Source organism: Carcharodon carcharias, chromosome 4 (assembly GCF_017639515.1).
Source record: "Carcharodon carcharias isolate sCarCar2 chromosome 4, sCarCar2.pri, whole genome shotgun sequence".
Classification (NCBI taxonomy): Eukaryota; Metazoa; Chordata; class Chondrichthyes; order Lamniformes; family Lamnidae; genus Carcharodon; species Carcharodon carcharias.
Window position 1 is genome coordinate 193,099,385 of NC_054470.1, and position 288,358 is coordinate 193,387,742.

General features: G+C 48.1%; 3 protein-coding genes across 11 annotated transcripts; 2 read left to right on the plus strand and 1 right to left on the minus strand.

The window, feature by feature from the left end:
- Window positions 1-67,433: 67,433 nt before the first annotated feature.
- On the plus strand, window positions 67,434-91,300 carry LOC121276820 (serine/threonine-protein kinase NIM1-like). Its single transcript, XM_041185364.1, has 4 exons — window positions 67,434-67,725; window positions 73,872-74,140; window positions 90,440-90,856; window positions 90,893-91,300. Exons 1-4 carry the CDS (start codon window positions 67,434-67,436, stop codon window positions 91,298-91,300), a joined length of 1,386 nt encoding a protein of 461 aa, XP_041041298.1.
- Window positions 91,301-99,640: 8,340 nt separating this feature from the next.
- Window positions 99,641-187,582, minus strand: hmgcs1 (3-hydroxy-3-methylglutaryl-CoA synthase 1 (soluble)). 6 transcript variants are annotated; one of them, XM_041185452.1, is made up of 9 exons: window positions 187,536-187,582; window positions 115,407-115,864; window positions 114,662-114,787; window positions 108,951-109,115; window positions 107,037-107,205; window positions 106,748-106,918; window positions 106,391-106,623; window positions 103,202-103,368; window positions 99,641-100,466 (listed from the first exon to the last, which is right to left on the minus strand). In XM_041185452.1, the coding sequence occupies exons 2-9, from the start codon at window positions 115,852-115,854 to the stop codon at window positions 100,377-100,379; spliced, it is 1,569 nt and encodes a 522-aa protein (XP_041041386.1). In that variant the 5' UTR covers window positions 115,855-115,864; window positions 187,536-187,582; the 3' UTR covers window positions 99,641-100,376. The 6 variants fall into 6 exon arrangements, with proteins under 6 accessions (XP_041041386.1, XP_041041385.1, XP_041041389.1 ...); XM_041185451.1 differs by lacking the exon at window positions 187,536-187,582 and adding an exon at window positions 151,598-151,804; XM_041185455.1 differs by lacking the exon at window positions 187,536-187,582 and adding an exon at window positions 144,159-144,181.
- Window positions 187,583-199,017: 11,435 nt separating this feature from the next.
- On the plus strand, window positions 199,018-229,728 carry znf131 (zinc finger protein 131). Of its 4 annotated transcripts, none has more exons than XM_041186924.1 (7): window positions 199,018-199,145; window positions 208,089-208,224; window positions 210,406-210,507; window positions 219,675-219,819; window positions 220,723-221,471; window positions 227,681-227,811; window positions 228,648-229,728. In XM_041186924.1, the coding sequence occupies exons 2-7, from the start codon at window positions 208,098-208,100 to the stop codon at window positions 228,900-228,902; spliced, it is 1,509 nt and encodes a 502-aa protein (XP_041042858.1). In that variant the 5' UTR covers window positions 199,018-199,145; window positions 208,089-208,097; the 3' UTR covers window positions 228,903-229,728. The 4 variants fall into 4 exon arrangements, with proteins under 4 accessions (XP_041042858.1, XP_041042860.1, XP_041042861.1 ...); XM_041186925.1 differs by lacking the exon at window positions 199,018-199,145 and adding an exon at window positions 199,538-199,557; XM_041186926.1 differs by lacking the exon at window positions 210,406-210,507.
- The last annotated feature ends 58,630 nt before the right edge of the window (window positions 229,729-288,358 follow it).

Below are 288,358 nucleotides of genomic sequence, written 5' to 3' on the forward strand. Positions count from 1 at the left end.
TCAGAGTGTCACAGTGAGGGGTGTGGGGTATATCAGAGTGTCACAGTGAGGGGTGTGGGGTATATCAGAGTGTTACAGTGAGGGGTGTGGGGTATATCAGAGTGTCACAGTGAGGGGTGTGGGGTATATCAGAGTGTTACAGTGAGGGGTGTGGGGTATATCAGAGTGTTACAGTGAGGGGTGTGGGGTATATCAGAGTGTTACAGTGAGGGGTGTGGGGTATATCAGAGTGTTACAGTGAGGGGTGTGGGGTATATCAGAGTGTTACAGTGAGGGGTGTGGGGTATATCAGAGTGTTACAGTGAGGGGTGTGGGGTATATCAGAGTGTTACAGTGAGTGGTGTGGGGTATATCAGAGTGTTACAGTGAGGGGTGTGGGGTATATCAGAGTGTTACAGTGAGGGGTGTGGGTATATCAGAGTGTTACAGTGAGGGGTGTGGGGTATATCAGAGTGTTACAGTGAGGGGTGTGGGGTATATCAGAGTGTTACAGTGAGGGGTGTGGGGTATATCAGAGTGTTACAGTGAGGGTGTGGGGTATATCAGAGTGTTACAGTGAGGGGTGTGGGGTATATCAGAGTGTTACAGTGAGGGGTGTGGGGTATATCAGAGTGTTACAGTGAGGGGTGTGGGGTATATCAGAGTGTTACAGTGAGGGGTGTGGGGTATATCAGAGTGTTACAGTGAGGGGTGTGGGGTATATCAGAGTGTTACAGTGAGGGGTGTGGGGTATATCAGAGTGTTACAGTGAGGGGTGTGGGGTATATCAGAGTGTTACAGTGAGGGGTGTGGGGTATATCAGAGTGTTACAGTGAGGGGTGTGGGGTATATCAGAGTGTTACAGTGAGGGGTGTGGGGTATATCAGAGTGTTACAGTGAGGGGTGTGGGGTATATCAGAGTGTTACAGTGAGGGGTGTGGGGTATATCAGAGTGTTACAGTGAGGGGTGTGGGGTATATCAGAGTGTTACAGTGAGGGGTGTGGGGTATATCAGAGTGTTACAGTGAGGGGTGTGGGGTATATCAGAGTGTTACAGTGAGGGGTGTGGGGTATATCAGAGTGTTACAGTGAGGGGTGTGGGATATATCAGGGTGTTACAGTGAGGGAGTGGGGTATATCAGAGTGTTACAGTGAGGGGTGTGGGGTATATCAGAGTGTACAGTGATGGGTGTGGGGTGTATCAGATTGTTACCGTGAGCAGTGTGTGGTATATCAGAGTGTCACAGTGAGGGGTGTGGGGTATATCAGAGTGTCACAGTGAGGGGTGTGGGGTATATCAGAGTGTCACAGTGAGGGGTGTGGGGTATATCAGAGTGTCACAGTGAGGGGTGTGGGGTATATCAGAGTGTCACAGTGAGGGGTGTGGGGTATATCAGAGTGTCACAGTGAGGGGTGTGGGGTATATCAGAGTGTCACAGTGAGGGGTGTGGGGTATATCAGAGTGTCACAGTGAGGGGTGTGGGGTATATCAGAGTGTCACAGTGAGGGGTGTGGGGTATATCAGAGTGTCACAGTGAGGGGTGTGGGGTATATCAGAGTGTTACAGTGAGGGGTGTGGGGTATATCAGAGTGTTACAGTGAGGGGTGTGGGGTATATCAGAGTGTTACAGTGAGGGGTGTGGGGTATATCAGAGTGTTACAGTGAGGGGTGTGGGGTATATCAGAGTGTTACAGTGAGGGGTGTGGGGTATATCAAAGTGTTAAAGTGAGGGGTGTGGGATATAACAGAGTGTCACAGTTAGGGTGTGGGGTATATCAGTGTTACAGTGAGGGGTGTGGGGTATATCAGAGTGTTACAGTGAGGGGTGTGGGGTATATCAGAGTGTTACAGTGAGGGGGGTGGGGTGTATCAGAATGTTACAGTGAGGGGTGTGGGGTATATCAGAGTGTTACAGTGAGGGGTGTGTGTATATCAGAGGATTACAGTGAGGGATGTGGTGCATATCAGAGTGTTACAGTGAGGGGTGTGGGGTATATCAGAGTGTTACAGTGAGGGGTGTGGGGTATATCAGAGTGTTACAGTGAGGGGTGTGGGGTATATCAGAGTGTTACAGTGAGGGGTGTGGGGTATATCAGAGTGTTACAGTGAGGGGTGTGGGGTATATCAGAGTGTTACAGTGAGGGGTGTGGGGTATATCAGAGTGTAACAGTGAGGGGTGTGGGGTATATCAGAGTGTCACAGTGAGGGGTGTGGGGTATATCAGAGTGTCACAGTGAGGGGTGTGGGGTATATCAGAGTGTCACAGTGAGGGGTGTGGGGTATATCAGAGTGTCACAGTGAGGGGTGTGGGGTATATCAGAGTGTCACAGTGAGGGGTGTGGGGTATATCAGAGTGTCACAGTGAGGGGTGTGGGGTATATCAGAGTGTCACAGTGAGGGGTGTGGGGTATATCAGAGTGTCACAGTGAGGGGTGTGGGGTATATCAGAGTGTCACAGTGAGGGGTGTGGGGTATATCAGAGTGTTACAGTGAGGGGTGTGGGGTATATCAGAGTGTTACAGTGAGGGTCGTGGGGTATATCAGAGTGTTACAGTGAGGGGTGTGGGGTATATCAGAGTGTTATAGTGAGGGGTGTGGGGTATATCAGAGTGTTACAGTGAGGGGTGTGGGGTATATCAGAGTGTTACAGTGAGGGGTGTGGGGTATATCAGAGTGTTACAGTGAGGGGTGTGGGGTATATCAGAGTGTACAGTGAGGGGTGTGGGGTATATCAGAGTGTTACAGTGAGGGGTGTGGGGTATATCAGAGTGTTACAGTGAGGGGTGTGGGGTATATCAGAGTGTTACAGTGAGGGGTGTGGGTATATCAGAGTGTTACAGTGAGGGGTGTGGGGTATATCAGAGTGTTACAGTGAGGGGTGTGGGGTATATCAGAGTGTTACAGTGAGGGGTGTGGGGTATATCAGAGTGTTACAGTGAGGGGTGTGGGGTATATCAGTGTTACAGTGAGGGGTGTGGGGTATATCAGAGTGTTACAGTGAGGGGTGTGGGGTATATCAGAGTGTTACAGTGAGGGGTGTGGGGTATATCAGAGTGTTACAGTGAGGGGTGTGGGGTATATCAGAGTGTTACAGTGAGGGGTGTGGGGTATATCAGAGTGTTACAGTGAGGGGTGTGGGGTATATCAGAGTGTTACAGTGAGGGGTGTGGGGTATATCAGAGTGTTACAGTGAGGGGTGTGGGGTATATCAGAGTGTTACAGTGAGGGGTGTGGGGTATATCAGAGTGTTACAGTGAGGGGTGTGGGGTATATCAGAGTGTTACAGTGAGGGGTGTGGGGTATATCAGAGTGTTACAGTGAGGGGTGTGGGGTATATCAGAGTGTTACAGTGAGGGGTGTGGGGTATATCAGAGTGTTACAGTGAGGGGTGTGGGGTATATCAGAGTGTTACAGTGAGGGGTGTGGGGTATATCAGAGTGTTACAGTGAGGGGTGTGGGGTATATCAGAGTGTTACAGTGAGGGGTGTGGGGTATATCAGAGTGTTACATTGAGGGTTGTGGGCTATATCAGAGTGTTACAGTGAGGGGTGTGGGATATATCAGAGTGTTACAGTGAGGGGTGTGGGGTATATCAGAGTGTTACAGTGAGGGGTGTGGGGTATATCAGAGTGTCACAGTGAGGGGTGTGGGGTATATCAGAGTGTCACAGTGAGGGGTGTGGGGTATATCAGAGTGTCACAGTGAGGGGTGTGGGGTATATCAGAGTGTCACAGTGAGGGGTGTGGGGTATATCAGAGTGTCACAGTGAGGGGTGTGGGGTATATCAGAGTGTCACAGTGAGGGGTGTGGGGTATATCAGAGTGTCACAGTGAGGGGTGTGGGGTATATCAGAGTGTCACAGTGAGGGGTGTGGGGTATATCAGAGTGTCACAGTGAGGGGTGTGGGGTATATCAGAGTGTCACAGTGAGGGGTGTGGGGTATATCAGAGTGTCACAGTGAGGGGTGTGGGGTATATCAGAGTGTCACAGTGAGGGGTGTGGGGTATATCAGAGTGTCACAGTGAGGGGTGTGGGGTATATCAGAGTGTCACAGTGAGGGGTGTGGGGTATATCAGAGTGTTACAGTGAGGGGTGTGGGGTATATCAGAGTGTTACAGTGAGGGGTGTGGGGTATATCAGAGTGTCACAGTGAGGGGTGTGGGGTATATCAGAGTGTCACAGTGAGGGGTGTGGGGTATATCAGAGTGTCACAGTGAGGGGTGTGGGGTATATCAGAGTGTCACAGTGAGGGGTGTGGGGTATATCAGAGTGTTACAGTGAGGGGTGTGGGGTATATCAGAGTGTACAGTGAGGGGTGTGGGGTATATCAGAGTGTTACAGTGAGGGGTGTGGGGTATATCAGAGTGTTACAGTGAGGGGTGTGGGGTATATCAGAGTGTTACAGTGAGGGGTGTGGGGTATATCAGAGTGTTACAGTGAGGGGTGTGGGGTATATCAGAGTGTTACAGTGAGGGGTGTGGGGTATATCAGAGTGTTACAGTGAGGGGTGTGGGGTATATCAGAGTGTTACAGTGAGGGGTGTGGGGTATATCAGAGTGTTACAGTGAGGGGTGTGGGGTATATCAGAGTGTTATAGTGAGGGGTGTGGGGTATATCAGAGTGTTACAGTGAGGGTTGTGGGGTATATCAGAGTGTTACAGTGTGGGTTGTGGGGTATATCAGAGTGTCACAGTGAGGTGTGTGGGGTATATCAGAGTGTTACAGTGAGGGGTGTGGGGTATATCAGAGTGTTACAGTGATGGGTGTGGGATATATCAGAGTGTCACAGTGAGGGGTATGGGGTATATCAGAGTGTCACAGTGAGGGGTGTGGGGTATATCAGAGTGTTACAGTGAGGGGTGTGGGGTATATCAGAGTGTTACAGTGAGGGGTGTGGGGTATATCAGAGTGTTACAGTGAGGGGTGTGGGGTATATCAGAGTGTTACAGTGAGGGGTGTGGGGTATATCAGAGTGTTACAGTGAGGGGTGTGGGGTATATCAGAGTGTTACAGTGAGGGGTGTGGGGTATATCAGAGTGTTACAGTGAGGGGTGTGGGGTATATCAGAGTGTTACAGTGAGGGGTGTGGGGTATATCAGAGTGTTACAGTGAGGGGTGTGGGGTATATCAGAGTGTTACAGTGAGGGGTGTGGGGTATATCAGAGTGTTACAGTGTGGGTTGTGGGGTATATCAGAGTGTTACAGTGAGGGGTGTGGGGTATATCAGAGTGTCACAGTGAGTGGTGTGGGGTATATCAGAGTGTTACAGTGAGGGATGTTCGGTATATCAGAGTGTTACAGTGAGGGGTGTGGAGTATATCATTGTCACAGTGAAGGGTGTGGGGTATATCAGAGTGTCACGGTGAGGGGTGTGGGGTATATCAGAGTGTTACAGTGAGGGGTGTGGGATGTATCAGAGTGTTACAGTGAGGGGTGTGGGGTATATCAGTGTGTTACAGTGAGGGGTGTGGGGTATATCAGAGTGTTACAGTGAGGGGTGTGGGGTATATCAGAGTGTTACAGTGAGGGGTGTGGGGATATATCAGTGTGTTACAGTGAGGGGTGTGGGGTATTCAGAGTGTCACAGTGAGGGGTGTGGGTATATCAGAGTGTCACAGTGAGGGGTGTGGGTTATATCAGAGTGTTACAGTGAGGGGTGTGGGGTATATCAGAGTGTTACAGTGAGGGGGGTGGGGTATATCAGAGTGTTACAGTGAGGGGTGTGGGATATATCAGAGTGTTACAGTGAGGGGTGTGGGGTATATCAGAGTGTTACAGTGAGGGGTGTGGGGTATATCAGAGTGTCACATTGAGGGGTGTGATGTATATCAGAGAGTGTTACAGTGAGGGGTGTGGGGTATATCAGAGTGTCACAGTGAGGGGTGTGGGGTATATCAGAGTGTTACAGTGAGGGGTGTGGGTATATCAGAGTGTCACAGTGAGGGGTGTGGGGTATATCAGAGTGTTACAGTGAGGGGTGTGGGGTATATCAGAGTGTTACAGTGAGGGGTGTGGGGTATATCAGAGTGTTACAGTGAGGGGTGTGGGGTATATCAGAGTGTTACAGTGAGGGGTGTGGGGTATATCAGAGTGTTACAGTGAGGGGTGTGGGGTATATCAGAGTGTTACAGGGAGGGTGTGGGGTATATCAGAGTGTTACAGTGAGGGGTGTGGGGTATATCAGAGTGTTACAGTGAAGGGTGTGGGGTATATCAGAGTGTCACAGTGAGGGGTGTGGGGTATATCAGAGTGTCACAGTGAGGGGTGTGGGGTATATCAGAGTGTCACAGTGAGGGGTGTGGGGTATATCAGAGTGTCACAGTGAGGGGTGTGGGGTATATCAGAGTGTTACAGTGAGGGGTGTGGGGTATATCAGAGTGTCACAGTGAGGGGTGTGGGGTATATCAGAGTGTCACAGTGAGGGGTGTGGGGTATATCAGAGTGTTACAGTGAGGGGTGTGGGGTATATCAGAGTGTCACAGTGAGGGGTGTGGGGTATATCAGAGTGTCACAGTGAGGGGTGTGGGGTATATCAGAGTGTCACAGTGAGGGGTGTGGGGTATATCAGAGTGTTACAGTGAGGGGTGTGGGGTATATCAGAGTGTTACAGTGAGGGGTGTGGGGTATATCAGAGTGTTACAGTGAGGGGTGTGGGGTATATCAGAGTGTTACAGTGAGGGGTGTGGGTATATCAGAGTGTTACAGTGAGGGGTGTGGGGTATATCAGAGTGTTACAGTGAGTGGTGTGGGTATATCAGAGTGTTACAGTGAGGGGTGTGGGGTATATCAGACTGTTACAGTGAGGGGTGTGGGGTATATCAGAGTGTTACAGTGAGGGGTGTGGGGTATATCAGAGTGTTACAGTGAGGGGTGTGGGGTATATCAGAGTGTTACAGTGAGGGGTGTGGGGTATATCAGAGTGTCACAGTGAGGGGTGTGGGGTATATCAGAATGTCACAGTGAGGGGTGTGGGGTATATCAGATTGTCACAGTGAGTGGTTTGGGGTATATCAGAGTGTCACAGTGAGGGGTGTGGGGTATATCAGAGTGTCACAGTGAGGGTTGTGGGTTATGTCGGAGTGTCACAGTGAGGTGTGTGGGGTATATCAGAGTGTTACAGTGAGGGTTCTGGGGTATATCAGCGTGTTACAGTGAGGGTTGTGGGGTATATCAGAGTGTTACAATGAGGAGTGTGGGGTTTATCAGAACATTACATTGAGGGGTGTGGGATATATCAGAGTGTTACAGTGTGGGGTGTCGGGTATATCAGAGTGTCACAGTGAGGGGTGTGATGTATATCACTGTTACAGTGAGGGGAATGCGGTATATCACTGTTACAGTGAGGGTTGTGGGGTATTTCAGAGTGTTACAGTGAGGGTTGTGGGGTATATCAGAGTGTTACAGTGAGGGGTGTGGGGTATATCAGAGTGTTACAGTGAGGAGTGTGGGGTATATCAGAGTGTTACGGTGAGGGGTGTGGGGTATATCAGAGTGTTACGGTGAGGCGTGTGGGATATATCAGAGTGTTACACTGAGGGGTGTGGGGTATTTCAGAGTGTTACGGTGTGGGGTGTGGGGTATATCAGAGTGTTGCAGTGAGGGGTGTGGGGTATATCAGAGTGTCACCGTGAGGGGTGTGGCGTATATCAGAGTGTCACCGTGAGGGGTGTGGCGTATATCAGAGTGTTACAGTGAGGGGCTTGGGGTATATCAGAGTGTTACAGTGAGGGGCGTGGGGTATATCAGTGTGTTACAGTGAGGGGTGTGGGATAATCCGTGTGTCACAGTGAGGGGTGTGGGGTATATCAGTGTGTTACAGTGAGGGGTGTGGGGTATATCAGTGTGTTACAGTGAGGGGTGTGGGGTATATCAGTGTGTTACAGTGAGGGGTGTGGGGTATATCAGTGCATTACAGTGAGGGGTGTGGGGTATATCAGAGTGTCACAGTGAGGGGTGTGGGATGTATCAGAGTGTCACAGTGAGGGGTGTGGGGTATATCAGAGTGTCACAGTGAGGGGTGTGGGGTATATCAGAGTGTCACAGTGAGGGGTGTGGGGTATATCAGAGTGTTACAGTGAGGGGTGTGGGGTATATCAGAGTGTTACAGTGAGGAGTGTGGGGTATATCAGAGTGTTACAGTGAGGGGTGTGGAGTATATCAGTGTTACAGTGAGGGGTGTGGTGTATATCAGAGTGTTATAGTGAGGGGTGTGGGTTATATCAGAGTGTTACAGTGTGGCGTGTGGGGTATATCAGAGTGTTACAGTGAGGGGTGTGGGGTATATCAGAGTGTTACAGTGATGGGTGTGGGATATATCAGAGTGTTACAGTGAGGGGTGTGGGATAATCAGTGTGTCACAGTGAGGGGTGTGGGGTATATCAGTGTGTTACAGTGAGGGGTGTGGGGTATATCAGTGTGTTACAGTGAGGGGTGTGGGGTATATCAGTGTGTTACAGTAAGGGGTGTGGGGTATATCAGTGTGTTACAGTGAGGGGTGTGGGGTATATCAGTGCATTACAGTGAGGGGTGTGGGGTATATCAGAGTGTCACAGTGAGGGGTGTGGGGTATATCAGAGTGTCACAGTGAGGGGTGTGGGGTATATCAGAGTGTCACAGTGAGGGGTGTGGGGTATATCAGAGTTTCACAGTGAGGGGTGTGGGGTATATCAGAGTGTCACAGTGAGGGGTGTGGGGTATATCAGAGTGTCACAGTGAGTGGTGTGGGGTATATCAGAGTGTCACAGTGAGGGGTGTGGGGTATATCAGAGTGTCACAGTGAGGGGTGTGGGGTATATCAGAGTGTCACAGTGAGGGGTGTGGGGTATATCAGAGTGTCACAGTGAGGGGTGTGGGGTATATCAGAGTGTTACAGTGAGGGGTGTGGAGTATATCAGTGTTACAGTGAGGGATGTGGGGTATATCAGAGTATTACAGTGAGGGGTGTGGGGTATATCAGAGTGTTATAGTGAGGGGTGTGGGGTATATCAGAGTGTTATAGTGAGGGGTGTGGGGTATATCAGAGTGTTATAGTGAGGGGTGTGGGGTATATCAGAGTGTTATAGTGAGGGGTGTGGGGTATATCAGCGTGTTACTGGGAGGGTGTGCGGTATATCAGAGTTTTACAGGGAGGGGTGTGGGGTATATCAGTGTTACAGTGAGGGGTGTGGGGTATATCAGAGTGTTACAGTGTGGGGTGTGGGGTATATCAGTGTTACAATGAGGGGTGTGGGGTATATCAGAGTGTTACAGTGAGGGGTGTGTGGTATATCAGAGTGTTACAGTGAGGGGTGTGGGGTATATCAGTGTTACAGTGAGGGGTGTGGGGTATATCAGAGTGTTACAGTGTGGGGTGTGGGGTATATCAGTGTTACAATGAGGGGTGTGGGGTATATCAGAGTGTTACAGTGAGGGGTGTGGGATATTTCAGAGTGTTACAGCGAGGAGAGTGGTGTATATCAGAGTGTTACAGTGAGGGGTGTGGGGTATATCAGAGTGTTACAGGGAGGGGTATGAGGTATATCAGAGTGTTACAGTGAGGGGTGTGGTGTATATCAGAGTGTTTCAGTGAGGGGGGTGGGGTATATCAGAGTGTTACAGGGAGGGGTGTGCGGTATATCAGAGTGTTACAGTGAGGGGTGTGGGGTATTTCAGAGTGTTACAGTGAGGGGTGTGGGGTAAATCAGAGTGTCACAGTGAGGGGTGTGGGGTATATCAGAGTGTCACAGTGAGGAGTGTGGGGTATATCAGAGTGTTATATTGAGGGGTGTGTGGTATATCAGAGTGTTACAGTGAGGGGTGTGGGGTATATCAGTGTTACAGTGAGGGATGTGGGGTATATCAGAGTGTAAAAGTGAGGGGTGTGGGGTATATCAGAGTGTCACAGTGAGGGGTGTGGGGTATATCAGAGTGTCACAGTGAGGGGTGTGGGGTATATCAGAGTGTCACAGTGAGGGGTGTGGGGTATATCAGAGTGTCACAGTGAGGGGTGTGGGGTATATCAGAGTGTCACAGTGAGGGGTGTGGGGTATATCAGAGTGTCACAGTGAGGGGTGTGGGGTATATCAGAGTGTCACAGTGAGGGGTGTGGGGTATATCAGAGTGTCACAGTGAGGGGTGTGGGGTATATCAGAGTGTCACAGTGAGGGGTGTGGGGTATATCAGAGTGTCACAGTGAGGGGTGTGGGGTATATCAGAGTGTCACAGTGAGGGGTGTGGGGTATATCAGAGTGTCACAGTGAGGGGTGTGGGGTATATCAGAGTGTCACAGTGAGGGGTGTGGGGTATATCAGAGTGTCACAGTGAGGGGTGTGGGGTATATCAGAGTGTCACAGTGAGGGGTGTGGGGTATATCAGAGTGTCACAGTGAGGGGTGTGGGGTATATCAGAGTGTCACAGTGAGGGGTGTGGGGTATATCAGAGTGTCACAGTGAGGGGTGTGGGGTATATCAGAGTGTTACAATGAGGGGTGTGGGGTATATCAGAGTGTTACATTGAGGGGTGTGGGGTATATCAGAGTGTTACAGTGAGGGGTGTGGGGTATATCAGTGTTAGAGTGAGGGATGTGGGGTATATCACTGTTACAGTGAGGGGTGTGGGGTATATCAGAGTGTTATACTGAGGGGAGTGGGGTATATCAGAGTGTTACAGTGAGGGGTGTGGGGTATATCAGAGTGTTATAGTGAGGGGTGTGGGGTATTTCAGAGTGTTACAGTGTGGGTTGTGGGGTATTTCAGAGTGTTACAGTGTGGGTTGTGGGGTATTTCAGAGTGTCACAGTGAGGTGTGTGGGGTATTTCAGAGTGTCGCAGTGAGGGGTGTGGGGTATATCAGAGTGTTACAGTGAGGGGTGTGGGGTATATCAGAGTGTCACAGTGAGGGGTATGGGGTATATCAGAGTGTCACAGTGAGGGGTATGGGGTATATCAGAGTGTTACAGTGAGGGGTGTGGGGTATATCAGAGTGTTACAGTGAGGGGTGTGGGTATATCAGAGTGTTACATTGAGGGGTGTGGGGTATATCAGAGTGTTACAGTGAGGGGTGTGGGGTATATCAGTGTTACAGTGAGGGATGTGGGGTATATCAGAGTGTTACAGTGAGGGGTGTGGGGTATATCAGAGTGTTACAGTGAGGGGTGTGGGGTATATCAGAGTGTTACAGTGAGGGGTGTGGGGTATATCAGAGTGTTACAGTGAGGGGTGTGGGGTATATCAGAGTGTTACAGTGAGGGTTGTGGGGTATATCAGAGTGTTACAGTGTGGGCTGTGGGGTATATCAGAGTGTCACAGTGAGGGGTCTGGGGTATATCAGAGTGTTACAGTGAGGGGTGTGGGATATATCAGAGTGTTACAGTGAGGAGTGTGGGGTATATCAGAGTGTTACAGTGAGGGGTGTGGAGTATATCATTGTCACAGTGAAGGGTGTGGGGTATTTCAAAGTGTCACTTTTAGGGGTGTGGGGTATATCAGAGTGTTACAGTGTGGGGTGTGGGATGTATCAGAGTGTTACAGTGAGGGGTGTGGGGTATATCAGTGTGTTACAGTGAGTGGTGTGGGGTATATCAGAGTGTTACAGTGAGGGGTGTGGGGTATATCAGAGTGTTACAGTGAGGGGTGTGGGATATATCAGTGTGTCACAGTGAGGGGTGTGGGGTATATCAGTGTGTCACAGTGAGGTGTGTGGGGTATATCAGAGTGTCACAGTGAGGGGTGTGGGGTATATCAGAGTGTCACAGTGAGGGGTGTGGGGTATATCAGAGTGTCACAGTGACGGGTGTGGAGTATATCAGAGTGTCACAGTGAGGGATGTGGGGTATATCAGAGTGTCACAGTGAGGGGTGTGGGGTATATCAGAGTGTCACAGTGAGGGATGTGGGGTATATCAGAGTGTCACAGTGAGGGGTGTGGGGTATATCAGAGTGTCACAGTGAGGGGTGTGGGGTATATCAGAGTGTCACAGTGAGGGGTGTGGGGTATATCAGAGTGTCACAGTGAGGGATGTGGGGTATATCAGAGTGTCACAGTGAGGGGTGTGGGGTATATCAGAGTGTCACAGTGAGGTGTGTGGGGTATATCAGAGTGTCACAGTGAGGTGTGTGGGGTATATCAGAGTGTCACAGTGAGGGGTGTGGGGTATATCAGAGTGTCACAGTGAGGGGTATGGGGCATATCAGAGTGTCACAGTGAGGGGTATGGGGCATATCAGAGTGTCAGTTAGGGGTGTGGGATATATCAGAGTGTTACAGTGAGGGGTATGGGGTATATCAGAGTGTTAACAGTGAGGGTTGTGGGGTATATCAGAGTGTTACAGTGAGGGGTGTGGGGTATATCAGAGTGTTAAAGTGAGGAGTGTGGGGTATATCAGAGTGTTACAGTGAGGGGTGTGGGGTATATCAGTGTTACAGTGAGGGATGTGGGGTATATCACTGTTATAGTGAGCGGTGTGGGGTATATCGGTGTGTTATAGTGAGGGGTGTGGGGTATATCAGAGTGTAACAGTGAGGGGTGTGGGGTATATCAGAGTGTTACAGTGAGGGGTGTGGATATATGAGAGTGTCACAGTGAGGGTTGTGGGGTATATCAGAGTGTCACAGTGAGGGGTGTGGGGTATATCAGAGTGTCACAGTGAGGGGTGTGGGGTATATCAGAGTGTCACAGTGAGGGGTGTGGGGTATATCAGAGTGTCACAGTGAGGGGTGTGGGGTATATCAGAGTGTCACAGTGAGGGGTGTGGGGTATATCAGAGTGTCACAGTGAGTGGTGTGGGGTATATCAGAGTGTCACAGTGAGGTGTGTGGGGTATATCAGAGTGTCACAGTGAGGTGTGTGGGGTATATCAGAGTGTCACAGTGAGGGGTGTGGGGTATATCAGAGTGTCACAGTGAGGGGTGTGGGGTATATCAGAGTGTTAAAGTGAGGCGGTGTGGGGTATATCAGAGTGTTACAGTGAGGGGCGTGGGGTATATCAGAGTGTTACAGTGAGGGGCGTGGGGTATATCAGTGTGTTACAGTGAGGGGTGTGGGATAATCAGTGTGTCACAGTGAGGGGTGTGGGGTATATCAGAGTGTTACAGTGAGGGGTGTGGGGTATATCAGAGTGTTAACAGTGAGGGGTGTGGGGTATATCAGAGTGTTACAGTGAGGTGTGTGGGTATATCAGAGTGTTACAGTGAGGGGTGTGGGGTATATCAGAGTGTTACAGTGAGGGGTGTGGGGTATATCAGAGTGTTACAGTGAGGGGTGTGGGGTATATCAGAGTGTTATAGTAAGGGTGTGGGGTATATCAGAGTGTTACAGTGAGGGGTGTGGGGTATATCAGAGTGTTACAGTGAGGGGTGTGGGGTATATCAGAGTGTTACAGTGAGGGCTGTGGGGTATATCAGAGTGTTACGGTGAGGGGTATATCAGAGTGTCACAGTGAGGGGTGTGGGGTATATCAGAGTGTTACAGTGAGGGGTGTGGGGTATATCAGAGTGTTATATTGAGGGTGTGGGGTATATCAGAGTGTTACAGTGAGGGGTGTGGGGTATATCAGAGTGTTACAGTGAGTGTTGTGGGGTATATCAGAGTGTTACAGTGTGGGGTGTGGGTATATCAGAGTGTTGCAGTGAGGGGTGTGGGGTATATCAGAGTGTTACAGTGAGGGGTGTGGGTATATCAGAGTGTTACAGTGAGGGGTGTGGGGTATATCAGAGTGTTACAGTGAGGGGTGTGGGGTATATCAGAGTGTTACAGTGAGGGGTGTGGGGTATATCAGAGTGTTACAGTGAGGGGTGTGGGGTATATCAGAGTGTTACAGTGAGGGGTGTGGGGTATATCAGAGTGTTACAGTGAGGGGCTGTGGGGTATATCAGAGTGTTACAATGAGGGGTGTGGGGTATATCAGAGTGTTACAGTGAGGGGTGTGGGGTATATCAGAGTGTTACAGTGATGGGTGTGGGATATATCAGAGTGTCACAGTGAGGGGTGTGGGGTATATCAGAGTGTCACCGTGAGGGGTGTGGGGTATATCAGAGTGTTACAGTGAGGGGTGTGGGGTATATCAGAGTGTTACAGTGAGGGGCGTGGGGTATATCAGAGTGTTACAGTGAGGGGCGTGGGGTATATCAGAGTGTCACAGTGAGGGGTGTGGGGTATATCAGTGTGTCACAGTGAGGGGTGTGGGGTATATCAGTGTGTCACAGTGAGGGGTGTGGGGTATATCAGTGTGTTACAGTGAGGGGTGTGGGGTATATCAGAGTGTACAGTGAGGGGTGTGGGGTATATCAGTGTGTCACTGTGTGGGGTGTGGGGTATATCAGTGTGTACAGTGAGGGGTGTGGGGTATATCAGTGTGTTACAGTGAGGGGTGTGGGGTATATCAGAGTGTCACAGTGAGGGGTGTGGGGTATATCAGAGTGTCACAGTGAGGGGTGTGGGGTATATCAGAGTGTCACAGTGAGGGGTGTGGGGTATATCAGAGTGTCACAGTGAGGGGTGTGGGGTATATCAGAGTGTCACAGTGAGGGGTGTGGGGTATATCAGAGTGTCACAGTGAGGGGTGTGGGGTATATCAGAGTGTCACAGTGAGGGGTGTGGGGTATATCAGAGTGTCACAGTGAGGGGTGTGGGGTATATCAGAGTGTCACAGTGAGGGGTGTGGGGTATATCAGAGTGTCACAGTGAGGGGTGTGGGGTATATCAGAGTGTCACAGTGAGGGGTGTGGGGTATATCAGAGTGTCACAGTGAGGGGTGTGGGGTATATCAGAGTGTCACAGTGAGGGGTGTGGGGTATATCAGAGTGTCACAGTGACGGGTGTGGGGTATATCAGAGTGTCACAGTGAGGGGTGTGGGGTATATCAGAGTGTTACAGTGAGGGGTGTGGGGTATATCAGAGTGTTACAGTGAGGGGTGTGGGGTATATCAGAGTGTCACAGTGAGGGGTGTGGGGTATATCAGAGTGTCACAGTGAGGGGTGTGGGGTATATCAGAGTGTCACAGTGAGGGGTGTGGGGTATATCAGATTTACAGTGAGGGGTGTGGGGTATATCAAGTGTTACAGTGAGGGGTGTGGGGTATATCAGAGTGTTACAGTGAGGGGTGTGGGGTATATCAGAGTGTTACAGTGAGGGCGTGTGGGTTTATCAGAGTGTTACAGTGAGGGCGTGTGCGGTATATCAGAGTGTTACAGTGAGGGGTGTGGGTATATCAGAGTGTTACAGTGAGGGGTGTGGGGTATATCAGAGTGTTACAGTGAGGGGTGTGGGGTATATCAGAGTGTTACAGTGAGGGGTGTGCGGTATATCAGAGTGTCACAGTGAGGGGTGTGGGGTATATCAGAGTGTCACAGTGAGGGGTGTGGGGTATATCAGTGTTACAGTGAGGGGTGTGGGGTATATCACTGTTACAGTGAGGGGTGTGGGGTATATCAGAGTGTTACAGTGAGGGGTGTGGGGTATATCAGAGTGTTACAGTGAGGCGTGTGGGGTATATCAGAGTGTCACAGTGAGGGGTGTGCGGTATATCAGAGTGTTACAGTGAGGGGTGTGGGTATATCAGAGTGTTACAGTGAGGGGTGTGGGTATATCAGAGTGTTACAGTGAGGGGTGTGGGTATATCAGAGCGTTACCGTGAGGGGTGTGGGGTATATCAGAGCGTTACCGTGAGGGGTGTGGGGTATATCAGAGCGTTACCGTGAGGGGTGTGGGGTATATCAGAGTGTTACCGTGCGGGGTGTGGGGTATATCAGAGTGTTACCGTGAGGGGTGTGGGGTATATCAGAGTGTTACCGTGCGGGGTGTGGGGTATATCAGAGTGTTACCGTGAGGGCTGTGGGGTATATCAGAGTGTTACAGTGAGGGCTGTGGGGTATATCAGAGTGTTGCAGCGAGGGGTGTGTGGTATATCAGAGTGTTACAGTGAGGGGTGTGGAGTATACCTGTGTTACAGTGAGGGGTCTGGGGTATATCAGAGTGTTGCAGTGTGGGGTCTGGGGTATATCAGAGTGTTACAGTGAGGGGTGTGCGATATATCAGTATGTTACAGTGATGGGTGTGGGGTATATCAGAGTGTTACCGTGAGGGGTGTGGGGTATATCAGAGTGTTACCGTGCGGGGTGTGGGGTATATCAGAGTGTTACCGTGAGGGGTGTGGGGTATATCAGAGTGTTACAGTGAGGGCTGTGGGGTATATCAGAGTGTTGCAGCGAGGGGTGTGTGGTATATCAGAGTGTTACAGTGAGGGGTGTGGAGTATACCTGTGTTACAGTGAGGGGTCTGGGCTATATCAGAGTGTTGCAGTGTGGGGTCTGGGGTATATCAGAGTGTTACAGTGAGGGGTGTGCGATATATCAGTATGTTACAGTGATGGGTGTGGGATATATCAGAGTGTTACAGTGAGGCGTGTGCGGTATATGAGAGTGTCACAGTGAAGGCTGTGGGGTATATCAGAGTGTTACAGTGAGGGGTGTGGAGTATATCAGTGTCACAGTTAGGGGTGTGGGGTATATCAGTGTTACAGTGAGGGACGTGGGGTATATCAGTGTGTTACAGTGAGGGGTGTGGGGTATATCAGTGTTACAGTGAGGGGTGTGGGATGTATCAGAGTGTTACAGTGAGGGGTGTGGCGTATATCAGTGTGTTACAGTGAGGTGTGTGGGGTATATCAGTGTGTCACAGTGAGGGGTGTGGGGTATATCAGAGTGTCACAGTGAGGGGTGTGGGGTATATCAGAGTGTCACAGTGAGCGGTGTGGGGTACATCAGAGTGTCACAGTGAGGGGTGTGGGGTATATCAGAGTGTCACAGTGAGGGGTGTGGGGTATATCAGAGTGTCACAGTGAGGGGTGTGGGGTATATCAGAGTGTCACAGTGAGGGGTGTGGGGTATATCAGAGTGTCACAGTGAGGGGTGTGGGGTATATCAGAGTGTCACTTTGATGGGTGTGGGGTATATCAGAGTGTCACAGTGAGGGGTGTGGGGTATATATATCAGAGTGTCACAGTGAGGGCTGTGGGGCATATCAGTGTTACAGTGAGGGGCGTGGGGTTTATCAGTGTGTTACAGTGAGGAGTGTGGGGTATATCAGAGTGTTACAGTGAGGGGTGCGGGGTATATCAGAGTGTTACAGTGAGGGGTGTGGGGTATATCAGAGTGTCACAGTGAGGCGTGTGGGGTATATCAGAGTGTCACAGTGAGGGGTGTGTGGTATATCAGAGTGTCACAGTGAGGGGTGTGGGGTATATCAGAGTGTCACAGTGAGGGGTGTGGGGCATATCAGAGTGTCACTTTGATGGGTGTGGGGTATATCAGAGTGTCACTTTGATGGGTGTGGGGTATATCAGAGTGTCACTTTGAGGGGTGTGGGGTATATCAGAGTGTCACAGTGAGGGGTGTGGGGTTTATCAGAGTGTCACAGTGAGGGGTATGGGGTATATCAGAGTGTCACAGTGAGGGGTGTGGGGTATATCAGAGTGTCACAGTGAGGGGTGTGGGGTATATCAGAGTGTCACAGTGAGGGGTGTGGGGTATATCAGTGTGTCACAGTGAGGGGCGTGGGGTATATCAGGGTGTTACAGTGAGGGGTGTGGGGTATATCAGAGTGTTACAGTGAGGGGTGTGGGTATATCAGAGTGTTACAGTGAGGGGTGTGGGGTATATCAGAGTGTTACAGTGAGGGGTGTGGGGTATATCAGAGTGTCACAGTGAGGGGTGTGGGGTATTTCAGAGTGTTACAGTGAGGGGTGTGGGGTATATCAGAGTGTTACAGTGAGGGGTGTGTGGTATATCAGAGTGTTACAGTGAGGGGTGTGGATTATACCTGTGTTACAGTGAGGGGTGTGGATTATACCTGTGTTACAGTGAGGGGTGTGGAGTATACCTGTGTTACAATGAGGGGTGTGGGGTATATCAGAGTGTTACAGTGAGGGGTGTGGGGTATATCGGCGTGTTACAGTGAGGGGTGTGGGATATATCAGAGTGTTACAGTGAGGGGTGTGGGATATATCAGAGTGTTACAGTGAGGGGTGTGGGATATATCAGAGTGTTACAGTGAGGGGTGTGGGGTATTTCAGAGTGTTACTGTGTGGGGTGTGGGGTATATCAGAATGTTACAGTGAGGGGTGTGGGATATATCAGAGTGTTACAGTGAGGAATGTGGGGTATATCAGAGTGTTACAGTAAGGGGTGTGGAGTATATCTTTGTCACAGTGAGGGTTGTGGGGTATATCAGAGTGTCACAGTGAGGGTTGTGGGGTATATCAGAGTGTCACAGTGAGGGTTGTGGGGTATATCAGGGTGTCACATTGAGGGGTGTGGGTTATATCAGGGTGTTACAGTGAAGGGTGTAAATATTTCCGTTTGTGTTTTATTCCTGTTAAAGAATGATCCTGAATACTGATTGTGTTGTTCAATGTTGGTTTCGATGTTTTTGGATTGTCACTAATTCGGCCAGAATGTACAATGTGAGATTTTCTAAACTAGCTGCAAAAAACTATTGCCTGAAATTTATTGCACGTGGCCTTTGTCTATATTGTGATTGTGTTGCATTAATGTGTTAAAAGATGTCTGGCCAGCTAGGTTACTGAGGATCCCTCTGCAGTCTCCAACTGAACAAGCCCAGGACAGGTACAGCACGGTGTTAGATACAGAGTAAAGCTCCCTCTACACTGGGTCCATCAAACACTCCCAGGACAGGTACAGCACGCGGTTAGATACAGAGTAAAGCTCCCTCTACACTGTCCCCATCAAACACTACCAAGACAGGTACAGCAAGGGGTTAGATACAGAGTAAAGCTCCCTCTACACTGTCCCCATCAAACACTCCCAGGACAGGTACAGCACGGGGTTAGATACAGAGCAAAGCTCCCTCTACACTGTCCCCATCAAACAATCCCAGGACAGGGACAGCATGGGGTTAGATACAGCGTAAAGCTCCCTCTACACTGTCTCCATCAAACACTCCCTGAACAGGTACAGCACGGGGTTAGATACAGAGTAAACCTCCCTCTACACTGTCCCCATCAAACACTCCCAGGACAGGTATAGCACGGGGTTAGATACAGAGTAAAGCTCCCTTTACCTTCCGTTTAGCGATGTACTAACCTTTCTAAGAACAGTATGCCCTACTGTGTTAGTGTGGTCCTTGCAGTTCATCAGGAGAGCTAATTTGTGGATGGTATTGTGTTTGGGTCTATGTACAATCGGAAATGGTCAAGTGAGTAATCAAAAAGTTGGCAGACGGAGTAAACTGTCAGGAAATGTTAAGTTATTCACTTCGGTTGTAAGAATAAAAAAGCAGGATATTTTTAATAAGGTGAGAAAATTTGAAGTGTTGATTTTCAAAGACACTTGGGTGTACAAGAAACACAAAGTTAGCAGGCAGGTGCAGCATGTAATTGGGAAGGCAAATGGCATGTTGGCCTTTATTGAAAGCAGATTGGAGTACAGGAATAAAGAAGTCTTGCTACAGTTGTACAGGGTTTTGATGAGACCACATCTGGAACACTGTGCAGTTTTGGTCTCCACATTTAAGAAAGGATATACTTGCATTGGCGACGTTACAGTGAAGGTTCACCATATTAGTCCTTGGGATGAGGGGCTGGTCCAATGGTAGGAGGCTGAGTAAATTGGGCTTTTATTCTCTGGAGTTTAGAAGAATGAGAGGCGATCTCATTGAAACCTCCAAAATTCTGAAGGGGTTTGAAAGGGTGGATGCTGAGAGATTTTCAGCACCATTCACGACTCCACAGATACTGAAGCAGTCCATGTCCAAATGCAGCAAGACCTGGACATTATCTAGGCTTGGCAAGTAACATTCGTGCCACACAAGTGTCAGACAATGACCATCTCCAACAAGAGGGAATCTAACCATCACTCCTTAGTGTTCAATGGCATCACCATCACTGAATTCCTCACTATCAACATCCTTGGGGTTACCATTGACCAGAAACTGAACTGGAACAGCCATATACTGTGGCTACAAGAGTAGGTCAGAGGCTAGGAATCATACGACAAGTAACTCACCTCCTGACTCCCCAAAGCCTGTCCACCATCTACAAGGCACAAGTCAGGAGTGTGATGGAATACTCCCCACTTGCCTGGATGAGTGCAGCTCCCACAACACAGAATAAGCTTGACACTGTCCAGGACAAAGTAGCCCACTTGACTGGCCCCAAATCCACAAACGTTCACTCCCCCCACCACCGACAAACAGTAGCAGCAGTGTGTACCATCTACAAGATGCAGTGCAGGAATTCACCAAGGCTCCTTCGACAGCACCTTCCAAACCCGCGACCACTACCACCTAGAAGGACAAGAGCAGCAGATAGATGGGAACATCACCACCTGGATTTTCCCCTCCAAGTCACTCACCATCCTGACATGGAAATATATCGGCCGTTCCGTCACTGTCGCTGGGTCAAAATCCTGGAACTCCCTCCTTAACAGCACTGTGGGTGTACCTACACCACAGGGACTGCAGCGGTTCAAGGAAGCAGCTCACCACCACCTTCTCAAGGGGCAATTAGGGATGGGCAATAAATGCTGGCCCAGCCAGCGACGCCCACATCCCATGAATGAATAAATAAAAGATTGTTTCCTCTGGTCGGGGAATCTAAAACACAGGGTAGAGTCTCAGGATAAGTGGCCGATCATTTAGGACTGAGATGAGGAGAAATTTCAAAGGGTTGTAACTCTTTGGAATTCTCTTTCCCAGAGGGTGGTGGACGGTCCATCATTGAATATATTTAAAGCTGGAATAGACAGATTTTTGGTCTTTCAGGGAATTAAGGGATATGGGGAGTGGGTGGGAAGATGAGGTTGAAGCCCAAGATCAGCCATGATTGTATTGAATAGCGGAGCAGGCTCAATGGGCCGTGTGGTCTACTCCTGCTCCGATTTCTTGTGCTCTTGTGTGAACAGCTGCTGACCTTACAGCCAGCAGAGAGGAGAGGCTACACTCCATCACTTCGGACTCGATTCACACCCCTTCATTGCCTCCTCGATTCCCTCATCATATTCGCCCTCCTATTGTGGCTGATCTTCCTGCAACCATCCTTCAGGCAGCACTTCACCTTCTCCCTTTCTCACCACTTCCCTCCCTCCCTCTCTCACCACTGTAAGACTTTAGGGATTTACTATTCGCAAGTTAATTGAAGAGGAGATTTTTTGACCAGTTTATGAAGATCAGTTGATGAATCAATGCCATGAGTGGCAAATTGAGCTTTATTTTCTGAAGCTAATGAATGGTAAGTGTGAAAGAATGATCGCAATGTTGTAAATGTGTTTACTGTTGAATATATGGAATAAAATCAACAAAAATGAAAGCAGGAGCTCTCTCTCCTCTGTGTCAGAAAGTTGGGGTTCAAATTGCACTTCAGAGAATTGAGTAAATACTGGAGGCTGACATTCCCAGTGGGTGAGTGAGGGAGGTGCTACCCTCGTAGCCTTGGAATTGTTCGGGTGAGACATTAAATTGAGGCCCCTTCTGCCCTCTCAGGTTAAAGGTCCAGGGCTACTCTTTGGAAGAGGTTGTGAAAGGTGCTCTGTAAATGCCCCTGTGCACACTTTGGTTTTCTGATCTGTTTTGCATCAGGTCACAATCTACCCATCAGTAAGAGGGTCCTTGTCACCTTGTGTCCTCCACCCAGACTCCTCTTCCTCACTTCCTTTTTCCCTCCTTCAAAACACATCTCGCACTATCACCACAATTCCATTCAGCTTCTACCCACCTACCCCTCCCCAACTACCACACCGCATCACATCCCACCATACCACACCACACCCCACTGCACCACACCACATCCCACTGCACCATACCACACCACAACCCACTGCACCATACCACACCACAACCCACTGCACCACACCACACCACACCACACCCCACTGCACCATACCACACCACAACCCACTGCACCATACCACACCACACCACACCCCACTGCACCACACCACACCCCACTGCACCATACCACACCACAACCCACTTCACCATACCACACCACAACCCACTGCACCACACCACACCACAACCCACTGCACCACACCACACCACAACCCACTGCACCACACCACAACCCACTGCACCACACCACACCACAACCCACTGCACCACACCACACCACAACCCACTGCACCACACCACACCACAACCCACTGCACCACACCACACCACAACCCACTGCACCACACCACACCACAACCCACTGCACCACACCGCACCACAACCCACTGCACCACACCGCACCACAACCCACTGCACCACACCGCACCACAACCCACTGCACCACACCGCACCACAACCCACTGCACCACACCGCACCACAACCCACTGCACCACACCGCACCACAACCCACTGCACCACACCGCACCACAACCCACTGCACCACACCGCACCACAACCCACTGCACCACACCGCACCACAACCCACTGCACCACACCGCACCACAACCCACTGCACCACACCGCACCACAACCCACTGCACCACACCGCACCACAACCCACTGCACCACACCGCACCACAACCCACTGCACCACACCGCACCACAACCCACTGCACCACACCGCACCACAACCCACTGCACCACACCGCACCACAACCCACTGCACCACACCACACCGCACCACAACCCACTGCACCACACCACACCACAACCCACTGCACCACACCACACCACAACCCACTGCACCACACCACACCACAACCCACTGCACCATACCACACCACAACCCACTGCACCATACCACACCACAACCCACTGCACCACACCACACCACAACCCACTGCACCACACCACACCACACCACAACCCACTGCACCACACCACACCACAACCCACTGCACACCACACCACAACCCACTGCACCACACCACAACCCACTGCACCATACCACACCACAACCCACTGCACCATACCACACCACAACCCACTGCACCATACCACACCACAACCCACTGCACCGCACCACACCACAACCCACTGCACCGCACCACACCACAACCCACTGCACCGCACCACACCACAACCCACTGCACCGCACCACACCACAACCCACTGCACCGCACCACACCACAACCCACTGCACCGCACCACACCACAACCCACTGCACCACACCACACCACAACCCACTGCACCACACCACAACCCACTGCACCGCACCACACCGCACCCCCCGCACCGCACCCCCCCGCACCGCACCCCCCCCCACACCGCACCCCCCCCCACACCACACCCCTCCCCACACCGCACCCCCCCGCACCGCACCCCCCCCCCGCACCGCACCCCCCCCGCACCGCACCCCTTATGCTTTTTCTGCATTTGAGTACAATTTTGGAGATTTACACTTTTGGAGAAACCTCATCATTAATCGTTGATTACCATCTCTGATTGTAGTGTTTTGTGGCATTTATGCTGGTTTATGTTCGTCTAATCACCAGCTGTCATCAATAGCTTTTATTTTTACCTCCTGCTTCAAAGAAACCCAGACATGACATCTTGAATTAATGTAATGAGGTTGCTGTGTAGAGTCCGGCACTTTGCTACATCTGGCTGTTTTCTTTTAATAGGCTGATCTCATTATGAATGTGTCTCCGGTGTAGTTTCATGTCCGTGAAGGCTTGACTTTCTGATGTGGAAGGAGCCACATGATGGTTCAAGTGTGAAAACAGAAAGAGGGTGTTATCCTTCTCATTAACGTTGGATGAAGTTATTAGGAGGATTCATGCGATCTTCTGCTTTCATCTTGTTCAACAGCACGTCCTTCAATGGAATAAACGAGAAAGAGAAACCTGTCTTTATTTATATCGCACTTTTCTGACCTCAGAGTGATTTACAAGCAATTGTAATGCAGGAAACTTGGCAGCCAATTTGTGCACAGTCAGCTCCCACAATCAGCACTGTGGTAAAGACCAGATAATCTGTTTCTCAGTGACACTTGTTGAAGGATAAACATTGGCCAAGACACCAGGAAAACTTCTGCTCTTCGTCAGATATACCATGATCTTCAGTGCCTGCTGAGAGAGTAGGCAGGGCTTCGAGTTAACATCTCGTCCTAAAGTGACACCTTTGACCATGCAGCACTTTCTCGGTACTGCACTGAAGTGTCAGGTCAGATTTTATTTTCAAATCTTTAGAGTGGGACTCTCTCAGAAGTGCGAGCTCTACAAATTGAGCCACAGTCAAGAGCAACAGCTGCTTGCATTTATATAGTGTGTTTAAAATAGTAATGCAAGGTGCTTTACAGGAGCATTGTCAGCCAAAGATCTGACACCAATCTCAGGAAGAGGACATTAAGACAGGCGACTAAATGTTCTTCAAAGAGAGAGGTTTAAAGGAGGAGAGTAGTGGAGTTTGAGGGAGGGAATTCCAGAGCTTGGGCCTTGGCCGCCAATGGTGGAGCAATAAAATGTGAGAGTGGAGGAATACGGAGATCTCGGAGGATTATTGGGCCGAAGGAGGTGATAGAGATAGAGAGGGAAAGACCCAGGGTGAGAATTTTAAATTCAAGGTGTTGGTGGATGAGAAGCGAATGGATGGTCAGCAAGCTAGAGACAATGGCTAAGATCCCAAAAACCATTTCTGACCCAGTTACTCTGACACAGTGGCCACTAATTGTTTGGATATTTGAGCTCCCCACCTCCCCCCCCCACCCCCACCGCCCCCCACCCCCGTTGTGATTTGGGTTTCAGTCTGTTGCCGCTATGTGAAGGGTCCACAATCTGCCCAGGAACAGGAGAAGGCTCGTCCCTTTCATCCCAAGAAAGTGTTCCTGTTAAAGGGAGACCAGTTCAGAATCAGAGCTAGGGTGTTCAGAGACAAAATAGATTTTTGATCTCTCAGGGAACCAAGGGATATGGGGAGCGGGCAGAAAAGCGGGGTTCAGGCAGAGGAACAGTCATAATCGTATTGAATGGTGGAGCAGGCTCGAGGGGCTGAATGGCCTACTCCTGCTCCTAACTCTTAAGTTCTTACAAAATCCCGTGCACTGTGGGAATATCTTCATTACACTGCAGTACTTCAAGAAGGTGGCTTACAACCACCACCACCTCACGGGCAATTCTTCTCTCTCCTTGAGACGCATGAGGCAGATAAAGCACACACTTAGGTCTGTACCCATAGCTCTTTTCTTTCCCTGGAACAGGTCGGTAGCCTGGAACTATCGCTTGAGGGTCACCACTCCACATCCAGTATGGCTGACCAGGAATCTCTCCCGCTCTTCCTGCCAGTGGCATGTGTCGGAAGGATTTGCAGTTTGATAGTCAAACCTGTTGAATGTACTTTCCGTGGCCACCAAGCCCTGGAGTGGGACTCGAACCCGGAGCGTCTGGCTCAGAGGCAGGGATTGAACTACAAGACCACCCGAATGGGCAAAGAGGCAGGGGGGGCAATAAAAAGCCTTGCCAGTGTTCACATCCCATGAACTTCCAGCAATTGGAATTGGACGGAGAGGCACATTATATTGGAGAAAAGCTGCTAAACACATTTGCTTCCTCACTGGGGAAGAGGGCATGTCAACTCCGATTTACTTCCTACTCTCTCTCATTGAGTGTCATGTTCTTTACCTTACGACAGTGACAACACATCAAAAATACTTGATTTGAAGCAAAGTGCTTTGGGACATCCAGAGATTGAGAAAGGTGCTGTATGTATACATCACATATACATCCCAAATCCAGCACCTTCACTCCACTTTCTCCCACCTCCTTCTACCTTAATTCCCTTCCCTCCTCTCTTCACTCCTTTTCCCAACTCTGCTTTTTGTTTTGTCGTTCATGGGATGTGGGCTTTGCTGGCTGGGCCAGCATTTATTGCCCATCCCTAATTGCCCTTGAGAAGGTGGTGGTGAGCTGCCTTCTTGAGCTGCTGCAGTCCATGTGGTGTAGGTACACCCACAGTGCTGTTAGGGAGGGAGTTCCAGGATTTTGACCCAGCGACAGTGAAGGAACGGTGATATATTTCCAAGTCAGGATGGTGAGTGACTTGGAGGGGAACTTCCAGGTGATGATGTTTCCATCTATCTGCTGCCCTTGTCCTTCTGGGTGGTAGTGGTCGTGGGTTTGGAAGGTGCTGTCGAAGGAGATTTGGTGAATTCCTGTGGTGCATCTTGTAGATGGTACACACTGCTGCTACTGTGTGTCGGTGGTGGAGGGAGTGAATGTTTATGGATGTGGCATAAATCAAGCGGGCTGCTTTGTCTTGGATGGTTTCAAGCTTCTTGAGTGTTGTGGGAGCTGCACCCATCCAGGCAAGTGGGGAGTATTCCATCACATTCCTGACCTGTGCCTTTTAAGGGGTGTGGGTGAGAGCAAGGGGAGAATTGGGAGAGCTGGGGGTGATATTTTGTTTCCCCACACTCATTTTGCAAGCTCTGCTGGAGCGATGCTGGACCTGGGGGCTCATTCCCTTAGTTCACACTGTCTGAACCATGGCAAGAAATAATAACCCAACACACCCATGTCATGGGGACTCGGAGCTGATCGCAGGGCTGTCCCGCCAGAGTCTCCGCTTCACATTAGGCGCTGCTCCCTCAGAGGAGGAGGAACCTGCGACCCCCCACAATTGCTCATGGGGTCAAGACCCACAGTTTGGGATCCCCTGGTTTAGGCAGGCGGTTCATCATCACGATACAATACAAAAGACAGCCCATCAGAGCTGGGGCCGGAATCTTCCGTGCCCGCTGGTGTTGGGCATGTTCGGTGGCAAGTGGATAATATGGCCAGGCCAGAAATTCCTTTCACGGCGGCGTGAAACCGGTGTGTGATCATCCACTCGGCATGTCCGTGGGAGGCCACGTTCCCCACCATCGGGAACCTCATTGCAATACATCTGCTAATCATCACAAGGCCAGCTCACTGGAATCAACCCCCCCCATCCCACGCTGGATCATCCTGCTCACCTCGGCGTGATTGTACGCTGGTGTGTTGCACAGCAGCGTATATCAGGCGTGCACTTGGCGGGCTGCACCTTGAGGGAACTCGAAGGTGGGAGGCAAGGAAGCCTTAAAGAAACCGGCAGTAAAGGGCAGCAAGAAGCGGCGATGGTTCGAGGAAGGAGAGTTACTCCATCCGCAGCGACAAAGTGATGAAGCAGGTTCACCCCTGACACTGGCATCTCCTCCAAGGCCATGAGCATCATGAACTCATCCGTGAGCGATATTTTCGAGTGCATCACGGGCGAGGCTTCCCGCCTGGCCCATTACAATAAGCGCAGCACCATCAGCTCCAGGGAGATCCAGACAGCTGTGCGCTTGCTGCTGCCGGGGAACTGGCCAAGCACGCCTTGTCGGAAGGGACAAAGGTGGTGACCAAGCACACCAGCTCCAAGTAAAACCTCACAATGGACTGAAAAAACATACATCTTCTTAACTTTCCTAACCCTGCCGCTATGTCTTGGTGCTCCCCGGACATGCACAGCAGAGGTGGAGGCAGCCCGCTGACTGCAACACTCCGCCTGTGGCGATCTTGGTGGGCGTTCTCTGCACCTGGTGGGCTCCGGCCTGCTTTTGGGGTCCTGCTGTCTGGCAGTGGCACCCTCCTCGGCCTGTGGAGCTGGAGCTGCTGAGGTCACGGGAAGAGGGAAGTTGAATGGGCCGGACACTCCTGGAGTCACCTGAATGGATGGCCCCGGTGGGTGCACCTACTGATCCCCCTCACTATGGGTGCCTGGGGGCCCTTGGTTGACTCCTTGAGGAGAAGGGGTAGCTGGAGTGAGATCGAGCTGCCCCACACCCCTCTTGTGTGCACACTGTTGGAGGTCAACAATGGCGTTGGTGATGGAGTTGAGCCTGCACAGCAGTGCAGGAGTGACGTCCTGGACCAAGGTCTCCATGGCGGCCGCCATCCTGCCTGCCAGTGTTGATCTCGGTGCGTTGGCATGTGGGCACTATCGCCTCAGCCTGAAGGCGGTCGCACACCTCCATCGTGCCTTACAATCTGAGGAGTGCAGAGGACATCCTTTCCTGATGTTCCCGAGCTTGCCTTTGCAGCTCCAGCAACTGTGACATGGCTGAGTCCAGAGGCTCATCATCTGACTCGGACTCAGCAACTTTCTGGCCTCCAGCAGCCCTCCGTGTGCCGGGGACCTGGGTAGTCCCTGCCTCCGCCTGCTGTGGATCAGAAAGTGCAATGCGCTCACCAGATTGTGATCCCGAGGCTACCCTAAAGCTAGATCCCACCAAGGTCTGTGTCTCTGCGCTGGTGGAGGGTGTGGGTCAGTGCTGTGACAGGACGAGAGGGAGGGTTTCAGAGAATTCCTCTTCACAGCTTCCCTTGGGGCTTGATTGGAGGCTCCGGGTCATGGACTTGGCAGTTTCTAGGTGTGCCTGCAAAAGCAAGGAGAGATGATTAGTGCATGGCAGTGGCCTGTGAAAGAGGACACATCACTCACAGCATGGCTGTCAGATGGATGCAGCACTGCTGGATCCTCACTTGGTAGAGCAGTGTTGAAAGAACAGCAAAGAATGACAAAAAAATTAATAAGGAGGGAAAAATTAGAGTATGAGAGAAAGCGAGCTAGAAATACAGCTAGAAATAGAAATAGAATTTCTATAGATGTTTAAATAAGAAAAGAGTCAACAAAGTGAGAGTTGGTCCTATGGAGAGTGCTTCTGGGAAATTGATAATGGAAAGTAGGGAGATGGTGGATGAATTAAACAGGTATTTTGCTTTGGTCTTCACTATAAAGGACACAAGTAACATCCCGGAAATAGCTGTAAATCAGGAAATGGAAGGGAGGGAGCAACTCTGGAAAATTACAGTCACCAGGGAAGTGGTATTGAACAAATTATTGGAGCTGCGGGCTGACAAATCCCCAGGTCCAGATAAACTTCACCCTAAGGTCTTGAAAGAAGGGGCTAGTGAGATAGTTGATGCGCTGGTTTTAATTTTCCAAAGTTCCCTAGATTCGGGAAGGTTCCATTAGATTGGACAGTAGCAAATATAGCTCTTTTATTCAAAAAGGGAATGAGACAGAAAGCAGGCAACTATAGGCCAGTTAACCTGTCACAGAGAAAATGTTAGGAGCTATTATTAAAGATGTTATAACAGGGAACTTAGAAAAATTCAAGGCAATCAGGCAGAGTCAACATGGTTTTGTGAAACGGAAATCATGTTTGACCAATTTATTGGAGTTCTTTGGAGGACTCACATGTGCTGTGGATAAAGGGGAACCAGTGAGTGTACTGTACTTAGATTTCCAGAAGGCATTTGATAAAGTGCCACATCAAAGATTATTGCAGAAAATGAAAGCTCATGGTGTAGGGGGTAACATATTAACATGGATAGAAGATTGGCTGGTTAACAGGAAACAGAGTTGGTATAAATGGGTCTTTTTCTGGTTGGCAGGATGTGATGAGTGGTCTGTCACAGGGATCAGCGCTGGGGCTTCAACTTTTTACAATTTATATAAACGACTTGGATGAAGGGACAGAAGGAACGGTGGCTAAATTTGCTGATGATACAGAGATAGCTAGGAAAGTAAATTGTGAAGAGGATGTGAGGAGGCTGCAAAGTAACATAGGTTAGGTGAATGGGCAAAAATCTGGCAGAGTATAATGTGGGCAAATGTGAAATTGTCCTTTTTGTCAGGAAGAATAAAAAAGAAGCTTATTATCTAAATGGTGAGTTTGCAGAGCTCTGAGATTCAGAGGGATCTGGGTGTCCCAGTGCATGAATCACAGAAGGTTAGTATGCAGGTACAGCAGGTAATTAGGAAAGCTAATAGAATGTTATCACTTATTGTGAGGGGAATTGATTATAAAAGTAGGGAGGTTATGCTTCAGTTGTACAGGGTATTAGTGAGACCACATCTGGAGTATTGTGTACAGAACTGGTCTCCTTATTTAAGGAAGAATGTAAATGTGTTAGAAGCAGTTCAGAGAAGGTTTATTAGACTAATACCAGGAATGGGTGGGTTGTCTTATGAGGAAAGGTTGGACAGGTTAGGCTTGTATCCAGTGGAGTTTAGAAGAGTGAGAGGCGACTTAATTGAAACATATAAGATCCTGAGGGGTCTTGACAGGGTGGATGTGGCGAGGATGTTTCCTCTTGTGAAGAATCTAGAACTAGGGGTCACTGTTTAAAAATAAGGGGTCGCTCATTTAAGACAGAGATGAGGAGAATTTTTTTCTCTGAGGGCTGAGAGTGTTTGGAACTCTCTTCCTGAAAATGCAGTGGAATTAGAGTCTGAATATTTCTAAGGCAGAGCGAGATAGATTCTTGATAAACAAGGGGGTGAAAGGTTGTCGGGAGTAGGCAGGAATGTGGGGCTGAGGTTACATTCAGATCAGCCATGATCTTATAGAATGGCGGAGCAGGCTCGAGGGGCCGAGTGGCCTACACCTGCTCCTAATTCGTAGGTTCGTATGTTCATATGACCTCACCGTCAGCACTGGACCGGTCTAGATCCTTGCCGGCCAGCTGGATGGCTCTGTTTTCAAAGCCTTTGAGGACCTTGATTTCAGGCAATCCTCCACTGGTCTGTGACCTCTCCCTCTTGTGTGCCAGCTTGTCCTGCATGAATAGAGATGGAGAGAGTGTAAGCAGGATGCCTGTCAGGCCAGATGGTAAATATGCCTGGCACGTGTGAGTGGTGAGTGGTGCCATGGATGGGATGAGGACAATGAAGCTGTGTGTGTGTGTGTGAGAGAGAAAGTGAATGGTGATGTCCCTTGAACTGGCAGTGAGTGAGGGCCCTGTGGGTGTGTGATGGGTTGTGAGTGTGTGAGTTGAATGTGATGAGAAGAGTGACTTACCCTGGCGGAACAGAGGAGATCATTCACCCTCTTGTGGCACTGGGTGGTTGTCCTCCTTTGCAGGGCGTTGGCACTGACCACCACTGGCACCGCCTCCCAAGCCGGATTAGTGATGTTGCTGCCCATCCTGGGGCCAGAGCAGGAGGTAGAGATCATCACGGCGAGCCTCCACTGCTGGAGGGACACATCATTGAACCTGGGGTGGTGGGGGGGGGGGGGCGGCTGCTGTCCTTTAGCCTTTCGGGGCCATCCTGTCGTCCATGCCGCAGGTTTGGGGTGGACGCACTGAGGTGCCTGCGCCCGGCTGCACTTTAAATATGGCGGCTTGGCGCGATGAACCGACGAGGTGATGGCATGAGGGGGCGAAGGAGAGCCCGCCCACCACGGAAAGGGCGTGTTTCCCGGGAAGGCATAATTAATGCGGCGGGATTGGGACGAAGAGACGGGAAGAGCCGCCATCGCGGCCGGCAGGTAAAAGGTCGTTTTGCCCCTGCCCGCTGCCGGGCTTGGAGTAAACCTGGGATGATTCAGCCCAGGGTAAGGAGGGCCGAAGGAAAGATATATGCGCAGGCCGTAGGGTGGGTAGTGAGTACCAGTGTTCTCGTGTGTGTAATGTAGTAAACACCTCCAAAGTGCTTCACAATTTGACATTGGACAACGTATGGAGATATTAGGACGGGCAACCGGAAGGTTGGTGTAAAGGAGAGTCTTAAAGGAGTGGGAGAGAAGCAGAGAGGTTTAGGGAAAGAATTCCGAGCTTTCAGGCCTAGACAGCTGAAGGCACGGCTGCCAGTGGTGGATCAATAAAGTCCGGGGCCAGAATTAGCAGACATCTCGGAATGTTGTGGAGCTGGAGCAGATTACAGAGAGGGGCAAGGCTAGGGAGGGAAGGGATGAGAATTTTGAAACTGAAGCCTCAGTTGACTGGGAACCAGTAGAGGATTGTGTGATGGCGGTGTAGTTGTAATGTCACTAGGCTAGTAATGCAGAGGCTAATGTTCTGGGGACATGGGTTGAAATTCCACCACAGCAGCTGGTAGAATTTAAATTCAATTAATAAATCTGGACTGTAAAGTTAGCCTCAGTAATGTTGATTATAAAACTATCATTGATTGTTGTTAAAAACCCACCTAGTTCAGTAATGTGCTTTAGGGAAGGAAATCTACCATCCTTACCTGGTCTGGCCAGACCCACAGGATTGTGGTTGGCTCTTAACTGCCCTGAGAGGCCACTCGGTTAAAGGGCAATTAGGGATGGGCTACAAATGCTGGCCTTGCCTGCGAAGCCCACATCCAGTGACAGAATAAAGAACGAAAAGAGCACAGGAGTGATGGGGAAAAGGACTTGCTGCGGGTTAGCGTGTGAGCACCAGTTTTTCTTGATGAGCTCAAGCCTCATAGGCTGACCCAACAGCTGTGAAGACTACCAGAGTTCAGGTTATTTGCCACAGGACCTGCCATATCTCTCTGTGTCGCCCTCCCTCTCTCTCGCTCGCTCGCTCTCTCTCTCTCTCTCTTTGGTTTCATCATGACCCATGCTTCTGTGTGAGCAGAATGTGGTTGGAGGGGATTAATAGGCTGCACTTCCTGATGGTTGTCTTGACAACGATGATTCTTCTGCCCCGCCTACTGTGTGTGCATTAATCCACTGCGGCTTAATCTGTGCTGAGAGCAGATTAGTAAGAGGAGATGGCCAACAAAGGTAAATATTAAGCTTAATTTCTTAAACGAAGGCCCTACTAGAGCTCCTTAATCCTTCCAATCACATAGCACTGATTGCGATATCGGAGGGCGCTTAGAGTTTGCCGCTTGTCATGTAAGACTGTTGGAGCACAGCAGGTTAACACGTTGGATGTTAACACGTTACTGTTCATGACATCCATTGTCCCTCATCAAACAGTCCCAGGACAGGTACAGCACGGGGTTAGATACAGAGTAAATCTCCCTCTACACTGTCCCCATCAAACACTCCCAGGGCAGGTACAGCATGGGGTTAGATACAGAGTAAAGCTCCCTCTACACTGTCCCCATCAAACACTCCCAGGGCAGGTACAGCACGGGGTTAGATACACAGTAAAGCTCCCTCTACACTCTCTCCATCAAACACTCCCAGGACAGGTACAACATGGGGTTAGATACAGAGTAAAGCTCCCTCTACACTGTCCCCATCAAACACTCCCAGGACAGGTACGGCACAGGGTTAGATACAGAGTAAAGCTCCCCCTACACCGTCCCCATCAAACACTCCCAGGACAGGGAAGGCACAGGGTTAGATACAGAGTAAAAACAGAATTACCTGGAAAAACTCAGCAGGTCCGGTGTCCTTCTCTCTCCTCACACCCATTCTGCTATTTTCCCTTTTTACCATCCTGTGCCCTCTCTGACTCTGTGATGCACCAAATTAGGGCTAGCTTTGTTCTTTGGGTACATGGCCACTCAGACTCTTCACCTGGGAGGGGTCACACCTGATTTATGTAATTTCCTCACTGCCACAATTCACTGTCAGTAGTTTTTCTCATCAGTCAGACTGCAGTTAACACAGTATTTAAAGTATAGGAACAGATCATTTCGCCCAATAGGTCTATATTAGTGTTCATACTCCACGAGCTCCCTCCCACCCTACCTTTATCTCATCTATTCAGCATATCTTCCTATTCCTTTCTCTCTTGTGTGTTTATCTGGCATCCTCTTAAATATATCAATACTATTCACCTCAACCACTCCCTATGGTCGCAAATTCCACATTCTCACCAACTCTCTGGGTAAAGAAGTTTCTCTGAATTCCCCATTTAATTTATCAGTGATTATCTTGTATTTATGGCTTCAGGTCCTGGTCTCCTGTACAAGTGGAAACATTTTCCCTTCGTGTGCCCTATCGAACCATTTCACAATCTTAAAGATCTCTATCAGGTCAACAACCTTCAGCCTTCTCTTTTCTAGAGAAAAGAGTCCCAGCCTGTTCAATGTTTCTTGAGAGATTTGAAGCAAATATTTGTAGCCTGCAGTCCTTTCTGATGTGTAAAGATGGGGAGACACTTTGGGAGAATCCATTATTGCGCTCGTTAAAAGGCCGAGCTGGAGCACAGCAAGCAAAGACTGAACAGGAGGAAACAGAGCTCCAACATCATAACATTAGGAATAGCAATATCAGCCAGAAGCTTTGACTGTGCCTAGTTGCAGACTGAATGGGTCTTACTGAGAGGTATGCTGTACCTGAAACTGCATTACACTAATAATTAATAACTTCTCACTCCTACTGCATTATTTAACAGCTCTGCTCTCTCATTTTTTTATCATGCTGCACAGAAGGTGACCATTTGACCCACCATGCCTGCGCTGGTTCTTTTTTTATTAATTCACGAGATTCAGGCATCACTGGCTGGGCTAGCATTCGTTGCCTAGTTGCCCTTGAGAAGGTGGTGGTGGTGAGCTGCCTTCTTGAACCGCTGCAGTCCACGTGGTGTAGGTACACCCACAGTGCTGTTAGAGAGGGAGTTCCAGGATTTTGACCCAGCGACAGTGAAGGAACGGCGACGTATTTCCAAGTCAGGATGGTGAGTGACTTGATGAGGAACTTCCAGGTGGTGGTGTTCCCATCTATCTACTGCCCTTGTCCTTCCCCCGTGGTCGTGTGTTTGGAAGGTGCTGCCTAAGAGGCCTTGGTGAATTCCTGCAGTGCACCTTGTAGATGGTACACACTGTTGCCAATGTGCATCGGTGGTGGAAGGAGTAGATGTTTAAGGTGGTAAATGGGGTGCCAATCAAGCGGGCTGTTTTGTCCTGGATGGTGTCAAGCTTCTTGAGTGTTGTGGGAGCACTCATCCAGGCAAGTGAGAAGTATTCCATCACACTCCTGACCTGTGCCTTGTAGACAGGCTTTGGGGAGTCAGGAGATGAGATGAAGCTGGACAGGTGGCTGAGGTGATGGTGGGGGAGCATTTTAGTGATAGTAACTACAACATGGTACAGTTTAAGCCTATAATGGACAAAGAAATATACAAGTTGCAAAAACATGTTTTGGATTGGGGGAGAGCAGATTTTAGTAAAATAAGGCAGGATCTGGCCAAGGTAGACTAGGAACAGCTACTTGTGGGGAAATCTACAGAGGAACAGTGGGGGGTGTTCAAAAAGGAAATGGGAAGGGTGCAGGCTCAACATGTTCCCTCAAGGGTGATAGGAAGGAGTAACAAGCCAGAGAACCATGGATGACCAGAGATATTCAGGATATAATGAGAAGGAAAAGAGAGACTTTCAGTAGGTACAAGGGAAGCAAATCAGCGGAGGCATTAGTGGAGAACAGAAAGTGCAGGGTAGGGCTTAAGAAAGCAATTAGGAGAGCAAAGAGGGGATATGAGAAAGCTCTGGCTGGTAAAAGTAGGGAAAATCCCAAGATATTCTATAAGTATATCAATGGGAAGAGGATAACCAGGGAAAGAGTAGGGCCCATTAGGGACCAAGGGGGCAATCTATGGGTGGAGCCAGAGGACATCAGTAGAGTGTTGAACGAATACTTCACATTCGTCTTCACCCAAGAGAATGCGGATGAAGGCATCGAATTCGGAGAGAGAGACTGCGAGGTTCTTGAGCAAATTGATATAGGGAGTGACAAGGTATTGGAGGTGTTTTGTAGGTTTAAGTGGGCAAATCTCCAGGTCCAGATGATTTGTGTCCCAGACTGCTGAGGGAGGCAAGGGAGGAGATCGCAGAGGCTCTGACCCAAATTTTTAATTCATCTCTGACCACGGGGGAGGTGCCAGAGGACTGGAGAACAGCTAATGTGGTTCTACTATTTAAGAAGGCTTGTAGAGATAAGCCAGGGAACTACAGGTCAGTGAGTCTCACGTCAGTGGTAGGGAAACTACTGGAGAAAATTCTGAAGGAGAGAATCTATCTTCACTTGGAGAGGCAAGGTTTGATCAGGGAGGTCAGAGGGAGGTCATACCTAACAAATTTGATTGAATTTTTTGAGGACTTGACCAGGTGTGTAGATGAGGCTGATGTAGTTTATATGGATTTCAGCAAAGCCTTTGACAAGGTCCCACATGGGAGACTTATAAAGAAGGCAAATGCATGTGGGATACAGGGTAATTTGATAAGGTGGATTCAAAATTGGCTTAGTTGTAGGAGACAGAGGGTGATGACAGAAGGATGCTTTAGTGACTGGAAGCCAGTGTCCAGTGGCGTACCACAGGGATCTGTGCTGGGTCCTCTATTATTTGTCATTTATATAAACGACATAGATGACTATGTGGGGGGTAGGATTGGTAAGTTTGCAGATAACACAAAGATTGGCCGGGTGGTTAACAGTGAGGTTGAATGTCTTAGGCTACAGGAAGATATAGACGGGATGGTCAAATGGGCAGATAAGTGGCAGATGGAATATAACCCTGAAAAGTGTGAGGTGATACACTTTGGAAGGAGTAATTTGACAAGGAAGTATTCAATGAATGGCATGACACTAGGAAGTTCTGAGGTACAAAGGGACCTTGGTGTGTGTGCCCATAGATCTCTGAAGGCAGACGGGCATGTTAGTGGGGTGGTGAAAAAGGCATATGGGATACTTGCTTTTATCAATCGAGGCATAGATTACAAAAGTAGGGAGGTCATGTTGGAGTTGTATAGAACCTTGGTGAGGCCACAGCTGGAGTACTGTGTGCAGTTCGCCACATTATAGGAAGGATGTGATTGCACTGGAGGGAGTGCAGAAGAGATTCACCAGGATGTTGCCTGGGATGAAACATTTAAGTTATGAAGAGAGGTTGGATAGACTTGGGTTGTTTTCATAGGAGCAGAGAAGACTGAGGGGCGACCTGATGGAGGTGTACAAGATTATGAGGGGCATGGACAGGGTGGATAGGGAGCAGCTGTTCCCCTTAGTTGAAGGGTCAGTCACATGGGGGCAAAAGTTCAAGGTGAGGGGCAGGAGGTTTAGGGGGGATGTGAGGAAAAATCTTTTTACCCAGAGGGTGGTGACGGTCTGGAATGCGCTGCCTGGGAGGGTGGTGGAGGCGGGTTGCCTCACATCCTTTAAAAAGTACCTGGATGAGCACTTGGCACGTCATAACATTCAAGGCAATGGGCCAAGTGCTGGTAAATGGGATCAGGTAGGTAGGTCAGGTGTTTCTCATATGTCGGTGCAGACTCGATGGGTCAAAGGGCCTCTTCTGCACTGTGATTCTGAGATTCTGAGTTACTCATTGCACGATTCCTAGCCAGGTGGTCGAAGTTTCAGTAGGGGAGCATTTCGGGAAAAGTGACCATAATTCAGTAAGTTTCAAGGTACTGGTGGAGTAGGATAACAGGAGTCCTCGGGTTAAGGTGCTTAATTGGGGGAAGGCTAATTATAACAATATTAGGCAGGAACTGAGGAATCTAGACTGGAGGCGGATGTTTGAGGGCAAATCAACAATTGACGTGGGGGGCTTTCAAACGTCAGTTGATAAGAATTCAGGACTGACATGTTCCTGCTAGGATGAAGGATAAGCATGACAAGTTTCAGGAACCTTGGATAACGAAGGATATTATGAGATTAATCAAAAAGAAAAGGGAAGCATTCATAAGGGTTAGAAGGCTGGGAACAGATGAAGCCCATGGAGAATATAGAGAAAGTTGGAAGAAACTTAAGCAAGGAGTCAGGAGGGCTAAAAGGGGTCATGAAAAGTCACTGGCAACCAGGATTAAGAAAAATCCCAAGGCCTTTTATACATATGTAAAAAGCAAGAGGGTAGCCAGGGAAAGGGTAGGCCCACTCAGGGACAGAGGTGGGAATCTGTGTGTGGAGCCAGAAGAAATGAGAGAGATACTAAATGAGTACTGCTCATCAGTATTCACCAAACAGCACGACTTAGTGGTCGATTTGTCTAGGGAAGAATGTGTAGATAGCCTGGATCATGTTGAGATCAAAAAAGAGGAGGTGTTAGACGTCTTGAAGAATATTAAGGTGGATACGTCCCCAGGGCCAGGTGGGATCTACCCCAGAGTACTGAGGGAGGCAAGGGAGGAGATTGCTGGAGCCTTGACAAAAATCTTTGTATCCTCACTGGCTACGGGTGAGGTCCCAGAGGACTGGAGAATGGCCAATGTTGTTCCATTGTTTAAGAAGGGTAGCAGGGATAATCCAAGAAATTACAGGCTGATGAGCCTTACGTCAGTGGTAAGGAAATTATTGGAGAAGATTCTTCGTGATAGGATTTACTACCATTTGGAAGCCAATGGGCGTTTTAGTAAGAGGCAGCATGGTTTTGTGAAGGGGAGGTCGTGTCTCATTAACTTGATCGAGTTTTTCGAGGAAGTGACAAAGATGATTGACGATGGAAGGGCAGTGGATGTTATCTACATGGATTTCAGTAAGGCCTTTGACAAGGTCCCTCATGGCAGACTGGTACAGAAGGTAAAGTCGCACGGGATCAGAGGTGAGCTGGCAAGATGGATACAGAATTGGCTTGGTCATAGAAGACAGAGTGTAGCAGTGGAAGGGTGCTTTTCTGAATGGAGAGCTGTGACTAGTGGAGTTCCACAGGGATCAGTGCTGGGACCTTTGCTGTTTGTAGTATATATAAATGATTTGGAGGAAAATGTAACTGGGCTAATTAGTAAGTTTGCAGATGACACGAAGGTTGGAGGAGTTGCAGGTAGTGAAGAGGATTGTCGAAGGATATAATGGGATATAGATCGGTTGGAGACTTGGGCGGAGAAATGGCAGATGGAGTTTAATCTGGACAAATGCGAGGTAATGCATTTTGGAAGGTCTAATACAGGCAGGAATTATACAGTAAATGGCAGAACCCTTAAGTGCATTGACGGGCAGAGGGATCTGGGTGTACAGGTCCTCAGGTCACTGAAAGTGGCAACGCAGGTGGATAAGGTAGTCAGGAAAGCATATAGCATGATTGTCTTCATCGGCAGGGGTATTGAGTATAAAAGCTGGGAAGTCATGCTGCAGCTGTATAGAACCTTGGTTAGGCCACACTTGGAATATTGCGTGCAATTCTGGTCACCACATTACCAGAAGGATATGGAGGCGTTGGAGAGGGTGCAGAGGAGGCTTACCAGGATGCTGCCTGGTCTGGAGGTTATTATCTATGAGGAGAGGTTGGAGAAACTCGGATTGTTCTCACTAGAGCGAGGGAGATTGAGGGGTGACTTGATAGAAGTTTACAAAATTGAGTGGCCTGGATAGAGTAGATAGTCAAAAGCTTTTTCCCAGGGTGGAAGAGTCAATTACTAGGGGACATAGATTTAAGATGAGAGGAGAAAACTATAGAGGAGATGTGGGGGACAAGTTTTTTACGCAGAGGGTAGTGAGTGTCTGGAATTCGCTGCCAGAGGAGGTGATGGAAGCAGGTACAATAGTGGTGTTTAAGAGGCAGCTTGACAAATACATGAATAGGATGGGAATAGAGGGGTATGGACCCCGGAAGTGCAAAATGTTTTAGTTGACGGGCAATATGATTGGCGCAGGCTTGGAGGGCCGAAGGGCCTGTTCCTGTGCTGTACTTTTCTTTGTTCTTTGTTCTCTGACCTGCTCTTGTAGCCACAGTATTTATGTGGCTAGTCCAGTTCAGTTTCTGGTCAATGGTAACTCCCAGGATGTTGATAGTGGGGGATTCAGCGATGGTAATGCCATTGAACATCAAGGGGTGATGGTTAGATTCTCACGATTCTCTTTGAAAGCTATCCAGTTAATACTCCTCACTCTTTCCTCACAGCCCTAAAAAAAAAATGTATTTTATAGACGATGGGGAAGGGGTAGTGAATGGGACTAATTCTGGGTCAACAGAAGCACGATGGGCCAAGTGGCCTCCCTCTGTGCAGTGTCATCCTGAAATTATAAGCATTTGCCCTACTCCCTTTTGAAAGTTAATAATCAATTTGCTTCCTTCCCAGTTCAAGGTACAAATTAAAAAGACATAATTAACTAGCCAATTAACCTTGAGGAAGACGAGTGACCTGATTGAGGTGCTCAGGATGATCAGAGGAGTTGTTGAGTGATTACTTTGTGTCAGTCTTCATGGTAGAGGCAGTGGATGGTATTCCTGACATTCCATGGAATAAATCCTTTCGGAAATAATAATGGCTTGAAAGACTGACAGCTCCCCGGGATGGGATGGTTCCCATCTCAAAGTTTTAAGTAAAGTGGATGAGAAAATTGTGGATGCTTTAGCCATAACAAACTCTCTTGTTTCAGGATATTCCCCTTGGATTTGGAAGATTGCAATTATAATTCTGGTACTTACGAAAGGTGAGAGCGAAAAAAAAGAATGAAATTATAGACCTGTTAGCCTGACTTCTGCTGTGAGGAAGTTGTTGGACTCTATAATTAAGGACAGACTGACTGAGCACTTAAGAGAAATTTGAGCTGATTAGAGGGAACCAACATGGATTTGGAGGGGGTAGAGTCATGTTTAACTAATCTGACTGGATATCTGAGGAAGTAATCAAAACACTAGACAGGGGAGTGTCTATGATCTAATTGATATGGACTTCCAGAAAACATTCAGTGAAATTCCACATAAGAAACCGTTGAATAAAATGATAACTTGTGGCCTGGACTGGAGACTAGTTAAGTGATAGAAGACAGATGGGAACACCACCACCTGGAAGTTTCCCTCCAAGCCACTCACCATCCTGACTTGGAAATATATCGCCGTTCCTTCACTGTCACTGAGTCAAAATCCTGGAACTCCCTCCCTCACAGCACTGTGGGTGTACCTTGGACCATAAGACGTAGGAGCAAAGTAGGCCATTTGGCCCAATGAATCTACTCCGCCATTCAATGAGTTCATGGCTGATCTGATAATCTTCAACTCCACTTTCCTACCTTTTCCCCATAACCGTTGATTCCCTTACTGATTAAAAATCTGTCTATCTCAGCCTTGAATATACTTAATGACCCAGCCTCTACAGCCCTCTGTGGTAAAGAATTCCACAGATTGACTACCCTCTGAGAGAAGAAATTCCTCCTCATCTCTGCCTTACTCTGAGATTCTGCCCTCTGGTCCTAGACTCTCCCACAAGGGGAAACAGCCTCTCAGCATCTACCCTGTCAAGCCCCCTAAGAATCTTATATGTTTCAATAAGGTCACCTCTCATTCTTCTACACTACAGGGTCTGCAGCAGTTCAAGAAGGCAGCTCACCACCACCTTCTCAAGGGCAATTTGGAATGAAGTGGCTAGTTAGATGTGCTCGGGTCTCAACTATTCACTATATTTACTAATGACTTGGATAAGACAATGGAGATTCATATCTCTAAAACTGCCCATGACATAAAGAATGCGTAGATGGGAAAATGAAATTTCAAAGTGACATTGATAGATTAAAGTTAGAAGGAAAATTTGTGGCAACTGGATTCTGAAGCAGATTAAGTGTGAGGCTATGTATTTTTGACTAAGAAAGGCTAGACATAGATATTTTTTCAATGATGTAAAGTCAGAAACAGCAGAGGTCCAAAGAGATTTGGCAGTCCTTGTACACAGATCACTAATATGTAAGAGGCACAAAAATATAATCAAATATAATGTTAAAAATTAATATCTAGAGGGCTCGAATATAAAGGAAGGGGAAAGTTTGCTCCTGCTATACAAGGCCCTGGTTAGACCACACCTGGGGGATGGTGTGCAGTCTGAGTACCGCACCGCAGAAAGGATATGTTGGCTTTGGAAAGAGTGCAGCGTGCGTAAAATCGCTAGAATGCTACCAGGACTTACTTCAAAAATTAGACTGGTGAGGACAGATTCCATTAAATAACCCAGTTCTGATGAAATATCATTGATCTAGAATGGTTACAGCTCAGATGGGGACCATTCGGCCCCTTGTGGCTGTGCTGGCCCTCTGAAGGAGCAATTCACCTGGTGCCATTCCCTGCTTTCTCCCTGTAACCCTGCACATCCTTCCTTTTCAGATATTAATCCAATTCCCTCTTGAAAGCCTCGATTGAACCTGCCTCTATCTCTCAGGCAGTGCATCCCAGACCCTAACCACTCACTGTAGGGGGGGAAAAAAGTTTCTCCACGGGTCACTATTGCTTCTTTAGTATCGCAGAAAAAAGAGGCAATTGCCAATTAACGCTCTGAAACCGAGTAACAGATGCTGCTCCAAACAGATGCTGTGAATCTTTCATCAGCTGCCCCCCTGACACTTGTCAACCTGTGAGCCAACCAATCTCACTGAGCTCCCTCTTTCACACCAGGGTTTCCAATCTCCATTCTCCAAGAACACGCTTTGGAATCTTCTCTCAGACCGATGCTTTCTCGCAGACGCCTTCCTCGGGGGTCCACCTCCAGGGTTTCAAACTCTTCTTCCGATGTTCCTCTCCCTGGGTCACCGTATGCATTCAAGCTGTCTTCCATGCTCTCTCACCAACTCGGCCATCAACAGTGCACCACATGCCCACAGCAAAGAGTTACAGATCTTCAGTTGTCCCTTTGGACCTTCTGACTTCTCATGAGCCGTTCTCACTTTAAATCTGCTTCCTGTAGCTTCTTCCCTTTAAGCTTGAAGCTTGGAGCTTTCCTCTCTGCCCCTCACTCTTAACTTCACTTAACAGGGCCTTTTCCAGGTTCCTGGTCCTTTCTTTGACTAGAAGGTTTACTTGGGACTTTCCCCTGTTCCTGTCTCACTCCTTGGCCTTGGGACCTTTCTTCTTTAGCTTAGGACTTGCTATCTGTCCCTTTTCATGTCCTGCCTGTCCTGGCACCTTCTTCCAACTGCACTCAAACTGCTGTTTTTTTCTGTGGGTCTCCCTCTCTGGACTCCTGTTGCTAGGCAACAGCACAGTTTTTTCCACTCTTATGTTTGCTTTAACTTCTCTTCAGTCGTAAAAAACTCATTAGAAATGCAGGCACCTTTTAAAGTGAAACTAAAACTCGACCTTTTCTTAACCCACAAATACAGAAATGCAAATCAAACTTAAACTTTAAAGCTAAAACTCATTCCCACAAATACAAATATAACTTATTTAAACTGTCTCTAGTTCCTTACACTGGTGTCTTATACAAGTTCAACATAACCTCCTCTCAACCTTCTCCAAACAATCCCAACTTCTATCTACATAACTGAAGCTCCTCATCCCTGGAATCTTTTCTGCACTCTCACTAATGCTCTCACATCCTTTCGAAAGTACTTTTAGAATATAGCCACTGCTGTAATGTAGGAAACACTGCAGCCAATTTGCACACAGCAAGATCCCACAAACAGCAATGTGATAATTGTCAAATAATCTATTTAAGTGAATTTTTTTGAGGGATAAATATTGGCCACGACACCTGGGATAATCTGTGTTCAACTGAATAGGTTTAATGTCTCACCTGAGAGCTGAATAGATTTTGTTGGACTATGAAATAGAGTTCAGGTAGCGATCAGTCATGATCTGATTAAACTGGTTGAAGCCCCTACTCATGTTCCAACGAAGGATAGCACCTTGTATAGTGCAGCACTCTATGTCAGTACTGCACTCCACCAGGATCAGCCTGAATTATATATCCAGCTGTCTGCAGTAGGATTTGAACCCATCACCTATTGCCGATGAGGTATGAGTCCTATCCACTGAGCCAACCCTAGCACAGGAGACTGGAGAATGGGAGCTCTGCATAGCAACAATCGGCAATTGAAAGGAACTGAAGCTGAGTATAAAAGCCATGAATGAACAAAGCAGCTGTGATTTGTTATGTTTTCTCATCAAGTTTGTGAATAGCCTGTGAACCCAAACTGCAGAGACTGTGAAATGTAAATCCCACAGAGGGTGTTCAGCCTAAGGGACATTGCATATCCAGAGTCACCCAACCAAGTACTGGGAGCAGGGAAATGCTGTGCTGTACTGTTTGTGGGAGCTTGCTATGTACATACTGGCTGCTCCTTCCCTACATTAACAACAGTAATCATACTTCATTGGGTGTGAAGCACTTTGGAAATGCAACATATTTCTTGCTGAAACCTGTCCCCTTCTTTACTCTTACCTCCCTTTCCTCCTTCCTTACTCTCCTCCTCTCATCTCCCCCTCCCCTTCCTCCTTCCTCTCATCTCCCCCTCTCCCCTTCCTCCTTCCTCTCATCTCCCCCTCTCCCCTTCCTCCTTCCTCTCATCCCCCCTCTCCCCTTCCTCCTTCCTCTCATCTCCCCCTCTCCCCTTCCTCCTTCCTCTCATCTCCCCTTTTCCCCTTCCTTCTTCCTCTCATCCCCCACTCTCCCCTTCCTCCTTCCTCTCATCCCCCCCTCCCCTTCCTCCTTCCTCTCATTCCCCCCCCCCTCCCCTTCCTCTCGCCTTTTCATTCTCCTGCTTTTTTTCTCTCCTTCCTTCCCAACCTCCCTCTTTCCTTCTCTGCCTTCTTTTCCTGTTCTCGCTCTTCCTTCTTTCAGTTCTTTGTTGTCCCCTTCCTTCTATTTTCACCAGGGAAGTTATTCTGAACCTTTAGACGGCTGTGGTCTCAGATGACAACTAGAGGATTGTGTCCAGTTCTGGTCTCCGGGCTTTAGGAAGGATGTGAGGCTCCCTGAGAGGGTGCGCAGGGGATTTACCAGCACAATCCCAGGGAGGGGGGATTTAAGCTACAAAATTAGGTTGGAGAAGCTGGGGTTGTTCTTGGAGCAAAGGAGATTTGGGGGGGGGAGATTTGATGGAAGTGTTCACGATCATGACGGGTTTAGATAAGGTAGACAAAGAAAAGCTGTTCCCATTTGCTGAGAGGGACATAGATTTAAGATTTTGGGAGAGACATACAAGGGGAATGTGAAGAAGGACTTTTTTACCCAGTGAGTGGTAAAGACCTGGAACTCGCTACCCATGAGACTGATGCAGGTAGAGACAGAGGAACATAGGAAATAGCAGGAGTAGACAATTCAGCCCTTCAAGCCCGCTCCACCATTCAGCATGGCTGATCTTCAGCCTCATCCCACGCTATCCTCATATCCCTTCATTTTTTAATATCGATCTCTGTGTTGAACATGCTCAATGACTGGCTTCCACAGCCCAGTGGGGTAGAGAATTCCAAAGATTTGCCACCCTCTGATTGAAGAAATTCTTCCTCATCTCAGTCCTAAATGGCCTACCCTTTATTCTGAGACTGTGGCCCCTGGTTCTAGACTCCAGCGCCTGCGCCCTGCCCTGTCCCACAAAAGCTGGGGAAAACATCCATCCTGTTGAGCTCTGTAAGATGAGATCAGCTCTCATTCTTCTAAACTCGAGAGAATACAGGCCCAGTCTCCTCAATCTCTCTTCATGAAACAATCCCACCATCCCAGGGATTAGTCTGGTGAGCCTTTGTTGCATTCCCTGTTGCAGCAAGTATATACTTCCTTAGGAGACCAAAACTGTACACAATACTCAAAAGAATGAGATGAGGAATGATTTTGAAAGGAATTTTGATGGGCACTTGAGGGAAATAAACCTGCAGGTACATGGGGAGAGAGCAGGAGGATTGGGGCTTACTGGGTTGATCCACAGAGAGTTGGCATGGACTCCAATGGGCCAAATTGCCTCGTTCTGTACCATAATGACTGTGTGACTGTATAATTTGCTGGTTTCCTCTCTCCCTCCCTCTGACACAGATTCACAGTGTCTCCCTGGTGTGAACTCCCAATTAGGCAGCATTATTGCCCCTGATGATCTCAAGCTGCGATAGAGCAGATTGTAAAGGAAATGTTCATCCAGCTCTCTCTGCAAGAGACTCCCTGGTGAGAGCGAGGCCTGTTCAGTCAATAACTCCCTCCTTCATTCCCAGCCAGCTTAGCACCAGCAATCTGCTGTTCATTAGACAAGGGACTGAATGGGCTGCCTCAGCTCATATTTCATTCACTGCCTCTCATTCATAAACTCCAAACCTTTGGCATCCTGTCTTCCCAATCTCTAATATCCTCTGACCCCACAACCCTCCAAAATCTCAGCGCTCCTCCTATTCCGGTCTCTTGGGCATTCCTGAATGTAATCGCTCCACCATTGGCAGCTGTGCATTCAGTTGCCCGCGCCCTAAGTTCTGAAATACCCTCCTTACACCTCGCTGCCTCGCTCTCCCCTTAAGATGCTCCTGAAAACCTACCTCTCTGACCAACTCATTTGGCCTGATACCCCCTCACACATTCACTGGCACCTCATTCACTACCAGCTCAAGGGACATCACCCCTCACTCTTTCACATACACCCTCACATCTCCATCTCGGCTCATCTATTCTGGAGATCATGTCTTCACCCCATCCATCGCTCCCCTCACCACCCATACATGCCTGGCATCCTTAACATTTGCCCTGGTATGCATCCTGCTCGGGCTCTCTCCATCTGTCTTAATGCAGGACGAGCTGGTGGACAATAAAAGGGAGAGGCCCAAGTCCGGGGGAGTTGATTGCCCAACATCAAGGTCCTCACTCCCTACGAGAATCAAGCCATCGAACTGGCTGGAGAGGACATGGACCATGCCTGCACTGAGGGTGAGGTGGGTGACGCGTATCCAAGTGAGGATCCTGCACCAGCTCATTCTTCAGAGAGCCATACTGTCAGTGCATTGTCCTGTTTTAGAGTCACCTGCCGTGCATTAATTATTTCCCCTTTCTTTCATAGGCACCTCTGGAAAGTGTCCGATGGCCTCCACGAGCCTCAACTCCAACCCTGAGGACACCATGGATGAGGAACCCGAGGAGAACGCCATTGAAGACCTGTCACAGTGCTCACCTGTACCCTCCACCAGCGGGGAGACACACACCTGGTGGGACCTAGTTCTAGAGCAGGCTCGGGGTCACAATCTAGTGAGCACAGTGCACAATCTGGTCCACAGAGGGCGGAGGCGGGGATATCCGAGTTTGCCAGCACTCGGAGGGCCGCTGGAGGCCAGGATCCTGCTGAGTCCGAGGCAGAGGATGGGCCTAAATCAGATGGTGGAGCTGCAGATTCAGTCATGGGAACATGAGGAGGGGATGTCCGCTGCACTCCTTAGATTGCAACTGGCAACCTGGACGACTCTGTCCGCCTTCAGTCTGAGGTGACAGCACCGGCATGCCAATGCACCGAGGTCAACACTGGCATGGAGATCTTGGTTCAGGACATTGGTCCTACACTGGTGCAGGAGCTGCACTCTATCGCTGCAGACCTTGGTGGCATCCATCAATGTCAATGCAAGAGGGGGCATCTCGACCTCACTCCGGTTTCTTCTGCCCAAGGAGTCAGCTAGGGGCCTTCAAGCACCCATAGGGAGGAGGTCTATCAGCTCGACACCCCAGGGCCATCCACCCAGGCGACTCCGGGACTGTCCTGCCAATCCCAATCCCCTCTTCCTGTGACCCATCACCTCCAGCTCCACAGGCCGAGGAGGGTCCAGCTGCCCCACAGCAGGATATCCAAAGCAGGCCGAGGCCCTCCAGGTCTCAGCCCTCCAAGGGCGCCCGCCAAGGTCATCACAGACAACGGGATGTAGCAGTCCGCAGGCTGCCTCCCATCTCCACTGTGGAGGTTGGGTTAGGAAAGTTAAAAAGATTTAGGAGCACAATGGTGGCACATGTGTTCACAGCATGTATATAAAATCACAAATGTAAATAGAATTGCACCCATTCCACATCTCCCCTTGCACCTGCCTCTTGTTTCTGATGAGCTGCGTTGCTGTCAATCAGGTTGATACCATGGTCCCTCCCCCCACTTATCTATCGCACATCGCTATCGTGGGCCTCTCGTTCATGTAGTGTGTTTCCATGTCACCACAGTGTGTGGCCCTTTTCCAAATCACTCTCGACATCAGTGATGCCTCAACCCTAATGTTAAGTGTACTTTGGAACAAACCTCATTCTCATGCTTGGCAGGGTCATGTTATGTAAGGATATAATGTTGGAATTGTATAAAACACTGGTGGGGCCATAACTGGAGTATTGTGTGCAGCTCTGGTCACCACATTACAGGAAGGACGTAATAGCTCTGGAGAGAGTGCAGAGGAGGTTTACAAGAATGTTGCCAGGGTTAGAAAAGAGTAGCTAAGAGGAGAGATTGGATAGGTTGGGATTATTTTCTTAGAACAAAGAAGGCTGAGAGGTGACTTGATTAAGGTATACAAAATTATGAGGGGAATAGATAGAGTGGACAGGATAAAATTGTTTCCCTTGATGAAGAATTCTAGAACCAAGGAACATAGATTCAGGATAAGTGGCAGAAGGTGTAGGGGGGACATGAGGAAGAACTTTTTTACACAGAGGGTAGAGGGTGTCTGGAATTCACTGCCCAAGTTGGTGGTAGAGGCAGAAACTATAAACTCTTTTAAAAAGTACCTGGATCTGCACCTTAAGTGCTGTAAGCTGCAGGGCTATGGGCTGGGTGTAGGAAGGTGGGATTAGAAAGGACACCTGGGTGTCCTAGGGCTGGGATGGACAAGGTGGGCCAAATGGCCTCCTTCTGTGCTGTAACTTTTCTATTGTTCTCTGGTTTATTCCTGCCTGTGAAAGATTGAGGCAGAGGCGTTCTCCTAATTCGTCTGCATTCTTGAAAGGTGAAGGTGTAGTGTCTAAGGAAATATGTGTTCCCGCGTGGTCATATATCATGCACCTCCGTGTGCTCTCTGTCTTTCAGCAGGGTTTTCATGCCAGGAACCCATACTCAGGGCCCGTGTGTGCTGCTGTCTGCCCACCGCGTGTCCGAGTTCCCTGCTAAACTCACCAATAAGTGGTGGGGAGCAGTATCTTACAACCTCAAAGTGAGGAACCTCAGCCATCTCACGGCCACATTATTGTCCTGGCGCTCGAACGTCCAGCCTTGAGCATCTCTCACCCTGCCGTTCTGTGTCTTGTGGGGACAAGGCTCTCGTCACTAACTCTGGGTGCAGCAGTGTGCACTCCCCCCTCACATCAGCACTCGCCAAGGTCACTGAAGCTAATTCCAAATGGTGATTTCTGACAGTCAATAGACGCTTTGAGCGTTCTCTGGAAGTGCACGAGTTGCTATAGACAATGTGGAGGCGAGGAATGGGATAGGAGCGAGGGTGTACTGAAGCTGAAGTGTGCTCTCTATTAACAATGATGCCTGCCCTTGAGGGCTTCATGGTGTGTGTGTGTGTGCATTTTGGACTTGGCAAAGGGCGCAGGCTGGCCATGAGGGCACAATGTCTGTGCTAAAGTTGTCTGGCAGGCAACTGTTTGACGTCATCATGCTCAGGTGGTCCACATCCATATCAAGCTGAGGATAAATGCAGCCCAGCATCCCTAAGTGAGAGTGCCAGATGTCAGCGTGATTTGGAAGAATGCAGCAGAGATGGCTGAGTCATCTCTGAATGGATTCACAGCAACGGAACATCATCGGCTGCCTAGGCCCAAGTGTGAATTATCTGACTCACCATTGATGTTACATAGATTGTGCACTCCGTTGCTGGGGATGGATCTCCTTGAGGAGCTTTATCACACTGAAGGCTTTACAGCTACGAGCACACTGAGGATGGCGGAACATCTCCTGGCTCTTGTCGGCTGCTGTTGCGACTGGGATGCTGGTGATATGCTTGAAGAGGCAGCGCCTCCTGACATCTGTTCCCAGGACTCCCTTGTCCAGTTAGCACCTCATCTTAGCAAGGACACATGCACCCAAGTCTTCATCATCCTGAAGTGCATGGTTGAAGTGAGAGGAATAGCAACGCCGTTGTTCATGCTGGCCCATGATGGAGGGCAATTGTCCAAGAGGGTACTCACTGCAACTCCTCATCATCTCATGGAATCTGGTGGCAATGAGGGTCTCACGTGCATGCCTGTCTTGTCTGGCTTGTGCTATGTTCTCTTCCCTTGCAGCTTCTGCTTCCTCGAACTCAACGCCTCATCCCCATCGACACCCTCCTCAGCGGAGCAGATGTGTAGCTCCTCCATCTCAGCATCTGGCAAGTCCTCCCGCCTTTGCAGTGCCAGTTTGTGCAGCACGCAGCAAACCACATTGATCCGTGAGACCCTCTGAGGAGTGTACTGGAGTGCTCCACCTGATCTCCCCAGGCATCGGAATCATATCTTTAAGATCCCTATGGTGTGCTCCACCAATGCTCAGGTAACAACGTGAGCTTCGTTGTACCGTCTCTCTGCAGGAGTCTGAGCTGCTGTACAGGCGTCATCAGCCATGTCCTTTGCGGGTACCCTTTGTCACCGAGGAGCCAGCCCTGGATGCTGTGGGTTCCTCGAAGATGTCCGGCATCTGCGCTCTACTCAAGATGATTGAGTCATGGATATTCCTGGGTATCTTGCGTAAACCTGCATGTTAAGTTCTTTGTGGCCACAGAGCAGCCTTTCCTCTTTATGTATCGCAGTGTCTTTTGCCTCACTCCCTTCTTAAACAGGGGGGTTACATTAGCGATTTTCCAATCCTCTGGGACCCTCCCTGACTCCAGTGATTCCTGAAAGTTCACCACTAATGCCTCCACTATCTCTTCAGCTATCTCCTTCAGAACTCTGGAGTGTAATCCATCTGGTCCAGATGATTTATCCACCTTCAGACCTTTCAGTTTCCTAGCACCTTCTCCTTGGTAATGGCCACCATACTCACCTCTGCCCCCCGACTCTCTTGAACTTTGGGGATGTCACTCGTGTCTTCCACCGTGAAGACTGACGCAAAGTATCTATTCAGTTCCTCCGCCATTTCTTTGTTCCCCACTACTACTTCTCCAGTGTCATTTTCCAGCGGCCCAATGTCCACTTTTGCCTCTCTTACCTTTTGTATATCTAAAAAAACTCTTGCAATCTTCTTTTATATTACTGGCTAGTTTACCCTCATATTTAATCTTCTCCCTCCTTATTTTTTAGATGTCCTCTGTTTGTCTTTGTAGGCTTCCTAATCCCCTGGTTTCCCACTGCTCTTCGCCGCATTGTATGCTTTCTCTTTAGCTTTTATGTTGTCCCTGACTTCCCTTGTCAGCCATGGTTGCCTCGTCCTCCCTTTTGTATGCTTCTTCCTAGAGATGAATTTTTGCTGTGTCTCCCAAATTACTCCCAGAAACTCCTGCCATTGCTGTTCCATTGTCTTTCCTGCTAGGCTCATCTTCCAGTCAATTCTGGCCAGCTCCTCCCTCATGCCTCTGTAGTTGCCTTTATTCAACTGTAATACCGTTACATCTGATTCCAGCTTTTTCCTCTCAAATTGCAGGGCAAATTCTATCATATTATGGTCACTTCCTCCTAAGGGTTCCTTTACCTTAAGCTCCCTTATCAAATCTGCTTCATTACACATCACTAAATCTAGAATTGCCTGTTCCCTAGTGGGCTCCACCACAAGCTGCTCCAAAAAGCCATCTCGTAGACATTCCACAAATTCCTTTTCTTGGGATCCACTACCAACCTGATTTTCCCAGTCTACCTGCATATTGAAATCCCCCATGATCTCTGTAACCTTGCCTTTCTTACACGCCTTTTCTATCTCCTGGTGTATCTTGTGCCCCACATCCTGACTACTGTTTGGTGGCCTGTACATAACTCCCATTATGGTTTTTCTACCTTTGCAGTTCCTCGACTCTACCCACATAGATTCTACATCATCTGACCCTACATCATTTCTTGCTATTGATTTAATTTCATTTCTTACGAACAAAGCAACCCCACCCCCTCTGCCAACCTGCCTATCTTTCCGATAGGTTGTATATCCTTGGATATTTAGCTCCCAGTCCTGATCCCCTTGCAGCCATGTCTCTGTGATGCCCACCACATCACACCTGCCAATTTCAATCTGCGCCACAAGCTTATTTACCTTATTTCGTATACTGCGTGCATTCAGATACAACACCTTCAGTCCTGTATTTCCCGTCCCCTTTCTCACTGTCATCCCTTTATCTGATGTGCTTGAAGTTAGATTCCTAGCCCTTTTCAAACACTCTGTCCTATTTTGTGGTCTGGAGACTTTGATAGCCTCTCCTGGGCTCTCCTTTCTTTTCAGTTTTTTCATAATTTTCCATGAAGTTGAATCCACCCCCCACACGCTAACCTGCTGCTTTGTATCTCATTAGTCATACTTCTTGGAGTTTTACCCTTCCCTCCCCCCCCCCACTTTCTAGTTTAAAGTCCTGTTGACCACCCTATTTAACCTTTTCGCTAGAACATTGGTCCCAGATCGGTTCAGGTGGAGACCGTCCCAATGGTACAGATCCCTCCTGCTCCAATACTGATGCCAGTGCCCCACGAAATGGAACCCCTCTTTCCCGCACCACTCCTTTAGCCACGTGTTTACTTCCCTTATTCTCACGTCCATATGCCAATTTGCACGTGGCTCGGGAAATAATCTGGAGATTATAACCCTTGAGGACCTGTTCTTTAATTTAGTTCCTAGTTCCTGATAATCCCCAAACAGGTCCTCTTTCCTAGTTTTACATATGTTATTTGTCCCGATATGGACCACAACAACTGGATCCTCCCCCTCCCTCTCCAATATCCTTTCAAGCCGGTCAGAGATGTCCCTCACCCTGGCACCGGGCAGGCAACATACCATGCGGGACTCTCGATCCTGCTTACAAAGGAAGCTATCAATTCCCCTAATTATAAAATCTCCTACAACTACCACTTGTCTTTTTGCTCCCCCCTCTTGAATGGCCTCCTGTGCCACGGTGCCGTGGTCAGCTGGCTCATCCTCCCTACAGCCCTGTTCCTCATCCACACAGGGAGCAAGTACCTCGTACCTGTTGGACAAGGTCAAGAGCTGATCCTCTGTTCCTGAACACAGGATCCCTCCACCTGCCTCACTTCCAGTCACATCCCACTGACTGAACTTGAGGTACTTAATCTACCGGGTGTGACCGCCTCCTGAAACAAAGCGTCCAGGTAACTCTCCCCCTCCCAGATGTGCCTCAGTGTCTGGAGCTCAGACTCCAGCTCATCAATTCTGAGCCGGAGTTCCTCCAGCAACCAACACTTGCTGCAGATGTGGTCACTGCGGCTCGCAATGGGATCTGCCAGCTCCCACATCATACAGCTACAGCACATCACCTGCCCAGCCATCTCGACTTAGATAATTAATTTATTAATTAGCTTTGCAGTGTTTTTTTTTCAAATTTGGTACAGATTTCCTACCAATCAAACAGGTCACAGCTTTCCTGTGATGTCACTTTTTCAATTTTGGCTTCAGTTACTCTGTGCCCCGAGGTCACCGCTCCAGTGCTCCTCCCTCCAAATCTGCTCCCTGGAGACAAGGCCGCGAATCCCCGAGGTAAACTAGATTTATACTCACTGCTCCGGTACTCCTCCCTCCGAGTCTGCTCCCAGGATTTACTCACCAATCAGCAGCCATTCTTCGACAGTGGGTCCTCCTCAATTCCCTCCCGAGTCGCGGTGTCTGCGGTGACTTCTCCCAGAATGCTTCAGTCACTTCTCACCAGCGCCCTCTGTTGGATGCTCCACATTAGAGAGCACTCACCCCTGAAATGATGGCCAGTGCACAGTATGTATCAAGGTCCCCCACAACTCCCCTCAACATGACCGACTGCTGTGACATTGCTTTGCTTTGGCCAGGCGCTTGGATGTGCTGCTTTCAGCCCAGGCGCTGGGATCCTCTTTCACTGCACTCTATTAATACATTCTTGGGAATAAGCATGAGGGTAAATGTTCATTCAGGAATTAAGATTGTTTGAGGGGGGCTTGAGGCTTCTCTTCAGTGAACCATCCAGCGCCAACTTTCTAACAGGCTTCTGAAGTTGGTCCAATAGCCCAATCACTGTGGGGTGAGTTATAGTCCTGGGTGAGTTATGGTCCTGGGTAATTTCCACACTGCGAACAAGGGGTTGAAACAAGTAGATTGATTTAGTGCCACTTTGCGGGATTAGTCCTGCATTGATGAGCATCACTTTCCTGATTCCCTGCACTTGTCATTGAAAGGTTCCTAACATCTCTCAGCTCTACCTCTCTCCCCATTTGGGAATGCGCAGTCCAGTTGTGTGCCAGTGTGATCAATGCCCCCCCCCCCCACCCCACCCCCCCTCCAGTGCATGCACCTGCCCCTCCAATCCACCCACAGAGCCCTCACCAGCAGGGCTTCTCCTCATCGGAATTTTGTAACCGGCGCCATCGCTGCAGGTTGGAAGATGCCGGTGCTGAACTCTGACTGCCAGACCAGCTCGGACCCTCCCTGTGCGAGTATGGAAATCCCTCCCGCTGTCCTGGAGGGGCTTCATGTTCAGGCTTCCCTCCCTCACAGACCTCCCCATCCACCCCCTGTATTTTGTGCTTCCGCTGCATGTCCGTCTGTAGCCCCTGGACCTTTTGAAGTGGATGTGCCTATGGCCCGCATGGACCTTACCCATCCCCATCTTGAGGCCACTTACACTGGTCAACTTCCACCCCCTCTCAACCCTGCACCCTCCCCCCCACAAAGTCATGTGTCTGAGTGTAACCTTGCCCACTCGTTATCCCCAGTACCGCCCTGGCTCTGCAGCCCCTTCTCTTGCCCGAAGGCCACTTGCACCCCCTTTCCCAGTACTGGCCGAGCCCATTACAAGCCACCCCGTTGGTCTGGAAGGTAGAGACTTGCCTGTGACACACACACACACACACCCTCCCCACTCCCCCAGGCCGATAACAACGTAGTGCCGCCTGTGAAGCCTGACGCTGATTCCCATCAGTGCTAAGCGATGCGAGATCGGCAAACTAACCCAGAAGTGAAGAATGAAATGTAGGTCGCCGGGTACATGTGGTACTAATTGCACACGGGTGTGGTCGGATGAACCAGCGTGGGGTGGGGGGGTAGGGGGAGAATGATTCCGGCAAGGAGACCACCTAAAGATATGACAAAATATTGAAGTGACGTTCCCGACGTGCTTCATGGGGGAAACAACCCCCCCCCGCCCCCCCCATCAATGGCTGGCTGGGGCGCAGAATCACAACCTGCTTTTACAACACCTTAAAACCAATTTTTGGGCTCCTTGCGATATTTCCTGCTCCCAGCCGCTGTGATATCTCACCAGAAATGGGAGCGGAAAATCGCAGCCCAGGTCTCACTTGTATATTCCGTTCCCCTGGCAATGAACACCAAGATTCCATTCGCCACATTAAACACTTGCTGTACCTGCACACTAACTTTATAGGATTGATGTACCGGGATACCTAGGTCCCTCTGTACCACTGAGTTCTTTAGTCTCTCTCCGTTTAAATAATATACTGCTTTTCTATTTCTCCTGCCAAAGTGGACCAGTTCACGTTTTCCCACATTTCATTGCATGTGAAACACTGAAATAGACAAAAAAACACATTCATTTTATCGAAGGGTCATGAGGACTCGAAACGTCACTCAAGTTCTGTCGAAGGGTCATGAGGACTCAAAATGTCAACTCTTTTCTTCTCCGCCGATGCTGCCAGTCCTGCTGAGTTTTTCCAGGTAATTCTGTTTTTGTTTTTTTCATTTTATTGTATCAGTTGCCATCTCCTCCCCCCCCCCCACCGCCCCCCCCCCAATCCCCACTCATCGTTCTCCTCCTCCTCTCTCATCCCCTCCCCCCTCATCCAACTTCGTCACCTCGAGCTCACCTCAGTCCCAGGACATCCCTGTAAGAGTTCCTCCTCAGGGTAGTGTCCTAGGCCCTACCGTCTTCAGCTGCTTCATCAAAGGGGGTGGCTGCAGGGAGGGGGCTGTACTGAGGAGGTGGCTGCATACTGGCATTGTCACGGGACTAGTAGTCCAGAGACCCAGGGTAATATAAAAGCAAGACGCTGCAGATGCTGGACATCTGGAATAAAAACAGGAAATGCTGGAAAAACTCAGCAGGTCTGACAGCCTCTGTGGAGAGAGAAACAGAGCTAACGTTTCGAGTCCAGATGACCCTTCTTCAGAGCTCTATTAGGCCATTTCAGAGGGCAGCTAAGAGTCAAGCACATTGCTGCGGGTCTGCAGTCACCTGTAGGCCAGACCAGGTAAGGACGGCTGATTTCCTTCCCCTAAAGGCCATTAGTGAACCATAAGACATAGGAGCAGAAATTAGGCCATTCGGCCCATCGAGTCTGCTCTGCCATTCAATCATGGCTGATAAGTTTCTCAACCCCATTCTCCCGCCTTCTCCCCATAACCTTTGATCCCCTTACCAGTCAAGAACCTATCTATCTCGGTCTTAAATACACTCAATGACCTGACCTCCACAGCCTTCTGTGGCAATGAATTCCATAGATTCACCACTCTCTGGCTAAAGAAGTTTCTCCTCATCTCTGTTCTAAAAGGTCTTCCCTTTACTCTGAGGCTGTGCCCAGAAGGGTTTTTAACAACAATCGATGATAGTTGTCATGGTCACCATCACTGAAACGAGCTTTATATTCTGGATTTATTAATTAATTGAATTTAAATTCCACCAGCTGCTGTGGTCTTCCCCATGTGCAGCACCTACACGATGGGCTGAATGGTTCCTTCTGTGTTATAACTTCTCTGGTTCCATGATCCTTGTGTGTACTTCTCTTTCCCCGTCCTCCTCTCTCTGTCTCTTCCCCCTGTCATTGAGCAAGGGGAAGGTTCACTGTTTGTTCTCTCAGCTCAGGCTGTTAATATTGCAATCCCTCCGCAATGTGTGGATGCTCTGGTTGTAAGTGGGAGCGGCTGTGACTATTTGGGAAAGGTGCGGAGAGAAAGGAAAAGCGAGTCTGTGCCTTTGTCCTCTGGGTTTTACGAATAAACTGGGATTGGCTCCAGATTCCACCTTCACTCAGTGAATGAGCAACGAGTTCTAACACTGGGTGGGGGAGGAGGGGAGGGGAGGGAAGGGGAGGCGTGGCCTGAGGAGTGGAAAGCAACAAGGTAATCAGTTGTAGAGATGAATGTCCAGCAGCAGAGTGGCCTGGATCGAGGGTCCATGCGTCTCTCTTAACATCCTGGGGGTGGTTACCACTGACCAGAGAGTAAATTGCATCAGCCATATAAATACTGGGCTATAAGAGTAGGTCAGAGGCTAGGAATCCTGCTGCGAGTAACTCACCTCCTGACTCCCCCAAAGCCTGTCCACCATCTACAAGGCACAAGTCAGGAGTGTGATGGAATACTCCCCACTTGCCTGGATGAGTGCAGCTCCCACAACACTCAAGAAGCTTGACACCGTTCAGGACAAAGCAGTTTGCTTGATTGGATTGGATTCACAATTCACAAATACTCACTCCCTATGCCACTGACGCACTGTGGCAGCAGTGTGTGTACCATCTACAAGATGCACTGCAGGAACTAACCAAGGCTCCTTAGGCAGCACCTTCCAAACTCTATCGCCTGGAAGGACAAGGGCAGCAGATAGATGGGAACACCACCACCTGGAAGTTCCCCTCCAAGCCACTCACCATCCTGACTTGGAAATATATCGCCGTTCCTTCGCTGTCGCTGGGTCAAAATCCTGGAACTCCCTCCCTAACAGCACTGTGGGTGTACCTACACCACATGGACTGCAGCGACTCAAGAAGGCAGCTCACCATCACCTTCTCAAGGGCAATTGCGGGTAGGCAATAAATGCTGGTTTAGCCAGCGATGTCCACGTCCAGTGAAATAAGAATGCCAGTGCTTAGAGGAATGGATTTGTGAATGAGGGAGTTTAACACGGAAGCTCACTCGTATGGGTGAGAACGAGTTAGATTGTGTAGAAATTCCTTGTTACAATCTGAGGGTAGCAACGGCCAGATAAACATAGGATTCGTTGATGGCAATAGGACTTCTTTCCATGCATTAACTGTGACCTGACGTTGCTAATAACTAGTGTGAAGGAAATTCTTCCACTCCTATTCCTCCAGTATTGTCTAATGTTGTTTGAAGCACTTCCTGCTGCATTATTCATGATTTTCTGTAAGACACAGTTTAATTATTGCTGCCTGAATCAGAAAGAACCTCATGAATATAAAATTCCTCACAGAATGTAATGAACACCTTGTGTTGTTCACGTTTTCTGTCGCTGACATCCTGTCTATTAATCTGGTCGTTTAATTCGTGAACTGTGAATGACATTAACCCCTTGTGTCCTGTATTGCTGTTGTGGCCTGTCTTGATCACTAGGCCTTCTGGTACTTGGGACAGGAGACAGATATTGGGTTAGAGATGCACAGAGCCGGGTTAGTGATACAGGGACCTGGGCCAGAGACGCAGGGACCTGGGCCAGAGACGCAGGGACCTGGGCCAGAGACGCAGGGACCTGGGCCAGAGACATAGGGGTAGGTAGGTAGGTCAGGTGTTTCTCATATGTCGTGCAGCCTCAATGGGCCAAAGGGCCTCTTCTGCACTGTCATTCTGTGATCTCCGTATCCCTTGATATCATTGTATCCAGAAATTTATCGATTTCTGTCTCAAACATGCTCGATGATTGAGCTTCCACAGCCTTCTGGGGTAGAGAATTCCCACTCTCTGAGTGAAGAGATTCCTTCTCATCCCGGTCTTAAATGGCCTACCCCTTATCCTGAGATTATGTCCTCTGGTTTTAGACTCACCAGCCAGGAGAAACATCCTACATCTACATCCACCCTGTCATGCCCTGTAAGAATTTTGTAAATTGCAATGAGATCACCTTTCATTCTTTGAAACTCAAGAGAATACAGACCCAGTTTCCTCAATCTCTCTTCAGAAGACAATCCTGCCATCCCAGGGATTAACCTGGTGAACCTCCGTTGAACTCCCTCTGTGGCAAATATATCCTTTCTTAGATAAGTAGACCAAAACTGTGCGCAATACTCCAGGTGCGGTCTCACCAATGTTTTATATGATTTCACGTTTACATCTTTACTCCTCTCCTCAAATCCTCTTGCGATGATTCCATTTGCCTTCCCAATTGCTTGCTGTACCTGCATGCTAGCTTTTAGTGACTCATAGGCAAAGACACCCAGATCCCTTTGGACATCAATACTTCCCAACCTCTCACCATTTAAGAAATATTCTGACTTTCCATTTTGTTTCCACCAAGGTGGATAACTTCACACTTGGTCACATTATTTGTCACGTGCCATATTCTTGCCCATTCACTTAGGTGTCTAAATCCCCGGGAAGCCTCCTTGCATCTTCCTCAAAACTCATATTCCCACCTAGTTTGGTGTCATCAGTAAATTTGGAAATACTACGTTTGGTCCCCACATCCAAATCATTTATGCACATTTATGGTCTATCTGCCTTGGTAAGTCTAGCTGTTTGCAACCTCTCTGATGTGTTGCCTTCCAATTGTATTTAGATGGTGCCTTTCGCAACCTCAAAACATGCCAAGTGATTTACAGAAAATGAGGTACTTTTGTAGTGTTTTTTTTTTAAATTCATTCACGGGATATGGGCTTCGCTGGCTGGGCCAGCATTTATTGCCCATCCCTAGTTGCCCTTGAGAAGGTGGTGGTGAGCTGCCTTCTTGAATCACTGCAGTCCATGTGGTGTAGGTACACCCACAATGCTGTTAGGAAGGAAGTTCCAGGATTTTGACCCAGCGACAGTGAAGGAACGGCGATATATTTCCAAGTCAGGATGGTGAGTGACTTGGAGGTTGCCTCCAGGTGGCAGTGTCCCCATCTATCTGCTGCCCTTGTCCTTCTAGATGGTAGTGGTTGTGGGTTTTGAAGGTGCTGTCTAAGGAGTCTAATGAGTATCTTGTAGGTGGTACACACTGCTGCTACTGTGCGTCAGTGATGGAGGGAGTGAATGTTTGTGGATGTGGTGCCAATCAAACAGGCTGCTTTGTCCTGGACGGTATCCAGTTTCTTGAGTGTTGTGGAGCTGCATTCATCCAGGCAAGTAGGGAGTATTCCATCACACTCCTGACTTGTGCCTTGTAGATGGTGGACAGGCTTTGGAGAGTCAGGAGGTGAGTTACTCATTGTACTATTCCTAGCCTCTGACCTGAACTTGTAGCTACAGTATTTATATGGCTAGTCCAGTTCCGTTTCTGGTCAATGGTAACTCCCAGGAGGTTGATAGTGGGGGATTCAGTGATGGTAATGCCATTGAACATCAAAGGATGATGGTTAGATTCTCTCTTGTTGGAGATGGTCATTGCCTGGCACTTGTGTGGTGTGAATGTTACTTGCCACTTGACAGCTCAAGCCTGGATATTGTCCAGATCTTGCTGCATTTGGATATGGCCATTGAATGTCAAGGGGCGATGGTTAGCTTCTCTCTTGTTGGAGGTGGTCATTGCCTGACACTTCTTCAGTATCTGAGGAGTCGTGAATGGTGCTGAACTTAGTGCAACCATCAGTGAACATCCCCACTTCTGACCTCATGATGGAAGGAAGGTCGTTGATGAAGCAGCTGAAGATGGTTGGGCTGAGGACACTACCCTGAGGAACTCCTGCAGTGATGTCCTGGAGCTGAGATGACTGACCTCCAAGAACCACAACCATCTTCCTTTGTGCTAGGTATGACTCCAACCAGCAGAGAGTTTTCCCCCGATTCCCATTGACTCCAGTTTTGCTGGGACTCCTTGATCCTACACTCAGTCAAATGCTGCCTTGATGTCAAGGGCAGTCACTCTCACCTCACCTCTGGAGTTCAGCTATTTTGTCCATGTTTGAACCAAGGCTGTAATGAGGTCAGGAGCTGAGTGGCCCTGGCGGAATCCAAACTGGGCATCAGTGAGCAGGTTATTGCTAAGCAAGTGCCGCTTGATAGCACCGTTGATGACCATTTCCATTACTTTACTGATGATGGAGAGTAGACTGATGGGGCAGGAATTGGCTGGGTTGGATTTGTCCTGCTTTTTGTGTACAGGACATACCTGGGCAATTTTCCACATAGCTGGGTAGGTGCCAATGTTGTAGTTGTACTGGAACAGCTTGGCTAGGGGTGCAGCAAATTCTGGAGCACAAGTCTTCAGTACAATTGCCAGAATATTGTCAGGGCCCATTGCGTTTGCAGTATCCAATGTCTACAGCCGTTTCTTGATATCACATGGAGTGAATCGAATTGGCTGAAGACTGGCATCTGTGATGCTGGGGACCTCCAGAGGAGGCCAAGATCGATCGTCCACTCGGCACTTCTGGCTGAAGATTGTTACAAATGCTTCAGCCTTATCTTTTGCACTGATGTGCTGGGCTGCTCCATCATTGAGGATGGGGACATTGATGGAGTTGCCTCCTCCAGTGAGTTGTTTAATTTTCCACCACCATTCACACTTGGATGTGGCAGGACTGCAGAGCTTGGATCTGATCTGTTGGTTGTGGGATCGCTTAGCTCTGTCTGTCACTTTCTGCTTATGCTGTTTGGCACGCAAGTAGTCCTGTGTTATAGCTTCACCAGGCTGACACCTCATTTTTAGATATGCCTGGTGCTGCTCCTGGCATGCCCTCCTGCACTCTTCATTGAACCAAGGTTGATCCTTTGGCTTGATGGTAATGGTAGAGTGGGGGATATGTTGGGCTATGAGGTTACAGATTGTGTTCGAGTACAATTCTGCTGCTGCTAATGGCCCACAGCACCTCATGGATCCCAGTTTTGAGTTGCTAGATCTGTTTGGAATCTATCCCATTTAGCACGATGATAGTGCCACACAACACAATGGAGGGTGTCCTCAATGTGAAGGTGGGACTTCATCTCCACAAGGACTGTGCAGTGGTCACTCCCACCGATACTGTCATGGACAGATGCATCTGCGGCAGGCAGGTTGGTGAGGATGAGGTCAAGTATGTTTTTCCCTCTTGTTGGTTCCCTCACCACCTGACACAGACCCAGTCTAGCAGCTATGTCCTTTAGGACTCGGCCAGCTCGGTCAGAAATGGTGCTACACTCATGCGATGGACATTGAAATCCCCCACGCAGAGTACATTCTGTGCCACCCTCAGTGCTTCCTCCAAATGATGTTCAACATGGAGGTTCATCAGCTGAGGAAGGGCAGTACGTGGTAATCAGCAGGGGGTTTCCTTGCCCATGTTTGACCTGATGCCATGAGACTTCATGGGATCCAGAATCAATGTTGAGGACTCCCAGGGCAAATCCCTCCTGACGGTATACCACTGTGCCACCACCTCTGCTGGGCCTGTTCTGCCGGTGGGACAGGACATACCCAGGGATGGTGATGGTAGTGTCTGGGACATTATCTGTAAGGTATGATTCCATGAGAATGACTATGTCAGGCTGTTGCTTGACTAGTCTGTGAGACAGCTCTCCCAATTTTGGCACTAGCCTCCAGATGTTAGTAAGGAGGACTTTGCAGGGTTGACAGAGCTGAGATTGCCGTTGTCGTTTCTGGTGCCTAGGTTGATGCCGGGTGGTCCGTCCGGTTTTGTTCTTTTTTTGTGACTTAGTAGTGGTTTGTTACAACTGAGTGACTTGCTAGGCCATTTCAGAGGGTATTTAGAAGTCAATCACATTGCTGTGGGTTTGTAGGCCAGATATAAGGATGCCAGACATTAAGGACATTAGTGAACCAGAAGTTTTTACAATGGTCATCATTAGACTTTTAATTCCAGATTTTTATTGAATTCAAATTCCCCCCCGTGGCCAAGATTTGAATCCTGGGTCTCTGGATTACTAGTCCAGTGACAATACCACTACGCCATCACCTCCCCACCCCTGTGGGGTACGCAAACAGCCAACTGTGCATAGCAAGATTGTATGGCAATGAATATTCATCTGAACACACAAATTAGGAGTATGTACATTAATCATGGGTGACTTTAATCTTCATGTAGATTGGGGAAAATCAAATGGGCAGAGGTAGCCACGAGGAAGAATTCATAGAGTGTATTCGGGACAGTTTCCTCAAACAGTATGTTGTGGATCCAACCAAGGATCAGGCTATTTTGGATCTGGTGATGTGTAATGAAGGCAGGTTTAATACATCATCTCAAAGTAAAAGGTCCCATAGGAAACAGTGACCATAACATGGTAGAATTTAGCATTCTGTTGGAGAGTGAGAAACGTGCGTCAGAAAGAACTGTGCTAAACTTAAATAAGGGTAATTACAATGGAATGAGGGCAGAGTTGGCTGGAGTGGACTGGGAAAGGAGTTTAGCAGAAAAGATGGTTGATGAACAATGGCAGATGTTTAAGAAAATAGTTCATGACTCACAACAAAGATATATCCCAGTGAGGAAGAAGGATTCTAGGAAGGGGACAAACCAACCATGGCTAACCAAGGAAGCTAAAGATAGTATCAAATTGAAAGAAAAAAACATACAATGTGTCAAAGATTAGTGGTAAGCCAGAGGATTGGAAAGTTTTAAAAACCAACAAAAGATGACCAAAAAATAATAAAAAGGGAGAAAATAAACTTTGAGAGTAAACTAGCAAGTAATATAAAAGTGGACAGTAACAGTTTTTTAAATATATAAAAAGGAAGCAAAAGGCCAAAGTGAACAAGGGCCCTTAGAGAATGAGGCTGGGGAAATAATAATGGGGAACCAGGAAATGACAGAGGAGTTGAATAAATACTTTGCATCAGTCTTCACAGTAGAAGACACTAATAGCATTCCAAAAATACTAAATAATTAAGGGGCAAAAGGAGAGTAGGAAACAAACACAATAACTATCACTAGAAAAAAAGTACTAGGGAAACTAATGGGGCAAAAGGCCAATAAATCCCCTGGATCTGAGGGTTGCATCCTAGGATATTAAAGGAAGTAGCTACAGAGATAGTGGATGCGCTGGTAGTAATTTTCCAAGAATCCTTAGATCCTGGAAAAGTCCCAGAAGATTGGAAAACTGCCAAAAAGGGAGGGAGACAAAATACAGGTAACTATAGGCCAGTTAGCTTAACATCTGTCATTGGGAAAATGTTGGAGTCTATTATAAATGATGTAATAGCAGAGCATTTAGAAATACATAATCTAATCAAGCAGGGTCAGCATGGTTTCATAAAGAGGAAATCATGCCTGACAAATTTATTAGAATTCTTTGAGGAGGTAACAAGCAGGATAGATAAAGGGGAACCAGTAGATGTAATACATTTGGATTTCCAAAAGGCGTTTGATAAGGTACCAAAAGTAAGGCTACTTAGTAAGATAAGAGCCTATGGACTTGGGTAAGTATATTAGTATGGATAGAGGATTGGCTAACTAATATAAGACAGAGAGTTGGGATAAGCGGGGCAATTTCAGAATGCCAACCTGTAACTAGTGGAGTGCCACAGGGATCAGTGCTGGGGTCACAATTACTTACAATATATATTCATGACTTAGATGAGGAAAGTGAATGTACTATCGCCAAGTTTGCAGATGACTCAAAAATAGGTGGGAAGGCAAGTGGTGAGGATGACACAAAGAGTCTACAGAGGGATATAGACAGGTTAAGGGAGTGGGAAAAAACATGGCAGATGGAATATAATGTGGGAAAATGTGAGGTTATGCACTTTGGCAGGAAGAATAGAGGAGCTGAATATTATTTAACTGGAGAAAGACTGCAGAAACCTGCAGCACAGAGGGATTTGGGAGTCCTCATGCATGAATCACAAAAAGCTAATATACAAATTCAGCAGGTAATAGGGAAGGCAAATGGAATGTTGGCCTTTATTTCAAAGGGAATGGAGTATAAAAATAGGGAAGTCTTGCTAAAACTATACGTGGCACTAGTTAGACCACACCTAGAATACTGTGAACAGTTTTGGTCCCCTTATCTAAGGAAATATATACTGGCATTGGAGGCAGTCCAGAGAAGGTTCACTAGGTTACGGAGGGATTTTCTTATGAGGAGAGGTTGAGTAGGTTGGGCCTGTACTCATTGGAGTTTAGAAAAATGAGAGGCGACCTTATTGAAACATATAAGATTCTTAGGGGGCTTGACAGGGTGGATGCTGAGAGGTTGTTCCCCCTTGTGGAAGAGTCTAGGACCAGAGGGCATAATCTCAGAGTAAGGGCTCACCCATTTAAGACAGAGATGAGGAGGAATTTCTTCTCTCAGAGGGTAATGAATCTGTGGAATTCTTTACTGCAGAGGGTTGTAGAGGCTGAGATAGATAGATTTTTAATCAGTGAGGAAATCAAGGATTATGGGGATAAAGGCAGGAAAGTGGAGTTGAGGATTATCAGATCAGCCATGATGTCATTGAATGACAGAGCAGCCTCGATGGGCCGAATGGCCTACTTCTGCCCTTATGTCTTATGGTCTTATGTATAGGCCATTCAGCCCCTCGAGCCTGCCCTGCCACTTGATAAGATCATGGCTGATCTGATTGTGGCCTCAACTCCACTTTCCGGTCTACTCCACATAACCCTTGACTCCCTTGTCAATCAAGATTCTGTCTAACTCAGCCTTAAAAATATTCAATAACTCAGCCTCCACTGCTTTCTGGGGACAAGAATTCCACAGACCAACAACAAAAATGTATCCTCATTTCCATCTTAAATGGGAGACCCCTGATTTTTAAACAGATTTTTAAAGTGTGCCCCCCCCACCCCAGTTCTAGTCTCTCCCACAAGGGGAAATGCCTTCTCATCATCCACCTTGTCAAGACCTCTTAGGATCTTATATGATTCAATAAGATCACCTATCATTCTTCTAAACTCCAGTGGATACAGGCCCAGCTTGTCCAGCCTTGCAGTGGGAGGGGGAGAATCCTCATAAGATAACCTTCTCATCCCAGTTATCAGTCGAGTGAACCTTCCCTGAACTGCTTCCAACGCATTTATATCCTTCTTAAATAAGGAGACCAAATCTGTCACAGTACTTCAGATGTGGTCTCGTCAACGCCCTGTGGAACTGTAGCAAACCCTCCCTAATTTTACATAACAGTAAAATACTGCGGATGCTGGAAATCTGAAATAAAAACAGAAAATGCTGGTAAAACGCAGCAGATCTGACAGCATCTGTGGAGAGAGAAGCATAGTTAACCTTTCCACTCTTCTGAAGAAGAGTCATATGGACTCAAAACGTTAACTCTGTTTCTCGCTCCGCAGATGCTGTCAGGTCTGCTGAGTTTTACCAGCATTTTTCTCTTTTTATTCCCTATTTTATATTCCATTCCCCTTGCAATAAATGCCAACATTCCATCTGCCTTCCTAATCACTTGCTGCATCTGCATACTAACTTTTTGTGATTCATGTACCAGGACACCCAGATCCCTCTATACCACAGAGTTCTGCAATCTCACTCCATCTAGATAATAATACACTCCGTCTTCTGTGGGAGGGAGCTCTTGTTTCCCACTCGTCTTTATGTGAAGGAATGCTTCCTGATTTCACCCCTGAATGGCTGGACTCTAATTTTAAAATTGTACCCGATTGTTCTGGACTTTCCCCCCACCACCTGTGAAAATGCCCATGTTATTCTAAACACCCCAATCACATCACCCCTGTTATAAAGTCAAGGGAATAAAAGCTATGTTTATACAGCCAGTGCTCATAATTTAACTGTTTTAGCCCCGATGTCACTCTATTGAATCTTTTGCTCTGATAATAATTATCTCATCAAAGGCTTGTGCGGTTTAAGAGTTTTCTAATTTATTCCTGCAGAGTGAATGGTCATCATCCCACCTTCTTGGACTGTCACAGTGGAATACCAACGGAAAGGAGATGGAGAGAGAGCTGACAGAGAAATAAGTGGCTTGATTCTCCTGGGACACTTTACATTTGACTCTCATGATCCTCCAGCTACCAGCGGCACTGAAGGCGCCAGTCAGGAGATCCTGATTTGAGAAAAGGTATCAATCGGGCGTGGAAAGACACACTTCTCTTTTTCTCACCCCTCCAATTTCTCCACCAGCTCTGATGCTGCCATTCGGAGAGGCAACAAATTACCCACCGTCTTTAAGGGTGCCACTAGCAAGCAGAAGGTGGCTTCCGCTACATCCAGAGCAATCAACCCGAGCTGCCAGCACCCAAAGAGGCGCGACCGGGACTCGGACTGACTGAATAACTGAATCGAGTTGACACTCCAGGTGTGGGAGAGGCCTCCCTCTCTCTATTGGACCAACATGGCAGACGGGTAACCCCAACAGTGAAGGGGCTTTAAACCAACACAAACCTCCTGCACCTACTCCACTCCGGTAAGGCTCTGTGCCTGGGCCTCACCCCCTGCAGAGACATCTTGTTGTACACAAGCTACCTGTTCACTCGCTTCCTGGGAGAAGCTGGGAAACGACGCGCGTTTCGATTAACCTTTACTGAAGGAAAGCCTGAGGAAAGTGTTTTGGAGCGAGAAGGTGGCACCTTGCTGTCAAATCTCCGATGAAGACTCTACCATCAGGCGAAGAGAAATCTTGCCCTGTCCGCCTGTAGAGAAACAGAACTCTGCTGTCAAATTACACAAGGAGGGGGGAACCATGGCTTCTCCCTTCCAGTCTGTGGCTCTCGTGCGACCGATTTCATCACTTTGTGAGGAGCTATTGGAAGGCAGCGAATAATCTCGCTCGGAGCCCATGAGACTGGAAAGAGTGGAGCCTTCACTGCGCAGGACCGACCTTTAACGCCAGCTGAGAAAGGCTTGCATTTATATAGCGCCTCCATAACCTCAGGACGTCCCGAAGTGCTTTATGGCCAATGAAGTACTCTTGAAGTGTCGTCGCTGTTGTGACGTATGGAAATTCGGCAGCTAATTTGCACACGGCAAGATCTCACAGACAGTAATGTGACACTGACCAGATAATCTGTTTTTCGAAGTGATTGTTGAGGGATGAATATTAACTGGACACCGGGGTTTACTCCCCCTACTCTTCAAAATAGTGGCCATGGAATCTTTTACACCCATTCTATGGGATCTGATTTGATGGTGTCTCATTTGAAAGACAGCATCGGTGACAGTGCAGCACTCCCTTAGGCTTGACTTTCTGTCCAGGAGTGGGACTTGAACCCGGACCCTTCTGACTCAGCAGCGAGCGTGTTACCCACTGAGCCACGTCCCAGATCCAGGAGCGATGTAGGGGTGGCAAGGAAAGCCCAGTCCGATCGCAAAGGAGCCGGGGTTACCCTTTCCAGATTATGACCACGGTCTATGCCAATGGTGGCACCATGGTCAACCATCACTACGCCCGCTGGAGCCGGGAAAACAGCGTGGAGGACTGCACGCGGGCAGAGGTCTACGAGGAGGACGATGACGGGCAGCAGCGCAGGCTGACTCCGCTGGAGAAACTGTCCCACGAGATGGCGCATGACGAACGGGCTGTCAAGGAGGTGACGCTGGGCAAGAGGATCGGATTCTACCGCATACGCGGCGAGATTGGCAGCGGCAACTTCTCGCAGGTCAAGCTCGGCGTCCACTTACTAACGAAAGGTAGCGAGAGCCACTGAGATTGGGCTTGTTGGCGCCATCAACCTGCAAGTTGCTCACCGCTGATTTATTTTCAGCAGATGAACAGCAACCACTTGCATTTACGTTGCGCTTTTAATATGGTTAAAAAAGTCCCACGGCATTTCACAGGAATGCTACCCAGCACCAATCTGACACTGAGAGCCACATAAGGCGCTGTTAAGACAGCTGACCAAAAGCTTGCTCAAGGAGGTAGATCTTAAAGAGCATCTTAAGGGACGGGAGAAAGGTCGGGAGCTGGGCAGATGGGGAAGGGAATTTCAGAGCTTTGGCCCCCCATGGTGGAGCAACTGAAATCGGGGGGTGTGCAAGCGGGCAGAAATAGAGGAGGGCAGATATCTCGGAGGGTTGTGGTGCTGGAGGAGATTACAGAGATAGGGAGGGGCGAGGCCATAGGGGGATTTGGAAACAAAGGTGAGAAGTGGGTGAACAGAAGTTGGCACGCAATAGGACACGCAGCAGAGATTTGAATGAGCTGACGTGTTTGAAGGGTAATGTGTGGGTGGCCGGCCGAGAGAGTGTTGGGATAGTGAAATCTGGACGTTCCGAAAGCATGGTTACGGGTTTCAACAACCTTCAAAGGAGCTGCAGACAGCTGGAGAAGCCATGGTCTGATGTAGCATTAATCCGTTCGGGTCAGAGGTCGTCCGGTTCAACCCCTGCTTTAGCTGATCACAGTCAGGCCTTGGAAATGGGCACTAGACTGTCCCGCAGTTTCCTCTGGGCTGGCCAGAGGTAAAATAAGCCAACAGTTTCCACTCCTAATTTTTATAAATCCATTCATGGACTATGAGCAGCACTGGCTAGGCCAACATTCATTGCCCAACCCTCAACACCCTTCAGCAGGCGATGGTGAGCCACCTATGACTGAGTGGCTTGTTCAGCCATCTCAGAGGGCAGTTAGGAGTCAACCACATTGCAGTGGGTCTGGAGTCACATGTAGGCCAGCCCAGGTAAGGACAGCAGATTCCCTTCCCTAAGGGACGTTAATGAACCAGATGGGTTTTTATGTCAGAGTTTCATGATTGTTATCAATGATTTTATTCCTGATTATTGTTAATTGAATTTAACTTTTACAGTTACTATGGGGGGATTTGAACTCATGTTACTACAGCATTAACCTAAACCTCTCCTTACTAGCCTAGTAACTTTACTACTGTGCTACCATCCTACTTGAACCACTGTAGTTCACATGGTGTAGGTACACCCACAGTACTATTAAGGAGGGAGTTCCAGGATTTAACCCAGTGACAGTGAAGGAACGGCGATATATTTCCAAGTCAGGGTCGCGTAGACTCCTGATCACCATATTGACATCGCTCAGGAAGTCTCAGATAGCTCCTGAAGTGTAGTCTTTGTTAGAATGAGGAAATACAGCAGCCAATTCACACAAGAGAAAAAACAGATTTAAAGTCTAAATAAACTGTTTGACTGAAGTTGATTTGAGGGCTAAGTATTGGCCAGGACACTGATGGTAACCCCTGATCTATGAAATAATGCTATGGGATCTTTTACATCCAGTAGAGAGAGTAGATAGACTTTTGATTTAAGTCCTTATCTGGCAGTGCAGTACTCCCTCATCAATTATCCATCTGGATTTTGTGCTCAGATCCTCAAACCACAGTCTTCATGCAGTGAGAGTGTTACCCTGAGAAAGAGCTGACCCCACGATCATTTCGGACTGAGATGAGGAGAAATTACTTCACTCAAGGGGTTGTGAATCTTTGGAATTCTCTACCCCAGAGGGTGGTGGGTGCTCCATCGTTGAATATATTTAAGGCTGGGATAGACAGATTTTTGGCCTCTTGGGGAATTAAGGAATATGGGTAGCAGGCTAGAAAATGAAGTATTGAAGACTTGTGCTCCAGAACTTGCCGCGCCCCTAGCCAAGCTGTTCCAGTACAGTTACAACACTGGCATCTACCCGGCTATGTGGAAAATTGCCCAGGTATGTCCTGTACACAAAAAGCAGGACAAATCCAACCCGGCCAATTACCGCCCCATCAATCTACTCTCCATCATCAGTAAAGTAATAGAAGGGGTCATCAACAGTGCTATCAAGTGGCACTTGCTTAGCAATAACCTGCTCACTGACTCTCAGTTTGGGTTCCACCAGGGCCACTCAGCTCCTGACCTCATTACAGCCTTGGTCCAAACATGGACAAAAGAGCTGAACTCCCAAGGTGAGGTGAGGTGAGAGTGACTGCCCTTGACATCAATGCTACATTTGACCGAGTGTGGCATCAAGGAGCCCTAGCAAAACTGGAGTCAATGGGAACCAGGGGGAAAACTCTCCACTGGTTGGAATCATACCTAGCACAAAGGAAGATAGTTGTGGTTGTTGGAGGTCAGTCATCTCAGCTCCAGGACATCACTGCAGGAGCTCCTCAGGGTAGTGTCCTCAGCTCAACCATCTTCAGCTGCTTCATCAATGACTTTCCTTCCATCATAAGTTCAGAAGTGGGGATGTTCGCTGATGATTGCACAATGTTCAGCACCATTCACGACTCCTCAGATACTGAAGAAGTGTCAGGCAATGACCACCTCCAACACGAGAGAATCTAACAATTGCCCCTTGACATTCAATGGCCATCGCTGAATCCCCCACTATCAGCCTCCTGGGGTTTCCATTGACCAGAAACTGAACTGGACTTGCTATATAAATACTGTGGCTACATGAGCAGGTCAGAGGCTGGGAATCCTGTGATGAGTAACTCCCCTCCTGACTCCCCAAAGCCTGTCCACCATCTATAAGGCACAGGTCAGGAGTGTGATGGAATACTCCCCACTTGCCTGGATAAGTGCAGCTCGCACAAAATTCAGGAAGCTTGACACCGTCCAGGACAAAGCAACCGCTTGATTAGTAACCCATCCACAAACATTCACTCCCTCCACCAACGCACAGTAGCAGCAGTGTGAACCATCTACAAGATGCACTGCAGCAACTCACCAAAATTCCTTAGACAGCACCTTGTAAACCCACAACCACTACCATCTAGAAAGACAAGGGTAGCAGACGCATGGGAACACCACCGCCTGGAAGTTCCCCTCCAAGTCACTCACCATCCTGACTTGGAAATATATCACCGTTCCTTCACTGTCGCTGGGTCAAAATCCTGGAACTCCCTCCCTAACAGCACGGTGGGTGCACCTACACCACATGGACTGCAGCTGTTCAAGAAGGCAGCTCAGCACTACCTTCTCAAGGGCAATTAGGGGTGGGCAATAAATGCTGGCCAGCCAGTGAAGCCCACATCCCATGAAAGAATAAAGGAAAAATGGAATTGAAGCCCATGGTCAGCCGTGATTGTATGGCATGGCAGGACAGGCTCGATGTGCCGTGTGGTCTACTCCTGATCCTATGTCTTGTGTTCTTGTGGTGTCACTAACCAGTTGACACTCACGGTGGAATCTTATCAGCCACATGCAGGCGTCTTTGAATGGGGGAGGATGGAGAATTTCTGAAAGATTGGCATCGGGTAGATGATCCAAAGCATTCACACCCCTGAACCATCCTGCTGGTGGTGGGGTCAGACTGGCACCAGTACCCACCAGCCACTGGCGGGTTGCTAGTTAAGATCAATGAAGTGCCCATTTGGAGGAAGAATGGTGATGCTGCCGGGATCTGTCCAAGGTGAACCCCGCGGGGGCTGAAGGCCGGCAGACGGCCGGAGGGGGTCAGCAAGGCCTCCTTTAATTCCACCCCCCACCGTCCCGGAGCTGCGGAGGGGCTTCCTCGCCACCCCACCCCCCCCCCCCCCAACCCCCTCCTCCGCACTGACGGCTCGCCAGCTGCTGCCACACTTTTACCATTTCCTGAATTCCTCAGAGGACCGAGTTCTCCATTTCGAGGCGCCCCCTCAGTTACCCACAGCCTCGGTACTCGCCTTGGCTCCTCCCGTGTGCAAAGCCCACCCACCCACCCACCGTCCCAATTGGGTTAGTGCCCCCCCACCCCCCACCTGGGAGAAGCCTGTTAATTGGCTGATTTTGAAAGAAGATGGAGACGGGCGGGACTCGGACCCCATCGGAGGCGGGGGTGGGGGGGGGGTTGTCGGCAGCTGCATATTGGGTCCCTTGCGGCACCGAACCTTTTGAAATTGGTAAAGATTCCACTGTTGGCATCTGTGCTCACCATGGATGAGTGGCCTCTGTAGGAGTCACCAGGGGCTGGTTTGTGCCTCCGTACAGTTACTCCAGCAGCGGGCAGCCCATTCACAAAGAGAATAACCCATACAACTAAAAAAAAGAATTGTAAAATGGGAGCCGATCAAAGAGCAGATGGTGCCAGCCCCTGGTGAGAGACATTGCCATGCAGGACCTGAGAAGCCAGAAGGCAGGGGAAGTGGAGGAAGCTGTTTTAAAAGAAGCCAACAGGATCTTTTATAAATAGAGGCACACACTGGGCTGGGTGTTATGCGCCACCCCCAGGCGGGTAAGCAGGTGGGTGGACTCGAACAATAGTGCACCGTGCCATTGGCGATGTGCCCACTGCTGGTCCCCATGCCACCCGCCAGGATTTTAGGAGCGGTGAGGAGGCATGGGGTGGACTTCCCACCCATGGCGCAACTGAGGCCCTTTAAGTGGGGCAATTGAGGCCCAATTATGGGTCTCATCCTACCATATGCTCTGATATACCGGGTGTACGCTGGGGGAGAGCCCTGCGCCCAACATGCAGGCCAGCAGGTTTGACCCCTGAGGGCTGCTGGTCAGTGGAAGGGGTTGGGGGGCAGTGGGGAGCGGCGTGGGCATCTCCTTTCCACGTCCCCAGTGCCAATTGGAGGCACCACCACCTCCACAATTTTCTCTCCCTGCGTCCACCCTCCCCCCGCCGCCCCCATCCTTGTCCAACATGTGTCGCCCCCACCCCCAGCCAACTCCACCTCATCCAGGCCTGCCAACCCAGCCCTCAGTGAGATACTGGACTAACTCGGAGGGCCAGGTCCATTGCTCAATTCCTCTGCCATATCCTTGGTGCTGAACCAGCTGTGGCCACTGCTCCTGGTGGACGGGATTTCCTCCTGGAATGGGATGGACGTCTTGCCTCAGAATAGTTAAAGGGCAAGCCAGCCAAGTGGAAGCTCATTTACACTGGGGGGAACGGAGTCTGTCCTCAGTGTAGAATCCAGCTCATAGAGTGCGAAAGGAAGGAAGTCATGGTAACCATTTTATCCATGCATAGGCCTCAGCTGGAGGATTGTGTTCAATTCCAGGCACCACGCTTTAGGAAGAATATTAAGGATTAGGAGAGGGTGCAGTGGGGACTTTTTTTTCCTTTTATTGGTTGAGGACATCACTGGCAAGGCCAGCATTTGTTGCCCATCCCTAATTGCCCTTGAACTGAGTGGCTTGCTCATCCATTTCAGAGGGCAGTTAGAGTCAACCATTGTCAGTCACATGTAAACCAGACCAGGCAGGGACAGCAGACTTCCTTCCCTAAGGATGGGTTTTTGCAACAATCATTTCATGGTCATCATTACACTTCCAGTTCCTGATTTTTATTGAACTCAAATTCCACCATCTGCTGTGCTGGGTTTTGAACCAAGGTCCCCCAGAGAATTACCCTGAGCTTTTGGATTATGAGTCCAATGATAACACCACTGTCTCCCTGCTGGCTTCAAGGAAGGTGCGTTCCTAACACAGCCAAACAGGTTGAGTATCAACCTGCAAATCCTTCCAACACACCCCAGTGGCAGGCAGTCAGAGTGGGAGAGATTCCTGGTCCACCATGGGATGGAAAGGATGTTGGAGCCTCTACCATCATTATCCACAGCTCCTGACTACAATATGCGTGTAACAGTGTTTGTTGCCACAGCAACTTGGACTCCTTTGGGCCAGTTGGCTGGATAGCTGGTGTGGCCCAGATTGGGTCCAACAGCACGAGGTTCAATGCCTGTTTCAGCTGGGGTGGACCTACCTCCTTGCCCTGCCCATGGTGAGGATTGTGGGTCGGACCTGCCTTCAGGGCAGAGAACTGAAGAAGAAAGCTTTTCATTTTGACTGAATCCTCAGAGACCAAGTGTCAATCTTTGATTGAATCTGCTTTCTGCCTCCGGTTATTTCTGGTTACTGTTTGGCATCGTCTTGTTTATTGGTTTATTTTTCACTAGAAAAAGTTGCCATCAAGATATTGGACAAGACGAAACTGGACCAGAAGACCCAGCGGCTTCTGTCTCGAGAGATCTCCAGCATGGAGCGTCTGCACCATCCCAACATCATCAGGCTTTATGAAGTGATCGAGACCCCGTCCAAGCTCCACCTGGTGATGGAGTATGCTGGCGGGGGTGAACTGTTTACCAAAATCAGTACAGAGGGCAGGTTGTCAGAGGTAGACAGTAAGATCATCTTTGCACAGATCGTCGCAGCAGTTAAACACATGGTAAGCGCTCATTATTTAATGCGCATCTTCTACTGGGATAGAATCATTGAATGATCCAGCTTAGGACAAGGCCATTCAGCCCAGTCTTCCTGTGCTGGCCCTTTGAAAGGGATACCCCATTGCTCCCAATCCCCTATTCTTGTCCTGTTGTCTTATGTATATTTTTTTGTCAAATATATATCCAGTTCCCTTTTGAAAGTTACTATTGAATCTGCTGCTACCGCCCTTTCAGGCAGAGTGTTCCAGATCATCAGAACCCATTGTGCAAATTAGATTCTCAATATCTTCCTCTGGTTCTTTTTCCAATTAACGTAAACCTGTGTCCTCAGGTTGCCAACCCTTCCACCAGGGGAACAACTTTTCCTTACCCACTCTATCAAAACCCTTCATGATTTTGAACACCTCTGTCAAATCTTCTCTTAAGCTTTTTCAACTAATTATTTTTTGCGTTTTATATACCAAGATATCTTTTTGAAGAAATAAATCTTAATGAATCTGGAGGTATTTTTTAAAATTCTACCTGTGGCCCCCATTAAGATTTTCCAATGTCCCAATTGGCTCTCACTCTTTTTCTAATGAATACCACTGGGGTATGGGGTTGGAAGCTCACTGCTGGGTCCCGTGAGGCTCCAAGGCTTTGAACAGTCTGGTGCAGCCTCGTACCAGGGAGAGGGATGGAGTCAGTGGCATCCGGGATTCATTATGTCACTTCATCCATTGGGATGGTGGAACGCAATGTTTGTCACAATTCAGAACTCGGGACTATTTCTCGAACGTCAGAATTGCCAAATGAGAAAAGACCACGATTCACCTCGTTCAGCTTCTAACACCCAGGTGGTCACATTGTACAATAATGATGGAATTGTTGATTCATTATAGTAATTAATCTCTATCCATTAGTTTACAACAGAGCCAGACGTGAAATGATACTTGGATAAAAGCAAAAAATTGCGGATGCTGGAAATCTGAAACAAAAGCAGAAAATGCTGGAAAAACTCAGCAGGTCTGACAGCATCTGCGGAGAGAGAAACAGGGTTAACGTTTCGAGTCTGTATGACCCTTCTTCAGAGCTCTGAAGAAGGGTCATACGGACTCCAAATGTTAACTGTTTCTCCGCAGACGCTGTCAGACCTGCTGAGTTTTTCCAGCATTTTCTGTTTTTGTATGAAATGATACTTGTTACTCCATTGAAACTATACTTTTAAATCCAGGTCATTGCTGTGGACCTAGATCCCTCACCAAAATATAAGCAAAATGCTGCAGTTGCTGGTGACCTGAAATAAAAAAAAAGTGCTGGAAAAACTCAGCAGGCCTGGTAGCAGAATGTGGTCCCCTCTACACTGGGGAGACCAAACGCAGACTGGGTGACTGCTTTGTGGAACACCTTCGCTCAGTCCGCAAGCATTACCCAGACCTTGCTACTTCAATTAACCATCTTGCTCTCATGCTTGCATTTCTGTCCTTGGCCTGCTACATTGTTCCAGTGAAGCCCAACGCAAACTGGAGGAACAGAACTTCATCTTCCGATTAGGCACTTTACAATCTTCCGGACTCAACATTGAGTTCAACAACTTCAGAGCATGAATTCTCTCCTCCGTTTTGTATTTTCTCCCCCAGTGCCAATCTGTATCTTGTTTTCAAGTTTTGCGTTCAGACAGCACTGACCTTTATTCTGCTATTAACACCTACTCTGGACCAATGCTTTGTTCCTTTATTACTACCCTTCCCACTCTCTTTGCCTTTTGTTCCATGACATCTTTGTAATTTAGTCTCCTCCCCCCTCTAACCTACCCTGACCTTCCCTTTTCTCCACCTGACCCTTCCCCTTTTTTCAACAGCTTAAAACCGATCATATTTCTACCTCTCTTCAGTTCCAAAGAGCACTCACATTGGACTCGAAACATTAACTCTGTTTCCCTCTCCACCTACTCTGCCGGACCTGTTGAGTTTTTCCAGTAGTATCAGTTTTTATTTTAAACCCCTCACCATTTGGCAGTGATTGCTCTCACATCAGTTATAACACAGAGATGTCCCAGGGCCTTTACACCAACCTAGTCTAGGGGATTCACCTAGTTCTGCCAAAGGGTCATGAGGACTCGAAATGTCAACTCTTTTCTTCTTCGCCAATGCTGCCAGACCTGCTGAGTTTTTCCAGGTAATTCTGTTTCTGTTTTTTATTATTTTAGTCTAAGGGCTGCTAACCCTCCAGGATTGATCTAAAAGATTAACCATAAGACATAGGAGCAGAAATTCAGCCCATCGAGTCTGCTCCACCATTCAATCACGGCTGATAAGTTTCTCAACCCCATTCTCCCGCCTTCTCCCCATAACCTTTGATCCCCTTACCAATCAAGTACCTATCTATCTGGGTCTTAAATACACTCAATGACCTGGCCTCCACAGCCTTCTGTGGCAATGAGTTCCATAGATTCACTGCTCTCTGGCTAAAGAAACTGGAGGACATTGCTACAAGGAGCACTTGGAAGAAAAGTCATGGGGCATTAAGGAAAAAAAAAATTCTTTTGACGCTTTTATTAGTTTCAAAAGTATTAAGAGACGGGGAAAAGGCTTTAACCCAGGTAGTGTGGTTTGAGATGAGAGGTCATGTCCTACAAACCTCCAGGAATGGAGTCACCACAGCCAATACAGGCCCTGCCAACAGTACCTGCACACAATTGGATCTGGTTAAACTCCCGCTGCATCCGTCACTCGCAACGTGAGAGAGATGACAGCCGGTATTTTTTTAAATTCATTCACGGCACGGGAGCTTCGCTGGCTGGGCCAGCATCTATTGCCCACCCCTAGTTGCCCTCGAGACTCAAGGTGGCGGTGAATCACCGCCTTGAACTGCTGCCGTCCCTGTGGTGTTGGTACCCCCCCCACTCACCCGCAGTGTTAGCTCCTTAATTGACTTTCCCGTGGTGGTTGGCTGCAACTGAGCAGCTTTGCTAGCAAATTTCAGGAGGGGTCAACAACGTTGTGGTGGGCCTGGAGTCATATGTGTAGGTTAGACTGGGTAAGGTTGGCAGATTTCCTTAACCACATCAACACGAGTGAACCAGGTGGGTTTTTACAATAATCTAGTAGTCTCACGGTTAGCATTACTGAGACTTGCTTTTTATTTCGAGGTTCGGTTTGAGGCTGTTTATTTGTGCCACGACACAAGGGGGGAGCACTTCCTGCCCAGGCTCAGGAGCAGTTGCAGAAAGCGAGAGCTGCCCTCCGGGTCCGGGACAGGCTGTATCCGCCCTCAGGTCCGGGACAGGCTGTATCCACCTCCGGGTCCGGGACAGGCTGTATCCGCCTCCGGGTCCGGGACAGGCTGTATCCGTCTCCGGGACAGGCTGTATCCGCCCTCAGGTCCGGGACAGGCTGTATCCACCTCCGGGTCCGGGACAGGCTGTATCCGCCTCCGGGTCCGGGACAGGCTATATCCGCCCTCAGATCCGGGACAGGCTGTATCCGCCCTCAGATCCGGGACAGGCTGTATCCGCCTCCGGGTCCGGGACAGGCTGTATCCGCCTCCGGGTCCGGGACAGGCTGTATCCGCCTCCGGGGCCGGGACAGGCTATATCCGCCTCCGGGTCCGGGACAGGCTATATCCGCCCTCGGATCCGGGACAGGCTATATCCGCCTCCGGGTCCGGGACAGGCTGTATCCGCCCTCAGATCCGGGACAGGCTGTATCCGCCTCCAGGTCCGGGACAGGCTGTATCCGCCTCCGGGTCCGGGACAGGCTGTATCCGCCCTCAGATCCAGGACAGGCTGTATCCGCCCTCAGATCCAGGACAGGCTGTATCCGCCCTCAGATCCGGGACAGGCTGTATCCGCCCTCAGATCCGGGACAGGCTGTATCCGCCTCCGGGTCTGGGACAGGCTGTATCCGCCCTCAGATCCGGGACAGGCTGTATCCGCCCTCAGGTCCGGGACAGGCTGTATCCGCCCTCAGGTCCGGGACAGGCTGTATCCGCCCTCAGGTCCGGGACAGGCTGTATCCGCCCTCAGATCCGGGACAGGCTGTATCCGCCCTCAGATCCGGGACAGGCTGTATCCGCCCTCCGGGTCCGGGGCAGGCTGTATCCGCCCTCCGGGTCCGGGACAGGCTGTATCCGCCCTCCGGGTCCGGGACAGGCTGTATCCACCTCCGGGTCCGGGACAGGCTGTATCCACCTCCGGGTCCGGGACAGGCTGTATCCGCCCTCAGATCCGGGACAGGCTGTATCCGCCCTCAGCTCCGGGACAGGCTGTATCCGCCTCCGGGTCCGGGACAGGCTGTATCCGCCTCCGGTTCCGGGACAGGCTGTATCCGCCTCCGGTTCCGGGACAGGCTGTATCCGCCTCCGGGACAGGCTGTATCTGCCTCCGGGTCCGGGACAGGCTATATCCGCCTCCGGGACAGGCTGTATCCGTCTCCGGGTCCGGGACAGGCTATATCCGCCCTCAGATCCGGGACAGGCTGTATCCGCCCTCCGGGTCCGGGACAGGCTGTATCCGCCCTCCGGGTCCGGGACAGGCTGTATCCGCCCTCCGGGTCCGGGACAGGCTGTATCCGCCCTCCGGGTCCGGGACAGGCTGTATCCGCCCTCCGGGTCCGGGACAGGCTGTATCCGCCCTCCGGGTCCGGGACAGGCTGTATCCGCCCTCCGGGTCCGGGACAGGCTGTATCCGCCCTCCGGGTCCGGGACAGGCTGTATCCGGCCTCCGGGTCCGGGACAGGCTGTATCCGCCTCCAGGTCAGGGACAGGCTGTATCCGCCCTCAGATCCGGGACAGGCTGTATCCGCCTCCGGGTCCAGGACAGGGTGTATCCGTCTCCGGGTCCGGGACAGGCTGTATCCGCCCTCAGATCCGGGACAGGCTGTATCCGCTTCCAGGTCCGGGACAGGCTGTATCCGCCTCCAGGTCCGGGACAGGCTGTATCCGCCCTCAGATCCGGGACAGGCTGTATCCGCCTCCAGGTCCGGGACAGGCTATATCCGCCCTCAGATCCGGGACAGGCTGTATCCACCTCCAGGTCCGGGACAGGCTGTATCCGCCCTCAGATCCAGGGCAGGCTGTATCCGCCCTCAGATCCGGGACAGGCTGTATCCGCCCTCAGATCCGGGACAGGCTGTATCCGCCTCCGGGTCTGGGACAGGCTGTATCCGCCCTCAGATCCGGGACAGGCTGTATCCGCCCTCAGGTCCGGGACAGGCTGTATCCGCCCTCAGGTCCGGGACAGGCTGTATCCGCCCTCAGGTCCGGGACAGGCTGTATCCGCCCTCAGATCCGGGACAGGCTGTATCCGCCCTCAGATCCGGGACAGGCTGTATCCGCCCTCCGGGTCCGGGACAGGCTGTATCCACCTCCGGGTCCGGGACAGGCTGTATCCACCTCCGGGTCCGGGACAGGCTGTATCCACCTCCGGGTCTGGGACAGGCTGTATCCACCTCCGGGTCCGGGACAGGCTGTATCCGCCCTCAGATCCGGGACAGGCTGTATCTGCCTCCGGGTCCGGGACAGGCTGTATCTGCCTCCGGGTCCGGGACAGGCTGTATCCGCCTCCGGGTCCGGGACAGGCTGTATCCGCCTCCGGGACAGGCTGTATCCGCCTCCGGGACAGGCTGTATCCGCCTCCGGGTCCGGGACAGGCTATATCCGCCTCCGGGACAGGCTGTATCCGTCTCCGGGTCCGGGACAGGCTATATCCGCCCTCAGATCCGGGACAGGCTGTATCCGCCCTCAGATCCGGGACAGGCTGTATCCGCCCTCCGGGTCCGGGACAGGCTATATCCGCCCTCCAGGTCCGGGACAGGCTGTATCCGCCCTCCGGGTCCGGGACAGGCTGTATCCGCCCTCAGATCCGGGACAGGCTGTATCCGCCTCCGGGTCCAGGACAGGCTGTATCCGCCTCCGGGTCCGGGACAGGCTGTATCCGCCCTCAGATCCGGGACAGGCTGTATCCGCCTCCAGGTCCGGGACAGGCTGTATCCGCCTCCAGGTCCGGGACAGGCTGTATCCGCCTCCAGGTCCGGGACAGGCTGTATCCGCCCTCAGATCCGGGACAGGCTGTATCCGCCTCCAGGTCCGGGACAGGCTGTATCCACCTCCAGGTCCGGGACAGGCTGTATCTGCCTCCGGGTCCGGGACAGGCTATATCCGCCTCCGGGACAGGCTGTATCCGTCTCCGGGTCCGGGACAGGCTATATCCGCCCTCAGATCCGGGACAGGCTGTATCCGCCCTCCGGGTCCGGGACAGGCTGTATCCGCCCTCCGGGTCCGGGACAGGCTGTATCCGCCCTCCGGGTCCGGGACAGGCTGTATCCGCCCTCCGGGTCCGGGACAGGCTGTATCCGCCCTCCGGGTCCGGGACAGGCTGTATCCGCCCTCCGGGTCCGGGACAGGCTGTATCCGCCCTCCGGGTCCGGGACAGGCTGTATCCGCCCTCCGGGTCCGGGACAGGCTGTATCCGGCCTCCGGGTCCGGGACAGGCTGTATCCGCCTCCAGGTCAGGGACAGGCTGTATCCGCCCTCAGATCCGGGACAGGCTGTATCCGCCTCCGGGTCCAGGACAGGGTGTATCCGTCTCCGGGTCCGGGACAGGCTGTATCCGCCCTCAGATCCGGGACAGGCTGTATCCGCTTCCAGGTCCGGGACAGGCTGTATCCGCCTCCAGGTCCGGGACAGGCTGTATCCGCCCTCAGATCCGGGACAGGCTGTATCCGCCTCCAGGTCCGGGACAGGCTATATCCGCCCTCAGATCCGGGACAGGCTGTATCCACCTCCAGGTCCGGGACAGGCTGTATCCGCCCTCAGATCCAGGGCAGGCTGTATCCGCCCTCAGATCCGGGACAGGCTGTATCCGCCCTCAGATCCGGGACAGGCTGTATCCGCCTCCGGGTCTGGGACAGGCTGTATCCGCCCTCAGATCCGGGACAGGCTGTATCCGCCCTCAGGTCCGGGACAGGCTGTATCCGCCCTCAGGTCCGGGACAGGCTGTATCCGCCCTCAGGTCCGGGACAGGCTGTATCCGCCCTCAGATCCGGGACAGGCTGTATCCGCCCTCAGATCCGGGACAGGCTGTATCCGCCCTCCGGGTCCGGGACAGGCTGTATCCACCTCCGGGTCCGGGACAGGCTGTATCCACCTCCGGGTCCGGGACAGGCTGTATCCACCTCCGGGTCTGGGACAGGCTGTATCCACCTCCGGGTCCGGGACAGGCTGTATCCGCCCTCAGATCCGGGACAGGCTGTATCTGCCTCCGGGTCCGGGACAGGCTGTATCTGCCTCCGGGTCCGGGACAGGCTGTATCCGCCTCCGGGTCCGGGACAGGCTGTATCCGCCTCCGGGACAGGCTGTATCCGCCTCCGGGACAGGCTGTATCCGCCTCCGGGTCCGGGACAGGCTATATCCGCCTCCGGGACAGGCTGTATCCGTCTCCGGGTCCGGGACAGGCTATATCCGCCCTCAGATCCGGGACAGGCTGTATCCGCCCTCAGATCCGGGACAGGCTGTATCCGCCCTCCGGGTCCGGGACAGGCTATATCCGCCCTCCAGGTCCGGGACAGGCTGTATCCGCCCTCCGGGTCCGGGACAGGCTGTATCCGCCCTCAGATCCGGGACAGGCTGTATCCGCCTCCGGGTCCAGGACAGGCTGTATCCGCCTCCGGGTCCGGGACAGGCTGTATCCGCCCTCAGATCCGGGACAGGCTGTATCCGCCTCCAGGTCCGGGACAGGCTGTATCCGCCTCCAGGTCCGGGACAGGCTGTATCCGCCTCCAGGTCCGGGACAGGCTGTATCCGCCCTCAGATCCGGGACAGGCTGTATCCGCCTCCAGGTCCGGGACAGGCTGTATCCACCTCCAGGTCCGGGACAGGCTGTATCCGCCCTCAGATCCGGGACAGGCTGTATCCGCCTCCGGGTCCGGGACAGGCTGTATCCGCCCTCAGGTCCGGGACAGGCTGTATCCGCCCTCAGGTCCGGGACAGGCTGTATCCGCCCTCAGGTCCGGGACAGGCTGTATCCGCCTCCGGGTCCGGGACAGGCTGTATCCGCCCTCAGGTCCGGGACAGGCTGTATCCGCCCTCAGGTCCGGGACAGGCTGTATCCGCCCTCCGGGTCCGGGACAGGCTGTATCCGCCCTCCGGGTCCGGGACAGGCTGTATCCGCCCTCCGGGTCCGGGACAGGCTGTATCCGCCCTCCGGGTCCGGGACAGGCTGTATCCGCCCTCCGGGTCCGGGACAGGCTGTATCCGCCCTCCGGGTCCGGGACAGGCTGTATCCGCCCTCCGGGTCCGGGACAGGCTGTATCCGCCCTCCGGGTCCGGGACAGGCTGTATCCGCCCTCCGGGTCCGGGACAGGCTGTATCCGCCCTCCGGGTCCGGGACAGGCTGTATCCGCCCTCCGGGTCCGGGACAGGCTGTATCCGCCCTCCGGGTCCGGGACAGGCTGTATCCGCCCTCCGGGTCCGGGACAGGCTGTATCCGCCCTCCGGGTCCGGGACAGGCTGTATCCGCCCTCCGGGTCCGGGACAGGCTGTATCCGCCCTCCGGGTCCGGGACAGGCTGTATCCGCCCTCCGGGTCCGGGACAGGCTGTATCCGCCCTCCGGGTCCGGGACAGGCTGTATCCGCCCTCCGGGTCCGGGACAGGCTGTATCCGCCCTCCGGGTCCGGGACAGGCTGTATCCGCCCTCCGGGTCCGGGACAGGCTGTATCCGCCCTCCGGGTCCGGGACAGGCTGTATCCGCCCTCCGGGTCCGGGACAGGCTGTATCCGCCCTCCGGGTCCGGGACAGGCTGTATCCGCCCTCCGGGTCCGGGACAGGCTGTATCCGCCCTCCGGGTCCGGGACAGGCTGTATCCGCCCTCCGGGTCCGGGACAGGCTGTATCCGCCCTCCGGGTCCGGGACAGGCTGTATCCGCCCTCCGGGTCCGGGACAGGCTGTATCCGCCCTCCGGGTCCGGGACAGGCTGTATCCGCCCTCCGGGTCCGGGACAGGCTGTATCCGCCCTCCGGGTCCGGGACAGGCTGTATCCGCCCTCCGGGTCCGGGACAGGCTGTATCCGCCCTCCGGGTCCGGGACAGGCTGTATCCGCCCTCCGGGTCCGGGACAGGCTGTATCCGCCCTCCGGGTCCGGGACAGGCTGTATCCGCCCTCCGGGTCCGGGACAGGCTGTATCCGCCCTCCGGGTCCGGGACAGGCTGTATCCGCCCTCCGGGTCCGGGACAGGCTGTATCCGCCCTCCGGGTCCGGGACAGGCTGTATCCGCCCTCCGGGTCCGGGACAGGCTGTATCCGCCCTCCGGGTCCGGGACAGGCTGTATCCGCCCTCCGGGTCCGGGACAGGCTGTATCCGCCCTCCGGGTCCGGGACAGGCTGTATCCGCCCTCCGGGTCCGGGACAGGCTGTATCCGCCCTCCGGGTCCGGGACAGGCTGTATCCGCCCTCCGGGTCCGGGACAGGCTGTATCCGCCCTCCGGGTCCGGGACAGGCTGTATCCGCCCTCCGGGTCCGGGACAGGCTGTATCCGCCCTCCGGGTCCGGGACAGGCTGTATCCGCCCTCCGGGTCCGGGACAGGCTGTATCCGCCCTCCGGGTCCGGGACAGGCTGTATCCGCCCTCCGGGTCCGGGACAGGCTGTATCCGCCCTCCGGGTCCGGGACAGGCTGTATCCGCCCTCCGGGTCCGGGACAGGCTGTATCTGCCTCCAGGTGCAGCTGATGTCAATATTTCAAATTTCAGACAAATTTCTATTAAAGCGTGCGCTCCACTTGCGGCCCTGAATATTGGCTGCAGTAATATCCACTTTATGTTCACGCATGGAAGAAATCGCCTCCTTTGTCTACCAGCTTGGAGGGCAAGGGGAGGGAGGGTAAAATCCCACTCCAGTCGGCAAGCATAATTCATTGGTCATTCATGGAATGTCCGTTTGTATCACCAGAGTCAGATCACAGGAAGAGCTGTGAAACTGTCCCCCATTACGGTCCTCTGTCTTCCAGGGGACCATGTGAGGGGTTGGTATTAGCAGTTTCTGGGTAATTTCCTTCATTTGGGGTGGACGTGGATATAGTTTTGCAGTGTGCCTGCTCTAGAGATACAGCCTGTCCGGTTCAAAGCACTAGATTAAGGATTGGCGCTGGCTAAATGCTTGGAGTGATCCTGTCTGTTGTGCAGCCAATATAGGTCGGTGCTCAATACAAAAGGTCTCAGGGTTTGTGTCTCGAGTATTGTAACAATTTAGGATTTGATACAGTTAGAGGTCTCCAGTGAGAAACCACCATAAGCTGCCATACTTTTATAACAATAAGCTTCCCATCAAAGCTGATGTGATGAAAGCTCTCAGTATTTACAGGTGAATGCAGCGAACGAGCAGGTATCATTAATATGAAATGTCCTTTAACACAAATGAAGATAGATTTGAAGCTTTGGTGTTGTGTGGGATCGCTGGCAGATTGATGTCCTTTACGGCAGAGACTGCACGGGCAGGCGCTGCAGAGAGTCCAGCCTCGGACTTTTCCAGTTTAGTCTGTGCCTCAACCGGCGATACAATCTCAGTCAGAGAATCACACAGTGCAGAAGAGGCCCTTCGAGTCTGCACTGACACGAGAAACACCTGACCTACCTACCCAATCCCATTTACCAGCACTTGGCCCATAGCCTTGAATGTAATGACGATGCCAAGTGCTCATCCTGGTACTTTTTAAAGGATGTGAGGCAACCCACCTCCACCACCCTCCCAGGCAGCGCATTCCAGACCGTCACCACTCTCTGGGTAAAAAAGTTTTTCCTCACATCCCCCCTAAACCTCCTGCCCCTCACCTTGACCTTATGCCCCCTTGTGACTGACCCTTCACCTAAGGGGAACAGCTGCTCCCTATCCACCCTGTCCATGTCCCTCATAACCTTGTACACCTCCATCAGGTCGCTCCTCAGTCTTCTCTGCTCCAACGAAAACAACCCAAGTCTATCCAACCTCTCTTCATAACTCAAATGTTTCATCCCAGGCAACATCCTGGTGAATCTCCTCTGCACCCTCTCCAGTGCAATCACATCTTTCCTATAATGTGGCAACCAGAACTGCACACAGTACTCCAGCTGTGGCCTCACCAAGGTTCTATACCAGTCATGTTAGTCTCCAGCACCACTCCTCCCATTACCACCTCCTGCAGAATGCAATGAACCTTATCCATGTGGAACATAAGGTCCAGCTCACAGACATTCTCTAAACACTTGTCCAGTGTTTCCACAAATACCTGTATCTGATCCAGAATTCCTAATTCACTCTGGGATGAGTCAACACAGAACAGGAAGTAGAGAGTAGCGTAATGTGGATATACCAGCTCGTAGTCTGACCCAGCAATCAAACTGCCACTTTACAAAAGGTTGGAGACGTTTTCATCTCGCCTGGACACCAGATGGAAAATGTCTCGGATGATCTGCTGTTGCATGTCCTCTGAGAAGTGCTGGTAGAAGCGCTAAACTGTGTCTTCCCATGATTGTTAAAGACCAGGATCTCCTTAATCATCCTGCTGCCTGCCTGGTGCAGTGCCACTTCCTTCTACTCCAATCACTGAAAGCAAGCATGTAGGTGCAGCAAGCAGTTAGGAAGGCAAATGGTACATTGGCCTTCATTGTGAGAGGAGTTGAATACAGGAGCAAGGATGTCTTACTGCAGCTGTACAGGGCCTTGGTGAGACCACACCTGGAGTATTGTGCAGTTTTGTTCTCCCTACCTAAGAAAGGATATACTTGCCAGAGAGGGAGTGCAGTGAAGGTTCACCAGATTGATTCCTGGGGATGGCAGGATTGTCATATGAGGCGAGATTAGGCCGACTAGACCTGTATTCACTGGAGTTGAAAAGAATGAGAGGGGATCTCATTGAAATGTATAAAATTCTGGCAGACTGGATGCAGTGATGTTTCCTCTGGTTGGGGGGGGTGGGGTCTAGAACAAGGGGTCACAGTCACAGGATACGGGTAGGCCATTTAGGACTGAGATGAGGAGAATCCATCTTCACTCAGAGGGTGGTGAACCTGTGGAATTCTCTACCACAGAGGCTGTGAAGGCCAAGTCACTGAATGTAAGAAGGAAATAGATCTCTAGACTCTAAAGCCGTCAAGGAGTATAGGGAGAGAGAGCAGGAGTATGGAGTTGAGATAGAGGATCAGCCATGATCATACTGAATCGAAGGGCCGAATGGCCTACTCCTGTTCCTAGTCTCTGTGTTTCTACCATTTGCAACTGGCCAGACATCGTAAGTTCAGTTTTGAGATGCAAACCGAAACATGGTATTAGGGAGTAAATTAAAACAGAATCATGTTAGCACTGGAAGTTTCCTATAGGTTCCGTTTGTTTGTCAGTCATTGTTATTAAAATTCGCATCAGAAGTACACCAGGGAATGGCTTTTTTAATAGGACATTTTGCAGATGTTACCAAAAAGACTTTAAGAAGCATCAAAACATATGGGTTAACCCCATCATGCGTTGTTTCTTAATGTTTACTATTTTCTAAAAATGAATGTAATCTTCAGTGGCTGGACTCTCCCCAGAAGCCCCTGTTCACTCTATAATCCTTATAGGACAAAGGCCTTTATTCACCACGATAGTTTAGTGTTTTGAATAATAAAAAATGATGATAAATAAAAAAAATATTAAATTTTTAAAAAAGCAGCACCCACTGTGGGGGCGTGAGACTCTGACTCTGGGACTACGAGTCCCGTTAGCTATCAAGTGAGCTAGCCGGTCTGTGCAGGAATTGGGATTTGAGGAACACTGATGCTCCGACTGCTGAATGAAAAGGAATCGGGATCAGGTACGTGAGTGCTGGTGGCCGCAGGGCAGGCCAAGTGTGCACACTCAGCCATTCCTGACACCTTTCCGGTCAACCGCAGGAGATTAGGTATTCATTTAATCAACTGCACTTAAATTCCCCTAGCTGCCTTGGTGGAATTTGAACTCATGTCTGCAGAGTCTGGTACTCTGGATTACTAGTCCAGTAACATTTCCACTGTGCTGCTATTCCCCAACTTGTGTGCAGTAGGACCCCACAAACAGCAATGAGACACATGACCAGAAACCTTGGCAGGGTCAGACTGGACTCGAAAAGTTAACTCTTGTTTCTCTCTCCACAGACCTGCTGAGTTTTTACAGCACTTTGTTTTTATCTCAGATCTCCAGCATCTGCAGGATTTTGCTTTTAATCTTTTTAAGTGTTGGTTGAGGGATAAATAGTGTCCAGGATAGCAAGGAGAACCTCCCCTGCACCTCTTCCAGTGATGGCCATGGGATCTCTTATGTACACCACCAGGCGGACATGGCCTCAGTTTAACCTCTCATCTGAAAGAACCTCTCTCCAATACTGCAGACCCCACAGTACAGGTCGAGTATCCTTTACTGTAAATCCGAAAACCAAACCCATCCAAAAGCCGCACTTATTTATTTTAAACCTCATCCACCATTGGCGGGGGAAGTCTAGTTGTTTGACTGCATTGCGATTTTTGTCAGAAAGAACCTTTTTCAATTATTTATTATTCAGTGATACATCTTACATTCCTAGCCACTTTACTGACTTTTAGACTGTTGGCCGCTCTGGGCTTAGGCTACTGTAATGCAAGTTTTAATGCTGCATCCGAGAACCGAAATGATCCAGAATCCAAAATGCAATTGGCCCGAGGGATTCGGATAAGGGATACTCACTCGACCCCATACTGCGCCAGGAGGGGGTCAGCCTGGGTTTTACGTTGAAGGAAAACAAAAACAGAATTACCTGGAAAAACTCAGCAGGTCTGGCAGCATCGGCGGAGAAGAAAAGAGTTGACGTTTCGATGACCAGCTGAAATCAGCTGAAGAATTGATGACAGTTACTGGTGATCCCGAAACGAGAGCCCTGGCCATCGGCCTCGTAGAGAGCATAACGGACGCCACGATTAACGAAGGAAAGACTGATCAAACGCGTAAGCAGTCCAGGAACCCAGTAGCTCGCCCAAAAGATGGTAGTAAGAACACGAAGGCGATGAAAAAATGGGCAGCAAAAAAGGCTCAATTCAAAACCATGCAACTGGCATACAAAACAGACAGGAGGAAAGTTGTGCGACAAATCATGGGTGCACCATCCACCCAGTTATGCCCACTCAGCAAAGCTGAACTTCAGGAGAGTTTTACACGGAAACTCTCCATACCCAATAATAAAGCAAACCTGCAGAAGTTTGCACCATACACGGGAACAGGATGGTCAACTTATATTCATCTCCGCCGATGCTGCCAGACCTGCTGAGTTTTTCCCAGGTAATTCTGTTTTTGTTTTGGATTTCCAGCCTCCACAGTTTTTTTTTGGTTTTTACGTTGAAGGTTCTGGAGTGGACAGTGGAGCACACCCCACAGCCTCTTCTGCTTCGGGGACGAGCTCAGTCATCCGGTTAAATCACAGCTACCAAAGCACCTTGGGGGCAACCCGGAGTCATGAAAGATGCTATAGAAATGCAATTCCTTTGTTACAGCAACCCCCCCCCAACCCCCTCCACCGAGACTGTTACGAACTGATTTATATCTCACCCCCCCGACTCCGCAGCACGAGAACAAGAGTCATGAAAGATGCTATAGAAATGCAATTCCTTTGTTACAGCACCCCCCCCCCCAACCCCTCCACCGAGACTGTTATGAACTGATTTACATCTCACCCTCCCGACTCCGCAGCACGAGAACAAGAGTCATGAAAGGTGCTATAGAAATGCAATTCCTTTGTTACAGCCCCCACCAACCCCCCCGCCACCGAGACTGTTGTGAGCTGATTTGTGTCTCCCCTCCCTGTCTCCGCAGCACGGGAACAAGAGTCATGAAAGGTGCTATAGAAATGCAATTCCTTTGTTACACCGCCCCCCCCCCCCCCCGAGACTGAGCTGATTTGTGTCTCCCCCTCCCTGTCTCCGCAGCACGAGAACAAGAGTCATGAAAGGTGCTATAGAAATGCAAATCCTTCGTTACACCTCCCCTCCAACCCCCCTCCCCACCCACCCACCGACCGAGACTGTTATGAGCTGATTTGTGTCTCCCCCTCCCTGTCTCCGCAGCACGGGAACAAGAGTCATGAAAGGTGCTATAGAAATGCAATTCCTTTGTTACACCCCCCCCACCCCCCAACCGAGACTGTTATGAGCTGATTTGTGTCTCCCCATCCCTGTCTCCGCAGCACGAGAACAAGAGTCATGAAAGGTGCTATAGAAATGCAATTCCTTCGTTACAGCGCCCCCCTCCCCCACCGAGACTGTTATGAGCTGATTTGTATCTCCCCCTCCGTCTCCGCAGCACGAGAACAAGAGTCATAAAAGGTGCTATAGAAATGCAATTCCTTTGTTACAGCCGCCCCCCCCCCCCCCCCCCCCACCCACCCACCGAGACTGTTATGAACTGATTTGTGTCTCCCCCTCCCTGTCTCCGCAGCACGGGAACAAGATTCATGAAAGGTGCTATAGAAATGCAATTCCTTTGTTACACCCCCCCCACCCCCCAACCGAGACTGTTATGAGCTGATTTGTGTCTCCCCATCCCTGTCTCCGCAGCACGAGAACAAGAGTCATGAAAGGTGCTATAGAAATGCAATTCCTTCGTTACAGCCCGCCCCCCCCCCCCACCGAGACTGTTATGAGCTGATTTGTATCTCCCCCTCCGTCTCCGCAGCACGAGAACAAGAGTCATAAAAGGTGCTATAGAAATGCAATTCCTTTGTTACAGCCGCCGCCCCCCCCCCCCCCCACCCACCCACCGAGACTGTTATGAACTGATTTGTGTCTCCCCCTCCCTGTCTCCACAGCACGGGAACAAGAGTCATGAAAGGTGCTATAGAAATGCAATTCCTTTGTTACAGCCCCCCCCCCCCCCCACACCCCCACCGAGACTGTTATGAGCTGATTTGTGTCTCCCCCTCCCCGTCTCCGCAGCACGAGAACAAGAGTCATGAAAGGTGCTATAGAAATGCAATTCCTTTGTTACAGACCCCCCCCCCCACCGAGACTGTTATGAGCTGATTTGTGTCTCCCCCTCCCCGTCTCCGCAGCACGAGAACAAGAGTCATGAAAGGTGCTATAGAAATGCAATTCCTTTGTTACACCCCCCCCCCCCCCCCCAACCCCCCTCTCCCCCCCCCCCACCGAGACTGTTATGAACTGATTTGTGTCTCCCCCTCCTTGTCTCCGCAGCACGGGAACAAGAGTCATGAAAGGTGCTATAGAAATGCAATTCCTTTGTTACACCCCCCCCCCCCCCCCCACCCCCCAACCGAGACTGTTATGAGCTGATTTGCGTCTCCCCCTCCCTGTCTCCGCAGCACGAGAACGACACCGTCCACCGCGACCTGAAGGCCGAGAACGTCTTCTACGTGACCGCCGGCCGCGTCAAGGTGGGTGACTTCGGCTTCAGCACCGCCTGCCGCCGGGACCAGATGCTCAGCACCTGCTGCGGGTCGCCGCCCTACGCCGCGCCGGAGCTGTTCGGCGACCAGAGCTACGCGGGGGCCTTGGTGGACGTCTGGGCGCTGGGGGTGCTGCTGTACTTCATGGTGGCGGGGGGCCTGCCCTTCCGCGCGGACACCGTGGCCGGCCTGAGGCGGCGCGTCCTGCAGGGGGGCTACCCGCTGCCTCGGCACCTGACCGAGCCCTGCCGGCAGCTGATCCGCCGCATCCTGCGCCCGGCGCCCGCCGAGCGCCCCACGGTGGCCCAGATCGCCGGCAGCGGGTGGCTCGTCGTCGGCGGCGGCGTCGGCGGCGTCGGGCCCCGCGAGCTGGACGCCCCTCCCCCACCCTCACCCCCACTAGACCCCGCCCACCTGGCCGGGCCCTCGCAGCCGCCGAGGGGTCACGAGGACGAGCACGAGCACGAGGCCGAGGCCGAGGTGAGGGGGGCCCTGGCCCGCCTCGGGGTGACGGAGGCCCACATCCGGGACAACGCGGGCAAGGACTCGCGCAGCCCCATCACCGGCACCTACCGGATCGTGCAGCACCGGGTCCAGCGGGGGCGGGGTCAGGGGCGGGGTCAGGGGTCACCGGACACAGGCCCGGCGGCGGCGGCGGCCCCGGCCATGGCCATGGCCATGCACCGCGCCCGGGGCCAAGACTCAAGGACAAGGCCAGACCGAGCCAAACTCGACGGGCCGCTGGGCCTCACCTCCAAGTTGTGCTCAATTTTATAGTTGGACCCGCCACTCGGAACGATCCACCGCCCAGTTTCCTAAACAAACAAACAAACAACTTTCGGTTTGGCTGCCCGCGGTGACGATCGGCCACATCTCCTGCCGATGGATTTAGACCTCCGTGCGCCTTTGTCTGAAGTATATTTCGGTCGGGGAGAGAGGGGGGTGCGGATGTGTCCCCGAGTCATAGCCAGGACGGGACTCCGGTCCAAGTAGCTCCGTCATGTCCGAAACCACCTGGGACTGGGCAAAGTCGTCGTCGTTGTCGTCATGTCCCCCCCCCCCCCCCCCCGGGACGCGCTGGAGTCCTGGTTGTTTGACCCAAGTCCCCATTTTAAAGTCTTGGTCCGTGCGTTCAAATTCCTCCCAGCGTTTCGTCCCTTCCTAGCTCCAGCCCTACCTACTACCCTGCAAAACCTCCCCCCCCCCCCCCCCACCTCCTCCCCGTACGTATCGTCCGCTCCCCCTCTCCCTGGAGCAGGTCGATGAAGAGCCGCGATAATCACAATGCTCGAACAGGCTCGAGGGGCCAAATGGCCTCCTCCTGTTCCTGTTGGCGGTTGTGACTTCAGCCATTAATGTCTTAAGCCCCAAGCCCAGCGATTCCTTCTCTAAACCTCTCCCCATCTCTCTCTCTCTCTCCCTTTAAGGCTCTGCTTAAAGCCCACCTCTTTTGACCAAGCTTAAGGTCACTCAGATAAAAACAAAAAAACTGCGGATGCTGGAAATCCAAAACAAAAACAGAATTACCTGGGAAAACTCAGCAGGTCTGGCAGCATCGGCGGAGAAGAAAAGAGTTGACGTTTCGAGTCCTCGTGACCCTTCGAGGGTCGAATGGTCACGAGGACTCGAAACGTCAACTCTTTTCTTCTCCGCCGATGCTGCCAGACCTGCTGAATTTTTCCAGGTAATTCTGTTTTTGTTAAGGTCACTCATCCTGCTCTGTACCCGCTGTCGGCGTTGAGTCTGGCAATGGCCTGGTGAAATGCCATGGGCGCCTTTCCTTTGTGAAAGGCGATATGTAAATGCAGGTTACAGTTGCTGTGGTGGTTCTTGCTGGTCCTGTGCCTCTGGGACCTGGTCTGAAAGTTGCAAACAGGTTGATGAAATGAAAATTCCACCTCCCCCCCCCACTTCCCCTTGACTTGTGATGGTTCAGCATGAATCGAGTTCAGGCAGGCTTATATCAAATTCCCAGCAGTTCCCAATGGTTTTGGACCTGTAAAATCGTCCTATTTCAACACTAAATTGGGAACGACAAAGGGAAAAGGTAGACTGAGTGCCTGAGATTGGTCCTGAGGCACATGATCAGAACAAAGAGAGCCAGACGTTCTGTCTGCTCTGGTTGCTTTATGTAGACACTGGATGTTAGGGTTGCCAACCCTCCGGGAATTGAAGATCAATCTCCGAGACAGTGCTGGGTGCAGCTCTGGAGAAAAATCATCATGACATTAAAAAGATCATTAAAAAAAAATTTCTTTACTAGATACAAAACATATTGAAAAGGGGTGGGGGGAGTCTGTTTGGCTGACAATCAAGCATCATCCAATTGGGTAATGAGTGTTTTTGCTTTCCAATTGGTGTAGGAAGGCCGTACCTCACGAGGATGGATATGTTGGCCGACTGACTAATGGCTGGAGCGTGGGGGCAAGTCATGTGGTGAAACCTCCAGGATTACATTTAGTCACAGTTGGCAACCCTACTGGGTGTCTGAATGAGAAAGTTGTTCTGCTCCCCCGAGCAGTAATATTCCTCACTTTGCTGTGCACACAATTCACAGGTTGGAATGAGTTAACATCCCATAAACAGTCAGACTGCCCTCAGTAACCCACTTTCTTCCCCCCTCCCCACCTCACCATTGGCGTCCCACATAGTTTACCAAGCTTATCAACAGATAAATGTTACAAAGTTCACAACAACAGAACCAGCCACATAAAACTATTTACTTTTCACTGTAACCCACTTACCGTGACCTCAAAGCACACAGCATGGAAAGTAGGTGAAAGGGCTAACCAGACAAGGAGTTTTAATACAAAAACAGAATTACCTGGAAAAACTCAGCAGGTCTGGCAGCATCGGCGGAGAAGAAAAGAGTTGACGTTTCGAGTCCTCATGACCCTTCGACAGAACTTGAGTTCGAGTCCAAGAAAGAGTTGAAATATAAGCTGGTTTAAGGTGTGTGGGGGGGGGGGGGGGGCAGAGAGAGAGAGAGAAGTGGAGGGGGGGTTGTGGTTGTAGGGACAACCAAGCAGTGATAGAAGCAGTGTTCTTTTGTTCTACTGTTGTTGACATCTTTTGATGATCTGCTTCTATCACTGCTTGGTTGTCCCTACAACCACAACCCCCCCCCCCCACTTCTCTCTCTCTCTCCACCCTCCCCCCCCACACACCTTAAACCAGCTTATATTTCAACTCTTTCTTGGACTCGAACTCAAGTTCTGTCGAAGGGTCATGAGGACTCGAAACGTCAACTCTTCTCCGCCGTTGCTGCCAGACCTGCTGAGTTTTTCCAGGTAATTCTGTTTTTGTTTTGGATTTCCAGCATCCGCAGTGTTTTTGTTTTTATCAAGGAGTTTTAATATTCATTCTCAGGGAGTCGATGTCATTAGCAGGGCCAGCGTTTGTTGCCCATCCCTATTTGTTTTGAGAATGGATAATACGACTGAGTGGTTCCACTAGACCACTTTAGTGGGCATTTAAGAGCCTATCGAGTTGGGTGTGGGTCTGGAGTCACATATGAGCCCGACTGGGTAGGTTCGACAGGTTTCGTTCCCTAAGGGAGTAGGAGTAAACCTGTTTCTTTCAATCTAACATCTTAACCATCTGACAGCTTCAGTCATTTTCCTGAGACTACATTTCCAGATGGTTGGCCATGCCCCATTATGGTGGTCCTCCTACCTTAATGGGACACCAAATAACCAGAAGGAAAAATTAAGACTCTCACAATCTTGTCAACTTTTTTGTAAGTATTGCTGAAAAAGGTGTTATGTCACTGACAGCAATGGCAATCGCCATGTTCCTTCGGTTGTTTGCAATAGGCAGAGTACATACCGTACTCAACCAGCCCACGCTTGCAAAACCCAAAACAAAATGTCTGCTGTTAGATATGAGTCCGCAATTGGGCAGCACTTGCTGAACAATCCTGAGTGCATTAATAACTACACTAACAACCAGTTTAAGATAATCAGTCAAACTTGTAACGTGGCTCGTTTACACTTGTTAAAAGTGACATACATTCATTCGCAAACATTCTCTGCAAAAGGAATGTTTCAAGCCTTGCATCTTTTTTGAGTTACCCGGGAGCTTGGGGGGGGGGGGGGCCTACAATTCCCTGTTACATCATTCATGGCAATGCCTCAGCCAATCAGAGTCGATTTGTCAACCAATCAGTACCCTTTTCACCTGTAGTAAAAATTGTTGTGATTGTTTAAAATTTGGTATTCTTGTGTTTGTCCTGATAAATGCAAGATGAAAATCTCCGGCAACATGTCTCTCTTTTTAGCAATACTGTACTGACAAGTAACTATGTTTTTAAGTGTATTTTAATTGAAAGGCATTGTTCAAAATTCAGTCTCAGGATGCAAGCGCCACTGGCAAGGCTGACTTTTATTTCCCATCTCCTCAGTGCCTCTGGGAAGGCAGTGAGCTGCTTTAGAGTCTTACATTCTCACAGCACAGAAAGAGGCCATTCAGCCTTCCGTGTCTGTGCTGGCTCTTTGAAAGAGCAGTCCAATTTAAACCAAAACATCAGCTTTTTCCCCATAACTCTACGGATTAATCCTCTTTTGAGTATACGTTCAATTGCCTTTTGAAAGTTGCTATGGAATCTGGTTCCACCACTCTTTAAGGCAATGTGGCATAGATCTTAACACGGTGTGTGAAAAGACTTCTCATTTCTCCTCTAATACTTTTGTCGATTATTTTAAATCTATGATCCCTGGTTATCGACCCACATGAAATAGTTTCTCTCTACTTTCTGTATCAAAAGTCTTGTATTTTCAAACACCTGTTAGCCCTCCCTTAATCTCGGATGGGCCGAATGGCCTCCTTTCTGTGCTGTACAAGATGGGCCGAATGGCCTCCTTCTGTGCTGTGCAAGATGGGCCAAATAGCCTCCTACTGTGCTGTAACTTTTCTTTCTTTTCTAACCTGCTCTGCTCCAAGGAAAACAACCCCAGCTTCTCTAATCTGTCCACATTAACTGAGTCCCCTGTCCCTGGTAACGTTCTAGTAAATCTCCTCTGCACCTGCTCCAAGGCCTTGACCTCCCTTCTATAAAGTGCAGTGCCCAGAATTGAACACAATACTCCAGCTGAGGCTTATAATCAGTGGTCTGAAAAGATGCAGCATAACTTCCATGTTTTTTTTGTGTTCAATGCCCCTATTTGACAAAGCCACGTATCCCATATCGTTTCTTAAGCATTATGTCAACAGGTCCTGCCATCCTCAGAAAGATTTCTGAATTGTCTCGGGTCCCTCTGCTCTTGCACTACTTTCAAATATTATCATTAGATTATCCTGATTTGTCCTGTACCCCTCCCAAAGTGCAGCATTTCAAACTTATCTGTATTATACTCCACCTTCCATGTGTCTGCCGATTTCACCAGTCCATGTCCTACTGAAGTTGGTCATGATCATAGTTGCTGTTTGTTTTATTGCCACATTTGTATCATCCACAAACTTCAGAATTGTGCTCCCTGTACCCAAGTCCAGGTCATTTAGGGTTAACAAGCAGTGGGTCCTCATACTAACCTTGAGAAGACCCCACAGAATTTGTCATTCCAGTCAGAAAAACATCATTCACCATCTACAAGGACAAGGGCAGCAGACGCACGGGAACACCACCACCTGGAAGTCCCCCTCCAAGTCACTCACCATCCTGACACGGAACTATATCGTCATTCCTTCAGTGTCGCTGGGTCAAAATCCTGGAGCTCCCTCCCTAACAGCACTGTGGGTGTACAAATCACGGACTGCAGAGGCTCATGGTGGCTCACCACCATCTTCTCAAGGGCAGTGAGGGATAGGCAAGAAATGCTGGCCCAGCCAGCGACCCCCACATTCCATTAACGAATAAATTTGAAAAAACTCGTCTCCTATTCCTTAACCAATTATTACTGTTTCTTTGATCCTAAGTGCTTCTATTTTCTGAATCAGTATGGTGTGGTACCCCATTGTCGTTTTGAAGTGTCTTATATATATAATAGCCATTGTGCTATCTTCATCACCCCGCTCTGTTACTTAATCCAAGAACTCAATGAGGGCAGTCAGTCAAGAGTTGCCTTTAACAAGTCCCTGCTGGCTTTCCTTCATTAACCCATGCTTCCTCAAGAGGGAATTCATTTTTGAGATTCTTCTTGGAGAATGGTGAAGGTGCTCCCACAATTGGATGTTCCAGAATTTTGGCCCAGCAACCATGTAGGGATACGTTCTTACTGGTACATAGTTCAATGGGTACTGGCCAGCCTCGTGTGCACCTCCCCACTGCCCTCTTGAGTCAAAGCCTGGCTATTCAGGTCGATATTACCTCCACCCAATACCTACAACGTAGCATGTTCCCTCAGGAACCAGCAGTCAGTGCTGGCTGGGTTTTGTTCTGCTTCATAATCTACAAGACACAAGCTAGTAGTAGCAGCAACAACCCTTCCCACCACCTCTCGGAGAGCAAATGGCTGTGGGAGCGGCTGCTCAATAGGGATCAGCTACTAAATGCACCAAGTGAAAACGTCAACAAGTCTTTCTACTCTGGGAGGCATCACTCAGCTTGACCCTGACCTTATCTGACACACCCTCTTTCCAGCAGAGAAAGAACAAGAACATTGGCACGGCCACGAGCTACAGGAACCTTGGGACAATTCTTTGCTGTGGAATAAATTTTTGAACCCTCTCGCTCTCTCTCTCCACCCCGTTATTTATAGGTTCTGACGCTAACCTTTGTTTATTCCTCCAAATAATATTCCATTTTAAGATGTGGGATGAGTTTTGTGTGAACATTTCACCTGGCCGCTTGTTAGTCTACACAACATACCCTAAGCACACAGACTGGAATCCCATGGAGGAAGGACACTCCCAGCTCTCTCCCAATTTCTCCTAATGATGTGTGCTTGGGTTGTGACGATCTGTGCTCAAGCAGGGGAGGAACAAGAGTGGAATATTAAGACAACTGCATTCAGTTGCCTGCTTTCCTTTGTAGCGTGTCTGACTGCCTATCTGACACTGCAAAGCCTCACGGTAAGAACCACTTCTTTAGTGTTGTCTCCCACTCTCCGTTGATTTTTTTTTTACAGAAACCTACGTGAAGACTCGGTTGGGGTGGGGGGGGGGCGTGGGGGGGGGGGGGGGGGTGGAATGGCTCGCCCGTGTTCAAAGAAAATGAACAACAGAGTAATGAAAGGATACGGGCAAATTCAGAGAGAAATCGCTGTTTGACCCACCAATCCGATTCCTTATTTCTCCATGGTCCTGCAAAACTATTGCCTCCCAAGCCAGTATCTGTTTCCCTGTGAAACACTAAGCCAACACCCCAGAACACTGCTGAGGGAGCAGTGTATTTTTGGGAAGTGGCTGTCCCTGGCTAGGCTGGCACTTATTGCTCATCGCCAGTTGTCCTTGAGCAGTTGCTGTCAGCATCCTGCAACCAAGTGGCTTGTTCAGTCATCCCAGAGGGAAATTAAGGGAAAACCACATTGCTGTGGGTCTGGAGTCACATGTAGGCCAGACCAGGTAAGGGTGGCAGATTTCCTTCCCTAAAGGGCATTTGTGAACCAGATGGATTTTGATGACAATCCAATAGTTATGAACAAAATGAGAATTTTATTCCAGATTTAATTAATTGAATTTAAAGTCCACCAGCAGCTAAAGTGGGATTTGAACTCATATCTTCAGGGTATTAGCTCAGGCTATTGGATTACTAGTTCCAGTGACAATACCAGTATGCTACCTTCGCTCTACAGGTTCCACGCCTGTTGCAATGTATCTGATCACCGCCTGGAAAGCAGAGTTTCCCCACTATCTCCTCAGTCACCAGCCGAGTCATCTCATTTCGGAGCCTTTTGAAGTGAACATCAAATGAGAGCTGATCCCCATGTAACAGTGTCCACAGGCAGTCAGTCCGGAGCATGGATTTGACATAGCTGTTTATCCTTTAACATACAGGTACGGTGTCAGGGAGTGGTTGAAATGGCTGGAGCTGCATGTAAATTCCAGGGTGATTTGTAAATTACAAGAGTTTATAAACTTTAGGCTCCAGCTGCGAGAATCCCGGCTCTCTCCCACTCCCCCAGATTCCCACTCCCGGGGGCGCACTCTCCCTCTCCCACAGATTCCTGCTGCCACTCTCACAAATGCTCTCTCCCATTCCACTGATTCCCACTCCTGCGGATGCTCTCTCCCTCTCCCTCAAGCTCTCTCCTGCTCCTTCACTCAGATGTTTTTTTTTACTCATTCATGGATTGTGGGGGTCACTGGCTCTGACAGCATTTATTGCCCATCCCTAATTGCCTTTGAGGTGGTGGTAGTAAGATGCCTTATTGAACCGCTGTAGTCTATGTGATGTAGGTACACCCACCGTGCTGTTAGGGAGGGAGCTCCAGGTTTTTGACCCAGCGACAGTGAAGGAACGGCAATACATTTCCAAGTGAGGATGGTGAGGGGAACTTCCACGTGGCGGTGTTCCCATTTTTCTGCTGCCCTTGTCCTTCTAGATGGTAGTGGTTGTGGGTTTTGAAGGTGCTGTCTAAGGAGTCTCAGTGAATTTCCACAGTGTATCTTGTAGATGGTACACACTGCTGCTACTGTACATCAGTGGTGGAGGGAGTGAATGTTTGTGGATATGGTGCCAATCAAGTGGGCTGCTTTGTCCTGGATGGTGTCAAGCTTCTTGAGTGCTGTTGGAGCTGCACATCCAGACAAGTGGAGAGTATTCCATCACAATCCTGACTTGTGCCTTGTAGATGGTGGACAGGCTTTGGGGAGTCAGGAGGTGAGTTACTTGCTGCAGGATTCCTAGTTTCTGACCTGTCTCTTATAGCCACAGTATTTATATGGCTAGTCCAGTTCAGTTTCTGGTCGATGGTAACCCCCAGGGTGTCAATAGTAGGGGATTCAATGATGAATATCGAGGGGTGATGGTTGGATTCTCTCTTGTTGGAGATGGTAATTGCCTGGCACTTGTGTAGTGCAGATGGTACTGGTCAGCCCAAGCCTTGGTATTGTCCAGGTCTTGCTGCATTTGGATATGGGCTGCCCTCTTTCAGATTCCCACTCGCTTCTACAGAAAAGCAGTTCTGGGATTGTGAAAACTTACTTTTCAGAAAATGGAACTCACAGGCACTTGGCGTGTGCAGGTTTGTATAATTTTTTTGTTTTTTTAATTTAAAAAGAACTTTACAACAGAATCCAAATTTGATAACTCACTTCAGAACAGGTGTAGGTTCAGGATTTTGTTTTCTTATGCACCGGATTAAATTAAAATTTAATACGATCAGAAACAGCAGCTGGGGGTGGTGGGGTGGGGGGGTTACATGGGGGGTGGTCACGTGTGGGGTGGTGGGTGGGGTCACGGGGGGTGGGTGGAGTCACGGGAGGGTGGGGGTGGAGATGATGCATGAATGAACAGCTGCGATTGTCTGCACGTCATCGGCATGGGAACCAACTCACTGCACAGACATTAAATACCACACTACACAGAAAGGGGCTTGGGGAGTGCGGGACAGCTAAATTACAGAGCGGTAATCGGGCTGTGGGGGCCCAAAGATCAAATGCAAGACACGAGCATTCAAAGCTCAGCCCATATGCACAATAAACAGCAGAATTAAAAAATAATTACAGTGTTCGATTGCAAATGAAGTTAAAAAACATAGTGCTTGCTGCAGAGTGACTGTACATTAGGCGGCAGGTCTGAAACACCTTGCCTGCAAAGGATCCAAGGATTTATTTTCAGATGCGTGACCAGCAATGCTTCTCCTGGACTGAGAGGAATCAGACACGCATTCACCATCAGACTTGCTGGGATGGGGTGAGGGTGGGGAGAATGGTTCTCTCTCTCTCTCCTCTCCCCCGCACCCTGGAAGTCAGCTCAGTGCTCTCCGTTGCTGACGTTGGCAGTACCAGGTTGTGTGGCTGTTGCCGGGATCCTAGGCATTTTCTTGGCAGGGCTCGGCGCGCACTGTGAACAACATGGACATCTTTAAAACATCAACACCATAACAGTTAACCCATCTTCACGCTGCAGCCCAACGCCCTATACCCAACCCCAGTCACCTCCCACACCCACCACCTTGCCTGACCCACCCAGCACATTATCCCTCAACTCCCACTATCTCATTAAATCCCTCACCGCCAGCAACCCCCACAACCCCAACATTGCGCCAGGTCCCTCGGCACCACCATCCCCACAAGGTCCCTCAGCCGCAGCAGAAGCCTCAACCCCACCAGATCTCTCAGCTCCACCTTCTGCAAATTCCTCAATCCGATCTCTCTCCCAAAACACATCCATCCCTTTTCCAACTTTTTCCCTTCTTCATCTTATTCTTTCATGGGATGTGGGTGTCGCTGGCTGGGCCAGCATTTATTGCCCATCCCTAGTTGCCCTTGAGAAGGTGGTGGTGAGCTGCCTTCTTGAACCGCTGCAGACCCTGTGGTGCAGGTACACCCACAGTGCTGTTAGGGAGGGAGTTCCAGGATTTTGACCCAGTGACAGTGAAGGAACAGCGATACATTTCCAAGTCAGGATGGTGAGTGACTTGGAGGGGAACTTCCAGGCGGTGGTGTTCCCATCTATCTGCTGTCCTTGTCCTTCTAGATGGTAGCGGTCGTGGGTTTGGAAGGTGCTGTCGAAGGAGCCTTGGTGAATTCCTGCAGTGCATCTTGTAGATGGTAACACTGCTGCTACTGTGCGTCGGTGGTGGAGGGAGTGAATGTTTGTGGATGGGATGTCAATCAAGTGGGCTGCTTTGTCCTGGATGGTACCAAGCTTCTTCAGTGATGTGGGAGCTGCACTCATCCAGGCAAGTGGGGAGTATTCCATCACACTCCTGACTTGTGCCTTGTAGATGGTGGACAGGTTTTGGGAGGTCAGGTGAGTTACTGGCTGCAGAATTCCCAGCCTCTGACCTGCTCTTGTAGACATAATATTTAAATGGCTAGTGCAGTTCAGTTTCTGACCAATGGTAACCCCCAGGATGTTGATATTGGGGGATTCAGCAATGGTAATGCCATTGAATGTCAAAGAGAGATGGTTAGATTCTGTCTTGTTGGGGATGGTCATTGCCTGGCACTTTTGTGGCATGAATGTTACTTGCCACTTATCAGCATAAGCCTAGATAGTGTCCAGGTCTTGCTGCATTTGGACATGAACTGCTTCATTGTCTGAGGAGTCGTGAATGGTGCTGAACATTGTGCAATCTTCAGCGAACATCTTCACTTCTGACCTTATGATGGGAGGAAGGTCATTGATGAAGCAGCTGAAGATGGTTGGGCTGAGGACACTACCCTGAGGAACTCCTGCAATGATGTCCTGGAACTGAGGTGATTGACCTCCAAAGACACCTTCCTTCATGCTAGGTATAACTCCAACTAACGAAGAGCTTTCCCCCTTACTCCAGTTTTGCTAGGGCTCCTTGATGCTACACTTGGGCCAAATGCTGCCTTGATGTCAAGGGCAGTCACTCTCACCTCACCTCGGGACTTCAGCTCTTTTCTCCATGTTTGAACCAAGGCTGTAATGAGGTCAGGAGCTGAGTGGCCTTGGCAGAACCCAAACTGAGCATCAGAGAACTGGTTTTTACTGATCTGCTGCTTGATAGCACTGTTGACGACACTTTCCATCACTTTACTGATGATCAAGAGTAGACTGATGGGGCGGTAATTGGCAGGATTGGATTTGCCCTGCTGTGTGTACACAGAACATACCTGGGCAATTTTCCACATAGCCAGATAGATGCCAGTGTTGTAGCTGTACTGGAACAGCTTGGTTAGGGGTGCATCTAGTTTTGCAGCACAAGTCTTCAGTACCATTGCCAAGTACATAGCCCTTGCAGTATCCAGTGCCTTCAACGTTTCTTGATATCATGTGGAGTGAACTGAATTGGCTGAAGACTGACATCTGTGATGCTGGGGACCTCCGGAGGAGGCCGAGAGGGATCATCCACTCGGCACTTCTGGCTGAAGATGGCTGTAAACGGCCTTATCTTCTGCACTGATGGGCTGGGCTCCCCTCATCATTGAGGATGGGGTTATTTGTGGAGCCTCCTCCTCCAGTGAGTTGTTTAATTGTCCACCACCAATTACGACTGGATGTGGCAGGACTGCAGAGCTTAGATCTGATCCGTTGGTTGTGGAATTGCTTAGCTCTGTATCTCACTTGTTGCTTATGTTGTTTTGCACGCAAGTAGTCCTGTGTTCCAGCTTCACCAGATTGACAGCTCATTTTTAGGTATGCCTGGTGCTGCTCCTGGCATGCCCTCCTGCACTCTTCATTGAGCCAGGGTTTATGGTCATGGTAGAGTGGGGGGGGGGGGGTATGCCGGGCCATGAGGTTACAGTTACTGGTAAATACAATTCTACTGCTGCTACTGGCCCACTACGCCACATGGATGCCTAGTTTTGAGTTGCTGTTTCTGTTCGAATGTATCCCCATGTAGCACAGTGATAGTGCCACACACCCTATCTGGTAACTTCTTTCACCCTTAACTTACCCTGTTTTGTGTGAAGGTGATCCTCCCAATTTCCCTTCTCACTTCAGTCCACTTCACCTTTACCCTCCCTCTTGCTGTGACTGGCACTTCCGGGAAAAATTGCCTGGGTCCAAACACTGTCAGCACCCTTTAACAACCTTAAATAGGTCAGTGGGAAGGTTGGGAATTGGGTGAAATGAGCTTTGGAGGGGGGGGTCCCACGTACCTCGGTGGTGGCAGCGTTGCCATGGGGAGCACCTAGCCCGGCCTCAAAGCTCCCATTCTCCAGGATGGGTCTCCTGGTGTAGTCACGGCGATGTTTCTCATCAACCTGGGTAAGGTACCACGTGCCGGGGAACAGGTCTTCCACTGAACCCTGGGGCTGATGATTCGCTGCAGGAGGCAAACCGAAAAAAAATTAGACAAGGGGACTGTGACCCCCCTTGTTCTAGACCCCCCATCCCCTCCCCATAGCCAGGGGAAACATCATCCTTTTTTTTGTTCCAAAGTTTAATACAAAAAAATTTCTGTACACTGGTACATGCTACATCTATACCGCAACTAAACACACACAAAATGACTCATATGAATCAGACAACATGGCATAAGTGTTTAAATTAATGTTACCCTCCCTACTATACCGTGAGCTTTTATTGTCTACAATAACCTTTGATGTGGCACCTTATCAAATGCCTTCTGGGAATCCAAATGCAGCACATCTTCAGGCTCCCCTTTATCCACAGTGTATGTTACTCCTTCAAAAGAACTCCAATAAGTTGGTTAAATGTGATTTCTCTTTCACAAAACCATGCCAACTCTTCCCTTCTCTTGAGCTTCTCCAAGCACCCAGCTTCTTAATGATCGAGTCTAACACCTTACATGGGCTCCCAAAGGCATTTGATACAGTGCCACACACAGACTTGTGAGCCAAGTTAGAGCTCATGGAATAAAAGGGACAGTAACAACGTGGATATGAAATTGGCTCCGAGTGGCAGGAAACAGAGTAGTGGCTAATGGGTGTTTTTTGGGCTGGAGGAAGGTTTGTAGTGGAGTTCCCCAGGGGTCAGAGTTGGAACCCTTGCTTTTCCTGATATATATATTAATGACCTAGACCTTGGTGGTTCAGGGCACAATCTCAAAATTTGCAGATGATAGAAAACTTGGAAGCACTGTGAACTGTGAGGAGGATAATGCAGAACTTCAAAAGGACACAGACAAGTTGGTGGAAAGGGTGGACAGGTGGCAAATGAAGTTCAATGCAGAGAAATGTGAGGTGTTTCATTTTGGTAGGAAGAACATGGAGAAGACAGTATTAAAATAAGGGGTACAACTCTAATGGGGTGCAGGAACAGAGGGACTCGGGTATAGTATTCAGGTACTGCAAGCAATTAGGAAGAAAAATGGAATGATGGTGATTTTTGCGAGGGGAATGGAATAGAAAAATAGGCAATTTTTACTGCAGCAGCTTAGGGCCTTGATGAGACCACATCTAGGATAGTGGACAGTTTTGGTCTCTTTATTTGAGAAAGGATATAATTGCGTTAGAAACGGTTCAGGGAAGATTTACTTGACTCATTCCTGGGATGAGGGACTTATCTTATGAAGAAAGGTTGGACGGGTTGCAGTTTAGAAGAAAGAGAGGTGATCTTACTGAAACATACAAGATCCTGAGGGGGCTGGACAGGGTGGATACTGGCAGGATGTTTCGTCTTGTGGGGTAGACTAGAATGCGGGGACATAATTTAAGGATAAGAGCTCTTCCTTTTAAGTTGCAGATGAGAAGAATTTATTTCTCTGAGGGTTGTTAGTTTGTGGAATTCTCTTCCCCAGTCATTGAATTTATTCAAGACTGAATTTTGATTTTTGATCGACAAGGGAATCCAGGGTTATGGGGGGGGCTGACAGGAAAGTGGATTTGAGACCACAACCACATCAGTCATGATCTCATCGAATGGTGGAGCAGGCTCATAGGGCCGAATGGCCTAGTCCTGCTCCTAGTTTTTTTGTTCCTATACTCTTCCATTCTTTCTGCTTCGTGTGTTTATCTAGATCCCCTTAAACGCATCCATAAAATCGCCTCAACCACTCCCTGTGGTAGTGAGTTCCACATTCTAACCACTGTCTGGATAATGAGGTTTCTCCTGAATTCCCTATTGGATCTTTTTAGTGACTAACTTATATTTATGGCCCCTAATTAGTGGGAAACATCTTCACTAAGGATATAAAAGGCTTTAGATAGGGTAGACGTTAGTACATCTAGAGCATAGAGCCCCAGTGTCCTGCTGATTGTTATAACCTCAGTTCTGGCATCATCCTTGCCAATATTTCTTGCGCCCTCTCCAGCGCCTCAATAGAGACCAAAACCATACATGGTACTCCAAACGTGCAGCACCTTTCACAACAGCAGAATGTTGCAAAGTGTTTTACAGCAGGTAGGTGTTATTGAGGTCTAGTCACTGTCGTAATGCAGGAAGCTGTGACAGCAAACGTGTGTACAGCAAGATCCCACATGTGATAGTGACCAGGTTATCAGTTTTTATTCACTGATTAAGGGATGAATATTGGTCGGAATGCCAGGGATAACTCCTCTGCTCTTCTTCGAGATAGTGCCGTGGGACCTTTTACAACTGCCTGAGAGGGCAGACAAAGCCTTGGTTTAACATAGTCATCTGAAAGACAGCACCTCCAACAGTGCAGCATCCCCTCACTATTGAACTGGGAGTGCTCAGTCTCTGAGGTGAAAGGGGCTTGAAGCCATGGGTTGCTGACTCAGAGGTGGGAGTACTCCCCACCGAGGTACAGCTGGCCCTGTACCCCCCAGTAGCTTCAGAGGGTGGTGACCGGGTCGGCGAAAAGGAGGCTAAAGGTTAGAGGGCAAACAGTGCAAGCATTAAATGCCCACGCACACAGTTTTTCCCTGCCCTCCCTGGGTTGCGAGGGGAACCGAGATAAATGCCCGCAATCCCTATTCAGCCGGAAGGTTCCCGAGTAGAGAAATGCTGGAGAAAGGTCAGTTTTCCTTGGGGCTGGGCCTGAGAGAAGCAGTGGGCACAAGCCCAGCGTGGGTACCGGCGGCTCATCGATGAGAATCCAGCAGCTTTTGCGCGATGATCCTACACCATCCAGAAGGGACCAGGTTGACTGGATTCACTAGGCTGCAGTGGGATTTGAACTGATAACCTCTGGTTCACCGGCGCAGTATGAAAACCAGCGACTATAACCACGCTCCCCCCCCCCCATATTAAATACCAGCACACACCATGACTGGAGGAGGAGCTAGAATCTGCTGAGCTATCACAGCCACCGCTCTAAGAGTTTGACTGAAAACAGACATAACAAAACTCACTGCACATTTTACTTTTAAGACCCCCCACCCCCAACCGATATTCGCTGTGTGAAGCGTCGACGACCTTACCCAAGTGGTGGGTCTCCTCCCTCAGCTTCATGCTGGTGGCAAACGTTTCCGGTGACACCTTCTTCCGGGAATCCAGCCGGGCCTGGAGGTCTGACAGGCTGGACACCAGCTTGTCCAGCGCAGAGCCCGGTGTCGCATCCTGGCTGACGCGGAGTGAGTACAGGGTAGCAGCAAATCCCGAGCCGTAGGAGAACAGGCCAATCCTCTGGCCAGCCAACTGCTGGGCAGTACGTCTGCGGATGGGAAATCACCGTCACTGTTCGGCATAGCCGGCGGGCATGGAGTGGGTCAGGGGGCTGCGGCATGGGGAGGAGGGGGAGGAGAGGGGAAGAAGAGGTCATGGAGGAGGGTACTTACTGGCCCAAGATGGCAGTCAGGCAGCCATAGACAGAGGGTGTGTACATGTTGCCATTCTGGTTGGAGACCAGCAGCGAAGGTTGGGTCTTCTGCTTAAAGATGTCGGCACTTGCCTTCAGGAAAGATTTCTCTACATCCCGGTCGAAGTAAGTGTCCTCCAGCTTCACATCTCTGTAAGCAAAGCGGGAAATATGTTAATCCCCAGGAGGGCAGAGCCCCACCCCCACCCCCCAAACCTTACCACTGACAGCTCTGGAAATCAGTGCCTTGACCCACAGGTCAGTCTCACCTGAAGGCCTCGAGGCCGGTGAAGGTACCGCTCTGGGTGTCGGGGTTGGAGTCACGTAGGAAATCGTTGAGAAGCAGTCGGGCCACGGACTTCTGGACCAGTTTGCAGTAGGGGGTGTGGAACACCATGTAGTCAAAGTCCTGCAGCGTGAAGCGAGCATCGCTGCCCTCTGAAACAAAATGGGCAACAGATTACTGCAGAGATAAAAACAAAAAACTGCGGATGCTGGAAATCCAAAACAAAAACAGAATTACCTGAAAAAAACTCGGAAAAACTCAGCAGGTCAATTCTTTCAACTCTTTTGTTCTCCGCCGATGCTGCCAGACCTGCTGAGTTTTTCCAGGTAATTCTGTTTTTGTTGTGAACAGATTACTGCTGTGTGCCGGAGACTGGATTCATTTGTACCCAGAGTCAGCACCGGGTGCTCCCAGGCAGGGAACGGTGCAGCCAGCTCTACGATACAGTCACACTCGCATATGGAAAATATCAGGCAGGAAAAGAGCAGCTGGTGCAGCCAGTATGTCCCATACACTAGGGAATTCCCTTAGGTTTCAATTAAATCCATCAAACCTAATCAGAATACTTAATGGAATGTTAGTCTCTAGTTTAAAGTGGGCTGGATTACAAACGGGAGGAGTAAATGCTTCAGTTGTATACATTTGGTTAGATAGTGTGTGTACCTGTCCTGGGAGTGTTTGATGGACAGTGTAGAGGGAGCTTTACTCTGTATCTAACCCCATGCTGTACCTGTCCTGGGAGTGTTTGATGGGGACAGTGTAGAGGGAGCTTTACTCTGTATCTAATCCTGTGCTGCACTTGCCCTGGGAGTGTTTGATGGACAGTGTAGAGTGAGCTTTACTCTGTATCTAACCCCGCGCTGTACCTGTCCTGGGAGTGTTTGATGGACAGTGTAGAGGGAGCTTTACTCTGTATCTAACCCCGTGCTGTACCTGTCCTGGGAGTGTTTGATGGGGACAGTGTAGAGGGAGCTTTACTCTGTATCTAACCCCGTGCTGTACCTGTCCTGGGAGTGTTTGATGGAGACAGTGTAGAGGGAGCTTTACTCTGTACCTAACCCCGTGCTGTACCTATCCTGGGAGCGTTTGATGGGGACAGTGTAGAGGGAGCTTTACTCTGTATCTAACCCCGCGCTGTACCTGTCCTGGGAGTGTTTGATGGGGACAGTGTAGAGGGAGCTTTACTCTGTATCTAACCCCGTGCTGTACCTGTCCTGGGAGTGTTAGATGGGGATGGAGTAGAGGGATCTTTACTCTGTATCTAACCCCGTGCTGTTCCTGTCCTGGGAGCGTTTGATGGGGACAGTGTAGGGGGAGCTTTACTCTGTATCTAACCCCGCGCTGTACCTGTCCTGGGAGTGTTTGATGGGGACAGTATAGAGGGAGCTTTACTCTGTATCTAACCCCGTGCTGTACCTGTCCTGGGAGTGTTTGATGGGGACAGTGTAGAGGGAGCTTTACTCTGTATCTAACCCCGTGCTGTACCTGTCCTGGGAGTGTTTGATGGGGACAGTGTAGAGGGAGCTTTACTCTCTGATGTACCTGCCTTTGAAGTAACTGATTCTGACACAATGCCCAAAATGCAACATGTTCCATTCTCCAGGTCCAATAACCTTCTTTCACTTTTAGGTGGCTGATTCTGAGGAAGCTACTTTCAACATGTGAAGACACTGACAATATCTTCACCCGTTACTGGTCTTGATAAGTTTGAGAACAGTTTTCACTGAAGGGTGAGAAGAGGTAAAAAGACAAGTGTAAGGTTGATAAAGGGGATGAAATATAAGTGAACTGACCCAGCTGCTGGAGGTCTACACCGGGGGAGGGAATCACACCTGAAGCAGTAAGGCAGACTGGAGTGCTTTCTTCACAGTCCTGCCAACCCCATGCAGCGACCTACCTTTCTGTTTCTGTGCCTGGTACTTGTTGCAGTAAACTCCATAGCAGTGATCCAGTGCATTGAGGTAGCATTGAATTGAAAGTTTCCCATCCACCACAGGGTACTCTGACACCATGTCCGGCTTGTAGAAGTCATACGCGTGCTGCATGTGTGTTCCCCGGAGTCCTACGAGTGATGGATACAGTCAGCCATTACATTCATAAACCTGGGACCCTGAAGACAGCAAACAACCTTCCTACAGTACACGGGCAGGGTAAGTTACACGTTCACATGCAACTGGGCGAGTGAGAGAGCTGACATGCCTACAGCAATTAAGATCAAAGCCTAGGAGTTTTCCCTCAGACACAACTCAATGGGTAACACACTTCCCCCCCCCCCCCCCCCCCACCCCGAGTCAGATCACGGCTTCAAATCTCACTCCAGATACTTAAGCACATAATCTAGGTTAACACTCCAGTGCAATACTGAGGGAATGCTGCACTGTCAGAGGTGCCATCTTTCAGATGGGATGTTAAACTGTCTGCCCTCTCAGGTAGATGTCAAAGATACAGCAGGGAAGAGCGACAAATTTTCCCTGGTGTCCTTGGCCAATAGTCATCCCTCAAAGAAGTACAGGAAATTAATTGCCAGGTTCCTATATCACAACAGACACTATAACGTTGTGAAAGGTGCTATAGAAAAGGGGGGTTTCTTTCTTTTCAACTCCACAGTGCAGACCCAAACCGTTTGCAGATTACAGTCTGCTGAATGAATAATGTATGCATCAGAACAAACAGAAAAACTACCACCAAAAAAATTTGTCTTGCCCGATAACATGAATGAACTAACTTTAAACCCAGAGTCGGCTATCTAAAGTGTAACATCACCACCTGCTGGAAGTGAAATTAAACTGCAGCAGCAAAATAAAAATTGCTGCAGTCTCCTACTGGAGAATATTTGGTGGACATCCTGCAGGAAAACTCTCAGATTTTGTTACTGCCTTTTAACTTGGTCTCACATTGGATCTCGGGATAGATCCATTCACCAATGCTGACTTGCTCTACACTGGCTGCTTGCTGAGCAGTGCATCATCTTGGTCTGGTGGCAACTACACTGGGGGTTATTCATGTTCCCCCATCCAGAATCCTGCTTTCCAATCAAACCAAAAGTACGAGATTAGAGATTAGGAAAGGGACCGGAATGGGAAAGAGAATTCTGAGCACTCCAGCCGCAAACGTCCAGATCGCAAGGTCCGGGGGCACCTGGAGAGGCACAGCTCCCAACTTTCATATTCCGACATGTCAGGTGGGGTGGATGGAACCAGCAGGGCACAACCCATTCCTCCTCCAAGCAAACGGCTTCCAATAATCCCCAAGGGGCAGAGGGAAATTGAAAGGGTCAAATGAGATTAATAGAAACATTTGGGGCGATGGTATGAAGGATGAAGAAATCAAGGTGGGCAAATGGAGCTAAGATTCTTATAAGCTTTGATCTAAGAGAATGACAGAACCTGCTTCAAGGGGCAGAATGACCTCCTCCTGCTCCTACGTTTCAAGGTGCTGGGCTTTGGATAACACGAGCGTGGCTCTTGCCACCCGCGGTAAAGGAAATGGTGATGAAGCGACAATGAAGTCAAACCTTCCACACTGGGTGTGGATGAAGGAGGGGGAGGGACCCATGAGGCTTTGGAGGGAGGGCGGGGTGGTGATAAAGAATGTGAGGGGCGCAGGAGAGAGGAGGGGCGGGCGAGGAGGGGCGGGCGAGGAGGGGCGGGCGAGGAGGGGCGGGCGAGGAGGGGCGGGCGAGGAGGGGCGGGCGAGGAGGGGCGGGCGAGGAGGGGCGGGCGAGGAGGGGCGGGCGAGGAGGGGCGGGCGAGGAGGGGCGGGCGAGGAGGGGCGGGCGAGGAGGGGCGGGCGAGGAGGGGCGGGCGAGGAGGGGCGGGCGAGGAGGGGCGGGCGAGGAGGGGCGGGCGAGGAGGGGCGGGCGAGGAGGGGCGGGCGAGGAGGGGCGGGCGAGGAGGGGCGGGCGAGGAGGGGCGGGCGAGGAGGGGCGGGCGAGGAGGGGCGGGCGAGGAGGGGCGGGCGAGGAGGGGCGGGCGAGGAGGGGCGGGCGAGGAGGGGCGGGCGAGGAGGGGCGGGCGAGGAGGGGCGGGCGAGGAGGGGCGGGCGAGGAGGGGCGGGCGAGGAGGGGCGGGCGAGGAGGGGCGGGCGAGGAGGGGCGGGCGAGGAGGGGCGGGCGAGGAGGGGCGGGCGAGGAGGGGCGGGCGAGGAGGGGCGGGCGAGGAGGGGCGGGCGAGGAGGGGCGGGCGAGGAGGGGCGGGCGAGGAGGGGCGGGCGAGGAGGGGCGGGCGAGGAGGGGCGGGCGAGGAGGGGCGGGCGAGGAGGGGCGGGCGAGGAGGGGCGGGCGAGGAGGGGCGGGCGAGGAGGGGCGGGCGAGGAGGGGCGGGCGAGGAGGGGCGGGCGAGGAGGGGCGGGCGAGGAGGGGCGGGCGAGGAGGGGCGGGCGAGGAGGGGCGGGCGAGGAGGGGCGGGCGAGGAGGGGCGGGCGAGGAGGGGCGGGCGAGGAGGGGCGGGCGAGGAGGGGCGGGCGAGGAGGGGCGGGCGAGGAGGGGCGGGCGAGGAGGGGCGGGCGAGGAGGGGCGGGCGAGGAGGGGCGGGCGAGGAGGGGCGGGCGAGGAGGGGCGGGCGAGGAGGGGCGGGCGAGGAGGGGCGGGCGAGGAGGGGCGGGCGAGGAGGGGCGGGCGAGGAGGGGCGGGCGAGGAGGGGCGGGCGAGGAGGGGCGGGCGAGGAGGGGCGGGCGAGGAGGGGCGGGCGAGGAGGGGCGGGCGAGGAGGGGCGGGCGAGGAAGGGCGGGCGAGGAGGGGCGGGCGAGGAGGGGCGGGCGAGGAGGGGCGGGCGAGGAGGGGCGGGCGAGGAGGGGCGGGCGAGGAGGGGCGGGCGAGGAGGGGCGGGCGAGGAGGGGCGGGCGAGGAGGGGCGGGCGAGGAGGGGCGGGCGAGGAGGGGCGGGCGAGGAGGGGCGGGCGAGGAGGGGCGGGCGAGGTGGGGCGGGCGAGGAGGGCGGCGAGGAGGGAGGCGAGGAGGGAGGCGAGGAGGGAGGCGAGGAGGGAGGCGAGGAGGGGCGGGCGAGGAGGGAGGCGAGGAGGGGCGGGCGAGGAGGGAGGCGAGGAGGGGCGGGCGAGGAGGGAGGCGAGGAGGGGCGGGCGAGGAGGGAGGCGAGGAGGGGCGGGCGAGGAGGGAGGCGAGGAGGGGCGGGCGAGGAGGGAGGCGAGGAGGGGCGGGCGAGGAGGGAGGCGAGGAGGGGCAGGCGAGGAGGGCGGGCGAGGAGGGAGGCGAGGAGGGGCGGGCGAGGAGGGAGGCGAGGAGGGGCGGGCGAGGAGGGAGGCGAGGAGGGAGGCGAGGAGGGAGGCGAGGAGGGAGGCGAGGAGGGGCGGGCGAGGAGGGAGGCGAGGAGGGGCGGGCGAGGAGGGAGGCGAGGAGGGGCGGGCGAGGAGGGAGGCGAGGAGGGGCGGGCGAGGAGGGAGGCGAGGAGGGGCGGGCGAGGAGGGAGGAGGGGGAGGGGCGAGGAGGAGGGGGAGGGGCGGGCGAGGAGGAGGGGGAGGGGCGGGCAAGGAGGAGGGGCGGGCAAGGAGGAGGGGGAGGGGCGGGCGAGGAGGAGGGGGAGGGGCGGGCGAGGAGGAGGGGGAGGGGCGGGCGAGGAGGAGGGGGAGGGGCGGGCGAGGAGGAGGGGGAGGGGCGGGCGAGGAGGAGGGGGAGGGGCGGGCGAGGAGGAGGGGGAGGGGCGGGCGAGGAGGAGGGGGAGGGGCGGGCGAGGAGGAGGGGGAGGGGCGGGCGAGGAGGAGGGGGAGGGGCGGGCGAGGAGGAGGGGGAGGGGCGGGCGAGGAGGAGGGGGAGGGGCGGGCGAGGAGGAGGGGGAGGGGCGGGCGAGGAGGAGGGGGAGGGGCGGGCGAGGAGGAGGGGGAGGGGCGGGCGAGGAGGAGGGGGAGGGGCGGGCGAGGAGGAGGGGGAGGGGCGGGCGAGGAGGAGGGGGAGGGGCGGGCGAGGAGGAGGGGGAGGGGCGGGCGAGGAGGAGGGGGAGGGGCGGGCGAGGAGGAGGGGGAGGGGCGGGCGAGGAGGAGGGGGAGGGGCGGGCGAGGAGGAGGGGGAGGGGCGGGCGAGGAGGAGGGGGAGGGGCGGGCGAGGAGGAGGGGGAGGGGCGGGCGAGGAGGAGGGGGAGGGGCGGGCGAGGAGGAGGGGGAGGGGCGGGCGAGGAGGAGGGGGAGGGGCGGGCGAGGAGGAGGGGGAAGGGCGGGCGAGGAGGAGGGGGAGGGGCGGGCGAGGAGGAGGGGGAGGGGCAGGCGAGGAGGAGGGGGAGGGGCGGGCGAGGAGGAGGGGGAGGGGCGGGCGAGGAGGAGGGGGAGGGGCGGGCGAGGAGGAGGGGGAGGGGCGGGCGAGGAGGAGGGGGGGCGGGCGAGGAGGAGGGGGAGGGGCGGGCGAGGAGGAGGGGGAGGGGCGGGCGAGGATGGGGGGGGAGGGGAGGGTGAGGAGGGGGGAGGGGAGGGTGAGGAGGAGGGGGTGGGGTGGGTGAGGAGGAGGGGGAGGGGGGAGGGGAGGGTGAGGAGGCGGGGAGGGGAGGATGAGGAGGGGAGGGTGAGGATGGGGGGAGGGGTGGGTGAGGAGGGGGGGAGGGGTGGGTGAGGGGGGGAGGGGAGTGTGAGGAGGGGGGAGGGGAGGGTGAGGAGGGGGGAGGGGTGGGTGAGGAGGGGGGAGGTGTGGGTGAGGATGGGGGGGAGGGGTGGGTGAGGAGGGGGGGGAGGGGTGGGTGAGGAGGGGGGAGGGGTGGGTGAGGAGGAGGGGGAGGGGAGGGTGAGGAGGGGGGAGGGGGGAGGGGAGGATGAGGAGGGGAGGGTGAGGATGGGGGGGAGGGGTGGGTGAGGAGGGGGGGAGGGGTGGGTGAGGGGGGGAGGGGAGTGTGAGGAGGGGGGAGGGGAGGGTGAGGAGGGGGGAGGGGAGGGTGAGGAGGGGGGGAGGGGTGGGTGAGGATGGGGGGGAGGGGTGGGTGAGGAGGGGGGGAGGGGTGGGTGAGGAGGGGGGGAGGGGTGGGTGAGGAGGAGGGGGAGGGGAGGGTGAGGAGGGGTGGGTGAGGATGGGGGGGAGGGGTGGGTGAGGAGGGGGGGGAGGGGAGGGTGAGGAGGAGGGGGGGAGGGGAGGGTGAGGAGGAGGGGGGGGGAGGGTGAGGATGGGGCGGAGGGGAGGGTGAGGAGGGGAGGGGCGGGCGAGGAGGAGGGGGAGGGGTGGGTGAGGAGGGGGAGGGGTGGGTGAGGAGGGGGAGGGGCGGGCGAGGAGGGGGAGGGGGAGGGGTGGGTGAGGAGGGGAAAGGGCGGGCGAGGAGGGGGGGGAGGGTGGAGTGTGAGAGAGGGAGTTAGAGATAAAGATTGAGAGAGTGAAATGAAACAGAGTGTGTATGAAGGGTGGAGGGGGAAGTGTGACCTGACCGTTACTGTTTATCTCATTGCTCTGTTAGAGAGTTTGATGTGCAAGTTCACTGCTGTGCTTCCTACTTTACAGCAGTGATTACACTGAAACATTTCACTGGTTGGACAGTATTTTGGGACCTCCTGTGGCTGTGAACAGCGCTATATAAACGTAAGTCCGTCCTATCGTTAACCAGCGTGCACATACACGGTGCTGACAGCCTTGTTGGGGAGCTGTAGGCCCTGTTACCCTGTACTCATGGAGTTCTCCACACTTACGCACCTCGCTCAAATCCCAGCGGAGCATTGGGACCAACCAGCATGGCGATGGCTCCAGCACCGCCTGTGGGCCGGGCACTCCCAGTAGCGTAGACTGCGATATCACCAGCAACGACCAGTGCGTAGCGCCCTGCAAAGCCAAGGACAACACGGGCGGGTCACATTCAACTAGCAAGACAGAAAGCTGCCCATCGACACCACACAACCCCCCACCCCCACCCTTCCCCAACAGAAGTGAATCACACCTTACAGCTATCTGCACCTGCAAATCAGTAAATACCACTGAGGAATCCTATTCTTTAAGCTCAGCTGCTTAGCCAAACCTCCTACTAAAAGGCACAGCCTCACATTTATCTGTGTAGCTACCATCTCTCACAGGTGATGGGTAGGTGTGTGTGTGTGTGTGTGGAGTATATGTTACATATTATATAAACGCTGTGACATATACATTACCAGTCTGTATGAGGATATATTGCCTGAGATAGTGTCTGTATCAGCTATGGAGAATGTGTCCCTACCTTACAACAATGACTGTACTTTAAAAAAAAAACCCACACAACTGGCTGCGATACTTTGGCACGCGCTGAGAACATGAAAGGCTCTTTCATAAGGAAAATCCTTCCCCTTTAATCATTTCCCTTGGGAGCTGATCAAATCCCAGCTAGTGTTTGGGAAAGCTCGCAGCGAGCAAGGAGTTTCCGAGCCAGGGCAGGGGGAGTGGGGGGGCGGGGTGGTGCACACACACTCACCGTCCCAGGAGCTGGACTCCACCCAGTTGACAGAGTTGAAGAGCGCAGCGGTTCCCCCGTAGCAGGCGTTGGTGGTGTCGATGCCCTCGATGTCAGTGTTCCCGGACTCCTCAAACAGCTGCATCAGGACAGTCTTCACTGACTTGGACTTGTCGATGATGGTCTCTGTGCCCACCTCCAGTCGGCCAATGCTCTCGTATGGGAGGCTGTTCCGCTCCAGCAGCCGGTGGACAGCGGTGAGGCACAGGGAGTTGATGTCCTCACGGTCAGAGCAGAAGCCCATCCTCGACTGCCCCAGGCCAACCGTGTACTTGCCCGCGTCTACCCCGTCGAACTTCTCCAGTTCTGTCTGCTCCACGTACTGAGATGGGAAGTAGATCTCCATGGCGATGATTCCCACATCCTTGGGCCAGCCAGCCTCAGCGTTGGCAGGTAGTGATCCGGGCATCGTGGAAAGACTGTGGGGAAAGGGATCAGGAAAATCATTGCACTGACGAGTCTCCGGGATAACTGATAGACAAAAACATCACCAGGTCACACTAAGGGTTAAATTATGAGGAGAAGTTACATAAACTGGGCACGGATTCCCTGCATAATAGGTTAGGAAAAGAGTCAGCACCTTCAGGAACTGTCTCCCAGTGAGAGTCAGCACCTTCAGGAACTGTCTCCCAGTGAGAGTCAGCACCTTCAGGAACTGTCTCCCAGTGAGAGTCAGCACCTTCAGGAACTGTCTCCCAGTGAGAGTCAGCACCTTCAGGAACTGTCTCCCAGTGAGAGTCAGCACCTTCAGGAACTGTCTCCCAGTGAGAGTCAGCACCTTCAGGAACTGTCTCCCAGTGAGAGTCAGCACCTTCAGGAACTGTCTCCCAGTGAGAGTCAGCACCTTCAGGAACTGTCTCCCAGTGAGAGTCAGCACCTTCAGGAACTGTCTCCCAGTGAGAGTCAGCACCTTCAGGAACTGTCTCCCAGTGAGAGTCAGCACCTTCAGGAACTGTCTCCCAGTGAGAGTCAGCACCTTCAGGAACTGTCTCCCAGTGAGAGTCAGCACCTTCAGGAACTGTCGCCCAGTGAGAGTCAGCACCTTCAGGAACTGTCGCCCAGTGAGAGTCAGCACCTTCAGGAACTGTCGCCCAGTGAGAGTCAGCACCTTCAGGAACTGTCGCCCAGTGAGAGTCAGCACCTTCAGGAACTGTCGCCCAGTGAGAGTCCAGCACCTTCAGGAACTGTCGCCCAGTGAGAGTCAGCACCTTCAGGAGCTGTCTCCCAGTGAGAGTCAGCACCTTCAGGAACTGTCTCCCAGTGAGAGTCAGCACCTTCAGGAACTGTCTCCCAGTGAGAGTCAGCAGCTTCAGGAACTGTCTCCCAGTGAGAGTCAGTACCTTCAGGAACTGTGCCCCAGTGAGAGTCAGCACCTTCAGGAACTGTCCTCCAGTGAGAGTCAGCACGTACAAGAACTGTCCCCCAGTGAGAATCACACCCCCATAGATTTCTATCCCAGTTAAGTGTCTGAACATCTAGGAACCGTCAGTTGCAAGCAAGACCATGCATGAATAACAGCAATATGATTCATTAGCTCACTCTACTGCACCAGCAGTAATTGCTCAAGCGTAGTGAATGGTTTAAATGCATTCCCTGCAGTGTCATTCTAAATGCCCTGATCTTGGCTGAGTGGAGACAGGATCTGAACACATGCCAATCATAGCTTCCCCCTCCTTGCCTCTGCTGCAGGAGCACACAGCTGGTGGTAGAATCTCACCTGGTTGCCACCTCCCTTATCCTTTGCCTGCGTAGCTCTTTTATGTGCAAGCTAGGACAGCAAGTGCCTGCTGGCAATTTGACCACAAGGGGCATCACAGCCAAGCTCAATTTCCATCTTTAGAGTCAGAACCACACATGCTCTTTCCACACAGGGTCCTGTTGGACAATCAGGCCCCTGCGGAGATTTCTCCCCTCCTTAAAATGAGAGCGGAGGTCCGCTGCCCTCTCACTATCTCTCCTACATTGCCTAACTAATTCAGCACCATTCAGACCAATCACCTCATGTGGAAGACTTACCTACTCACCGACTTGGACCAGCTGAAACAACCTGGCACAGAAGACCCTAATCTCTGCTATGACCTGGCCCCCCAGCTCAAGCCGCAGGTTGACTTGTCAGTGTCACGTGTGACCATCCACTCCACATACAGGACAGAGCCAGGCCCCAGCTATGATGGACAAAACCCTGCCGAGTGCAGTCCCAAGTCTGGGTGCATCGAGCCTGCGCCAAGCACCAAGTTCCAAACTGTGGGGTGAGCTGGCACTTTCAACAGAACATCAGCCACCAGCATAAAGAGATGGCAGCAAGCTGTGGTTAAGCATGCAGCATTCACCACCAGCTCAAGGAGAGACAGGGAACACAATCTGATCGCCCACTTACAAAACCAGCGCGGCTGGAGGCAGACACAGTATCTAGAATCCAAAATCTGCAAAAAGCAGGGCCAAATAAACTCGAATCAGAATCATAACCCTCTGTTAAAACAAAACACAGGCTGGGTATATATACAGACTCAGGGTAACCGGAACACAGATTCTCCTTAAAACACAGGCTGGGTATATATACAGACTCAGGGTAACCGGAACACAGACCCTCCTTAAAACACAGGCTGTGTACATATACAAACTCAGGGTAACCGGAACACAGACCCTTCTTAAAACACAGGCTGTGTACATATACAAACTCAGGGTAACAGGAACGCAGACCCCCCTTAAAACACAGGCTGTGTACATATACAAACTCAGGGTAACAGGAACGCAGACCCCCCTTAAAACACAGGCTGTGTACATATACAAACTCAGGGTAACAGAAACGCAGACCCTCCTTAAAACACAGGCTGCGTACATATACAAACTCAGGGTAACAGGAATGCAGACCTTCTGTCAGTATCACTCACATGCATCACAATTCCTACCCCATTTAAAGCAATTCCCTTTCATCCATTTATAAGTCCCAACTTCAATCCTTCGTCTCTCAGGTTCACGCCAGACGTTGTAGCCAACAATTCCTTCCCCCCACAGCACCGCGCCCCCCCCACCACCACGCAGTGGAAAGACCGGCGATTTCATAACAAGTGCTTGATAAAATTTCTACAGCGGTTCTAACATAATTATGCAAATAAGCTCCAAACTGCACATTCTGGTGCAGTCATTCGCCTGCCACAATTTACCAGAGATTTCTTACTGCATTATACATCAATGCAGGACAAGAAGCCTTCAGCAGAGTGCCCCGGGTGCTGCCTCTCACACAGATGTCTGCACCCTACCTGTCTGGTGCCAGTATCAGGCTGCACTACACTCACATCAATGCGCAAAGCAACAGCCACCCTAAGGCAGAGAGTTAGACACTCCAGCTCCGCCCTCAGCAGTCGATCAGCACAGTGTTCTGACTGAGCCTCAGCCAATCAGCCTCTGCTCCTGATATGATGCAGGAGGATCAGCAGTGGCAGCTCATTGTAAGGAAAAAGCTATGGGCTCAGACTGCAGCTCAACATGAGAGGGGGAATTGCTGGAGAGGAGAGGCAGGGCACAGAGGGGGGAGAGGAGAGGCACGGGGGGGGGAGGAAGAGGCAGTGGGGGGGGGGGGGGGGGGAAGAGGCAGTGGGGGGGGGGGAAGAGGCAGCGTGGGGGGGAGGAGAGGCAGCGTGGGGGGGGGGAGGAGAGGCAGCGTGGGGGGGGGGAGGAGAGGCAGCGTGGGGGGGGGAGGAGAGGCAGCGTGGGGGGGGGAGGAGAGGCAGTGGGGGGGGAGGAGAGGCAGTGGGGGGGGAGGAGAGGCAGTGGGGGGGGAGGAGAGGCAGTGGGGGGGGAGGAGAGGCAGTGGGGGGGGAGGAGAGGCAGTGGGGGGGGAGGAGAGGCAGTGGGGGGGGAGGAGAGGCAGTGGGGGGGGGAGGAGAGGCAGTGGGGGGGGAGGAGAGGCAGTGGGGGGGGGAGGAGAGGCAGTGGGGGGGGGAGGAGAGGCAGTGGGGGGGGAGGAGAGGCAGTGGGGGGGGGAGGAGAGGCAGTGGGGGGGGAGGAGAGGCAGTGGGGGGGGGAGGAGAGGCAGTGGGGGGGGGAGGAGAGGCAGTGGGGGGGGGAGGAGAGGCAGTGGGGGGGGAGGAGAGGCAGTGGGGGGGAGGAGAGGCAGTGGGGGGGGAGGAGAGGCAGTGGGGGGGGAGGAGAGGCAGTGGGGGGGGAGGAGAGGCAGTGGGGGGGGAGGAGAGGCAGTGGGGGGGGAGGAGAGGCAGTGGGGGGGGAGGAGAGGCAGTGGGGGGGGAGGAGAGGCAGTGGGGGGGGAGGAGAGGCAGTGGGGGGGGAGGAGAGGCAGTGGGGGGGGAGGAGAGGCAGTGGGGGGGGAGGAGAGGCAGTGGGGGGGGAGGAGAGGCAGTGGGGGGGGAGGAGAGGCAGTGGGGGGGGAGGAGAGGCAGTGGGGGGGGAGGAGAGGCAGTGGGGGGGGAGGAGAGGCAGTGGGGGGGGAGGAGAGGCAGTGGGGGGGGAGGAGAGGCAGTGGGGGGGGAGGAGAGGCAGTGGGGGGGGAGGAGAGGCAGTGGGGGGGGAGGAGAGGCAGTGGGGGGGGAGGAGAGGCAGTGGGGGGGGAGGAGAGGCAGTGGGGGGGGAGGAGAGGCAGTGGGGGGGGAGGAGAGGCAGTGGGGGGGGAGGAGAGGCAGTGGGGGGGGAGGAGAGGCAGTGGGGGGGGAGGAGAGGCAGTGGGGGGGGAGGAGAGGCAGTGGGGGGGGAGGAGAGGCAGTGGGGGGGGAGGAGAGGCAGTGGGGGGGGAGGAGAGGCAGTGGGGGGGGAGGAGAGGCAGTGGGGGGGGAGGAGAGGCAGTGGGGGGGGAGGAGAGGCAGTGGGGGGGGAGGAGAGGCAGTGGGGGGGGAGGAGAGGCAGTGGGGGGGGAGGAGAGGCAGTGGGGGGGGAGGAGAGGCAGTGGGGGGGGAGGAGAGGCAGTGGGGGGGGAGGAGAGGCAGTGGGGGGGGAGGAGAGGCAGTGGGGGGGGAGGAGAGGCAGTGGGGGGGGAGGAGAGGCAGTGGGGGGGGAGGAGAGGCAGTGGGGGGGGAGGAGAGGCAGTGGGGGGGGAGGAGAGGCAGTGGGGGGGAGGAGAGGCAGTGGGGGGGGAGGAGAGGCAGTGGGGGGGGAGGAGAGGCAGTGGGGGGGGAGGAGAGGCAGTGGGGGGGGAGGAGAGGCAGTGGGGGGGGAGGAGAGGCAGTGGGGGGGGAGGAGAGGCAGTGGGGGGGGAGGAGAGGCAGTGGGGGGGGAGGAGAGGCAGTGGGGGGGGAGGAGAGGCAGTGGGGGGGGAGGAGAGGCAGTGGGGGGGGAGGAGAGGCAGTGGGGGGGGAGGAGAGGCAGTGGGGGGGGAGGAGAGGCAGTGGGGGGGGAGGAGAGGCAGTGGGGGGGGAGGAGAGGCAGTGGGGGGGGAGGAGAGGCAGTGGGGGGGGAGGAGAGGCAGTGGGGGGGGAGGAGAGGCAGTGGGGGGGGAGGAGAGGCAGTGGGGGGGGAGGAGAGGCAGTGGGGGGGGAGGAGAGGCAGTGGGGGGGGAGGAGAGGCAGTGGGGGGGGGAGGAGAGGCAGTGGGGGGGGAGGAGAGGCAGTGGGGGGGGAGGAGAGGCAGTGGGGGGGGAGGAGAGGCAGTGGGGGGGGAGGAGAGGCAGTGGGGGGGGAGGAGAGGCCAGTGGGGGGGGAGGAGAGGCAGTGGGGGGGGAGGAGAGGCAGTGGGGGGGGAGGAGAGGCAGTGGGGGGGGAGGAGAGGCAGTGGGGGGGGAGGAGAGGCAGTGGGGGGGGAGGAGAGGCAGTGGGGGGGGAGGAGAGGCAGTGGGGGGGGAGGAGAGGCAGTGGGGGGGGAGGAGAGGCAGTGGGGGGGGAGGAGAGGCAGTGGGGGGGGAGGAGAGGCAGTGGGGGGGGAGGAGAGGCAGTGGGGGGGGAGGAGAGGCAGTGGGGGGGGAGGAGAGGCAGTGGGGGGGGAGGAGAGGCAGTGGGGGGGGAGGAGAGGCAGTGGGGGGGGAGGAGAGGCAGTGGGGGGGGAGGAGAGGCAGTGGGGGGGGGAGGAGAGGCAGTGGGGGGGGAGGAGAGGCAGTGGGGGGGGAGGAGAGGCAGTGGGGGGGGAGGAGAGGCAGTGGGGGGGGAGGAGAGGCAGTGGGGGGGGAGGAGAGGCAGTGGGGGGGGAGGAGAGGCAGTGGGGGGGGAGGAGAGGCAGTGGGGGGGGGAGGAGAGGCAGTGGGGGGGGAGGAGAGGCAGTGGGGGGGGGAGGAGAGGCAGTGGGGGGGGGGAGGAGAGGCAGTGGGGGGGGGAGGAGAGGCAGTGGGGGGGGGAGGAGAGGCAGTGGGGGGGGGAGGAGAGGCAGTGGGGGGGGAGGAGAGGCAGTGGGGGGGGAGGAGAGGCAGTGGGGGGGGAGGAGAGGCAGTGGGGGGGGAGGAGAGGCAGTGGGGGGGGAGGAGAGGCAGTGGGGGGGGAGGAGAGGCAGTGGGGGGGGAGGAGAGGCAGTGGGGGGGGAGGAGAGGCAGTGGGGGGGGAGGAGAGGCAGTGGGGGGGGGAGGAGAGGCAGTGGGGGGGGAGGAGAGGCAGTGGGGGGGGGAGGAGAGGCAGTGGGGGGGGGAGGAGAGGCAGTGGGGGGGGGAGGAGAGGCAGTGGGGGGGGGAGGAGAGGCAGTGGGGGGGGGGAGGAGAGGCAGTGGTGGGGGAGGAGAGGCAGTGGTGGGGGATGGAAAGGCAGTGGTGGGGGATGGAAAGGCAGTGGGGGGTATTGGGGGCAGAGGAGAGGGAGAAAGAGAGCGGGGGGGGCCTGATAGGTGCTGTGTAAATACAAGTCTTCCCAAGGATGCATTATTTTTCTGGTGCAGCTTTGGCATGTGTGAATTGCCGGCCCGGAGATCGTGGTGAGATTATTAGAATCAGCATTTCTGCTCCTGGCATAAACAAGTGAACAGTGACCTATGCCCTGTCTGCCAATGATCCAGTCAGTAAACTGACAGCCAAATGTTAGTTGCTAGGTGACCAAGCTCAAACTTCTGGAAAACTGGATTTTCAAAACAACATATTAAAGGAATGTGAAAGCGAATTGCAAAATCAGAATGTTTCTCCTGCTGTAAAAGACCGGATTATTTTACATGGACTTGTGTGGCGTCCTCATCTTCCAGGGGTCTGCCAATGTGCGTTATCGGGAGAGGAACACAAGCAGCTGGACGGAGGAAAAAGAAGGGAGGGGGAAATGGAAAACCTAAGATAGGGGGAAAAAAATCAAAGGGACGGTGGCTTTTGCAAAAGGGAGGGACATGGCAAGGCAGAGTGAAAACTGGGAACAGGATCACAAGAAATGATGCTGAAAGGGGAGGGGCTGGGGTGAGGGGGGAGGGGGAAGGGGAGGGGGCAAGGGGTGGGAGAAGGGTTAGTCTAAGGGGAGGAGGGAAGGGGAGGGGAGGGGGAGCAAGGAGGGAGGCTGCAGTGACGCAAGGCTAAGGCAAGATGGGGGCAAAAAGATGACTGATCCAACAAACAGGAGTTTTGTTGGCGATAAGCTGGGGCACTTCAGTAGCACAAGGACTTGACCCCTCCTCTCTAAACCAGTAACACTATGTCGTTCCGTTCTTTGAGTACACTACCACCCATGGGAAATCAACATTCACTGGTTGCATCTGTGAACATGAATAATTTAGGTCATAATTTTTCAGTCTTCTTTCGTCTCAATGGGGAGTGCCAGAGGACTGGAGAATTGCAAACATTACATCCTTATTCAAAAAAGGGTGCAAGGATAGGCCCAGCAAATACAGACCAGTCAGTTTAACTTCGGTGGTGGGGAATCTTCTAGAAACAATAATTCATGACAAGATAAATATTCACGTAGACAAATGCTGGTTAATTAAGAAAAGCCAGCATGAATTTCTCAAGGGAAAATCATATTTAACTAACTCGCTAGAGTTTTTTTTGATGAGGTGACAGAGAGGGTTGATGAGGGCATTGCTGTTGATGTGGTGTATGTAGACTTCCAAAAAGGCGTTTCATTACAGTACTGCATGACAGACTTGTGAGGAAAGTTATAGTTCATAGAATAAAAGGATAGTATAGACATGAATACGAAATTGGCTGAGTGAGGGGAAAGAGAGAGCAATGGTTATTGGATGTTTTTTGGGCTGGAGGAAGGTTTGTAGTGGAGTTCCACCAGGGGTCAGTATTGAGGCCCTTGCTGTTCCTGATATATATTAATGATCTAGACTTTGGTGAACATGGAGCAATTTCAAAATTTATGGATGACACAAACTTGGAAGCATTGTGAGCTGTGAGGAGGATAGTGTAGAGTTTCAAAAGGGCTTAGGTAAGTTGATGCAATGGGTGGATAGGTGGCAGGTGAAGTTTAATGCAGAGAAATGTGTGGTGAAACATTTTGGTCGTAAGAACAGAGAGAGGCAACATAAAGTAAAGGGTACAACTCCAAAGGGGGTGAAGGAGCAGAGGGACCTGAGTGTCTATGTGCGTACGACAGGTTGAGAGTGTAGTTAATCAAGCATACAGTATCCTAGGCTTCATTAATAGGGGAATAGAGTACAAGAGCAAGGAGGTTATGTTGAACTTGTATAAGACACTAGTTAGACCTCAGCTGGGAGCAGTGTGTCCAGTTCTGGGCTCCACACTTTAGGAAAGGTGTGAAGGGATTGGAGAGAGTGCAGAAAAGATTCACAAGAACGGTTTCAGTGATGAGGAAAAGTTGGGAATCTTTTCCTTGAAGAAGGTTGAGAGGAGATTTGATAGAGGTATTCAAAATCATGAGTGGCGAGGGCAGAGTAGATAAGGAGAAACTGCTCCCATTGGTGGAAGGATCGATGCTCTCTCAAGAACAAGAGGGCGCAGATTTAAAGTAATTGGTAAAAGAAACAAAAGCGATATGAGAAAATTTTTTCATACAGCGAGTGGTTAGGGTCTGGAATGTGCTGCCTGAGTGTGGAAGCAGGTTCAATCGAGGCTTTCAAGAGGGAAAAGAAACAATCTGCAGGGTTCTGGGGAGAAGGCAGGAGAATAGCATTGGGTGAAATGCTCATTTGGAGAGCTGATGTAGACACGATGGGCCGAATGGCCTCATTTGGTGATTCTGCATGCACACAAAAAAAGATTTGCGTTTATTTATATAGCGCCTTTCACGGCACCGCGACGTCTCAAAGCACTGCACAGTCGAAGTAATTTTGAAGTGTAGTTACTATCATAACCGAGGAAACACAGCGGCTAATTTGAGCATTACAAACTTCCACAGTCAATGCTGCGATAATCATCAGATCATAAAGCGGTGTTGATTGAGAGAAAAATATTGGCCCGAACACCGGGGAGAACTTACTGCTCTTTTTCCTGTGGGATCTTTACGTCCACCTGAGGGGGAGGGGCCTCAGTTTATCATGCCACCAGGAAAATGGCACTCACCACAGTGTAGGGCTCTCTCAGTTCTCGGTTATTGTGGCAGCCTAGATTATGCAGGCATGTCTTTGCAATGGACTTGAACCCACAATCTTCTAACTTTTAGGGCTTTATAAATAGAGACATAGAATATAAAAACAAGGAAGTTATGAGAAACCTTTATAAAACACTGGTTCAGCCTCAACTGGAGTAGCGTGTCCACCAGGTTATAATTCAAAAAGCTTGAGTGAGAGTGCAGAAGATTCACAAGAATGGTTCCAGGAATTGTTCCAGGGATGAGGGGCTTCTGTTATGAAAGAAAAAGATTCGAGAAGTTGGGACTGTTCTCCTTGGAGAAAGTTGAGTGAAGATTTGATAGAAGGGTTCAAAATCATGGGAGGTGAAGACAAACTAGAGAGAGAGAGAAGCTATTCCCGTTTTCCTGGCTTGGCCAGATAAGTGACAAGTTTTTTTTTTGCTCCATACCAGTGTCAGGTAATGACCATCGCCAACAAGAGAGAATCTAGCCATCTCCCCCACGACATTCAATATCATTACTATCACTGAATTGCCCATTATCAACATCCTGGAGGTTACCAGAAGGTGAACTGGACCAGCCATATAAATACTGTAGCTATAAGAGTAGGTCAGAGGCTGGGAATTCTGGGGCAAGTAACTCGCCTCCTGACTCCCCAAACTCTTTCCACCGTCTACAAGGTGCAAGTCAGGAGTGTGATGAAACACTCCCCACTTTCCTGGATGAGTGCAGCTTCAACAGTAGTGAAGAAAGTGGGCACCATCCAGGACAAAGCAGCCTGCTAGATTGGCACTCCATCCACTAAGTGAAACATCCATTCCCTCTACCACTGGTGCACAGTGGCAGCAGCATACAGCATATGTTCAGCAAACCTCCTTCAACAGCACCTTCCAAACCCACAACCTCTACCACCTAGAAGGACAGGGGCAGCAGACACATGGGAACATCACCACCCGCTAGTTCCCCTCCAAGCCACTCACCATCCTGACTTGGAAATATATCGCTGTTCCTTCACTGTCACTGGGTCAAAATCCTGGAACTCCCTGCCTAACAGCACTGTGGGTGTACCTATACCAGGTCGACTGTAGCGGTTCAAGATGGCAGCTCACCGCCACCTTCTCAAGGACATTTAGGGATGGGTAACAAATGGACTAGCCAACAATACCCATATCCCACAAAAGAATAAAACAAAAGGTTGAGAACCAGTGGACACAGATTTGAAGTGACTGGCAAGAGAACTAACACAAGGAAAAACCGTTTTTTGCACGAGATGTTAGGGTCTGGAGTGCATTGCCTTAGCGTGTGGTGGAGGCAGAGTCAATTGTCAAAAGGGGATTAGATAAGCAGCTGAAGAGAGAAAATTTGCAGTGCTGTGGGGAAAGTGCAAGGGATTGGGACCAACTGATTTGCCCTTGCAGAGAGCCAGCACAGACATGGTCTCCTTCTGTGCTACGGTTCTAGAGACAAGAGACTGAGACATGGCTGACACAATCATGCATGCAACTCACCTTCCCCAGCACCACAAAACCTACCTTCTTGTTGCTGGGGACTTAACCTTGACTCGAAGGAAAGTTGTGGAAACGACCGTTGCACAGTGGGAGCTGAATTTTTGCCCAGCGCACACACTCTCCAAACACACAAAGCGGCTGAGTCTGGTAAAGTTACGAAACATTTTGTGCAAGCATAAGGGACCAGTGACTGTCAACCAGGCTCTGAGCATCCAGCGTCATAGCCAGTATTTATACAGGTCCTGAGGACACACCTCCTATTCAATCCAGTACATGTTGTGCTCTGTATCAACGATCAATAAAACAATCATCCAACAAAGCAGTCCCAGCGACTAATGAATCATTTACCCATTGGTCTGGCACCCAGCCTACTGATTACATGCAAACTAACTTTTCCCCTACTTTCAGTGCATCATGAACAAAAACTTTGAAAATAAGTTAAATCTGACAAAGTTCCCTTCCTCTAAGAGAGAAAGGGAGAAAATTAGAAGGCAACCATTCTCCAGAATCAATCTGCAGGGTAGTTCACAAGTCACTTGTGACTTGCCCGTCACGCCTGGTGCAGCATTAAGCGAGTGCTGCACTGTCAGACGTGTCGTCTTTCAGATGAGGCATTAATCCGGGGCCCTGTTTGCTCTCTCAGGAAAACGGAAAAAATGCTCAGTGGTGTTGACATTCCAGAAGTGGGGATCAAATTGGTCAGGGGTCCGTGTTAGTCAAATCCACAATTATCAACAGCTCAGCCATTCCATAAAGATAAAAACAAAAAAACTGCGGATGCTGGAAATCCAAAACAAAAACAGAATTACCTGGAAAAACTCAGCAGGTCTGGCAGCATCGGCGGAGAAGAAAAGAGTTGACGTTTCGAGTCCTCATGACCCTTCGACAGAACTGTCGAAGGGTCATGAGGACTCGAAACGTCAACTCTTTTCTTCTCCGCCGATGCTGCCAGACCTGCTGAGTTTTTCCAGGTAATTCTGTTTTTGTTTCAGCCATTCCATGTTGGTCTTCACCCTCCACAGAAACCCAATTCTCCGTGGCAATTTGCATACTCCTCCCCCCACCTTCTCTTCACCACCCATCTCTCAGCCTTATATGCTGCCAGTCTCTGCTGCATTGCCATAGTGTGTGGTGGAGCCAGGCGGCGAAGAGCAGTGGGAACCAGGGGATTGGGAAGCCTACAAAGACCAACAGAGGACAACTAAAAAAGAAATAAGGAGGGAGAAGATTAAATATGAGGGTAAACTAGCCAGTAATATAAAAGATTGCAAGAGTTTTTTTTAGATATATAAAGGGTAAGAGAGAGGCAAAAGTGGACATTGGGCCACTGGAAAATGACACTGGAGAAGTAGTAGTGGGGAACAAAGAAATGGCGGAGGAACTGAATAGGTACTTTGCGTCAGTCTTCACGGTGGAAGACACAAGTGACATCCCCAAAGTTCAAGAGCGTTGGGGGGCAGAGGTGAGTATGGTGGCCATTACCAAGGAGAAGGTGCTAGGAAAACTGAAAGGTCTGAAGGTGGATAAATCACCTGGGCCAGATGGATTACACCCCAGAGTTCTGAAGGAGATAGCTGAAGAGATAGTGGAGGCGTTAGTGGTGATCTTTCAGGAATCACTCGAGTCAGGGAGTGTCCCAGAGGACTGGAAAATCCCTAATGTAACCCCCATGTTTAAGAAGGGAGTGAGGCAAAAGACAGGAAATTACAGGCCAATTAGCCTGACCTTGGTCGTTGGTAAGATTTTAGAGTCCATTATTAAGGATGAGATTTCAGAATACTCGGAAGTGCATGGTAAAATAGGGCAAAGTCAGCATGGTTTCATCAAGGGGAGGTCATGCCTGACAAATCTGTTAGAATTCTTTGAGGAGGTAACGAGTAGGTTAGACAAAGGAGAGCCAATGGATGTTATCTACTTGGACTTCCAGAAGGCCTTTGACAAGGTGCCGCACAGGAGGCTGCTCAGTAAGATAAGAGCCCATGGTGTTAGAGGCAAGGTACTAGCATGGATAGAAGATTGGCTGTCTGGCAGGAGGCAGAGAGTGGGGATAAGAGGGTCCTTCTCAGGATGGTGGCCGGTGACTAGTGGAGTTCCATAGGGGTCAGTGTTGGGACCACAACTTTTCACTTTATACATTAATGATCTAGATGAAGGAACTGAGGGCATCCTGGTTAAGTTTGCAGATGATACAAAGATAGGTGGAGGGACAGGTAGTATTGAGGAGACGGGGAAGCTGCAGAAGGATTTGGACAGGTTAGGAGAATGGGCAAAGAGTGGCAGATGGAATATAACGAGAGGAAGTGTGAAGTCATGCACTTTGGTAGGAAGAATAGAGGCATAGACTATTTTCTAAATGGGGAGAGAATTCAGAAATCTGGAGTGCAAAGGGACTTGGGAGTCCTAGTCCAGGATTCTCTTAAGGTTAGCTTGCAGGTTGAGTCGGTAGTTAGGAAGGCAAATGCAATGTTGGCATTTATTTCGAGAGGACTAGAATACAAGAGCAGGGATGTGCTGCTAAGGCTTTATAAGGCTCTGGTCAGATCACATTTAGAATATTGTGAGCAATTTTGGGCCTCGTATCTCAGGAAGAATGTGCTGGCCCTGGAGAGGGTCCTGAGGAGGTTCACTAGAACGATCCCAGGAATGAAAGGCTTAACGTATGAAGAATGTTTGAGGACTCTGGGTCTATACTCAATGGAGTTTGGAAGCATGAGGGGGGATCTGATTGAAACTTACAGAATACTGAAAGGCCTGGATAGAGTGGACGTGGGGAAGATGTTTCCATTAGAAGGAGAGACTAGGACCCGAGGGCACAGCCTCAGAGTAAAGGGAAGACCTTTTAGAACAGAGATGAGGAGAAACTTCTTTAGCCAGAGAGTGGTGAATCTATTGAATCCATTGCCACAGAAGACTGTGGAGGCCAGGTCATTGAGTGTATTTAAGACGGAGATAGATAGGTTCTTGATTGATAAGGGGATCAAAGATTATGGGGAGAAGGCAGGAGAATGGGGTTGAGAAACTTATCAGCCATGATTGAATGGCGGAGCAGACTTGATGGGCCAATTGGCCTAATTTCTGCTCCTATGTCTTATGGTCAATCGTCAAAAGGGGATTAGATAAGCAGCTGAAGAGAGAAAATTTGCAGTGCTATGGGGAAAGTGCAAGGGATTGGGACCAACTGATTTGCCCTTGCAGAGAGCCAGCACAGACATGAATGGTCTCCTTCTGTGCTACGGTTCTAGAGACAAGAGACTGAGACATGGCTGACACAATCATGCATGCAACTCACCTTCCCCAGCACCACAAAACCTACCTTCTTGTTGCTGGGGACTTAACCTTGACTCGAAGGAAAGTTGTGGAAACGACCGTTGCACAGTGGGAGCTGAATTTTTGCCCAGCGCACACACTCTCCAAACACACAAAGCGGCTGAGTCTGGTAAAGTTACGAAACATTTTGTGCAAGCATAAGGGACCAGTGACTGTCAACCAGGCTCTGAGCATCCAGCGTCATAGCCAGTATTTATACAGGTCCTGAGGACACACCTCCTATTCAATCCAGTACATGTTGTGCTCTGTATCAAGGGTCAATAGACATCATCCAACAAAGCAGTCCCAGCGACTAATGAATCATTTACCCATTGGTCTGGCACCCAGCCTACTGATTACATGCAAACTAACTTTTCCCCTACTTTCAATGCATCATGAACAAAAACTTTGAAAATAAGTTAAATCTGGCAAAGTTCCCTTCCTCTAAGAGAGAAAGGGAGAAAATTAGAAGGCAACCATTCTCCAGAATCAATCTGCAGGGTAGTTCACAAGTCACTTGTGACTTGCCCGTCACGCCTGGTGCAGCATTAAGCGAGTGCTGCACTGTCAGACATGTCGTCTTTCAGATGAGGCATTAATCCGGGACCCTGTCTGCTCTCTCAGGAAAACGGAAAAAATGCTCAGTGGTGTTGACATTCCAGAAGTGGGTATCAAATTGGTCAGGGGTCCGTGTCACTCAAATCCACAATTATCAACAGCTCAGCCATTCCATGTTGGTCTTCACCCTCCACAGAAACCCAATTCTCTGGGGCAATTTGCATACTCCTCCCCCCCACCTTCTCTTCACCACCCATCTCTCAGCCTTACATGCTGCCAGTCTCTGTTTCAATCATTACCACCACAGCCAGCCCGACAACCATCTTAAAAAAAAAAGCTGAAGCCGTCTCTCCAAAATCTCTTACAGTTAATGCTATGCTTGGTCTTCACAATTTTAACCATTCCATCACTAGAAACAATCTTTTTCTACCTATCTTGCCCTATTCCTTTCATAAATTTTAAATATTTTCCATTAAATTGGCCCTTAATTTCCTCTGCTTTAATGTAAGGAGTCTCTGCAAAAAAAAAAATTCAGACCACAGGAACTGTTTTACAGAATGGTTACAACACAAGAGGAGGCCATTTAACCTGCCATGTTGATGCTGGCTCTCCAAGGAGCAACTTACCTAGTGCCACTCCCCAGCTTTCGTTCCATAACCCTGCATGTTCTTCCTTTTCAATTAATGGTGGCATAGTGGCAATGTCCACTGGGCTAATAATCAAGAGACCCAGGCTGATGCCCCAAACATAGGTTCAAATCCCATTGGTCTGCTGGTGGAAGCTGAATTCAGTTAATAATTCTGGAATATAAAGCTAGTCTCAGCAATGACGGCCATGAAACTATCATCGACCGCTCCAAAAACCCATCAGGTTCACTAAGGAAATCTGCCTTCCTTACCTGATCTGACCTACATGTGGCTCCAATGTTGACTCTTAAATGCCCTCTGAAATTACCAAGCAAGGTCAGTTCAGTTCAAGGGCAAATGGGGATGCGGCAACAAATACTGGCCTTGCCGCTGAAATCCCATGAAAGAAAGAACAAAGGAAAATAAGTCCAATTCCAAGAAGGTTCACTCAATTGATTCTACGGATGAAGGGGGTATCCTATGAGGAAAGGTTGGACAGGCTGGGCCTGTGTCCATTGGAGTTTCGAACAATGAGAGATGATCTTACTTAAACATGAGATCCTGAGGGGACTCGACAGGGTGGAAGCTGAGATGATGTTTTCCCTCGTGGGAAAGACGAGCACGAGAAACAGAACCATGGAAAAGTTACAGTGCATAAAGTCCATTGTGTCTGCGCCGGCCAAAACAAGAATAAAGGAACTAGCCGTTCATTTTAATCCCGCTTTCCAGCGTATGGTCCATAGCCTTGCAGGTTACAGCACCTCAGATGCAGATCCAAGTACCTATTAAATGATTTGAGCGTTTCAGCCTCAAACACCAACTTCAGCAGTGAATTCCAAATACCCACAACCCTCTGGGTGAAAGTTTTTCCTCATGTCCCCTCTAATCCTTCTACCAATCACCTTAATCTATGCCCCCTCAGCCAGGGGAAACAAGTGACCCCTCAGCCAGGGGAAACAAGTCTTTCCTGTTTACCCTATCCAGGCCCCTCAATTTTGTACACCTCAAATAGGTCACCCCTTAGCCTCCTCTTCTAAGGAGTACAGCCCCAGCCTATCCAATCTCTCCTCATAGCTGCAATTTTCAAGCCCTGGCAACATTCTTGTAATCTCCTCCACACTGTCTCCAGAGCAATTATGCCTTTCCTGTAAGCGACCAGAACCGTACACAAAATTCCAGCTGTGGCCTAACCAGCATTTTAAACAGTTCAATTACATCACTGATTTTGTATTCAATACCTCGGCCAATAAAGGAAAGCATTCCATATGCTTTCTTGACCACCTTGTCCACCTGTCCTGCCACTTTCAAGGACCTGTGGACATGCACTTCAAGGTGTCTCACTTCCTCAAACTCTCTCAGTAACTTCCCGTTTACTGAGTATTCTCTGGCTTTGTTTGCCCTCTCCAAATGCATTACCTCACTTTTCCAAATTGAATTGCATTTGCCACTTCTCCACCCAAACAAACCATTGATAACATTCTGGAGTCGACAGCTATCCTCTTCACTATCAACTACACAGCCAATTTTTGTGTCGTCTGCAAATTTCCCAATCATGCCTCCCACATTTAAGTCTAAGTCATTAATATATACAACAAACAGCAAAGGCTTCCAACACTGAGCCCTGAGGAACACCACTGGAAACTGTTTTCCATTCGAAAAAACATCCATCGATCATTACCCTTTGTTTCCTGTCACTGAGCCAATTTTGGATCCAACCTGCCACCTTCCCATGTACCCCATGAGATCTCACTTTTCTGACCAGTCTGCCAGGTGGGACCTTGTCAAATGCCTTACTAAAATCCATGTGGACAATATCCACTGCACTACCCTCATCAATCCTCCTTGTTACTTCCTCAAAAAATTCTGTAACGTTAGTAAGAAACAATCTTCCCCTAATAAAACCATGCTAACGATCTCTGATCAATCTGTGCCTTTCCAAGTGATAGTTTATCCTGCCTCTCAGAATTATTTCCAATAATTTACCCACCACCAAAGTCAGAGTGACCGGCTATGATTTCCTGGCCTATCTCTCGCAGCCTTTTGAAATAATGGTACAAGTTTACAGACCTCCTATCCTCTGGGACCTCACCTGCATTTCGGGAGGATTGGAAAATGGTCCTCAGAGCATCTGTTATTTCCTCCCTGGCTTCCTTTAACAGCCTAGGATACAATCCATCTGGTCCTGGTGATTTATCCAACTTCAAGGATGATAGTCCCTCCAGTACTTCCTCCCTCACTATGCGTTTGTATCTAATATTTCACCCTCTTCTTTGACTAGAATGTCTGCATCATCCCGCTCCTTAGTGAAGACAGAGACAAAGTACTCATTGAGAACCCTGCCCACATAATCAGCATCAACCCACAAGTTAACATATGCATCTCTGATAGACCTGACCCTTTCCTTAGTTATTCTCTTGCTCTTAATGTACTGGTAAAACATCCTAGGATTCGCTTTGCTTTTATTTGCCAATACTTTTTCCGTATTCTCTCTTTGCTTTCCTAATTTCCATTTTTACTTTTTCTATACTCCTCTAGGCTTTCTACAGTATTAAGTCTTTTGTGGTTATCATAAGTTTTCTTTTTCTACTTTCCCTTGGCCTGTGTGCTTCTAGATAATTGGGGTCTCTAGATTTGGCAGTATCACCCTTTTTCTTTGTGGGGACATGTCTACACTGTGCTGTATAGTTTTGCCTCTGATTTGTCTCCCACTGATTTGACACAATTTTTCCTTCTAGTAGCTGTATCCAGTCCACTCTCACCAGCTCACCTCCCAGCTTTGTAAAATTTGTCTTCCCCCAATTTAGAACTTTAACTCCTGTTCTATCTTTGTCCTTTTCCATAATGATGCTAAATCTAACTGTATTATGATCACTATCTCCAAAATGGTCCCCCCACTGCTACTTTATCCACTTGCCCAGCTTCATTTCCCAGGATTAAATCTAGAATTGTGCCCCCTCTCGTTGGGCTTGTTACGTTGGGCTGGCTAAAAGAGTTTTCTTGAATGCAGTGCAAGAGTTTTGCATCCTCTGTGCACTGCACACTGTTCACATCCAAATTGCTATCAGGATAGTTGAAGTACCTAACTATCACTGCCCTGTTGTTTTTGCCCACAGAAATCTGTCTACATATTTGCTCTTCTAACTCCCTTCCACTGTTTGGGGATCTATAGTACACCCCCAGCAGTGTGGCTGCCCCTTTTTTATTGGCGCTCAGCCCATTTGATGCTTCTTCATTAACAAGGGATTCAAAGAGTACAGGGGGGTAGGAAAGAAAGAAAGTGACAATCAGATCAGCCAAAATCTTATTTGATGGAGAGAGACAGAGGAGTTTAGGGAGTAACAAGTAATTAGGAAAGCTAATAGAATGTTATTGTTTATTGAGAGGGGAATTGAATACAAAGTTGGGAGGTTATGCTTCAGTTGTACAAGGCACTGGTGAGACCACAACTGGAGTCCTGTTTACAGTATTGGTCTCCTTATTTAAAGAAAGATGTAAATGCATTTACTAGGCTTTTAGCAGGAATGGGCGGGTTGTCTTATGAGGAAAGGTTGGACAGGTTAGGCTTGTATCCACTGGCGTTAAAAAAAGTAAGAGGCGACTTGATCAAAACCTTCAAGATCCTGAGGGGTCTTGACAGGGTGGATGTGGGGAGGATTTTTCCTCTTGTGGGAGAATCTAGAACCAGGGGTCATGGTTTAAAAATAAGGGGTAGCTCATATAAGACAGCAATGAGGAGAAACTTTTTTCTCTCAGAGGGTCGAGAATCTGTGGAAGCAGGGACTCTGAATTTTTAAAATATATTTGTTCACGGGATGTGGGAGCCTTTATTGCAGATCCCTAATTGCCCTTGTTCAGGGGGCAGTTAAGAGTCAACCACAATGCCGAGAGTCTGGAGTCACATGTGGGCTGGGCCAGACCAGAGTAAGGACGGCAGATTTCCTTCCCTAAAGGATATTAGTGAACCAGATGGATTTTTACAACAATCAACAATGGTTTCATGGTTATCATCAGGCTTTTAATTCCATATTTTTATCAGATTTAAATTTCACCATCCGCCATGGCGGGATTTGAACCCAGGTCCCCAGAGCATTACCCTCGGTCTCTAGAATAGTCATCCAGTGACAATACCACCATGCCACCGCCTCCCCTTGAATATTTTTAAGGCAGAGCTAGATAGAGTCATTATTAGCAAGGGAGCGAAAGGTTATCGGGAGTAGGTGAGAGGTTGCAATCAGATCAGCCATGATCTTATTGAATGGCGAAGCATGCTTGAGGGGCCGAGTGGCCTGCTCCATGTTCGTTTGTATCTCGGCCAGCATTTCCCCCTCAAACACCACCAAAGCGGATTATCAGATTACTTCAGCCTGGTCGTGGTTTGCCTGCACAATTTCGCTGTGTGTTTTCCAACAAGACGGTGGCTACGATTCAAAAATATGTCATTGCCTGCGGGGCATTTTTATAGGTCAGCTGGAGTTTGAGAAAAGGAACTATGTTTCTTTCAGAGCTTTCTGCAAGCCGCAGCAAGTTGCTCTGCTCCTGCCCTGCAACTCGCAGATAACCTTGCATTCCTCCAATTTTAGCCTCTTGCGTACCCCTGATTTCCCTCCTGCCAGCACTGATGGCTGAACTCTAAGCTCCAGAATTCTCTCCCTTAACTTCTCCGCCTCTCAGACACTTAAAAATCCGCCTCTGACCAAGCTTTTGGTCACTTGTCCTAATATCTCCTGTGGCTTGGGTGTCAAATTTTGATGGATAATCGCTCCCCTGTGAAGTGCCTTGGGATGTTTTATTATGTTAGAGGCACTACATAAACACAAGTTGTTGCGGTACTACCAGGAAACCCCCAACATGAGAATCAAGACCAGCACAGTGTACAAGTAGCAGAGAGTGTTCATAAACCGGTGTGCAACTGCTCAATGACCTGGAGCCAAGGGGCAACATTGCTTTACGGTTGGGAATGAAAACCAGGTCTCTCAGGTAAACGTCATGAGAATAAAGGAATCATTTCCCTCCAATGTGTGATGCTCCATCCAGTGAGGCTGCAAAATCCAATTTGTCAGCTCCCTCAGCCACAATGCAGAGATGGATTTTGAACAGGATATAGCTAACACAGGTGGAATTTGTAAAATCAAGAGTGCAACAAGTTACTACAGATCTGTGATGTGCTGCTAGCCTTGAATAATGCAGCCTAGGGCAAAGCAGGAGTGGAGAGGGTGTAACAACTTTTTAAAAATTTATTCTTTCATGAGATGTGGGCGTCATTGGCAAAGCCAGCATTTGTTACCACCTCTAACTGCCCTTGAACTGAATGGCTTGCTAGACTATTCCAGTGGATAGTTAAGAGTCAACCACATTGCTGTGGGTCTGGAGTCACATGTAGGCCAGACCAAGTAAGGACGGCAGATTTCATTCCCTAAAGGACATTAGTGATCTCTCTACCAAGAAACATTGGTCATTTCCATCAAACCAGTCTCAAAGGATGAGGAGATTTTTCAGATTTTAATAATTGAATTTAAAGTGCACCAGTTGCTATGGTAGGATTTGAACCTGCATCCTGACAGCATTAGCCTGGGTCTCTGGATCACTAAGGTAAAAGCAAAATACTGCAGACGCTGGAAATCTGAAACAAAAACAAAAATAGCTGGAAAAACTCAGCAGGTCTGACAGCATCTGCAGAGAGGAACAGTTAACGTTTCGAGTCCGTATGACTCTTCAACAGAACTGAAGAGAAATAGAAATGAGGTGAAATATAAGCTGTTTAAGAGGGGGTGGGACAGGTGGAGCTGGATGGAGGGCCAGGGATAGGTGGAAGCAAAGGAGAGATTGCCAAAGATGTCATAAACAGAAGGACAAAGCAGTGTTGACAGTGGTGATATTAGCTAAGGAATGTGCTAATGGTGACATTAAGGGTAGAAAGCAGGATGAGCAAGTGACAGATAGCCTTAGTGGGGTGGGGAGAAGGGATCGAAATAGGCTAAAAGGTGGAGATAAAACAATGGATGGAAATAATTTTTAAAAGAAATAGGTGGGAAAAGAAAATTATATTTAAAATAATATAATAATTATTTAAAAAAAGGGGATCGGAAAGGGGGTGAGGATGGAGGAGAGAGTTCATGACCTGAAGTTGTTGAACTCAATGTTAAGTCCAGAAGGCTGTAAAGTGCCTAGTCGGAAGATGAGGTGCTGTTCCTCCAGTTTGCGTTGAGCTTCACTGGAACATTGCAGCAGGCCAAGGACGGACATGTGGGCATGAGAGCAGGGTGGTGTGTTGGAATGGCAAGAGACAGGGAGGTCTGGGTAATGTTTGCAGACAGACCGAAGGTGTTCCGCAAAGCAGTCATCCAGTCTGCGTTTGGTCTCTCCAATGTAGAGGAGACCGCTTTGGGAACAGTGAATGCAGTAGACTAAATTGAGGGAAGTGCAAGTGAAATGCTGTTTCACTTGAAAGGAGTGTTTGGGCCCTTGGACTGTGAGGAGAGGGGAAGTAAAGGGGCAGGTATTGCACCTTCTGCTGTTGCATGGGAAGGTGCCGTGGGAGGGGTTTGAGGTGATGGAAGAGTGGACCAGGGTGTCCCGGGGGGAATGAACCCTGCGGAATACCGACGGAGATGTTGAAGGGATGTGTTTGGTGGTGGCATCATGCTGGAGTTGGCTGAAATGGCGGAGGATGATCCTTTGAATGTGGAGGCTGGTGATAAGTGAGGACAAGGGGGATCCTATCATGGTTCTGGGAGGGAGAGGAAGATGTGAGGGCAGATGCACGTGAGATGGGCCGGACATGGTTGAGGGCCCTTTCAACCACCATGGGTGGAAAACCTCGGTTAAGGAAGAAGGAAGACACGTCAGAGGAGAAAGAGCTGTGGGAGGGGGCCAGAGTAGGGCTGGAACAAGCAAACTTCCACATACCCCATAAAGAGACAGGCATAACTGGGGCACATGCGGGTACCCATAGCCACACCTTTTATTTGGAGGAAGTGAGAGGAGTTTAAGGAGAAATTGTTCAGTGTGAGAATAAGTTTAGCCAGACGGACGAGAGTAGTGGTGGATGGAGATTGTTCGGGCCTCTGTTCGAGGAAGAAGCTAAGGGCCCTCAGACCATCCTGGTGGGGGATGGAGGTAGAGGGATTGGACGTCCATGGTGAAGAGGAGGCGGTTGTGGCCAGGGAACTGGAAATTGTTGATATGATGTAGGGCGTCAGCGGAATTGCGGATGTAGGTGGGAAGAGACTGAACAAGGGGAGAGAGAATGGAATCAAGATAGCAAGAAATGAGTTCCATGGGGCAGGAACAGGCTGACACGATCAGTCTGCCGGGACAGTCCTGTTTGTGGATTTTGGGTAGGAAGTAGAAGCGGGCCGTCTGAGGTTGGGAGACTATCAGGTTGAAAGCTGTGGAGGGAAGATCTCCAGAGGAGATTAGTCAGTGACAGTCCTGGAAACAATGGCTTGATGTACAGTGGTGAGGTCAGGGTCCAGGGAGAGGTAGGAGGAAGTGTCTGCAGGCTGGCGCAGAAGATGCAACACCTGCCCCTTTACCTACCCCCTCCTCACCATCCAAAGGCCCAAACACTCCTTTCTAGTGAAGCAGCATTTCACTTGAACTTCCCTCAATTTAGTCTACTGCATTCGCTGCTCCCAAAGCGGTCTCCTCTACATTGGAGAGACCAAACGCAGACTGGGTGACTGCTTTGCGGAACACCTTTGGTCTGTCCACAAGCATGACCCAGACCTCCCTGTCGCCTGCCATTTCAACACTCCACCCTGCCCTCATGCCCACATGTCCGTCCTTGGCCTGCTGCAATGTTCCAGTGAAGCTCAACGCAAACTGGAGGAACAGCACCTCATCTTCTAATTAGGCACTTTACAGCTTTCCGCACTTAACATTGAGTTCAACAACTTCAGATCATGAACTCTCTCCTCAATCCCCACCCCCTTTCCGATCCCCTTTTTTCTAATAATTATATTTTTTAAATATATTTTTCTTTTCCCACCAATTTCTATTATTATTTTTAAAAATTATTTCCATCCATTGTTTTATCTCCGCCTTTTAGCCTATTTCGATCCCTTCCCCCCACCCCACCCCCACTAGGGCTATGTCACTTGCTCATCCTGCTTTCTACCCTTAATGTCACCATTAGCACATCCTTTAGCTAATATCACCACTGTCCTTTTGTCTGTGACATATTTGGCAATCTCTCCTTTGCCTCCACCTATCACTGGCCCTCTATCCAGCTCCACCTGTCCCACCCCCTCAAACAGCTTAAATTTCACCACATGTCTATTCCTCTTCAGTTCTGATGAAGAGTCATACAGACTCGAAATGTTAACTCTGTCTTCCTCTACACAAATGCTGTCAAACTTGCTGAGTTTTTCCAGCTATTTTTGTTTTTGTCTCTGGATCACTAATCCAGTGACGTTGTCACTAAGCCAGCGTCTCCCCCTAACTGACTGAACCAAGGCACACAATGTGCCTTGACCAGGTCCAAACTCCAACTCATTAACAGACAACAGGGATACATAACAAATCTGGCAATTGACCTTGGCCAGCTTGTGCTCAGTATGTATGGAACCAACTTTAATGCGAGTATGTGCCAATATGCTTCCCTGGTAACTTGTTCTACAACTCGATTAGAATCATAGGAATTTTACAGACCGCATTTGTACAGCCCTCTGAAAGAGGATGCCACTTAGTCCCATTTACTTATCCTTTCCCCATTAACATTTTAACCTTTCCTATTTCAAATATTTATGCCTCCCTGGCAAAAGTGATGGTAGATTCTGCTTCCAGTGCTGTTCAGGTGTGGCACTGCATGTCCGAACAATGCTGTGAGTCTGCATTCCCCTTAAAGACAGCCATTAAACTCATGCCCTCCAATGACTGACTCACCAATCCATGGAAGCAGGTTCTCTCAGTCACCTCATCAAAACCCCTCGGAGTGAAAAAGATGCACTTGACCTTCTCTTGTAGCTTCTAAGTTCTGAATCCTCAACTTGGTTGGGAATTCATCTTGAGCAGATTAAGGCCCCTGTTTGATAAAGTAAACCTGCAATTCTCATCTCAGGTCAAACATGTGTCAAAGTCCATTGAAGAATCTTTAATCTGAGACTTCTCACTGCTTCAATGGGTAATGAGCGTACAATCCAGGCCAGAAAGCTTGCAGTCCCAGATTTCATCCTCAGTTAGCTTATCCCCATCAAGTCAGCTGTACTGATGCTTTAATTACCCTGAGTGGCCTTGGGCAACGGATGTTTTTGCACCTTATCGTTTATCTAGTAACCCTTTCTGGCAAGTACACCAGGCAGCACACTTTCAGCTCTCAGGTGAAGAAACTATCCACTAGGAAGAACTAATAGCGACAGAAGATGAGACCAGTTGAAGGTAATTGACAAAAGGGTGAGGAGCTTAGTGTTTACACAGTGAGTTATGATGATTGGGAATGAACTACCTGAAGCAGATTTCAACAGAAACTTTCAAAAGAAACTGAATAAATACTTGAAGGGGAAAATGTGGCAGGGCTATGGGGAGAGAACAGAGGGGGCATTGGGCTAATTCAAAGGGCCAGCATAGGCACACTGGGCCAAATGGCTTCCTTCTGTTCTGTGATGATGATTTGGGGGGGGGGGGGGGTTGGTGAAGAGATGGTGGAAGGGAATATGGAGAGATCCACCAAGTTACATGCACATTTCCTGCCATCATTGGGAAATTAGGTACAACAGCAAGCTGCCTGATGAGATGGAAGTCTTCTCAATCCACTGCCTGCAAAGTTCCTTGGTGAAATAAGTTTGGGCAGTCTGGGCATACTTGTGGGTGAGCGCAGATCCTGCAGCACCTTTGCAGTGGGCACAGACATGGTACAATACTTGACTTTTACGTTCGTGACAATCTATGTCAGAGAAGCCACAGATGGTTTGTTGTGGAAAATGGAACTGCTCACTTGGCAAACTGGATAGGGGCATGGGACCAGGAGGATCCCTTTAGACCTCCAGCCGTTGAATTAGACCACGACCGATCTGAACCTTAACTCCATGCCCTGAGATACCCATGTCCAACAAAAATCTAGCATTCTCAGGCTTGAAAGCTCCAAATGATCCACAGCATAAAAGCTTTTTGGGGGAGAGTGTTCCAGATTTCCACTGCCCTTTTTGTGGGAAGTGCTTCCTGTCATCACCCCCGAAAGGCCTAGCTTGAACTTTACCACTATGCCTCCTTGTTCTGGGCTCTCCCACAAGAGGAAATAGATCCTGTTACCCTAGTAATCCCTCTAAGCATCTTCCAAGATTGGACCCCAGTAATCCCTCTAAGCATCTTCCAAGATTGGACCCCAGTAATCCCTCTAAGCATCTTCCAAGATTGGACCCCAGTAATCCCTCTAAGCATCTTCCAAGATTGGACCCCAGTAATCCCTCTAAGCATCTTCTGAGATTGGACCCCAGTAATCCCTCTAAGCATCTTCCAAGATTGGACCCCAGTAATCCCTCTAAGCATCTTCCAAGATTGGACCCCAGTAATCCCTCTAAGCATCTTCTGAGATTGGACCCCAGTAATCCCTCTAAGCATCTTCCGAGATTGGACCCCAGTAATCCCTCTAAGCATCTTCCGAGATTGGACCCCAGTAATCCCTCTAAGCATCTTCCGAGATTGGACCTGAGGCAATAACTGGACTCTGTGTCTGAATGAGAAAGTTGTTCTGCTCCCCGGCAGTAATATTCCTCATTTTGCTGTGCACACAATTCACGGGTTGGAATGAGTTAACATCCCGTAAACTGCCCTCAGTATCCCACCTCCTTCCCCCCACCTCACCATGGACGTCCCATATAGTTTACCAAGCTTATCAACAGATAAATGTTACAAAGTTCACAACAACAGAACTAGCCACATAAAACTATTTACTTTTCACTGTAACCCACTTACCATGACCTCAACACACACAGAATGGAAAGTAGGTGAAAGGGCTAGCCAGACAGACAATTGTTGGACTATATTGCAATACAATAATATAAGCCAGTTGTTACAATCTCCAGAAGCTTTGGCAGTGACTTTCTGCAGGACTTATCCTTGGCTGAGTTGAGAACAATGTTAAACAGTCTGCAAGCTTCCACTTGCATAAAGATGCCAAAGACACACGACCTGCAGACTGCGGAGCTCATTCAGTGACATGGCCAACACTGTTGCCTCAACTAAAAGCACCAATCAGCAATGGAACAGGTCAGAGGGTTCTTACTGCGACTGTTCTATTTGCCTCCATTGCAACGCACAGTCCTTGCCATTTATAGCTGGCGTTGAAGTGCTTGAAAGGTGAAATGTGGTGAGCAGAAAAATCAAGAAAAGCAGCCCACTATTTTTTTTTCATAGAAATGGAAAATCTCAGTTTGATTCATCCAGGTTCTCATCACTAAGGCATTCACACTTTACCCAGGGGCTGACTGAAAACAATCCTTTGCCTGAATTCAGCAGAGATTTTAAAAAAAAACAGCAAGTACTCACTGAACCATCCAAAGTAGTCAGAAGCACTCACTAAGTCGAAGCCATTATCCACACCCTCACCCACCATCCCAGCCCCCAAAACACCCCTGCAAGGGATGAACTTAAAAGAAAAATCCTTGAGTGCTTTCTAAAGACTCTAGTTCATCCTCTGCTGGAGCACTGCATCCAGCTCTGGGCACCACACTTTAGGAAAGATGTGAAGGCATTGGAGGGGAGTGCAGAAAAGATTCACAAGAATGGCTCCAGGGATGAGGAAGTTCCATTATGAAGATAGATTGGAGAAGTTAGGATTGTTCTCCTTGGGCAAGAAAAAGGCTGAGAGGAGATTTGATAGAGCTATTCAAAATGATGAGGGGGTCTAGACAGAGTAGCTTGGGAGAAACTGTTCCCATTGGTAGAAGGATTGTGAACGAGAGGGTAGAGGTTTGAAGTAATTGGCAAAAGAAACAAAAAAGTGACATAAGGAAAATCTTTTTCAGGCAGCGAGTGGTTAAGGTCCAGAATTCATTGCCCGAGTGTGTGGTGGAAGCAGGTCAATCAAGGCATTCAGAAAGGAATTAGACAGTTATCTGAAGAGGAAGAATGTGCAGGGTTATGGGCAGAAGGCGGGAGAGTGGCATAAAGTAAATTGCTCATTTGGGGAGCTGGTGCAGGCACGATGGGCCAAATGGCCTCCTTTCGTATTGTAGCTGCTCTTTGATTCTGTTTGACCCCCTGCAACTATTTATTGCCTCATTCACCAATCATTATTACCTTTCTACCACCCCTTCCCCCGTTTAATGTTTCTTCCAATCACGTTCCACAGATGAGGATTTTGTACGCTGTACGCAAATTCGTTGTCACCTTCGCAACATCACATCAGCGGCTACATACAAAAAAGCACTTCATTAGCAGTAAAGCACTTTCAGGTGTTGAGGTTGTGAGAAGCACAATGTAAGTTCTTTCTTTTGAAATTTGCAGCCTATTTACAAGGCTTCCCCAAGCTGCTGCAGGGAAAATTTGGCAATTTTGACATTTGGCAGTTCTGAGGAAGAGTCTTGTGGACTCGAAACATTAACTCTGTCTTTCCCTGCACAGATGCTGTCAGACCTGCTGAGCTTTTCCAGCAATTTTTGCTCTTGTTTCAGATTGCCAGCATCCGCAGTATTTCGCTTTTATCTTGGCATTTTAAGAGTTTGGCATGCCAACTAGTCACCCCCGGCTTCCTAATGGGAGCCCAAACATTGCTGCCCTGTCTCCGACATTGCAAGAACCTGCTGCTAGGAGCCCTTCAAGTTCTTCAAGGGTTTTTTTCAGCACTTTTTAAATAATTACTGATTTCTAGAGCGCTTAAAAGGAGAACCTTAAAGCCAATTCCTAGAAAGGAATGATTTGCAGAATGTCTTCGATGTATGATTTTCAGCACTACCCACCTTTTAAAAAAAACAAATCACTGGTTTCTCAGGACACTGCGGGGAGAAACATTTCTCAGGTTTGCAGAGTGAACGGGAGGCACTCTTCTCCACCCTCTCCCCATGCACCTTATCGTTGTCTGCCCAATCTCTCCCACCGTACCTTCATGCCTTCCCGGTGCACCAGTAACCTTCTGTCAAAAACACCTGAGAAAGACCACTTTGTTTTTATTTACCAAGTAGCATCCCTGCAGCCTCCTCCCACCCTCTACAATCTCGCTCAGCTAACTACCCTCCGCAATGCTCTCATCAACACACCCCCAATCTGTCCTTCATATTTCAGACATCACACACACTGTTCAATGGAACTTTTGTCAGCACTTTAAAAAATAATAAAGAGCAACGCGCAGAAAAACCTCTGTCAACAGAACGTACCAGAGTAACGTGGCCTGTGATTCTCAATTACCTGAAAGACAGACTTGCGCTCTGTAGTAGCTTTACAACTTCAGGACTTTCCAAAGCGCTTAGCAACCAATGGAGTACTTTTAAAGTGTAATCACTGTTGTAATGCAGGAAACGCGGCTGCCAACTGGCACACGAACAACAGTGTGGTAATGACCAGATAATCTGTTTTAGTGAAAAAAACAAAAATAGCTGGAAAAACTCAGCACGTCTGGCTGCATCTGTGGAGAGGAATACAGTTAACGTTTCAAGTCCGCATGACTCTTCAACAGAACTAAGGAAAAATAGAAAAGGGGTGAAATATAAGCTGGTTTGGGGGGGGGGTGAGACAAGAAGAGCTGGATAGAGATAAAAACAAAAAACTGCGGATGCTGGAAATCCAAAACAAAAAAATTACCTGGAAAAACTCAGCAGGTCTGGCAGCATCGGCAAAGAAGAGCAAAGTTGACGTTTCGAGTCCTCAAGACCCTTCAACAGAGCTGGATGGAGGGCCAGTGATAGGTGGAGATAACCAAAAGACGTCACGGACAAAAGGACAAAGAAGGTGGTGAGATTAGCTAAGGAATGTGCTAATTAAGGGTGGAAAGTAGGACGAGCAAGGTACAGATAGCCCTAGTGGGGGTGAGGTGGGGTGAAGGAATCGAAAAAGGCTAAAAGGTGGGGATAAAACAATGAATGGGAATAAATTTTAAAAATAATAATAGAAATGGGTGGGAAAAAATGTATATATAAAAAATTAAGAAATAAATATTTGAAAAAAGGGGATCAAAAAGGGGTGAGGATGGAGCAGAGAGTTCATGGTCTGAAGTTGTTGAACTCAATATTCAGTCCAGAAGGCTGTAAAGTGCCTAGTCGGAAGATGAGGTGCTGTTTCTCCAGTTTGCATTGAGCTTCACTGGAACAATGCAGCAGGCCAAGCACAGACATGTGGGCATGAGAGCAGGGTGGAGTGTTGGAATGGCAAGCGACAGGGAGGTCTGGGTAATGCTTGCGGACAGACCTAAGGTGTTCCGCAAAGCAGTCACCCAGTCTGTGTTTGGTCTCTCCAATGTAGAGGAGACCGTATTGGGAGCAGCGAATGCAGTAGACCAAATTGAGGGAAGTGCTGCTTCACTTGAAAGGTTTGTTTGGGCCCTTGGACGGTGAGGAGGGGGTAAGTAAAGGGGCAGGTGCTGCACCTTCTGCGATTGCATGGGAAGGTGGCGTGGGAGGGGGTTGAGGTGTAGGGGATGATGGAGGAGTGGACCAGGGTGTCCCAAAGGGAATGGTCCCTACAGAATGCCAACAGGAGGTGGGGTGAAGGGAAGATGTGTTTGCTGGTGGCTTCATGCTGGAGGTGGCGGAAATGGCGGAGGATGAGGTGGGCCAAATAGATCAAGTGTCAGTGGGGGTACACTTAGGAGACAGTGATCATTGTGTCATAAGGTTTAGGATGAGGGTACAAAAGGACAATGGGCAATCCAGAGAAAGAATAATTAACTGGGGGAGAGCCAACTTCAATGGAGCAAGAACGGAGCTGGGCTAGATAGACTGGAACCAAAGGTTGGTGGGGAAAACTGTAGCTGAGCAATGGGCTACCTTCAAAGAAGAAATGGTTCGGGCACAGTCAAGGTATATTCCCTCGTAAGGGAAAGGTAGGGCAAACAAATCCAGAGTCCCCTGGATGAAAAAGGAGATAGAAATTAAGTTAAAGAAGAAAAAGTGCATTTATGACAGGTGTCAGGTAGAAAATACAACTGAGGACTAAGTGGAATACAGAAGGTTCAAGGGGAGGTGAAGCAGCAAATAAGAGAAGCAAAGAGGGGTTATGAGAAAAGACTGGCAGCCAACATAAAGGGGAATCGCAAAGTCTTCAATCGGCATACAAATAGTAAAAGCGTGGTCAAAGGAGGAGTAGGGCTGATTACGGACCAATAAGGGGATTTACACATGGAGGCAGGGAGCATGGCTGAGGTGTTAAGTGAATACTTTCCATCTGTCTTTACCAAGGAAGCAGATGCTACAGAGGCCACGGTAACAGAGGAAGAAGCTCTGCCACTAGAAGGGCTCAAAATTGATAAGGAGGAAGTTCTGGATAAACTGTCGGGACCAGATGAGATGCATCCAAGCATACTGAAGGAAGTAAGAGCAGTGACACTGGCTACAACCTTTCAGTCTTCCCTAGACTCAGGGGTGGTGCCAGAGGACTGGAGGATTGCAAACGTTATGCCCTTGTTCAAAAAAGGTTGTAAGGATAAGCCCAGCAATTAAAGACTAGTCAGTTTAACTTCAGTGGTGGGGAAGCTTCTTGATACAATTATTCAGGTTAGAATTAGTAGTCACATGGAAAAATGTGGGGTGGCTAGGAATAGCCAGCATGGATTTCTAAAAGGGAAATCATGTTCAACTAACTTGGAGATTTTTTGAAGAGCTAACAGAAAGGGTTGATGAGGGTAATGAGGTTGATGTGGTGTACACAGACATTCAAAAGGCATTCGAAACTGTGCCATACAACAGACTTGTGAGAAAAGTTATAGCTCATGGAATAAAAGGGACAGTAGCAACATGGATACAAAATTGGCTGAGTAATAGGAAACAGAGTAATGGCCAATGGATGTTTTTTGGGCTGGAGGAGGTTTTGTAGTGGAGTTCCCTGGGGGTTGGTATTGGGACTCTTGCTTTTCCTGATCTAGATCTTGGTGTGCAGGGGACAATTTCAAAGTTTGCGGATGATACAAAACTTGGAAGCATTGTAAACTGTGAGGAGGCCAGAGCAGAACTTCAAAAGGACATTGACAAGTTGGTGGAGCAGGCAAATAGGTGGCAGATGAAGTTCAATGCTGAAAAGCGTGAGGTAATGCATTTTGATAGGAAGAACATGGTCAGGCAATACAAAATAAGGGGTGAAATTTTTAAGGGGAGCAGAGGGATCTGGATGTATATGTGCATAGATCACTGAAGGTGGCAGGACAGTTGGAGAGAGCAGTTAATAAGGCATACAGTATCCTGGGCTTTATTAATAGGGGCATAGACTACAAGAGCAGGGAGATTATGCTGAGCTTATATAAAACACTAGTTAGACCTCAGCTGGAGAATTGTGTACTGTTCTGGGCGCCACACTGGATGTGATCACATTGGAGCAAGTGCAGAAGAGGTTTACAAGAGTGGTTCCAGGGATGAAAAAATTCAGTTATGACGAAAGATTGGAGAGGTTGGGGCTATTCTCCTTGGAGAGGAGAAGGCTAAGTAAAAGTTTGATAGAGATGTTCAAAATCATGAGGGTGCTGGATAGAGCAGATAAGGAGAAACTGTTCCTGCTTGTGAAATGATCATGAACGAGAGGGGACAGATTTAAAGTGATTTGCAAAAGAAGCAAATGTGGTGTGAGAAAAAACTTTTTCATACAGTGAGTGGTTTTGAGTCTGGAGTGCAGAATGTGGAAGTGTGGTGGAGGCAGGTTCAATCGAGACACTCAAGAAGGCATTAGAGGATTATTTGAATGGAAACAATGTGCAGAGGTACAGGGAAAAGGCAGAAGAATGGCACTAAGTCACAATGCTCATTTGGAGAGCTAGTGCAGACATGATGGGCTAATTGGCCTCCCTCAGTGCCATTACAATTTTGTGAATCCCTGATTTCAGAGCAGTGAAGAGTCAACCATATTGCTGTGGGTCTGGAGTCACCTGTAGGCCAGACCAGGTAAGAACAGCAGATTTCCTTCCCAAATGGACATCAGTGAACCCAGATGGGTTTTTATGACAATCAATGATAGTTTCACGGTCACTACCAGATTTATTAATGGCATTTAAATTCCACCAGCTGCTGTGGTGGAATTTGAACTTGTGTCACCAGAGTAGTAGTCTGGGTTACTTCTGGATTACTCGTCCAGTGACATTACCACTACACCACCATCTGAGAGAACGGTGATGGTTTTGAATAAATATCAAGAATGTAAACAGCTGGAATATCATTTATAGCCCTGTACACAAACTGAGAACATGAAAGCCCTGGAAGATTAAGCAAGGACTGGATAGACAATGGCATAGAGGACCTGTCACAGAGAAGGATTTAGGTGACTAAAGTAGAAGGTTGGTTCAGAATGAGAACAGCTAAATGAATTCAATCAGCTCCATGGTCAATACTGAGCTGACAGAAAGAAATGTTGTAGTTTGATGTAATACATATTGATAGGCGTTCCACAGTCCAATATTCCAGGTAATTAAACAAAAGAAACGCACACATTAAAAGAATGCAATCTGTATGTGCCTTTACATTGTGGCAGCATAAGCAAAAGTGCAAACAGAATGGGTCTTTAATAAGCATGGCAACAAACTGGGCCTGGCAGTCAGCTACAATCCCCATCATCCTGTCAAAAACAAGTAGATCAACTTTCACCCAGTTTAGATCAGAAGTTCAGATGTATTGCTCCACACCCCCTCCCTGCACTAACACGCACTGGAACTAAAGTCTATAATTTCATACTTGAATACTGTGGCAGACTATCAGCAAGTGAAAAAACAGCTTTTCTTTAGATCATCGCATAATCAGTGGACAATGATTCTTTTCCACATTAAGATGCATAATGTAGCAATGGACCATACAAGCTAGAAGCTGCAAGTTTAATTCCCCATTGATGCATGCTACCTGATCACAAGGACGAAACACAACTGTTTGGTTTGGCTCTGTAGCTAATCAACTGGGGGAGTGGAGGAGGGGAAAAAAAACACAACTCACACACAATCACTATCCAGTAACGCCTGCTCAAAATGCTGTAGGTACACCCACAGTGCTGTTAGGGAGGGAGTTCCTGGATTTTGACCCAGTGACAGTGAAGGAACAACGATATATTTCCAAGTCAGAATGCTGAACGCTTTGGAAGGGAACTTCCAGGTGGTGGTGCTCTGCTGCCCTTGTCCTTCTACATGGTAGTGCGCGTGGGTTTGGAAGGTGCTGTCTAAGGAGCCTTGGTGAGTTTCTGCAGTGCATCTTGTAGATGATACACACTGCTGCTACTGAGCGTCGGTAGTGGGGGGGAGTGAATGTTTGTGGATGTGGCGCCAATCAAGTGGGCTGCTTTGTCCTGGATGGTGTCAAGCGTTCTTGTGTTGTTGGAGCTGCACTCATCCAGGCAGTTGGAGAATATTCCATCACAATCCTGATTTGTGCCTTGTAGATGGTGGACAGGCTTTGGGAAGTCAGGAGGTGAGTTACTTGCTGCAGAATTCCTAGCCTCTACATGCTCTTGTAGCCACAGTATTTATACAGCTAGTCCAGTTCAGTTTCTGGTCAATGGCAATCCCCAGGATGTTGCTAGTGGGGGATTCAGTGAGGGTAATGCCATTGAATATCAAGGGGCGATGGTCAGATTCTCTCTTGTTGGAAATGGTCATTACCTGGCACATATGTGGCACGAATGTTACTTTCCACTTGTCAGCCCACACCTGGATATTGTCCAGGTCTTGCTGCATTTGAAGATGAACTGCTTCAGCACCTGAGGAGTTGCAAATGGTGCTGAACATTGTGCAATCATCAGCAAACATCCCCACTTCTGACCTTATGATGGAAGGAAGGTCATTGAGGAAGCAGCTGAAGATGGTTTGACCAAGTTCCTCAGGATAATGTCCTGGGCCCAACCATCTTCAGCTGCTTCATCAATGACCTTCCTTCCATCACAAGGTCAGAAGTGGGGATGCTCGTTGATGATTGCACAATATTCAGCTTTGATGGGTCCCACCTCCAGGGCCAAACTGTTTGTCCGCAGACACTATTTAGCCTCATGTGAAGAACATAAAGCATATAGCAGGGCTACAGGCAGACATGGACTGTACTTCACTAGATGACTAGAGAGAGATGGAATATATACTGAATCCCTGTATGAGAAACACTAAAATAAAAGAAACCTCAATTTGTTACTAGTTAGATTCCAACATTCTGAAATAGAACAAAATCTGGCTCAGTAATGAGGCTGTATCCCTGTACTGAAGAAGTGCTGCACTGTCAAAGGTGCTGTCTTTCAGATAAGATGTTAAACCAAGGTCCTCTTTGCCTGCATAGGTGGATTTATAAGATTCCAGGACACTATTTCAAAGTAGAGCAGAGGAATTACCCCCATCATCCTGGACAATATTTATCCCCAAACCAACAACACAAAAAAACAGATTATCCAGTCATTGTCACATTACCAATTGTGGGATCTTGCTATGCACAAACTGGTTGCTGTGTTTCCAACACGACGACAGTGAATACATTTCAAAAAGTACTTCCATGGCTGTAAAACACTTCATGAGCTCAGTTCAGGAGAGGCACTTTGATTAAATGCAATTTTTCTTAAATAAATATTAATATTTCACTCCAGGTTTTCCTCCTCACTGCCACCCACCCCCACCCTCATGCATTCACCCTCTGTCATCCTCACTCCTCTCTTCCCCTCCCTCCACAAGCCTCTGTCCCCCCACCCAACACCTCTGCCCCCCTACCCTACCCAAACACCCCCCCAGGCCTCTGTCCTCCCTCCCCATCCCCTCCACACCCCCCTCAGATCTCTTGTCCTCCCTCCCCATTTCCCCCCTCTCAAGCCTCTGTCCACTCCCCCCAACACCACCCCCCCCCTTCAGGCCTCTCCCCCCAACACCCCCCCCTCCCTCAGGCCTCACCCCCAACACCCCCCCTCCCCTCAGGCCCCTCCCCCCAACACCCCCCCCTCCCTCAGGCCTCACCCCCAACCCGCCCCCCCCCCTTCCTCAGGCCTCTCCCCACAACATCCCCCCCCCCCACCACCTCAGGCCTCTCCCCCCAACACCCCCCCCCCCCCAAGGCCTCTCCCCCCCAAACCCCCCCTCCCCCCCAGGCCTCTCCCCCCACAACCCCCCCCCCAAAAAGCCTCTCCCCCCCCCTCAGGCCTCTCCCCCCAACACCCCACCCCCCCCTCAGGCCTCTCCCCCCAACACCCCCCCCTTAGGCCTCTCCCCCACCAACACCCCCCCCCACTCCCCCAGGCCTCTCCCCCACCAACACCCCCCCCCCCCCCGCCCCCTCAGGCCTCCCCCCCCCCCCAACACACCACCCCCTCCCCCCCTCAGGCCTCTCCCCCCAACATCCCACCCCCCCCTTAGGCCTCTCCCCCCCAACATCCCACCCCCCACTCAGGCCTCTCCCCCCAACATCCCACCCCCCCTTAGGCCTCTCCCCCCCAACATCCCACCCCCCACTCAGGCCTCTCCCCCCAACATCCCACCCCCCACTCAGGCCTCTCCCCCCAACATCCCACCCCCCACTCAGGCCTCTCCCCCCAACATCCCACCCCCCACTCAGGCCTCTCCCCCCAACATCCCACCCCCCACTCAGGCCTCTCCCCCCAACACCCTCTCCCCCCAACCACTCTCCCCCTCCCCCCCCCCTCCCCCCCCCTTCTAGGCCGATGCTCGGGGTTACCCGCTCCAAGCCCCTACTGTTGCCCCTAGTTACCTGGCCAGGCCGCCGGCTCTCCTCCCCCCCCGGGGGCTCCGAGAGACTCCACAGGCCGCCCGCTCTCAGTTCGCTCTCCCGGTCTCGGATGAACCACCCGCTCTTGTCCCGGTTTATTTATATTAAATGGGAATTCAACGTAGTTTATTCCGTTCCCGGTGCTCGCGACCTCCAGCGGCCAGTCATGGGCGCCGCCATCTTAGGCGGGGGGGGGGGGGGGGGTAACCGCGCATGCGCACTGCAGGAGCATGAGCACCATATCAACTGAACAAAAAAAATAACAAATATCTGCCAAGTCATCAAATTATCAGAAATATACCAAAATTCTGCAAAAATAACATCCGCAAAAATAACAAATATCTGCAAAGTTATCAAATTATCAGAAATATACCAAAATTCAGCAAAAATAACAAATATCTGCAAATTAACACAAATGAGCAAAATGATCAAATATCTGCAAAAAAACCCACCAAAAATACCAAATCCCAGCAGAAAATACCAAAAAGCAACTATGCCAAAAGCAGCAAAAAAAATCCATACAGCAAAAATACCAGAAACCAGAAATAATACCAAAAAAATCTCTACCCCACCCCCCATACATCAAACATAACAAGGACAACAAAATTACCAAAAAATAAATAAATAAACCTGTCACAGATGTGTAAAAATGATATTACAGCTTTTAAGGACAACTGTTCTAAAGGTATATTTCTGTTTTTGAACCTTTACATTGAGTTTAAAAGCCGTTTTCAAAATTGGAGCAGGGACAGACAACATGGTACCTTTCTGTGTATATTCAAACCTTGTCAGACTCAGATCTCTAGAACAAAAACAAAAACAGAAATACCTGGAAAAACTCAGCAGGTCTGGCAGCATCGGCGGAGAAGATCACAGTTGACGTTTCGAGTCCTCATGACCCAACGTCAACTGTGCTCTTCTCCGCCGATGCTGCCAGCCCTGCTGAGTTTTTCCAGTTATTGCTGTTTCTGTTTTTGTTTTGGATTTCCAGCACCCGCAGTTCTTTGCTTTTATCATATCTCTAGAGTGGCTACGAGGAGTAATTGAAATGCAAAGACTCCTAAAGGGATGTCCATTGAATCTCCTAAAAGGTGTGAAAAGTCAAGGGGGTGGAAGGTTATCAGGGGTAGGCAGAAATTTGAGGTTAAAATAAAATCAGCCGTGATCTTATTGAATGGCGGGCGGAACAAGCTCGAGGGGGCGAGTGGCCTTCACCTGTTCCTAATTTGTATAAAAACCCTTTTACTTCTGAGGGAACAAGAGATAGGAAGGGACTTCAAAGGACCACAGTGTCATTAACTTCTTTGCCTTGTGAAACAATGACTCCTTGAAAATTAACAGAGCAGCCATGTTACATTTTAAACTGTATAAAGTCTGGCTGAAAACAGCAATTTTCGGTGTGCAGAACCCCCAGGAGGAACTCCGATAGACATCAACAGAGGGGGTTTCTCTCTGCCACGGGGAGTCAAAGAGGAACGTATTAAGAAATCAACTGCTGTTCTGGCGAAAGAGTGCAAGCAATCTGCAAGTGCCTTTAAGTGCAGAAATAGTGAGGTACAAGAAACCTTGCTCTCACTCTCTCTCCCAAAACCTGCTTGACCTGCTGAGTCCCCCTGAGAGAGGCAATCACTGACTATTTGACTGCAGAAGCCATCGCAGCTGCTAAACCGAACCTGGAGTTTCAACCCCTTCACTTCAGGAAGAAGGAACTCAAGCAACGGGTTTGCAACAATATCTCATAGAGACTGATTTGAACTCTCATCCTTAAGTATCTTTTTTTTTCCTTTACATTTTAATCTTAGTTTCTGTATTTTAGTTAATAGCTTTATCACTTTTACTTAAGTAATTTCCAGCAGTGGTTTTGTAATAAACTAACCCTTATCTTGTTGAAAACTAAAGCTTCACTGCTGAGTTGGTTTTAATACTTTCCCCAAAATGTCGCAAAATACTGTGTTCATTAAATTTGTAAAAGTGTATTATAGTACCTTTCAACTTGAAAATTACAGAAAGTGCCATAAAGCCTGACCTGTCTCCACACAGTGTGTTCCACTCTTATGTGCCGCTATACAAGTGTAATTTTTTTTGATATTGACATTATACATTCCTTGTCAGACATATAGCCGGGGGGGGAAAACATTTCAAATTGAAGATTACAGGAAGTGCAAAATAATTCAAATTTTCTTCATACAATGTGTTCCTATCTGACGTGCCTCAATGCAAATACTTCTGCATTCATATTCAGTTAGGCAAACAGCCTGAGCGGGTTCTGCCAATTTTCCATTCCCTAGGTGCACTATGGCTGAAAGGCCTTAGAGAGCGACCTTTCCCCATTGTGCCCCAGTGGTGGTTGGCCCCAAGCTTTAGTGCGTCCCTCAGCACATGGTCCTGGCCCTTGGAATCTGCCAATTTGCAACACTTGGTCGTGGTCTACAGAAGGATAGAGAGTGGTTAAGTGAGTGGGCAAAAATTTGGCAGATGGAATATAATGTGGGAAAATGTGAGGTTACGCACTTTGGCAGGAAGAATAGAGGAGCTGAATATTATTTAAATAGAGAAAGACTGCAGAAAGCCACAGCACAGAGGGATTTGGGGGTCCTCGTGCATGAATCACAAAAAGCTAACATACAAGTTCAGCAGGTAATAGGGAAGGCAAATGGAATGTTGGCCTTTATTTCAAATGGAATGGAGTGAAGTCTTGCTAAAACTATATAAGGCACGAGTTAGACCACACCTAGAAAACTGTGAACAGTTTTGGTCCACTTATCTAAGGAAAGATATTCTGGCATTGCAGGCAGTGAAGAGATGGTTCACCAGGTTGATCCCGGCTATGGAGGGATTTTCTTATGAGGAGAGGTTGAGTAGGTTGTGCCTGTACTCATTGGAGTTTAGAAGAATGAGAGGTGACCTTATTGAAACATTTAAGATATTTAGGGGGCTTGACAGGGTAGATGCTGAGAGGTCGTTTCCCCTTGTGGGAGAGTCTAGGATCAGGGGGCATAATCTCAGAGTAAGGAGATGCCCATTTAAGACCGAGATGAGGAGGAATTTCTTCTCTCAGAGGGTATTGAATCTGTGGAATTCTTTACCGCAGAGGGCTGTAGAGGCTGGGTCATTAAGTATATTCAAGGCTGAGATGGACAGATTTTTAATCAGTAAGGGAATCTAGGGTTATGGGGAAAAGGCAGGAAAGTGGAGTTGAGGATTATCAGATCAGCCATGATCTCATTGAATGGCGGAGTAGACTCGATGGGCAGAATGGCCTACATCTGCTCCTATGTCTTATGGTCAACTCGAGATGAACCTCGACAAAAACCACTGCATTTCTCTCCAGACCTTCTTTGCAAAGGCACAATCCACAAGGAGGTGAACAACGGTCTCGTCCCCACCACAGCCACCTAGAGGACAACATGTCAAGGAGGGTGAGACTCCGGACATGTAGGCAGGATCCGACGGGGAGAGCCTTTCTCACCACCAGTGAAACTACATCTTGGTGCTTGTTTGATAGTTCTGGTGATGAGGCATTCTGCCAAATGACTCTGACAGTCAGCTCAGGGAACCATCTGACAGGATCCAGCCTCTCCTTTTCCCACAGGGCCTCTACTGATGACCACCACTGCCTGATGGATTTCTGGTCAAAGGTCTTTTTCTGCATAAACCTTTCACGAGGGACAGGCGATACAGCACAGTCCAACTGCTTGGAGCATTCGGCGGCAGCATGGCCAGTCCCATTCTTCCCAACACCGGGAACAGGTAGATGCTCAGCACGTAGTGACACTTATTGTTTGCATACCCAGGGGGTCTGCGCACAGCTTGATGCGGCTGCACTCAAAGCTGGACATCAGGATGAGGGTGATGTTGGACAAATTGACCTCCCCAACCCCCTTTCTCTCCAGGTTTGTACAGTTTCCCCATGAGCATGGTTTCTTTTTGACCTCCAGATAAAGCAAAAGATTGCTCAGGTGATTGCCATGGTGCAGGAGTGAGGAATATGCCAGACTTTTTATTATTCATTCAGGGGATGTGGGCTTCGCTGGCTGGGCCAGAATTTATTGCCCATCTCTAGTTGCCCCTTGAGAAGGTGGGGGTGAGCTGCCTTCTTGAACCGCTGCAGTCCATGTGGTGTAGGTACACCCACAGTGCTGTTAGGAAGGGAGTTCCAGGATTTCGACCCAGTGACAGTGAAGGAACGGCGATATATTTCCGAGTCAGGAATGTGAGTGGATTCGAGGGAAGCTTCCGGGTGCTGGTGTTCCCATGTGTCTTCTGCCCTTGTCTTTCTAGATGGTAGTGCTCGTGGATTTGGAAGGTGCTGACTAAGGAGCCTTTGTGAGATCCTGCAGTGAATCCTGTAGATGGTACACATTGCTGCTACTGTGTATTGGTGGAGGAAGGAGTGTTTATGGATGTGGTGCCAATCAAGTGGGCTGCTTTATCTTGGATGGTGTCAAGCTTCTTGAGTGTTGTAGGAGCTGCACTCATCCAGGCAAGTAGAGAGTATTCCATCACACTCCTGACTTGTGCCTTGTAGATGGTGGACAGGCTTTGGGGAGTCCGGAATTGAGTTTCTCACCACTGGATTCCTAGCCTCTGACCTGCTCTTATAGCCACAGTATTTATATGGCTAGTCCAGTTCAGTTTCTGGTCAATGGTAACCTGCAGGATGTTGATAGTGGGGGATTCAGCGATGGTAATGCCACTGAATGTCAAGGGGCGATGTTTAGATTCCCTCTCGTGGGAGATGGTCATTGCCCGGCACTTGTGTGGCATGAATGTTACTTGTCACTTATCAGTCCAAGCCTGGATATTGTTCAGGTCTTGCTGCATTTGGACATGGACTGCTTCAGTATCTGAGGAGTCGTGAATTGTGCTGAACATTGTGGAATCATCAGCGAACATCCCCACTTCTGACCTTATGATGGAAGGAAGGTCATTGATGAAGCAGCTGAAGATGGTTGGGCCGAGGACACTACCCTGAGGAACTCCTGCAGTGATGTCCTGGAGCTGAGATGATTGACCTCCAACAGCCACAACCATCTTCCTTTGTGCTAGGTCTGACTCCAGCCAGTGGAGAATTTTCCCCTCAATTCCCATTGACTCCAGTTTTGCCAGGGCTCCTTGATGCCACACTTGGTCAAATGCTGCCTTGATGTCAAGGGAAGTCATTTTCACCTCACCACATAGAGTAACACCGAGGGTACCTCACACCTGATGACCAGGTTCTCAAACGCAAGAGAGAGGGAACGTTGCTTCCACACGTCCGGTTTTTGTTTGACCATAGCTACTCGCTCTTTCCAGTTTCTAGTGCATGCCTTGATCCCTCCATACCATATTCCCAGCACCTTCAGGCATCTGACCTGATAGTGAAGGGAACAAAGGATCAGTCGGCCCAGTTCCCAAAGAACATGGCCTCGCTTTTGCCATGATTCACCTTGGCTCCTGAGGCCAGTTCAAACTGGTTGCAGGTGCTTATCAGTCTGTGTACCGACAGCGGATCCGAGCAGAAGATGGCGATGTCATTCATGTACAGGCAGACTTTGACCCAAGTGCCTCCACTGCCTGGGATTGTCACCCCTCCTTTACCCACATTCTTCCTGATGGACTCGGCAAAAGGTTCTATGCAACACCCATACAGGACAGGGGAGAGAGGGCAGCCCTGGCTGACTCCAGATTTAATTGGAAAGCTTTCCAATTTTCACCCATGGTTTGGAGCTGCGCTAATGATGTTTGTGTGGAGCAATTGGATCCAATTGCAGATTCCCTTCCAAAACCCCATTTTAGAGAGCACATCCATCATGTAGGTGTGCGATATTCTGCCAAAGGCCTTCACTTGGTCCAGGCTGATGAGGCAGGTGTCCACAACCCTGAGCCGTACACAGGCAATCGTATCCCTGAGTGGTACGAGGCTATCAGAGATCTTCCTGCAGGGTACAGCGTAGGTCTGGTCAGGGTGGATCACCAACTCTAGAGCAGACTTGACCCAATTTGCAATGACCTTGGACAGAACTTTGGAGTCCATATTCGCCAGTGAAACAGATCGCCAATTTCAAATTTTCTCCCTTTCCCCCTTCCACTTGTAGATGAGGGTGGTGATGCCTTTCCTCATGGATTCTGACACACTGCCAGCTAGGATCATACTCTCGTACTCTTCCAGCAGATCTGAGCTGATCCAGTCCCACAGGGCTGAATACAACTCAGTCAGGGGTTTTACACTTCTTGAAGGGCTTTATGGCCTTTGTCAGCTCATCCAGAGTTAGCGGTTTGTCCAGACTCTCCTGTTCGCTATTGTCTAAGACCTCGGTGACAGAGGACTGGAAGACCTTGCTGTCTGTGAGCTTCACATCATACAATCTGGTGTAAGAGGATTTGCTAATCCTCAATCTGTCAGACTGCAAACTCGTTACCGAACCATCTTCTTCCTTCAGGCTGCTGATCACAGAGCTCTCTTTATGTACGTTTTGGAAGAGAAAACATGGGCACATCTCCTCCTGCTCCTCTCTGGGCTGGAAGATGACCCCCAAGGCATACAGCAAGGCTTGCTGGCTCTTCACCTCTTGGAGTTAGTTCCCCCTTGACATCGACCCCCATCGACTGCGGCCGGAGCAGATTCTGCATGTTTTTCTGGAGCCGGGACATTTCCCTCTGCTCCTTTCTAGCCTTTGAGGATGAATAACCTCTTTGCCTTGATGGCTTCTCACCAGCACGTTGACTGCTTGAAGAGGGTTTCACGGTTCTCCAACTTTTGTAATCCCCTTTGGAGTTCCTCAATGTTTTCTGAGGTCAACAGTTTCACGTTCAGCTTCCATGTCCCCCTGCCAACCCTCTGGTCTTCTTGTAAGCGACAGTTGGCCAGTAACAGGCAGCGGTCAGAGAAGAACACCGGCTTGCCGTTGATCTGACTATGAACACTCTGGACACAAGCAAGAAGTCTATTCTGGAAGATGTCTGGCCACGCTCAGGTGTACCTATCTACAAGGTTGCTGAAGAGGTTGTGCAGCTGGTTATCTTTCATTGTTTCCATCAGGGGTCTGGACATGGCGTTCAGTTTCCTGTCAGCCCTGCCCGATTGTCCGGCCACATCGATGATGTGGTTGAAGTCACCGCCTAGAATGACTGACCTGGATGTTGCTTGGCAGCAGCCGGAGCTGATGAAGGACGGCCGGCTGCTCGCAGTTTTGAGCTGGGGCGTACACATTAATTAACTGGGGCAGAGCATTATTGTACAATACGTCTACTACTAGGAGGTGCCCGCCTACCACCCTCTTAACTCAGAGATGGTGAAGTCGCCTCCCCGCAGCAGAATACTCAGGCCAAATGAACACGAGTCATTTCCTTAAGATAAAAGCAAAATACTGGAATGCGGACGCTGGAAATCTGAAAACAAAACAGAAAACGCCAGAGAAACTCAGCAGGTCTAACAGCAATCGTGGAGAGAAAGAAGAGTTAACGTTTCGAGTCCGTATGACTCTTCTTCAGAGTGAAAGAGAAGTAAAAATGTAATGAAATTTATATTGTGTAGGGGGGTGGAGCAGGTGAAGTTGGATAGAAGACCAGCGATAGGTGGAGGCTAAGGAGAGGTTGACAAAGATGTCATGGACAAAAGGGCAAAGGGATGTTAATGGTAGTGGTGCTGGCTGAAGGAGGTGCTGATGGTGACATTAGCTAAGAAAGCAGGACAAGGGTAAGCACTCTGGAAAGAACAACATGAACAAGTGACAGATGGTCCTTGGGGGGGTGGTGGGAAAAAAGATCGAAAATAGGATAAAATGTGGAGATAAGTCAATGAATAGAAATGAAAATAAATAAGAATAAGTGGATAAAAAATAGAAAGTGAGTCATTTCCTCCCTGCCAGTTCGATGGCCCATGGGACCACCATTGCCTGTAGGAGCTGAGGTGCATTATTGACCCATTCATTAATTAAAAGGGAGCTACATCACACAGCGCCAACTCTTAGCTCACAGACCACATTGAGGGAATGGTCATAACAAAACCAAAAATCAGCAAAACCAGCATAAATAGCAAAAAAACAAAGATGTCAAAAGCAGGTAGATGTTGGTGCAGTGGTAATATCACTGGACTAGTAATCCCAAAACTCCAAGCTAATGCCCTGTAGGACATGGGTTCAAATCCCACCATGGCAGCTGGTGGAATTTAAATTCAATTAATTCTCAAGGGCAATTAGGGATGGGCAACAAACTCTGGCCTCCCACAGTGACACTCACATCCCATGAAAGAATAGCAAAAACTGCTGTGCTCACTGGCCTATTTAGCTCTTGGTCCAACAATGCCTTGAATTTAAAATTCTCTGCTCCACTGAAAACAACCCAAGTCTATCCAACCTCTCTTCATAACTTAAATGTTTCTTCCCAGGCAACATCCTGGTGAATCTCCTCTGCACTCCCTCCAGTGCAATCACATCCTTCCTATAATGTGGCGACCAGAACTGCACACAGTACTCCAGCTGTGGCCTCACCAAGGTTCTTATAACTCCAACATGACCTGCCTACCTTTGTAATCTATGCCTCGATTGATAAAGGCAAGTGTCCCTTAACACCCCACTAACATGCCCCTCTGCCTTCAGAGATCTATGGACACACATGCCAAGGTCCCTTTGTTCCTCAGAACTTCCTAGTGTCATGCCATTCATTGAATACTTCCTTGTAATTATATATATTTTTTTAAATACTCCATCAGTTTGCCCTCACTAGTTAAAACTAAACTTCTCAAGCATCTTTAAGTGCCCACTGCAATTTGTTTCCTTTTCTCCTCCTCAGCCTAATTTCTTCCTGCCCAGAAAAAAATTCCTAGAATCTTTTTCTTTAGATGAGGAATATTAATATTAATAGTAATTCAAGCTTCTATTGGCGGAAGTGTCTGAAATCCATAAATTACATCCAACAGCAACTATAATGTGCATTTGTATAGCACCTTTAACATAGTGATGTCCTAAGGTGCTTCAAAAGAGCGTTGTGATGCAAAAAATTGACACCGGGCCAAAGAGACATTTGATTCGTTGACCATACAAGTGTTCAAAAAGGTCGAATTTTAAGGACTGTTTTAAGAAGCAGAAAGAGATTAGGGAGGCGGAGAAGTTTACAGAAGGAATATCAGAACCAAGGGCTGAAGCAGTCAAAGCTATGGCCACCAATGGTGGGAATGGGATTGTGCACAAGGTGCCAGAGTTGGAGGAGCGCAGAGTTCTTGGAAGGTTGCAGACCGATAAAGGTTAGGGTGAGAATTTTAAATTCAAGGCATTGTTGGACCAAGAGCTAAATAGGCCAGTGAGCACAGGGTTTTTTGCTATTCCTTCTTGGGATGCGAGTGTCGCTGCCGAGGCCAGAATTTGTTGCCCATCCCTAAATGCCCTTGAGAAGGTGGTAGTGAGCCACCTTCTTGAACGGTTGAAGTCTGGTATGGTGTTGGTACACCCACAGTGCTCTTTTACTAGAGCAATTTCAAACAGTTGAGTGACTTGCTAGGCCATTTCAGAGGGCAGTTAAGAGTCAACCACATTAACAAGGCTCTGGAGTCAAGTGTAGGCCACTTGACCGGGTAAGGGTGGCAGATTTTCTTCCCCTGAAGGACACTAGTGAATAAGACAGGTTTTTTTTTTAACGATAATCTGGCGGCTTCGTGATCACAATTATTTTAATGAGACCAGCATTTTATTCCCAATTTATTAAATTAATTGAATTTAAATTCCCCCAGCTGCCAGGGTGGGATTTGAACTCATGTTTCTGGAAGATTCAATCAGGTTTCTGGATTACCAGTCCAGTAACATGAGCAATATGCCAATCCTGCAGATTGACCAAGCTGAGCTTCCAATCCCAGTTCAATAAAACCGCTTCATGCATCTCGTTTTATGGCTTTAAAAGATCAGAGAGGATGTGAGATGACTGAGCCGAATAAAACTGTCAGTGCCAAAATGCCAGTTCATAAGGATTCACAAGTATCAAACTCTAATCCAACACTCTCAACCGTAAGTGGCCAAGGTTAATGCAGAATGGAAACATTAGCAATGTACATTGAACCTTGCTGCTCTGAAACAAAAGAAGGATCTGAAGGTACTTTGAAGCTTGGCCAAAAGTAAAGATCTGTTTTTAGAATTGCTGCTAAATTCTGGACCTAAATTTTTCCTCCAGGAATTTCAACTTTCCTCCTGTGACTACTGAAAGTACTACCCATCGACTTGCTCTTGGTTAAAAGAAAGGTTTTGCATTTATTAAGCGTTTTCCAGGATCTGAGGATGTCTGAAAGCACTGTACAGCCAACGAAGTACTCTTTGATGAGTGGTCACTGTGGTAGGAAATGCGGCAGCCAATTTGCACACAGGAAGTTCCCACAAACAGCAATGTCATAACGACCAAGGAATCTGTTTGTAAATGATATTGGTTGAGGGATAAATATTGTTCAAGACACTGGGGGGGGGGGGGGGGGGGGTGGAATTCCCAAGCTGTTCGATTTTATTCTTTTATGGGATGTGGGCATCGCTGGTAAGGCCAGCCTTTGTTGCCCACCCCTATTTGCTCTTGAACTGAGTGGTTTGCTGGGCCATTTCAGAGGGCAGTTAAGAATCAGCCACATTGCTGTGGATCTGGAGTCACAAGTAGGCCAGACCAGGTAAAGGCAGCAGATTTCCTTCCCTAAAGGACATGAGCGAAGCCAGGTGGGTTTTTACAACAATCAGTGGTCGTCTCATGGTCACTATTACTGAGACTAGTGGTGGATAGACATATTTAACCCAGAGAAGTGGTGCCTTTTGGAAGGAAGAATGATCTAAAATAAATGATGTAATTTTAAAGAAGTGCAGGAACAGAGAGGTCTGGGGGGTTCACAAACACTTGTTCTTGAAAGTGGCAGAACAAGTTGATAACCTGTTTCCACCAGCGGGAAGTTCAATAATCAGCTTTAAGATAATCGACAAAAGAAGCAGATGAGAGAGGAGGAAAACTTTTTTTTGGCAGTGACTGTTACAATCTGGAATGTGCTGCATGAAAGGGTGGGGTAGCAGATTCAATAATAACTTCTTGAAGGGAATTGGGTGCATATTAGAGAAAGAAAGTTTTGCAGGGATACAGGGAAAGTACAGACAAATGAAACCACGGTGATGTGATCTGAAGACAGAATCCAGGGAAAACGCTGGGACTTGCCCCAGAGTCTGGTGCACAACATTCTTGTTATTTGGACTTTTGTTTGTCCTTTTTGAGCAGGGGTGTTGCCTGGTAAACTGCAATGAATGCGTGCAGTCACAACCTAGCTACATCGTGGGCAGAGAGCCATGGTACAATGGAATTTAGACTTGGTGGTGAGTGGGTTGAATTGGGCAGATGTTTCTGGTGTTTCTGAGCATAGTGCTGGTTTGCCAAAACTTATTATACCAACACGAACACCATCCTAGCCTGGTGGCCTTTATTGGAGTACAGGAATAACGAAGTCTTGCTACAGTTGTACAGGGTCTTGAAGAGACCGGATTTGGAGAACGATGTGCAGCCTTGGTCTCCATATTTAAGAAAGTATATACTTGCATTGGAGGTGGTACAGTGAAGGTTCACTAAATTGGTACCTGGGATGAGGAGGGTGTCCAATGACAAGAGACTGAGTAAATTGGGTTTTATTCTCTGGAGTTTAGAAGAATGAGAGGCAGTCTCATTGAAACCTACAAGATTCTGAGGGGGTTTGATAGGGCAGACGCTGAGAGATTGTATCTGCGGGTCGGGGAATCTAAAACAGTCTCAGGATAAGTGGCCAATCATTTAGGACTGAGATGAGGAGAATTACTTCACTCAGAGGGTTGTGAATCTTTGGAGTTCCCCACCCAGGGGGTTGGTGGATGCTGCATCGTTGAATACATATGAATGGATTTTTGTCTCTCAGGGAATTAAAGGATATGGGGAGAGGGTGGGAAAATGCAGTTGAAGCCCAAGATCAGCCACGATCGTATTGAATGATGGAGCAGGCTCGACAGGCCGTGTGGTCTACTCCACCTATTTCTTATGTTCTTATGTGATATCTACCCCTTGTAAGGTGTAATGTCTTGACCCTGCCTCTATGGCAAGTTCAGCTTTTTCCCCCCCCCTTTGTTCTTTCATGGGATGTGGGCATCACTGGCAAGGCCAGCATTTATTGCTCATCCCTAACTGTCCTTGAACTGAGTGGCTTGCTAGGCCCTTTCAAAGTGCAGTCGGCCTTACTTGGTCCGGAGTCACATTTTTAAAAATGTATTCATTCAAGGGATGTGGGAGACACTTGCTAGGCCAGCATTTATTGCCAATCCCTAATTTCCCTTGAGAAGATGGTGATGAGGCACCTTCTTGAACTGCTGCAGTCCATGTGGTGTGGGAGACGGAAGTTTTCTCTTACAAAATGGAAGGACATGGCGTGATCTGGATGCTAACCTGGGAGTTTTTTTAAAAAGGTGGTGATAAGTTCACCTTGGAACTATAAACAAGCAGGCCTCTTCCAAATCACTTGACCTATATGGTACTTGAGAAGGAGTTGTTTATTTGTGTTGAACTGCAAAACACTTTAATTAATGAAAAGCTGGAAGACAAAAAGGTGATCACATGGCAGAGGGAAAAAAGCATAAGTTGTGAACCTGCTTGTTTTGAAGGCCGTCTTGTTGGGGAACAAGCTGGGGAAAGAAGGCTACCTTGACTGGCTCCCTCCCCTCTACCTTGCCTAAAATTGGGTGTGGCTATCAACCTGTAGCCAGAGAACCCTCCTCTGAGTGTAACTAGTCTGCATTTGGATCTGCAAATCTAAACCATTGGTGAGAATTTCCAGGCATCCACCGGGACCAATGCACATGAGAGAACTCCAGGTCAACAGCATCGAGACCCCGTGGACTTTATCCTTTATTTTATAACGCCCATCCTCCAAAGCCCATCTCGGCAGAGAGACTCTATCTGTTTGTCCTTTGTTTGTCTGTGTGTGTGTGTGTGTGTGTGTATATCTGTGTGTGTGTGTTTGTGTGTATGTGTGTGTGTGTATGTGTGTGTATGTGTGTGCATGTGTGTGCATGTGTGTGCATGTGTGCGTGTGCCTTGTGTGTATGTGTCTTGTGTGTGTGTGTGTCTTTGTGTGTATGTGTGTGTATGTGTGTGTGCGCCTGTGTCTGTGTCTTTGTGTGTATGTGTGTGTATGTGTCTTTGTGTGTATGTGCCTGTGTGCACGTTGGGGGTATTCTTTAGGCAGAGATAGATAGAGATACTTCCTGATTACAATGTTGTGTTAACCAGTAATTGCAACTTGTTAAAAAGAAGTTTTGTTTTAAAATAAATTAATCATTCTGAGTTTTTGAAAGAAGCCTGGTCAGAGTCTTTATTCTTCTGGGTACTAGAGGTATCAGTACACAATTGGCCATTTCAGTGGGAAAATTAAACATTTAAAGTAATGGTACAGCCTGCACAGTAGTGGGACTTGATAATTCGCACATTCCTCCCATCTTGGTCATAACAGTAAGTACACCCTCACTACTGTTAGGGAGGGAATTCCAGGATTTTGATGCAGCCACAGTGATGCATTGGCGACATAGTTCAAATCAGGATGGTGTGTGACTTGGTGGTGGTTGTGTTCCCATCCATCTGCTGCCGTGGTCCTTCTAGGTGGTAAAGTTTGTGGATTTGGCAGGTGCTGCAGTGCATCTTGTAGATGGTACACACTGCTGCCACTGTGCATTGGCGGTGGAGGGAGTGAATGTTGAAGGTGGCGGGTAGGGTGCCAATCAAGCGGGCTGCTTTGTCCTGAGTTTCTTGAATGTTGTTGGACCATCCAGGCAAGTGGAGAGTATTCCACACACTCCTGACTTGTGCCTTGTAGATGATGGACAGGCTTTGGGGAGTCAGGAGGTGAGTTACTCACCACAGAATTCCTAGCCTCTGACCCGATCTTGTATTGTATTTACATGGCTGGTCCAATTCTGGTCAATGGTAGCTCCCAGGATAGGCCACATCCAGGTAAGCCCGGCAGATTTCCTTCCTGAGAGGGCACTAGTGAACCAGGTGGATTTGTACAACAATCGATGATAGTCATCAATACAGCGACGAGCTTTATATTCCAGATTTGCAACGTGTTTGACTCTTAAAATGCCCTCTGAACAAGGGCAATGAGGAATGGGCAATAAATGCTGGCCCAGCCAGCGAAGCCCACATCCCATGAATGAATAATTTTTTAAAAATGATTAACTGAATTGAAATTCCACAGGGATTTGAAACCATTGTCGTGGTCAATAGTTAGTCCTCAAACCAAGACCATTAAAAAAAAAATCATCCGGTCATTTATTACTGCTTGTGGGATCTTGCTGTGCCGCTGGGTTTCCTATATTGTAGCAACCCAAAAAGTACCGCATTGACTGTAAAATGTTTTGGGACACCCTGAGATTTGAAAGGCGCCCTAGAAATGGAAATTGCAGGTGCATCTCAGGGGAAGTTAAAAAAACACATGAGGGAAAAAGGAATAGAAGGTTACACTGAGAGTCAGAGTAGGGTGGGAGAGGGCTCCTGTGGAACATAAACTCCAGAATAGAGCCATTATGCTGAATGGCCTGTTACTGTGTTGTAAATCTGTGTAGAGTCTTTCTATCACCAAGTGTACAAGCACATTTATTCTGTAAGTGTACCCACAAGTAACTCCCTCACTTAACTAGAGTACTGTGTAGACTTTTGCTCTCCTTACTTAAGGAGGGATATACTTGCATTGGAAGCAATACAGAGAAGGTTCACTAGGCTGATTCCTGGGTTGAAGGGGTTATCTTATGAGGAGAGGTTGAGCAGGTTGGTCCTATACTCCTCGGAGTTTCGAAGAAATGAGAGGTGATCTTAATGAAGCATATTCTGAGGAGGCTTCACTGGGTGAATGCTGAGAAGACTTAACAGTACCTACACCACATGGACTGCAGCGGTTCAAGAAGGCGGCTCACCACCACCTTCTCAAGGGAAATTAGGGATTGGCAATAAAAATGCCGGCCCAGCCAGAGACACCCACATCCTGTGAAATAATAAAGCAAGTTTCCTCTCGTGGGGGAGTCTAGAACTAGGGAACACAGTTTCAAAATAAGGGGTCTTCCATTTAGCACGGTGACGAGGAAGTATTTTCCTCTCAGAGGGTCCTTAGTCTTCGGAATTCTCTTCCCCAGACGGATGTGAAGGCTGGGTCATTGAGTATACTCAAGGCTAAGTTAGACAGATTTTGGATTGGCAAGGGAGTCAAGGGTTAGGAGGGAGGGTGCTGCTGGCAAGAGAGTGCTGCTAAGGCCACAATCAGATCAGCCACAATCTTATTGAGTGGTGGAGCAGACTCGAGGGGCCGAATGGCCTACTCCTTGCTCCTGTTGCTTATGTTCTTATGATCAGTGTGTCCATCTTCCAACCTGAGGAACAATCCTCATAAAGATAAATATGGATGAGGAAGATCTTTCCGTTTATCTTAATTTTTAAAATTCTTTCATGGGATGTGGGCATCACTAGCTAGGCCAGCATTTTTATTGCCCATCCCTCGTTGCCCTTGAGAAGGTGGTGGTGAGCCACCTTCTTGAACCGCTGCAGTCCCTGTGGTGATTCATCCATCTAGAAAGAGGGGTGATAGTCTATTTTAGGGGGAAGTGGTGGTGTAGTAGTAATGTCACTGAACTGGTAATCCAGTTTAATGCCTAGGGCACATGGGTTCAAATCCCACCACGGCAGCTGGTGGAATTTAAATTTAATCAGTAAATGTGGAATTAAAAGCTAGTCTCGGTCATGGTGACCATATCACCTACCAAATATCATCGATTATCACAAAAGCCCATCTGGTTACCTAGTATGCTTTAGGGAAGGAAATCTGCTGTCCTTACCTGGTCGGGCCTACATGTGACTCCAGACCCACAACAATGTGGTTGACTCTTAACTGCCCTCTGAAATGGCTGAGTAAGCTGCTCAACTTCAAGGGCAATTAGGGATGGGCAATAAATGCCGTCCTTGCCAGTGAATGAACTAATAGAAACCTTCCACTGTTTCTGGCAATGATTACAGAGTTTTCACCTCCACTGCTCTACCCTGGAAGTCCAATGAAGGCAGTGATCATTCTGTGAAATTTCCTTGGTTTTCAAGAAGGGTATTTTGGCCTTAGAGAGTGCAGCACAAAGTCACTAGAATGATGCTGGGCTTATAAGGTTAAATTAGATTGCATGCCTTGAGTTTAGGAGGCTATGGAATGATCTGTTGAACGCTTAAAATTAAAAAAGGATTTACCGAGTAATGGAGATGCTAGAGAGAAACTGGGCTGATATAAAAGCAAACTATCATGGTTGCTGGGGATCTGAAATAAAAGCAGAAAGTATTGGAAATACTCAGCAGGTCTGGCAGTATCTGTGGGGAGAGAAACAGAGTTAACGTTTCGGGTTGTGCAACGACCTCTCATCAGGAACAGGCTGAATTTTTCCAGCATCGAAGAAGTCCAGCTGCCAGGGTCAGAAGTGGGAACCAACCCCATACTGGAGGCCAGCAGAAATCCGGGGGTGGGGGGGGGTGGTTTAATGGGGTGGGGAGCGTTTTACCAGCAGTGGCCAATTAACAACAGCCAACCCCACCACCGCCACCCCCAAGCCTCCTCTCCAAGGGCTGGCTGAAGCTGCAGGACAAAGAAGAGGGCACCTCTGTGCCAAGATGCCTTCAAAGACCAGGTAGGTTCTTCTGCAGCGTGCCGGGATCAAGTAGGCAGGCTGCGCTAGTGGTTGGGGGGGGGGGGGGGGGGGGGGGCGGTGGTGGTGGTGGTTATGTTAGATGGCGGTGTCATAGCCACAATGTGGCCTTTACTGTCCGGGGAGACCACCTGTGGGGCCATGGAGCACCTCCCATCCCTGGGGAAGATGCTCAGAGGCCGCAAAGTACTTGGCAGTCTCCCCGTACGTCAACGTAAGATGGCGGCAAGGGTGGGAGGTAGGCGTAAGAATAAATAAATGGGTTCAGTTAGTCCCCCAACAGGCAGTCACTGAGGTTCACACCCCTAATAATGCGCTACAAAGGTAGCAAGGCATCGGACACCCCCCATATCCCCTGCTGATGCCTTTCCCGGGCCTTAATACCAGCCCTCCCTTCTCCCAGACTGTCTCCGAAGTACTGGGAAAATTCAGCCCACTATTTTCCCTGAGCAGAGGTTGTGGTGCGGGGGGGGGGGGTCAAAAATGCGAGGGCATATTCTTAAAATTAGAGTCAGGCCATTCAGGGCGATGTCAGGAAACACTTCTTCACACAAAGGGTCACGGAATCTGGAATTCTCCTCCACATGATGGCTGTTAATGCTGGGGGTCATTTGCAAATTTCATGACTGAGATCGTTAGATCTTTATTTGTTAAGGGAATCGATAGATACATACATTTGTTGGCTAAGTGTATCCAGGGATTGGGGCAAAGGCTAGTAAATGGATTTGGGATGCAGGTCAGGCATGAAAATGGTGGCTTTAGGTTGAAGGCCTCGATAAGGTCCTTCTGTTCCTATAAAAAAGGCCTCAAATTTACACTGGATATACGACACATAAACAGGCCAGTCAATCCATGTCGGTGTTTATGTTTCACTTGAGCCACCTCCCATCTTTCCTCATCTAAATCTACCATTGTAATCATTCCCTTCTCCCTCACAGGCATGTTTAAATTCCCCCTTAAATACATCTAGACACCAAGGGTCCTGACAGCACCTTCCAATCCGCAAACTCTCCCACCTAGAAGGACAAGAGCAGCATGAGAACACCACCACCTGCAAGTTCCCCTCTAAGCCACATGCCATCCTATTTATTTATCTTTTCATGGGATGTGGGCAACACTGGCAAGGCCAGCATTTGTTGCCAATCCCTAATTGCCCCCGAACTGAGTGGCTTGCTAGGCCAATTCAGAGGGCAGTTAAGAGTCAATCGTTTCGAGCCACATGTAGGCCAGACCGGGTAAGGATGGCAGATTTCCTTCCCGAGAGAGCACTAGTGAACCAGATGAGTATTTACAACAATCGATGATAGTTTCATGGTCACCATCACTAAGAGTAGCTTTCAAATCCAGATTTTTATTAACCGAATTTAAATTCCACCAGCTGCCATGGCAGGATTTGAACCTGTGTCCTCACAGAATTAGCCTGAGCCCCAGGATTACTAGCCCAGTGACATTACCACTACGCCACCATATTCTATATCACCGTTCCTTCACTGTCACTGGGTCAAAATCCTGGAACTCCCTCCCTAACAGCACTGTGGGTGTACCTACACCACATGGACTGCAGCGGTTCAAGAAGGCAGCTCACCACCAACTTCTCAAGGGGCAACTAGGGATGGGCAATCCAGCGAAACCCACATCCTGTGAAAGAATAAAATACAACTATTCACTTCAGCCACTTCTCCCTGTGGAAACGAGTTTCGCTTCCTCACCACTCGTTGGTTAAAGACGCTTACTTTGTGGTAGTTTGAACCTGTCAGCTTGTGAAGGTGAAAATTTACCCAAGTGCCAAGATACACTTGCTAGCGATTCTCAGGCCTCTGGAGTCCCTCAGGACTGCGCTGGCACAAACCCTTCCCTTCATCCAGTTTGATATCCCAAATAAAATTTAAGCAATGATACAAATTGTACTCGCATTGTGCAATCTGGGCAGATGATCAGAGACTGGATCAAACTATTGCCAAAAGTAGATTAATTCTCTTTAGAACCAGGCATAAACCCATTTTCTAGGAGTTTCCCCAGAACAACAGCCTTTTAAAGTGAAGGGGAAAGCAAAGCCAGGAAAATATGAGATCATCTTCCTTGGCGTGAGTGTCGAGACACTGGGCTGAGCATTCCGCCCCCCCCTTCATCCACTGAGTTTCTCATTTCAGGATCTGGTCTCCACATCTGGTTGGAGGTTTCATCACATGATTTCCTGCCTCTCACTGCCTTGCCGGTCAAACAGCACTTTATTTTCCCCCATCTCCTATATTTCTAGAGTTGTTATGCACTGGCTGGAAGTAGATTCAGTAATAACTTGCAAAAGGGAATTGGATGAAAGGGGAAGCAGAGAAAATTTGCAGAGCTAATGAGGAGGAGAAAAGGCTAGTGATGCTAACTGGAAAGCTCCACCAAAAGGGTCAGAACAAGCATGGTGGGCCAAATGGTCTCCTCTAGAGGATTGTTTAACAGATAGAAAGCAGAGGGTGGGCATTAACAGGGCTTTTTCACGTTGACAGGCAGTGAATAGTGGAGTGCCGCAAGGGTCAGTGCTGGGGACTCAGCTATTTACAATCTATACTGATGACGCAGATGAATACGTGGCTTAAGAGTTGGTGCAGGAGGGAGGGTTTTAGATTCCTGGATCACTGGGACCATTTCTGGGGAAGATGCAACCTGTAAAAGTGGGACGGTCTACATCTGAACCAGAGCAGGATTAACATCCTTGTGGGCGGGTTTACGAGTGCTGTTGGAAGGAGTTTAAACTAATTCGGCAGGGGGAGGGGACACAGAATGTTAGCAGAATAGGGACACATCATAATACAGTAAAACAATCAAGTCAGAGGGAGTACAGCTGCATTAAGCTTCAAGGGAGTAAGGCAAGGCTGGGTGGCCTCTGCTTTAATGCCAGGAGTATTACAAGTAAAGCGGATGAGTTAAGGGTGAGTATTGACATGTGGAATGGTGATATAATAGCCATCACTGAGACATGGTTTAGGGAGGGGTAGGATTGGCAACTCAACATTCTGGGATATGGAATCATCAGGCGAGACAAGGAAGGGGGTAAAAGAGGAGGAGGCATTGCATTATTAGTTAAGGAGTCAGTTTCTGCAATAAGGAGAAATGATATCTTGGAGGAGGCATCAGATTAGCTTTGTGGGTAGAGCATAGGAATAAAAAAGGGGCAGCCACATTGTCATAAAAACAAAAAAACTGCGGATGCTGGAAATCCAAAACAAAAACAGAATTACCTGGAAAAACTCAGCAGGTCTGGCAGCATCGGTGGAGAAGAAAAGAGTTGATGTCAGGTGTTTATTATAGACCCCCAGATAGTCAGTGGGAAATTCAGGAGCCGATATGTACACAATTTGCGGAGGTGTGTAAAAACAATAACAATAGGGTAATTATATTAGGTGATTTCAACTTTCCTAATATTAATTGGGATAGATATAGTGTTAAGGGCTTGGATGGAGTGGATTTCTTGAAATGTGTACAGGAGAACTTTTTAGGTCAATATGTAGAGGGTCCAACAAGGGACAGCGCATTGCTGGACCTAATTCTGGGAATGAAGCCGGACAGGTGGCTGAGGTGGTGGTGGGGGAGCATTTTAGTGATAGTGACCACAACATGGTACAATTTAAGCTTGTTATGGACAAAGAAATAGACAAGTTGCAAAAAAATGTTTTGGATTGGGGGAGGGTGGATTTTAGTAAAATAAGGCAGGAGCTGGCCAAGGTAGACTGGTAACAGCTACTTGTGGGGAAATCTACAGGGGAGCAGTGGGGGGGTGTTCAAAAAGGAAATGGGGACTGTATGTGCTCAATATGTTCCCTCTACAGTGATAGGAAGGAGTAACAAGCCCAGAGAACCATGGGTGACCAGAGATATTCAGGTTACGATGAGAAGGAAAAGAGAGGCTTTTAGCAGGTAAAAGGGAAGCAAATCAGTGGAGGCATTAGTGGAGTACAGAAAATGCAGGGTGGAGCTTGAGAAAGCAATTAGGAGAGCAAAGAGGGGATATGAGAAAGCTCTGGCTGGTAAAAGTAGGGAAAATCCCAAGATATTCTATAAGTATATCAATGGGAAGGGGATAACCAGGGAAAGAGTAGGGCCCATAAGGGACCAAGGGGGCAATCTATGGGTGGAGCCAGAGGACATCGGTAGAGTGTTCAATGAATATTTCACATCCATCTTCATCTAAGAGAATGAGGATGAAGGTATCGAACTCGGGGAGAGACACTGCGAGGTTCTTAAGCATATTGATATAGGGAGTGACAAGGTATTGGAGGTGTTGGCAGGCTTAAAAGTGGACAAATCTCCAGGTCTGGATGATTTGTGTCCCAGACTGCTGAGGGAGGCAAGGGAGGAGATCGCAGGGGCTCTGACCCAAATTTTTAATTCCCCTCTGGCCATGGGGGAGGTGCCAGAGGACTGGATAACAGCTAATGTGGTTCCGTTATTTAAGAAGGGTTGTAGAGATAAGCCAGGGAACTACAGGCCAGTGAAGCTCATGTCAGTGATAGGGAAACTATTGGAGAAAATTCTGAAGGAGAGAATCTATCTCCACTTGGAGAGTCAAGGTTTGATCAAGGATAGTCAGCGTGGCTTTGTCAGAGGGAGGTCATGCCTAACAAATTTGATTGAATTCTTTGAGGAGGTGACCAGGTGTGTAGATGAGGGTAGTGTAGTTGATGTAGTTTATATGGATTTCAGCAAAGCCTTTGACAAGGTCCCACATGGGAGACTTATAAAGAAGGCAAATGCACATGGGATACAGGGTAATTTGATAAGGTAGATTCAAAATTGGCTTAGTTGTAGGAGACAGAGGGTGATGTCAGAAGGATGCTTAAGTGATTGGAAGCCAGTGTCCAGTGGTGTACCACAGGGATCTGTGCTGGGTTCCCTATTATTTGTCATTTATATAAACGACACAGATGACTATGTTGGGGGGTAGGATTAGTAAGTTTGCAGATGACACAAAGATTGGCCGGGTGGTTAACAGTGAGGTTGAGTGTCTTGGGCTACAGGAAGATATAGATGGGATGGTCAAATGGGCAGATAAGTGGCAGATGGAATTTAACCCTGAAAAGTGTGAGGTGATACACTTTGGAAGGATTAATTTGACAAGGAAGTATTCAATGAACGGCATGACACTAGGAAGTTCTGAGGAACAAAGGGACCTTGGTGTGTGTCTCCATAGATCTCTGAAGGCAGACGGGCATGTTAGTGGGGTGGTGAAAAAGGCATATAGGACATTTGCCTTTATCAATCAAGGCATAGATTACAAAAGTAGGGAGGTCATGTTGGAGTTGTATTGAACCTTGGTGAGGCCACAGCTGGAGTACTGTGTGCAGTTCTGGTCGCCACATTATAGGAAGGATGTGATTGCACTGGAGGGGGTGCAGAGGAGATTCACCAGGATGTTGCCTGGGATGAAACATTTGAGTTATGAAGAGAGGTTGGATAGACTTGGGTTGTTTTCGTTGGAGCAGAGAAGACTGAGGGGCAACCTGATCGAGGTGTACAAGATTATGAGGGGCATGGACAGGGTGGATAGGGAGCAGCTGTTCCCCTTAGTTGAAGGGTCAGTCACAAGGGGGCAAAAGGTCAAGGTGAGGGGCAGGAGTTTAGGAGGGATGTGAGGAAAAACTTTTTTACCCAGAGGATGGTGACAGTCTGGAATGCACTGCCTGGGAGGGTGTGGAGGAGGGTTGCCTCACATCCTTTAAAAAGTACCTGGATGAGCACTTGGCACATCATAACATTCAAGGCTATGGGCCAAGTGCTGGTAAATGGGATCAGGTGGTAGGTCAGGTGTTTCTCCCGTGTCGGTGCAGACTCGATGGGCCGAAGGGCCTCTTCTGCTCTGTGATGGCTTAGATGAAGTGACAGGGAGTAATGTATCTGAGTTTGCTGATGATACAAAGCTAGTTAGAAAGGTAAGCTGTGAAGAGGACAGAGAGAGGCAGCAAAGAGATATACACAGGTGAGGTGAGTGAGCAACAAGATGGCAGATGGATTATAATATAGGGAAATGTGAAATTATTCACTCTGGCCTAGGAACAAAAAAGCAGAATATTCTTTCAAAGATGAGAAACTGGTGAGGGTTGATCTTCAAAGAGACTTGGGTGTGCTTGGACAAGGAACTCAAAGTTAGCATGAAGGTGCAGCAAGCAATTGGGCAGGCAAATAATAAAAGCAAAATGCTGTGAATGCTGGAAATCTTAAATAAAAACAGAAAATGCTGGAAAAACTCAGCAGGTCTGGCAGCATCTGTGGAAAGAGAAACAGAGCTAACGTTTCGAGTCTGTATGACTTTTTTCAAAGCTGAAGAAAAGTAATTCGAACTCTGTTTCTCTCTCCACGTCTGCAGCCAGACCTGCTGTATTCTTCTAGCATCTTCTGTTTTTATTTCAGAAAAATGGCATGTTGATCTTTATTGCAAGGGGAGTAGGGTACAGAATAGAGAAGTCTTGCTACAATTGCACAGAGTTTTGGTGAGGCTGTATCTGGAGTACCGTGTGCAGTTTTGGTCTCCATATTTAAGAAAGGATCCACTTGCACTGGAGGCGGTACAGTGAAGTTTCACTAACTCGGTCCCTGGGATGAGGGGTTTGTCCTACGACGAGAGGCTAAGCAAACTGGGTTTTATTCTCTGGAGTTTAGGTGAATGAGAGACGATCTCATTGAAACCTATAAAATTCCGAAGGGGCTTGATAGGGTGGACGCTGGGAGATAGCTTCTGCTGGTCAGGGAATCTAAAAAAATGGGGGCAGAGTCTCAGGATAAGTGGCTGATCATTTAGGCTGAGATGAGGAGAAATTACTTCACTCAAAGGGGTTGTGAAACTTTGGAATTCTCCACCCAAGGGGGGTGGTGGATACTCCATCGTTGAGTATATTTAAGGCCGGGATAGACAGATTTTTGGTCTCTCAGGGAATTAAAGGATATGGAAGCAGGCGGGAAGATGGAGTTGAAGCCCAAGATCAGCCATGATTGGATTGAATGGCAGAGTAGGCTCAACAGGCCATGTCGTCGACTCCTGCTCCTATTTCTTATGTACTGTGTTGTGAGATTCAATAATAAAACTCAAGCGCCCAAAGAAAACAGAAAAAGTTTTTTTTTAAAAAAGGCCTCATAATAGTCACCCTGGTATTTGCCTCGTAGTAATATCCAGAACATTCATCTTTAATTTCTGGAGACTCCAGGAGCCAGTGTAGGTCAGCGGGCACAGGGGTGATAAGGGAATGGGATGGTGTGGAGTTAGGACACAGATAGCAGAGTTTTGGATGACCTCAAGTTTATGGAGGGTTGAATGTAGGAGACCAGCCAGGACTGTGCTGGAATAGTCCAGCCTGAAAGTCACAAAGGCGCCCGGATGATGGCTTCAGCAGTTGATAAGTTGAGGTGGGCGAAGTCGGGTAATGTTACGTTTGTGGAACTAGGCCATCTTAGTGAGTTCTGCGCTGTGTGGTTGGGAGCTTACCTTAGGGTCAAAAAGGACACCAAGGTTGCAAACAGTCTGCTTCAGCCTTAAGACAGTTGTCAGGAAGAGGGATGGAGCTGGTGGCAAGGAAACAGAGTTTGTGTGGGCCAAAGACAATGGCTTTTGTCTTCCCAATATTTAATCGGAGGAAATTTCTGCTCATCCAGTATTCGATGTCAGACAAGCGGTCTGATAATTTAGAGACAATGGAGGGAGTGTTAGAGGTGGTGGTGAGGTAGAGTCGGGTGTCATCAGCATACACATGGACTAACCTTTCCAATCCCAACAGTTAGGAGGAATGGTCGGCACCATACATGTACAAAAAATATTTACCATTTGTTTTTCCTTTTGAAATAAAATGTTACCAGTCAATAAGGAAACTTGCATTTTGAAGGACAGTGATTTTATTGTTTGCATTATTCACAGGCCATCAACTCTCACACACTTGGCATGACCCTCACGTTGGATCACAGTCTCCATTCTATTATCCAGTAGATACACACATGAGAATGAAGTCTCATGTGTGTTGTACAATGTGTCAGATGAAGGGAGAAATTTCTTCTCTCAGAGGGTTGTGATCTATGGAATTCTCTTCTCCAGAGAGCAGTGGAGACTGGATCATTGAATATATTCAAGGCCGAGATAAACAGATTTTGATCTACAAAGGAGTCAGGAGTTATGGGGGGGGGGTCAGGCAAGAAAGTGGGGCTAAGGCCAAGATCAGATCAGCCATGAACTTACTGAATGGCAGAGCAGGCTTGAGGAGCCGAATTCTTAGGTTCCTCTTTATAGGTTAGGAACCTATGTCTTAGGTTCTTCTGTTCTTTCACTCAATTTTGCCTCTGGGTCTCCAATCAAAGCCCAACTATAGGGGGCTTATCTCACAGCGATTCAGTGCTGCTTATTCCGCTTTTGTGGCATCAGGTGTCAGGAGTAGCCATGAAGCTGCTCTACTCCAGCTCCACAACAACTGAAGTGGGTCCCATTTCAAAGCACAAGCGGAGTTACATTCCCAACCGCTTCCCCTCTCAACCTTCCTTTAAGAAGCTGCCTGTTTCCCAATCGCTCCCCGGTCACACGATTAGAATGGGGGACCTTGCCACCTGTGTGTTTGAGGAAGGGGCAGGGGTAGAGGAACAAAGTGCAGGGGTAGAACCATCCCCATCACTCCACGGGATAACCCACTCCAGCATTTCCAGGACATCCCTCAAGCCTCAAATGTGGCCCTTGACAACAATTATCCATCTAAAAGGCAGTGCATTTATATAGCAGCTATTGCATCATCAGCACGGCCCCAAAGGCCTCCCAGCAAATTATGTACTGAATTGTAATCCAATGAAAGCTCTGGTGGAATGGAGGGAAATGTGGCAGGTCAATTTATACACAGCAAGCTCCCACAAACAACACTGTTATAAATAACCAGGTTATCTGTTTCTGATGCAGTTGCTTGAGGGAGGAATATTGCCTAGGACACTGGGGAGAAAGCTCCTGCTGTTCTTCAAATTGGATATTTTCCATCCCCTTGAACAAGTAGATGTTATCTAAAAGGCAGCACTCCCAGCAGTGCAGCATTGCATTTGGAGTGTCAGCCTAGATGGCATGTTCAAGTCTCTAGAGTGGAGCCTGACAAATATTACCTTCTGACTCAGAAACAAGAATACTGAGTCACAGCTGACATGATCATTACAGGAACATGATTGGTTCCATCACATATGAAGTATATAGCTTCATCTAGGTCTGTACTCCTCTTAATGGCCTTTAATTTGTTCCTTAGCCAGCTACTCATCTTCTGCAATGATATACCCCTCGATGGAAATGCTGTTCTGTAATTAACTATCTTATTATACAGCAGACCCTGCAATCCACACTGGATAAGAAACAGACAAGCAAACAGTCAGCATAGGAACATAGGAAACAGGAGACAGAGTAGGCCATTCATCCCTTCAAGCCTGCTCCACCATTAAACAATATCATGGCTGATCTTCAAAATCAACTTGACCTTCTCCCACTATCCCCGCATCCTTTAAATTCCTAGAAATATATCCACCTCTGTCTCGAATATACTCGGCTCTGATGATCCCATACCACTTACGGAATCAGGACTTTTTCTTTCTATATTCTTTCATGGGATGTGGGCATCACTGGCAAGGTCAGCATTTGTTGCCCATTGAACATGGTGGTTTGTTAGGGTCATCTCAGAGGGCGGTTAAGAGTCAACCACATTGCTGTGGGTCTGGAGTTACATGTCGGCCAGACCAGGTAAGGACGGCAGATTTCCTTCCCAAAAGGGGAATTGGGGAACCAGATGGGTTTTTACGACAATCAATAATAGTTGTATGATCACCATTACCGAGACTCACTTTCAATTTCAGTTCTGTTAATCGAGTTCAAATTCCACCAGCTGCCACAGTGGGATTTAAACCCACAGCCCTGGAGCACAGCCTGGGCCTCTGGATTAATAGATAGGTGACATTCCCACCACGTCACCATCTCCACAGGACTTGCAGGCCCCTGTAAGATAAAGTCAATAACACTCATCACCACATGATACTACTTTCACCTTCAATACAACGAGCCAGCCTCTGCCACTGAAGCACTGGGATGGTCACCTCTAGCCCAGTCCAATACCAGGTGGCCCTAGGGTTGACCGAAACATTTAAAATGTTTCTCCCCAGGATGAAGAGTCTAGAATTAGGGGTCAAGTTTCAAGATAAGGGGCTGATCATTTAGAACTGTGATGAGGAGAAATTTATTCACTCAAAAGCTTGTAAACCTCTGGGTTTCTCTATCACAGTAACCTACAGATGCTTGGGAATTAAGAATGTTCACGTCAGAGATCAAAAGATTTTTGGATACTAAGGAAATCGAGGGTTATTACATAGGGATTTTTGGCACAGCAACAGGCCATTCAGCCCAACCAGTCCATGCTGATGTTCATGTCCCACTCAAGCCTCCTCCATCTTTTCTCATCTAAATATACGATTGTAACCCTCTTCCCTTCTCCCTCAGTTCCTTGGTTAAGGGAATAGGCTGGCAAAGTTAGAGTTGACTTGGAGGATCAGCCATGATCTTATGGAGAGGCGGAACAGACTATGAATGGATCACAGAGATAAAAACAAAAAAACTGCGGATGCTGGAAATCCAAAACAAAAACAGAATTACCTGGAAAAACTCAGCAGGTCTGGCAGCATCGGCAGAGAAGAAAAGGGTTGACGTTTTGAGTCCTCATGACCCTTCGACCGAACTCCAGTTCGGTCGAAGGGTCATGAGGACTCGAAACGTCAACTCTTTTCTTCTCTGCCGATGCTGCCAGACCTGCTGAGTTTTTCCAGGTAATTCTGTTTTTGTTACGAATGGATCACTCCTGCTCAAATGGCTTATGTTCAAAGACCACTCAGCATTTCCTTCAGCAGATGTGCCAACACAACAGAGGCACCATTTGAACATCTAAATGCTGCTCTCGTTTTGGGAAAAAAAAAAGGAGATTAGTAAGTCCTATTTTAAATTAGCTTTGTGCATCCATAATCAAGTTCCTTCCCCAGGCTTCAGTTTTAATCCAGATCCTGCATCCCTCAGGATCTTATTTTGGAGCTGATGTTTTTCTCGTTCAATCTAACTCTGAACAACAGCAGGACTATAGACTGGAGAGAATTTCAGTCTTGATGAAACAGAACAGCCCACTAACATACAGCATTAATGGGAAGGATGGTGCTGACTTAGTTGGTCGCGGCCGCTGAGTCAGCAGGACCTTGCTGCAATCGGCCTCAGTGCCCTGGGGGTAGGAAGGCTGCAGGTTTCCTCCTCCCCAGCCCCTCCAGCGGTCCCTGGGTAACCATAATACTTACTCTCTTGGCCCACGTGGCAAGCCAAGCCACTCGAGCAAAGAACTGGAGGGTGCTGGTTACCGCTAGAAACCACAGGCAGAATTTTTCACTCGGCCTGTGGGCGCACGCCCTATGTGCTCGGGCCTAAAGTGGCGCGTGCCGATGTTGGGTGAGCGCCCCCAAGGCCATCGCACACTTGCGCAACATTTCGGTCAGCGTGCGCACGTGCTAAACTCAGAGACGCGCCCGCCGACAAGGAAGAGGGCTATTAAACCCACGAGCGGCGCAGTTAGCGGGGATTTTTCACGGTCCATCCAATGTTACGGTTGGCAGCTGGGCGAACCAGCCTTTGCATTTGTCAAGAAAACCTCGTCCAGGGATGGGACGAGGTTTCCGTCATTAAATTTTTAAAAAGAGAAATGTTTACATGGAGTTTTCATGCCGTATCTTTTCAGGCCACTGTTTCTGATGCGTGGACGTTTTTTTCCCCCCCGGTTCCAAAATGCTTTTATGGGATTTAAATTCTTCAGCTCCCCGAGGCAGCTCTCTGGCCCCTCGGGGAGCTTTCTGCGAGCGCTCCCCCCGCACCAACGCCAACTTCAGCGCATGCCCTCCTCCTGCACCCACCCCCACCCCCACACCCCAACCTCGGCAGTGCTGAGCATTTCTCTGAGGGCCTCTCACGCCAGCTGGCTGTTAAATCGGCAAGCCGGCGTAAAAATCGCGGGCAGGGGCCGATCGCAGGTGGCGGGCAGTTTCCCGGCCCTTCCTGGGCCCGCTGCCCACCGACTTCAAAGTTCTGGCTCACGTGTCAGCAAGGGATTAGCGCAGTCAGTCAGTCGGTGGCCAGGAAGAGCAGGAAGGAAAGCAAGAAGCTTCGTGTTGCAAAAATTGATTTCCCCGGGGATTTTTGGTGCCCGATAAACTCATGCCAGAGTTCAAAACTTTGGTAAAAGACTTAAGATTTTGTATGGAACGTGCTGCCTGAAAGGCCGATGGATGCAGACTCAATAATAGCTTTCAAAGGGAATTGCATAAGTACTTGAAAAGGAAAGGGTTATGCGGAAGGAGCAGGGGTTAGGAGCTCCAAGAATATCATTCTTTCAAAGAGCTGGCACAAGAGGAATGGCTGAATGACCTGCTTCTGTACTGCACGGTCCTATCAATGGCTGTAGATACTAATGCACACATATGTAATACAGTCATCGATACTGTGTGTAAGGTGTTTTCCATTATAGATGCTGCTGTCAGAGTGACGATTTCCATTCCAAAAGCTGATCCACGACTATCAAAAGTGATTATCTTCTGAGGATGGCTCCTAAGTAACGTCAGGAAGTAGCAGCGTCACACCTCAACAATCTCACAGTTCAACCCCCACTTCCCACCCCCTTACAGCCCTACGATTTATCATTGTCAGTGAGTCAATACAGCATAGGAGGCCCATATGGTGTATCGAATGCATGCTGATTCTCTGTAGAGCAGCCAGTCAGCCTCATTGCCCTCCGGTCCCAATACTCCTGCAAGTCTATTTCCCTTCAACGTGGAGATGTGACGGTGTACTGGTAACGTCACTGACCTAACAGTTACCACTAGGAACTAGATGAACGCTTTAGGAATGTGGGTTCTAATCCCACCACGGCAGCTGGTGGAATTTAAATTCAATTAATAAACCTGGAATATAAAGCTAGTCTCAGTAATGGTGACCGTGATGTTGATTGCTGTAAAAAAAAAACATCTGCTTCACTAATATCCTTTAGGGAAGGAAATCTGCTGTCTTTACCTGGTCTGGACTACATGTGATTCCAGACCCACAGCAATGTTGGTTGACTTTTAACTGCCCTCTGAAATGGTCTAGCAAACCACTCAGTTCAAGGGCAATTAGGGATGGGCAATAAATGCTGGCCTTACCAGCAAAGCCCACATCCCATGAAATAATTAAAAAAAAAGTACCCATCCAATTTCCTTTTGAAATCACTTGACTGTCTCTGCTTCCAGCACCCTGGTAGGCAGCAGGTTTCAGGCATTACCACTCACCGCGTAAAATAAAGTTCTACCTCATATCCTGCCCCACAGAGTGGTTAAAAATAATCTGGGGCAGAGGGCCAATGGGTGAGAAACAACTGGGGTTCCCAGTATTGGTAATATTGATAATCCCAATGACCACAGGTGAATAGGGTCAGGTCCTGCTGTGACACACTAAGATTTTGATAATACTATTTTTTTTAGGGTTTCTTGTTGGTCTGCAGTAACATCTATGGATTTTACTTAAAGCACTTTTGAAACAGCTCAGTTTGAAGTTCTGTTACTGAGACAATGGACAGTCAGGGCAGTTCGGGAACAGGTTGCTTGAGAGTGTGGATTCTGCAGTTCCATGTGCAATTAAAAGTTTTTTTTTTAAATCAGCTCTGAAGGAATGGTTCAAAAGTAGTTTGAACTTTGGATGGCTTTATCTTTAAACAAAACCCATACATTGATTTAGGGGGGAGGCGATGGCGTAGTGGTTTTGCTGCTAGACCAGTTATCTAGAGACCCAGAGTAATGATCTGGGGACCTGGGTTCAAACCCCCCACCACGCCTGATGGTGAAATTAAAAGTTCCGGATGACCATAAAGTCATTGTCGCCTGTCAGAAAAACCTTCTGGTTCACTTTAAGGGAGAGTTCTGCCATCCTTACCTGGTCTGGCCTACATGTGACTCTTAAAATAGCCTAGGAAGCCTCTCAGTTATACCAATCTGCAAAAAAAAAGTCCAAAAGGAATGGAACTGGACCAACCACCATCGACCCAAGGCACTGGGCCAAACTCAGCCCTGTTGACCCCATGTAGGAGGGTTGATCAGTAAGTTTGGAGATGACATGAAATTTGGTGGGGCGGTAAATCGTGAGGAGGGTAGCCTTAGATTACAGAAGGATATAGATAGGCTGATCAGTGGCAAATAGAATCTAATCCAGGTAAGTGTGAGGTGATGCACTTGGGCAGGACAAACAGGGCATGGGAATACATGATGAAGGGTAAGACCCTGGGAAGAACCGAGGATCACAGGTGTGCACGTCCACCGGTCCCTTAAGGTATCAGGACAGGTAGGTAAGGTGGTTAAGAAGGCATATGGGAAGGCTTTATTAGCCGAGGCATAGAATATAAGGGTAGAGAGATTATGCTGGAACTGTATAAAATGCTGGTTAGGCCACAGCTAGAGTATTGTGTGCAGTTCTGGAATCCACATTATAGGAAGGATGTGATTGCACTAGAGAGAGAGCAGAGGAGATTTACCAGGATGATACCTGGGCTGGAGAGTTTTAGTTATGAGGAGAGATTGGATAGACTGGAGTTATTTTCCCTGGAGCAGAGGAGATTGAGGGGGGACATGATTGAGGTGTATAAAATTATGAGGGGCATAGATAGGGTAGAGAGGGAGGAACTTTTCCCCTTGATGGAGGGATCAATAACCAGGGGGCATAGATTTAAGGTAAGGGGCAGGAGGTTTAGAGGGGATGTGAGGAAGAATTTTTTCACCCAGAGGGTGGTGGGAATCTGGAACTCACTGCCTGAAAGGGTGGTAGAGGCAGAAACACTCATAACGTTTAAGAAGTATTTGGATGTGCACTTGCGATGCCATGGCATACAGGGCTATGGGCCTAGTGCTGGAAAATAGGATTAGAATAGTTAGGTACTTGTTTGACTGGCACAAACTTAATGGGCCGAAGGGCCTTTTTTCTGTGCTGCAGACCTCTATGACATAAAAGTCCTCCTTACTAACATCTGGGGACAAGTGCCAAAATTGGGAGAACTGTCTCAAGCAACAGCCTGACACAGTCATATTCACCGAATTATACCTGGGACGGAATCCCTGAGTATGTCCTGTCCCACCGGCACTCTTGCTCTCTCTTTCTCTCTATGTCTCCATGTCTGTCTCTCTCTCTGTTTGTCTGTCTCTGTTTATCTCTCTTTCTCTCCCTCCCTTCTGTGGCTGTCTATCTCTCTCTCTGTCTCTCTCAGCAGAGGTGGCGGCACAGTTGGGAGGGAGTTGCCCTGGGAGTCCTCAACATCAACTCTGGACCCGATGAAGTCTCATGGCATCAGGTCAAACATGGACAAGGAAACCTGCTGATTACCACGTAACACCACCCTGGGGAACCCTCCTCCCCAGTCCTCCCACAGCTGAGGCATTGTGGGCCATCAGTAGCAGCAGAACTGTACTCGAACACAATCTGTAACCTTATGGCCAGGCATATCCCCTACTTTATCATTACCATCAAGCCAGGGGATCAACTTTGGTTCAACGGAGAGTGCAGGATGGCATGCCAGGAGCAGCACCAGGCATACCTAAAAATGATAGGACTGGTCTAGGAGACAGGACTACTTGCATGCCAAACAGCATAAGCAGCCAGTGATAGACAGGGCTAAGTCATTCCACAACTAACGGATCAGACCTAAGCTCTGCACTCCTGCCACATCCAGTCATGAATGGTGGTGAACAATTAAAAAAACTATTTAAAAAAGGAGGGAGGGAGAAAACAGTGAATTATGGACCGGTTAGCCTAACCTCAGTAGTAGGGAAAATGCCAGAGTCTCTTATAATGGGATGTGATAACAGGACACTTAGAAAATATCAACGGGATTAGACAAAGTCAACATGGATTTATGAAAGTGAATTCATGTTTAACAAACCTACTGGAGTTTTTTTTTGAGGACGTTACTAGCAGAATAGATAAGGGACAACCATCGGACGTGGTGTGTTTGGATTTTCAGAAAGCTTTTGATAAAGTCCCACATAAGAGATTAGTGTGTAAAATTAAAGCACATGGGATTGGGAGTAATATATTGGCATCTATTGAGAATTGGTTAGCAGACAGAGAACAGAGAGTAGGAATAAATGCGAATTTTTTTGAAGTGGTAGGCGGTGACAAGTGGGATACTGCAGGGATCAGTGCTTGGGCCCCAGCTATTCACAATATATATCAATGATTTGGAAGGAGGAACCAAATGTAACATTTCCAAGTTTTCTGTCAACAAAAAACTTGGTGGGAATGTGAGCGATGAGGAGGGTGTTAAGAGACTTCAAAGACCTTCCTTCCATCATAAATATCAGAATCAGTATCTACTCTCCATCATCAGTAAAGTGATGGATGGAGTCATCAGCAGTGCTATCAAGTGGCACTTGCTTTAGCAATAGCTTGCTCACTAATGCTCAGTTTGGGTTCCACTAGGGCCACTCAGCCCCTGAACTCATTACACTTGGTTCAAACATGGACAAAAGAACTGAACTCCTGAGGTGAGGTGAGAGTGACTGCTCTTGATATCAAGGCCGCATTTGACTGAGTGTGGCATCAAGGAGCCCTAGCAAAACAGGAGTCAGTAGGAATCGGGGGAAAACTCTCCACTGGTTGGCGTCATACCTGGCACAAAGAAAGACGGTTTTCGTTGTTGGAGGTCAATCATCTCAGTCCCAGAACATCATTGCAGGAGTTCCTCAGTGTAGTGTCCTAGGCCCAACCATCTTCAGCAGCTTCATCAGTGACATTCCTTCTATCATAAGTATCAGAAGTGAGGATGTTTGCTGATGGTTGCACAATGTTCAGCACCATTTGCAACTCCTCAGATACTGAAGCAGTCCATGTTCAAATGCAGCAAGACCTGGACAATATCCAGGCTTGGGCTGACAAGTGGCAAGTAACATTCGTGCCACACAAGTGCCAGGCAATGACCATCTCCAACAGAAGAGAATCTAACCATCACCCCTTGACATTCAATGGCATTACCATCGCTGAATCCTGCACTATCAACATTCCATTGACCAGAAACTGAATTGGACTAGCCATATAAACACTGTGGCTACAAGAGCAGGTCAGAGGCTAGGAATCCTGTGGTGAGTAACTCACCTCATGACTCCCCAAAGTTGTCCACCATCTACAAGACACAAGTCAAGAGTGTGATGGAATACTCTCCACTTGCCTGCTCCCACAACACTCAAGAAGCTTGACACTGTCCTGGACAAAGCAACCCCCTTGATTAGCACCACATCCACAAACATTCATTCCTTCCACCACCAACGCACAGTAGCAGCAGTGTGTACCATCCACAAGATGCACTGCAGAAACTCACCAAGCCTCCTTAGACAGCACCTTCCAAATCCACGAGTGCTACCACGTTGAAGGACAACAGTAGCAGATAGATGTGAACAACACCACCTGGAAGTTCCCCTCCAAGCCACTCACCATCCTGACTTGGAAATATATCACCGTTCCTTCACTGTCACTGGGTCAAAATCCTGGAAGTCCCTCCCTAACAGCACTGTGGGAGTACCTACACCACATGGACTGCAGCAGTTCAAGAAGGCAGCTCACCACCACCTTCTCAAAGGCAATTAGGGTTGGGGAATAAATGCTGGCCCAGCCAGCGACACCCACATCCCATAAATGAATTTTTAAAAAATCAATTGATTGACTATAATTTCCCACAATCCTGCAGATTCTTCCTTTTCAGATAATAATACAATTCCCTTTTGAATTTGTAGGGCTGTATTCGAGGGAAACTTTTCCTTTGGTTTTGACATTAACATAGGAAGTGTTATTAACATTTGCTTTTAATGGTTTTAGTATCTGTAGGACTTGGGTTAAAACATGTTGAAGAGGATGTGACTTTGTAACTAATCTACATCCACGGGAAATGTGCCATTTGCTCTGAATGAAATGTAAATTCTGGGAGCCCGGCGAAACAAGAAATGAACACTTGTCTTTAGTGTATATGGCTCTAGCTACAGAGGTGGGGTGACACGAGATGACCTGCACTCTAAGACAATGGAAGGAATGGATTTGGACTGCTTCCAAATAAGGGACCCTGGAGTAATGAGAAGTAGGTATAAAAGCTGGAAAATTGGAATCTTTGTTGGATCTGTGTTACCATGGCTTCTGGACACAGTTCAACATCACTTCAAAGATAGATGCTGGGAACACTCAAGGAAGCCTAGGAACTTGAGGGATGAGAGACTTCCATGTTGTCTTTACTGTTTTTTGTTAGGTATATGTAAAATATTGCTTAGCAAATTCTACTTGATTCATAAATACTAGTTATTCGTACCTTGTTAGGTGAGGCACAACTGAGGACCCTAGGGTTAGAGATTAAGAATTCGGAACTTAGAGGTTTTAATTAGAAGGGTTTCACACCTCAAAACCGTAAAAATCTTACAACCCTGACATTCACAGCTAAGCACCCTGCTGCCTCTCACTCTCAAGAAATGGCAGATGAGAAATGGCAGGGAGTGTGTACATGGGGAGGGATTGGCACTGTGGTACTCGATCCTGAAGCAAGAACTCAATGCCCTCCAGGGAAAAGGACAGCAGAATTATTCAAGGTGGGGGATACAGAATTCCTCGAGGTGGGGGGATACAGAATTCCTCGAGGTGGGGGGGGATACAGAATTCCTCAGGGCATCTGGATTCTGCAGACAAAGTGGGAATCCACCAGCATAACTAATTATGGCCATCACATGTTAGAAAACTATAAATTCACGCATCTACATTGAAACCTGTGAAGAAATGTATGACATACACAGCCTACTTTTGATAATCCAAAGTCATTTTCCACCCCCCCCACACTAAAAAAAAAATTCAATTTGCCCAGTAATCTAAATACAGATTACAAGCAAAGGAATGAATGAATTCATGATGATTGCAATTAAGCAGCCTTGAATTAAGGAGATTATATGCCCAAAATGCAATCCATTCACATATGCATATAAAATATACAAAATTAAATAAAATTTAAATTAAATAAATGCAGAATTACAAACCTATGTATATCAAATTAAACATGAACACAATGAGGTGCAGAACAACTTTTGTTAATTTAAAAAAATAACAGCAGGATGGGAATTTATTTTTAAAATAAAAGTCCTGCCTATTTGATAAGTGGATCTGATTCCTCCTCCAGGCTATGTAGCCTCTTACCTGCTTGTCTTACCTGTAAAGACCAGATACTGTCCGAGCTGTAACTGCTGCACTGGGATACACATGGACACTGCCACCTAGCATTATATAGTACGACTAACCTGTCCTGCGCTGTCAATCAGGGTGACGGACGGGGCCAGCTGGCCAACCGATGCGCAGCGATGGCGGCTGGCGCGATCGGAAGCGCGGGGCGCAGCCAATCGGCGGGGCAGGTGGGCGGCACCGGGCGGCCGCGCTCTCTTTGTGAATGGGCCCGGAGTGGTGTGAGCGAGACCGTCATCTGGTGAGAGGAGAGGGCGACCAATCAGGAGCGGCCTGGCCTCTCCATCCTCCGGGCCCCCACGCTCGCCCCTGGAGACGGTTGCCCGAAGCAACCAGTTGAGGCCTAAATTAAACAACAGCCTCTGTTCCTCAGGCCCAAGGACCACTTGATAACAATTCTAGCAAAACCCTCAAACTATAAGTTAATTTCACAGAGATAAAAGCAAAAAAAAAAACAAACTGCGGATGCTGGAAATCCAAAACAAAAACAAAAACACCTGGATTAATTTCACAGGATGGTTAGAGCACAGAAGGAGGCCATTCAGCCCATTGTGTCTGTGCTAACTCTCCGAATGGACAGTTCGCCTAAATGCCATTCCCACGCCTTCGTCCCACAACCCTGCACATTCTTCCTTTTCAGACGATAATACCATTCCCTTTTAAAAGCCTTGGTTGAACTTGCTGCCACCATACTTTGCCAACCCTCCGTGATTTACCCTGGGACGAAAGCCAAAATACTGCGGATGCTGGAAATCTGAAACAAAAGCAAAAACAAAAACAAAAATTGCTGGAAAAACACAGCAGGCCTGACCGCCTGACCTCTGTGGAGAGGAAGGGCGGAGTTAACACGTTTGGAGTCGGTATCGCCCTTCATCAGAACTGGAGAGAAATGGAAGAGAGGTGAAATATAAGCTGTTTAAGAGGGGGTGGAGGACAGGTGGAGCTGGGTAGAGGGCCAGTGATAGGTGGAGGCATAGAAGAGATTGCCAAAGACGTCACAGACTGAAGGACAAAGGGGTGTTGACGACAGTGATATTATCTAAGGAATGTGCTAATGGGGACATTAAGGGTAGAAAGAAGGATGAACAAGTGGCAGGTGGCCCTTGTTGGGGTGGGGTGGGGTGGGGAGAAGGGATCGAAATAGGCTAAAAGGTGGAGCTAAAACAATGGATGGGAATAAATTTTAAAATAATAATAGAAATAGGTGGGAAAAAATATATATATTTAAGGTCACTGACCTCATCTCCTCTGGAGATCTTCCTCCCACAGCTTCCAACCTCATACTCTCCCAACCTCGGATGGCCCGCTTCTACATCCTACCCAAAATCCACAAACAGGACTGTCCCGGCAGATCGATTGTATCAGCCTGTTCCTGCCCCACGGAACTCATTTCTTGCTATCTTGACTCCATTCTCTCTTCCCTTGTCCACTCTCTTCCCACCTACATCCGCGATTCCTCTGACTCCCTACATCATATTAACAATTTTCAGTTCCCTGGCCCCAACCGCCTCCTCTTCACCATGGACGTCCAATCCCTCTACACCTCCACTCCCCACCAGGATGGTCTGAGGACTCTCCGCTTCTTCCTCAGAGGCCCGAACAATCCCCATCCACCACCGCTCTCCACCGTCTGGCTGAACTTGTTCTCTCACTGAACAATTTCTCCTTAAACTCATCTCACTTCCTCCAACTAAAAGGTGTGGCTATGGGTACCCGCATGGGTCCCAGTTATACCTGTCTCTTTATGGGGTATGTGGAACATTCCTTGTTCCAGTCCTACTCAGGTCCCCTCCCACAACTCTTTCTCCGGTACATCGATGACTGCTTCGGTGCAGCTTCATGCTCTCGTCTGGACCTGGAAAAATTTATTAATTTTGCTTCCAATTTCCACCCCTCCATCATTTTCACATGGTCCATCACTGACACTTCCCTTCCCTTCCTTGATCTCTCTGTCTCAATTTCTGGTGATAGACTATCCACCAATATCCATTACAAGCCTACCGACTCCCACAGCTACCTCGACTACAGCTCCTCACACCCTGCTTCCTCTAAGGACTCCATCCCATTCTCTCAGTTCCTTCACCTCCGTCACATCTGTCCTGATGATGCCACTTTCCAAGTCTTCCTTCTTTCTTAACCGAGGTTTTTCACCCACGGTCGTTGACAGGGCCCTCAGCCATGTCTGGCCCATCTCCGGCGCATCCACCCTCATGCCTTCCTCTCCCTCCCAGAACAATGATAGGGTCCCCATTATCCTCACTTATCACCCCAACAGCCTTCAAACGATCATCCTCCGCCATTTCCGCCAACTCCAGCATGATGCCACCACCAAACACAGCTTCCCTTCACCCCCCCGTCGGCATTCCGTAGGGATTGTTCCCTCCGGGACACCCTGGTCCACTCCTCCAGCACCCCCTACACCTCAACCCCCTCCCACGGCACCTTCCCATGCAACCACAGAAGGAGCAACACCTGCCCCTTTACTCCCCTCTCCTCACCGTCCAAGGGCCCAAACACTCCTTTCAAGTGAAGCAGCACTCCACTTGCACTTCCCTCAATTTAGTCTACTGCATTTGCTGCTCCCAATGCGGTCTCCTCTACATTGGAGAGACCAAACACAGACTGGGTGACCGCTTTGTGGAACACCTTCGGTCTGTCCTCAAGCATGACCCAGACTCCCTGTCACTTGCCATTTCAACACTCCACCCTGCTCTCATGCCCACATGTCCATCCTTTGCCTGCTGCATTGTTCCAGTGAAGCTCAACGCAAACTGGAGGAACAGCACCTCATCTTCTGATTAGGCATATTGCAGCCTTCCGGACTTAACAGTGAGTTCAACAACTTTAGATTATGAAATCTCTTCTCCATCCCCACCCCCTTTCCAATCCCCTTCTTTCTAATAATTTATATATTTTTAAAATATATTTTTCTTTTCCCATCTATTTCTATTATTATTTTAAAATTTATTTCCATCCATTGTTTTATCTCCACCTTTTAGCCTATTTCGATCCCTTCTCCCCACCCCACCCCCACTAGAATCATCTGTCAATTGCTCATCCTGCTTTCTACCCTTAATGTCACCATTAGCACATCCTTTAGCTAATATCACCACTGTCAACACCCCTTTGTCCCTTTGTTTATGACATCTTTGGCAAGATCTTCTATGCCTCCACCTATCACTAGCCCTCAATCCAGCTCCACCTGTCCCACCCCCTCAAACAGCTTATACTTCATCTCATTTCTATTTTTCTTTAGTTCTGATGAAGAGTCACCCGGACTCGAAACGTTAACTCTGTCTTCCTCTCCGCAGATGCTGTCAGACCTGCTGAGTTTTTCCAGCTATGATTATCCTGGAGTCTCCAGGAACTGAAGATCAATCTCCAGGATACCGCTGTGGGTGGAGAAAAATCATTGGGACAATAAAAAAGATTGCATTTTTTGTCATTTTCTTTCAAAATTTCTCTTTACCAGATATAAAAATAAATAGTCGTTTGGTAGAAGCTACATATCTCAATACACAGGGCCCTGATCTTTGAAGACAGAAAGAACATGAACACACATTGCACCCTTTTCAACTGAACAAAGTAGGCGACAGCCATTCTCTGGTTCATTCCCCAGGGCAATGCCTTGACCAATCAGAGCCAACCTGCTTGGTTTGAATTCAAATAAAGCTCAGGAGTTAACTGTCATCAGTTAACTGATGCATTCTCCATGGCAACACCTCTAATAATCAGCATCCACTTGCCAACCAATCAGCGCTCTCTATTTGTGCAGTATAAATTGTTGTTCCCTTTACACTTGATATCCTTGTGAATTGTCCTCTTGAGAGCGCAGGATGAAAAGTTTCAACAAAATGCGTTTTTTTTCAGCAATACTCAAGATATAAAAATATTGAAAATGGGGGCAAATGTTTGGCAGACAATCAGGCAACATCCAATCGGGTATTGAGTCTTTTTTGCTTTCTAATTGGCATAGGAAGGCAGTACATCAGAAAGATGGATGTGTTGGCCAACTAATGGCTGGGGTGTGGGGGGCAGGTCAAGTGTTGAAACCTCCAGGAATACATTTGATTACAGTTAGTAATCTTACACTCTCAGTGCTTTCCAGATCCCAGCCATTTGCTGCGTGAAAATGTTTCTTCTTTTGTCTCAGAGGGAAAATAGAGTAAAACATGTAAATGACTGGTACCAGTTAAACTTATCTGAACTGGTCCTGTATACCTGAAATTGGAACTGCAGTAGTAATGGTCAGTAATACTGCTTTCAGACTGGTTGTGACTATTTTGAACTGGGTTTCCCATCTGCTTTTACCAATTACTTTAAATTTGATCCTCTGGTTCTCCATCCTTCCAACAATGGGAACTATCTACTCTGTCCAAACTCCTCATGATTTTGAGCACTTTTATGAAATCTCCTCTCAACTTTCTCTTCTCTAAGGAAGACACTCTGCAATATATCTAGGTAACTAAAGTTCCTCATCCCTGAACCTATTCTCCTAAATCTTTTAAGCACCCTTTCTAAAGTCTTCATATCCTTCTTATAGCACAGTGCGGTGCCCAGAATGGGATGCAATATTCCAGTTGAGACCAAACCAATGTGAGACAAACCATAACTTCCTTCCTTTAAAAATAGAATCGAGATCTGCCTCACTTAGGCAAGAACTCTTTTACTTTTTTTCCGTTTTTGCCCTTTCTCTTCCGAATTTATTGATCTACCCTGAGGCACCTTCTTCTTCTTCTTAGGCAGTTCCCCCAGGATCGAAGGTGACTTGCTTCCATTCCAGTTCAATGGGTCCTGAGATGGCTGATAAGTACAAGGCCTGGTCTGCAGACTCTGCCAAGTGCAGGACAGCTGGGGCTCGAAGGGTCAGGAAGATAAGGTGTTTGAAGGTTTGTGCGCTCTGTCCGACGCCTTGACTTTCCGTCTACATGTTCACAACCAAGACACCAGCTACGTCATATATTAGCATATTGGGAAAGGTGGGTGGCATAGTGGTTTTGTCACTGGGCTAGTGTGCCAGAGACCCAGGGTAATGCTCTGGGTACCCGGGTTCGAATCCCACTCTGGCACAACGACAAAACCATTGCCGATTGTTGCAAAAACCCATCTAGTTCACTAATGCCCTTTAGAGAAGGAAATCTGCTGTCCTGGTCTGGCCTACATGTGACTCCAGACCTGCTGTAGTTGACTCTTAAATGCCCTCTGAACAATGGCAATTAGGGATGGGCAATATATGCTGGCCTAGCCAGTGATGCTCACATCCCATGAATGAATAAAAAAAAAATCTGTTAACTCTATACACTACACCTGCCCCCAAGTATATTATCCTAATTTTTAACAGCAACATGAAACTTTGACTTTAACTACTTACATTACATTTCTGTAACTCCCTTTTAACAACTACAGATTCTAGTCAACTCCAACTCCTACTTTTCCCCTCCTCAAGTCACATTCCAAGTCATATTCCGACAATATTCTTGGCCCTTAGGGAAGACATCTTGGACGTCAGGTAAAGATGGTAGATTTCCTTTCCGAAAGGGCGTTAGTGAACCAGAGGGGTTTTTACAACAATTGATGATGGTCACCATTACTGAGATGTAGACATGCAGTGAAAGTTGCCAAGGCAAAGCTCCAAAGAAAGGCTTGGAAGCTGAAGGCAGAAATTTAAAATTCCTCACCGCAGCAGAATACCATGGGATTTCTTGGAAGTCCAGCTTCAGTTCCTTTAGTGCAGAGTCAGCAGACCTGACAAGGCTAGGTCTAAACCAAGTCCTGAGAAATGTTTGAGTAATTCACTGATCAGAAATTGAAGTTGAAAAGCACCATCAGGAAAACCAGATTCCCGAGTCGCTGCCTGAACACCAAAACCGTTAAGTGGGGGTAAACCTTTTGTCTTCAAACAAATGGTGACACCATCTTGAATTTCAGCAACTTCTTAAAGCCAAACCTACACTTTAACATTTTTTAACCACGGGTCAGAGACCCACTCTTCCAAATCAGTGTGGACTTATCCCTGGCCCACATCAATCACATCACTGGGGCCTTTGGGGAAAAAGATTCTTTAGATATACTATTGCTTCAGGTGTGGATAAAAAGACAGAAGCTCGACAAGTTAACACACTTTTTTATTTGGTTAGCCCAATAGCGGACGACATTATTGCTTGAGAACGAATTAACAAATCATCCTCTAAATTTGAAGAAGTACCAATATCATTTGATGTTTATTTTAACCTAACAAGTAATAAAGTCATTCAAAGGGCTAAATTTAATAAGTGTGTCCAGCAGCCATGAGAACCTGTCAACTCATTTGTTAATGATCTGTACAGGGTGGCTGAAGGCTGCGAATACAGGGCACTAAAATATGAACTTATCAGGGATAGAATAGTTGTAGGAATAGTGGACGACACACTCTCAGGCACGCTGCAAACGAAGGAAGATATAACTCTCGAGAAAGCTATCTAGCTTGCTAGGCAGTCTGAACTCCATGTGCAGCACAGGTCCATTTTAAGGGAAGAAAGTAAACCATGGTACAAAGGAAACCCCACAGTGCAAGTTAGTTAAACAGCACAGAAACAGGGACGCTCCAGGCCAAGGGAAGCAATACCTTAACCAACCAGTAGGGCGACCATGACAGCACTGTGCAGCAAAGCGCCCTCACAGGCGAGATCAATGTCCTGCAATTTCAGCCCAATGCTTTCAATGTAACAGAATTGGCACTTTGGCAGACTGTGCAAGGTCAAAATATCGAAATGCACAGAAGACCCACAGACAATTCATGAAGTCGAGACTGCACATCAAGAGGAGACACGGCCATGCTTCTTGGGTGAGGTCAAAGATCCAGGATTTTTGTGTTGGAATGTGGACATTCAGTTAACAGCCACCTCACAAACTTTAAATTGGACAAGGGAGACAGTGTTACTGTCCTATCGGACAAAGAACCATGGCTCAGAGACCTCTGGCTTCGAACAACAGACACACCACTGTATGGGCCCGAAGGAGTCCGACTTCCAGTCATAGGCATGATACTAGAACCACTAAGGTATGGCGGCAAACAAATCATCGTAACCAGTCTTTTTCTCTCTTGAACAGAGATGCCTGTGTAGCCCTGAAACTCCTCAAAAAGACAGACGATGTCAAGACAGCAACTTTGTAAATTATACAGAACTGCAAGTAGTTCTGAGAGCTCAAACAAGAAAGAATATTGTTCCGGACGGAGGGAGAGGGGAAAACTGAACTCTACTTTTCTCACCGTATGTCGGTAAGCAGGGATGTTTTAAGTTTTGAAACAGACTGTGTCATGTTTCCCCAAACCCTGTTTGTGAAGAGAATTTTAAAGTGACTCACAGCAAACTCTCTTTAGGGTTAAATCAGAAGTATTGTTTATTCATATATTCAAACCTGGGGATGGCCGTTACACACACACACACACACACACACACACACACACACACACACACGTTGGGAAAAATGGCTTTACAACCAGCAATAGCTTCAAACAAAAAAGACTAAAGATATGGAAATGAATTCACATGAATGTCAGAGTCCAGTGAGGGTTCCTTCATGTAGGAGTTAAAGTTCAGGGGGGGGTTCAGCTCGCTGAAAGCAGGAGTTGCCAAAATTCCTTCAGAGTGGGTGATGATGCAGCAAGATGAGGTTGATATACAGAGACTTGGTCCACCATACAGGCGATCGCAGGGACCTTCCAGAGAACGGGGCTTTGAGGAGGTTTAGACTTGAGGCAAGTTTTGTTGTCAGACTGAACTGTCTTCTCTCTTTGCAGACCAGGTTTGTCCACTTTCATTACAGGTGCTGGAAAGCCCTCATTGGTGAGACCAGCCGACCACTCAGGTGGTTACCACAATGCCTGCAGTGGAGGATAGACAAGAGAGCAACCAACAACCAGAAAAGCCTCAATCTCCAGCTGCAACAACTGTTGATGAGGTCAACACTGCAACCACGGAGCAAACACTGCAATTCCCAGTCTGCATGACAGTGCCACAGAAGATGCTGGAACAAATTAGCAGCCGTCCATTGCTGTCAGCACACCACACAGCCAAACGCAATGGTGAGATTGCTGAAAAGAAAAACCACATCCTCAAAACAGGAAAGGCCATCTTCAGTTACAGGGGACATCGCAGTGACTCACACAGTGAAAAAGGAAAAATCGACATGGAGACGATGTGACGAAATTTTCATTACATTTTTCTGGTTTATTGTGAAGTAGGTTTACGGGGTTAAGTATAGTTGGGTCTGTGCGTGATTTAACTACGTTTGGAGTCAAGTAGACTGCAAGCTTGAAATCATCAGAAGAAGCTAGGTGTAGAAATGTGCTCGACATGCTACTGAATAAATATGGATGCTGTTTGAACATGTTAAGGTGTGAAGGGAACTTGCATTTTTAGATAAATGAAGGATAGTTTGTGTTTCAATGGGATCTTAATCTGTTTACAACTAGCCAGATAAGCAAGGCTAAGGAGTGTTTATTTTTCGCACAGGTTACTGACAATATTGGCAACATGAAAGTTTTTATATTATGAGGAAGATACAGTTTCAAAGACATATGGAACATTAAAATTTACATATTAGAGACAGAGAAACATAGATGCAGGAGAATGAAAGACTATGTAAGGAAGGCCATGTAAGGTCTAACAGGAGTGTGTGAAACAGCCTTCAAGAAGCCTCCAGCCATTTGTCTGCTATGAAAAGTAACTGAAGTTGGAGAAAAACCATTTGGAATTCCACTGACAAGTGAGTACTGTGTTAACTTGCTGGGTTTGTTTTAAATCTAAAATCTATTTTGGACTGTTGCCTTAAAGGTGGTGTGTAACTGGGAGTCAGGTCAATTAGGGATTTTGAGATTTGTTATAGTATTAAGCAATTGTAGTCTTATATATGTGTTTGAAATCCTTTATTTTATAAATAAATATTTTCAATCAATTTAAAAAATCTCTAAGGATCTTGGTGGACTCATTACATCTGAACTCAGTGCACACATTTCCTCGTAATAAATACAAATTGCAAAATCGTTGTGATAGCGCGCCAAGTTTCCCTTATGGACTTGGTCCGCTTGGCACACATCATCTGTCATGTCATAACAACAAACAAAATGTTTGTCCACTCCGGAAATCAACAACCACCTATCACCACAACTGCCAAAATCGACAAAGAACAAAGAAAAGCAATGGGAAAAGAGGATGAAAAGATACCCAGGTGCCAGAACAACCTTGAAATGAACAGAGTTTACCATCAATAACAGAGCATACCACTCCTCTGACAGCAGTGTGAATGAGATATGGAAGGGTTAGAAGGCCTCCAGACCACCTGAACCTATAAACTCAGAGACCTGAAAGGGGAAAGGTGGGGTAGTAATAATAATGTAAATACATGGGATAAACTAGAATAACCTGAAAAAGACATTGGATAATGACTTGGGAGGAGGTATAATGTAAGGGTTGGCATATATAGGGTTAATATGGGACTAAGTACATTATTGTTCACACAGTGATGTGGGAGCACATGACCCACACTTAGGGGTCAGTCCAGGGTTGAACAGAGTTGTGTGCATAAGAAAGCATGGATCCATGCTTTCTAGACAGCTCCTAGACTGAACCTTATATTGTACATGTCTACATGGTTCTCTTGGTTAATAAATACATAGTTAACCTACTGCGAAGACTACATTAAAACCAACCAAAAAATAACCAATGCCCTAAAATAATTCAAATGCAATTATATCTTTTCTTAAGTAATGAGGCTAAAAGTATACCCCAGATGTGGTCTTACCAATTCCCTGTACACTGTAGCGTAACGCTCCTCCTACTATACTCCCATTCCCCCTGCAATAAATGGCAACATTCCATTTGTCTTCCAAATCACTTGCTGTACCTGCGTACCAAATTTTTGTGATTCATGTACCAGGATATCCTGATCCTGCAGAGTTTTGCAGATTAGATTATCGATCCTCTGAGAGAAGAAATTCCTCATCATCTCCCTCTTAAAGGGGAAGCCCTTTATGTTTAAACTGCTCTCTAGTTCTAGACTCTGCTTTCAATAAGATCACCTCTCATTCTTCTAAACTCCAATGAGCATAGGCCCAACCTGCTCAACCTTTCCTCAGAAGACAACCCCTTCATCCTGAGCAATCGGCCTTGTGAACACTCACTGAACTGCTTCCAATACAAGTATAACCCTGCCTAAGGAGGCCAAAACTGTACACAGTACTCTAGGCGTGGGTTCCCCAATGTCCCATGCAAATGTAGCAGTTTGACCAACTCTCGAGAAAAAGGTAGAGGACATTTTGGCATGTGGAACCATAGAAGTTGGGGGGGGGGGGGGTTGGTGGTGGGACAGTGGGGGAGGGGTGCTGCCAGGCCGTAGGAGCAGGCGAGCAGAAGGAGGGGTGCGTACCGCACACGCGTGCAGAAATTAGAGATCTTCGGAAACAGGGAAGGGGAAACTGACGGCCAGTCTCCAGAAGATGCTTCAAAGATACGGGATAACCAAATATACAGCAGCCAACAATCCGGCACGCAGGATGGCAGCCTTAATTACAGGACAGTTCCTTAAAATCCAGGGTGGTTGGTCACTCCGATTTGTAGCAAGATTTCCCTACTTTTGTACTCCACCCCTCTTGCAATAAAGCCCATCATTCCATTTGCCTTCCTAATTGATTGCCGAACATTTCATGATTCATGTACAAGGGCACCCAGATCCCTGTAGCGAGGCATTCTGAAGCCGCCCTCTGTTTAAGCAACGTCCTGGTTTTCTACTTCCCCTGTCGGAACGTGGACAACCTCACACCGTTTCCAACATTGCACCGAGGAGGCGTCAGGAGGAAGAAAGGATCGAGGACGAGAGGGCGCAGATTAAAGCGACTGGCAAAAGAAGCAAAAGCGACAGGGGGGGGAAACTGTTTCGCGCAGCGCGTGGTTAAAGGCCTGGAGTGCGCTGCCGGAGAGCGCGGTGGTGGGGTGGGGGGAGCAGGGTTAGGCGGCGGGGAGGAGGGCACCGGGTGAGCCGGCGCGACGCGCGACGGGCTGAACGGCCTCCTTCTGTGCTGCGAAACAATTCTGTGACTCCTATGCTCCGTCTGCCAAATCTTTGTCCGCTCACTCAACTTAGATCTTTCACTCTTTGCAGAGTCTTTGTATCCTCCTCACAACTACCTGTCCCCTAGGTGTCGGGGGGGGAGGGGAGAAAGGAGCATTCCTTCAGCATCTACCCTCTCAAGACTTTCTTTTATATTCTTTCACCGCGGGGGGGGGGGGGGGGGGGATATTGCCCATCCCTAACTGCCCTTGAGAGGGTCAATGTCATTTGATTTAAAAAAAACACCCTCTGAACGTGGCGGTGCTGTGGAAAGGTAGGCCCCGTTACCCCGGTAACCAACCAGCCGCGTCCTCCCGGGTTGCCAGGGTGAAAGGTCAGGCCGCGGGGGCTGCCGGGAATGCGAGGCCTCCCCAGCGTTGCGGAGCCGGGAGCGGCGGGAGGCACCGGGAGCGGCGGAGCGCGCGGCTCGGCTCGGCTCGGCTCAGCTCGGCTTACAGGGCAAATCCCGGCGGGGGAAGGTCAAGACAGGCGGGTGAGGAGAATAAAAGAGCGGGATTTGTTTCGAAATGCGCGATTTGATGACGTAACGGCTGTCAACAGTCGCCGTCGCCCCCGTCAGGGCGGGAAATGCCGCCGGCTGCTTTAAAAGACACGGTTCCGAGGTGGAGTAATTCCCAGAGGGCGCCGCCTCTCTTTACCCCTGTTCCCCGCTGTATGTCAGACATTCCGGTCGGCCTCCGTGCGGGATCACGTGCTCCTTTTTTTTCTCTCGTTCGACGATCTCTGGGTTTTACCTGTAGGTCAAGGCCTACATGTAGGCCTTCCGGTACCGAGGCGGGCGAGTCAGTAACTCCGACCGGAAGTCGGGCGATGACTGACGTGAGATCCCCTCCTGCCATTGGTGGGTTGGGAGGTGATTGACGTGAGATCCCCTCCTGTCATTGGTGGGTTGGGAGGTGATTGCCGTGAGATCTCCTCCTGCCATTGGTGGGTTAGCAGATGATTGACATGAGACTCCTCACCTGCCATTGGTGGGTTGGGAGGTGATTAATGTGTGATCTCCTCTTGCCATTGGTGGGTTCGGAGGTGATTGATGTGAGATCCGTACAGTATCCTGGGCTTTATTAATAGGAGCATTGAGTCATGGAGTTATACAGCACAGAAAGAGGCCATTCGGCCCATTGGTTATTGACACCTCCGCTAAAGGGAAATGTTTCTTCCTATCTACCCCATCTATGCCCCTCAATTTTGTTTACCTCTATTAGATTCCCTCTCAGTCTTCTCTGCTCTAAGGAAAACATAGCTGAAACATTTAAAGGAGGGAAAATCCCAAGATATTCTATAAGTATTCTATATCAATGGGAAGAGGAGAACCAGGGAAAGAGTAGGGCCCATTAGGGAACAAGGGGGCAATCTATGGGTGGAACCAGAGGACATCGGTAGAGTGTTGAACGAATACTTCACATCCGTCTTTACCTAAGAGAATGAGGATGAAGGTATGGAACTCGGGGAGAGAGACTGCGAGGTTCTTAAGCAAATTGATATAGGGAGTGACAAGGTATTGGAGGTGTTGGCAGGCTTAAAAGTGGACAAATCTTCAGGTGCGGATGATTTGTGACCCAGGCTGCTGAGGGAGGCAAGGGAGGAGATCGCAGGGGCTCTGACCCATATTTTTAATTCCCCTCTGGCCACAGGGGAGGTGCTGGAGGACTGGAGAACAGCTAATGTGGTTCTGCTATTTAAGAAGGGTTGTAGAGACAAGCCAGGGAATTACAGGCCAGTGAGTCTCATGTCAGTGGTAGGGAAACTGTTGGAGAAAATTCTGAAGGAGAGAATCTATCTCCACTTGGGGAGCCAAGGTTTGATCAGGGATAGTCAGCATGGCTTTGTCAGAGGGAAGCCATGCCTAACAAATTTGATTGAATTCTTTGAGGAGGTGACCAGGTGTGTAGGTGAGGGTAGTGTAGTTGATGTAGTTTATATGAATTTCAGCAAAGCCTTTGACAAGGTCCCACATGGGAGACTTATAAAGAAGGCACATGCACATGGGACACAGGGTAATTTGATAAGGTGGATTCAAAATTGGCTTAGTTGTAGGGGACAGAGGGTGATGACAGAAGGATGCTTAAGTGACTGGAAGCCAGTGTCCAGTGGCGTACCACAGGGATCTGTGCTGGGTCCCCTATTATTTGTCATTTATATAAACGACATAGATGAATATGTTGGGGGTAGGATTATTAGGTTTGTGGATGACACAAAGATTGGCCAGGTGGTTAACAGTGAGGTTGAGTGTCTTGGGCTACAGGAAGATATAGATGGGATGGTCAAATGGGCAGATAAGTGGCAGATGGAATTTAACCCTAAAAAGTGTGAGATGATACACTTGGGAAGGAGTAATTTGACAAGGAAGTATTCAATGAGCGGCATGACACTAGGAATTTCTGAGGAACAAAGGCGTGTGTGTCCATAGATTTCTGAAGGCAGAGGGGCATGTTAGTGGGGTGGTGAAAAAGGCATGTGGGACACTTGCCTTTATCAATCGAGGCATAGATTACAAAAGTAGGGAGGTCATGTTGGAGTTGTATAGAACCTTGGTGAGGCCACAGCTGGAGTATTGTGTGCAGTTCTGGTTGCCACATTATAGGAAGGATGTGATTGCACTGGAGGGGGTGCAGAGGAGATTCACCAGGATGTTGCCTGGGATGAAACATTTAAGTTATGAAGAGAGATTGGATTGACTTGGGTTGTTTTCATTGGAGCTGAGAAGACTGAGGGGCGACCTGTTCGAGGTGTACACGATGATGAGGGGCATGGACAGGGTGGATAGGGAGCAGCTGTTCCCCTTAGTTGAAGGGTCAGTCACGAGGTGACACAAGTTCAATGTGAGGGGCAGGAAGTTTAGGGGGGATGTGAGGAAAAACTTTTTTACCCGGAGGATGGCGACAGTCTGGAATGCACTGCCTGGGAGGGTGGTGGAGGCGGGTTGCCTCACATCCTTTAAAAAGTACCTGGATGAGCACTTGGCAAGTGTTGGTAAATGGGATTAGGTAGGTAGATCAGGTGTTTCTCATGTGTTGGTGCAGACTCGATGAGCCGAAGGACCTCTTCTGCACTCTGATTCTGAAACACTCCAGCCCAGGCAACATCCTGGTGAATCTCCTCTGCACCCTCTCCAGTGCAGTCACATCCTTCCTATAATGTGGCAACCAGAACTGCACACAGTACTCCTGTGGCCTAACTAGCATTTTATACAGTTCCAGCATAACCTCCCTGCTCTTATATTGTATGCCTCGGCTAGTAAAAGCAAGTATTCCATATGCCTTCTTAAGCACCTTATCTACATGCTCTGGTACCTTCAGGCATCTATGGACATGTACACCAAGGTCCCTCTGACCCCTATATTCTAGAGCTTCTGCTGTTTTCAGCCCCCTGTGTCTGCTATAAGCCTCTTTTTTTCTTATCCAATCCTCTATATCCCTTGACATCCAGGATTCCCTAGTCTTGTTGGTCCGACCCCTCACCTTTACGGGAACATGTTGTCCCTGAATTCTCACTATTTCCTTTTTGAAATGACTCCCGCTGGTCTGATGTAGACTTTCCTACAAGTAGCTGCTCCCTGTCCACTTTGGCCAGAAACAAAAACAGAAAAACTCAGCAGGTCTAACAGCATCTACGGAGAGAAAAACAGAGTTAACGTTTCAAGTCCGTATGACACATCTGCAGAGCTCTGGCTTTGGCCTGATCTTGTCTTATCATATTGAAATCAGCCTTTTCCCAATTCAGGACCTTCATTTCCAGTCCATCTTTGTCCTTTTCCATAACTACCTTAAATCTTAGAGTTATATGGTTGCTATGCCCGAAATGCTTCCCCACTGACACCTCTACCATTTGCCTGGAGTACAAGAGTAAGGAGGTTACGTTGAACTTGTATAAGCCACAAGTCCAATCTCAGCTGGAGTATTGCATTCGGTTTGGATCTTCATATTTTTGGAAAGATGTGAAGGCATTGGAGAGGGTGCAGAAAAAATTCACGAGAATGGTTCCAGGGATGAGGAACTTCAGTTATGTAGATAGATAGGAGAAGTTAGGACTGTTTTCTTTGGAGAAGAGAAGATTGAGAGGAAATTTATTAGAGGTATTCAAACTTATGAGGGGCCTGTGCAGAGTAGATGGGGAGAAAATGTTCCCACTCGTGAAAGGATCAAGAGCCAGAGAACAGATTTAAAGTAATTGGCAAAAGTGATATGAGAAAAAGGTTTTTCATGCAGGGTCTGGAATAGGTTCTTGATTGATAAGGGGATCAAAGGTTACGGGGAGAATGGGGTTGAGAAACTTATCGATAAAAACAAAAAACTGTGGATGCTGGAAATCCAAAACAAAAACAGAATTACCTGGAAAAACTCAGCAGGTCCGGCAGCATCGGCGGAGAAGAAAAGAGTTGACGTTTCGAGTCCTTATGACCCTTCAACAGAACTGAGTGAATATTAGGAAAGGGGTGAAATATAAGCTGGTTTAAGGTGGGGGTGGGGGGGGGAGTGGTGGAGGGGGGAGAAGTGCCGGGGGTGGGGGGTGTGGTTGTAGAGACAAGCAAGCAGTGACAGGAGCAGATAATCAAAAGATGTCACAGACAAAGGAACACAGAGGTGTTGAAGGTGGTGATATTATCTAAATGAATGTGCTAATTAAGCATGGATAATCTATTAAATGATAGATTATCCATGCTTAATTAGCACATTTGTTTGGATAATATCATCACATTCAACACCTCTTTGTTCCTTTGTCTGTGACATCTTTTGATTATCTGCTCCTGTCACTGCTTGCTTGTCTCTACAACCACACCACCCCCCCCAACTTCTCCACCCCCCCCGCCCCCACCTTAAACCAGCTTATATTTCACCCCTCTCCTAATATTCACTCAGTTCTGTTGAAGGGTCATGAGGACTCGAAACGTCAACTCTTTTCTTCTCCGCCGATGCTGCCGGACCTGCTGAGTTCTTCCAGGTAATTCTGTTTTTGTTTTTGAGAAACTTATCAGCCATGACTGAATGATGGAGCAGACTCGATGGGCCGAATGGCCTAATTTCTGCTCCTATGTCTTATGCACTGCCTGAGAGTGTGCTGGAGGCAGGTTCAAATTAAGTATTCAAAAGGGAATTAGAGTGTTTTCTGAAAAGGAAGAATGTGCAGGGTTACAGGGAAAAGGTGGGGGAATGGCACTAGGTGAGTTATTGATCCAGTGAGTTACTGATTCAGAGAGCTGGTGCAGACACAACGGGCTAAATGACTTCCTGCGGTGTATCAATTTTGTGAACCTGAAGTCCCTGCCTGCAAATGGTGGGTTGGAAGATGTTTGAAGGTTTCCAGCTCTATTGCAAATGGTGGATGGAGGGGTCTGATAACCAGATTGTGATATGAGCATATTAGAGCAAGGAGCCTGAAGCTTTGCGGAATCATTGTTAAAGTTTATAGTTGTTTCTGCGGGGTTGCACAGGTTGCTTCTCGTTTGTGTGATGAATGATGAAGGGATTGGACTGATTCGATGGAAGGAAATTGTTCTGATTGGCAGAAGGGTTGAGAAGCAGAGGATGCACATGTAAAGGCAATTAGAACTTGAATTTATTTAGTACCTTTAACATTGTGAGGGTACTTCACAGCAGCATTATAAAACCAAACAACGATTAACCAGGAGATTGAGGAACAGTTATGTAGGCAGATTTTGGAAATATGTAAAAGCAATAGGGTTGTTGTGGTGAGTGATTTTAACTTTCCCTATATTGAGTGGGAATCACTTAGTGCTAGGGGTTCGGATGGTGCAGAATTTATAAGGTGCATCCAGGAGGACTTCCTGAGACAATATGTAGATAGTCCAACTAGGGAAGGGGCAATACTGGACCTGGTATTAGAAAATGAACCCGGCCAGGTGGTCAAAGTTTCAGTAGGGGAGCATTTCAGGAAAAGTGACCATAATTCAGTAGGTTTCAAGGCACTGGTGGATAAGGATAACAGGAGTCCTCGGGTTAAGGTGCTTAACGGGGGGAAGGCTAATTATAACGATATTAGGCAGGAACTGAGGAATCTAGACTGGAGGCGGATGTTTGAGGGCAAATCAACAATTGACGTGGGGGGCTTTCAAACGTCAGTTGATAAGAATTCAGGACTGGCATGTTCCTGCTAGGATGAAGGATAAGCATGACAAGTTTCAGGAATCTTGGATAACGAAGGATATTATGAGATTAGTCAAAAAGAAAAGGGAAGCATTTGTAAGGGCTAGAAGGCTGGGAACAGATGAAGCCAGTGGAGAATATAAAGAAAGTAGGAAGAAACTTAAACAAGGAGTCAGGAGGACTAAAAGGGGTCATGAAAAGTCATTGGCAACCAGGATTAAGGAAAATCCCAAGGCCTTTTATACATATGTAAAAAGCAAGAGGGTAGCCAGGGAAAGGGTAGGCCCACTCAGGGACAGAGGTGGGAATCTGTGTGTGGAGCCAGAAGAACTGGGATAGATACTAAATGAATACTTCTCATCAGTATTCACCAAAGAGCAGGACTTAGCAGTCGATTTGTCTAGGGAAGAGTGTGTAGATGGCCTGGATCATGTTGAGATCAAAAAAGAGGAGGTGTTAGGCGTCTTGAAGAATATTAAGGTGGATAAGTCCCCAAGGACAGATGGGATATATCCCAGAGTACTGAGGGAGGCAAGGGAGGAGATTGCTGGAGCCTTGACAGAAATCTTTGTATCCTCACTTGCTATGGGTGAGGTCCCAGAGGACTGGAGAATGGCCAATGTTGTTCCATTGTTTAAGAAGGGTAGCAGGGATAATCCAGGAAATTACAGGCCAGTGAGCCTTACATCAGTGGTAGGGAAATTATTGGAGAAGGTTCTTCGTGACAGGATTTACTATCATTTGGAAGCAAATGGGTGTATTAGTGAGAGGCAGCATGGTTTTGTGAAGGGGAGGTCGTGTCTCACTAACTTGATCAAGTTTTTCGAGGAAGTGACAAAGATGATCGATGATGGAAGGGCAGTGGATGTTATATACATGGATTTCAGTAAGGCCTTTGACAAGGTCCCTCATGGCAGACTGGTACAGAAGGTAAAGTCGCACGGGATCAGAGGTGAGCTGGCAAGATGGATACAGAATTGGCTTGGTCATAGAAGACAGAGGGTAGCAGTGGAAGGGTGCTTTCCTGAATGGAGAGCTGTAACTAGAGTTCCACAGGGATCAGTGCTGGGACCTTTGCTGTTTGTAGTATATATAAATGATTTGGAGGAAAATGTAACTGGGCTAATTAGTAAGTTTGCAGATGACACGAAGGTTGGAGGAGTTGCAGGTAGTGAAGAGGATTGTCGAAGGATATAATGGGATATAGATCGGTTGGAGACTTGGGCGGAGAAATGGCAGATGGAGTTTAATCTGGACAAATGCGAGGTAATGCATTTTGGAAGGTCTAATACAGGCAGGAATTATACAGTAAATGGCAGAACCCTTAAGTGCATTGACGGGCAGAGGGATCTGGGTGTACAGGTCCTCAGGTCACTGAAAGTGGCAACGCAGGTGGATAAGGTAGTCAGGAAAGCATATAGCATGATTGTCTTCATTGGCAGGGGTATTGAGTATAAAAGCTGGGAAGTCATGCTGTAGCTGTATAGAACCTTGGTTAAGCCACACTTGGAATATTGCGTGCAATTCTGGTCACCACATTACCAGAAAGATATGGAGGCATTGGAGAGGGTGCAGAGGAGGTTTACCAGGATGCTGCCTGGTCTGGAAGTTATTAGCTATGAGGAGAGGTTGGAGAAACTCGGATTGTTCTCACTAGAGCGATGGAGATTGAGGGGCGACTTGATAGAAGTTTACAAAATTATGAGTGGCATGGACAGAGTAGATAGTCAGAAGCTTTTACCCAGGATGGAAGAGTCAATTACATGGGGACATAGATTTAAGGTGAGAGGAGAAAACTATAGAGGAGATGTGGGTGTTAAGTTTTTTACCCAGACGGTAGTGAGTGTCTGGAATTCGCTGCCAGAGGAGGTGGTGGAAGCAGGTATGATAGTGGTGTTTAAGAGGCAGCTTGACAAATACATGAATAGGATGGGAATAGAGGGATACGGACCCCGGAAGTGCAAAATGTTTTAGTTTGACGAGCAATATGATCGGCGCAGGCTTGGAGGGCCGAGGGGCCTGTTCCTGTGCTGTGCTTTTCTTTGTTCTTTGTTCTTGTACCAAACGGTCATATGACTAAAAGCTTGATGGAGGGGAGGGGGGGTGGGTGAGGGGATTGGTGGGGGAGAGAGGGGTATGTTTTAAGGAGTAAGAACAAAAAGTGCTGGAAAAACTCAGCAGGCCAGGCAGCACCTGTGGAGAGAAACGGTTAATATTTCAGATCGATGACCTTTAATCAGGGTGTTCTAAGTAGTGTCTTAAAGGAGGAGAGTCAGGTAGGGAGGCACTTCGACAACTTGGTCTTAGCAGCTGAAGTTGCGACTACTCATAGTGCAATGATTAAACTTTGGTTGCTGAAGTGGCCAGAATTAGAGGAACACAGATAACACACAGGGTGGTGGGTTTGGAGCAGATCACGGAGAAGGAGGGCAAGGCCATGGAAGGATTTGAAAAGAACGAATTAAGTCCGAGCTTACCTTTCCTCCTTTTCCCCCTCGCCCCACCCTCCCTCTCTTTGTCCATCCCCCCCCCGCCCCCCCACCTTTTCCCACACCCGCACCCCTCATGCCGTGTACCCTGTCCCCCTCCACCCCTTCACCCGCCTTGCTCCCACCGCCCCACCTCATTCCTGCCTCCCCCTCCCATCATGCCTTCCTCTCTCTTGTCGTGCCCCCCTCACTCCGGCTGCCCTCCCGCCACACCCCCCCCCCCCCATCCTTCATACTCGGTTACAAGATCAGCTCCTTTTGGCTGTTATGGTGCAGTGCCACACTCTGTGCTTTAAACCCCTCAGCCATTGGTGTAGTTCGGCCTGCTTTCTACATCAGGAAGAACATAAATTGGAATAAAAATAATGTAATGGGTGGAGGCAAAGAAGATGATGATATAGTGGTAATGTCACTGGGCTGGTAATCCAGAGGCCCAGGCTAATGCTCTGGGGACATGGGTTCAAATCCCACCACGGCAGCTGGCGGAATTTAATTAATAAAATCTGTAATATAAAGTTGGTTTCAGTAATGGTGACCGTGAAACAATCATCACTTTCATAAAAACCCATCTGGTCTTTAGGGAAGGAAATCTGCCACCCTTGTCTGGCCTGGCTTATATGTGACTCCAGACCCACAGCAATGTGGTTGACTCTTAACTGCCCTCTGAAATGGCCCTAGCAAGCCACTCAGTCCAAGGACAACGCAGGACTGGGCAACTGATGGTGGCCTTGCCAGTGACGCCCACATTCCATAGAGGAATAAAGGAAAAAAATATTGAATGGCATTTTAAACATAGGCTTGGATCTATGCTTTGTTTCCCAGTGATCTGAAATGGCGGCGGAGGAGGTGCTAGTGGACCATGTTCATGAGGTACCAAGTCACTACAAGGTGGTACTGGACAGACTGAATGAGCAGCGGCAGCAGGAGCAGTTCACCGACATCACTCTCATTGTGGACGGTCAGTATTCAGTACTTGCTTTTGGTGTGTTGTTTTTGCCTGTTGGAGAACCATGTTCTTTGAATTGGCGATGGAAAGTGGGTGGGTGGGGGGCGGTGGGTTTGGCGGGGTGAGGGAGGGGGCGGGGGGGTGCTTTGTCACTTACACCCCAGAAAGTAAGTAAAGCTACCCTCAAGTGCTGCGTCATTAAAAAAAAAAATCATCAAAACTATTCAACTGTTGAAAAATAGAGGGGATAGGAAGGACCTATTCCATTATCAGAGAGGTTGCTAATCAGATATAAAGTAATTGGTGGAATGATCAGAGGGGAGTGGAGGATTAATTTTTTCATCCAGAAGATGGTAAGGGTCTGGAACTCACTTCCTGAAAGGGTGGTGGAGACAGAAACCCTTTGTATTAAAAAAAATACCTAGCTTACAGCACTTCAGGTTCATACCTACGGTGGTACAGATTTGGGTGCAGCTCTTTTTGTTTTGAGCTGGCATAGACAGGATGGGTCAAATGGCCTCCTGTGCTGTAAATTTCCATGATTCTGTGAAAACCACATCAGCAGTAACTTGTATACTTTCCTTACCAACCAGCTTGGCTGAGATGGTGGCACTCTTGCTGCGAGGTCAGAGGTCATGAGTTCAAGCACGTGGTCCCCGGGGCAGCACTGAGTGAGTGCTGCATGGTTGGAGGTGCTGCCTCCTTACACTGAAGTTCAGTCTATCCAGGGTGATGTTAAAGGGTAGCAACCTTTCTTTGCTCCCAGCAATATCCCAAGAAAATTTGAATAAGGTCCAGGGCCCTGACCATTGTCCCCTTTAAGATTTAGTTGTTATGTATGGCCTGTTTTTCTTATTGCGTGGTCCCTTTTAAATGTTAAGCACGACCACATATATGTGTTATTTATCACAGAACAAGGTCTGTGCAGTACCTTTCAGACTGCTGTAAGGCCATGCACCTGCAGAGCTTAGCAAGGACATTGGCCTTCACTGAAAATTCACATATAGCCAGTACCACCAGAAACAAGCCAAATAGCTCAGAAAATACAGTCTGCTAATTTGAGCCCCTTCTTTCAATATACCATCCCTACCTTCCTCCCATTGCAGCTTTTAACACCTAGTGGAAGAGACAGACAGGACCCAGTGTAATGTATCACCTATCACCATTGCTCTGATGATGCAACGCCTACTCCCTCAGTCCTGCTCTGGGAGGTCGGCACCGATTACATGCTCAGGTCTGTGGAGACTGCAAACTGAGCCAAGTTAATGCTTGTCATTCACTCCTTTGGTATACATAGGATGTTGCTGCTGCTGAAAGGTGGCTGCATTTGTCTCCTTAAGTGCGGCTGTTCATTCGGTGAAGTAATGAGGTGCAAAATAAACGTATTTCTTTAAATTTTTGTCAACCTACTACTTGTTAGATTCCTCATTATTTTGACAGTCACTGCGGGGTCTAGTATTCCAAGAATATTCATTGTACTGCTGTGTGTGTCCTGTAGGACAAAATCACATGCGAGCTGCTATTTTAATGTATTAGTAAGAAAGGCTTACATTTATACAGCATCCGCAGTTTTTTGTTTTTATCTTTACATTTATACAGTATTGTTCATGACCTCAAGGTATCCCAAAGCTCTTTACAGCCACTTAAGTACTTTTGAAATGGAGTCAATGTTGCAGGTTGACTCTTGACTGCAGCAGTTCAATCACCACCAATCAGCCGTAGAACTTTGGTGAGGTCAGATGAGATCATCTGCTGCACTTCTTTTGATGACTGGATGTGATGACCATCTGTTTCAGTGAGGTTGGTTGAGGGATAAATATTGGCCAGCACGCCAGGGAGAACTCCCCCGGTCTTCTTCAAAAATAGAGCCAAGGAATCTTTTACATCCATCTGAGAGGGCAGACAGGGCAGCATCTCTGACAGTGCAGCAATCCCTCAGCACTGGAGCGTCAGCCAGGACTTTGCACCGAAACCTCTGGAGTGGGACTTTAACCCACAACCTTCTGACTCCAGGGAGAGAGTACTCCCCCTGAGCCGCAAGACATCACTATCTCCCACCAGCAGTGCCTAGTGAGCCACTTGTTTGTTGGTGACCCAGAATGAATTTTGGCCTAGCCGGAACTTCCATGTCCAGAGAACAGTTTTTTTTTCCGTAAAATGAAAGGATTTATTTCTGCTCCTTTTATTCTGCAGGTCACCATTTCAAAGCCCACAAAGCTGTCCTTGCTGCCTGCAGTCAGTTCTTCTGCCGCTTTTTCCAGGATTTCAGGGAGGAGCCATTGGTTGAGATTGAAGGTGAGTTTTCTCAACGACAGCAACTACTTCACAGAGATCGGCTGAGCTGAAGAAGGCTATTTGGGCCTCGTGAATCTTCCCTGCTCTGAGATCCGAGATCCCACCCCACTCAGTTCAGCGTCCCCTTGAATGATTTCAGAGCTTTTGCACCCTGCCGTACCCAGGTATTGGTCAGTCTCTGTGTGGAATCTTGTGCCCTCCCCTGTGGCGCATTTTGTGCTGGGGACCCCACCACCTTCCCTCCTCCACCCCGATTAAGACTGGGGCAGGAAGGCCTGCGGATGGCTTTCCTGCTGTGCCCCAATTGAAGCCCTTAAGTGGGTAATTAATGTCCACTTAGTGGCTTGCTGGTGTTAATGCAGTGGTAGCTGGGAGGGGCTTGCAATAAGGGGAGTGTGACAAGGAAAGCCGTGTGGGGCTCTTTGCAGGCTCCCAGGGAAGTCCCTCATTCAAAGGCATTCAGTGTCCATTCGGGGGGCCAGGCATCAGGAGCAGGGAGCCCATTGAGACTCCTGCCCTTGATGCCAACCCTCCTCCTCTGAGACCTCCATCACTCACCTTTGGCCTGGGTCCCTTGGCGATCTGAGGCCCCTGGTGGGTGCCTTGCTGTCAGCAGCCAGGGGCCTCCCCTGGCGAGGCTACTGAGCACAGAAGACCTGCTGTCCTCTGGCCATCAAACACAGAGGGCGAGATCTTGTGGAGGCGACAGGAGTCTTGGCTGAAGAGCCAGCAAGATCCCTGTGTCACCTCTTTTCGGGAAAGCCCACTGCACCTTGTGCCACTCAGGGACTTGACTGGCCAGCGACCTGTCTTCCTCCGGGGCCAAGGACCCCTGAGGCAGAAGCCCCACCCCCCTGGCAACTGCTGGCCAATCAGACGCTGGCAGCTCTTCTCTACTCAGCAGTGTTACCGGGAGGCCGTGGCTGTTGCCTGTGTGTCACCCACCTGAGGCCTCGGATCGAGGAGGGACCCTGGCATAGGTTAGTGATGGTGGGACTGGGATCGCGGAGTGGGGGTGGGGTCACGGGAGAGGGGGGTCAGCAGCAAGGGCAGTTGGTGGATCTCAGCAGCTCCCCCTATTCCCGCTGCAGGGTCCGTTCACCAGTCCAGAATTTGTCATTTACCCCTTACACGCTAAACTAAAGGGGTTTGATAGGGCACATGGCGAGAAAATGTCCCCACTTGTGGGGGAATCCAGGCAAATAGTGTATTTGCATTTAAATGGAAGCTGGATAAACATAAGGGAGAAGGGAATAGAATCATATGCTGATAGTTAAGATGAGGTAGGGTGTGAGGAGCTGAATGGCCTGTTTTGTGTAGTATTCATGTATTTGTACATGTAGAGCTTAACAACAAACATGGCTTTTCACCAGGCGAGTGAGGGAAATTAGGCACTGAGCAGCGATTTGGGGGCATGACCGAGAGTAAGGTTGAAGAGGGAAGCGTTGACGTGTTTGGCATGATTTGGGATGCGTATCATGGTGTGTGGGAGGGAAATGGGGAGGGAATGATGGAGAAGTTGAGTCTGGAGATGGCGATTGTGCGGCTGAGGCTTTCTGCGGTTCTGGAGGTGCTAATTGTGCGACTTCCAGCCGCCAATTTTAGGCCAACTGAGAAGCATCTTAGCTGCTAATGCCCTGAAGCTTCCAGTCACCAATCCTGTGCTCACTCAAATTCAACTCAATCCAATTTCCTTTTGAAACCATTGATCATCCCCTATGAATTAGCTTTAATTTCTGCGGCTGCACATTGGCAAGATAGGAGTCAGCAGTGTTTGTGGCTCCCAGTACAAATAACTGGATATGGGTAGCTTTGTTGATGGACATGGTGTAGTATTCAAAGTTCTGCTTAGAATCAAACTAGATTCCCTGTTGTCACGTTCATTTGGTCAATAACTGTGGTGGGGCTGGGGTGGCAGTGGAGAATCTAAATATATAGTGGCAGCTGAACAAGTTGCCTGCTGCCTTGCCAATGGCGCAGCTGTATCTTCTCTGTGCCTTGGTGCTAGGTAAGCAGTGGTCAGCACAGGAACAGTCTTTTGGTTGAGGGTAGTGGCAGAGAAGTAGACATCGGCCTTATTAACATTCCTGTAGCAAACTACTGTAATTTTGTTGATCAAATTTCACTGACAAAATATTCACTCCCACCACTAATGGGCTCCCCACGTCCACAATTATACCTGAAGCTTTTACAATAGGCTGATCTCAGAGAGGAGGACGAAAGGACCACATTTCAATTTTGGTGTCTAAAATTCACCAATACCACTCAGTCCACGTAGAACAACACCATCAGCTATTGTGTGCTGTCCGTTAATGCACAGTAAGGGATCGTGCTGTACTTGTCCTAGGAGTGTTTGATAGCATAGTGTAGAGGGAGCTTTACTCTGTATCTAACCACATGTTGTACCTGTCCTGGGAGTGTTTGATGGGGACAGTTTAGAGGGAGCTTTACTCTGTGTCTAACCCCGCGCTGTACCTGTTGTGGGAGTGTTTGATGGGGACAGTGTAGAGGGGGCTTTACTCTGTATCTAACCCTGTGCTGTACCTGTTCTGGAAGTGTTTGATAGGGACAGTGTAGAAGGAGCTTTACTCTGTATCTAACCCTGTGCTGTACCTGTCCTGGGAATGTTTGATAGGGACAGTGTAGAGGGGGCTTTGCTCTGTATCTAACCCTGTGCTGTACCTGTCCTGGGAGTGTTTGATGGGGACAGTGTAGAAGGAGCTTTATTCTGTATCTAACCCCATGTTGTATCTGTCCTGGGAGTGTTTGATGAGGACAGTGTAGAGGGGGTTTTACTCTGTATCTAATCCTGTGCTGTACCTGCCCTGGGAGTGTTTGATAGGGACAGTGTAGTGGGAGCTTTACTCTGTATCTTACCCCGTGCTGTACCTGCCCTGGGAGTGTTTGACAGGGACAGTGTAGAGGGAGCTTTACTCTGTATCTAACCCTGTGCTGGACCTGCCCCGGGAGTGTTTGATAGGGACAGTGTGGAGGGAGCTTTAATCTGTATCTAATCCTGTGCTGTACCTGCCCTGGGAGTGTTTGATAGGGACATGCAGAGGGAGCTTTACTCTGTATCTAACCCTGTGCTGTACCTGCCCTGGGAGTGTTTGATGGGGACAGTGTAGAAGGAGCTTTATTCTGTATCTAACCCCATGTTGTACCTATCTTGGGAGTGTTTGATGGGGACAGTGTAGAGGGGACTTTACTCTGTATCTAACCCCGTGCTGTACCTGTCCTGGGAATGTTTGATAGGGACAGTGTGGAGGGAGCTTTAATCTGTATCTAATCCTGTGCTGTACCTGCCTTGGGAGTGTTTGATAGGGACATATAGAGGGAGCTTTACTCTGTATCTAACCACATGTTGTACCTGTCCTGGGAGTGTTTGATGGGGACAGTTTAGAGGGAGCTTTACTCTGTATCTAACCCCGCGCTGTACCTGTCGTGGGAGTGTTTGATGGGGACAGTGTAGAGGGGGTTTTACTCTGTATCTAATCCTGTGCTGTACCTGCCCTGGGAGTGTTTGATAGGGACAGTGTAGAGGGAGCTTTACTCTGTATCTTACCCCGTGCTGTACCTGCCCTGGGAGTGTTTGACAGGGACAGTGTAGAGGGAGCTTTACTCTGTATCTAACCCTGTGCTGGACCTGCCCCGGGAGTGTTTGATAGGGACAGTGTGGAGGGAGCTTTAATCTGTATCTAATCCTGTGCTGTACCTGCCCTGGGAGTGTTTGATGGGGACAGTGTAGAAGGAGCTTTATTCTGTATCTAACCCCATGTTGTACCTATCTTGGGAGTGTTTGATGGGGACAGTGTAGAGGGGACTTTACTCTGTATCTAACCCCGTGCTGTACCTGTCCTGGGAATGTTTGATAGGGACAGTGTGGAGGGAACTTTAATCTGTATCTAATCCTGTGCTGTACCTGCCCTGGGAGTGTTTGATAGGGACATGTAGAGGGAGCTTTACTCTGTGTCTAACCACATGTTGTACCTGTCCTGGGAGTGTTTGATGGGGACAGTTTAGAGGTAGCTTTACTCTGTATCTAACCCCGCGCTGTACCTGTCGTGGGAGTGTTTGATGGGGACAGTGTAGAGGGGGCTTTACTCTGTATCTAACCCTATGCTGTACCTGTCCTGGAAGTGTTTGATAGGGACAGTGTAGAAGGAGCTTTACTCTGTATCTAACCCTGTGCTGTACCTGTCCTGGGAATGTTTGATAGGGACAGTGTAGAGGGGGCTTTGCTCTGTATCTAACCCTGTGCTGTACCTGTCCTGGGAGTGTTTGATGGGGACAGTGTAGAAGGAGCTTTATTCTGTATCTAACCCCATGTTGTATCTGTCCTGGGAGTGTTTGATGAGGACAGTGTAGAGGGAGCTTTACTCTGAATCTAACCCCATGCTGTACCTATCCTGGGAATGTTTGATAGGGACAGTGTGGAGGGAGCTTTAATCTGTATCTAATCCTATGCTGTACCTGCCCTGGGAGTGTTTGATAGGGACATGTAGAGGGAGCTTTACTCTGTATCTAACCCCATGCTGTACCTGTCCTGGGAGTGTTTGATGGGGACAGTGTAGAGGGAGCTTTACTCTGTATCTAACCCCGTGCAGTACCTGTGCTGGGAGTGTTTGATAGGGACAGTGTAGAGGGAGCTTTACTCTGTATCTAACCCCGTGCAGTACCTGTCCTGGGAGTGTTTGATGGGGACAGTATAGAGGGAGCTTTACTCTGTATCTAACCCCATGCTGTACCTGCCCTGGGAGTGTTTGATGGGGACAGTGTAGAGGGAGCTTTACTCTGTATCTAACCCCGTGCTGTACCTGTCCTGGGAGTGTTTGATGGGGACAGTGTAGAGGGAGCTTTACTCTGTATCTAACCACATGTTGTACCTGTCCTGGGAGTGTTTGATGGGGACAGTTTAGAGGGAGCTTTACTCTGTATCTAACCCCGCGCTGTACCTGTCGTGGGAGTGTTTGATGGGGACAGTGTAGAGGGGGTTTTACTCTGTATCTAATCCTGTGCTGTACCTGCCCTGGGAGTGTTTGATAGGGACAGTGTAGAGGGAGCTTTACTCTGTATCTTACCCCGTGCTGTACCTGCCCTGGGAGTGTTTGACAGGGACAGTGTAGAGGGAGCTTTACTCTGTATCTAACCCTGTGCTGGACCTGCCCCGGGAGTGTTTGATAGGGACAGTGTGGAGGGAGCTTTAATCTGTATCTAATCCTGTGCTGTACCTGCCCTGGGAGTGTTTGATGGGGACAGTGTAGAAGGAGCTTTATTCTGTATCTAACCCCATGCTGTACCTGTCCTGGGAGTGTTTGATGGGGACAGTGTAGAGGGAGCTTTACTCTGTATCTAACCCCGTGCAGTACCTGTGCTGGGAGTGTTTGATAGGGACAGTGTAGAGGGAGCTTTACTCTGTATCTAACCCCGTGCAGTACCTGTCCTGGGAGTGTTTGATGGGGACAGTATAGAGGGAGCTTTACTCTGTATCTAACCCCATGCTGTACCTGCCCTGGGAGTGTTTGATGGGGACAGTGTAGAGGGAGCTTTACTCTGTATCTAACCCCGTGCTGTACCTGTCCTGGGAGTGTTTGATGGGGACAGTGTAGAGGGAGCTTTACTCTGTATCTAACCCCGTGCTGTACCTGTCCTGGGAGTGTTTGATGGGGACAGTGTAGAGAGAGCTATAGTCTTCACAGGTTCAGAAAAGTGTCTCACCACCAGATCCCATGACTAAATTGAAGAAAAAAATCAGTGTTTAAAGAACCTGAAGTTCAAGGCACTGACAGGGTTCAAAGCAGAGGTTGATGTGAAGCAGGAAGAAGTGGTTTGAATGGTTTAAAAACTTTTTACAATGTATGGAGAAGGAAAGACTTCTTGTAAGTTTATTTCCCAGCTTCACCCTGATAGCTGCAACGCACCAAAAACCCCTTGCCCATACCCTGACCCATTTGCTCAGTACCGTTAGCCTCATTGACCTACTATGGGCCTGTTACTCAGATCAAAATCATAAGCCTTGTCCACTTCTATGACTCCGTCGCTGCCTCAGCACCCTCCTTCCCCTTCCTGAACCCCCAACCTATCCCTGTGCAATATCTCAAGCTCGCTGTTTCAGCTCGGTCCCTCAGCTTTACATCTCTACCCTACCTACCAGTGGCACTACTCCCGCTACCCTCTTATAGAAAAAACATATCAAGAATGGGTGGCAGATCAGAGGATTGGGCAAAATATTAAGAACAGTAAAGAATGACAAAAAGACTGAAGGAGGGAAAAATTAGAGTACAAGAGGAAGCTTGCTGGGAATATAAAGATAGGTAGTCAGAGTTTCCATCTATATTTAAATAAGAAAAGTGTTTAAAAAATGAGTGTAAATCCTACAGAAAGTAAATCTGGGGAATAATGGAAAAAAAGGAAATGGCAGATTGGTTTTCACTGTAGAAGTGGACAAGGCTTATGATTTTGATCTGAGTAACAGGCCCATAGTAGGTCAATGAGGCTAACGGTACTGAGCAAATGGGTCAGGGTATGGGCAAGGGGTTTTTGGTGCGTTGCAGCTATCTGGGTGAAGCTGGGAAATAAACTTACAAGACGTCTTTCCTTCTCCATACAAGATACAAGTAACATCCCAGAAATAGCTGTAAATCAGGAAATGGAAGAGAGGGAGGAACTCAGGAAAATTACAATCACCAGAGAAGTGGCATTGAGCAAATTGTTGGGGCTGCGGGCTGACAAATCCCCAGGTGCTCATTGACTTCATCCTAGGCTCTTGACAGAAGTGGCTAGTGAGATATTTGATGGATTAGCTTTAATTTTCCCAAACACCCTGGATTCGGGGAAGATTCCATTGTATTGGAAAATAACAAAAAAACTCCTTTATTCAAAAAGGGAGGGAGACAGAAAGCAGGAAACAATAGGCCAGTTAGCCTAACATCTGTCATAGGGAAACTGTTAGAAACTGTTATTAAAGATGTTATAGCAGAGTGCTTAGAAAAGTTGAAGGTAATCAGGCAGTCAGCATGGTTTAGTGAAAGGGAAATTATGTTTAACCAATTTATTAGAGTTGTTTGAAGGAGTTACATGTGCTGTGGATAAAGGGGAACTAGTGGATATATTGTACTTAGATTTCAGAAAGCATTTGATGAAGTGGCTCATCAAAGATTGTTGCAGAAAATAAAAGCTCATGGTATAAGGAATAACATTTTGACACGGATAGAAGATTGGCTGGTGAACAGGAAACAGACAGTAGCCATAAATGGGTCTTTTTCTGGTTGTTAGGGTGTAACGAGCGGTGTGCCACAGGGATCAGTGCTGGGACCTCAACTTCTTACAATTTATATAAATGATTTGGATGAAGGGACCGAAGGAATAGTTGCTAAATTGGCTGATGACATAAAAATAGAAAGGAAAATAAGTTGTGAAGAGAACTTATGGAGACTACAAAGGAAAATAGATAGGTTAATTGAGTGGGTAAGGATCTGGCAAATGGAGTATAATGTGGGAAAATGTGAAATTGTCCATTTTGACAGGAAGAATAAAAAAGAAGCTTATTATCTAAATGGTGAGATTGCAGAGCTCCGAGATTCAGAGGGGTCTGGGTGTCCTAGTGCATGAATCACAAAAGGTTAATATGCAGGTACAGCAGGTAATGAGGAAAGCTAATAGAATGTAATCATTTATTGTGAGGGGAATTGATTACAAAGGTAGGGAGGTTATGCTTCAGTTGTACAGGGTATTGATGGGATCACATCTAGAGTGTTGAGTACAGTATTGGTCTCCTTATTTAAGGAAAGATGTAATTGCATTAGCAGAAGTTCAGAGAAAGTTTATTAGATTCATACCAGGAATGGGCAGAATACCTTATGAGGAAAGGTTGAACAGGCTGGGTTTGTATCCACTGGAATTTAGAAGAGCAAGAGGCAACGTGATTGAAACCTTTAAGATCCTCAGGGGTCTTGACAGGGTGGATGTGAAGAGGTTGTTTCTTAGTATTGTTTCTTTGTCTCTAATAGACTGCCTTTTACTATCTACTTACTACTAAAATAATGCCAGTAGAAGATTTTTGGGTTAATTTTTATGTTAATTGCCATTCTATTTTCATATGCTTTCAGCCAATCTTATTTTCTTCTTCATTCCCCTCTTAACTTGCTGTATCTGGCCTGGTTCTTGCTGAAAGGATTTACCTGACATACAACACACACTTTCTGTTTTTTGTTTCGTGGTATTCTTACTTCCCTCTCCATCCGAGGAACCGTGGCTTTGGTTCCCCTGCCTTTCGCTCTTGCTGGAGTGTACCTAGCCCGTACCTGAGACGTGCATTTTTACTACACTTCTCCTGACCATAGGATGTTCCAAAGCACTTTACCACCAGTGGAATACTGTTGAAATGTCATCACTGTTGTCATGTAGGAAACACAGCAGCCAATTTATACATATGAACACATGAATTAGGGGCATTTGGCCCCTCGAGCCTGCTCCACCAGATCCACTTTCCTGTGTGCCCCCTTTGTCTCCCTTGTAAATCAAGAATCTATCGGACAGCCTTAAAAATATTCAATATTCTGTCTCCGCCACTCTTTCCGCAGGCTCACAACCCTCTGTGAGAAAAAAATTTCTTCTCATCTCCGTCTTAAATGGGAGACCCATTATTTTTAAATTCTGTGCCCTAGTTCTAGTCTCTCCCACAAAGGGAAACGTCTTTTTAGCATCCATTCTGTCAAGTCTTCTCATGGTCTTATATGTTTCAATAAAATCACCTCTCATTCTTCTAAATTCCAATCTCTCTCTACTTAAATAATGCACTTTTCTATCCTTCCTGCCAATTCTAGTGCAACAACTGCTAGTAAAGTGAACTTTACTTGACTTCACAATGTTGCATTAGAACAGCAGAGGTGAAGATCATAGTACCACTTTGAGAAGCAATTGGAAGCTGCAAAGGGGGGGATCGCAGGCGTGTTCCAGATGGATGAGCTAAACTTGGCTGCCTCACCACGCCGGCCTTACTTCTGTGTACTTTCCTTGAGCTTATAAATGTAAGTGGCTTGGTGGGAAACTCCACGGTTTGAGGCCCTAAGAAAGAGTGAATTTGAGCAGGTTGCGATGAGGCTTGTTGTGAAGCAGTGTAGACATGGTTGGACTGTGTTTTGATACTGGTTGCTCTGTTGTCTCAGGGGTGAGTAACCTGGCGTTCCGACATTTGATTGAGTTTACCTACACTGCCAAGCTGATGGTGCTGCAGGAAGAGGAGGCAAGCGATGTGTGGAAGGCAGCTGAATACTTGCAGATGGAAGAGGCGATGAAAGCACTCAACAACCGGTAATAAAACATTTGTGCTAATTCTCTTCTGCCATTTACTCCTCTGGAGGCTGGTGCTAGGACACAGGCTCTTTGGGCTGAATAGCCTCCTGTGCCTTGTAACGCTATGATTCCATTAGTTCGGTGGCTGCTTGCTGCCCTCCATTCAAGAGGCTGTTGTGTGTCTGTGTCTGTGTCTGTGTGTGTGTGTGTGTGTGTGTGTGTGTGTGTGTGTGTGTGTGTCTGTCAGTCTGTGTGTGTGTGTGTCTGTGTGATCCTAGCTATTAAAACTGTGTGTTGTGTTTTTAAATGGGTGTCATTTTAACACCATGGTAACCAATTGACATAAGTGACATTTGGCAAATCCTTTATAGAATGATACAACACAGAAGGCAATTAATTAACCCACCATGTTTGAGGTGGCACAGACTTGCATTTGTACAGCATCTGATCACATCTCTTAAATGCCACGGTGCTTCCCAGACATTGAATTACTTGAAAGTGCAGTGACTTGTTAAGCAAACACATGCATCGGAAAAGCCCACAAACAGCAGTGATCCATTACTTGAGTGTTTTTTATTTTGGTGACTCAGGTGTTATGAGCAGACTTTTGGCTAAATGGCTAATTCATCTCATTATGTGTTTTAGGGACTCTGTAAACAGTCACCTCACTTCAAAACAATTCACTGGAAGTGTTTGAGAGCTGTGCTCTGTTGCCCAATCAATGCATTCTTCCTTTTCTCTAGTCTGGTCCCATTTTAATTAAAGGTGCTTGTTAGCACTTTTAAATTTGGGGATATCCTTCCTTCCTGTTCAGTGTCCTTGTGCTGTGTTTCTCTCCCTTGTCACACTAACTGCCCTGCTCGTGTTCTTGTGTTGTGTTACTGTTCCCTGTCCCACTCACAGTCCTGTTCTGCTCTTCAGAAACAATGCAGATTCCACGCCAGACACAGTCAAGACATCTGGCAAGAGGAAAGCCAAGAAGCGGACGATAGCAGAAACATCGAATGTCATTACAGAAACCCTGCCGTCCATCCAGGAGACGGAGACGGTGGAAATTGACCAGGAGAATGTCTTTGCTACAGAGATCGTGGAGATCGACGCGGAGGAGATGGAAGAAGAGGCTGGGGCTGCTGTGGTAGAAGCGGTGGAGAACCTGTCAACGGCGGACGAATCGACACAGCCGCCTGGTGAGGTGGAGGGCTCGGAGCAGCCGGTGGAATCAGCGCTGGCCCTGCTCGCTGACATCACCAGTAAATACCAACAGGATGAGCTGGACAAGGAGCTGGAGAAGGAAGGGGAGCGGGAGTCTGCAGGCCGGTCCCGTGAGGAATCAGAAACTTCCATTGTGACGGAGGACGGAATCCACATTGTGGAAGTGCTGGCGCAGGGTGATAAACTGTTCTGCTGTGAGAAGTGCAGCCGCTCCTTCAGACTCTTTTATCACTTCAAGGAGCACCTGAAGGTGCACTCAGGGGAGAACTACATATGTCACCTGTGCAGCAAGCAGTACACGCGGGAGAGTGCCTGGAAGCAGCACCTCTCCTCCCACCGTGAAGAGGAAGGTGGGAACAAGAAGGCGCGCTGTGTCCGCAAGGTGCACGTGTGTCAGTACTGTGAGAAACAGTTTGACCACTTTGGACATTTTAAAGAGCATCTTCGAAAGCACACAGGTAAGAGGCATCAGCAACAATGTGCCTTTATCCACTGCCCTCTCAAAGTGCATTTCAGATCATAACAGTCAACTGCACTTAAAAAAGACAGTTACCTTAAATCTGTGTCCTGGTTGCTGATAACTGCTGCCACTGGAAATAGTTTCTCCTTATTTCCTCTATCAACACCCTTGATAATTTTGAACACCTATATTAAATCTCCCCCCTTAATCTTCTCTACTTCAAGTTGAACAATCCCAGCCTCACCGGTTTCTCCAAGTAACTGAAATTTCCCAGCTCTGGTATCATTCTTTTAGATCTCTTCTCTATCTTTTTCAAAGTCTCGACTTTTGATGAGGATATGGGAATTAGTTTTGGATTGCCCTAGTAAAGAGTCATTACTGAAATGGCCTCCTTCCACTTTGTAATCTTCCTATATTCTGTTGTTTCAGATACAACAATATTTGAGGTGCTCAAACTTGGGTATCGGTGGATAAAGATAACAGATGGGTGAAGGCCAATCAGCCCATCTTAACTCATCCTTTCAGAAGGATCTTCAGTACACCCATCAACTGTTTCTTAAATGCCTCCACTACTCCATCTTAGATCTGATCAGTTGTGTTGGTCACTTTGTGTCCTAATTTTGCCTTTTACTATTTCAACCTGTGCTCATTTGTGCTTTGATCCTAGCCCAGACCCCCAAGCTTTTTATATGATCCGATGAGGGACCAATACCTTTTAGTTTAAAGTAGGCAAAATCTGAGATTGCTAAGAGAATAAAGCCACAAGATTCCGTGGATTTTGGACAAACAAAAATAAATGTTACTATACGAAGTCAGGAAAGCAAATCAATTTATCATAGCTATCTTATACTCTTACACTAAGAAATGACATGGGGTAAATATGAATTAACAGGCAAACTGCGGCCGAACATCCACACTACACATAAAATAGCAAATGCAGCCAAGACAGGTCTCACCGATTTCTCAGCAACACACCTGATGCCAATAAACACAGTGAGTTAAGCAATCTCATTAAAATTCTGTCTCCCCCACTTCACTTTCAAAGATCTAGCGCTTGGCCTAAATAGCCAAGTGGTAATGGTACTGGGCTTGTAACCCTAAGATCAAGAGTTCAAATCTCACACTGGTGAAACAATGTAACTTCATCTGAAAAACAGATGGAAATGTGTTTGTACTCAAAAGAGTTACAAACTGGCTTCAGCATTAAGCTTGGCCTAAATAGCCAAGTGGTTATGGTACTGGGCTTGTAACCCCAAGATCAAGAGTTCAAATCTCACAATGGCAAAACAATGAAATGGAAGAGACATTGAACAAATATTTGAGCTTGGCCTGAATAGCCAAGTGGTTATGGTACTGGGTTTGTAACCCCAAGATCAAGAGTTCAAATCTCACAATGGTAAACTATGAAACAATGTAACTTCATCTGAAACAGATGGAAACAGGTTTACTCAAAAGAGTATCAAGAGTTCAAATCTCACAATGGCAAACTATGAAACAATGTAACTTCATCTGAAACAGATGGAAACAGGTTTACTCAAAAGAGTATCAAGAGTTCAAATCTCACAATGGCAAACTATGAAACAATGTAACTTCATCTGAAACAGATGGAAACAGGTTTACTCAAAAGAGTATCAAGAGTTCAAAGATCTAGCCTCTCTAGGGGAGGCAATGGTGTTGTGGTAGCATCACTGGACCAGTAATCCAGAGCCCCGGGGTAATGCTCTGGGGACCCGGGTTTGAATCCCACCATGCCAGATGGTGGAATCTGAATTCAATAAAAGTCTGAAATTCTCTAATTCCGTTGTCGGTTGTCATAAAAACCCATCGAGTTCACTGATGCCCTTTAGGGGAGGAAATCTGCTGCCCTTACCTGGTCTGGCCTACGTGTGACTCCAGACCCACAGCAATGTGGTTGGCCCTTAAATGCCCTCTGAAATGACCTAGCCACTCAGTTGTATCAAACCACTGCGGTCTGAGGTTCAAGAAGGCAGTTCACCACCAGCCTTTCGAGGGCGATTAGGAATGGGCAATAAATGCCGGCCTACCCAGCGAAGCCCACATCCTGTGAATGAATTTTTTAAAAAGATTCCCTCAAAAGCTGCTCAGACTTCATCTGACTCAATGACGGCACACTTCCCAGGGTTTCATTCTCATCTCCTGAGACTCCCGTTTCCCTGGATTTCAGAGTCTGCACTCTTGGCCCGTAATTACTGGTGCAATTTCAGCTCTTTAATAGCTGGTTAGCTTCACTGGGCTGGCCCAGCCACCTGATTTCACCAAGCTACAGTCTCCCCAGCTACACCAAGCTATAAATGGCTCTCAGGGCTTCTTCTGAGTGCTAGCCTTTTGCTGCAAGGAGCCAATGACCTTCTGCCACCTCCTCGGTTCCCCAGGACTTCTCCTGAATCTGAAGGCACAGGGCTATCAAGTGGCTCCTGGGACTTCTCCTGAGGCCCAACTGCACAGAGCCAGCTAATAGCAATACTTTTGCTGCCTGCAGCCTGCTTACAGCAGCACCTTTTCAGTATGGCCTTTTCTCCTCCTGCAGAACACTGTCTCTCCCAGCGCAAACAGACAAAATAAAACCTGAGAACTTTTTCAGTTCCGCCCATCTCCACGACGACTTAGCCTTGCAGGGCTCACTGAATGCTTTTAAATTAATTGTGGCTTTAACTCCCAAAACAAAACAACTCTCCGGGCTGCATTTCTTTGCAAGCAGCATAGACACCTTGTCGCCCAGTTCTCCAGCTCAGTAAGCCCACCCCTGTTTTTTTGATCTTATCCTTCTTGTTGTTAACCCCTTAAGTCACATGGCCCCCAACCTTTTAAGTGTAATAGACTTTAAGCTGCTTTAGTTGCATTTGTCCCATTTTTCCACAGTTAAACCTTAATCTTCCCAAAACTAAAAATTACCTCTAATGGTGGTAGATTTAAATCAGAGATGAGGAGGTATTACTTTTCTCAAAGGGTCGTGAATCTGTGGAATTCACTACCTCAGAGCACAGTGGATGCTGGGATGCTGAATAAATTTAAAGAGGAGATGGACAGATTTTTAATTAGTAACGGGTTGAAAGGTTATGGGAAGAGGGCGGGAAATTGAAGTTGAGGCCGAAATGAGATCAGCCATGATCGTAATGAATGATGGGGCAGGCTCGAGGGGCTGAATTGCCTACTCCTGCTCCTAGTTCCTCTGTTCTTATGTAAAATATTACTATGAACCATGAGCTAGGTATTTATAGCACTTGGTTAACAAATATCGTTTAGTTCAAAGCAGTGTTTTGCCTGACCTTTTTTCTACAGTCAATTGCTCTAAAACTTTAAAGAGCAAACCTTGTCTCTCTTTACAGTTTTACTTTTGCTCCTTGCAAATACTGACACCCGTGGGGACACCCCATAAATAATCAATCTTTCCCAGGGATTCATTGCAAATATTGATCCATTACAAATATTGACTCACTCCTGTACTAACCTCCAAAAGACACCCAGAGGAACACTGATATTGCTGCAATTTTTTTCGAATTTAACGCACGGCAACAGAAATGGTATGGTAGTAAATCAACAAATGTAGGACAATTGGAAAATTAGTTGGCCAGAACCTGATGATGATAACTTTTGGGGATCCTCTAAGAACAACAGCTTGCATTCATATAGCGGCAAATCACTTCACGTTATCAAGCCAAGAAAAGAAAGCAAGAAATCGCAAAGCAGAATACCGCGGATGCTGGAAATCTGAAATGAGATCTGGAAATACTCAGCAGGTCCGGCAGCATCTGTGGAGTGAGAAATAGAGTTAACGGTTCAGGTCCATGACCTTTCATCAGAACTGGGAAAGGTTGCACATCGATTGGGTATAAAAAAGGCAAAGGAAGGTCGGTGATGGGGTAGAATAAGGAGCGATTGGATGTCAGAGGAGTTAGTCATCCAGGGCCAAAGGGAATGCTGATGGGGCAAGAAAAGAAGCAAAAGATGTGCCGAGAGCAGGCGTGCTGTCTGACTGATGTGCCGAGAGCAGGCATGCTGTCTGACTGATGTGCCGAGAGCAGGTGTGCTGTCTGACTGATGTGCCGAGAGCAGGCGTGCTGTCTGACTGATGTGCCGAGAGCAGGCGTGCTGTCTGACTGAAAGCCAAAATAAAAAAAAAATCCAAACCAAACAAAGAAAAGGAAACATAATGACAGAGTTTATGGTCTGAAATTGTTGAATTCAATGTTGAGCTTGGACGACTGCAAAGTGCCTAATTCGGAGATGAGGCCCACTCCTCAAGCTTCCATCGAGCTTCACTGGAACACTGCAGCAAGCCAAGCAATGTCAAAACCTATTTCATCTCCAACTTTTCCCCGTTCTGATAAAAGACCACAGACCTGAAACGTTAACGCTGTTTCCGTCTCCACAGATGCTGCCACACCTACTGAGTAGACCATAAGACATGGGAGCAGAAATTAGGCCATTCAGCCCATTGAGTCTGCTCCGCCATTCAATCATGGCTGATAAGTTTCTCAACCCCATTCTCCCGCCTTCTCCCCATAACCTTTGATCCCCTTACTAATCAAGAACCTATCTATCTCGGTCTTAAATACACTCAACGACCTGACCTCCACAGCCTTCTGTGGCAATGAATTCCATAGATTCACCACTCTCTGGCTAAAGAAGTTTCTCCTCATCTCTGTTCTAAAAGGTCTTCCCTTTACTCTGAGGCTGTGCCCTCGGGTCCTAGTCTCTCCTACTAATGGAAACATCTTCCCCACGTCCACTCTATCCAGGCCTTTCAGTATTCTGTAAGTTTCAATCAGATCCCCCCTCATCCTTCTAAACTCCATTGAGTATAGACCCAGAGTCCTCAAACGTTCCTCATATGTTAAGCCTTTCATTCCTGGGATTGTTCTCGTGAACCTCCTCTGGACCCTCTCCAGGGCCAGAACATCCTTCCTGAGATACGGGGCCCAAAATTGCTCTCAATATTCTAACTGTCATTTGACCAGAGCCTTATAAAGCCTCAGCAGCACATCCCTGCTTTTATATTCTAGTCCTCTTGAAATAAATGCCAACATTGCATTTGCCTTCCTAACTACCAACTCAACCTGCAAGTTAACCTTAAGAGAATCCTGGACTAGGACTCCCAAGTCCCTTTGCACTCCAGATTTCTGAATTCTCTCCCCATTTAGAAAATAGTCTATGTCCCTATTCTTCCTACTAGAGTGCATGACCTCACACTTCCCCATGTTGTATTCCATCTGCCACTTCTCTGCCCATTCTCCTAACCTGTCCAAATCCTTCTGCAGCCTCCCCACCTCCTCAATCCTACCTGTCCCTCCACCTATCTTTGTATCATCTGCAAACTTAGCCAGGATGCCCTCAGTTCCTTCATCTAGATCATTAATGTATAAAGTGAAAAGTTGTGGTCTCAACACTGACCCCTGTGAAACTCCACTAGTCACCGGCCGCCATCCTGAGAAGGATCCCCTTATCCCCACTCTCTGTCTCCTGCCAAACAGCCAATCTTCTATCCGTGCTAGTACCTTGCCTCCAATACCATGGGCTCTTATCTTACTGAGCAGCCTCCTGTGCGGCACCTTGTCAAAGGCCTTCTGGAAGTCCAAGTAGATAACATCCATTGGCTCTCATTTGTCTAATCTACTCGTTACCTCCTCAAAGAATTCTAACAGATTTGTCAGGCATGACCTCCCTTTGATGAAACCATGCTGACTTTGCCCTATTTTACCATGCACTTCTAAGTATTCTGAAATCTCATCCTTAATAATGGACTCTAAAATCTTACCAACGACCGAGGTCAGGCTAATCGGCCTGTAATTTCCTGTCTTTTGCCTCACTCCCTTCTCAAACAGGGGGGTTACATTAGCGATTTTATTTCCAACGTTTTTGGTTTTTATTATAAAAGACAACAGGACTTGCATTTATATAGTATCTTTGACAAACTCAGAATGTCCCAAAGCACTTATAGCCAATGAAGTACTTTTATAGCAGAATGGCTTTTGTAAGGTAGGACAGGTAGACAAAGAAGGAGATGTTAGGATAGTTGGCTAGCTTCTGAGGAGGGTATCATTTCTGTTTCTGTTTCAGTCAGAATTTAAAACTCATGTAATATTTTGTTTTGGAGTGGAGTGTATGATATTTGGACCGTTTGACTTGCTGACTGCAGTGAGGATCTCAGAGCATTGAATGGTGAAATCTGCTCTTTCACTTCTCCAGGTGAGAAACCCTTTGAGTGCCCAAACTGTCATGAGCGATTTGCCAGGAACAGCACATTGAAATGCCACCTGGTGGCATGCCGAACGGGTATGGGCGCAAAGAAAGGAAGGAAGAAGATGTACGAGTGTCAGGTACAGTGCGCTGAGCGGCACAGGCCACCCCCTTACCCGATGGCCACAGTGAATAACAACTTGCATGCTTAAAGCACATTGAACATAATGAAACATCTCCAAGGTGCTTCACAGGAACGCTATCAAACAGAATTCGACCATACAAGGAGATGTTAGGATAGAAGAACACAAAGCTTAGTCAGAAGTCCCAAGGAACATCTTTCAAGAAGAGTGAGGCAGGCAGAGAGGTTGAGGGGGGTGGGAATTATGGAGCTTAGGGCCCAGGCACTGAAGGCCTGGCTTCCGATGCTGGAGTGATTAAAATCGGGGATGCTACAGAGAACAGGATGACGAGGAACCAGAATTAGAGAAATGCGGTGATCTCAGAGGGTTGTAATGCTTGAGGAGGATGCAGGATATGGAGGTGCAAGACCACGGGAGCATTTGAAAACAAAGGTGAAGGGTACTGAGTTTTTTTTTTATATAATTGCATGCTTTGAGGAGGTATTGGATATTGGGCAATGACTGCCCACACATTCCCACCAACAGCTTCCACATAGTGGAGCTGTGCCAGGAGCATGTGTTGCAAAATCAGCCCTTTCATCTTTGTGTGGTGGCTGCAGGCCGATGAGGCAAAGCGGTATTCTGCAGCAGATTAGATTAGGGTTAATGTTGGCAATGTGAAGTACTCTGGCTGTGCCTCCCATGACATTCCAATGAGTTTCCAGGCCAGGTTCACCCTGGTTTATATTTTTTTGGGCAGTGTTGATGAAATGAAGGCTGATTGGTGAGAGTGACATCCAGGTATTTTGGGTGGGGGTCACACTGCTAACTCCGGTTGTTATTTTCAATCCCAGGTTTGCTCCAGCGTTTTCCCTAGCTGGGACCAGTTTAAGAATCACCTGGCAGTCCACACAGGCGAGAAGCCCAACCACTGCACCATTTGCGACATGTGGTTCATGCGGGCCGGCGAGCTGAGGCAGCACGTCAAGGAGGTCCACGGCGCTGCCGAGCAGGAGGTGGGCGAGGTGACGGAGATCGTGGTGCCCGTGGAGGTTATTGACACCGAGACGATGGAGGGGGAGACTATAATTGAGCAGGTGACCGTGTAGGAGATGGCCGTGAGAGTCGGGGGGAGGGTTTGATGCCCAGATCAAATTCTCCCAAGCCCAACCGACCGGCTGAATGCAGGCGAGTGCGAGGAGAACTTGCTGACCTGTGGTGGGTAGGAGTGGGGTCATGAACGGGGCAAGACGGAGGCACAGACAACAACTATGATGGCAGCTGGCAGTACCCGCGTCAGTGCTGAGACCATTCAGAGGCTGCATTTCCACCTGTGTTGGACTTCCACGTTTTAAGTTTTTACAATGGCGGCCAGATCTCTTTTACCTCCTGACTTAAACAGAATTGCACTCCAAGACTGTTCAAATGAAGTCTTCTTGCCTGGGTGCATCAGAACTTCCACAGCCTGTTGAGGGTGCGCAGGCTGCCATCACTTGGTCTGTGGATGTGCTGGCTTGGGGTTATCAGGAACCATAAGAGACAGTAATGCTGTTTCTGCCACTGGCTGAAAACTCTGGCCCTCCACTTTCTGACTTATGGACAAACATTGGACGCGCCGTAGATTGTACATGTGCACTATTGGAAAAACCATTGTTGCACAGTCACAATCACACCCATACTGGAAGCCTTTCTCGATGTTAACTTCAGTAGTCTGTGTTTAATACATAGCTGGTACAGCCTGGCTGGTCTGCCAGGAAGTGCTAATCTTCTGGACCTTTTTAAAGGGAATGTTGGTGCAAAGCGGAGAGGACCCTACATGTGCTGGAGTTGTTCCAGTCACCCAGCTCCACCTGACTTCTGTAAACGTTCGCAAAGAATGCACAGCAATTAAATCCATTTATAGACCTGTTAATAAAAATGGTGGCTGATTCAGAAGACAGCATGTATGTCGTCTTTCATTAATGAAATTCCGCGTTGATTCCCATCTTTTCCTCTTCCACCTCTCACCCGCACCACCACCACCACCACCAGCCGACAGCTTAGCTGGCGACTGACAGAGCCGGGAAGTGCCAGTGCTGTGCTGCTCTCAGACACGGCTGGGTGAAGAGTCCTGTAATTGGTCTCTGCTCCTCTCTGGGCTGGAAAAACAACAATAGCTTACACTAAACACAGTAAAATATCTCAACACTTCACATGAGCAAACAAAATTTAATACAGAGCAACAGAAAGAGATATCAGGGAAGGCGGCCGTAAGTTTGGTTAAAGTTGTCGGTTTTAAGAAGCATCTTAAATGAGAGAGAGAAGTGGAGAGGCCTAAGGAAGTAGCTCCAGAGCTTGCTTCCTTGACAGCTGAAGGTATTAAAATCAGGGATGTTTAAGGCCAGGATTGGAGGGGCGCAGATATCTAGGAGGGTTGTAAACTGGCGGAGATGGAGAGAGGCGAGCCATGGAGGGATTTGAATAGCAAGGATGATCATTTTAAAATAAAGGCTGTGCTTAACGGGGAGCCAGTGTAAATTAATGAGAGCAGGGGTGACAGGTGAATGGAACTTGACGTGAGTTCGGATACAGGCAGCAGAATTTTAGATGACCTCACACATACAGATGGTAGAATGTGAAGGGCCAGCCAGAAATGCGTAGGGTCAGAAGATTCTGTGGCTACAACTAGATAGATCTGGAGGGAAGCAGATGATTGCTGTCCCACCCAGGTGGATGACAGAGGAGAGGGATTGGAGGCGGATGGTATATCAACCATGTTGAAGGCTGCAGACAGGTCAAGAAGGACGAGAAGGGATAGTTGCCTTTGTCATTTGTGAGTTTGATAAGTACTGTTTCAATAACTGTGACAGCACAGAAACTTGATTTGCAGAATTCAAACATGGAGTTTCAGTAAAGATGACAACATTGGATTTGAAGATGACAGCATGTTCGAAGACTTTGGAGAGGTTGGAGTTGGGGTAGTAATTTGCAAGGACAGAGGGATCAAGGTTCGTTTTATTGGGGAGATGGCTGATGATCATAGGTTTGAAGGAGAGAAGAACAGTATGGAAGGAGAAAGAACTGTCAACACTATCGGTTAACATGGGGGCCAGGAATGGATGTTGGGTGATCAGCAGTTTAGTGGAAATAGGGTCAAGGGAGCAAGAGGTGAGTCTCATGGATAAAATGACCTTGGAAAGGACATGAGGAGGGACAGGAGTGAAACTAGAGGAAATATTGGAGTTTGTGTATAGCGCAGCAGGTAACCTTAGAGAAAGTTTGGCCTGGTGGACTAGAGGAAGGGAGGGAAGTAACAGAGGCAGCTGATTGGAAGTCTCAAACTTCGTGACAAAGAAGTTCATGAGCTCCTTGCGCTTGTTGGAGGTGTGGGTGGAGGACAGAGGAGAGGGTTTTATGAAGCTGGTTTGCAGCAATAAAAGGAAGCCAGGAATTGAAATTGCATTGCAGGGTGATCCTGGAATAGTGAACAGTTTTGGCCGATGAGAGCAGGCCCTCAAAAATACTTCGTGATCCAGCCAAATGTGATGGTGAATAGATAAAACAGTGGTCCGTCATATCTGTTCACTTCAGGGCCCCTTGGACATTAGGAAGTGGAGACGAGAGCCATATTGGGAGGGTGACCAGGGTGAGAGACTCTAATGTTTTTAGTGGGGACTAGAGCATCGAAGGTTGAGGTGAGGGTGTAGCTAAGCAGATCAGTAGCTGCAGAAATTGATGAACAGAGAGTCAAAGGCTAGATAGTTGGGAATTTGAAAGTGCCATTGTAAGTGAATGGGAAGATTGTGCTTTCCAGGTGGACACAGAAGGAAGTCGCGTTGGGAGGGGAAGGGGGGATGTGGGTGGAGAGTAATTTAAGAAAGTGATCAGTGATTTTCTGTTTTTGACATATGGAGCAGCAAGGCCACATGAGATGGCAAGTTGAGGAGGTGGCTCTGAATATAGGCTAGGGGCTTTCTATGGAGAGACAGATTCCTGGAAGAAAGGAAGACAAGGAAATCAGAGGAGAGCAAGCACAGTGAACTGAGATGGGATTCAAATCAAGGATGAGAATTCACTTGCTTCAAAGGCTAGCAGGGAGTAGGTGGTGAAGCAATGAGATATCTCTGAGAAAATTGGCATGGTGCTTGGTAAATTAAGAGGATTGTACATGAGGAGCAAGAGGGGTGGAACAGGGTGAGATGCTGTAACAAGAAAGCGCCAGAGGATTAGGGGGAAGAACAAAGGCTTCATTTAAAGGAAGGTGTCATTACCCCTAAGGGACGTTTCTGTTAAGGCCATAATATCCATGCAGTCGTCCACAATGAGCTCAGGTGTGGCAAGGCTTTGTCACAAGTGAACAGACAGTCTGGAGAGAGATGTGGAGAGAGGTGGTGATAGCTGCCAGAGTCCCCAGATTAGGCACTGGGAAGGACATTTGGCAAGATTTGCCCCCAGTAGGCAGGAAGGTTGGCGAGAGGGCATGATGGGGAAGTAGAGGTTGCTGCTCCCAAAATGTCCACCTTGAAAAGGTGGTTGTTCATAGGGAGGCAGCACTGAGGGCCCTTCAGAGGATGTCAACAGGCACAGAGGGGAGCTGAACATTTATGTAAGAGGAAGGTGGCAGGAGAGTAGGAAAGCTAAGGAGTACCAAAGGTCTGGGCTGGGATTGGAATTTGGGAGAAATGAAAAGACAAATAACGACAAGACTGAGGGGCCTAGGAAGGGAAGGAATAAAAAGGGTTCAGATAAAATGGAATAGAAGTGATGGGAGCAACAGCCAAAACACACATGGGAAAGGAAAAAATCCAGTCAGGGTTCTCATTTCTAATAGATAAAAACAAAAAACTGTGGATGCTGGAAATCCAAAACAAAAATAGAATTACCTGGAAAAACTCAGCAGGTCTGGCAGCATCAGCGGAGAAGAAAAGAGTTGATATTTTGAGTTCTCATGACCCTTCAACAGAACCAGTTCTGTTGAAGGGTCATGAGGACTCGAAACATCAACTCTTTTCTTCTCCGCTGATGCTGCCAGACCTGCTGAGTTTTTCCAGGTAATTCTGTTTTTGTTTCTCATTTCTAATCTCTGCCAGAGCCTCTTATTGGAAGGTGTAAGAGTGAGAACATTAAATAAGTTGATATGTGATGAAGATGGTCCATTGACTTTCCTGCCATCTAATTTTGCTGCTGTGTCAAACTCTTAGAGTCATAGAGTTATACAGCACAGAAACATTCGGCTTTCAGCCCATTGTGTCTGTGCTGGCCATTAAGCACCTATCTATTCTAAGCCCATTTTCCAGCACTTGGCCTGTAGCCCTGTATGCTATGGCGTTTTAAATGCTTATCTAAATACTTCTTAAATGTTGTGAGGATTCCTGCCTCTACCACCCCCTCAGGCAGTGTGTTCCAGATTCCAACCACCCTCTGGGTGAAACAATTTTTCCTCAAGTCCCCTCTAAACCTCCTGCCCCTCACCTTAAATCTATGCCCCCTGGTTTCTTCCTATCTACCCTATAAATGCCCTTCATAATTTTGTATACTTCAGGTCCCCCCTGTCTTCTCTGCTCTAAGGAAAACTACCCTAGCCTATCCAATCTTTCTTCATAGCTGGAGCGCTCCAGCCCAGGCAACATCCTGGTGAATCTCCTCTGCACCCTCTCCAGTGAAATCACATCCTATAATGTGGCAACCAGACCTGCACATAGTACTCCAGCTGTGGCTTAACTAGCATTTTATACAGCTCCAACGTAACCTCCCTGCCCTTATATCCTATGCCTTGGCTAATAAAGGCAAATATTCCATACGCCTTCTTAACCACCTTACCTACCTGTGCTGCTGCCTTCCGGGATCTATGGACATGTACACCAAGGTCCCTCTGATCCCCTGTATTTCCTAGGGTCCTACCATTCATTGTGTATTCCCTTGCCGTATTAGTCCTCCCAAAATGTATCACCTCACACTTCCCAGGATTAAATTCCATTTGCCACTGCTCTGCCCATCTTACCAGCCCATCTATATTGTCTAAGGCTTTCCTTCTCACTATTTATGACACCACCAATTTTTGTGTCATTGTGAACTTACTGATCATACCTCCTATATTCACATCTAAATCATTAATGTACACTACAAGCATCAAGGGACCCAGCACTGATCCCTGTGGATCACCACTCATCACAGGCTTCCAATCGCGAAAACAACCTTAGACCATCACCCTCTGCCCGCTGCCACTAAGCCAATTTGGATACAATTTGCCAAATTGCCCTGGATCCCATGGGCTCTTACCTCCTTGACCATTCTCCCATGTGGGACTTTGTCAAAAGCCTTACTGAAGTCCATATGGACTACATCAACTGCACTACCCTCATCTACACAACTAGTCACCTCCTCGAAAAATTCAATTCAATCTTCTTTCAAATTTGTGCTTATTAAGGTGAAGAATGTCAATATTGTTGAACATATCATTTCCACTTATTACACCTGTCACCTCTACTTCAGGTGTTGCACAGTTTAGATACAGAGTAAAGCTCCCTCTACACTGTCCCATAAACATTCTCAGGACAGGTAGGGCACAGGTTAGATACACAGTGGACCTCCTTTAATACTGTCCCAACAAACACTCCCATGATAGCTACAGCACAGGGTTCAATACAGAGTAAAGATCCCTCCACACTGTCCCATCAAACATCCCCAGGGCAGGTTTTTTAAAAATATTCATTCATGGGATGTGGGTGCTATTGCCCATCCGTAATTACCCTTGAGAAGGTGGTGGTGAGGTGCCTTCTTGAACCGCTGCAGTCCATGTGTAGGTACACCCACAATGCTGTTAAGGAGGAGTTCCAGGATTATGACCCAGTGACAGTGAAGGAACAGCAATATATTTCCAAGTCAGGATGGTGAGTGGCTTAGAGGGGAACTTCCAGGTGGTGGTGTTCTCATGTGTCTGCTACCCTGTCCCTCTAGATGGTAGCGGCCATGGGTTTGGAAGGTGCTATCTAAGGACCCTTGATGAGTTCCTGCAGTGCATCTTGTAGATGGTACACACTGCTGCCACTGTGTGGATGTGGTGCCAATCAAGCGAGCTGCTTTATCCTGGATGGTGTCAAGCTTCTTGAGTGCTGTGGGAGCTGCACTCATCCAGGCAAGTGGGGAGTATTCCATCACACTCCTGACTTGTGCCTTGTAAATGGTGGACAGGCTTTAGGGAGTCGAGAGGTGAGTTACCTGCTGCAGGGTTGCGAGCCTCTGACCTGGTCTTGTAGTCACTGTATTGATATGGCTAGCCCAGTTCAGTTTCTGATCAATGGTAACTCTCAGGATGTTGATTAAGGCCATTGAATGTCAAGCGGTGATGGTTAGATTCTCTCTTGTTGGAAATGGTCATTGCCTGGCACATGTGTGGTGCGAATGTTACTTGTCACTTGTCAACCCAAGCCTGGATATTGTCCAGGTCTTGCTGCATTTGGACGTAAACTGCTTCAGTATCTGAGGAGTCGCGAATGGTGCTGAACATTGTACAATCATCAGTGAACATCCCCACTTCTGACCTTATGATGGAAGGAAGGTCATTGATGAAGCAAATAAAGGTGGTTGGGCCCAAGACACTACCCTAAGGAACTCATGCAGTGATGTTCTGGAACTGAGATGATTGGCCTCCAACAACCACAACTATCTTCCTTTGTGCTAGTTATGACTCCAACCAGTGGAGAGTTTTCCTCCTGATTCCCATTGACTCCAGTTTTGCTAACACGGGTTTAAGCTCTCTCTGCACTGTCCCCATCAAAGACACTTAGGACAGGTACAGCATTGGTTGGATACAGATATAAGGTCCCTCTACACTGTGTGGCTTGGACAGAGTGAGAAGCTGGGAGATTGGTAAGTGACTGAAGGAATCTTAAGAGTTAATCTCTTTCTAAAAGTATAGTCTTGTTTGCAATTAGCATTTAACTAAAAATTATGGTTTAACTGAAGTTTAAGTTTCTTCCAGTTTTAAGCAGGCATGAAGAAGCATAATCTGGCTTCTGTAGCTGCAGCAGAGCTGACTCTCCTCTGAATCTCAGGTAGCATAAATACAGGGGCCTCTGTGTAATTGCAGAGAGAAGCAAGGTAGTTTGGGAAGGTAGAGGGGAAGGAGGTGCTCCTTTCTTTTTCTACTCTCTTTCAGCCTCCAGTATTTGGTCCTTACCTTGGTACTGGGGAAGTTGCTGACTGGTGAGTAACTGGTAAGTATTCTGCTTATTTTTCTTCTAATAAATAGTTACGGTAAGGCAGAGCAGCTCGGCCGAGTGGAATGTGCATCCTATGGCATCTGGGAAGTTATGGACACACTACGTGTCCTAGACAAACATATCTGGAGGAAGTGTCAGCAGCTGCAGAAACTTGGGCTCCAGGTTTTGGAATTCGGGTGGCAGCCGGAGTCACTGTGATGCATTCGCAAGGCAGAGAACTATGTGTTTAGCATGTTTGGGGAGGTGGTCACACCGCAGGTTAGAAACACACAGGCAGAGAGGGAATGGGTGACTGCCAGGCAGCCTATGAAAACCAGGCAGTTAGTGCAGGAGTCGCCTGAGTCAATCTTGGCCGCTAATCAGTTTTCTATTTTACATATTAGTGAGGGTGATGGTTCCTCGGAGAAGTCCGGCAGAATCATGTTCACGGTACCAGCATGGCTCAGCTGCTCCACAGGAGGGGAGGAAAAAAGAGTGACTGAGGAATAGTGATAGGGGATTTATTAGCTAGGGGTACGGACAGATGTTTCTGTGCCCGTAGGTATGGCTCCAGGATGCCTTCCTGATGCCAGGGTCACCACAGGTTATCACAGGGCAGCTGCAGGACATTCTTCTGGTGGAGGGTGAGCAGCCGGAGGTTGTAGTCCACATTGGTACCAACAGCACAGCTGGGAATGAGGTTCTGAAATCAGATTTTAGGGAGTTAGGAAGGAAATTAAAAAGCAGGACCTCAAAAGCAGTAGTCTCAAGGTTACTCCTAGTGCCACATGCTAGTGGGCACAGGAATAGGACGATTGAGCGACTGAACACGTGGCTGGAGAATTGGTGTAAGAGGGAAGATATCAGATTTCGGAAGCATTGAGACCGGTTCTAGGGCAGATGAGCCTTGTATAAGATGAATTGGTTACATGAAGAAGAGATGGTGGCATAGTGGTAAATGTCACTGGGTTAGTAATCCAGAGGCCTGGACTAATACTCCGGGGACATGCATTCAAATCCCACCACCATAGCTGGTTGAATTTAAATTCAACTGATAAAATCTGGAAATAGAAGATGCTTTTAGTAACAGTGTCTGTGAAACCGTTGCTGATTGTTGTTAAAAACTCATCTAGTTCACTAATGTCCTTTAGGTAAGGAAATCTGCCGTCCTTACCTGGTCTGGCCTACATGTGACTTCAGACCCACAGCAAATGTGGTTGACTCTTAACTGCCCTCTGAAACGGCCTAGCAAGCCACTCAGTTCAAGGGCAGTTAGCAATGGGCAACAAATACTGGCGATGCCACCGATGCCCACATCCCATGACAGAATAAATTTTAAAAAACTCTAGCAGGACTGGGACTAAGATCCTCACAGGGAGATTTGCTGGTGCTGTTGGGGAGGGTTTAAACTAGATTGACAGAGGGATGGGAACCTGAGAGGGAGCTCAGATCCGAGGGAAGCAGAACAGGTAACAGGAAGTGGAAAAGTAACAAGCAAAATAAGAAGGCAGACAAAGTGAAGGCAAGCATCAAATAATATCAGAATGTGGAATAATATTAAAAAGATAAAGTTAAGGGCATTCTATCTGAAAGCACGCAGCATTCACAATAGGGTAGAAAATTTGAAGGCATATGTAGAGGTAAATGGTTATGATTTAATTGCCATTACAGATACGTGGTTACAGGGTGACCAAGACGGGGAGGTGAATATTCAAGGAAATTTGTCATTTAGGAAGGCAAAAAGGAAAAGAAGGTGGGGTAGTGCTGTTAATAACAGACATCATTAGTACGTTAGTGAGAAAGGATCTTAGATCGAAGGATCAAAATGTAGAATCAGTTTGGTTGGAGCTAAGAAATAGCAAGGGGCAGCAAACATTGGTGTGAGTTGTTTATAAGCCACCAAACTAGTGATAATGTTGGGCACAGTATAAATCAGGAAATTAGAGCTGCATGTGAGATGAGTATAACATTAGTAATGAGCAACTTCAATTTACACATAGACCGGTAAAACCTAATTAGCACTAATGCTGTTGAGGATGAATTCCTGGAGTGTGTACGAGATGGGTTTCTGAAACACCACATGGACGATCCAACTAAGGATCAGGCTATTTTAGATTTAGTATTATGTAATTAGAAAGAGCTATCTTGCTGTCAAGGAACCTTTAAGAAATAGCGACAATAATATGATAGAATTTTAAATTAAGTTTTAAAGAGACATGGTTCATTCTGAAACTAGGGTCTTAAATATAAACAAAGTAAACTATGAGGGTACGAGGGGCAAGTTGGCTATGATGGATTGGGAAAATGCATTACACAAATTGATGGTAGACAGGCAATGGCTAATATTCAAAGAAGTATTATATGCCCACAACAAATATACGTTCCTCGAAAAACCCAACATCAAAGATGGCTAACAAAAGAAGTTAAAGATTGCTTTAGGTCAAAGGAAGTGGCTTATGAGGGTGCCAGAAAAAATGGTGAGCCCGAGGATTGGGCGAAATTTAGAATCCAGCAAAGAAGGACGAGAAACTGATAAAGAAAAGGAAAAGAGAATATGAATGCAAGTTAGGGAGAAACTTAAAGGTGGGCTGTAAAAGCTTCTTTAGGTATTTGAAGAGGAAAAGATTAGCACGGATAAGTGCAGGTCATTACAGGCAGAGACAGGAGGGTTTGGAATGGAGAATCGGAAAATGGGGGAGAAGCTAAACTATTTTGTTTCTGTCTTCATGGAGGAAGAGACAGAAAATCTCCCAGAAATAGTAGGGAACCAAGGGACTTGTGAAAATGAGGAACTGAAAGAAATTAGCTTTAATAAAGTGGTAGTACTCCAAAAATTAATTGGATTGAAGGCTGATAAATTCTCTGGACCAGATGAGTTATATCCCAGAGTGTTGAAGAAGGCAGCTATAGAGATTGTGTAAGCATTGGTGGTTATCTTTCAAAAATCTGCAGATTTTGCAAAGGTCCCTGTAGACTGGAAAGCAACAAATGTAACCCCACTATTTTAGAAGGGAGGGAGAGAGAAAATGAAGAACAACAGACCTGTTAGCTTGACATCACAGAATCACAGAGTGCAGAAGAGGCCCTTCGGCCCATCGAGTCTGCACCGACATGTGAGAAACACCTAACCTACCTACTTAATCCCATTTACCAGCACTTGGCCCATAGCCTTGAATGTTATGACCTGCTAAGTGCTCATCCAGGTACTTTTTAAAGGATGTGAGGCAACCCACCTCCACCACCCTCCCAGGCAGCGCATTCCAGACCGTCACCACCCTCTGGGTAAAAAAGTTTTTCCTCACATCCCTCCCCTAAACCTCCTGCCCCTCACCTTGAACTTATGTCCCCTTGTGACTGACCCTTCAACTAAGAGGAACAACTGCTCCCTATCCACCCTGTCCATGCCCCTCATAATCTTGTACACCTCCATCAGGTCACCCCTCAGTCTTCTCTGCTCCAACGAAAACAACCCAAGTCTATCCAACCTCTCTTCATAACTTAAATGTTTCATCCCAGGCAACATCCTGGTGAATCTCCTCTGCACCCCCTCCAGTGCAATCACATCCTTCCTATAATGTGGCAACCAGAACTGCACACAGTACTCCAGCTGTGGCCTCAACAAGGTTCTGTACAATTCCAACATGACCTCCCTACTTTAGTAATCTATGCCAAAATTGATAAAGGCAAGTGTCCCATATGCCTTTTTCACTACCCCACTAACATGCCCCTCTGCCTTCAGAGATCTATGGACACACATCAGCAATAGGGAAAACATTAGAATCTATCATAAAGGATGTGTTAACTGGACACTTAGAAAATAATGATGTGATTGGGCAGAGTCACCATGGGAATAGGAGTCAGCCATTCGCCCATTAAGCCTGCTGTGCAATTCAACTAGACCATGGCTGATCATCAACCTCAATGCCACTTTCATGCACTATCCCTTTATCCCTTGATGTCATTAAGTCTCCAGAAATATATCAATTTCAGTCTGGAACGTGCTGAATGATTGAGCTTCTACAGCTTTCTGGGGTAGAGAATTCCAAAGATTCACCATCCTCTGTGTGAAGAAATTCCTCCTCATCTCAGTCTTAAATAGCTTACCTCTTATCCTGAGATCAACCGGGGGAGGCGATGGTGTAGTGATATTGGCGCTGGATTAGTAATCCAGAGACCCAGGATAATGCTCTGGAGATCCGGGCTCGAAAACCGGAATCTGAATTCAGTAAGAATCTGGAATTAAAAGTCCTAATGATGATCATGAAACCATTGTTGGTTGATTGTTGTAAAAACCCATCTGGTTCACTAATATCCATTAAGGAATGAAATCTGTCATCCTTATCCAGTCTGGCTCCATGTGGCATGTGACTCCAGACGCACAGCAATGTGGTTGACTCTGAAATGGCTTAGCAAGCCACTCAGTCATAACAAACCAAAGGTCACAAAAAAGGGCTAAAACCGGACGGACCACCCGACATTGACCTTGGCACCGGAAATGACAATGGCAATCGCAGCCCTGTCGACCCGGTAAGTCCTCCTTCCTAACATCTGGGGGCTAGTGCCGAAATTGGGAGAGCTGTCTCACAGACTAGTCAAGCAACAGCCTGACATTGTCATCCTCATCCTCACAGAATCATACCTTTCAGATAATGTCCCAGACACCACCATCACCATCCCACCAGCAGGACAGGCCCAGCAGTGGTGGCAGCACAGTGGTATACAGTCAGGAGGGAGTTGCCCTGGGAGTCCTCAACATCGACTCCGGACCCCATTAAGTCTCATGGCATCAGGTCAAACATGGGCAAGGAAACCTCCTGCTGATTATCACGTACCGCCCTCTCTCAGCTGATTAGTCAATGCTCCTCCATGTTAAACACCACTTGGAGGAAGCACTGAGGGAGGGAAGGGCACAGAATATACTCTGGGTGGGGGACTTCAATGTCCATCACCAAGAGTGGCTCAGTAGCACTACTACTGACCGAGCTGGCCGAGTCCTAAATGACATAGCTACTAGATTGGGTCTGCAGCAGGTGGTGAGGGAACCAACAAGAGGGAATAACATACTTCACCTCATCCTCACTAACCTGTCTACCGCAGATGCATCTGTCCATGACAGTATTGGTGAGAGTGACCACCGTACAGATGTTGTGGAGATTAAGTCCCGCCTTCACATTGAGGATACCCTTCATTGTGTTGTGTGGCACTACCACCGTGCTAAATGGGATAAATTTTGAACAGATCTAGTAACTGAAACTGGGCATCCATGAGGTGCTGTGGGCCATCAGCAGCAGCAGAATTGTACTCAAACACAATCTGTAACCTCACAGCCCGGCATATCCCCAGCTCTACGATTACCATCAAGCCAGGACATCAACCCTGGTTCAGTGAAGAGGGCAGGAGGATGTGCCAGGAGCAGCACCAGGCATACCTAAAAATGAGGCATCAACCTGGTGAAGCTATAACACAGGACTACTTGCATGCCAAAAAACATAAGCAACAAGTGATCAGGGCTAAGCGATCCCACAACCAATGGAGCAGATCTAAGCTCTGTAGTCCAGCCACATCCAGTTGTAAATGATAGCGAACAATTAAATAACTCACTGCGGGAGGGGAGTCCACAAATATCCACATCCTCAATGATGGAGGTGCCCAGCACATCAGTGCAAAAGACAAGGCTGAAGCATTAAAACAATCTTCAACCAGAAGTGCCGAGTGGATGATCCATCTCGGCCTCCTCTGGAGGTCCCCAGCATCACAGATGCCAGTCTTCAGCCAATTCGATTCACTCCACATGATATCAAGAAACAGCCGAAGGCACTGGATGCTGCAAAGGCTATCGGCCCTGCCAATATTCCGGCAGTAAGACTGGAGACTTGTGCTCCAGAACTTGCTGCGCTCCTAGCCAAGCTGTTCCAGTACAGCTACAACACTGGCATTTACCCAGCTATGTGCAAAATTTCCCAGGTATGTCCTGTACACAAAAAGCAGGACAAATCCAACCCGGCCAATTACCACCCCATCAGTCTACTCTCAATCATCAGTAAAGTGATGGAAGGGGTCATCAACAGAGCTATCAAGTGGCACCTGCTTAGCAATAACCTGCTCACTGATGCCCAGTTTGGGTTCTGCCAAAGCCACTCGGCTCCTGCCCTCGTTACAGCCTTGGTTCAAACATTGACCAAAGAGCTGAACCCCCGAGGTGAGGTGAGAGTGACTGCCCTTGACATCAAGGCAGCATTTAACCGAGTGTGGCATCAAGGAGCTCTCGCCAAACTGGTGTCAATGGGAATCAAGGGGAAAACTCTCTGCTGGTTGGAGCCATACCCAGCACAAATAAAATGGCTGTGGTTGTTGGAGGTCAGTCAGCTCAGCTCCAGGACATCACTGCAGGAGATCCTCAGGGTAGTGTCCTCGGCCCAACCATCTTCAGCTGCTTCATCAATGACCTTCCCTCCATCATAAGGTCAGAAGTGAGGATGTTCGCTGATGATTGCACAATGTTCAGCACCATTCACAACTCCTCAGATACTGAAGCAGTCCATATCCAAATGCAGCAAGACCAGGACAATATCCAGGCTTGGGCTGACAAGTGGCAAGTAACATTCACACCGCACAAATGCCAGGCAATGACCATCTCCAACAAGAGAGAATCCAACCATCGCCCCTTGATGTTCAAGGGCATTACGAATACTGAATCCCCCGCTATCAACATCCTGGGGGTTACCACTGACCAGAAACTGAACTGGACGGGCCATAAATATTGTGGTTACAAGAGTAGGTCAGAGGCTCGGAATCCTGCAATCATGCAATCGAGTAACTCACCTTCTGACTCCCCAAAGCCTGTCCACCATCTACAAGGTAAAAGTCAGGAATGTGATGGAACACCCTCCAGTTGCCTGGATGAGTGCAGCTCCCACAGCACTCAAGAAGCTTGGCACTGTCTAGGACAAAGCAGCCCACTTGATTGGCACCACATCCACAAACATTCACTCCCTCCACCAATGACGCACAGTAGCAGCAGTGTGTACCATCTCAAGATGCACTACAGGAATTCACCAAGGCTCCTTCAACAGCACCTTCCAAACCTACGGCCACTACCATCTAGAAGGACAAGGGCAGCAGATAGATGGGAACACCACCACCTGGACGTTCTCCTCCAAGCCACTCACCATCCTGACTTGGAAATATATCGCCGTTCCTTCACTGTCGCTAGGTCAAAATCCTGGAACTCCTTTCCTAACAGCACTGTGGGTGTACCTACACCACATGGACTTCAAGAAGGGCAACTAGGGATGGGCAATAAATGCTGGCCGAAGCCCATATCATGTGAATGAATAAAATGACTTTTTGTCCCCTGGTTTTAGACTCACCAGCCGGGGAAAACGTCTTATCTACATCCACCCTGTAAAGATTTTGCAAGTTTCAATTAAATCACTCTTCATTCTTTGAAATTTTAGGGAATGCAGACCCAGTCACCCCAATCTCTCCTCATGCGACAATCCCTACCATCCCAGGGATTAGTCTGGTGAGCCTCTGTTTCACTCCCTCCATGGCAAGTATATCTTTCCTTAGATAAGGAGACCAAAACTGTGCACAATACTCCAGGTGAGGTCTCATCAAGTGTCTATACAACTGCAGCAAAGATATCATTACCTGCACTCAAACCATCTTGCGATGAAGGCCAATAAACCATTTGTCTTCCTAATTGCTTGCTGCACCTGCATGCTAACTTTTAGTGACTCATGAGCAAGGACAGCAAGATCCCTTTGGACACTTTGCACTCCCCAACCTCTCACCATTTAAAAAATATTCTGCCTTTCTGTCTTTTCTGCCAAAGTGAGTAACTTCAGACTTATTCACATCATGTTCCATAGAACCATAGAAAAGTTACAGCACAGAAGGAAGCCATTTGGCCTATCTTGTCCATGCCAGCCCGAGGACACCCAGGTGCCCTTTCTAATCCCACCTTCCTGCATCCGGCCCATAGCCCTGTGGCTTACAGCACTTTAGGTGCAGATCCAGGAACTTTTTAAATTAGTTTAAAGTTTCTGCCTCTACCACCAACTTGGGCAGTGAATTCCCGACACCCACTACCCTCTGCGTAAAAATGTTCTTCCTCATGTCCCCCTACACCTTCTGCCATTTATCTTGAATCTATGTTCTAGAATTCTCCGTCAAGGGAAACAATTTTGTCCTGTCCACTCTATCTATTCCACTCATAATTTTGTACACCTCAATCAAGTCACCTCTCAGCCTTCTTTGTTCTAAGGAAAATAACCCCAACCTATCCAATCTCTCCTCATAGCTACACTTTTCTAACCCTGATAACATTCTTGTAAACCTCCTCTGCACTCTCTCCAGGGCTATTACGTCCTTCCTGTAATGTGGTGACCAGAACTGCACCAGTTGTGGCCTCACCAGTGTTTTATACAATTCCAACATTATATCCTTACTTTTATATTCTATACCTCTGCCAGTGAAGGAGAGCATTCCATATGCCTTCTTTACAAACTTGTCTGCTTGAACTGCTGCCTTCAGGGATCTGTGTACTTGTATGCCAAGATTTCTCACTTCATCTACCCCTCTTAGTATATTCCCATTTATTATGTAATCCCTGTAACTGTTTGACCTCCCTAAATGTATGACCTCACACTTCTCAATGTTAAAATCCATCTGCCACTTTACTGCCCACTCCACCAACCCATCTGTATCGTTTTGGAGATTATGGCTATCCTCTACACTATTCACTACTCGGCCAATCTTTGTGTCATCTGCAAATTTCCCAATCGTGCCCCCCACGATCACGTCCAAATCGTTAATATATAACACAAACAGCAAGGGTCCCAACACTGAGCCCTGTGGAACACCACTTGAGACAACTTTTCATTCGCAAGGGCATCCATCGACCATTACCCTTTGTTTCCTGTTACAAAGCCAATCTTTTCTCCAGTTTGCCACATTACCCTGAATCCCATGGGTTTTTACTTTCCTGACCAATCTGCCATGTGGGACCTTGTCAAATGCTTTGCTAAAATCCATGTACACAATATCCACTGCACTACCTTCATCAACCCTTCTTGTCACTTCCTCAAAGAATTCAATCAAATTTGTGAGGCAAGACCTTCCTTTAACAAATCCATGCTGACCATCCCTGACTAGTCCATGCCTTTCCACATGACAGTTAATCCTATCTCTCAGGATTGATTCTACTAATTTGCTCACCACCGATGTAAGACTAACTGGCCTATAATTGTTTGGCATTTCCTTTGATCCCTTTTTAAACAATAGAACTACGATTGCAATTCTCCAGTCCTCCGGTACCTCCCAAGTATCTAGTGAGGATTGGAAAATCATCCTCAGAGCATCTGCTATCTCCTCCCTGACTTCCTTCAGCAGCCTCGGAAACAATCCATCTGGCCCTGGTGACTTATCAATTTTCAAGGATTTCACCCTTCGAGTACTTCCTCTCTCTTTATGACTATCCCGTCCAATATCTCACAGTGTTCCTCCTGGCCTACTATATCTACATCCTCCCTTTCCTTTGTAAACACAGAGACAAAATATTCATTCAAAACCCTTCCCACACCCTCTGCATCCACACACAAGTTTCCATCTTCATCTCTGATAGGTCCCACTTTTTCCTTAACTAACCTTTTAGCATTAATGTATTGTTAAAACATCTTTGGGTTATCTTTAACTTTACTTGCTAATCTTTTTTCATGCCTTCTCTTTGATTTCCTTATTTCTTTTACTTCGTCCCTGCACTTCCTATATTCGTCTAGGCTATCTGCAGTGCTTAGTTCTTTGTGCCTATCGTACGCTTTCTTTTTCTGTTTGATCTTCCCCTGTATTCCTCTAGACAACCAGGGAGGCCTAGATTTGGCAGTACCACTCTTATTTTTGTAGGGGACATGTCTACTTTGTACAATTAGGATCTTGCTTTTTAGTGCTTCCCACTGGTTTTCCACTGTTTTATCCTCCAGCAGTGCTGTCCAGTCCACCTCAGCCAAGTCCCTTCTCATTTCTGCAAAATTTACCTTTCCCCAGTTCAAGACATTTACTCCTGCCTTATCTCTGTCCTTTTCCATGGTAATGCTAAATCTAACTGAATTGTGATCACTGTCCCCGATATGGTCGCCAACTGTCACTTCATCCACTTGTCCTTCTTCGTTCCCCAAGACTAGGTCTAGAATTGCATCTCCTCTCGTTGGGTTTGTCACTAATTATTTGGAAAAATTTTCCTGGACACACTGCATGAATTTTTCTCCCTCAGTGCCCCTTATATTGTTTGAATCCCAGTTGATATTAGGATAGTTGAAGTCTCCTTCTATTGTTGCCCTCTTGTTCTTACAAGCAGAAATTTGCCTACATATTTGTTCTGCTATCTCCCTTTCATTATTTGGGGGTCTGCAGTATACTCCCAGTAGTGTGACTGCCCCTTTTTTATTCCTAAACTCAATCCATAAAGCCTCATTTGTTGACCCATTTAGTATATCATCCCTTCTCACAACTGGAATTGATTCTTTAACCATTTGTGCTACCCCCCTCCTTTTTTATCACCTACTCTATCGTGTCTGAAGACTCTATAACCAGAGATATTTAGCTGCCAGTTTTGTCCCTCCTTTAGCCAGGTCTCCGTTATAGCAATGACATCCTGCTGTCATGTGTCTACCTGTGCCCTTAACTCATCTACCTTGTTTGTAATACTCCTTGTATTGAAGTATAAACAGTTTAACCCCATCAATTTCCCTTGCTGGACACTTTGTAAACTTTGCTTCTCCTGTAACTCCATGTATATCACAACGTCCCTAGCTAATGTTCTACCTCCGTTTTTCTGATCTGAATCTGACCTATCTGATACTACTCCTGGGATCCCATCCCCCTGCCACACTAGTTTAAATACTCCCCAACAGAACTAGCAAAAGCCCCCACAAGGACACTGGTCCCAGCTCTGCCTGGATGCAGCCCGCCCGGTTTGTAAAAGCCTCACCTTCCCCAGAACCGGTCCCAGTGCCTCAACAAAATGAATCCTTCCCGGCTACACCATTTCTCCAGCCACATGTTCATTTGGTCTATTCTTTTATTCCTGCTCTCGCTAGCGCGTGGAACTGGGAGTAATCCTGAGATTACTACATTTGAGGTCCTGCATTTTAATTTATCTCCTAACTTCCTGTACTGAGCTTGCAGGTCCTCATCCCTTAGTTTACCTATGTTGTTGGTACCAATGTGTGCCACAACCACTGGCTGTTTACCTTCCCTCCCCAGAATGTCCTGCAGCTGCTCCGTGACATCCTGGACCCTGGCACCAGGGAGGCAACATACCATCCTTGATTCACGTTTGCGGCCACAGAAGCATCTGTCTGTGCCCCTAACTATTGAATCCCCTCTCACTATAGCCCTGTCACTTGTTTTCCTCCCGCCCCTCTGAGCAGCAGAGCCACCCACGGTGCCGTGAACTTGGCTGTTGCTGCTTTCCCCTGAGAGGCCATCCCTCCCAACAGTCTCCAAAGCGGTATATCTGTTAGAGAGGGGGATGACCACAGGGGACTCCTGCACTACCTTCCTGAGTCTTTTACTGTTCCATCTGTTATATTCTAGCCCATTCACTTAGCCAGTTCAAATCCTCTTGAAGCTTTCTTGCATACTCCTCAAACTTGCATTTTCACACAGTTTGGTGTCATCAGAAAATTTGGAAATATTACAATTGGTCCCCACATCCAAATCATTTATATAGATTGTGAACAGCTGTGGACTTAGCACTGACCCTTGTGGTACCCCACTAGTAACAGCCTGCCAGCCTGAGAATGACCCATTTTTTTCTAATCTCTGCTTTCTGTCTGCTAACCAATTCTCAATCCATACTAAAATATTTCCCCCAATACCATGCACTCTAATTTTATTTACTAACCTCCTGTGTGGGATCTCATCAAAAGCCTTCTGAAAATCCAAATACGCCACATCCACTGGTTCTCCTTTATCTATGCTACAAGTAACATCCTCAAAAACATTCCAACAAGTTTGTCAAATATGATTTACTTTTCATAAATCCATGTTGACTCTGCCCAATTTTTCCATTCTCATCTTAATGTCCAGTTATCTCATCCTTAATAATAGATTTTAACATTTTCCCCACTATTGACGTACGAAAGAGAAATCATGCTTGATGAACCTGTTAGTCTTTTGAGGATGTTACGAACATATGGACAAGGAGCAGGAGTAGGTCATCCAGCCCCTCGAGCCTGCTTCGCCATTTAATAAGATCATGGCTGATCTGATAGTAACCTGAAATCTGCATCCCACCTACCCCCGATAACCTATCATCCCTCTGCTTACTAGGAATCTGCCCACCTCTGCCTTAAAAATATTCAAAGACTCTGCTTCCACCGCCTTTTCAGGAAGAGAGTTCCAAGGACTCACGACCCTCTGAGTGAAAAAATTTCACCTCATCTCTGTTTTAAATGGGCGACCCCTTATTTTTAAACAGTGACCCCTAGTCCTAGATTTTCCCACAAGAGGAAACATCTTCTCCATATCCAACCCTTTCAAGACCCCTCAGGATCTTATGTGCTTCAATCAAGTCGCTTCTTACTCTCCTAAACTCCAGCAGAGGTAAGCCTAGTCTGTCCAACCTTTCCTCATAAGACAACACACCCATTCCAGGTATTAGTCTGGTAAGCCTTCTCTGAACTGCTTCCAATACGTTTACATCCTTCCTTAAATAAGGTGACCTATACTGTACACAGTACTCCATATGTGGTCTCACTAGTGCCCTGTATAACTGAAGCATAACCTCCCTACTTTTGTATTCAATTCCCCTCGCAATAAATGATCACATTCTATTAGCTTTCCTAATTACCTGCTGTACCTGCATACTAGCCTTTTGTGATTCATGCACTAGGACACCCAGATCCATCTGCACCTCAGAGCTCTGCAATCTCTCACCATTTAGATAATATGCTTCTCTTTTATTTTTCCTGACAAAATGGACAAATTCACATTTTCCCATTTCACATTTTACCTGTAGCCTAGATAAAGGAGAACCTGTGGATGTGTCTATTTGGATTTTCAGAAGGCTTTTGTTCAGGTCTCACACAGGAGTTAGTAAACAAAATTAGAGCACATGGGTTCGGGGTAATATTGATATCGATTAATGGACAGAAAACAGAGAGTAGGAATAAATGGGTCATTCTCAGGATGGCAGGCTGTGACTAGTTGGTCTCCTTATCTAAAGAAGGATATACTTGCCATAGAGGGAGTTTAATGGAGATTAATCAGACTAATCCCTGAGATGGCGGGATTATTCTATGAGGAAAGATTGAGGAAACTGGGCCTGTATTCTGTAGAGTTTCAAAAACAAGAGGTGATCCCATTGAAACTTACAGAATTCTTATAGGGCGTGACATGATAGAAATAGATGGGATGTTTCCCCTGGCTGGTGAGTCTAGAATCAAGGGACACAGTCTCAGAATAAGGGGCGGGCCATTTAATACTGAGATGAGGATGAATTTCTTCACTCAGAGGGTGGTGAATCTTTGGAATTCTCTAGCCCAGAGGGCTGTGGAATCTCAATCATTGAGCATGCTCAAAACAGAAATTGATATTTTTTTGGATTCTAATGACACACGGGATATGGGAATAGTGGGAGAAAATGGCATGAGAGGCAGATGATCAGCCATGTTCTGTTTAAATGGCCTACTCCTGCTCCTATGTTCCTACACTGCCTCATCAAACACTCTCAGGACAGGTACAGCATGGGTTAGATACAGAGCAAAGCTCTCTCTACACTGTCCCCATCGGACACTGCCAGGACAGGTACAGCACGGGGTTAGATACAGAGCAAAGCTCTCTCTGCACTGTCCCCATCGGACACTCCCAGGACAGGTACAGCATGGGGTTAGATACAGAGTAAAGCTCCCTCTACATGTCTCCATCAAACACTCCCAGGACAGGTACAGCACGGGGTTAGATACAGAGTAAAGCTCCCTCTACACTGTCCCCATCAAACACTCCCAGGATAGGTACAGCACAGGGTTAGATACAGAGTAAAGCTCCCTCTACACTGTCCCCATCGGACACTCCCAGGACAGGTACAGCAGAGGGTTAGACACAAAATAAAGCTCCCTCTACACTGTCCCCATCAAACACTCCCAGGACAGGTACAGCATGGGGTTAGATACAGAGTAAAGCTTCCTCTACACTGTCCCCATCAAACACTCCCAGGACAGGTACAGCATGGGGTTAGATACAGAGTAAAGCTCCCTCTACACTGTCCCCATCAAACACTCCCAGGACAGGTACAGCACGGGGTTAGATACAGAGTAAAGCTCCCTCTAGACTGTCCCCATCAAACACTCCCAGGACAGGTACAGCACGGGGTTAGATACAAAGTAAAGCTCCTTCTACACTGTCCCCATCAAACACTCCCAGGACAGGTACAGCACGGGGTTAGATACAGAGTAAAGCTCCCTCTACACTGTCCCCATCAAACACTCCCAGGACAGATAAAATAGTATTGCCTACTCTTTTTATTATTCTTTCATGGCATGTGAGCCTTGCTTGCAAGCAATTGTTGCCAATCCCTGGTTGGATATATTACTTGTTACTCAAACCTTGATTATGTGACATTTTAAACACCTCGTTTGTACCAGAGAAATTTCCAGCCTTTGTTTACTTTGCTTAATAAAATTCCAGTGTGAGGAAGAATGGAATTGCACGTGCATGATTCCAAGTAGATCAACCGGGAGATGAGAGGAGTTTCTTTGTTGGAATCTGCAGAGAGCAATGATAGCAAGCTCAGGCCCTTGTCTGGTATTGGAAGATTCTTTTAGGCACATTTCCTTCATGCTGAATCATTCTATCTCTTTGGGAGAGTGAGTTAAGATGTTCACTTTCAGCGAGTGCTTTTAATTTCACCCTTTTTGTTTTTTATTTTAAGGTGTTTTTCTCTGATTAATGTGCAATAAGAGATGTTAGTTTCAAATATTACAGCCTTGAACATTGTTTATCTACAAGTTGCTTCAAATTTTTCGACTAGACTATTACTGTTTAACAAAATCAATATTTCCCACTACGTAACAGTTCATTAGAGTGCAATTGTAAAAGGCAGAGTACAGGGGAATATTGATCACTTGACGATATACAGGTGGATATTGATCCTGACTATATACAGGTGGTAATAATCCTGACTATACACAGGTGGGTATTGATTTCTTGACTATCTACAGATGGATATTGATCCCCTGATGATATTCAAATGGGTATTGATCCCCTGACTATATACAGGTGGGTATTGATCCTGACTATATATAGGTGGATAGTGATCACCTGACTATAAACAACTGGGTACTGAACCCCTGCCTATATACAGGTGAATCTGGATCCCTTGACTATATACAGGTGGGTATTGAATCCCCGACTATAAAGATGGATATTGATCCCCTGACTATATGGGTGCGCATTGATCCTGACTATATATAGATGAATATTGTACCTCTGTATACAGGTGGGTATTGAACCAAAGCGGTCACCTAGTCTGCGTTTGGCCTAGCCAATGTAGAGGAGACCGCATTGGGAGCAACGAGCAGTGGACTAAATTGAGGGAAGCGCAAGTGAAATGCTGCTTCACTTGAAAGGAGTGTTTGGGCCCTTGGACGGTGAGGAGAGGGGAAGTAAAGGGGCAGCTGTTGCACCTTCTGTTGCATGGGAAGGTTCCATGGGAGGAGGTTGAGGTTGAGGTGTAGGGGGTGATGGAGGAGTGGACCAGCATGTCCCGAAGGGAACGGTCCCTACGGAATGCCACCGGGGTGGGACGGGGGGTGGGGGGCGGTGGTGGGGGGTGGGGTGGTGAAGGGAAGATGTGTTTGGTGGTGGCATCATGCTCGAGTTGGCGGAAATGGCGGAGAATGATCCTTTGAATGCGGATGCTGGTGGGGAGATAAGTGAGGACAAAGGGGACCCTATCATGGTTCTCGGATGGAGAGAAAGGTGTGAAGGTGGATGCACAGGAGGTGGTCCGGACAAGGTTGAGGGCCCTGTCAACCACTGTGGGTGGAAAACCTCGGTTAAGGAAGAAGGAAGACATGTCAGAAGAGCTGTTTTGGAAAGCGGCATCATCAGAACAGATGCGACGGAGGCGAAGGAACTGAGAGAATGGGATGGAGTCCTTAGAGGAAGCAGGGTGTGAGGAGCTGTAGTCGAGGTAGCTGTGGGAGTCGGTGGGCTTGTAATGAGTATTGGTGGACAGTCTATCACCAGAAATTGAGACAGAGAGGTCAAGGAAGGGAAGGGAAGTGTCAGTGATGGACCATGTGAAAATGATGGAGAGGTGAAACTGGAAGCAAAGTTAATAAATTTTTCCAGAACCAGATGAGAGCATAAAGTGGCACTGAAGCAGTCATTGATATACCAGAGAAAGAGTTGAGGGAGGGGGCAGGAGTAGGATTGGAACAAGGAATGTTCCACATACCCCATAAAGAGACAGGCATAACTGGGGCCCATGCGGGTACCCATAGCCACACCTTTTATTTGGAGGAAGTGAGAGGAGTTAAAGGAGAAATTGTTCAGTGAGAGAACAAGTTCAGCCAGACGGAGGAGAGTAGTGGTGGATGGGGATTGTTTGGGCCTCTGTTCGAGGAAGAAGCTAAGGGCCCTCAGACCATCCTGGTGGGGGATGGAGGTGTAGAGGGATTGGACGTCCATGGTGAAGAGGAAGCGGTTGGGGCCAGGGAACTGGAAACTGTTGATATGATGTAGGGCATCAGAGGAATCACGGATGTAGGTGGGAAGAGACTGGACAAGGGGAGAGAGAATGGAATCAAGATAGCAAGAAATGAGTTCAGTGACGCAGGAACAGGCTGACACGATCGGTCTGCCAGGACAGTCCTGTTTGTGGATTTTGGATAGGAAGTAGAAGCAGGCTGTCCGAGGTTGGGAGACTATGAGGTTGGAAGCTGTGGAGGGAAGGTCTCCAGAGGAGATGAGGCCAGGGACAGTCCTGAAAACAATGGCTTGATGTTCAGTGGTGGGGTCATGGTCTAGGGGGTGATGGAGGACTGGACCAAGGTGTCCTGGAGGGAACGGTCCCTACGGAATGCCAATAGGGGCATCTTTTCCCACCTACTTCTATTATTATTTTTAAAAATGATTTCCATCCATTGTTTTATCTCCACCTTTTAGCCTATTTCGATCCCTTCCCCCCACCCCCACTAGGGCTATCTGTCACTTGCTCATACTGCTTTCTACCCTTAATGTCACCATTAGCACATGCCTTAGCTAATATCACCACTGTCAACACCCCTTTGTCTTTTTGTCTATGACATCTTTGGCAATCTCTTCTTTGCCTCCACCTGTCAGTGGCCCTCTATCCAGCTCCACTTGTCCCACCCCCACTTAAACAGCTTATATTTCACCACATTTCTTATTCCTCTTTAGTTCTGATGAAGAGTCATACAGACTCAAAATGTTAACCTTGCTTTCCTTTCCATAGATGCTGTCAGACCTGCTGAGTTTTTCCAGCAATTTTTGTTTTTGTTATATACAGGTGGACATTGAACCTGACTATATACAGATGGGTATTGAACCCCTGACTATATACAGGTGGGTATTGAACCCCTCACTGTACACAGAGGGTATTCACCCTGACTGTATGCAGGTGGGTATTGAACCCCTGACTATATAAATTGGGTATTGATCCTGACTGTAAGCAGATGGCTATTGATCCTGAATATATACAGGTGGGCATTGATCCTGAATATATACAGGTGGGTATTGATCCTGAATATATACACGTGGGTATTGATCCTGAATATATACAGGTGGGCATTGATCCTGAATATATACAGGTGGGTATTGATCCTGAATATATACAGGTGGGCATTGATCCTGAATATATACAGGCGGGTATTGATCCTGACTATATACAGGTGTGTACTAATTCTGAATATATACAGATGAGTTTTGATCCTGGCTATATACAGATGGGTATTGATCCTGACTTTATACAGGTGAGTACTGAACCCCTGACTATATACAAGTGGGCATTGATCCCCTGACTGTATACAGGTGGGTATTGACCTCATGACTATATTCAGGTGGGTATTGATCCTGATTATAAACAGATGGGTATTGAACCCTTGACTGTATACAGGTGGGTATTGATCCCATGACTATATACAGTTGTGTATCGATCCTGACTATAAATAGGTGGGTATTGATGCCCTGACTGTATACAGGTGGGTATTGATGCCCTGACTATAAGCAGGGAGATATTGATCCTGATTATATATAGTTTGGCATTGATGCCCTGACTATAAACAGGGAGATATTGATCCTGATTATATATAGTTTGGTATTGATGTCCTGACTATAGACAGGGAGATATTGATCCTGATTATATATAGTTTGGTATTGATGCCCTAACTATATACAGGTGGGTATTGATGTCCTGACTATAAACAGTGAGATATTGATCCTGATTATATATAGTTTGGTATAGATGTCCTGACTATAAACAGAGAGATATTGATCTGATTATATATAGTTTGGTATAGATGTCCTGACTATAAACAGGGAGATATTGATCCTGATTATATATAGTTTGGTATAGATGTCCTGACTATAAACAGGGAGATATTGATCCTGATTATATATAGTTTGGTATTGATGCCCTGACTATATACAGGTGGGTATTGATGCCCTGACTATAAGCAGGGAGATATTGATCCTGATTATATATAGTTTGGTATTGATGCCCTGACTATAAACAGAGAGATATTGATCCTGATTATATATAGTTTGGTATTGATGCCCTGACTATAAACAGGAAGATATTGATCCTGATTATATATAGTTTGGTATTGATGCCCTGACTATAAACAGAGAGATATTGATCCTGATTATATATAGTTTGGTATTGATGCCCTGACTATAAACAGAGAGATATTGATCCTGATTATATATAGTTTGGTATTGATGCCCTGACTATAAACAGGGAGATATTGATCCTGATTATATATAGTTTGGTATTGATGCCCTGACTATAAACAGAGAGATATTGATCCTGATTATATATAGTTTGGTATTGATGTCCTGACTATAAACAGAGAGATATTGATCCTGATTATATATAGTTTGGTATAGATGTCCTGACTATAAACAGGGAGATATTGATCCTGATTATATATAGTTTGGTATTGATGCCCTGACTATAAACAGAGAGATATTGATCCTGATTATATATAGTTTGGTATTGATGTCCTGACTATAAACAGAGAGATATTGATCCTGATTATATATAGTTTGGTATTGATGCCCTGACTATAAGCAGAGAGATATTGATCCTGACTATATACAGGTGGGTATTGATGCCTCGACTATATACAGGTGGGTATTAATCTGCTGGTTATAAACAGGTGGATATTGTTATGACAACAGCCGTTGTTATTTGCTGCGCAAAACAAATCCCAGGAAGAAACTTGGTTTATAGGCCATAACCTTTTTTTTTTTGCATTTTGAAACTGAGAAGAAGATGTACTGACCTCAGCAGTAAGAGGTCCAGTAACATTTCTGGGATTTTGAAAATTAAAAGTACATGTTTTATTAACAAAACTAAAAGGAAACTTAAGCACACGAGATTACAGTTACAAAATTACGGTTAGTCTTACAAAACATTCCCTTAAAACTCTTTACTTGGTCAAACCCACAAATAAACACCTTCCAGGCAACACTCCCTTATAGTTGATTATTATGAAACCCAGTAATATTATACAAGGCAAACTGCTGTACCTTCAATAAAGGTGGATCATATGATCTTTACCCTCTTCCACTCTGCAGTGGAATCCACTTCAGAATTAAACTGCTTGCTGCAGCCCAAGACTTTTCTGGCTTGACTGGATGGGTGATTCAAACTGCATTCCTCTCCCAGTCCAGAGCTCCAGCCACCTCAACAGCTCCAGCTATCTCCAGCCATCTCTAGCTCAACAGCTATAAGCGGCTATCTACAGTAACTCAAATATTATTTTTTCCCTTGGCTCAAAGAGGGGCAAAAATGATGGCTCAACATCCCTGGACACAGAGTTTTCAGGCAGGATAGAGAGGGGGCTAAAAAAATGTGGAGATGTATCTTTATTGGTTAAAGAATAAATTACAGCTGTGTGGATGGATGATCTACTCAATGAAGCATCAAATGAGACCATACGAGTTGAGCTCAGAAATAAAAAAGGGGCAGCTACACTGCTAGGATTGTACTATAGACCCCCAGATAGCAGAAAGGAGTTAGAAGAGCAAATATATAGGCAGATTTCTGAGTGCAAAAACAATATGGCAATAATAGTTAGGGACTTGAACTACCCTAGTATCAATTGGAATGCGAACAGTGTGCAGTGCACAGAGGGAGCAAAATTCTTGAACTGCATTCAAGAGAATTTTTTTAGCCAGCACGTAACAAGCCCAATGAGAGGGGGCACAATTCTAGATTTAGTCTTAGGAAATGAAGCTGGGCAAGTGGATGAAGTAGCAGTGGAGGGACCATTTTGGAGATAATGACCATAATATAGTTAGATTTAGCATCATTATGGAAAAGGACAAATATAGAACAGGAGTAAAAGTTCTGAATTGGGGAAAGACAAATTTTACAAAGCTGAGAGGTGAACTGGTGAAAGTGGACAGGATACAGCTACTTGAAGGCAAATCAATGTCAAATCAGTGGGAGACTATCCCCTAGGGGCACAGTGTAGACATGTCCCCAAAAAGCAAAAGGGAGATATTGCCAAATGTAGAGCCCCCTATCCAGAAGTATACAGGGTAAGATAAAGCAGAAAAAGAAAGTTTATGATAGCCATAAAAGACTTAATACTATAGAAAGCCTAAAGGAGAATAGGAAGTACAGGAGGTGAAGTAAAAAAGGAAATTGGGAAAGCAAAGAAAGGATATGAAAAAATATTGGCAGGTAAAATCAAAGAAAACCCAAAGATGTTTTACCAGTACATTAAGAGCAAGAGAATAACTAAGGGACAGGTAGGGCCTGTCAGAGATGTACGTGTTAACTTGTGGGTTGATGCTGAAGACGTGGGCAGGGTTCTCAATGAGTACTTTGTCTCTGTCTTCACTAAGGAGCGGGATGATGCAGACATTCTAGTTAAAGAGGAGGGTGAAATATGAAACACAATAAGCATAATGAGAGAGGAAATACTGGAGGGACTGACATCTTTGAAGGTGGATAAATCACCAGGGCCAATGGATTATATCCCAGGCTGTTAAAGGAAGTCAGGGAGGAAATAACGGAGGCTCTGACGATCACGTTCCAATCCTCACTAGATACAGGTGAGGTACCAGAAGATTGGAGGTCTGCGAACGTTGAACCAGTATTTAAAAGGATGCGAGGGATAGGCCAGAAAATTACAGGCCAGTCAGTCTGACGTTAGTGGTGGGCAAATTATTAGAATCAATTCTGAGAGACAGGATAAACTGTCACTGAGAAAGGCACAGATTGATCAGCATGGTTTTGTTAGGGGAAGGTCATGTCTTACTAACTTAATTAAATTTTTTGAGAAAGTGACCAGGATTAATGAGGGTAGTGTAGTGGATATTGTCTACATGGATTTCGGTAAGGTATTTGACAAGGTCCCACATGGCACACTGTTCAGAAAAGTGAGATCCCATGGTATATGACCACTGCACAGTCATTGTGGAGACGAAGCCCTTCCATCGTTTTGTGTTGTACTACCACCGTGCTAAATGGGATAGATTTCAAACAGATCTAGCAACTCAAGACTGGGCATCCATGAGGCATTGTGGGCCATCAGCAGCAGCAGAATTGTACTCGAATGCAATCTGTGACCTCATGGCCCGGCATATCTCCCAATCCACCATTACCATCAAGCCAGGGTATCAATCCTGCTTCAATGAAGAGTAGGAGGGCATGCCAGGAGTAGCACCAGGCATACCTAAAGATGAGATTCCAACATGGTGAAGCTATACCACAGAACTACTTGCATGCCAAACAGCATAAGCAGCAAATGTTAGAGCTAAATGATCCCACAACCAACAGATCAGATCTAAGCTCTGCAGTTCTGCCACATCCAGTCATGAATGGTGGTGGACAACTAAGCAACTCACTGGAGGAGGAGGCTCCACAAATATCCCCATCCTCAATGATGGGGGAGCCCAGCACATCAGTGCAAAAGATAAGGCTGAAGCATTTGCTACGATCTTTAGCCAGAAGTGCCGAGTGGATGATCCATCTCAGCCTCCTCCGGAAGTCCCCAGCATGACAGATGCCAGTTTAGCCAATTTGATTCACTCCATATGATATCAAGAAATGACACTGGATATTGCAAAGGCTATGTGCCCTGACCATATTCCGGCAATAGTGCTGAAGACTTGTGCTCCAGAACCTGCTGCACCCCTACCAAGCTGTTCCAGTACAGCTACAACACTGGCACCCAGCTATGTGGAAAATTGCCCAGGTCTGTCCTGTACACAAAAAACGGGACAAATCCAACCCGGCCAATTACCACCCCATCAGTCTACTCTCCATCATCAGTAAAGTAATGGAAGGAGTCACCAACAGTGCTATCAAGAGGCACTTGCTTAGCAATAACCTGCTCGCTGATGCCCAGTAAGGGTTCCACCAGGGCCACTCAGCTCCTGACCTCATGACAGCCTTGTTTCAAATATGGACAAAAAAGGTGAGGTGAGAGTGACTGCCTTTGACATCAAGGCCTTATTTGACCGAATGTGGCACCAAGGAGCCCTAGCAAAATTGGAGTCACCTGGGAATCAAGGGGAAAGCTTGGAGTCATACCTAGCACAAAGGAAGATGGTTGTGGTTGTTGGAGGTCGGTCATCTCAGCTCCAGGACATCTCTGCAGGAGTTCCTCAGGGTAGAGTCCTCAACCTAACCATCTTCAGCTGCTTCATCAATGACCTTCCTTCCATCATAAGGTCAGAAGTGGGGATGTTCGCTGATGGTTGCACAATGTTCAGAACCATCCGCAACTCCTCAGATACTGAAGCAGTCCATGTCCAAATGCAGCAAGACCTGGACAATATCCAGGCTTGGGCTGACAAGTGGCAAGTGACATTTGCACCACATAAGTGCCAGACAATGACCATCTCCAAAAACAGAGGATCCAACCATCATCCCTTGATGTTCAATGGCATTACCATCATTGAATTCCCCACTATCAACATCCTGGGGGTTACTAATGACCAGAAACTTAACTGGACTAGCCATATAAATACTGTGGCTACAGGACCAGGTCAGAGGCTAGGAATCATGCGACGAGTAACCCATCTCCTGACTCCCCAAAGCCTGTCCATCATTTACAAGGCACAAGTCAGGAGATGATGGAATATTCCCCACTTGCCTGGATGAGTGCAGCTCCCACAACACTCAAGAAGCTTGACACCGTCCAAGATAAAGCAGCCCGCTTGATTGGCACCCAATCCACAAACATTCATTCCCCCCACCACTGACGCACAGTAGCAGCAGTGTGTACCATCTGCAAGATGCACTGCAGGAATTCACCAAATCTCCTTAGACAGCACCTTCCAAACCCACGACCACTACCATCTAGAAGGACAAGAGCAACCGATAGATCGGAACATCATCACCACTTGGAAGTTCCCCTCCAAGTCACTCACTATCCTGAATTAGGAATATATCGCTGTTCTTTCACAGTTACTGGATCAAAATCCTGGAACTCCCTAACAGCACTGTGGGTGTACCTACACCACATTGACTGCAGTGATTCAAGAGGCAGCTCCCCACCACCTTCTCAAGGGCAATTAGGGATGGGCAATAAATGCTGGCCCAGCCAGTGAAGCCCACATCCCATGAATGAATAGAAAAAAATAAAGGGGAAGGCAGTGAGTCGGATCCAAAATTGGCCCAGTGACAGGAAACAAAGGATATGGTTGATGAATGTGTTTTTGAGAATGGAAAGCAGTTTGCAGTGGCATTCCACAGGGCTCAGTGTTGGGGTCCTTTCTGTTTGTCACATATATTAATGATTTTGACTTAACTGTGGGAGGCATGATTGGGAAATTTGCAGATGACACAAAAGTTGGCCATACAGTTGATAATGTAGAGGATAGTTCACAGAATCACAGAATGTTAACAGCACAGAAGGAGGCCATTCGGCCCATCGTGTCTGCACTGGCTCTCCAAATGAGCATTATGACCTAATGCCATCGCCCTGCCTTTTCCCCGTACCTGAAAGTTGGTGGTTGAGGCTGAAATGCTCAACACATTTTAAAGGTACCTGGATCTGCACTGGAAGTGCTGTAACCTGTAACACTATGGACCAGGTGCTGGAAAGCGGGATTAAAATGAGCAAAACAAAAACAGAATTACCTGGAAAAACTCAGCAGGTCTGGCAGTATCGGCGGAGAAGAATAGAGTTGACGTTTCGAGTCCTCATGACCCTTCAACAAAATGAGCAGTTCATTTCTTTTTTTTTCTCTTCTTTGACTGGTGCAGACACAATGGGCTGAATAGCCTCTTTCTGCACCGCACCTTTCCTATGGTTCTGTGGTTTCTATCTCAGCTTTGTTGAGGGTTAGCAAGTGACTTCAAGTTGACTTCAATTTGGGGCAAGCAGGCAATCACCTTGACATTGATTGTTGAGGGCTGATTCAGAACATTATTATTAAAACATTCTGCCCATCTCTCCAGTATTTTGGTCTTGTCTGTAATCAGTGTGGCTCCATTTTTGCTAAGGAGAGGAGAATGTCTGGAACCCTGCGGACTGTGGGTTGCCTTCAGAACATTATAAAAGTATTTAGTATCATTTCTGTCTGCTTATGATTGTATATTCCTTTTGCCTTTTTGCTGAGTCAGCGGTCCTGGATCCCTTTCAGCACAGTTTTAAAGCAGTTGACAAAAGAAACAAAGGCAAAACGAGAGACAATTTTTTCACACGGCGATTGGTTAAGGTCCGGAATGTTCTGCCTGAGAGTGTCGTGGAGGCAGGTTCATGTGAAGCATTCAAAACCAGACTGTTATCTGAATAGGAAGAATGTGCAGGGTTCCAGGTAGAAAGCAGGAGAATGGCACAAGGTGACTTGCTCATTCAGAGAGCCGGTGCAGACACAAAGGGCTGAATGGCTTCCTTCTGAGCTGCGACAATTCTGCAATACTGTGATTGAATGATTTTACAGGCACCGTTGAAGGTGACTTCCTTTGAAGCAGGTGAACAGTCATTTTGGTCGGCTTTAAGGAGCCGGTGTCTCTGGTCCAACAGAGTGTGAATTTCCTCATTATTTTCATCAAACCAATCCTGGTGCTTACCCAGTGGATCCTACATGTCCTACCAGGTCTCTGAAGGCCATCCAGTCATCCTCCACTCTGTTAGAGATAGATTTAGCTGGCAATCTAGACCTTTCTGAGAAGTTTTTGCCTCTCAGTATCCATTTTGAATCTTGAGATGTTGAGTTTTTATTGTGTTTTTTCTCCCTGGAAGTGTCTTTTGGGCTGGTTATGAAAGTTGAGCTTTGAGACAATGAGCCTGTGGTGAGTCCAACAATCTGATCCGCCCATGGCCTTGGTCACCCTGATGTCCTGCCTGTCCCACCTTCTGACAATAGCATCGCCAGTTAGATGCCAGTGATTAGACTGAGGGTGCGTCCTGATGTCCTGTTGGGTTTGGCAGATGGAATGGCGTTAGGAACGAGGAGGTCATGCTCTGCACACATCTTCAGCAGAAGAAGGCCATTGCTGTTGCTGTCACCAACTCTGTTTCTCCCTATAATTCCTTTCCAGACCTGCTGGTCTATGCCATCCCTGACGTTGAAATCACCAGGGATGAGGAGTTTGTCTGATGGTACCCTAAAATTACAGCCTGCCAACCTGAAAATGTGCTGTTCATACCTAACTTTCAGTTTGCAGTCCTCTAAACAATCCTCAATCCATGCTAATACTTATAATTCCATGTGTCCTAATCTTGTTTCTTTTTTCACCCATGAGATGCAGGTGTCCCTGGCAAGACCTTCACTCATTGTCTATCGCTACTTGTCCTTGAGAATGTGGTGGGGGGGCCATCTTTTGAACTGCTGCAGTCCATGTGGTGAAGGCACTCCTGCGATGCTTTTCGAGAGGGAGTTCCAGGATTTTGACCAGTGGTGTTATACTTCTAAGTGGTGTTCCCATACTGTGTTCTTCTAGGTAAAGTTGGGGAGTTTGAGAGGGGCTGTCAACAAAACCTTGGTGAATTGCTACACTGCATCATGTAAATTGTTCATACTGCAGCCATGGTGTGCCAACGGTGGAGGGAGCGAATGTTTAAGGGGTGGATGGGGTATCAATCAAGCATGCTACTTTGTCCTGGTTGGCGTTGAGCTTTTTGAGTGTTGTGAGTCACACTCTTCCAGGCAAGTGGAGAGTATTCCACACTCTGGAATTGTGCCCTGTAGTTGGTGGAAAGGCTTTGGAGATTCAAGAAGTGAGTTATTAGCTGTACAATTCCCAGCCTCTGACCTGCTCTTGTTGCCACGGTATTTATATAGTCGATCCAGTTAAGTTTCTCATCAATGATGACCCTCAGGATGTTGATAAAAACAAAAAACTGCGGATGCTGGAAATCCAAAACAAAAACAGAATTACCTGGAAAAACTCAGCAGGTCTGGCAGCATCGGCGGAGAAGAAAAGAGTTGATGTTTCGAGTCCTCATGAGCCTTCAACAGAACTTCTGTTGAAGGGTCATGAGGACTCGAAACGTCAATTCTTTTCTTCTCCGCCGATGCTGCCAGACCTGCTGAGTTTTTCTCAGGATGTTGATGGTAGGAATCCAATGACAGTAATGCAGTTAAATGTCAAGGGAAGGTGGTTAGATTCTTTCATTAGAGATGGTCATTTCCTGGTACTAGTGTGGCGTGAATGTTACTTGCCAAATACCAGCCCAAACCTGAATGTTGTCCAGGTCTTCCAGTGTGCAGGCATGGACTGTTTCAGTATCTGAGCAATAGTGAATGGAACTGAACACTGTGCAATCATCAGCAAACATCCTCACTGCTTCCCATATGATAGAGGGCAAGTTATTGATGAGCCAGCTGAAGATAATTGGGCCTAGGACACTACCCCAAGGAACTCCTGGAGCAATGTCTTGGAGCTGAGGTGATTGAATGAGAATGATAGCAGGAATGAGAAATTTCAGCTACGTAGAGAGATTAGAGAAATTGGGATTTTTCTTCTTAGAGCAGAGAAGATTGATGGTAAATTAAATTGAGTTCAAAGTTATCAAGAATTCTGAGAGAGCAGATGCTGCTTTGTGTTAAGAGCAGTCACTCTCACCTCACCTTTGGAATTCACCTCCTTTGTTCATGTTTGAACAAGGCTGTAATGAGGTCAGGAGCCAAGTGATTCTGGCAGAACCCAATCTAAGCATGAAGAGTAAGTTATTGGTGAGTAAATGATGATTGATAGCACTGATGGCAACATTTTTCACCACTCTGCTGATGATTGAGAATAGACTAATGGGGTGATAATTGGCCTGTTTGGATCCATCCTGCTTTTTGTGGACATGACATATCTGGGCAGTTCTCCACTTTGGTAGATGCTGGTGTTATAGCTGTCCTGGAACATGCTGTTCTGACCCAAATAGCTGTGGACCTTAAGTCTTCAGTACTACAGCTGTGATGTTGTCAGGACCCACTTCCTTTGCTGCCTCCAGTGTGCTCAGCCATTTCTTGATATCACAAGGAGTGAATCGAGTTGGCTGAAGACTGACACCCATGATGCCGCGGACCTCAGGAGGAGGCAGAGATGGATCATCCACTTGGCTCTTCTGGCTGAGGATGGCTACAAATGCTTCAGCTTCTTCATTTGTGCTGACATGTTGGTCTCCCCCATTATTGAGGATGGGGATGTTTATGGAGTCTCCTTTTCAGTGGATGTGGTTGGAGTGCAGAGCCTTGATCTGATCGGCTGGATGTGAGATTGCTCAGCTCTGTCCATAGCCTGCTGCTTCTGCTGTTTAACGCGCATGGAGTCCTGTGTTGCAGCTTCACCAGGTTGATACCTCATTTTTAGGTATGCCTGGTGCTGGTTCTGGCATGACCTTCTAATCTCCTCATTGATCCAGTATTGCTCCCTAGCTTGATAGTCATGGTACAGTGCAGGATATGCTGGGCCATGAGGTTACAGATTGTGGTTGAATAAAATTCTGCTGTTGCTGATGGCCCACAGCACCTCATGGATGCCCAATTTTGAGCTGCTAGGTCTGTTCTGAATCAATCCCATTTAGCATGATGGTCGTGCTACACAGCTTGATGGAGGGTGTCCTCTGTGTCCTTGCTACCTTCAGTGTGAAGATGGGACTTTGTCCCCACAGGGACTGTGCGGTTGTCATCCCTACCAATACTGAGTCTCATCGCCAAAGGCTAGCTAAAGCCAAGCGTTGACAGCGAAAGGAGCGCGTGGCAACCTGGGCACTACACCCACCCATTCCCCCAACCACCGTCTACCCCACCTGTGACAGAGACTGTAGGTCATGTATTAGACTCTTCAGTCACCTGAGAACTCATTTTTAGTGTGGAAACAAATCATCCTCAACCACGAGAGTCTGTCTAATAAGAAGAAGTTATGATCCAGCTGGAGATTGGTGAGAACAAAGTCAAATAGGTTTCTCCCTCTTGTTGGTTCTCCCAATACCTGCCGTTGGCTTAGTATAGCAGTTATGTCCTTTAAGACTCAACCAACTCAGTCAGTAGTGGTGCTACAGAGCAGTTTTTGGTGATGGACATTGAAGTCCCTCAGCCAGGGTGCATTCTATGTTCTTGCTACCCTCTGTGCAAATGATGTTGGAAGAGTACTGATTCACCAGCTGAGGGGTGCACAGTAGGCGGTATTCAGCAGAAGGATTCTTTGTTCACGTTTGACCTGTTATCATGAGATTTCATGGGACTGGTACATTGAGGCCTCTCAGGGCTGATCCCTCCTGACTGTATATCAATGTGCCACCATCTCCTATGAACATACAAATTTGGAGTGCAAATAGCCTGCCCTTCAAGCTGCTCTGCCATTTGTTAAGGTCATGGCTGATCTGATGTGGCCCTAATTCTACTTTCTTGACTACTCCCTGTAACATTTGACTTCCTTGACAATCAAAAATCTATCTAACTCAGTCTTAAAAATATTCAATGACCCAGCCTCCACTGTTCTACGACCCTCTGAGAGAAAAGAAATCCTTATTTTTGTATTAAATGGGAGACACCTTATTTTTAAACTGTGTCCCCTAACTCTAGTCTCTCTCATAAGGGGAAACATCCTCTCAGCTCTGTCAAGCCCACCCTGTCAAGTCTCCTCAGGATCTCATATGTTTCAATAAGATCACCTCTCATTCTTCTAAAATCCAATAGATGCAGACCCAACCTTTCCTCATAAAATAACCCATTCATCCCAGGAATCACTTGAGCGAATCTTCTCCAAACTGCTTCAAATACAATTATCTCCTTGCTTAAGTAAGGAGACTAAAACCATACACAGTGTTCCAGATGTGGTCTCACCAATGCTTGTTCAACTGTAGAAAAACATCCTTACTTTCATATTCCATTTCCTTTGCACTAAATGACAATTCCATTCTTTTACTCTTTCCTGGGATGTGGGCATCGCTAGCTAGGGCAGCATTTATTGCCCATCCCTAATTGCCATTTGTATTTCTAATCACTTGCTGTACCTGCATACTGACTTTTGTGATTCATTGTACCAGGACACCCAGATCCCTCAGTACTACAGAGTTCTGCAATCTCACTCCATTGAAATAATATTTCACTTTTCTATTCTTTTTCCCAAAGTTGGCAAGTGCACATTGTCTCATAATGTATGCCATCTGCCAAACTTTTGCTCACTCACTTAACCTATCTATATCCGTAGAACCATAGAAAAGTTACAGCACACAAAGAGGCCATTCAGCCCATCGTGTCTGCACCGGCCAAACAGAACAAAATGAAAAAAATTAGCTGCCCAGTTTAATCCCACCTTCCAGCACCTGGTCTGTAGTCTTGCAGGTTACAGCACTTTAGGTGCAGATCCAGCTGCCTTTTAAATGAGTTTCTACCTCCATCACCAAACCAAATCTCCCTTTGGAGATTCCTTATGTCCCCATCACAATTTATTCTTCTACCCACCTTTGCATCATTGGCAAATTTAGCAACACTCAGTCTCTTCATCCAAGTAGTTGATATAGATTGTAAATAGCTGAGGCCCCAGCATTGATCCCTGTGGCACTCCACTAGTAACAGCTTGCTAACATCAGAATGACCCATTTATCCCTACTCTTTACTTCTTGTTAGCTAACCAATCCTCTATCCATGATTATATGTCATCCCTTACACCACAAGCTCTTCTTTTGTGTAGTAACCTTTGACGTGGTATCTTATCAAATGCCTTTTGAAAATCCAAGTACACCACAGCTACAGGTTCACCTTTATCCACATTGCTAGTTACTTCCACAGCGAGCTGTATTAAATTAGTCAAACATGATTTCCCTTTCACAAAACCATGTTGACTCTGCCTGATTGTATTGAGATTTTTTAAGTGCCCAGGTGTTATGATATGACAGGTGGTAATTGCCATGCTGACCAAATCCCAAAGAGAAACTTGGCCAAGCTATCACAATGATTTTCAATTTGTATTTTATTATGGGAAGGTATGTGCACTGAAGTCAGAAGTCAAAATTCCACTACCACTTTTGGAGATTTTAAATATTAAATTAAATTAAAACATTTATCAACAAAGAAAAGTAAACTTAAACACACAAGATTACGGTTACACAGTTAAACTTAGTCTTATAACATTTCCTGAAAGATTTCTACTTAGCTAGACTCACAAATAAACACCCTTTTCAGGCAAGAGTCCCAATAAATTCTTAATCTATTAAAAATACAGAAATATTACCGTAAGACACCCACCATTGCAATTAGAGAGATATTTGACAAGCTTCTCTCTCTCTCTCTCACTCAACAGTGGAAATCCAAGGCTTGTACAAAACCTTGCTTTCTGCAACAACCAGACACTTCTCTGGGATAGCTAGAAGTACTTTTCTACAGGATTGTGTTCACATAGCATTCTTTTCACGATCACACCTCATACAGCTTTCAATCCTTCCTTAAATATATTTTGTCCCCTTTTATCTTCAAACCCATTGTTCTCACACCCATTTGAAACTCAAACCCTTCCAAATATAAGATCTTTCATCTTGTTTCCATCTTGTCTTTGCTTTTGGGTCAGTAAATATATGATATCCCCACTACTTTCTTACCTATGAACTCCTGCAAGATGCAAACATTTTCCTTGTCACCTTCTAATTTCTCTTTGAAATTCAAACAACCTCTCAACTTATCTACAAATGCAGTTGTTAACTCTAACCTGTTTATTTGTACCTCATCTTAGCTCATCTATTTCCACTTCAAAATGTCTGCTTTTACACCAAAACCCGTTGATGATTTAAACCTTGCAGTTTGACTGTCTTCAGTCTAATTAAATTAGTCACATACAAACACACACACTCACACACCAAACCTACACACAGCCTCCACTAGCCTGTTTCACCGTATCCCACAGTAATATTAGGAAAAAGTTCCAACAATTTCCCTATGATAGATGTTAAGCTAACTGGCCTGTAGTTTCCTGCTTTCTGTCTTCCTCTTTTCTTGAATAGAGGAGTCACATTCCCAATTTTCCAATCTTGTTCTTTATTCTTTCATGGGATGTGGGCATCACTGGCAAGGATAGCATTTGTTGCCCATCCCTATTTTCCCTTGAACTGACCTTGCTAGGTCATTTCAGAGGGCAATTAAGAGCCAATCACATTGCTGTGGGTATGAAGTCACATGTAGGCCAGACCAGGTAAGGATGGCATTTCCTTCCCTAAAGGACTTCAGTGAACCTCAAGGGTTTTTACAACAATCAATAATAGTTTCATGGTCACCATTGTTGAGACTATATTTTTTTTTAAATACTCTAGATTTATTAACATAATTCAAATCCCACTAGCTGTAGTGGTGGGATTTGAACCCATATCACCAGATGAGTCTCTGGATTACTAGTCTAGTGACATTACCACTATGTCACTGTCTCACATCCTGGTGGAACATTTCCAGAATCTAGGAAATTTTGGAAAATTATAACCAATGTATCTACTACCTCAGCAGCCACTTCTTTTCAGACCCTAAGATACAGGCCGTTAGATCCTGGGGACTTGTCAGCCTTTAGTTCTAATAATTACACTTTCCCTGGTACTGTAATAGTTTAAAGTTTCTCCCTCCCTTTTACCTCTTGATTTACAAGTATTTCTGGGATGTGATTTGTGTCTTCTACTTTGAAGACAGACACAAAATATCTGTTAAACGCTTCCTCCGTGTCCTTATTTCCCATTATTAATCCCCCAGACTCACTCTCTGGACAATACATGCTCACTTTACTTGCTCTTGTTCATTTTAATACTTGTAGAAACTCTTATTATCTGTTTTTATACTTCTAGCTAGCTTTCTTTCATATTCTAATTTCTCCACCATTTTTAGTCATTCTTTGCTGGTTTTTAAATTCTGTCCAATCTTCTGACCTACCACTAATCTTTACAGAATTTTATGCTTTTTCTTTCACTTTGGTATTATATTTAACTTCCTGACTTAATCATGGACAGTGCATCCTTCCCCTAGAGCTGTTCTTTCCCACTGAAGTGTGTTTCTGTTGAGTGTTCCTACTGTACTCCCCTTTAACCTAATTCCCAGTTCACTTTAGCCATCTCTGTCTTCATACCCTTGTAATTACCTCTTTTTAATGTTTAAAACACTAGTGTTAGACCTATGCTTCTCCAACTCAAACTGAATGCAAAATTCAATTATGTTATGGTCGCTGCTACCTAGAGGCTCCATCACTATGAGGCCATTAATTAATCCTATCTCATTGCACCTTACCAGGACTAGCCTAGCCTACTCTCTGGTTGGCTCTAGAATGTGCTGCTCTAAGAAACTGTCCTGAAAACACTCTATGAACTCACCTTCCAAGCTATCTTTGGCAATCTGATTCATCCAATCTCTGGTGGGTTGGCCCTGCCAGAGTGTCAGGACATATAGAAGAATGTTGATGGAGGAGTCTGGGACATTGACTTGGAAGTACGATTCGGTGAGTATGACTCTGTCAGCTGTTGCTTGACTCATCTGTGGGACAGCTTTCTCAATTTTGTCGCAAACCCCCCAGATGTTAGTGAGGAAGACTTGCAGCGTTGACTGAGCAGGGTGTGCCTTTTGTTGTACGTTGTTTGTTCAGTAGGTCTCACAAACAGGTTCTGAGTCTTGTGTGGCTGAACATTAACTGTTTATTAATAATATGTAATTATGTACATATAAGCTAACTGCATACTTGCTTCCATGCAGGTCTCTGTGCAGTCTATAACTGACCCTAGTGTCAGGTCATGTGTCTCTTTACATCACACTGTGATGCCAGAATGCCAGATTTCCTATCTTAACAGAAACAGATGTCCTTTTATGACAATCCAGAAGTTTTATGGCTACCATAACTGATATTAATTTTTTATTCCAGTCTTATTGTGTAAAGTGGCATCATGTGTAAAACCTTCTGAAAACCCAAAAATGCTACATTGGCTTCCTCTTATCTGCCCTACTAGTTATATCTTTAGAAAAACTCGTAATCAATTTGTCAAGTATGATTTCCCTTTCCTAAAACTGTGCTGAATCTGCTTCATTTTACGATTTTCTAGATGCCATTACATCACATCGCTAATGATAGATTCTAGCATTTATTCTGCAACTGATGTCATATTTACTGGCATGTAGTTCCCTGTTTTCTGTCTACTTCCTTTCAGTGAGGTTATATTTGCTACTTTTTGATCCACAGGGCCATTATAGAACCTAGGGAATTCTAGAGGATGAAAACGAACGCATCCACTATCTCTGCAGCCATTGCTTTTAAAACCTTATCTGGTGCGGGAGATTTATCAGCTTTTAGTCTCATTGGCCAGAAACTTACCTATGTCAAGCGGGCCAGATGGAAGCATGCGAGGAGCTGGTGAGGAGCCGATCGCTACCTGCGATTGGCTGCGCTCCGCCATTTTACGTGGGCTGGCCAATTAAGGCCCGCCCAGCACAAAACGCGTTCCATAACGCTCAGTGCTACCTGTACGGCCGGGGGGGGTGGGGGGAGGGGGCGGTGTCGGTGGGGGAGGAGGGAGAGTCTGGGCCTGCGCAAAGAGCGCAGCAATCTCCCTGAGGCATGGAGCTGCCCGGGGAGATTAAGTACATATTGGAACTTTTTAATAAAGAGAGAGAAAAATTATTTACACGTGTCCCCTCATGTGTCCCCTCATGTGTCCCCTCATGTGTCGCTGTCACATGAACTTGGACATGTTTGTCAATTTATCAAAATTTATTTATTGTTTTTAACAAAACCTCCAGGACACCTCATTCCGCCCGTGGATGAGGTTTCCTGAAAAACGTGAAGGCCGCTTGGGATCTTTGCCTGCCCCCCCACCCACCCACCCCCCCCACCCCCCGCCGACCTTAAGGTGGGACGGGCAGCGCTGTTAATTATCTAAATCACTTTCCCAATGGCCTTTATAGGCCTTTGACAGTTCGGCGGGTGCGCAGCCGCCTCTGGCACCTGCCCGCTGAATGAAATGTGACGCACCCCCGACATCACCAGGCGTCATTTTGCTCGTTGGCGTGTTGGGCCCCCCCCCAGCTCGCTGATGGCAACGTTCTGGCCAATAAGTTCCTAACTCTCATTCGATCCTGGTTCTCCAGTATTGCTGTTACTTTTTTTTTTATATCTTCCACTGTAGAGACGGATACAAAATGTTTATAAAATATTTCATTGTAATTCCTCCTGTTTCAGCCTCTAAGGAAGTTATAGTTACTTTTGTTAATCCCTTCCATCTGCATACTTGTAGAAACCTTTCCAACATGTTTTCACACTTCCCGCTAATTTACTCTCGTATCTACGTTCTGCCCCGGCCAATCTCTGCGTCACCCTTTGCAGATTTTTAAACCTTCCCAATCCTCAGGCTTCCTTCTATTTTTGGCAATAATGTAAACTTCTTTTAATCTACTATTATCCTTTCTTTAGTTAGCCAGAGTTGGATTACTTTTCCAGTAGAGTTTTTAATTCCTCAAGGGAATGTTTACTCATCGAGAATTACTAATTATTTCTTAAAAGCTTGCTGTTATTTATATACTGTCATGCATTTTCATTTAACTTCCCAATCCAATTTAAGCAATTCGCCCCTCATATCTCTAGAAGTAGCTTTGTTTAAATTTAAGAGCCTAGTTTTGGACTTAACTGCATGAATCTCAAAGTCAATACAAAATTCAACGTATTGAGTTCCCCAGAGGATCCTTCACTATAAATCAATAAATACCCCTGTTTCATTATACAACACTAGATCTGAAAAAAGCTTGTGTCCTAGTTTCACGGCACTATGTTCTAGAAAACTGTTGCAAATGCATTCCATCAACTTATTCTCCAAACCACTTCTGCCAATTTCGGTTGCCCAGTCTCTATGGCCAGGATTTTATAGCCCCCTCCTGCCCGGCAGGATATTTCGATCCTGCCGAACTGAATGGAGATTTAAGTGGCTTGCTGCATCCGACGGGGGGACACATGCTGCGGAGGGGCTATAAAACCCTGGTTTAGGAATATTTAAGTCCCTGTTTTGTCCCTGTTACACGGTCCTCTGATTTGCTGCTTTTAAAACTCCGTGCAACTGTTCAGGAGTCCTTAAACTATACCTACCGGTTTCCTCTGCCCTTTTTTAATTTGTAGCTTCATCCATACTGATTGGCCACCCTGATTTCCTGGGCCAATATCCCTCCCGCTACTGCCTCTCCATCATCCCTAATTGAGCCACCTTCCTAAACAAATGCAGTGCATCTGGCGTCTGTGGCAGTTTGATACAACTAAGTGGCTTGCTAGGGCCATTTCAGAGGGCAGTTAAGAGTCAACCACAATTGCTGTGGGTCAGAAGTCACATCTAGGCCAGACCAGGTAAGGATGGCAGATTCCCATCCCCTAAAGGATATCAGTGAAGCAGATGGGTTTTTATAGTAGTCAATGATGGTTTCAGGCACCACTAACTGGGACTGGTTTCCAATTCCAGATTTATTAATTGACTGAATTTAACTGCCACCAGCTGCAGTGGAATTTCAACCCATGTCCTCAGAGCATTAATCTGGGGGCCTCTGGATTATTAATCCATTGACATTATCACTACACCACCCAACCCTGCAACCATACCTGCAAGCACGTCTATCTCTATTTGTGCCATTAAATAATCTATCTTGTTACAAATGTTTTGTGTATTTAGATAAACACCTTTAAGCTTTCACTTTTCACTATTTTCCCTGATGTGGCCTCAGTCACTGATGGCCTATTATCATTGTTAAACTTTATGGATGGGATTTTCTGGCCCCATTGTGGGTGGGACCCCCCGTGGGTGAGGTGGGCCCCCCTGCCAGAAACCCATTGACTTGCGGCGGGACCGGAAGATCCCAGTGGCGGGCGGGTGTGGAAAATCCCACCCTCTGGTCTCTTCCTGACACGGTCAACTTAATTCTATCCAAATCACTACTCTGCTGTCCACCTTTGACTTTTCGCCTTGGAGCTACAAATTTACCCTTACCTGGAGCTGCTCCTGCACATCAGTTCAAAATCCTAACTACCACCCTAGTTATTCAATTCTCCAAGATACAGCTCGCAGCCAGGATGAAGTGGACTTCATCCCATTGGAATAACTCCCTTTTCCGGGTACTGATGCCAGTCTCCCATGAATTGAAATACTTTTGAGCTCATACCGTTATTCCTCATGCTCCCTCAGCAGAACTCCATTCCTAGTTTTGCCTTTGTTGCCAGTTCCTATGTGGACCATATCAGCTGGATCTTCCTGCTTTTGCTCCAAATAATTCTCCAGCTGCAAGAAGATGTCCTCTCATGGCACCAGGAATGCAACACAGCCTTCAGCACTCCTAAGTTGTGTCTGCAGGGAAAAGTATCTCCCCCCACCACCCCCGCACCCCCCCGCCCACCACCACCACCACCAACCCCCACCCCCCCCCCCCCCCCCACCCCCACTCCCCACCACCGCTGGACGAAACCACATTTGAGTAGCCTCCTGCCACCATATTGTATTGCAATTTCCGCACCTCTGACTCCACCTCAAGGGAAGGAGGACAGTATGGGGAAGGAAACTGGAAACTGTTAAAGCGGTGGAAAAGCGTGGCCAGAGTCACAGGTCAAGGTCAAAGGAAACTGGATGAGGGGAGAAAAAATAGCCGAGGCAGGAGGAAATAAGCTTCGTTGGGACAAGAGAGGGATGAAGACAATGTGTATATCATGGGAGTACTGTTTGTGAATCTTGGGTAGGAACTAAAAGTGGGGATGTGCAGGGTTGGTGGATTATTCAGGGCAGTTGGAAAATCAGTATGATTAAGCAGAAGAAACAGGGATTTATGAAAGGGACATTCTGTTTGATAAATCTGTTAGATTTTTTTCTGAAGATGAGTAATGGGAAACCAGTAGAGTATTTGGATTTTCAAAAAGCATTTGATAAGGTGTCACACAAGATGATATTACAAAATTAGGACTTGTGGGGTTGGGGATAATATGTAATGGATTGAGAATTGGTTAATGGACAGAAAAAGGGCAAAAGAATAAACTGAACATTTTCTGGTTGACAGGGCACCATAAAGATCAATACTTGAACCTCAGCTATTTACAATCAATACTAATGACTTAGATGAGAGGACTGAGTATAACTTATTCAAGATTGCTGATGATACAAAGTTAAGTGTGAAAGTGAGCTGTGAGGTGGACACAAAAAGGCTGCAGAGGGATATGGACAGGCTGGATGAATGGATAGGAACACAGTAGATGGAATACAATATCACCAAGTGTGAAGTTATCTGCTTTGGTAGGAGAGAGACATTTTTTGAATGCGAAAGACTGGGAAATGTTTGCATTCAGAGGGTCCTGGGTGTCCCTGTATGCGAAAGACTGAAAGTTAATTTTCAGGCATGGTAAACAATTATGAAGGCAAGGCACATTAGTGATTGGCGTATAAGAGAAAATAAGTCTTATTATAATTACAGCGTACAGGGTAAAATAAAAGCATAATACTGTGGATATTGTAAATCTGAAATAAAAGCAGAAAATGCTGGAAAAACTCAGCAAGTCTGGCAAGATCTGTGGAGAGAGAAATAAAGTTCACGGTTCGAGTTTGTATGGCTCTGAAGAAGTCATACGGACTCGAAATGTTAACTCTGATTGCCTCCCCACAGGTGTTGCCAGGTCTGCTGAGTTTTTCCAGCTTTTTCTGTTTTTATGACAGTACAAGGGGCATTGGTAACGCCACACCTAGTATTGTGTACAGTTTTAGTCTCCTTACCCAAGGAAGGATATACTTTTCCTAAAGGGAGTGCAACAAAGGAACGCCAGACTGATTCCTGGGATGAAGGGATTGCCCTTTAAGAAGGGTTTGAGTAGACTAGGCCTATATTTTCTGGAGCTTAGAAGAAATGAGAGGTGATCTGATTGAAACATATTGCAAAAAATTCTTAAGGAACTAGACAGGATAGATGCTAAGAAAATATTTCCCGGCTAGGGAATCTAGAGCATGGGGTCACAGTCTCAGAATAAGGGGTTAGTCATTTAGAACTGTGTTAAGGAGAAATTTCATGACTTTCTGAGTGAAGAATCTTTGTAATTTTGTTACCTAGAAAGCTGTGGATGCTCAATCATTGAGTATATTCAAGGCACAGGTTGATAGATACTTGGACACTAAGGGAATTATGTATGGGAATGTGGAGTTGAGGTAGAAGATCAGCCTTGATCTTGCTGATTGGCAGAACAAGCACAAAGAGCCAAATGGCCTGCTCCAGCTCCTATTTCTTATGTTGTTATGAGGTTAGAGCCCATGCAAGGAAGATTTTTTGAAGTGATGAGGTCAGTGACAATGTTTGGAGAAAATGACTCGATGTTCCACAGTGGCATTTATATTTTTCTGAACTTGAGGTGGGAAACTAGCCTGGTGTTGGGAAGCCATTGTCTAGGCAGGCCCACTGACTCCGCTAGCAAGGTGAGATTATCAGATGTAAATTATGTCCCTTTGGTTCAGATGAGTCTGTGAGCAGCTCTGAAGGCGTAACGAATCTCGATATGCAAGCCTGGTGTTTTCGTGATTACAATAAGGTGTGAGATTCCACAGCTGTTCCCCATTCTCATTTCTCCTGCTGCAAAGTGTATGAGTATCACGAGAATGGGGAATTTGGTTCTGGGCTATACGTTTTATGTAACAGCTTGAAAATGCACAGTGTTCATATTCTTTCCAAATGTTCCATGGTTCAGGTGCAGAGAGAAGGTGGTGTTAGAGAGTTAGCGTTCAACCCCTGCATGGTAGTGATCTGTTTGCCAAAAAACAATAGTGACAGCAGGTGTAATGACAATGTCAGGATTGAACCTGAGACAACAGTGTGCTACAAGTTTAGAATGAGTGAGCTGAGTAGATAAATTGGGATGGCCAATGGGAACTGGTGACCTGGCGATGAAAGGATCAAGAATGGCCAGTCAGGGGATGGTCCAGGTGGAGCAAAAATTCTGAAGACTTAGAAAGTGTCTGCTGAAGGGGAAAACTCCTGGCCAAAGAAGTGGACATGGAGGTGGAGAGTTCAGCATCATGCAGAGCTCAGCACTAATTGAAGTGGGATTATAAGGAGATGATCAGTTGGGTTTTCCAACATGCCCAATGGCCATCAGGTGTCAAGATATTTTTCTTCCGTTAATAACCCTGTCATATTCTTACGTACTGGAAAACAGGCTATTGGGGGTTTTAACTATGGTAATTGGAATAAGAGCCAGAGTGACTGCAAGAGTCTAAAGCCAACAGTAAGAAGTGGTTTTGATTTGTTAGTGAATCAAGAGGAATTTCAGTCAGAGTTTTATGTAAAACAATGACTGGAGTACTTTTGAATTGAGTTGTTTTAGTTCAAAGGGGGATGTATGCAGGTTGTAAAAAAAGATGTAAGTAAATAAGATAAAGATAGGATAATTCATTTTTTTAAAAAAAACCTAAGAGCTAAAGTAAAGAAGAGCCTAAACAAGTCTGGGAAGAAAGCATTTCTAAATAGAATGGCTGAGACAATAGAGGGATCAAAGGGAAGGAATGTATTTAAGGACATTCTGAAGTCTATGTGAGGGGGTAGCTGTTTAAATCTCCCAAAAGACAGCAGGATAGCCGGTCAGAGCTCCCAGAAGACAGTGTGAACAAGGCTAGACCTGAAGATTCAGTTGCTGTCAGCCGCAGGGGACACCCCAAGGAAAAAAGGCACTGTGTGGTAAAAATCACTGCAACTCTACAGATTTTGAAATCTATAAGGGTAGTTGCTGAACGGAAAAGGGGAATCTCTGTGGATAGTTAAGATCTTGTGAAACTGTTGTAAAGTACTATTTACTGTCTGAAGCTATTTCTTGTGTTTAAGTGTAATTGTGTTTTTTTCCTCTATTTTCTTTTAATAAACATTTACTCCACTATACAATCATCACAAGTAGTTGGAGACATAATTTCCTGATTTCAGAACCTCTCCTCATACTATACAAATTGCAAAAAATGCTTTGACAGCTGTTTCAAGTTTCCCCCTGGGACTTGGGCAACTCGGCATTTACCATCAGGGATGAACAATAAATGCTGGCCTTATCAGTGATGACCACATGCAGGAAAGGGTCAGAAGGGCGTAGTGAAACCATGACAATGGGTGAGGTTGGAAGGAGGGATAGGGTTAAAGAAAAGTCATAGGGCAGAAGGATCAGGAGGGCTACTGGTACCTTCGAGTTGGTGAAACTGGCAATACTTCCGCTGCAATGCCCTTTCAAAAATAAAAGCATGATTTTCTTTCCTGTTTGTTTCTTAGCTGTTCAGTTTATCTGATTGCTCATTTTCACGTTGTGAATGAAGAAGTCACGTGAGAAGCTGCCATCTGGTTTGAAAGAAGAAAGAATTCAACACTTTATACTTAGAAACACTGTTCAGAAGGCATAATTTGCTGCAAATAAGCTGTATACAGACAATTGCAATCCTGAATCCTGATCTTTGCTCACTACTGTTGGAATGATCATGGGTACGTGGAATGAATTATCATCTACTCTAAAATGTATTTTTCTGAGTTGGATGTGTGATGAGGCGGGTGTTGTGGGGGAACCAGCCTATGTTTATGCTCTCATTCCTCCCGCCATAAAGCGTATAGTCGTGGACATCACGAAAAACCGGGATCCGGTTCCGGGCTCTACATTCTATGGAACAGCTTGAAAATGCACAGCACTTTGGGCAAGTGTTCATATTTTACCAAATGCATAGTCAAAGAACCTTGTTTCACCAAGAAAACCTTCATAAATCACTGGTTGATCCTTAGCTGGAGAATTGTGACCAATTCTGGGCACCTCACTTTGCAAAGGATATCGAGAAATTGGAGAAAGTCCTGAAGAACTTTGCTACCATGGTGTCGGGGGGCAGGGGCTTCAGTTACCTGAAGAGTTGGAGAAGCTGGGGTTATCATAGTATCATAGAAAGTTTATGACACAGAAAGAGTCCACCTGGCCCATCGTGTCTGTGTTGGCCGAAAGGCAAGCTACCCAGCCTAATCCCACTTCCCAGCATTTGGTGAGCAGCCCTGCAACTTATGGCACTTGAGATGCAATCACTTTAAATCTATGCCCCCTAGTCACTGACCTTCTCTGCCAAAGTAAATAGGCCCTTCCCATCCACTCTATCCAGGCCCCTCACAATTTTGTCGATCTTGACCAAATCTCTCCTCAGCTTCCTCTGTTCCAAGGAAACCAACCCCAGCCTCTCCAATCTTTCCTCATAGCTGCATTTTTTCCAGTCCTGGCAAAATCTTCGTAAATGTTTTTTTTTATTCATTCAAGGGATGGGGGTTTCGCTGGCTGAGCCAGCATTTATTGCCCATCCCTAATTGCCCTTGGGAAGGTGGTGGTGAGCTGCCTTCCTGAACTGCCGCAGTCCATGTGGTGTAGGCACATCCACAGTGCTGTAAGGGAGGGAGTCCCAGGACTTTGACCCAGTGACTATGAAGAAACGGCAATATGTTTCCAAGTCAGGATGGTGCATGGCTTGGAGGGGAACTTACATCCTTTCTGTTATGAGGTGACCAGAACTGCACACAGTACTCAAGTTGTGGCCTAACTAATGTCTTATATAGTTCCATCATAACCTCCCTGCCCTTATATGCTATACCTTGGCTAATAAAGGAAAGGATTGAATATATATTCTTAACCACTTTATTGACCTGCCCGGGTACCTTCAGGTGGCCATTTACTCCAAACTCCCAGGATTGTTCTATTTAGAGTAGAGAAAGTTAAGGGGGGCATTTGATAGAGATAGTGCAAGAATCTCCTAAGGGCACCACATTGTGTCAGCTGTAGCTCAGTGGGTAGTACTCTCACCTCTGAGATGTTCTGGGTTCATATCCCACTCTAGGGCTTGAGCATGTAAGGCTTGATCTTGAACAAGGGGGTCTTGCTACCCTCTAACATTCGAACCCTGTGCTCCAGGTATCAGTGACACAAAACAAACTTTGGATACAATTTTCACTTCATGTGGTACACCTTTATTATACCACTAAGTGACTGTAAATACCCACACTTCCTGGTAACCCTGCGTGTGACAGATCATTTGTGGGTGATTGGACCACCGAATGATGTCCCCACATCACCACTGACCAAGTCACTCTCCTATGGCTGCTGCAGCACCAATGCCTTTGTGGGCACTGATTTTTACACCCTTCTCTGACTCAGGCCCCTTAGCACATAAGGTAAAACCCTGAATCAGGTCATCCAATTGGTCCTTGGTACCACAGCAATTCAGCCACAGCACCATACCACCCCACTATGGTCATTTCCTACTCCCAACTGGAAGCACGCCAGCCACAGATGTCTTTTGCCTTCAATACCTTTACTTAGGTGAGGCAGGAAGAAAGCTGTTTACACATTTCCAGGCAAGGCATTGATTTGCTGCAGACTGGGGGCTGAATTTTGCCGTCGGTGAGCAGGGGGCGGGGCCCGCTCGCCGATGCACAAAATGACACGGGGTGACGTTGGGGGGAACCTCCGACATCATCCCGCCCCATTTAAATCTTCAGGAAGGCGGGGGCTCAGCAAAATCAAAATGAGGCCATTGACAGGATTATTAAATCACTTAAAGGACCTGCCCGTCCAATCTTACGGTTAGCGGGCAGGCCAGGAGCTCCGGCGGGGAATAGAGAAAACATGAAACCTCATCCACTGGCGGGAAGAGCTTTCATCTAGGGATTTAAAAAGTTCAGTAAAGTTTCAGTGAAATTTATGAACATGTCCCATCTCGTGTGACATCGTCACATGAGGGGGACATGTTAAGGATTTTTTTTTCTTCTATTTTTACTGTTTTTACAACTGTCAGCGATCTCCCTGAGGCTGCACTTAGCCTCAGGGAGATGTGCGCTCTTTTGTGTGCATATGTGAAAAAGTGCACTATCGCTTTTGGGGAATCCCCCCCCTCCCCCCCGCCCACACAGGGAGCGCATAGCGCTTCCCACCGGACGTCAGTCTGGGTGGGCCTTAATTGGCCTGCCCACGTAAAATGGAGGCAGGGCCCGCTTCTCCGATGGGGATCGGCTCCCCACCCGCCGTGGATTGGGTCGGGCCCACCCGCTCGGAAGGCAGAAAATTCTGCCCTGGGTGTCTGGTGGTGTAATTAGCTTGGGCCTGGGCCACCATCTTGATGACATGTCCTCACATGCCAGTGTGTGTATCGTTGTTCAGTTAAAGCTGCCCTTATTTTTAAAAAGTCCTATGTATGAGTCCCATCAATGATGTCTTCAATCAGAAGTCATCTTCCCTTGTCCCGATGTTCTTCGCACTCCATGTCACTAGCACCTGATGAACTCTGCATGTACAATCCACGCCACAATCAGTTACATTCTTCTAGTCAGAAATACAAAAAGCACAAAATCAATAGGAATAGGTGTAGCAAACAATTCATAAGGTACATAAGCCGTTTAGAGAATACATGAGCTGCCTTACAGCATCCACCCGTAAGTGTATAATTTCACCTACCAACATTGATACACTTTTGAATCTCACTCATTCAGCCTGTTCCCTCAGTAAGATTTTCACCCATTGTTCTGTTCTGCATTTGATTCGATGACATAAATGATACAACAGATACACAACAATAAACAACTGCACAACAGCCAGTACTTGAGGTAGAGTTCATATTCCGAGGATGTAGTTCAGTGCTAAGACCAACGTCCCACCAGTGGCTGTTATTACCAGTGTCTGGTATTTCTGCCTTACTCTCCTTGTTCTTTTGTTGAAGGGTATAAAAATGTTTGTTGGAAGTGTTAATCCTCTGCAAAAGCTCTACAAGATGTTCAGGCAGTGGGGATATATCATGCCCAAACTGGGCAACCTACTCATGTAGCTGTCCTTTCAAATCATCCCTTACAGCAATAGTCATCTGTCCATGAGCAGAAACATTCAATAATACCTGTGCACCCAGTCTAACAGGTTGAGCTGGAGTAAAACAAAGCATTCCATCTGGAATAGGACAGATCAGATTCTTGTATAAGTATTCCCAGTGTATGGTTGTGATACTTTCCTTTATAGGCCACATGTGTAGGGAACCCTCCTCTTCATGTCACCATGATCCTTCATCATGGATCATTGGATCCTTCCTGATCCCAAGTGAACCCACAGGTTGGTGCTGCATTTTCAGTTATCGTACAGGCAAACTAAAGTATCCCTTTTCCGAGCACACCCGGACAAATCCAGGGCTTCCTAAGTAATTCCCTCCACTTGTGCCATGTACTAGGATGTTGGTCATAACATGACACATGACCCTGATTTTCTACATCAATGTGTTCAACTCTAAAAGAAGGATTAAGCTTCTTTCCTTCCTTTAGAATGGGATAACATAGAACCAACCCTGACGTGCCCATGCTACTGTTCCCCAGATGGCACTCATGTTTCACCGGGTATACCTCTACCAGTTACTTTACAGATGTCAATGGTAAGCCGGTAAGTGGACATATCTCTAAGATGTTTATCAGTAACTCAGGAGGGAAATTTCCCTTCCACAATCTGGAGGTTTTCTCGGGTTTGCTCCACCAACCAAGAAGCCTACATTGCGCAAACATCATTTTCAGCGACTTCCACAGAGGTATTTTTATCCTCTTATAACTTCATTTTTGTGGTGGACATGCTTTTCCAATTCCTCCACCGCATCTTGCAAATGATCTGATTTTCCTCAAATTCATTCTGTTCTACATCATTCATTTCATTTAATATTTTCCTTAACCTACCTTTGCCGATTCACCTAGAGTAGCTAAAGCTAAACTATTTACGAGTGATGTCCCAGTGTTTAGTATAATTGCAGCATCATTAACTATGTCGTACCTGCCCATGAGAGTGAGATTTTGTTTGATTCCCTGATCCCTCGTGCAGACTAGTACATTCATCCCCATCTATCGCCGTGCTGATTCATTCCCAGCGTTCTCTCGAAGCTTGATGCAGCATTTGATTCTGCAATGCTTGTGTTTTATGTTTACACCATGGGGTAGTCCCATATCTGCTAAATTAATCATTACTGGCACTCCCCCATTGTGCACATTGTGAGATAGTATCAGTTGTGTGGGAATAACAACTAGGCCGCTCTTTGGGCCTGGGGTATGTCTGGGGCATCTTGCATTACTATTCATGTGAGCGAAGACCAGGAGCTTCTCTAAACAGTGTCGCCCAAAAGCCCCGCACACTGCTCCTCCTGCTACTTGAGCAGCATAATTCCTGACCTTGCACACATTGATGCCTACCCCTTGAGCTGGAAATTGCTTCCATCAAACATCTTGTTTTCTTCCCTGGTGTCACCAGCAATGCCCACTCTTTCATAGCCTAGTGGTCTCCATATCCTTGACTCTTATTACCTCGCAGCCGTGGGGATATTTTTCCCTACCCAGAATAGTATCTCAGGCTTAAACCGTTCTTTTGTATACATGGAGCACTGTATGCAAAATGGTTTTCCCCATTCCACCTCTATGTCAATTAGACGCATGTAGGGAGGGGCCTGAAAGTCCCTCTTGGAGTCTCACTTAGATTCAGAGCCAGGCTCTGGACATAACAGGAGTGAGTGGCCATAATAAGTAATGTGTTAAAGCAACAATTTTATTGAATATTGAATAATTATTATAACAATAAAACAATAATAATGTTATGACAATTATAATTGTTAATATATTAGTATATATTAAAAAAATAAGTAAAGAGAAAGAAAGAAAGAAAACATTATTGAAAGGAGAAAACACTTTATATATATCAGAAGAAAAGAAGAAAGACAGATTTTTTCTAAAGCCCAAAGAATAACCCCAGTTTGGTCTGTTGCATGACAGCTCCCCAAAAATGGATGACCCCAACTTAGTCTGTTCCACGACAGCACCCTAAATTGGTACATACGTTACCATCTCCTTGGTACATGCATTACCAAGTTGCTGAGTAACCTATGGGTGGCCACTCCGTTCCTGGTCATTCCTCCAGTCCTCAGTGCTGACTATTCCATTACGGCTGCAGTAGCGAGTCTTTGAAGCAACGTCCCGTTCAGCCAAATTTCCGGCTCCATTTCAGCCTTCCAAGGCCTGGTACAGTATTTTAACAAAACAAGTCTCAGCTCTTATCAATTCTTCTCGCAGGCACTGCAAGACCATACAGACTTCACAATTTGTTAACGCTCCTTTTGATGGTGTCTTCCCATCTGTTTACCTTCAAGGTGCTTCACCTTCCAAACCCACTACCATCTAGAAGCACAAGGACAGCAGATAGATGGGAACACCACCACCTGGAAGTTCCCCTCCAAGTCACTCACCATCCTGACTTGGAAATATATCGCTGTTCCTTCACTGTCGCTGGGTCAAAATCCTGGAACTCCCTCCCTAACAGCACGGTGGGTGTACCTACACCACATGGACTGCAGCGGCTCAAGAAGGCAGCTCACCACCACCTTCTCAAGGGCAATTAGGGATGGGCATTAAATGCTGGCCCAGCCAGCGATGTCCACATCCTATGAATGAATAATAAAAAAAAATGTTATGTCCATCAATCCAACTTCATCTTCTGATGACCAGACTAGGTAACCACCATAAAGTTACTCATCGCCCTGGTCTGTAGTCCAAGGGTCACTGAATGCAATAAGAAAACAAATAAACAAAAGACAACTTATTTCAGTATTCTAGCTGGAAAAATGGAAAACAAAGATTAAGTATCATCTGTGCGTGACCAGTATGAAAAAAACAAGGTCTGGGAAAACAGGTCACTGATTATTATTGATTGATTAATGAAAGCACAATCATAGCTGGGTTAAGATCAGTGTAAGATTTAATACAAAATTATAGGCTTAAAATCAAGAGGAAAGCAGAAATAAAATGCAAAAATACAAAATTGCAAAAATGAGTGGCTGCAGCCTGCAGGCCTCAGGCCTATACTCACAAGCCCATTCTTGGCCCAAGTGTTTAGTATTCCTCTCCTAACTGCACCTTTTTAACCATCATTTGCGATTCTCCTCTCCCCTTTTCTTCCTATATGAGAGATATAACTTTGGCCCAATGGTCAGGGACTTGTGGGTTTCAAACCTGATTTCCCACTTCTCGTTAACGCTTATAGTGGCTGGCTGCTTCCCTCAGCTGGGTGCTCTGGCTATCCTATTACCTCCTTAAGCCACAGGGGACCCGTCTGCCAGTGACTTAGGGAATTAACACACACGACCTTCTCCTGAGGACTAATGGGTCTCAAATTGGTGAAGCTGAATAACCACCCACCATAGGATGGCACTACTGGGTGTTTGTAATGATCCCTCCGGATCACAGCAACCATATACTGTTGTGGTTTGATATCCTTTACCTCCTTTTCCAAACACAACTATCGTTAAGATTAACATCCCCCACATTTCCTGTGAAACAGAAAACAAAACAAAATTGTGCTCTGAGAGCAGATTTGTCACAGGTATGTTATAATTCCTAATTAAATCATGCAGTTTTGATTTTACATATATTTACACCTATATTTGAGCTTCTTCACTTATTTTCCTTGTACTCTCCCACTCCTCTCTGGGGCGGGGTACGAGAGTGGGTCACTACTGTTTTTCCCTTCTACGTCCTGCTCCTCTCTCTGGCGGTAGCAGAGTAGAGGTCGTGAGCAGAAGCTCTCAGGGGTCTAATTCCCCCGGATCATGGAAACACAGGGCCAAATTTTACATTCGGCGTATGCATGCGTTGCGGCGCCATCGCGCTGTCTCGCAACATTTCAACTGGCGGCTGCACGCCAAAGGTGGCTGTGTGCCCGCCAAGAATTGAAAGGCCTATTAAGTCCGTCAACGAACTAATTAGTTTCAAATTTACGCTGCCCGTCCAACCCAACGGCTGGTGGGCAGTCGAAAAGGCCAAGCAGCCTTCACGTTTTTTTAGGAAACCTCATCCATGAATGGGATGAGGTTTCCTAAAGCTCTTACAACCAAAACAAAAACTTTATTTGAAACATTAAAACAACCCCCATCTTATGTGACACAGTCACAAGAGGAGACACGTTTCGTTAAATTTTACTGTATATATATATATTTTTTTTTTTAACAATCACTTCAATCTCCCTGAGACAGCAGGAAGAGTGCTGGACCCAACTCTCCCTCCTCCCCTCACCCACGCAGGTAGCGCAGCGTTACCGCTCATGTTCCACGCCGGGCAGGCCTTAATTGGCCTGCACCGCATGAAATCGCGGTGCGGAGCTGATCGCGGGCGGTGGTAAGCTCCGCCTCCACCCCCCCCCCCCCCCCCCCCCAGCCGAGCCCGCCCGACCAATGAAAATCCTGGCCCTAGAAAATAGGACCAGGAGTAGACCATTCAGCCCTTCGAGCTTGGTCTACCATTCAATATGATCATGGCCGACCCTCCATATCAACACCGTACTCCCGCTCAACTGGCATAGGGTAAATAAAGTCAAGGGGGCAGAATTTTCCCATTGGTGTGCAGGGGGGCAGGCCCCGCACATATGCCCGTGAAATGACGTGCAGCGATGTCGAGCAAGCGTCTCGGCCTCACCCCATGCCATCGCGATACTTTGTAGGGGGAGGGGGCGCAAGATGCTCTCCGATTCGCATCCGCCATTAAGTAACGGGTCACTTAAGGCCACTTAATCGTCCAGTCAACAGCGGTTTTTCGGTGCCCGGGTGTTGCGCAGGCGGGTAAGACACGTTCGTCTACACCTCATCCACGAGCGGGATAAGAGGGCTCAGTGGGGTCCCGGGTCTGCTCTGTCAAATACTAATGTTTCAAAGTTACTGATACTTGCCTGTGTGATCTTCAATACTTCAAAATGCATACCAGCTGCTTGGTCTGGACTCACAATCCTCAGGTCAGCACTCTCTAGTGATGAATCTTTTATTGGGCCTGTATGTTTCAGGAAGCCCTCCCTTAGCCTGGGAATGGGAGCTGAACTCTCTGCTGGAGGAACCTCCTCTGAGGAGGAAGGGGAGGCTAGAATGAGGAGGAGGCCAGGAGTGCACATTCAGCCTCCAGGGGTGCCACCTTTGGGAGGACAGGCGCTGGCACAAGGGGAGCAGGGCCAAGGGGTAGTCCAAGGTGGAAGGAGCCACAGAAGACACCACTATCCTGCTGCCAGGGTTTACAGGTGGCGAAGCAGCTACCTCAATATGTCTGAGGTGCAGTGCCGAAGGAGGCTCCATCTCTCAAGGGAAACAGTCAACTCTATCTGTCAGATGATAGGCCCTGAGATCTCCTCTAACTGTGGGTGGACACCCCATGCCAGTAGCTCTAAAGGTCACAGCTGCCCTCCACTCCTATGCCTCTGGCTCCTTCCAGGGGTCAGTGGGTGATCTTTGCGGTGTCTCCCAATCAGCTGTCCACACTTGTGTCAAGCAGATTACAGATGCTCTGTTCGGCCATGTATTGACCTTCATCCACTACCATTGGGACCAGGCAAGCCAGACACAGTGAGCCAGAGGTTTTGCGGCAAATGCTGGCTTCCCCTATGTCCAGGGTGCTATAGACTGTACACATGTGGCCATCAAGGCGCCAGCAGGTGAGCCCGGTGCCTTCGTCAACAGGCAGGGCTTCCACTCCATGAACGTGCAGATAGTGTGTGATCACAGGATGCTGATTCTACAAGTCTGTGCAAGGTACCCAGGCAGCTCCCACTACACCTACATCCTCAGACACTCCCAGGTGCTGGGGCTCTTCAGTGCTCCAGCCCGGCTGGATGGATGGCTGCTGGGTGACAAGGGCTAACCCCTCAGAAGGTGGCTCATGACGCCGCTCCACCATCCAAAAACAGAGGCTGAGTAGCAGTACAATAGGAGCCACGTTTCCACATGGACTGTGGTGGAGAGAGCCATCGGTCTTCTCAAGATGCGCTTCCGATGCCTGGACCGCTCAGGGGATGCACTCCAGTACCCCCAGATCGTGTGTTGGTGATAGTGGTTGCATGCTGCTCTCTCCACAATCTGGCACTGGAAAGGGGGGACACAGTGGACAATGAAGATGTCGATGCAGTGGCTGCGGCTGAACACGATGAGTCCAGCAGTGAGTCTGAGGATGAACACACACAGGGAAATGCTGATGGGGTAGATGCTGACCCAGGCATACACCAGCAAGGCAGGGACACCTGTGACGCTTTAATCCAACGAACCTTTGCTAGCACACCACATATGGACCTCAAGGACAAGCCTGGGCTGTATGCTCCATATTCGAGACCTAAATGCAAAATCTGCCTGGTTAGGAACATTAGCTAAAGTCCTTGTAAATAAAGCTGAATGTCCCACAAAGCACTCATTACATTATTGGAAACCATCCACCTGCAGAACAAAAGAGGCAACCTCAGCCATGGTAACATGTCTGAATTTAATATTGCAACCAAAGAAACTTAATGAAACAAAAGGTAAAAGGTGTTAAAAATCACACTAACTCATAACGACCTCATTGTGGCCTTATGCTTATGTTTATGGGTGCTACGTCTTGGAGCTGACCCCTCACTGGGAGTGGCATCTGAGCCAGCCTGCTCACTCTGCTGTCCTGTTGGCCTCGATGACCTTGGTGGCCGTCCTTTGGCCCGTGGAGCCTGTGCTGGCCCCGCCTGGGAGGCAACTGCCTGTTCCACAGCTGGCATCTCCCCAGTTGCTGCAGCCTCATTGGATGCTACAGTCACTGGCAGAGGGGCGGAGGAGCTGCTGCCCTCATCCAGAGCGCCCTGAGAGGAGCCCACAGAGATGACAGGCAGCTGCTGTACCAACATGAGGCTGCTTCGGGCTCACCATGGACAGATGGGCACTGAGCTCAGAAACTTAGTGCCCAGACCATCTCCCAAATTGGCAATGCTGATGTGAGGGCTTGCTGGTCAGATCTTATTCCCAGGAAGCCCTGATGGGTCTCCTGGAGGATCCTCTCCATGAAAGTCACCACCCTCTCCATGGAGGAAGCATGGCGCTCAGGATGAGGCTCATTGCTTTGGCGATAGTCTGCATAGACTCCTCCATCACGGACACTAAGCCAAGCACAGACTCATGTATCTCCCCCAGATGCTCCCACACACCCGGCCGCATTTCCTGAGCTTGCTGTGTCGTGAACGACTCCAGAGGCACATCGTCAGGCACTGACTGAGCATGTGGCTGGTACTCTACAGTCTCTTGACTGCTGGTGCCCTGGGCACTCTCTGTCTCTGCCAGCTACTCCAGTGACTGTGAAGTGCCCTCACCGCTGTGCCTCGGGACACGAGCCGATGTTCTAATTCCCACCGAGGTGCTAGTATCTGCACTGGTGTCTGCCTGGCAGAGATGGTGTGACGCTGGTGAGACTTCACGGCCCTCAGGAGTGAGAGGGGGCACCTTCTGCTCCTCCTCCTGGCCCTGCTTTGCTGATGCTGAAAGGAAGAACAAGGACATTGGATCAGTTAACATGGAGATAACGTCAATGTGCATCCCTGTCCCCCGGATCATCCTTCCATAAGCAATGGTCAAGCCATGTTGGAAACTGCAATCACTGAGCATTCAGCACTGCCATGGCTGTTGGGAGAACAATGGTGACCTCACTGCTGGGCAAACATACCTACCCGTGGCACCCCAGCCTCACCCACACCGCTGGACCTGGGTGCATGGCGCTTCTCCAAATCTAGGGCCTCCTGCTCGATGCGGCTGAGAATCGCCAACTGTGCCGCCTGCCGAACAGTAATGCTCGGTGGCATTATGTGCATTCTTCTCCTGAAAAGGAGAGAAGAGCATTGATTAGTGCTAATTGCATCTGGACTCTCTTTGCAGAAGGCCCACCCCAACCAGAGTGGGACATTGCAG

Excerpts from the sequence above, each read along its gene's own strand:
- znf131 (XM_041186924.1), top strand. The coding sequence starts at position 208,098 with ATGGCGGCGGAGGAGGTGCTAGTGGACCATGTTCATGAGGTACCAAGT. Across the intron at positions 208,225-210,405 it reads CATCACTCTCATTGTGGACG|GTCACCATTTCAAAGCCCAC; the intron begins GTCAGTATTCAG and ends TTTATTCTGCAG. Across the intron at positions 221,472-227,680 it reads GCATCTTCGAAAGCACACAG|GTGAGAAACCCTTTGAGTGC; the intron begins GTAAGAGGCATC and ends TCACTTCTCCAG.
- hmgcs1 (XM_041185450.1), bottom strand. The coding sequence starts at position 118,635 with ATGTATAATGCAGTAAGAAATCTCTG. Across the intron at positions 115,865-118,609 it reads AATGCAGTAAGAAATCTCTG|TCTTTCCACGATGCCCGGAT; the intron begins GTAAATTGTGGC and ends CTTTCCCCACAG. Across the intron at positions 109,116-114,661 it reads TCCGCTGGGATTTGAGCGAG|GACTCCGGGGAACACACATG; the intron begins GTGCGTAAGTGT and ends CATCACTCGTAG.
- LOC121276820 (XM_041185364.1), top strand. The coding sequence starts at position 67,434 with ATGACCACGGTCTATGCCAATGGTGGCACCATGGTCAACCATCACTAC. Across the intron at positions 67,726-73,871 it reads CGTCCACTTACTAACGAAAG|AAAAAGTTGCCATCAAGATA; the intron begins GTAGCGAGAGCC and ends ATTTTTCACTAG. Across the intron at positions 90,857-90,892 it reads CCGGCAGCGGGTGGCTCGTC|CTGGACGCCCCTCCCCCACC; the intron begins GTCGGCGGCGGC and ends GGGCCCCGCGAG.